This window comes from Camelus ferus, chromosome 27 (genome assembly GCF_009834535.1).
Source record: "Camelus ferus isolate YT-003-E chromosome 27, BCGSAC_Cfer_1.0, whole genome shotgun sequence".
In the NCBI taxonomy this organism is placed as follows: domain Eukaryota; kingdom Metazoa; phylum Chordata; class Mammalia; order Artiodactyla; family Camelidae; genus Camelus; species Camelus ferus.
In genome coordinates this window covers 3,400,683-3,679,023 of record NC_045722.1, presented here as the reverse complement: position 1 = coordinate 3,679,023, position 278,341 = coordinate 3,400,683, and the positions used below count along the sequence as shown (strand labels likewise).

The window sequence follows — 278,341 nt, the reverse complement described above, 5'->3', positions numbered from 1 at the left end:
GTCCGGGCCGGCTCTTGGAGGCCGCCTGGGCACTGTGTTTCCCTTCCTCATAGCAGCCTTTCAAATGACAACATCCCTGTCCACATCAAACCCACCACGACAAAGCCCCAGTTCCACACACCATTCAGGAAATGGGGTTGTCTCCATCTTCCTGTGGGTCCCGAGGCGTATTTCCTCCAGTCAAGTTCTCTTTAAAAGAGAGGAGCAAATGGGTGGGCTGACAATGAAAGGTGTGCCTCAATCAAACAGCAGGTGCAACTCAGTGACGGGTCTGGGTGGTTTATAATGGACAAAGCACTTCTGCGTGTTATTTCACCTGTCCTCCCAATGACCTTGCGGTGACTTAAGGAAGCAAAGTAGAGGTTATTACCCCCACTGAATAAATGGAGGCAAAATTAAGTTCTGAGAATAGAAACAATTTATACAAGGTTGAACAGCCAGAATAGAACTATAGATTCCACAATCTCTTCACGTGTCTGTCTGCCCAGCTGGCAAAGAATCTGGGTATCCATCCATCCGTTTCAAATCAGAAGCAATGTGCAGGAGGATGGAAGCTATGTTAACCAAACACATAAAATAAAGTTAAAATGCAAACAATTTTTAAAGCCATGCATGTCAAAGGGTATTAAATGTATAGACAATGGTTGGAGAGGTGGTAATATATTCGCTCAACCAAGCACCATTAAATACAGTAAGTAGCTATGTTAGTTACAATACCGGTAACAGAAATGGGTAAGGCATGCATTTGCTTTCTAGGACCTCAGAATCTAATAAAAAAAGACAAGGAGAGGTACCCATGATACCTGACAGTTAATGCCAAGTGAAAGGTACAAACCATATGCTCTAGGGATTCAGATGAAGTAAAAATCTACAAACAGGAATGGCAGTGGCATTTCAGTCCCGACTTGAAGGATGAGAAAGTGTCCAAAGGGAAGATGCAAGAAACTACTATTCCATATGGAGGGCAGGTTGAGGAGCAGAGTTGCAGAGATGAGGATACTGACATAACCAGCCAGAATGCAAGGGTTTTTAAAGAAGATGAAGCCGCAAAGGAGAGTTAGGCAGAAGGGCACTGAACAGAAGTTAAGGAGAATGAATTTTACTTGGTAGGTGGTGAGGAGCATGGAAAATTGGCATAGGAGAGTGACACTATCATAATGGTGGTCCAGGCAGGCTGATCTCTCAGGGGCGTATAGACTACATTGCATTCAAGGCAAGAGGTATTTGTTATCTTTACATTCCAACAGAGCTTGAAGGAGTCAGATTTCAGAAACGGCTTCTGAAGGTCCTCAAATGACACAGCAGTACTGCATTTAATATAGTAGTAAATGGTTAGAAACTTGGTTTGAATCCCAGTTCCACCCCTTGCCAGCTGTGTAACCTTGGGATGTCACTTAACCTCTCTGTGAAATAGGGTTAGCAAATACCTACCTTACAGGGCTTTAGGGAGGACAAAATAAGATCGTATGTGGGAAAATACTTGATAAATTACACAGCGGTGCACGTGCTGGTGGTTTCTATTTGCAGAGTTAGAGTGACTTTCTGTGGGCTCCCTACAGGCAGGAGGATGGGAATGGGAGCCTGACATTCAGTCTCAGAGGCGCTCACCTTCCAGGTCCAGAGCTGCAGATGCTGTCAGACACCCTTCACAGGAGCAGATGGTGCTCACAGTTGGGACCCTGTCAGTGCCCAAGGACACCCAGAGCCCTGCTGGGCTCCCACCTGCAAGCTCCCTTCCTAGACAATGCACCTGTGCTCAAGCTCCTGGGGCCACCAGCGTCTGCCAAGAACAGATCATGTCTGCAAAGGGAGATATAAAGCCACAGCTCAGTGCACAGAGGCTCCTAAAAACCTATGATATTAACAGAGGTGATTTGAGCATTCAGGAGGTCCCAGACACCTTACTGTGTGCTGGGGATGCAGTAGAGAACAAAACAGATGAGACGTCTGCCCTCCTGAAGCTTACGGTCTGGTGCTGGAGGGGGCGGGGTGGATGTGTGAATTACTCCGTGTTTTTTTAAATGCCGATTGTGTTTTCTTTTTTAAAGATAAATCTGTAATATACCTTAATAAGGTATAATTTTTTCTCCTAAGCTTTAATTTAATTAATTTATTTACCTTTTTAAATTGAAGTATAGACAGTTATAATGTGTCAGTTTCTGGTGTACCGCATATATAGACAGTTATAATGTGTAAGTTTCTGGTGTACCGCATAATGTCCCAGTCATGCGTATATATACATACATTCTTTTTTTTAATGACTCACAAACTTGCATGAGGCTTTATCACTCAAAAGCTTTTCTTCCACCCATTTCCTGTTCCTAATAAGGTATAATTTTATACAATAAAAAGCACGGATCTTATATGTTCAGCTAGGCAAGTTTTGACACCTATATACATTCATGTAACCACCATCCAAAACAAGATACAGAACATTTCCAAAAGCCCCAAGTTCCCTTCGAAGTGCCTCCTTCCAGTCAGTCTCCTACTCCCAAGGGCAACCATTGATCTGATTTTAATCACTGTGTCTTAGCTTTCCTGTTTCTGGACTTAATATATATGAAACCATACAAAATATACTCTTTTATATCTGCTTCTTTTATTCAGTGTGATTTTGTCTTTTAGCTTCATCCATGTTGTATGTATCAGTTGTTCATTCCTTTTAAGTGATGAATAGCATTCTGTTGTATAATTATATCACGGTTTGTTTCTCACTTGTTGATGGACATTTGAATTGTTTTCTGTTTGGCTTTTTAAGCTGTTATGAACATTTTTGTACCAGTCTCTTTTGTAGAGATGTGCTGTCATTTATATTCAATAAATACCTAGGAGTGGAATTGCTGGTTGAGAGAGAGAGAGAGATGTTTAACCCTGTAAAAAACTGCCAAAGAGTTCTTCATGATGGTTGTACCATTTTGTGCTCCCACCAGCAAAATATGAGAGTTCCCGTTGTCCTTGCTGACATCTGCATTGTCAAGTCCTTTCAGTTTTAGCAACTCGAGTGGCTATATCGTGGTGTCTCATTGTGGTTTTAATTTGCATTTCCCTGATGATGAATAATGTTGAGCCCCATTTCAAATGGTTTACTGGCCATTTGTGTATCTAATTCCATGAAGTGTCTGTTCAAATCTTTTGCCATGATTGAGTTGTAGGAGTTCTTTACATATTCTAGATACAAGTCTTTTGTCAAATATATATGTATTGAAAATATTCTTCCCATTCTATGACTTGCCTTTTCATTTTCTTAACAATGTTTTTGAAAGAGCAGAAGTACTTAATTTTGAATAAAGTCCAGTTTATTAACTTTTCAGGTGGTTTTTATGTGTTTGTGTGTGTGTGTGTCCTGCCTGACAAATCTTTGCCTGCTCTAAGGTTGTACACATATTCTCCTATGTTTTCTTCTAGAAACTTTAATAGTTTTGTCTTTTACATCTAGGCATATGATCCTTCTTGTATTAAATTGTGTGAAGTAGGAATTAAGGTTCATTTTTTCCATATGGATATACAATTGATGTTGCACAGGAACAGCCCTCAACCAATGACTGATGGAAATTAGCACATAAACACCCCAATTTCCTGTAGCTTGGTGCAGCCACTGTGGAAAACAGTATGGAGATTCCTCAAAAGACTAGGAATAGACTTACCATATGACCCAGGAATCCCACTCCTGGGCATATATCCAGAAGGAACCCTACTTCAAAATGACACCTGCACCTGAATGTTCACAGCAGCACTGTTTACAATAGCCAAGACATGGAAACAACCTAAATGTCCATCAACAGATGACTGGATAAAGAAGATGTGGTATATTTATACAATGGAATACTATTCAGCCATAAAAACCGACAACATAACGCCATTTGCAGCAACATGGATGCTCCTGGAGAATGTCATTCTAAGTGAAGTAAGCCAGAAAGAGAAAGAAAAATACCATATGAGATCGCTCATATGTGGAATCTAAAAAACAAAAACAAAAACAAACAAACAAGCAAACAAAAAACAAAGCGTAAATACAAAACAGAAATAGACTCATAGACATAGAATACAAACTTGTGGTTACCAAGGGGGTGGGGGGTGGCAAGGGATAGACTGGGATTTCAAAATGCAGAATAGATAAACAAGATTATACTGTATAGCACAGGGAAATATACACAAGATCTTATGGTAGTTCACAGAGGAAAAAAAGTGACAATGAATATATATATATATGTTCATGTATAACTGAAAAATTGGGCTCTACAATGAAATTTGACACAACATTTAAAATTATTATAAATCAATAAAAAATGTTAAAAAAAAATACCCCAATTCCCTCACCCCTCGAGTGGGACAACATCTGAGATTTGTGTAAAACCCCATTTTCCCACAGTTCACTCATGGGATCAGGTTGCAGTCACCCATGATGTAACTTGCTTGGTAATGATTCTTTTTTGGCTAATTTCCCTTCCCTGTCTCCATACCCTACCAGTGTTTCCTGGGATCACCTCTCAGAGTTACTACCACTGGTATTTTTGTCCCAGGGTCTGCTTCTGGGGGAACCCAAACAAAGACAGTGACAAGCAAGGCAGAGAGTTCCCTGCCTTCATATATTTAGCTATAAGGTAGTCCACATACAAGAAGATGGCACGAAAAGCACTGAGAGGAGAGAGACCCTCCAGTGCCGTGCTGACCAGCGGCAGCAGAACTGCAATTGTGATCAGGACTAATGAGTGACAGGTGGCTATGAGTTACTACATCCCCCTCTTAGGAGACTGTTACCAGTTTTTTTTAAACCTAGCCCTAAAGTATAAAAAAAATGGTCATTTATTTCACTGAGCATTTTTTGATCTCAAATCTATTTCACAGGTGGCACAGATGACAGAGAAATGCTGCTGCAAGAGTGGTCAGCATCATTGTTGGAGGCAGGCTGCAGGGCTAGTTGTGGAATCCTAGCATGTCTCTTTCAGAGCAGGCCAGGGACCCCATACATCCTCTCTCCCTAGGATGTTGAGTCAGTAAATGAAGTGATGGCTTCCGTCTCCTTGGTTCTCCTAGATGATAGAGAAATACGCACCCTTAGTCTGCCCGCCATGTCCCTCAGCAACAGCTCCAGGGACCACACAGGCTGACTGGAAACTGCAGGGCTCTGCTGGTGGCTGTGGGGTTTCCCAGAAAAGCCCTGTGTGCATCATTAAGCCAGGTGAGGTGTCTCCATGATGTCAGACCTGGGGATGCTGTGTAAGAAGGGGATGTTTCAATGGAACTCTACGCTCACTGCTAGAAAGCAGTTATTTTCAAGTTTCTCCTCCGTTTCTCTCATCTGCAAAAACTAACTGCTCCATTTCAGGTAACTGAAGGATTTCAGTGTGACTGGGCAAAGACAACCCCAACCTGCGCTGATCATGGGCACAACAGGAAAAGAGATTAACATGGACTTTTCCCATTTATTGAAAGCATACAGAATAATAATAAGCTAGTAAAAGTGTTTGCCTGCTGATAAATTTGGAGGCACTTTTTACGAAGCTGGATTAGAGTCAGAAGTAAGAATTTCAAGCAAACCCTAAAGAAAGACCATGAACTCACACCTTGAAGGGACGGGTTATATTTTACTTATGTCGGAATTCAGAGTTCCTGGTGCGTGGTAGGTCCTCAGTTATTTTTGACAAAAGGATTGTAAATTTAATATGGAAGAGTGAAAGGGATAATTGAAAAAATCATTTTGAGGGTACAAAGGACTGACATGGGGGAAATGGTTAACGACTCTTTCCTGTCTTTATCACCACACAAGTTGGAACAAGAAGAAACACCTTCAGCCATATCATAAAGAATTGGTACTAAAGCTAAAGAAGAAATTTTTGTATCTCAAAATCGTAACCTCAGAGCTGCCTGTTCAGGAAATTTACAACCCTGAAGCCTACAAACATGCAGTCAAATACAGGCGCGTGGACAGGAAGGCCCCCTCGAAGTCTCTTCCAGTTTGATGCATCACTTACTCCATCGTTTGTTGCCTGACCCAGGAGAAGTCACTCAACTCACCTCCGCAGAGTGAGGCGGAGATATTTGCAATCTACGCCTCAGAGGACAGATGAGAGCATCGTAAAGAAAACGCTTTGTGCCGGAGGGTGACTCAGCACAAGCGTTTTTGAGCTTAGTTGTTGGGAGTATTTTGAATAATTGAGCCTGCAGCCATTGCAACTGCACCTCCAACAGACGGTGGGTTAGAACTGGCAGAAGCCAGGTCAAAGTTTTAGGGGGACCCCAGGGAATGGTCAGGGCTGCTTGCAGTTTTCTCACGCTAAAGGCTTCAGCCCTGAGTGTTTCCAAATGAAAATCCTTTCCGCAGGGGATCATTCTAACAATAAATTGAGAGACCCAGAGAGAGTGCATTTGAGGTGGGGGGTGGGGGGGAAGTTGGGGGTTGGGGGGATGTCACGTGAGTTCAACTAATTTGTTCATTCATTTATTCAGCAAGTATTTGCTGGGCTTACTCTTTGCCAGTCACTAAGCAAGGTAAGGGAGAAACAAATCTGAACAGGACACAGCTCTTCTCTTGAACACGATTGTAGTCTGGCAAAGGGACAGACACAAATACAAATAATTTGCAGTATAATTTGCAGAAGATTGGAAGATGCTCACCAAAGGCACAGACTAGGTATTGTGTTGGTGCAAAAAGGGAGCGATACATTCAAAGGGGAGCAGTAGGAAAGGTGTGCAGAAGGGTAGAGACTCTCTTTTGTCTAGTGGTAAAATTCACCTAAGAGAAAACCCATGATTTTAAGTATTTTAAAGTGTACAACTCGATGGCATATAGTGCGTTTACAGTGTTGTGAAAACACGCCGCTGTCTAGTCCCAGAACATTTTCATCACCCGCAAAGGAAGCCGCACACCTATTATAGTCACACCCCCTTTCCTCCTCCCGTGCTCCTGGAAACCATCAGCCTGCTTTCTGTCTCTGTGGCCTTGTCTGTTCTAGATATTTCATATAAATGGAATCAGCTGATAGACGGCCTTTCACATTTGGTTTCTTTTACTTAGCGTAATGTTGTCAAGGTTCATCCATGTAATAGCATGTGTTGGTACCTCACTCTTTTTAATGGATAATGGATATTTGCATTGTCGCCACCTAGATGGAAACTCAAGAACAGTGGTTTATTTATTTCTGAATAAAAACGGCTTTGCTATCCTTGTAAAACAAAGCAATACAGATTTCCAGGCACCATAGTATATAGTTAAGTTCACTCCTCTGAAGCTTCTCCCATCTCCAGACACATAACAAGGACAAGTCAAATAGAAGAAGAGATAACCAAAAAGAAATGGCTGGGATCCAGGACGAGGCAAGCATCCCTAGGACTGGAAATCTACAACAGTGAGCAAGGATGAGGCCAGGGGCACGTGGGCTCTAGGTCTGGACCCAGACAGGGGTGGAAGGAGACTCACTGCAACAGAGAAATAGGGACCAAACAGCTCCACACCAGGCACAGAACAGAGTCAGGCTCCCTGCGTGAAGTCAAGAGTGGGAGTCTGTGTCCCTCCTTCGAAGGGGGCTTAGCAAGGCTGCTACTCTGCTACTTCGTGTAACTGTTTTTAGGCTGATAGGAACCTAAGGAGGCAGCTGGACAGACACAGCCTCACAAGCAGGACCTGAGCCAAGTCTTCTGCAGGCTCTGAGGCTGGAGAGCCCCAATGTTGTGGTGGAAGAAGGGTGCTGAAACATCCCTATGAGACTTGGTTCTGGACTGGGGCCTGGGAGGGTAAAGAACACACCTCTCCACTACAAGAAAGTAAAGTAAAGAGGAAAAAGCAGAGAGATTTCCACTTAAAATGATCTTAAAAATCAAAAATCTGAAAACACATGAGGAAATATAATTCTAGAAACACAACAAAAACAACAGGAATACAAATTCGCTTCTGAAAAGATTAATTGTATGAAATAGACAAAAATACAAAAATGCCTAAAAGTGACCAATACTGTCATGACCTACAACATGGATGACTATAACCTATGGATTATATGTTACAAACATAACAGTACAGATAATATATTGAACGAAAGAGGCTGGACACAGTCCATAACACATGCTTATAGTGACGTAATACGAGAAAAACAAACTAATATACAATGTTGGAAGTCAGGACAGAGGTTGTCCTTGGAAGAGGGCCCAAAGGGTTGCTAGAAATCTTTCACTTCTTGACTTGAGTGCCTTAAGTGCTTGTTACACGGATGCCTTCACTTTGTGAAAAGTCACTGTGTTCCATGTATAGTCAATCCTCTTTATCTTCAGATTCCATATTTGCAAATTTGCCTACTCACTAAAATTTATTTGTAACCCCCCAAATCAACACATGCCACCTCTTTGTGCTGCTTCATAGACACGCTTTGAGGGGGAAATTCCGAGTCGTCAGAACTGTGGTCCCAGGTGAGGTGGAGCAAGGCGATGTTCAGCCTTCCTGTTGCAGCTCTCACATTACATACAAGGGTGCTTTTTGTAGTCTACCTGGTGTTATGTTTTTCATATTTTTGTGCTGTTTGTTGGTGATTTCACTGTTTAAAATGGCTCCCGAGCATGATGCAGACGTGCTGGCTGGGGTTCCTAAGCTCAAGAAGCTCTGATGTGCCTTATGGAGAAAATGTGTGTGTTAGGCAAGCTTCCTCCAGACACGAGTTACAGTGCTGTTGGCTCTGAATTCTATTTGAATGAATTAACAATGTAGATTAAATATGGTATCTTTAAATGGAAACACACATGAAACAAGGTTATGTTTTGATCAGCTGATGAAATGATGTGGCCAGAGGCTCTCAGGAACCTAACCCTGTATGTCCCCTAGGAGCAATGGTTCAGTATTTACTAATTCAGTATTAAGCAATCCAGACATTTTCAATGTAATAACAACTAAGAGTCTGTACTTCTAGACACTCACCAAAATAATTACTAGAGGATGTATTTAATGCTAGCATGGAAATTTGTTTAAAATGCAAAGAAATTTAATTATTTTTTTGTAAAAATGTAAAATTGAAACTAAAGAAGTACAAGATGGCAGACAGGAGGTGTCCAAAAACTAGTTAAATTATGGCAATGTTCAAAGGTAGGGTTAAAATATTTAATAACATTAACTTTATTATAAAAGTGAGGCATTATATGTTCAAAAAATTGGAGAAACTACTGAGAAATAGAAGTATATTCTATAGCTTCCAAATGAACAGGCTAAAAAAAGTAGACTATAGCAAGAATAAAGAGAAATCTATCAACAGAAAGAAAGAAAAAGAAAAAATAATAAACAGAAATCACGCCTAACCTGGTACTGAAAATTGAAACATAAACACATTCACAAAAATGTAAATAGATTATACTCCCATTAAAAACACAGATGTTCAGATTGTGTACTTTTAAGTCTGGCTGTATGCTATAATTAATTATATAAAGTTGTAAGATTATCAACTGGAACAGGAGACTATATACAATGTTCAGATTATCACATGGAAATACTACCCTCACAGGTACACCCACAGAAAAGTAATCAGATTATAAGGTGAAATATTGATATAGCAGAACATCAAAAAAGAAGTATTAAAAACAAAGAAATAACTTAAAAGACCAAATGTATTGTCATGTTAATAAATGTAGATCCAAATTCACCTGGGGGAAAGAAGACTATCTCAAAGCAAAGTAGAGGAGAGACTTCAACAAGTCTCTGAAGAGAAAACATTACGCGAGGACGGGTAACTGAGAGGGTTGGGCCAGCTGCAGCCTGGAGAATACCAGGAGGGTGGTTTAACCTAGAAGAAAGCCAACGTGCCTGGCAGAGCTGGCATGCATCCCCAGAAGGCAGAGTAAAATGTGGGCAGAAAACAGATGGATGAATTGAACGTCTGTGAATGGAACACCTTCTCACAACTTGAATGTGAAACACTGTAGCCACGGGTGTCTCTCCTCAAGCAGAAGGTTCTTTCGTGGAGAAATTAGAGAGCTCCCGTGTGTCCTGTATTTGGGGGCCACTTGGAGTAAAAGCAAACTTCCTTTCTGATCACCTAAAGCAAAGTGCACCCATTTTAGAGCCCAGCCTATTACACAGCCAGTCGATCTTTCTAGTGCCTCACTTTCAAATAAAAACTCACAATATTTCCAAATATTCGAGAAAAATCTCTTCCAGTAGAAGTCGCAAAGATGTCATGTTACAGGCCTGATCATAACACCCCTTCTGGAGCCCTGCCTCATCCACACACCTGACTCAGAGAGGAAAAGCAAAGTCATCCTCTGCAGTACAGTGACACCTGACTGGATGGAAGGTGGCCTCCTGACAGGTAGGTAGTGTCTTAAAAAGTAGCTGGGCACAAAGGGCTTTACCCAATTAGGAGGCACTGGAAACTGAATTTAGCCAATCAGATGGAATCTCTTAAAAGTTTGGAGAATACAGAGTGAACTGTCCAGCCAGAGTAGAAGGATGATGAAGCCAGTGCTGAGAGAGACGAGGGGACATGATCAGAGCCCCTGGTGCCTAGAGTCCCCTTGGATCCTAGACAGCTTTTTGCTGCTAGATTCAGCCCACATGTGTCCTTGCAATAAAGCCCCTTCCTTTCTCGAGTGGCTTCATGACTCCAGGTCTTGCAGCCATTCCCTGTGCAACTGCCCGCACACGTAGACAGTGTGCAAAGTGGTAGAGTGGGAAGCCTGACATTTCAGGGAACTGGTAGAAGTTTAGGGCAACTCTGGGCAGGATGTAAGGAAGGTCATAAGAGTTAACATTTACTGAGTGCTTACTATGTGCCAGGACTGCTGTAAATACTTCACAAATACAAACCAATCTAATTCTTAAAAGAACTCCATGAAGTGCTATCACCCCCATTTTACCAGTAAGGAAACCCAGGCACAGAGGTGTGAAACAACGTGCCTAGGTTTGCACAGCTAGTAAGCGGCAATGGATGCTAGCCACCAAGCCACACCCATTCTGCAGTACTAAGAGATGTTGCTGGAGAGAGAGGCAGGGGACAGATCCTGAAAGACCTTGTACGCCTTGCTGAGGAGTCTACGTAATTCAACAGAGAAGTCCTGCATTTCTCTGTTCTACACATTGCACTTCCACTTGGAGATTTCATTTAGATACAGGGTCTGCTTCTAAAACTGCAAAGAAAATGGCAGTGACTGAGGAAGTTTGAGCTAGAGAGTGACGTGGTCTGACTTGCCTTTTAGAAAGATCAAGCTGGCGGCGGCACGGAGAATGCATTGGTGGTTGCAGTGGTCCAGGTGAGAGATGAAGCGGTGTGATGGAGGGCACTGCAGCAGGAATGGTGTGCAATGCATTTAGGAGGTGGACTCCACTCTTTAGGAAGAGATCGAATGTGGAGGAAATGAGTAGGGGGCCCGGGTGGCTGGGACCTGACACTCCATACTCAAGGGCACAGCTCACGCACACGCACATTCATCTCTGTGCACATACTATGTACGGAGGAGCATTATTAACTCTGGGTAGGAAGACACACACTCAGATTCACAAATCCGTTTCCACACTAGGTGAGGGCCCTCACAGCCACCTCTGCAAAGCTCCCTTTCTCCCCTTACTCTCTGTCAGGATCCCATTCTGAAACAGGGTGTTGTTCCAGACAGATCTGTCATGGATCTGTCTATCTGTCTGTGTGGTTCCCAGCCGGGGGCGTCCCACCTCTCCATGGGGGGAGGTTTGAAAATGTGTGGAGGCAGTTTTACTTGTTACAACGACCTGGACATGCTGTTGACCGTTAATGCCCAGTGATCAGAACTGCTAAACATTGTGCAATAAAAAGCTATCTCACTCCATATATTGACAGCAATACCTCAGAGAAATGCAGGAAGAACTTCGTAGGTTTGAAGAGCCCTAGGTTTGAAACTCAGCTCCTTCCTTCACCAGATGGGGCAAATTAGGGTTTCTGAGCCTCAGTTTCTCTACTTGTAAGATGAGAATCTATTACCTGCCTCCCAGGATTCTTACGAGGATTCTGCAAGGTAACGTAATGCCTCACATATATGGAGTTCTCAGCGAGGATAGCTTCCTTTCCTTGTTCAGCATCGTAGTCCTTTTCTCAACTTTATTTTATGGGTCATGAATTAGTATGTTAATTTCCAAGAAGCAAATGTTGCTCCCACCCTTTTCATGATCCTGAGTGCAGAGCAGGCCTGTGCAGTCCACTTCAGGGGTAAGTGATTGACAGCAAAATGTCCCTTGAAATAACTCATGAACAGCTTGTGGAAGTTAGCTGTCAGAAATTCCAGTTCAGGAAGAGCTGTTTCCAGCACTAGTGGCTGTCAGCCCATTATATTTATAGACAGGGGCAGCATGGATGGATGGATGGTTCAAGCCCAAAATGGGGGTGAAATTATGGAGAAGCCTGTGGCTGAGTTTCTTTACTTCAGAAATCAGAGAGCCAATCTTCCTACAAGGACGTGTGTAAGCCCTTGGGTTGTCTGAAGCTTTTCATTTTCGAGATGGTCGTAACGGATACTTACTGATTAACTCAGCGATTAACTAATGATTACCTAAAGTGTCTAGCACTGAGCTAAACATTTTATTAACACTACATCTAAAATGTTCATAACCAATTTTCAAGGCGGTTTTCAGATGTGAGCACTGAAGCTTGGCGAGGTGGATCGGCTTGCCCAAGATGACACAGCTCCCATGACCAAGCTCACTTTGACACTGGCTTGTCTTGACTCCTAAGCTGACTCTCTTCACTAAGAGCAACAGAGGGCCAGGAAGGCTTTTGCTGAGTTTTATTTTTGTTCTGTTTCGTCCATGCTTCCCTTGGCGTTTGACGATGACAGTCCTGACCTCCCTGGAAGCTGTGAGTCTGGTGGTGGGGATCCCCGGTCCAGGGACAGTGATGGGCTGAGGACCCCTTGGCTACAGGGTGCCCAGCACTGGTGGCTGAAAGTAGACTGGACAGCTGTGTGGGGTACTCTGAGTTGGCGGTGACGGCTGCGGAATAATGACTAGCAACGTGGCAGTGGTTACTGATGCAGTGTTGGGTGACCACTCAGATTGACTGATAATTGTGCCATACTGCTCATTAAATATTTTGAATTATTTTGTATTATTGTGTTATTAAGGTTAATTTAATTATTAAGGAAGATTTCAGAATGCTGGCCTCATTCTACTACAGAAAAGTCTAGTGAAAGGAGTTTGCTACTTTTTGTTGCATATAGAGTAGTAGTATTATGAATATTAAATATTTTTACATTTATGGTGTTTAAAGTTCCCAAAGAAATACAAATTCATCGTAAACATGTGGAATACACTGAAACGCAGCTATCTGTTAGCTGTCTAGCCAGCACTCTAGCAATAACCAGGCTGTTTGTCAGAAATCTACCCGTCCCCATCGTAGCCCATTTGCTTTGGGTGGGCCCTGCTTGATCTGAGATAATCAAGATGTTTCAGAGATGAAGTTGTGACGCAATATGACGAAGGAAATGCGAATCTCATCCGCCTGGACCACACGAGAAAGGAATCTCCTCTTCTTCTGAAAGAGCTACCAGGAGAGGGTCGTCTCCCTGGGACACCACGGTAAGTAGCTGCAAAGCTCGGAACTTCTGCAGCCGTTTCGGGACCATGAAGAGGGCCGGACGTGGGGCAAAGCCTCAGAAGGCAGAGCAGAAAGAGGGGAGGGAACTGGTCCCTGAGGGAGAATGGCATCGCTGAACTTCTGAGTGAAATCAGCTCTGAAGCTCGCCTCCCCTCTGTCCTTTTCAGTTACGTGAGCCCGTAAGTCCCTTTTATTTTTCAGGCCAGTTTGAACTGGGGCTTCCATTTCTTACAACTAAAAGCAGAGTTGGTTGGTTAACTGCCATAGAACCTAGAAGAAAAATAAAATAGCAAACTCATGTCAGCCTGCTGTCAAATCATATCGTGAAAGCCATCGGGCCTGCACGACAATGTTTAAATCGACCCTCATCTCCTTCAGCTAGAGGACAGATTGTGCTAAAAGGCAGGCCAAGGTTTGATTGCAAAGGAAGATGACTTCACAGCCCTAACGAGTCTATGCTAAAGTCAGGACCCTGCCACACGCGGTAGGGGCACTTGGGTAGACGTCTTTGAGAACCTGAAGTCTTCTGGGCCAGCAGGGGCCTCCCCACTTCCAGGAGCTCAGCCTTCCATTGCCACCCCTAGACTGATAACCGGGGTCAGGTTTCAGCCTCACTTTAATGGGGAAATATTGCCCTTTCTAAGGAATAAAAGAGATTATTCCCCAAAGAACTACAGAATATGGCAAATATGTGGGGGGGAAACGTGGGGATGGATCTCAAGGTTACTAAACAAAGATGCTTGAACGTAAGGCTGGTGTGGAAGATTTCATGATATGGAGATACTTCCTTTACTTGGAGTTTAATATCATGGCAAGGATGCCTGGAGCTGGCCCTAATATGCTGGAATGGCTCCTTGAAGCTTGGAAGCAAAGATGGTCCATAGGAAATAAGGTGCAGTTGCCTTAGCAGAGTGTTAAGGAAGAGGTCAAAAATCTCAAAGAGAAAAACACGTTAGAGCGGATTTATTATGTAATAAGAGAGCTCTCCAGCTGACTGTGTTCCCTGGGGAGGCCCAGAGGACACTTCCTTCATTAAGGCGATGAGGAATATGATAGTGAGGAGCTCATTGCTATCTGTCTTCTGTAGGCCAGGGTTGATGGCAAGGGGCGCTCCTGCAGAACTGGGATCCCTGGTGACAGAGAGATGATAGAATTTTGGGACAGAGAGGTTAGGAGGCCAGCACTTAAGTCCAGAGACAATGTGGGTGTAATTACCGTAATGAACGTCAAAGCCAGATGGAAATCAAGAGCCTTGATCCACGAAGATCAGGGCAATGGCTAATAGACAAAGATGTTTCAAAGGGCAAGAAAGTGGACAGCCAGTGAAGCTGTGGCTTAACCACTATGCTCAAAAGAGATCAAAAGAGTGAGCAGCAGTTTGATTGCAGTGGGAACATGTGCTTTCTCACCTAGTTCCCAAACCTGAGCCAGTTTTTAGAGCACGTGATCGGAGGGGCGGAGCCCCCTTGAAGAAGAACCTTGCAATGTCACGTCAAGTGTGTGCAGCGGGTATTTTCCCAGCCCTTCCCTCAAAGGAACCGCCAGTCATTCACTAGTGCCGTTGTACACTGAGTGCAGGGGAACAGCCAGAGGTCTAAAGGCTGCTGGATACAGGGTTTTAGTTGACACTAATACCATGGGGACCCAAAAATGCCATGATGGTCCCCATGCTTAGGGATGGGGTATGCGGAGGCCAGGTGTCGCATGGAGTCTTGGTCCGGGTTCATTTTCTCAGTCTCTGATTGCATAGCTGGCTCCCTGGCCTAGGGAGTAAGAGTCATCATGGCAAGGAAGGCTTTAACTCCTACCCCCAACCAAGATAGTAGATCAGAAGTACTACTGCATCTGAGTGGGACAGCAGAGACTAGAGCCATGCTGAAGGACCTAAAAGCCAAGTGAATCAAGGCAAATGACGGTGGGCTACCACAAACCTGAACGGGTTCTAATCCCAACCCCAGCCGTCGTCCCAGAGACGGTCTCCTTACTGAGAAGATCAGCACAGCCTGTCATACGTGGCACACGTCGCCTGAGCTGGCGAATGTGCTGCTTTTACTCTCCGTCAGGGAAGCAGCTCAGCAGCAGCCTGCGTTTACCCAGCGCGCGCGGAGAGCAGGGCACAGCCACGGCCCTGCCCCGGCGCCGGGTGAACCCGCTGCTCCCTGGCACGACGGAGCCCCGCGGGACCTGGATCCTCTTGACCTCCCGCGGAACTTCATGACGGTCCGCTCTACCGACGAAGTCATATTTACCGGAGCTGGTGAGTGGGAACGGTAAGGGCCCTGGAAGCCCTAGAGAAACACCTGAGTGCGGGGAAGTGGCAGATAAATCCCACAGACGTCTAGGGGGCCTAGCGCACTGTGACGTGCTCAGGCGTCCCGTAGCCTGGGGCGTGCTGGAACGTTCCCATTCCACAGTAAAGGAGAGGCTATTGCGCCGCGTAACCCCTAGCATTAAGAAGAGGGCACAATGCTTGGCAGGCCTTTTTGGATTTTAGAGACGACACATACCATGATTGGGAATGTAGTTCAAGCCCATTTATCAGATGGATCAGAAGGCTGTGGGTTTCCAGGGGGGCCTGGAGTCAGACAGGGCTCTTTCAGCACGTCCAGGCCACTGCGAAAGACTCCAGGGCCACATAACCCAACAGAGTCAGTGGGGCTAGAGGATCTGAGGTAGATAAAGGTGCTGGGCGGAGTCTCTGGGGAGCTCTATGGGCGGGGGGAGCAACGCATACCCTTGAGGTTCCGGAGCAAGCTATGCTGTCTGAGCGGAGAGGACCATCATTCAGCAACGCTCCTGGCATGTCGCTGAGCCCTGGTAGAAAATGACTGTATGACCATGGGGCATCAGGTGACTATGTAACTGGATCTGACCTTCATAAGTCAGATCCTGTCACATCCGCCAAGTCGGAAGCTTGAGAGGCACTGCAGCAATCAATCGCATGGTGGAACTGAGCTCAGACAAGACTGGAGAGTTCAAATAATTTACACTACCCAGTATTCCAAATCGCCACACCACCTCCCTCTGTTGCTCCAATACCTCTCCCTCAGCTCAGACCTAAGACCTCATGGGGAGTTCTGCACGACCAGCTAATTAAAAAAAAAAAAGGAAGAAAGAAAAAGCTGGGTCTGGTTCATGTATGGAAAGCATTGATTTTTTGCTGTGGGCCAAAAATGTACCACTGACCCACTACAGCTCCACTCAAGGCCATAAACCTCTTCGTAGAGAGAGCTCTAATCGTGAACCTTCGTGGAGGGAAAAGCAGCCTGAGATAAGTGTATGCATGCTTCACTGTGTGACTAGCCATTGTTCATCCACTCATGAGTTCATGGACATTTAGGTTGTTCCTACTTTTTGACTATTGTAAGTAATGCTGTTATGAACATTTGTGTACAAGTTTTTGTTTGAACATGTGTTTTTCAGTTCTCTCAGATGCAAATGCTAGGTCGTATAATAATTCTATGTTTAACTTTTGGGCGAACTGCCAAATTTCCCACAGTGGCAGCACCATCTTACCTTCTCACCAGTAACGTAGGAGAGTTCTGATTTCTCCACATTCTTACCAGCACTTGTTATTTTGTGTTTGTTTTTTTAACAGTCATTCTAGTGGGTGTGAAATGGTATCTCATTGTGGTTTTAATTTGAATTCCCCTGATGGCTAATGAAAGATTCACTTTTCTTTCTTATAAGCTTGAGCATGCATTTAAAAAAATAATGGCTGTTATATTTTATGTCTCAGTGTTTGTAGTGCACATACCCAGAATACTTTTCCCATCACAACACTGGTCTTTCTCTGCAGTCAAGGATAATTAGGGTTAAGGGAAAAAAAGATTAGAGTTAAGCATAGAGATACATGTCTAGAGGGAGCAGTATGTTTAGACTAGTTAGAATTAGTATCAGAAGAGAATTTCATGTAACATTTTTTGACCTACAGAATGACTGGCATAGAAATGAGACGGCTATTAGCAGGGCAAGAGGATGTGGAGGAGCTGGCCTCCCCTAGTCACAAGAGAACCCTCATTATGGGCGCATATGTTTGGAGACACGTGAGACTGCTCAAAGCCAGCTTCTCCCATGGCCAGAGCCAGCTCGTGCTGTAGATTCAATGTATCCTAAAACCATGTTATGACATAGGGAATTAAAACTCTGTCCCAGTGACCGCCCAGACTACCCCCACTGGATTGTCAGTATGACAACACTGCAAATTGCTCATCCATGCATTCACTCATTCATTCATTTGTTCAAGAACCAGTTATCGTGCATCGAGGACCAGCACTGAGGACAGTGACAGCCGTTGTTCCAGGCTCAGGATATATGGGAGTCAACGAGACAGAGCAGGACCCCGCTCTCCTGAGTCTTACATTATAGCAACACTGAACGTACGGAACTAGAGAGCTTCCTGGACCAGCTCCTCTCCTTCTTACAGAGTTTCTGCCCTCACTCCAGACAGTCGCTTCTTCAAAGCCCCCATGACACCCTCTCACAGCACAATTAGAATGATCCAGATAGAGACTATCAAGTGTGCACTTTCACAAAGAGACAATCTGGATTTAATTAGAGAGAGGACGCCATTAACCCATTATTCAATCAACTGAGAGGCCCTCTAACCTAAAAATTTGGAAATGCAAATGAAGGCAGACACAGTCGGAGAGATTTTTAATATCTAAGTGTCCAAGGGCCAGATTACAGCTCACTCCACATGCACAGTTCATACTCTCCAAGCCTTTTCCCAGTAATTACTGTAAAAAGCTTTGAGATACCTTGAGCATAATCACTGTTCCAGGAAAACAAATTAGACAGCACATTAATTACATTGGTTGCTGAAAATATAGAAGGCCAACGGGGCCAACTGCTGAAGGACTGGGGCTTTGGGGGTAGCCAGGATGAATAGTGTACTTCAGCTTATAAAAAAATGCAAGCCAGGGTATCTGGGAGAACTGTAACCTGGAACCCAGACGGTCACGGGGAAGAACACTGCTGACAGTGGGCCTGAGGATCAAAGGGGGGTTTGGCAAAGCCACTGAGTGTGGCTCTCTGGGCCGGGCTCCACAGAGGAGGCAGGACCTCGCCCTGCAGGAGCCCCCACAGTGATGGGGAGACCTGCGGGGCAAAGCCCTGCCGAATGCCACATCAGGAAAGGCAGAGACACACTGACTGAACTGATACCCTCCCACCCGAATGACTTGCTGAAGGCAAACCAATTGTTGTCCCCCAAACTGGGTGGAGTCCCCCACATCACTGCCACTGCCCCTGCTATAATAGCTTCCATCATTTCCCCACTTATCAGTTCCTGTTGATCGTTCAAGACTCAGTTCCAGTGTGATTTCTTGCACCAGACAGCCCACATTGATCTCTCCCTTCCCAAGCCTTGGTGGCTTACAAAGTCCGTGTGCTGATCACGGACTGCCTTGGGTGAGGAAGGGGACCTCCACTCAGCTCCCCCCTTCCCCATCTCATCCCAGGTCCCTCTTAACCTCCTGGGCTGGCCATTCAATTAGTAAGTACCTAACCTTCATTCAACAACTGACCAATCAGTACTGCTTGAGCTGTTTCTCTGTGCCAGCCCTTGTGCTGGGCAGCGGGATTACAGTGCTTAGGGGACAAGACCCGTATGGTTCTTGTCCTCTCAGGGCTTACATTCTACATCTTTCAGGTAGTTCTCTTCTTGACTGAGACATAGTAAAGCATACAAATCACAAGAGCTGCTCACACCAGCCAAGACTTTTAGGTCCAGAAGGGCCTTCCAGGGAATGCGGAGCAGAGCCGGAAAACAAGAGGAACTCAGTCCTAAAGAACACCAGAGTCAAGCCTCCAGCCCCCGCTCCTAACACTGCCTGGACCATCAGCATAAGGCTGGGACCCTAGGGAGAGGATGAGGCTTTTTTACCTGCCCTAGTGATGACCCAGGTAACACGGAAAAGGTCTTCTCTCTGCTGTGTTAACCCTTTCTGAACCAAACTGCCAAGGTCTGGGCTGAGAGAAGTATAAAGTAGATTGAAAAGAGTCCTTACACTGGAGGCAGGAGGTCTGGGTGCTATTCCTGGTTCTGATGATTACCAATGAATGGCCTTGGATGAGTCATTTAAGGCTCTCAGATTCAGTTGCTTTATCTAAAAATGGGGATAAAACACATCTACTTCTATCCAGAAATCCACAACATTGTAAAACTGACTATACTTCAATTAAAAAAAACTTGATGGAGTAGGCCTAAATCAGAAGGTGTCAAAGTCCCTTCCAAATGAAATTCTGGAATACAATACCCAGGGGAATATGTAAAACATGAATGTAGGGTTTAATCATTCTCCTACAGTGACCACTCAGTCAACACAGGTCAGGAAAGAGTATTTCTAGCACCACTGAAGCACCTCTACGTGCCCTTTTCTAACCACAACCCCCATCCTCCCCAAGAGGTGTACCCTATCCCGATACGTACAGTAATCATATCCCACCTCAGAGCGTGAGCCTAGGTGAGGCAGTTCAGTGTTGCTGGTTTTTAAATGTCATATGGGTGGAATCATGTAGTGTTTATTCCTTTGTTTCTGGTTTCTTTTGGTCAAAATTGTGTTTGTGAGATTCATCTATGTTGTTGAATGTAGCTGGATTCATTTTTGTTTCTATGTAATATTCCATTGTATGAATATGCCACAGTTTATCCATTCTACTGTTGATGGACATTGTTTCCAGTTTGATGCTCTTGCTGGCAATGCTGCTATGAATATTCTTGCTCACGTACATTCTTATTCAGGAGTTTCTGAGTCATGGGGTTAGCAAATCTTCAACTTTATTTGAAAGTGCTCATTTCCCACAGTCGTTGAGCCAAATTACACTCCCATCATCAGCGTAAGAGATTTCCTCTTGCATCACACCCTAGCCAATGCCTAGTGCTGCCAGACTAAAAAAATTTTTTGCCCATCTGATGGGTGTGTAATAGAATCTCATTGTGGCTTTAATTTGCATTTCCTTGATTACTAATAAAATTGAATCCTTTTCCTTAAGTATATTCACTCTTTTGACTTCCTTTTTTAACGATGTGTCTGTTCGAGTACTTTTACCATTTTTTAAATTATGCTGTTGCTTTCTTATTGATTTGTAGGTCTTTGTTGTCAAATATAAGAGTGTCTTACTCTGTGTCTTGCCTTTTTACTCTTTTAATAGTGTTTTTGGTAATCAAAGGTCTTTAATGCAGAACAGTCTTCTCTTTTATGGCTGCTACACTTTGTGTGTCTTATGAAAATGTCTCCTGCCCTGAAGTCCTAGGGTGTTCTCCTGTATTATCTTTTAAAGACTTTATGATTCTAGCTGTAATTTTTACGATTCCAATTTATCCAGAATGTTCCAATCCACCCAAAATTTATTTGTTTTAGATGATGTGGGCCTAAGGGTCAGATTATTTTTCCACATGGATACCCATGTAAGGTCACCTCTCATTTCTCATATCTTTTCCCCAGTAATCTGCCATGTTATTATTTTTTTAAATTATTTTATTTTGGCAGGGCAGGGAGGGGATGTAATTAGGTTTATTTATTTATTTTTAAAGGACATACTAGGGATTGAACCCAGGACCTCATGCATGCTAAGCATGAGCTCTACCACTTGAGCTATACCCTGACCCCTGCCATGTTATTGTCGTCATATATTAAGTGTCTGTCTATGCACAAGCTATTTCTGACTTCTCTATTTTACTCCACTGGCTCAGTTTTCTGTCTTTGCACCAAGACTACCCTGGCTTAATTGCTGTAATTTCATAGTAAATCTTGGTCTCTGCTAGAAAAAGCTCTCTTATCTTGTTCTTTTATAAGAATGTCATGGATTATCTTTACATTTCCATATAAATTTTAGAATCAGCTTGCCATGTTCCATAAAAGTATCCTGTGATTTTAATCAAGGTTGCACTGAACCTATGGATCAATTTAGGGAGAGTTTATATGTTTACAGTATTGGCTTCCAGTCCATGAACATGGCATATCTCTCTGTTTGTTTAGGCCTTCCTTAAGTCTTTCGAACACTGATAGTTATCTTCACTGAGGTCTTGCAGTGAACCAGCCGCCACAGCTGCTGACCTCAGAACTATCAGTGCTCCTCCCTGGTTCCGCCGTTCCCACCACGTCTCAGTCCACAGGTCCACTCTCCCCTCAAGCCTGAGCTTCTCCATCTTCCCAAGGCCTTTAGCTTTTCACCATTTCTCTTTTAAGCTATCCCAGATGCTATAATCCATCTCTACCCCAACTCAACCGTGAGCACCATTCTCTGTGAGCCTCACTGCTCCCTGCTGGTGCAACGTGAAACTGCCGGCAAGTGGCCCTGACACGTTAGCCGTACTTGCTGCGGGAGCGCCCCTTAAGTCCTCTCTTCCTTCTTGCAGTGGCTGCTGCATCACCAGGGCAATCCTCCAGCATCAGAAAAGTCAGCTTCTCAATCTCTACATTCAGTCGCCTCGTCTACATTTCCTGCCGAGGTGTGGGGCTGCCTGCAGGAGGCGTTGAAGCCACGGAGCTGGGGCTGATGAAGGGCACTCCTTCACCTCTCTTTGTGCAATGCACAAATTCTCCACAGAGCAGACTGACATACTGTCTGTGGTCCTCATTCCCTTAGGAAACTTGGGCGGATCACGTGACTGCTCCTTAGCTTCCTCATCTGTTTAGCTGACTCAGCACCCATTCCAGCCATATGGTCTCCCACCTTACTTCACTGCAGAGGCTGGCAGGTGAAGTGCTTAACATTTTCGTTTTTCAGAGAGAAGTGGCCACTGTATGACACATCTAGCTGATGAGATGCAGGCAGAAGTCCACAGGGAGGCCCTCCATTCCAGAATAATAGGCAGCACCTGACAAGGAGGAGGCTGTTGCTTTTCCCCTTTACTTTTTGCCTCCCTCCTTCCCCTTTGTTGTCTGCTTGGAAAGTGGAGATGGGATGTCTGGAGGTACGGCACCCATTCTACCCTATTCAAGGAAGAAAAACACACGAGTGGTGATGAAACAGGTGCTAGAAGAAATCTGGTTCTTCGTAACGACCTTGACCAGCCACACAGTCCTGAATTCTCTAACCTGAATACCTATTTATGTGGAAAAAATGAACCCCTTACTTGTCTGAGTAAGCAGTAGGGTTTTCGAATGCTCATGGCCAAAAGCACTCTTATTACTCTTACACCACAGGGTTTGATAAAAAATAAAGTCAGTGTATGTAAAGCCCCAATAGTACCTTTTGCTTTGCTGGTTGTTCAGTAAATAGCAGCTTTATTACAGACCCCTGTGTGTGAGTCTGTTGCTGGTCTAGAGAGACTAGAAACTTCCTGAGGACAAAGCCCAAGAAAATGGTCTTGGCCCACAGCGGAAGTCAGTACAGACCGAGTTGAACTGAATCGAAATGACGTCTCTCCTGGGCAAAATGTTACTTACAAGCATTCCTGTTTTTGGCTTTGCTTTAATGCTTTTTTTACAAATTGAAAGTTTGTAGCAACCCTGCATTGAGCAAGTCTATTGGGATCACTTTTCCAACAGCATTTGCTCCCTTCATGTCTCTGTGTCGCATTTTGGTAATTCTTGCAATATTTCAAACTTTTTCATCATTATCATATTCATGATGGTAATCTGTGTTCAGTGATCTTTGATGTTACTGTTGCAAAAAGATCATGACGTGCTGATGGCTCAGATGATAGTTGGCATTTTTAGCAATAAAGTATTTTTAATTAAGGTAGGCACATTTTTTAAGACACAGAGCTATTGCATGATTAATAGACTACAGTATAGTGCAAAAAGATTCGTGTGACTCACTTTATTGTGGTATTCGCTTTATGGCAGTGGTCTGGAATCGAACCCGCAGTGTCTCTAAGGGGTGCCTGTACTTAGGGGGTCTAGCCGAGGCGGATGCATCAGTCAGTTCAGTGCAGTCAACAGAAATCATCTGAGGATTCTGTGCAGAGGGAGATTTAATAGGATGAATTAGGAATGTCTGGGGAAGAGATTTGTGGTTTGGCAGGCAGGGTTCTGCCAGTAGGCTGTTGAATAAACAAACACCGCATCACTGAAGCTATCAGGAACCCGCTACTGATGCCACCTCTACAGACACCACGACTGGACTTTCATCTCACAAAGCTGGACACTGGACACTGGAACTCTGAGTCTAGCTGCCAACATAGCCTTCAAACCCTCTCAACCTTCCTTACCACCAGCAGCAGTAAGATGGCCTCCCCCTCACTTCTTATTTCCAAATATAATTTGAGTGCATTTACTGGTGAAAGCTACTTTGAATCCAGGAGCTTGGCTGCAAAGGAGTCTAAGAAACAAATCTCTTAGCATTTTTACCTCTTTGACTAGAAGGTAGACTGGAAGTTGAGAGGCCACTCTTCCCCAGAAGGGACATGGGGCAGAGAGGAGGAGGGAAGGGAGCAGAGGAGATGGGTAATAGGAGCGGAGGGAGGGAAAGATGAGATCTGTGCTCTTCCTGCAGTTCTGTTGGAGGTGCCAAAGAAAGAGCACCAACCATGGTATTTTCTAATCACTGATGGTTTTGCAAGAATAAGTTCTGACAAGCAAGCTGACAGCTGCTGGGAAAGGAGTAACGCGGACCACATGCTCATATGAGTCTCATTCTCTCAGTGAAACAGGCACAAATAAGGATGCGCTGGGAGAAGCCACACCAGGGAGAGCAGCCTCTGCGAGCTGACATGTTCCTGTCGCTTCTCCTTTGTCTGGCTCCAGCGCACTTTGGAGGGTGTGCGTAAGAGAAGCAGGAGAGGGGAGGGAGGCTGGAGCTGCCCTTTCACCACGCTTTCCCATCCCGGGCTTGGTCAGGGGGACACTGTCCATCTGAGACTCGGCTGGAGGGTCTGTGCAGGCCTCTACTCACCTGGCATCTCTCCCACCAGCGCCCAGAGTCACCATTGTGGCTTCTGCATCACTGTGTGCTGGGCCCTGTGCTACCTGCTTTGTGTATGGGTTTCACTCAGTTGTCAACAAATATTCATTTAACAAACATCGGAAAGGTAGAGTGCCCTTTGTGTGTTAAGACGCCAGTCTAGGTGAACAAAGGAAACAAAATACCTGCCCTTGTGATCGATATAAATGAGAGTCATGACCCTCAAATGCGGGAATTTTCACATTTATTCTCATAGGCCAAAGTAAATCACTGTCTGAGCACCACAACCCTTTAACATATAAAGAAGTGCTTACCATGTCTACCTTAAAGATCCCGTTGTCCTCTCTATAGGGCCATACTTGGATCCCAAGGGTTACCTGGGGCCTGGTCCTTAGCCCCATGTGGTTAACAGGGTTCTTCTCACTTCTTCTGTCCATGCCTCCTGCACTGCTGTTCTTGGTGGCGTGTTGACTCGCCCATCATAGCCATCCACCTACTGACCACCACTCTTGCACCATTCCAGCCTTCCTCCAACTCAGTTTGCTCTACTGTCTCGAAGGTGCACACCTCCTGTGACATGGCGGGGCTTTCCACTTGCAGAAGGACCCCCAGATGAGGGTCTTCGGCTTGTGGGTGTTCCTCAGAGAAAGAGGGAAAACGGCTCATCAGAGAGGCAGCCATACAGCCAGAGGTCACTGCCTCACTGGGGTCTGGTCCGTGTCATCCTGAGTTCTACCTGCAGCTGGATGAAGAGGAAGCGCACCCTGTGCTGATGTGGGGGTCGCCATTCTGCTGCTTCCTCTCTTGATGAAAGTAGCCTGCAGACAAGACTACGCTGAAAGCTGAAACTCAGAACCATCACACAGTAAAGGGGAAAGTCCATGTGCCCTTCTTAAGAGATGCAGATTCTTAAGAGATGCAGAAAAAGCAGTTCATTCAACATCCACTCATGATAAAAACAAAAACAAAAACAAAAACAAAAACAAAAACAAAACCAGAAAAACCTTGTAGCACAGTAAGCCTAGGAGGGAGCGTCTCCAACCCAATAAAGGACACCAGTCAAAACCTATAGCAAATGTGTTAGAAGCATTCCCTTTAGAATTAGGAAAAAGACAAGGATGCCCGCTTCTTTTCAATAAGGTAATGTGAGGTCCTAGTCAGCACAAAAGGAAAAAAAGATGTGGGAAAGAAAAAAAAAACCTCTAATAAAGCATAAAGAAATTAGTACAGAGTTGTCAAAAATGTATTAAAAGTAAAGAAGCAAAACCATCATTACTTACAGAGAAGTTTGCATTAGAAAATTATTTGCATAGGAAAACCCAAGACAATCCACAAAAAAAAAATTACTAGAATTAAGAATAGGGGAAGATGAAAATACTCAAATATCAATTTCAATCATATACAGTAGCATTAATTCTTATAAAATGTAATTTAAAAATATAAGTAAAACAGCAAAACAAAACAAAAACAAGACTAATAATTAACTAAAAATAAACCTAACCAAAATATTCAGAGCCTTTAATGTAGAAAATTACAAAACACTATTGAAAGATTTTAAAACAGACCTAAATAAGTGTGTGTGTGTACACACACATACATACATATACATACATATAATATTTATATTTGGGTAAACCCAAAATTTTAAAGATGGCAGTTATGCTCAAATTAATATCTACAGTCAATAGATTTTCAGGCAAAATCTCAATAAGGTTTTCTGTGGCACTGAATAATCTGATTCTCACATTTACATAGAATAGTGAAGAAAGAAAAACAACCAAGAAAAATTTGAAGGAGAGACTCCCCCAGTGAGATGATGGGATTTAGTACAAGGCTATGGTAGCCAAGAGAGTATGTTATCGGAATAAACGCTGACAAACTGGAAGCCCTGCATACTAGCGAACCCACCAACATGTCTATGCCGACGTGAATGTCTGACATGTGACGGAAGTAGAATTTTTGAATCAGAAGTAAGTGGTGCTGAAAACATTGGTTATCCACACGTAAAAGGTTAGAACTGTAGCTCATACCATACACAAAAATAAATTCCAGATGGATTAAAGACCTAATTACGAACGGCAAAACCTTAAAACTTTCAGAGGAAAATATAAAAGAATATCTATGTGACCTTGGAGTAGGAAAGTATGTCTTAAGTTAGGGGGTAAAAAGCATCAAAAATGATAGAAATTAGATAAATTCAACTACATTAAAAATAAAACCTTTTATACAAAATAGACATGACTATTGACAAGTCAAGTTGCTGACTGGGAGAAGACCTATGTGATGCATAAAGCCAACAAAGGGTCAGTGTAGAGGACACACAAAGAATTCCCGCAGGTCAACGAGAGAAAGACCAGCAATGCAAAGGAGAAAAACTGGTCAAACAGGGAAATCACAGAAAAGGAAGCTTCAGTGGCCAGCACATGGGAAAAACGCACAGCCCCACAAATAAGTGAACGATGTGCAAAATTAAACCAAAATGACATACCAGCTCACACTCAGCAGATGAGCAAAGATTAAGGAGTCTGATGCAGCGGGGACTCTCATACAACCACTTTGGAAAGGAGCTGTTAAATATAAGCTGTGTATGCCCCAGAAATAAACAATTATTTTACCACCAGCTACATAGAATTCCAGCTAGATCCATGTACAAAATTTTTCACTTTAGCATAGTTTGTAATAGAGAAATGTTGCAATCAACCTAAATGCCCATCAACAGGAAAACGAATGAATACATAAATTGTGATATAATCAGGATCAACATAACTAAATCTTGAAAAATGCGAGTGAAAAAAATTGCCAAAGGATACTTAGGTAGGATGCCATTTATATAAAGTTTAAAAATATGCAGTCCAGTGCTAATGATCATTTACAGATACATGCCTATGTAGTTCAGGTATTAAAACATTCATGGGAATGATGAACGCCAAATTCAAGCCAGAGGTTACCAGTGAGGAGAAAGGAAAGAGAAGGGAATTGCAGAGCCTTTGTAAAGCCTTCAGCTGTATCCATAATAATTATTCCAATTTCTTAAAGAAGTCTGAAGCAAAGATGGCAAAATGTTAAGATTTGACCAGCTGAGTGGTATTTACACGGATATTGGCTGAACTATTCTATATACTTTTGGGGAGGGTAGATTCCTGAACTAGCTCCTAGTTTTTAAAATTACATGGGAAAGAGCTATCATGGGGGTCAGCCCATATGTTCTCAGGACTTCTGTCACCCCAGGCACGCTTGGTTTCCTCCTCATCCTATCTTCCTGGTATAACCTGACCCTAAGCAGACCCCTCTTTGCGGAAGGGAGGGTTGGAACAGTCCACAACAAAGCAGCCACACCATCAGACAGCAGGTTGCATGCACAGCTGGAATCCCGGGAACGCTTAATCAGTCCTTCCCTTCAGTCAGGTTCAGGTGCTACACCCCATTTTTATGGAGCTGGTTGATAGCCAAGGTTCTTGCATCTGAGCCCCAGCTCCCTTCATGCGTGTCCTTGCTTCCTTTATCCTCCACTCTTGGGAGAAGCATGTGGCCACCCTCCTAGGAGGTGAGGGACATCTCTGCACCATCTCCTCTCCCCCACAATCTTCTTGTCCTTTTTTATTTCATTTTTACTATTTTTAACTTTCTATTATGAAAAATTTCTAACATATAAAAAGTAGAGAGAATGGTAAAGTGAACCTTTATATCACCACCCGGTTTCAACAATTATTAATATTAATACTTCACCAATCTTATTTCATCTGTCTCCCTTTTTTTTTTTTTTTTTTGGTTACAGTATCATAAAGCAAATCCTAGACATCATTTTATCTCATCCACAAATACTTCAGTGTTAGCAGACGACTTTAAAAAATTACCATAATACCCTTATCACATCTAACAAAATTAATAATCATCCTTCAATACTTTCTAATACAATGATACAGTATTACTTTCAGACCTGGGCAAGTCCCTGTTCTTTAGAGGTTCCACGTATTTCAAATACACAGAACAAAAATTCATTAAGGAACTCTTGGGCACCTCGACCACTCTGGATACAGCTCTGAGGTCTGACACAAGTGGCCCACAGCCCTAACATCTGCTCTGGCAACTAACACAATTCAGGCCCCCAGGGAATGGCTTATCTACCCGCCTCTCCCTGGGGCCTCTGGGGAGAAGGTCTGCATTCAGACACTGAGTAGGCATCTGAACGGTGCTGCCCTTGAGGTTGGAGATGGGTCCACTGCCGGGAACCTGCAGGATTTTAGCAGCAGAAGCACTTAAGTAGAGAAAAGACAAATTAATTAACTTGTCAAATCCTCTCTCTTAGAGAGCATGAATGCAGGAGATTCTTGCATAATGAAGTACCTGTCTCAGTAGTGCCAAGGGACCATTTTTTCTCTTCATATTCTAGTTCATGGTCCTGGAGTCACTCGTGAGTTAGCACAGTATTTGCAATAGTTTGTATATAGCGACGGAGGAACATTTTGCAAAATTTAATGATTCGTGTTACCCTTAAACTTGTCTCTTAGATCTAGACGTTCTATCCCTGAAGTATAATGCTGATTCTTGACCGTGGCAGCTAGAAAGACAATGCCAAAATTGTGAATATTTTAATAAAAATACTTAAGATAGTAATTTAAAATTTTTAATTAAAATTTCAGCTTTAAATAATTTGGATTTAAATTCCTGATATTCACTAATTATGATATGTATTTTTCCTTTTAATTCAATAGATAATTTAGAATATTTCAGACTGAGAGTTGCAAACCTTTTCTGTAAAGATCCAGATACTTAATAGGGTACATAGAACATACAGTCTCTGTCCCATATTCTTTGGTTTTGTTAGTTTGTTTTCATAACACTTTAAAAATGTAAAAGCCAACTACAATGAGATACCACTTCATAGCCTCTCACATAGCTAAAATAAGAAAGACAGATAATCATAAGTGTTGACAAGAATGTGGAGAAACTGGAACCATCCCACATTGCTGGTGGGAATTTGTAAAAAGGCACAACTTCTTTGGAAAACAATTTGGCAGTTCCTTAAAAAGGGAGACATTGAGCCAGCAACTCTACTCCTCCGTGTATACCTAAGAAAATTGAAAACTTATGTTCACGCAAAAACTTGTGCAGGAATGTTTACAGCAGCATTACTCATAATAGCCAAAAAGTGCAAACAACCCAAATGTCCATCAGCTGATGAATGTATACACAAAATGTGGTATATTGGGGTATGATTAAAAAATACATTCGCCTTTGTCCACCATTCCTGGCACAGAGCTCCTAAAACTCCTGGAATGTCCTGACTGATGGCAGTGCTTTTGTTGTCCGTTAGAGCCCTTTAGACCACACCTGATTTTATACTAATGAGGTGACTCAAGGTGGGGGTCCCTAGATAGCTTCAGGATAGGGGCTGGTCACCAGAAAAACCGAACACATGATTAGAGGATGAAAACTTTCAGCCCCATCTCCTGACTCTGGGAAGGAGAGGCAAGCTAGAGATTGCTGTATAAAAACTCTCAAACAAGGAGATTCAGGGAGTTCTGAGCCGGTGAATGCATTGACACGCTGAGAACGTGGTGCCCCCCAGAGAGGGCATGGAAGCGCCCAGCCTCACTCCATATACCTTGCCCTATGCATCTTTTCCACTTGGCTATTCATTTGTATCCTTTAAAATAAATCAGTAGTTGTAAGTAAAGCATTTTCCTGAGGTTTATGAACTGTTTAACAAATGAGGGGGCTCACAGAAGCTCCTGAATTTGTGGTCAGACAATGAGAAGTGCTGGTATCCTGGGCAGTCCATTTGTGGCTGGTGTCTGAAATGAGGGCAGTCTTGTGGGGCTGAGCCCTCCACCTGGGAGGTCTGTGCTGACTCTGGACAGCCAGTGTCAGGACTGAGCTGAACTGCTGGACATGCAGCTGGTATCTGAGAACCGTTTGTTGTTGCCGTGGGAAAATGACACGTATTCAGTGTCAGAGGAAAAAACCCACGCATTCAGTCAGAAGTGATATCAGAAAACACCACATCTAACACCAGAGATGGACACACTGTAATTGTGCTTCAATTAAAAAAAAACACCACATCTATATCCACACAATGGAAGATCATTCATACGTGCTCTATATATGGCACATGCCACAACACGGATGAAACTTAAACATGCCAAGTAAAAGAATTCAGGTAGGACAGGTCACATATTGTGTGATTCACAAGTGTGTGATTCATATAAATACATGAAATGTTAAGAATAGGTAAATTCATGGAGACAGAAAGTAGATTTCTGGTTCCCAGGGTTTGGGGCGACAGGGGGATGGGAAATGACTGCTAATGGGTGTGGATTTCTTTTGGAGGTGATGAAATATTCTGGAATTAAATAGTGGTAAAGGTGGTATAATTCTGTGCCTATACTGAAAACCACAGAATTGTACACTCTGAGAAGGTGAACTTTATGGTTTGTGAATTACATCTCAACAAAGCTGTTACTTAAAAATGTAAAAACTATTTTTAGCTCAAGGGCCATACAAAAACAGTCCAAGAGCTGAATTGGACCTGCAGACTGAAGTCTGGACTTTTCAGATGACAAAATTTTTTTGAAACATACGGGAAAAATAATTTAAATTTCTACTCTTAACCCAAGATATGTAAATGTAAGGGATAGTCCTGATCTAATAATTAATCTACTTTCAAATTTCCTTGATTTTCTCAAAATATCTTTAACACATTCATTCTCTCCTCCCAGGTTCTGTCCTCTCTTGCGTCTCCCTCCAGAGCCAGTAGCCGGTCCTTCCCTATCTCGTTTTTCATCTAGTTCTATACCAATGAAGGAAGAAGAGAAGTGGGGAGAGGTCCTGGATCACTGTGGAGATTCAAGAGCATAAATCCTGCATGTTTTATGGAATGATGTAATGAGGTGATGATGGTGAACCGAGTAACAGTGGTCACGGGTGGTGATGGTGGGAAGGATGTGTTGGTGGTGGTGGTGGTGGTGGTGGTGGTGGTGGTGGTAGTGGAAGGCAGAGCGCTGATGCAGATAACAGCAGTCCATAATGGGATGATTACCAAAAAGGAGGTGTTTGAGAAGAGCCCTTTTTTTGCTAGCAATTTTGCTATTTTCTCTCATTCTTGAGTTGGCCTGGAAAACGATCCTCTGCCAGAGTCTGGGCGAGTGGGAGTCTGCAGTAATATTTAGAGTTCTATTTTGTGATTTTATGGAACTGCTGAAAAGGTCAAGAACATTTCTTTAAATGTCAATGGCCTGAGGGTCCAATTACCCAGGGGAGGACATTCTTGGAAGAGATGCTTTGTGAGTCTAGCAGAATGGTGTGGGAGGAGCTCAGTGAGGTGGGATCCACCGAGGGGCCCCAGGCTTCCCAGGGGGAGGGTCCGGGGCAGAGAAGCAGAGGGGGGATGCGCTCCTGCAGCAGCTGTAGATGCGTCCCCACCACGGATGGGGAAGCCCGCTTGAGCCGCCTTCTCTGGGTGAAGCTCATGCTCCTTCCGCCCTCCTTGTGGGGCTGGGTCCGCGTTGCCTACCGGAGCCTGGGGGGCACGCTCTTCCCAATCTCCAAACTGTGGAGTCCTCAGGGTCCTTTGTGTAGATCCCTGGGACTGACCAACCTAAGGCCCTGTCTTCAAACCCCTGAGCAAGTGTTTTCAAACTTCAGTAAACACAGAGCTCTCCTGGAGAATGTATTAAAAAAGCAGAGTCCTGAGCCCTGCGTGGATTCTAAGATTCTACAACGAGCAGCATTATTATTTTATAACAGGAAAGGAAGACGTTCTTGTGGGAGTTAGACAGCTTCCTTAAACACATATTGCCAGGCCCCCCAAACCACTGAGCAGACACCTGGAGGAAGGGGGTGCATGGAGGGAAGATATGGGGCCCAAGAACTTGCACTTTCAGCAACTTCCCCAGGGGGTTTTGAGGCTGGCCCTCTCCAGGCCCCCCTCTAAGAACCAGTGCATCTGACTGGAGAATCCTCTGTCCCCTTTGAATCTCTCCTTAAAACTGTCTGTTGCAGTACTAGGTGGGCAGCCGGATAACAGGGCTTTGAAATCAAATAGATCTGGGATGGAATGCTGGCTTCTGCCACATTCTGTATGACCTTGAGCAAGTTTCTTAACCGCTGAGCTTCTATTCCTCCATCTGTAAAACAGGGGTACTGACACTCACTTCCAGGGGTGATGGAGAGGATTCACCGAAATCATGAAGGTGAAGAGGTTAGCCCAGAGCCTGGCACGTAAGTGCTTCGTAAATGCAGCTCAATTACTATTATTAGGCATCTGGGAGCCTTCAGGTAGGGCCTCTGGTCCTGGCCATCTGTTTCCCTTTGCACACAGGGCCAGCCATGTGTGGGTGTGTGCGCGTCTGACATGTGTGTGCCCACATCTTTGATCCCCCTTGTTGCACCCCCTTCCATCCATTGCTACTATGCCTACCAGCCAGGACCTCAGGGATGTTGGCCCAGCAAGAAGGCGTGAAGCTGGGATGTGTTTGCCAATATCCCATCCCTGGCCAACGCCAGCTCCTTGGAAGGGACAGCCCGTGCTGATACACAAGGCTGATTTGAACAGATGCAGACTGTGGTCCCACGGGACCCTGTGTTCAGGGTTTTCCCTGTGGTCTGAAACATTTGGGAGCTCCAGCTTCCTCTTGACAGATGTGGCCAGAGTCCCATGCAGGGGCCCTCTTCTGTGATGTACTCTGCCATCAGGAGATGCTCCAGGGAATCAGTCCTTTCCCCTAAGGCCAATGGCATGGCTTAGGGCTGTCACCATGGCTTTGGCATTCTCCCCAGAAACAGGGGGCTGCCCGAGCTAGCCTGAAGGGATATTTGTGGACTTAGCTGGGGAGGGGGATTGAGGTTCCCTCCCTCAGCCTGTATCTGGGAGCCTGGGATCAGAAGACGATCCCTACCACCCTTCCCCCACCCGCCACAAATAGCTTCTCTCAGGCAGCGATCTTGCTGTTTGAAAAGGAGCTGAGAAGACTGTACACCTTGGCATGGCTTTATTCAGGCCGCCACTTATCGAGTGCCTACTATATGCCAAGGGCTTACATACACTACCTCTTATAACCTGTACCATAAGCCTGTTGGCTAGGTACTAGTATCGTCCTCATTTCACAGGTGAGGAATCAAGACCTCAGAAATTGTCTAAGATCCAATAGGTAGTAAATGGTGGCACTTAATCCAAACTCTGGTATATCAAACTTCAAATCCCAGGCTCCAGTCTTTGGACTTTACTCCAACTGCAAAGTCAACGTAAAGCTGACCAAGATGAGAGGACGCCAGGCCAAGATGGCAAGGCGTGGGTTACCAGGACTAACAGCTGGGGTGACAGGTGAGAGCAGTCCGTGAGGCAGGTCAACAAAGTTGGGAGCTGTGGCGGAGGGAAGGAAATACACCCGCTGTCTGTGGCCCTAGCAAACCAGAGCTGGTGAGAGAAATGTTCACAAAGCTTCTGTAATGGGAGCTGCAAATATATTCCACAGTCCTCGTGGTGAAAGGGCAGCTGAAGTAGACACCTGCCTCTCCATCCCTCCTCTCAGTTTCTAGGGAGAGCCCCCCTTCTTCTAGTCAACTGCTCCTTCTCCCTTTCCACACATGTGGCTCCCACGGGAGCGGCCCTTTTGTTACCCTGTCCACGGGCTGTAGCTGACAGCTCCAGGGCGGGAGCACCCAAGCTGAGCCTATCAGACTTCTTCGCTGGGGTTTTTTGAACCGGTACTGAGATCAAGAACCCATCTCTCTGGGAGCTGAGGTTGTGAGGGGTGAAGCTCAGGAGGTGTGGAAAGCTGATCTATAGCCAGAGAGAAGCAGAGACAGGGATGGAGATGTAAGAAGGAAGACAGATTCCTGGCAGCGTTTGAGACTTGAGTTCAAATGTTCCTGAGGCCCAGTGGTACTCCTGCTCTCTCTAGATTGACTGTCCAACCCTTCTTTCGGTAGAGAGGTATTCACCGATATCCTGTACCTGACCCCAGCCAGATCCTCATAAGGGACAATCTGGGACCAGCACATATACCAAAAAAGTCCCTTTTTGTGAGCAAGTTCGTATGAACTGGGTTCTGTCCCTTGCCACCAAGGGACCTGACCAATCCATCCCTTCATCCATCACCACTGCATGAGGAGGACACAGCCAACATGTCCCAGAAAGTTGGGGCAGTGAAGCCAGCCAGAAGGGCCCAGGTGCTTGATGGTGACATAGGGCCAAATGCAGGGGAATCAGGCCCGGAACAGCTGGCCCCAGTTCTGGGCTGCAGAGCCCTGGTCAGAAGCCAATCTTCTGGGCCAGGCTGGCTCCTGATACCCAAAATGGAAGCCAAAGGGGCTGGGCTTAGAGGAGGTGGCTGTAAATCTGTCATCACTCAGATGCCTGAGCCGGAAGTGGTGCCCTTCCTCTGACCTGGGCAGCAGGGCTGACTTTCAGGGAATCACTGTGACACTCACTGGGCTTTCCTGGGAGTCCAGGGCCTGGTCAAATCCCTCTGGAACTCCTCAGCTGGACAACCCTCAGAGCCAACATGGACTGGGGAGTGAAGAAAGGAGGCAAGGGAGAGAGGCAGGGAGGAGAGGGAGAGGACAAAGAGATACTTTGGGAAGGGAGAAGAGAAGGGAGACAGAGAAGAGGAATCTGCAGAAAAATCCATCTTTATTTCTTTTGTCAGTAGTTCCCACGAGGTGCTTCCCCACCTTCCCTTCCTCTATCAGTCACCACGGACTTTATTCTCCTTTTAAGAAAGCTTTTCTGCTTGGCTGGAAGGAGTGCTCAGGAGTGTGGGGTTGGACAACAAGGTCCCTGAGCGCCCCTCTGGGTCTCAGCTGCCCCCAAGGGCCCTAGGTCCTGGGGGACGATCCTAGAGAAAGCCGTTTCAGGATGGAGAGAGCCGGCCTCTGAGGCTCTGCAGCTAGCCCTCCTGCCCATGCTGGAGACAGAGCTGAATAATTTGGCCTCCGTTTGCTACCTGTGAAATGGGGGTGATGTGTAACTGAATAGGGCCCAAAAGCTGTTGCGTAGGGTTCTCCTGTTGAGGGTTCAGGGCAGTAAAGAGGTGCCCCGCCAACACCCACACACCCACTACCTTACCTCTCCTTTTGGTTTACACTGGACTTTCTGTTGTGTTTTCTCAGGGGAGGGTGGGTACAGTCCCCAGGGGAAGGCCCAGAATAGCCAGCGTCTCCACATTCCCGGAAGGACAAGCAGCCGAAGCGGGAGGCTCCCTTGCTCGGGGCTGCTCAGCCCATCCCCACGGAACCGAGGTCCCCCTGCTGCACCGTTCTGCCCTCTCCTGCAGCCTTGTCCCCTGTGCCGCCTGCAACTTGGCCCTCCCCACCTGGCCACACATCTTCACTCAGCACTTCTAGCTTTTGCCGTGGGCTAACTCTTTACAGGTTATGCTCAGTCTCTGACTAGAGTGAGCTGGCAGAGGTGCGAGGCTGTGTTCCACTGTCTCTCTGGGCACCCTGCCCCCACCCTTTCCCCTCCAGGGGCAGCCCCGCCATAGGACACAGTGGGATTCTGAAATGCAGGCTGACCAGGCAGAGCATGCTGTGCTGTGGAAAGCTGTTTGGACCCCTCTCTGGCCCTTCTCCCCTTCCAGCCTAGCCTTCCCAGACACCCCTGAGGGATCTTCAAGGCAGACCAAAAACTGGTTAACCCTCAGGGTGCTCGGGAGGTAGGGAGGGGAGAGAAGACTGTTCATTAAAATTCACATCAAGAGAAATAACTAATCAGAAGCCGTTTGTTGCTTAATTGGTTTTAAACTTCAAGAAGATTTCTCATTAGCCTAGGGGTGACCTCTGCAGAGCAGCCCAACTGGGAAAGGGAGAACAACAGGGGGGCGGGGAGGGCTGGGGGCAGCAGAAGCCCCCTCCCCTGCCAGCCTGCCCCTTTCTCCCTAACAGTTACCAGTGAAATGGGGCCAGGGGAGGTTCTGCACTTCCTGCAGCAAGCTCCCAGGCCCAGGCTCTGGCTTTGCGATCTTTCTTCCTTTAAGGCCCCCTCTTCCAGGAAGTCTCCCCTGACTAGCCAGGAAATGGCTCCCAGCCTTGTGCCCCTTCTGCCCGTACAGTCTGTGCCACATAAGCTGGGTATCTTTTAAAGTAGTTAATTGCGCTTCCAGGCCTGAGAGCAGTCTAGAAAGCTGGAGCTTTCTCCCCATTCTCCTCCTCGTCTCCTTTCCTTCTACTTCCTCTGCCTCCCTTCCTCCTTCTCTCCTTCCTCCTCTTCACTCTCCTTCCTCCTCTCACCCACACTCTCCCCGTCCCTTGTCCTTCCCCCTGTCAACTCCCTTGTGTGGCTAAGGGAAACACCAAATCCTTGGCCAGCACAAAGGGGTACTTAAGCCCCCCCCCCTTTATTTTCATCAGCATTCCAAAAGATACTTCTCAAGTCTGGCCCCCATTCCTACTTCTACCAGATTGCTGCCACATGCCCAGGAGTGGAGGAGAAGAGGGTTGGAAACTCATTGTAGTCAGGGAGCTGGAGGAGCTGGAACAAATTCACTTGGAGAAAAGAAGACTGGAAAGGCCACAGTGACCCTTCCTCACTCCAAGGGGCTGGCTCAGCTCAGTGAACAGCCTTATCTTGTGCAGCCCAGAAGGACAGAGCTAAGGCCGGCACTCGACTTGAGAGAGGCAGAGTCAGGCCCAGTGAATGGAAGAAGAGTAGTGAACATCCACTGGTTTTCCACAGGCTTCTAGAAACAGCTCTCCTCCCTCTGAGGATCCTACCCTCCCACACTCCACCTGGTTCCAACGAGGCTGCCGCTCACAGCACACTGTCTCCCATCCTCCGGTCATGTGACGAGGCCTGGCCAGTCTTAATTGTTCATGGCCCTGACCACAGTGATTGGCTCAGGATGGGCATGTGACCCAAGGGTGGCCGGTCTGATCCTTCCCCGGGAATTTATACGTGGTCTCTGGCAGAAAGAAGCTCTCTCTGCTGGCTCACTAAGGTGTGGTAATACGTTGCTGAGAGGTGCTGGCTGCCTTTTCCCCAATCACAGGGCAAGGCAGCGCCAAGAGCCGCAGAGGGGGAGAGGGAACGCCCCGACGACGCTGTCTGGTCCTCCGGGGCCTCTCGGGGCCTCTCGGGGCCGCCTCCACTCCCGCCCTTCCCGGTCTCTTAGGCCAGTAAATTCCCTTTTTTGGTGAGCTGTTTGAGCTGGATTTCTGTCACTTCAACTCAAAGAGTTCCTGAGTGACGTAAGGACTTTCTCACAGTCAGAGCTGTCCAGATGGGGGCTGGGCCACCTCAGGAGGTGGCAGCTCCCCAGGCAGAGCGGGACAACCTCCAGCCAGAGACACTGGAGAGAAAATGTCTGGATCCAGTTGTGCCAGATGACAGCTAACATTTACCGGGCGCCTGGCACTTTCTAACTGTGGCCTCAGTAACTCCTCACAGCTCCCCTGTAGGGGGGCATTCCCCCCCCCCATGTTACAGGTGAGGAAACAGAGTTTTGGGGAGGTTCGCCAATTTGTCGAGGCAGCACAGATCCAGGGTGAGGTGCGAGTCTTTTTTGACTCCAGGACCCACGCTTCTTCCTGTAAGCCCAGAGATTCAGAGGACCGTTGCCCACACCCCACCTCAAAGCCTGGCCACCTCTGGAGGGGGCAGACGCAGACCTGGTTTCTGCAGCCAGTTCAGCAGCTCCTAAATAGGGCAGTCGACAGAGGCACAAAGCTGTGTCCAGGTGAGCCGAGAGGCTCGCGGCCCCAGCTGGCTCTGGGGACAGGCTGCCGGCAGAACCGCAGGAGTGGAAGAAACCCCGAGGAGGCGAGGGGGGCCCCAGGGAGGGGGCAGGCAAGCAGGAGGCACTCCTTCCTCCAAAGACCTTGGGGAGGGGCTCTGCACCTTTTTGTCTGTCACAGATGCCTCTGGGAATCCGCTGGAATCTGTGGACCTCCCCCTAGAAGCAAAGATACACGTGCAAGTATGTGCTGTTTTGCACACAATTCAGGGGCTTGGGAGGATCCCCTGGAGCAGTGCACGGGACTCTAGGAGCCCAGTTAAGGATTCCTGATCAAGAAACATGAAAAGTGCTCAGGGGCCTGCCCCAGGCCAAGTGGCACACCTGCCACAGACAATTATTTTAAGCCAGCAAGTCTAACTGGGGAAGGTGACCAAAAGTCTTGTCCCCTTGCCCTTGGGCCCTGCCCCCAGAATCTTGCTGAGCCGCAGTTCTCCCACCTCCACAGGCCGTTCCTGCCCCGGTGAAGGTGGAGGGGTGTGTCTGATGAGCTTCTTTAGCCCGAGATGGGGGAGGGCAGCTGAAAGCCCCTCGTCTTTCCTCAGTCTATGTCCATCCCAACGTGCAGCCCCCTGACTCTGACAATCAACGCACCTTCTCCAGAGGTTTGTGAGCTGCAGAGTAAGACAGGCAGCAATTCTTCCCTCCAGGATCCAACAGCCAAAGCCCCACAGAGTAAGTCGGACCTGTGTGGTTCAGCAGGGTAGACAAACGTGGCCGTTTAAATGAAAATGAATTAAAGTTAAATGAACTTTAAAACTCAGGTCCTCACTCAGTCACACTAGCCACATTTCACGTGCTCAGTAGCCATGTATGGCTAGTGGCTACCGCATTGGGTAGTGTGGACATAGAATATTCCCATCACTGCAGAAAATTCTGCTTTAGAAGACAGATTCTGAACAAAGACATAGACAGAACTGCAACCGAGGGGTCAGGTTGCCCTGGCTCAAATCTGTAGCCCACCATTCACTAGTGAGGATTAGGGCAAGCTCCTTAACTTCTCTGACCTTCAGATTCCTTCTCTCAAATGGTGATAATAACAATGCGTACATCATGGGGCTGTCACGGTCATTAAATGAGATGACCCACATGGCACTTCAGCACAGTTTGCCCCCCCACATCCACCCTCCTCTCTTCCCCGCCTTGCTGTGGCATGCCCGAGAAGCTGACCTTTGGACTGCATCACTGGGTTTCCTTGCCCTCTGGCCTCTGGTTGGATTTGGCCATTGGAAGCCACCAGAGAAGACCAGAGGGCAGGTTGGGGTGTTTGTTCCATGGCACCCTCCCTCCCTACCAGGCTGCTGCGGGTGTGCTCTGTCCCTCTGTGAGAGGCCACAACTTCTGTCAGGCGGCCCTCTTTGGAGAGCTCCTCACTCCGAGTTCCAGTAACCGCCCCCTCCCTTTGCCCCTCCAGGCCCGGGGTGGAAGCTGCTTCCTGCCGTTTCTCGATGGGCTGCCGCCTTGTCCCTCGTTGGCTTCCCTTTATAAGTAATCTTCATTAACCTCTGCTCCGTAACCTAGTGTGTGTGCGTCTTCCCTGGCCTGCGGGGCCCCTGACCCACCCAGAAGCCCCTGTCTAGGTCAGCCCTCCCGCTGGGACCAGGAGGGGGAGGAGGAGGAGGCTCACGGATATTCCCCCGAACCTCTCCAGAATAGACTGAGTTTCAGGCGCTATCCAAACGTAGACGGGTGGAAGGAGTGGCTCAGGGTGAGCTGATGAGGCAAGGGGGTGAGTTGTTAGTGAGATGGAGAGTCAGCAAATGGGAGGATGGGGGGGTGGGAAAAGAGAGCAGAGAGATGAGTCGTCTAGGACCTCCTAGAGAAGCTTTGGCTTCAAAATAAGAGAGATGTGAGGTTGAAGAGCAGAACCCAGTTTGACTGCCGGGGGGTGGGAGGGCCTGCTGAGAGGGTTCTGGAGCTCAGGCCTCGGCCTTGGGGTCCACAACTTCACCACGTCCCCTCAAACAGGACAGCGGATCCTTCCCTTCCCAGGGCCTCCCGCTGGAGACTGACAGCCCACCTGAGGCCCCGTCCATCCGAGCAGGCTGCCCTGCTCATCCGCCCCTGGGCCTCTGCGGTGTGGCTCTCGTCTGGACGCCTGGGCTCCTGGAGCCGGGCGCCCTCCTGGAGGCGGGAGACAGAGGGAAGCCCTGAGACAGAATTTAACAGTGGTGTCTGCTCCTCACCTGAAGCTCCCCACGCCCAACACTGGTTCCCACAGCTGGGTGCGCCTTCCTCACCACAACTGCCACTCTTCTTTTGTCAAGGCACCGTCTGGCTGCTGTTATACCAGCAGCATCTAGTAACTTGCCCGGCACATGGTAGGTGTACAGCGTCTAGTAGGTGCCCAACCAGTATTTATTTATAAGAGAAGCTGCCTCCCTCTTCCTCACCCAGAGCAGAAGGCCCCAACCACACGGGCATGGGGGGTGGGGAGGGCCTTGCAGGCGGGAGCCAAGAGGCCTGAATCACGCTTTAATTCCACCAGCCTCATGGTTTTGGACCCTCCCTTCTCTTTCTGGACCTTAGCTTTCTTATCTGACACTTGGACTTGGTTGGACTTGATACTCTGTGGTTCTAGTGCCAAGGAAAATTTTTTTTAAAGTATCATGACTAATACATAGAAATTCTGAATCACAGTCGCAAATCTTGGCATCTTAGCCTTTCTTTTTTGCTCATGGCCAAGCACCATAGGTATTTTTATGTACATGTTCCCATTCTAAAAAGAGTCTGTCTCCTCATTCATCCATGTAAGACCTCTGTGCCCACAAAATTAGGTAATTGATTAATTCACTCCCTCATTCATTTATCATTCTACAAATATTTATAGAATGCCTATCATGAGTCAGAGATGAATTGTGTGTTTCTTTCACTGTCTTTGTGGGAAGCCCAGGGAGAGGTGGTGGGCACCACAGATGCCCCTCCCTCATCACCTGCCCACTTCACTCCTCCTGGTGTTCAGTAGAGTGGCTCCTCCTGGCAGTGACGGCCCTGTTGCCCTGAGCAGAGGTCTGGCTGCCAAACAGGCTTCCCATGGGGCAGGTGGTGACATCTGATTTGGGGATCAAAAGCTCAGAATTCTGGGAAGAGCAGAGGGCCAGATAACCCTCAGACCTTCCCACGTGACCCCGTGGAGACCCACTCATACCCACCAACTGGATACCTGACACAAACCAGCCATACACAGTAGGAAGCGTCAACAGGGCTGACCCGGAGCAAAGCCTCTGAGCCCAGCAACTGCCCAAGGGCTTCTGAGTCAGACTCACTGCCGAGTGGAGGAGGGACCAGCACCCTAAGCCAGGACGAGCATGCTCACCATCCAACTCAAGGCTGGATGCTGCACAGGACTCTTCAGGGACTCTGGCTCCAGCTGAAAGGGTCTTGCTCTGAACGCCGGCTTCTGGCCTGGCAACACGCCTTTTCCATAGCTGTGGAGACTGACTCTAACAGTGTCCTCACTCCATTATCCACAAGCTGTTGGTACAACCGTAGCTTCGTACAATGTAGCAAACACAGCATTCACATAACCAGAGTCACAGCCACAGCAAACAGCCGTCTGCTCCTGCCAAGAATCCCTTGGCTATTTCAGCCTTCCTGAACCCTCTTCTCTCTCTTTGGTCAGGGGTACAAGTGGGCTCAGAACAGGTGTCTGCATGGGCAAGAGGAGGGGGAAGCTTCCATTTTGTCATCTGGACTGAAGATGCCAGCTCAGGGGTGGTGGGCTGACTGTGGAGCCCCAGACGGGGAATGTAGGGCAGCTCCTCCCAGATGTGTCCCATGGTGACACCTAGAGCCCTGAGCTAGGGGCATTGCTAAATTTGGCTGGATCATTTTTCCCTCGGAAAGAGAAGCCGCTAAGGGCAGCTGGAGAGAATACATCCAAGCATATCCTCTAGCCCCTCCGCAGATCCCTCCCTCGGGCTCAAGTGGGGTCTTATCGCTGCTTGGCAATCCTTTTACACAGTAACTGTGTTACTGAACTTACTAAAGAAAAAGAAAAAGAAAAAGGCAATACAAGCACATTGTAGAAAATTTAGAAAATAAAGGTAAGTAAAAAGGAAAACCATCCTGGATTCCACATTCCACCACCCAGAAGCAGCTACTGCTAACTGTATACATTCTTACAATTATGTATCTGTCCATATATAGACATACATATATACACACACACACACACACACACACACATATATATACACATAAGATATATATAGTTTTTTCAAAAATCAGATTGTTGTGTTTATACTAGTTTTTCAATTAATGCAGTCCGGAATATTTTTTCATTTCATCAAATTTACTTATTTTATTTTCCAAAATCATTTTGAATGGCTGCATACCATTCTATTACATGAACCTGCCTTATCAAGTTGAGGGTATAAATAAGAAATACTTCATAAGTATTTTTATTAACCACTTAAGCCCATCTGAAGTGAAAAGAAATACAGTATCTCTCCTGGGCTCATCCTCCAATCCGAATTGCTCAGGCACATCGAGGACTTCCTCAAAGGACTGGTTCCTCCAAGCCAGGCGACAAGAGCACCAGGGCCTCTGACTGGCTGTGGCTTCTGTTGCTCCCCGCAACGTATCCCTGCAGAACCTGGTCCTACAGGAACAGACTTGGCATCCTCACCCACCAACGCAGCGATGTCCTCACTGGTCCAGACTTCTGAGAGATTTCTTAGGTAGTTCGCCAAAGGAGGAAGACCCCAGTGCACCAAAGCGCCTAGGATGGGAGAGCCTTCCAGGCCCGCACACACACCAGCCGGAACCCTGCTGCCTCAGAGCCTGGCAGGGAGCTTGGACAATATGTCAGTTCCCACCGCTGGTACCTCATCCAGAACCATCTTTATCCATCACAGAGGGTCTGACCACGTTGATCCCCCAAAAGAAGAGGTTAAGAGTCTCCAATCCTTTCCTTTTGGAGGCTTTTTGCCCCAAATAGATCTGCCCACCTCCTTCTCAGCAACCGTCTTTGAGAAGCGCAATGAATTCCTTCAAATTCCCTCTCTGCACCTCAACTTTTTGCTGCTTCGTCAAGTGTTCCTTTACTTGCCTCTCAGAATGGAACTGTCCTTCCTTCGCAGCTAAACACGCGTCTTGCACAGGCGATCGATGCTGCTCCTTCCCGTCCGAGACCCTCTCTCTTTATTACCCCATCTGTGTCTTGCACCTTCCGTCTCTCCCTCTTTACTAAGTTCTTTTCCTCCCCAAAGAGATAAATCCCTCAAAACTACAAACCCAACAAGCAAATAAACCTTCCTCCAAACTTAATTTCCCAGCAGCTGTGAGCCAACTGTCTCCTTACATTTCTGGACAAACTTCTAAAAAGATCAAACTACTCTCACTGTTTTGACCCTTCAACCCACACAACCAGGGCACCCTGGCCGTCATCCACCGAGACCACTTTCTCAGAGGTCACTAATAATCACGGTCACCATGTGGCCCAGTTTGTCAGAAATAATCCTGGTTTATCCCTGTTGTCCCAGAATCTTCTTCAAGTGGCTCACTTTAAACATACAGGATGTGGTCACCTTACCAATAACCAGCCACAACATCACGGCCGTTCTCCACAACCTCCCAGCCACACTGGCCTCCACTGTTATGCCAGTCTTGACCCTTCCTCCTCCTCTGGCTGTCCTGACACCTCTCCTCCTGTGTGTTCTCTCTCCTCCCGTCCACACGTGCACGTTCCCCACAAATGCTGGAGATTTGCAAGGTTCTGTTCCTCTCACTTAGCATTTACTCTCCTTCTGAGTTTCACCCACACCCACAGCTTCAACTCATCATCCCCGCCTTCGCCCGCAATTCAGCGCAAATCTAAAGACTTCTGGGAATCATGGTGGCTTAAATGCAGGCTTACAAAACACTACCCTCCCCAGACTTGACAGAAATGAACAAAAAGAAACAAAAATGAGAGAAAAGGCTGCACCAGGGCTGAAACCATGGCAGGAGTCTCCTCAGACACAAAAGATTTAAATAGAGACAGACCGTCCTCTTGGAAGGGTTGATGCCACGATGTGAAGAGATATATTCCCTCTAAATTAATCTATAAATTCAGCACAACCCTAATCAAAGTACCAGCATGAATTTTTAACGCGATCAAATAATTTTATAGCCGATCTGGGAAGAAATACCTAGAAGAATTCTGAAAGAGACAAGCAGCAGAGGAAAGAGATTCCTTTATCTGATTTTCAAAAGACAGTCGTACATCACAGTCTTTCTGGGGGGCAAGGAGTGACGTAGGAGCGGGAAGCAAATCATGGAACAGATGCAGACTCCGAACGCATACACAGAAATGCAGCATATGAGGAAAGAGGCATTGCTAGTTAACAGGGGAAGACGGATTACGTACGTATATGAAAATGTTTTTATAGACAAGAAAAGACGAGTGAATGTTTCTTGAGGTGGGAAGAGCTCTTTAGGCTTGATGTCAAGGTCAGATCATAAAGGGAAAGGCTGATACGCTCCACCACGTAAAAATGGAAATTTCTGCACGGCAAACACGCCATAAAAAAGTTCAGTAACAAACGGGGTGAGGGGGAGTAAGTGTTTGTAGCAATAAATGATAGAAAAGGGAATATTCTCCCCAACATAGAAAGTGCCCTTTCGACTCCATAAGGAAGAAAGAAAAACTGAATGGAAAGGGGGAGAGGGGATGAAAAGGGCTTGGAAATCATCATGTGCTTCATCAGCCACCTGGTATAAAGGCACGGAGGGTGCAGTCAGCTGGAAGAGCCATGCAGCACCAATGTTATCAGACCCTCCCAGTCCGGGGCTATAAATAAAGTTCCATTAACATCCATCACCCAAAGTTCCTGCTGCTTCTCTTCTGGCACCTCCGGGACCTCTGCCCTTTTCCTCCTCTGCCACAAGTATTTCTGGGAGTTCCAAAAAGGGAGCCCACATATGCTGAAGCATCACCCCGTCAGCCACAATCCCCATATGGCTTCTCTGGAATTCTTTCTCTCCTGTCCTAGCTCAGTGCCTGCCGCCCGCAAAGCCATTCCGACAGTGACCTGTGTGTGACTGCCGCGCCGAGGAGGCGCCTCCCTTCCAGTGTTCCCAAAGCCATCGTTCCCTGCATTGCCCAGAACCAGGGGTCACTGGTCCCCAAGCAGAGGTGAGGAGGATGGCCTCCTCTGCCACCCAGGGTCTGGCCTCCCTGCTAACACCAAGGGGGTTAACCCAACTCAAAGAGGAAGACAGAGAGGGCTGAGAAGGAGGACGAAAAGGGACTGCTTTGGTTTCCTATTGCTGCAAATGACCACAGACCTGCTAGCTTAAAACAACACACCTTTCTTGTCTCACAGCTCTGGAGGCCAGAAGTCCAAACTCAGTTTCACCGGGCTGAAATCAAAGCGTTGGCCGGGCTGCGCTCCCTCCACAGGCCCTGGGGGGAATCCTTGCCTCTTCCAGCCCCTAGCACCACACTCTTTGTGCTCCTTGGCTGGTGACCCCTTCCTCCATCTTCAAAGCCAGCAGCATAGCAGCATACTTCGGGGGTCACGCTGCTTTCTGATTCTGTGTCAAATCCCCCTCTGCCTCCTTCTTATAAGGACACTAATGATTGCCTTTAGGGCCTACCTGGATCGTCCAAAACAATCTCCCCTCATTCAAGATCCTTAATCACACCTGCCACCTTTCTTTGGCCTTTTAAGTTAACATTCACAGGCTCCAGGGATTCGGACTTGATTATCTCTGGGGACCATTTTACTGAGACCACCACAGGGGCCAGATGACTTTTCTTCATCCTCCAGACTGCTCATCTCCTTTCTTCCTAGACCCCTACCTCCTTGCCAAGTTCAGGAAAATAGCTTCCATGCGTATTTATAGATGCAAATAAATGCTAACATTGGGGAGGGATGTTGTCCATTGGGGAGCGTCAGATCCCCAGCCTGGCAAACCAAGTGCCCCACGAAGGAAGTCAGCCCCCTGCCCTGGACGTACATGGAGAGTGGGTGACAGGTCAGTGCTAGAGCGAAGCCTCTGGGAAGGACAAATCACCCCACCAGCTGACCCCGGAGAGAGTCACAGCAAAGAGAGGGGTTGGGGCGCCAACTGGCTGGAGTTCCCTTTCTCCAGTCCTGTGGCTGACCTGGTCTGTCTCCCTCCCCACCAAGTGCTGACAGCAGCGGCACCTTTACATCTATCACCTTCTCCTCTACCATCATCACCATCACTGCTCCTTCAACAACATGCTGAGCCCAACTCACGACTAGAAAGTCAGGGACATTGGATGTAGGTTTGCGCTGATATCCAAGACTCAACCTGGGAAGATAGCCTGGCCCTGATCTCGACCTCTCTGGAGTCCTAAAACAGCCCCCCGGAGAGACGGTCCCTAGACAGGCACACATAAACAAATAGGAGGCGGGAGCCAGGGAGCCCCGTGGGATGGGGTCTGCCTCCAAGGACTGCCTCTGGAACATGGCGGGCAGCGTTTCACAGTTAGGCCCTAATCGTCAACAACTGACATTGCCATAGTCACAACCGCAGCCATTAACAAGAGTGTCCCCGTCACCACAGGCAGAGACCCCCGAAAGTGCATGAGTGCAGAGGGCGGGGGCAGAGGGCACCGGGTGGAGGGGAGGCTGAGGAAGTAACTGAGCTGGGCCGTAATGCAGCTTGTTTGCCAGGTTAGAGGGCTTGGGTTTTATCCTAAGTCCAATGGAAGTTGGTGAAGGGTGTTCCGCAGACACGGCCAGTTTTATTTACATTTTGGAAGCCACTCTGGCAGCATTATGGACAACGGAGTCTAGTAAGACCAGGCCGGAGGCAGGGAGGCCAGTGAGGAGGCTATTGCCGTAGCTTAGGCAGGAAATGAGCTGGAGTTGTGCCACTGGGCGTGGGAAGAAGCAGACACAGTTGAGAGATGTTTGTGAAGGAGAATTAGCAAGACTTTCGAATTGATTGGGGGTGGGAGGCATCAGGAACGATGCCCACGATTCTGGCTTCAGCTACCGGGAGGATGTTGGTGTCACTTATCGAGTGGGAGGAACCGGGGGCTTTGGAGAAGAGCACGTGGAGTGTGAGGTGCTTGTAAGACATCCAAGAGGTTACTGAACAAAGAGGTCTGGAGCCCAGGTGGGGAGGCCTGGGCTGAAGGCGAGGATGGGAACCAAGCCAAGAGCCTGGGTGAGAGTGTCCAGGAAGAGAGATCACACAAGGAAAGAAAGGGCATGCAACACAGTCAGGAATAACAGCAGCAGACAAGGAGCCAGTGGAGGAGGCCTTCCTCCTCATGGAAGGGAAACTGAGGACTGGCCAGAAGCATAGGGGAAAAAATCAGAAGAGTATGTATTCCTGAAGTCAGGGGAAGAGAGAGCGGGAAGCAGGGAGTGGTCAGCAGCGTATGATGCTCAGAGGCCAAGTAGGGACAGGAAAGAAAGGTGGATTTGGTCTTGCCGAAGACACAAGGGGCAGCGAAGCCTGGTCTCTGCGGGCTAAGGAACGAGCGGCAGTTGAGACAAGAAGGCAAGTGTTAAGATTAGATGTGACGGGAAGGAGAGAAAAGGACAGTGGGGTCCAAGGAGGACCTCCTGTGGAGAGAGAAGATTTGATCAGGTTTAAGTGCGGATGGGAAGAACCCTGCAGGAAGAACATTTGGGAACCTTTGGGAGAAGTGGTAGCTGATAGAACAGGATGAAGACAAGGCAAATAGGACGACACAGGGGGCTTGCCAGGCAGCCCTGAGGCACATTAGATGACGAACCTGAGGAAGAGCAAATCTTGGCGGCTGTGGTTTTTCCCTGGCTGCCTCCGCAGGGCTGCTGTAGCCGGTGAACCTCAGAGAGGGTTGGCAGTTGCATTGATCCAGGGCTGAAGTTTCCAGGTTGACAAACAAAAAGGATCATGGGGCTGGAGCAGAGGACACTGGAGGTGAAGGTGGGGCTGGGGATCTTGGAGTCTAAGCTGGAGAAGGAAGGGACTGAGGCAGGAGGTAGATGGACCGAGCTTGCTCTAGCCTCGAAGGGCAAGTGTAAAGGGAAGATCTGGAGAGGGTGGAAGGAGCACAGGCTGACGTCAGACGGGAGCTGGAATTTCAGATTGCAGCAGTGGAGCAGTTCTAGGTGACGGCCATGGAGGGGGTGGCTGAAGTTGAGAAGAAGGCCTCTGAATGCCCATAGTCAGCGCCAAGGTTCACGTGGAGGCCTCTCCAGGACTTAGGTGGGGAGGAAGCCAGGTGGGAATGATTCCTGGGTGGCAGCCACGAGGGGACCAGGTGTGGTGGAAGAGTTTTATGGGTGGTAGGGGTGCAACAGTCTGGGAGAAGCGCCAGGGAACAGCCATGTCACTTCCTGATTGTGGGGTGGGTAGGGGGTGGGGGTGGGGTCCGGGAGAATGAGGATCCATCCCTCAAGGACAGCAGAGGAGGGGGTCTTCTGTGAAGGGGCCAAGGGGCCCTGTCTTCTCAAGGAGCCTGACGGAGAATTTCCCTCCTGAACACGACTCGAGAAAGGGGTTGAAAATTGGGAGATTGAGGCTTGCAGATCCTGGCTGGCATATATAAAATAGATACACAAGTTCATACTGTACAGCACAGGGAACCATATTCCATATCTTGCAGTAGCTCACAGTGAAAAAGAATATGAAAATGAATGTGTGTGTGTTCACGTGTGACTGAAGCCTTGTGCTGGACACCAGAAATTGACTCAACATTGTAAACTGACTATACTTCAATTTAAAAAATAGCGAAAAAAAAAAGAAAAGAAAAGAAAAAGAAAGGTGTTATGACAAGGGGGTGAGGCCATGAGAAGACTGCAGAGTTAGCACACCAGGAGAGGAGGACAAGGACTGCTTGGCCAGAACGCTGGCTAGTGAGAGCCTGACTGAGAGCTGCAACGACAAACAGGCTGAGTTGTTCAGGCTGTTCTGTGCTCTCCTCGCGCAGAAACTTGTGTCCTTCTCCTCCACAGTTCGCGGTGCCCGGGTCGTGGGGCAGAGGGGAGGTGAGCTCTCAAAATGTCTGTGGGCTCAAGGAATGCTTCACAGTGGGACCCAGCCAACTGGTGTACAGGCGTCTCTTTTTCACTGAAAAGAATTCTGACTTTGAACCTTCAAAATGCATCAACACGGTCGCAGTCATGACTGAGAAAGCGGCTAGCGGTAGGCGGTGGGGAGAGACTGGGTTGGCTGTAACTGCCCGCAAACCCTGGCTCTTCCTCTAACGATGGCGGCTTGGGCTAGCCAGCCTCTTTAGCCTCAGTTTAATCGTCTGTAAAATGGAGATAATGCCGCTTACCTGACAGGGCTCTAGCAAGGATTACACGCGCTAGTCCATGCTAAGTGCTTGGCCAGGTGCCTGGCACAGAGCTAGCTCTCCAGCAGTGTTCGTTATCATGACCACGAATTCAGTTCTGCTTCAAAACGGACTTGTGTTCCACTCACCACACCAGCACCCAGGCTTGGGGGAAATGGTTGTTCATATACACGGAAGGCACGTTTCTTACTCCGTCAGCAGGCTGTGCTTGGGGGGACCACGGAGGTCCAGAGACCCTCTGCAATAACCTGGGGTCTCACAGGGCCCCTTGGCCAGCCAGTCACTCCGTGATCTCCCATCCCCGAGGCTGGCGTTATGGAGGAAACTGAGGCCCGGAAGCTTGCCCGGGGACGGACGTACAGGAAGGCGCGGCAGAGCCGGGAGGGAACCGGCCTCCCTCGCCTCCCTCTCGTCCTCGTCCTGGTCCTGTGGCAGCTCCAGCCTGCTGGCGTCTCCACAGATGCCTGGGCCGGCTGAATGTTTGCTGTGTTGCTGCTGTCACCGCCAACTGTGCTGTCGGCCGTGGGAGTGCGGGCCTGGGCTCTAGGAGCTGTTGTCCCAACTGTGCTTCCAGGCCTAGTCCCATGTCTCCTCAGTCCCAGCCCAGTCCCTGTCACAGCCCGTCACAGCCTCTGACACAGCCCCTGCACAGCCCCACCACAGTCCCTGTCCAGCCTGTCACAGCCCCTGTCACAACCTCTGTCACAATCTCTGTCACAGTCTCTATTAGAGCCCCTGAACAGTGTCTGTCACAGTCTCCACCACAACCTTTGTCACAATCTCTGTCACAGCCCCTGTCATCGTCTTTATCAGAGCCCCTGTCACAGCCCACGCCACAGCCCGTGAACAGTGTCTGTCACAGCCCCGCACAGCCTCTCTCGCCCTCTCCCTGACTGACTCTGCTCTGGACCCTGCAGGGTGGCCTGTGGGGCACAGCTTTCATCACACAGCGGAACTGTTTCTCCCTGGAAGGCGTCCAGCGGAAGGCTCATGTAATAGCAGGTTATCCTGATGTGCAGGGCTTGTGGGAGGGAGGCTGAGCCATGGGGCTCGCACAGGAGATGTGCTTTGCAGGGAACTGGAAAGCAGCTCTCCAAACAGCCGCCCGACCCTGGCCGTGGCTCACCCCACGTGTGCCCCAGGGTCAGGGGTCCAGGTTTCTGGCTCCAGGAGGATGAACTAAATGGTTTTGTGGCATTACTTCAACCTCCCTAACCGCACTGTGAGCTTCCAAGAGCAAGGGCTGGCTCGTATTCTCTTCTCTCTCGCTCACTGCAGAGCTGAGCACACGGCTGGGCTCCTGCGGGCCAGCCTCTCTGCCTCCACTCTTCCAGATCACACAGCCTTGTTCGGAGACCAATTCAGACTTGACCGTCCCTCCCTGCTCCCCTCCTCTGTGCCCTTCCTCCCTCTTCTTCTGCTCTCCAGCCACTTACTTGTCCACATCACATGACCCTTGTCCCTGGCCTCCAAATGGGAGTTTCTGTATCTTATTCCTGCCACAGCCTGAGGGTCCTGGACTCTAGGGGCTGGACCTTGGAGCATCATATAGGGGGCACTCCACACATGGGCTGGCCAAATAAATGCGTGACTGATTGAACAGGTAGAAGGAGCGATACAAAGTTGGGGGAAGAAGAAAATGCAGCGGAGGTGGGGAGAGGACAGAGGGCATGTCAGGGAGGGGCCCAGTGCTCATGGGGGCTGTGAGCCCACTCCTGGGCCACCTTGGGATTCCCAGGGAAGCCCCAGCTCCCCAGCTCCCCTCACTGCCTCCAACTTCCCCCTTGCCCAGCCTCCTTCTCTCTCCCTGGGCCTTCCTGTCTCTTCCTTTCCTACCCTAACACATCCAGCCCTCTAGCCGGGGCTGTTGAAACCACCCCCAGGGCCCCTGTCTAACCTCACTTCAGCCCTGATAGGTGGTGAATTCCAGACACGGGGCAGAGGAGGCTCTGGTACTTATTTCTTGGCAGCTCAGATCAGCCAGCACCTCAGGGGCCTCTTCCCATCCCAAGTGCCTCACTCCCCTGCCTGGCTCCAAGTCCAGGTGGCCCAGACGTCCCGGAGCCCCAGTGGGACACAGAGACACAGTCCAGGCCTGGCTGAGCTGTCAGCACATCTTTCTTCGGCCTCCCTGGGAGGAGGGGGCACGGTGTCCGGGCCAGTGCCCTGGCAGAGCGCTGGGGGAACAGCTGGGAGAGCAGGGTGGGGAGACTGGAGAGATCAAGGGCGAAGCAGCCAGGGCTGGCCCAGAGATGAAAGGCCTCTGGGCTCTGCTGGGCTCCGGGCGCTCACAGGTGGGGCCCTGCGCAGAGGCAGCGGGTGGAGAAGAGGACAATACAATAGCCCGCACTCCCAGACCTAAGGAAACCAGGCAGGACTGAGAAGAAAGCAGGTGGCAAGCCCCATAGGCAGCTGAGCCTGTGGGGGCTCTTTTGCTAGTGCCTTAATGTCACCGGGGAAGGGTGGGCATGTGGGGATTTTGCAGCCAGACTGTGGAGGTGAGGGTGTTGGGAGGAGGGATCAGAAGGACCCAATACCCTCCTTCTATGGGGACAGCAGACTTTCTCCTAGGGCCATCTTAGGGCAACAGCTTAGTGGCCCCTTCACGTGGACACTCACCCCAGCCCTACCCTCTGGCAATGCCTCGTTTACCCCACTGAGAGAGTGCAGCAGGCCTCCCCACTGCCAGGCTGTTCCACTCACTGTTTCCCCCCTGAGAAACACACACACACACACACACATTGAAATCACTGCATAGGAAGCCCAGTTTACTTTCTGCCTCCTCCAGGAAGGCCACCTTGATCACACATACTCAGGAACACCATTGTTCTGAGCTTCTGACTTACTCACTCTGACCCTTGATTATAAACCTCTGAGATGGCCTTTTGCTGCTTTGACCAGACTGGGAACTGCCCAAGCTAGGGCATCTCCTGCCTTCTTGTCCTCCATCTGCCTGTGGCTGTGCTCAGGGATGGACACCCAAGGGGTCAAGGCTGGATGGTTGATTTATTCTCTCCATTCATCTACATCCAACTGGGCTTGCTTCCTGTGTGCCCCTTCTCCCTTCTTCCTCCCTCAGGAAGCCCTGAGACAGGAAACTGAGGGAATGCAGCAGATTCTTGGGGGCCTAGCCCCCAGATCAGGACTCCCAGCAGGAAGTTTGTATATCCCTGGTCCAGCCCACAGAGCAGACCCGCCTCGGAGCAGAGCAGAAGATGAGCTGGGAGGATGATGTCCACACCAAACAGAAAGGTGAAACTGCACCTGTGTGTGGCAGGGGTCTCGAGCACAGGGTCAAGGTGTGACCTCTGAGTCAGTTCTCTCTGATCCCACTTAGGCAAATGCTCATCCCAGAGGGAAGAAAGTCTGCCTTCTGGACACCTGGCCAGGGCATGCCAGGGATGGAGTGTTCAAAGAAAGCAATCCTGTAGCAAGACATCCCTTTCATCCCAACAGCAATTTTTAAGATCAATATATGACCTAAATCAGATTCTAAAGGCCGAGTATCTCCCCCTCCGTTGGCAAAGGCTGGTTTCATTCAATAGTCCATCACTCAGTGTTTATTGAGAACTGACTCCACACGAGAAGCCACGCTTGCCACATTTGTTTTCTTGTTTAGTCTTCGCAATAACTTAGGAGGTACACGTCATTAAACCTACCTTACATGCGAGGAAGACTGAGGCATATACAGGTGGTGGATGACAGGAAAGTATTTCATTCTAGAGCTTTTGTTTCCCAGTCTCACGCTCTGTCGTTTACAGCAGGGGCTCCCAGACTTTGGGAACTCACATTTTAAAAATGGTTTGGGAAACAAACACGGAACCCTATGCCAACTTTGTATTTAGTCCAGGACATAAAAAGTACCCTCTCCCAGCACTATAATTTCATTAAGGGGCATTTTAACCCAGAAAATGCGACAAGAATATAATGTTAGAATAAAGACAGCCTTCTAAGAAAGAACAAACTTGCCCTAAAATATCCTACAGTGTTCACTCTTTTTCAGTTAAATTTTAAGCAGAACTGGCTAAAACCTTGGCATTACACAGGATGGGAGCCACTGGCCCTACCCCAGAGCTGCCTCTTTAAGCAAAAACAATGTCTTTGGCCTGTGAGCAAATAAACTTCCAGAATTTCCTACCCCCTCTGTCCATCCAGGTCCCCACCGGGTAAGAGCTGAGGTTGATAGATGATCATCAGCTACCTCCCACCCCACTCCCAGCAGTTCTGAATCTCACTGACGTTTGGCATCCCTTCCAGGGAAGAAACACCCATCCTCCGCAGCTCCTTCTCTCTTGGACCCAGATCTTTCGTGGGTTTGCATCCCAGGGATACCCAGGCCCCCTTGCAGCCCAGCAGGAAAGCGCATCTGCCTCCTAGAGGTAATCACTTCCCCGCCACAGCTGAGAGCCATGCATTTTCTCCCTATCTCAGTCCTGAGGTAGGCCTTCCCCTTCCTGGGGTCCCCAGGTCCTGTGTATTGTGTTAGGAGACAAACCAGAGCAGACCACAGGCTTTCCAGGCAGTGCTAGAGAGGAGAGGTGTGAGGCCTGGGTGGAGCCATGGAGATAGCAGAGAATGTGGGGGCTTCATTCTTTACCTCTTTACCTTGCTTTGGCAACACCAGACTCAGAACTGCCTCTCCCTCCTGCACCTGTCCCCACCCCACCTGTGTGAGTCACCTGGGTAGTAGAGAAGAACCTGACCTGTGGAGCACTTGGCTGGAGTTCCAGCTCCACTGTTTTCTTGCTGTGGGACATTTAGCAAGTCACTTAATCTCTCTGTGCTTTAGTTCTCCGGCTTGCAAATGGGAGTAAGACTGTTAGGTTGAGTCACGTGAAACTAAAAATTTGACCACAGTTGGCCTACAAAACTTTCACGTGGCTTCACATATGAAGCATGAGCTGTAAAGTGGTGGATACATGTCTCCCACCAAACCGGACCCCTCCCTCTAGGAAGTCTTCCCTAGTTACCAGCGAGCCTCAGCGAGGTCCCCCTCCTCCAATCGCATTGGTTGTGGCATGATTTAGTACACACTTCTTTTCTGTCTTGAGTGTTCTCCACCTTCCTAAGCATGAGTCTAGATTCCCTACAACTTGGGGCCCCTCCAGGGCAAGACCTGGGTCTCCCCCCTCTTTCCCCCAGACTGCTCGCACGCCATCGCTGCCCCCCACCATGGTTTCACAGAGAGGAGTCAGGAGAGGCCTCGCCAGGGTTTCCATGTGCCTACCTTATCAAATAGTCATTTCTTCACCCAAGGGTCCTAGATGGTTCTGAATGAGTGGTGCTGATTAAATTGAGGGGAAGTAAGATGCTAGAGGGGGAGGAATTAAGGGGCCCTGACCCCTGGCCAGCCTGTGGCAGCAGTGTCGCAGGAAGCAGAGCCCTGGTCCTAGCCTCCATCTACTTCGAGAAGCCCCTTCAGTGGCATTAGCTAACTTCCAGGGGCCCTCACTTACGGAGTGGGTCTGCTCTCTGACTCCCCCTGAGTTGGTGTTGAGGGCCTTTGAGATGAGGCAGACCTCTTCTTCCTTTGGGGAGCTCAGTCCCGAAGGGGACACGGACTGCACTGTGCAATCAGTACCCAGGTTGACGGGAGCTCCTGGGCCATGGGACCCCAAAGGGGGGACATGGCCAAGATTTGGGTGGCCAGGAAGGGTTCCTAGAGGAGGAGATGCCCTTACCATGGGACACTGGGGAGCTTGCTTGGGCAGAGCAGCCTAGCTTCTGGCTAGACACAGAAGCCCAAAGAAGTGAGTTAAATGGAGGTCTTCCCCCTGTGGCTAGCACACCAGGGCAGGCAGGGCTCACAGCTGGTTAAGAACACTCCAGTCTCAAGGAGACCCAAGGACATTCAGGGATTAAGCCTCCCAGCATCCGTGCAGAGAACTGTCAGCTCAGAACTGCTCAAAAGTAGAAATGCCAGCAAGTGGTGATGTCATCACGCTAGTCATTCCCTCTCCCCACGGGCGGTCCAGTGGGTAGAGCAGAAAAGCTCCTGCTAGGCTGTCCCCTCTTCTTGCTTCCAAAATTTCTGCTCTGAATGGGTGGGGGGGCGGGGGGGGGTCACAAGTGGGCTAAGAATAAGAATAAAAAATCCTTTGAAGAAAAACTTCGTGTTATTCCTCAGAGAGATGGCAAGGCTAGGGGACCTTTTGGCCTTGCTCCTACCAGACTTTGCTGAGGATCTACTTTTCAGCATTAACCCAAACTCCAACCTTCCCCAGCCAGCCCCTTCCCTCTAGTGACCCATCCCCACTTCTGAGCTAATCTGGCATGTTGGCCCTGACAGATCTGAGAAACCCTTGGGCCATCTGGGCAGCCTCCAGGCCAGGGAGAGGGGGCCTGGCAGCCCCGCCTGTGTGGATGGGGGTTGGGGTGTCAGACTGTCTTAGGGTGTTGGGTTGGAGTGGAGTTGTATCTCTGGCAGAGCTGCTGGGATTTGTCCATAAACCCGGAGACTGCACACAAAGAGACGACACACAGCTGGATCGCAGGCTGGCCTGGGGGGTGGGGGTGGGGAGTGGACTCAAAGGGAGGAGGGGCTCGGGGTAGGGGGCCTGGGTGGAGCAGGAACTCCCCTAGCTTTGGGGTGTCATAATTTGGAGGAGAACCTCGGGAGAAGGAGGTCCACAGTGTGCCTGGTCGCCAGAGGACTCTGCCTGCTGGCTACCCACTGCAGCCGGCTGGTCTCAGAAACCTGCATTGGAACCACCCCGGGAGAAGTGTGTGTGGGATTGGACCCCGCATCAGTGGCTGCTGCAGGCGCATTTCCTCGAAGTCTTACCTCGAAGGGCTTGGGTCTCACCCTCGCGCTCTGTGCCTCCTGTTGGTTCCCCCAAGCCCTCCTAGCTTGGCAGCTGCGAGGCTCCGCCGGGGACAGACCAGCGGGGTGTTCGCCCCCCGCCTGTGTCTCAAGAAAACCCCGGGAGCATCCCGGACGCGGTGCATTTCCCGGAAACCCCCTCTCCAGGAGCGTTGCGGGAAGGCCCGGGGCTCCACTTTCAGACAACCCGCCCGCCTCCCCGGAGGAGGGTCGGAGACATAGCTGAAAAGCAAAACCGCCGGGGAGAGGCGAGCCCAGAGCTCGGAGGAGAGGTCGGGAAATCCCGCCCCACCCCCACCCCCAATCTTGGGGTGTGGAATTCGCAACCCAAGCCGGAACCCCAGGCTTGGGGCGCGCTCCCAGTCCTTAGTCAAGGAAAGACATTCGAGGGTTCAGGATTAAGGACTCCTCTCAGCCCCTGCAGTCCGGCGAGAGCCCACCCTGAGCCCCGCGCCAGGCCCGCCCCTGCCCCCCTCCCGGCCCCCGGCCCGCGCGCCGCTGCCCCTTTAAGAAACTCAGGTAGGCAGGCCCGGCTGCGGGAGCCGCTCCTATGGCAACCCGCGAGCTGCGGCGGCTTCATGAATATTCCGGGGCGCGGGAGCCGAGCGCTGCCGGAGGGCGCTCCGGGGGAGGCGGCCGCTGATGTAAGCCCGGCGGGCCGCTGGGCTCCGCTCGGCTGCGGCGGGAGCCCCGGGACGGGCCGGCCGGGCTCGGCCAGAGGAAGCGAGGCGAGCTCGCGAGTGGCTGGTCACAAAGCCCGGGCGGCGGGACAGACAGACAGCCCGCCTGCCCGCGGGACGCACGCCCGGGAGGTGCGCGGGCCGTGCGCTCCGGGCTCGGGAGCTGTTCTCCGAGCACCGCGACCGCAGCGCCTGCTTCAACCCGCGCCCATTGTTCCCCGCGGGGGCGGGGCACCCAGAGCCGGGCCGCGCGCCGCGCCCCTGACCGCGGGAGGGAGGGAGGGAAGCAGCCCGAGAGCGCGGGGTCCCAGCGCCCAGCCCGGCCCGGGAGGAGGCGCAGCGCGGCGAGCCCCGGGACCCGGCGCCGACTGGGAGACTCCCCGCGGCACGCAGGCTGCCCAGCATGGGCGCCTGAGGCTGCCCGGCGCCGGCGGCGAAGGACGCGTCCCCGCGGGCTGACTGACCGGCGAGCGGACCTGGAGCGGGTCCGCGGCGCCGCACCCGCGCCCCTGCCACCGGCCCGGCCCCTGCCCCCGGCGCCATGGACAAGCTGCCGCCGTCCATGCGCAAGCGGCTCTACAGCCTTCCGCAGCAGGTGGGGGCCAAGGCGTGGATCATGGACGAGGAAGAGGACGCCGAGGAGGAGGGAGCTGGGGGCCGCCAAGACCCCAGCCGCAGGAGCATCCGGCTGCGGCCACTGCCTTCGCCCTCCCCCTCGGCGGCCGCGGGCATAACGGAGCCCCGGGCCGCGGCCCTCGGGGCGGCGGACAGCGAGGGGCCGGCCCGCGGCGCGGGCAAGTCCAGCACTAACGGCGACTGCAGGCGCTTTCGCGGGAGCCTGGCATCGCTGGGCAGCCGGGGCGGCGGCAGCGGCGCCGGAGCGGGGGGCGGCAGCAGTCACGGGCACCTGCATGACTCCGCGGAGGAGCGGCGGCTCATCGCCGAGGGCGACGCGTCCCCCGGTGAGGACAGGACGCCCCCGGGCCTGTCGGCCGAGCCCGAGCGCCCCGGCGCCTCGGCGAAGCCCGCAACCTCGCCGCCGCCGCCCCAGCAGCCGCCGCAGCCGGTCCCCGCCTCCTGCGAGCAGCCCTCGGTGGACACCGCGATCAAAGTGGAGGGAGGCGCGGCCGCCGGCGACCAGATCCTCCCCGAGGCGGAGGTGCGCCTGGGCCAGGCCGGCTTCATGCAGCGCCAGTTCGGGGCCATGCTCCAGCCCGGGGTCAACAAATTCTCCCTGAGGATGTTCGGCAGCCAGAAAGCCGTGGAGCGCGAGCAGGAGAGGGTTAAATCGGCCGGGTTTTGGATTATCCACCCCTACAGCGACTTCAGGTAAGGGGGCCCGGCTGTGATCCTGTGGGTTCACTGAGCGGCTGCAGGCTTGCTTCCTCTCTCTCAGCCTTGCTTCTCAGCCGGAGTTAACTTTCCTTCCTCGTGCTGGGAGCTTGGGACGCCTCTAGGCTCCCAGACACCCCCAGACCTCCTTCTGCACCTCGCTGAGAACTTTCCTCTGTGCTCCAGCCTCCCAACCTCGCCCTCTCCGGGTCTGGGCCGCATTAGAGGCAACCTGAAAAGGTGTTCTGAGTCTGGCCTAGCCCTGTCGGCAGCCAGGATAAGGCTCTGCCACCTTAAGCCACACATCCCACCTCCCCCTTCTGGGCTGCAGAGTCAGGGTGGACGTCCTAGAGGCTGCTCCAGGGCTTTTAGCCTACAGAGCAGGGCCATGAAGGAAGGCAGACCTCTTGGCAGCTGGGCCAGCTCCTTGGGCACTGACCCCCGGCATTAATATCTGCCTTCTGGTGTCCTGGGAAGCTGCAGCCGGGGAGTGAGACAGCCCTGGAGCTCCTGGAGGACTGAGGTCGCTGGGGCCTCAGGTTCAGCATGAAAGCCCCCTGCACCCACCTTAACCCTGGGCCCAGCCCCTCACGCCAAGCGGTGGGCCGGGAGTGGGTACTCTGGGCAGCTATCGTCTGGACTAGCAGGACAGCGTGACCTTGCTCACAGTGGTCAGTGAAGATGCCTGGTGTCCGGACTGATGAGCAGTTGTGCTGTGACCCTAAGCCCATCCTGTGCCCCATCCTCACCCCACTGGCCCAAGCTCCAGCAGCTGCTAGGTCTTTCATGGGTCAGTTGTGGGTCCCCAAACAAATGGTGTGACTGCCAGTCAGGCAGAGGGACCCTGCCCCCTCCTTACCACCTGAATCAGATGCCACTGAAGAGCAGATACCACCTGGGGCCTGTGGGGGGTATCCTTGCAAAAAGAGAGATTGACGAGTGCCTCTGAAGCTGGGATCAGGGATGCACCAACCCTACTCAAGATCTTGGAGTCTCCTACTGCCCCCCCTGGGCTTGCCTGGTACACAGGATTGGAGTGAGGTTCTGAAAAATGTTCACCCTTTTGAGCTGGGTTTAATTCATCTCCCTCTCTTTGGATCCTGTCCCCTGTTTAGCTCCCTTCCCCTGCCTACACTGCTTACCTGCCAATATAAATGAGCATTTTGCCAACCCAGAGCCCTCTTTGCAAACTCCAGGGAAGCTAGGTTTGTAATGAGAGCAAAGCTGTTTTCCATCCAATGAGAGAGATTTCTCGTGCTGGGAATGACCAGTCAGGCAACACTCATCAGCTTAACATAGTTGGTGGACGGAGGGCATCTACCTTTTCCTTTTTTGAAGGATTGCTCTTCCCTAACCTTAATATCCAGAGTTCCCATTCCCAGAGGGTGATGGAGGCCAGGGGACAGGATAACAGACAGTCACAGTCTTCAAGTTGTGTGGGCCAGTGTGGGACCCTTCCATGAGGAACTGTGACTGGTTCCCAGTGCCAGGTCCCTAAAACGTGGCCTCTCCTCTGGTCAGTACTGGGACCTGAGGATCCCAGCCTGAGCTAGGGAGGAGTGGGTAGGAGCTGCTGTCTCCTGCACCCCCCACCCCCGGGTGTCCTGGACTCTTCCTCTCTCTGAACTCCCTGGTGGTGATGGCAGGTAGGCCATGCGAGTACCAACCTCCCTTACCTCGCTCAGCTCCCTGCCGCCTTTGTTATCTGAAAGCCTCTGTTCAGGGTTCTCACCACTAACCCCATGCCTGACAGAGGGGTCTCCAAGGGGCCAATCCCAGGCATGCCTAGCCTCCGTTAACAACAGGCATTGATCGAGCACCTTCTGGAACTGAGTCTTGTCCTCCCAGTTGCCCCTTACCCTGGATGGTGAAGGGCTGGGGCCGGGTTGATTGCATCCGTGGGAACCTCCCCTGCCTTGCTGTTGTGACTGACCACGTTGGCATGTCAGTCTGTGGTCCCCCTGCTGCACAATCTCCTCCTGACTGCAGGCCACCCAGGACATGGCGGAGAGGAAGATGGTAGGAATAGGGAGCTGTGGATGCAGTGGGTTTGATAAACAGGCAATAGGAGAAAGGTCACACTAGGCTTTGAATTTGGGTTTGTACAACAAGCAACAGGGACTGGTAGCTGGAAGCACACACCTTCTGTGCTCATCCTGGTGCTGCGTGGGGTGTAAGGAAAGAAATCGAAGAAAGACCATCTCTGTGTGTGTGGAGGGGTTGTGGTCACGCCTCTAGGCCAAAACAGCTGGTCTCATCTTCACAAGGTCAAAGAGGCAAGGGCTTGGCCAGGTCTTCTAAACTTAGAAAACCCACCAACTCTCAACCCAGCCTCACTGCCCCCTCAACAGCCCAGCATCCCAAGCCTCCGTCCCTCCGGTTTCAGCCGCTGGCATTGGGCCTCTGTGGAGCCAGTCCCTACTGTCCAGCACAGGCTTCATGAGAGCTTCTGCAAGCATTGCTCAGGCCTGTTGAGGATTTATTCATCATTTTGACGGGCAGGAAGCATTGATCCAGCAGAATTGGTTTAATAAAGAATTGCCAGCAAACCGTGATAGATTGAGTTTGTGGTTTGGAGTTCAGGGCTCACTGTCATAGGCTACTTCCGGCCTCTCCTGTTCTGGGGTGCCTTTTCCAAGGGCTGAACTGGGCTGCGCTCTGAGGGACCCACCTAAGCTGGGCCGTGTACATAATAGTTTTCTTGGCTCCCTCTGCTTCTCGTCACCACCCCTCACACACACGCACACACGCGCGCACCACGCCCTGGCCACCCCCATGGCTCCTCCAGGCTCCACGAGCTTGTCTGGCCTCCCCTCTGCTTCCACTCCTCATTAGCCTTTTGAACACGTATTTAGGTTTTGGTAAGGGAAGAGGCCAGAGTGTGCAGCCGCTTGGGACATTGCTCTCCAGGCTCCCACCCAGGGCTGGCTGGGCTTTGGGGTCCTGGGAGGGTCCTTCCTTTCACGTGAGCCAAGTCCTAGCAGCTGAGCTTGGTGTTGGGAACCCGGGACAAACAAAACATAGTATCTGTGTGATCTTGTTTTTCTAAGAGTAGAGAAAAGGATGGGGACTCCCCAGTGAAGGTGTGCCTGGTTTTGTTCCCAGAAGCTGGTCGGGCTTTCAAGTGTCAGGCTCAGGGGGTTGGCCCTGAGTGTGACATCTAGGTGTCTGTCTGAGCAGGTATTTTGGGACTGTGGGTGGACATTGGGGCTGGCAGGGAAGTCCCTATATGGGATGTCAGTTCTGGGGCCACTGCTGAGCCCCTGACTCTAGCTTGGCCTTGGGAGTGGAGGCAGGCAGACATCTGACCCTTCTCTTTCTGCCGTTCCCTTTTCTAGCCTGAGCCTTCTGAAGCTGTGAGGAAGGAAAGGAAACAGAAGGCCCTACAGGGTCCTTTACTTGGGGTGGAAACAGCTGGGCTCCAAAATCAGGGAAACTGGGCCGATGGCCTGGTAGGTCCCGGGGATGGCCTAAAACTGACATCCCATGCAGGTCCGTGGCCCCAGGCACAGCCACGGCCCACCTGCCAGCCCTGTCTACTCTGGGGCCCTGCTTCGGTTATAAACCTTCTCTGAACCTCAGTTTTCCCACCTAGAAAAAAGGGAATCCTGTTGTGTGTGGCCACGTCAGACACCAATTGTACAGCTGTGGTCACCCGGTGGAGGTGAGGTGTGCTGTCCAGAGACCTGCGATGTTGTGAACCACACCACCCCTGCCTGCACTGCTTCCTTCCTGTGGTTCTGAGCAGACCAGACGCGCCTTTGTCCTTGGCTCAGGCCCTTGGTTCTGAATCTGCGTCAGAGTACTAACTGAGAACCTGCTGGAAACTACAGAGTCTGTCCAGAAAGATATGTGTATCCAGACTCACTCAATATGACACTCAATTTCTGGGGTCTGTGGACCCCCCAAGTTGAAAACCATCTAGGAGTGAACCCCACTCTGGGCCATCCCAGAAGAGAGTTCTGGCCTGGTAGGGGCCCGTGCTAGGCTCCCAGAGCCTTCCCTGGTGCACTCTGTCCCCTGGGGCTGGGGCCTCCCGTTGCCTGCAGGATGGAAATGAGAATGGGAGGCTGGTGGGGGTGGGGGTGGGGAGAGTTAGATGCCTGAAAAAGAAGGGGTGCTCTGCCTGGGGACTAGTTACTTTTCTGTTTCCTCAGTCCCATGCCTCTCTCTCTCCCTTTCAACCGTGGGAAGGGCTGTTTGGGTAGGAGGGGGTCAGGAGGAGGAAGGCTGGAAGGCCTGGCTCTGGGTCTGGGGGGTTCTGAGGCTTCTTCTTAGGGGAGACTTCCTGGGGGCCATGGCCCAGGAATGCTGCTTCTGCTGTGGGTGTGGAGAGCCAGGCTGAAAGGTGCTGCAGGCCTGGTGGCGCTGGGGGAGGGGGAAGGGCGCTTGGTGCAGAGGGGAACTACAAGGTGAGCTGCCTGCTGCCTGGCGGTGCCGTCAGCTGGCACAGTGGGCAGCAGGCTTCTCCAGTGATGAGGACGTGCTCAAGCTGCTAAGACTGGGGCAGGTGGAGGCTGGGCTGCGATGCCCCGCAGCCAGCTCGGGGCCCAGGTGCTCCCGGGATGCCGGGTGCACAGAAAACGCGTGGGGCTGAGGGGCCAGGACCCTTGTATTGTCTGGGTGGGGAGGCTTCAGCTCCAGGTTCTCACCGTCGCAAGGCTTCGGTTCCTGGTCTGGCTGCTGCGTGATGAGAATGGGGGCATCTCCCCTGCCCAGCTCCACCCCATTTGTTCCCTTAGTTGCTGTGAGCTGCGAGGCTTCGGGCTGTCAGGTGGCCTGCCTCACACAGTGCTGGGCATTCCGCCTGTCTGTCTGCCCTCTCTCATGCTTTAGAGTCCTCAGCTTTTCTGAGATGCCCTCTCAGGCCACTGTGGTGGTCCCCATCATCCATCTCTCCCACTCTGCCCATCTCACGGTGTTCGGATGGAGCTCTGTGTTTGTTATAATGCATCACTTCTCAGGCTGTCACGTCATCCAGCTCACCTGGGGGGGCTGTTAACATACAGATTCGGACTCATTAGGGCTGGGGTGGGGTCTGAGAGTCTGCATCCAGGTGATACCAATGCTGCTGGTGCCCAGCCCAGAACCACGCTCGGAGTACTGAGGTTCAGACCATGTGTTCCACGCTTAGCCTGAGCTCCCTGACTGAGTTCCCTGAGACCAGAGACTCTGTCTTCTCCTGGCCTCTGGCACAAGCACGGCAGGGTAAGTCCTGTGAACTGGGCTGGGAGGCTCGCAGCCGCAGGAGTCGGCCGCAAACTTGGGGGTGTCCGATTCACAGCCTGCCTCCCTTCCTGCACTGCTGCTTGGACCCTGCCGGCCCTGGATGCTGGTTGGTGTGGTGGGGCGCGGAGAGGGAGGCCAGGTGGCCCTCATTAATCCATCCTGTCCCATGGCTTTTGCAGTTTCTCTCCCATTCACAGGGCCAGAGGGGTGGGGAGTGCAGTGACTGCTGCGCTGCAATGAAATTTCCGGGAAGGAACAGATGTTGTCAGTGAGAGAGTCCAGAAGCGCCGGGCAGGAGAGCCAGTGTGAGAGGGCTCTGACAGTGGCTGGCTGGGAGGAGGCAGAGGCACCCACTGAGAGCAGCCGCCTTGGCACCTTGAGGTTGTGGCAGGGGCTTGTCTGAATCTTAGTGCCCCTCCCCGACCCCAGACCATGCCTAGAGCCCCGCTGTGGGCCCGGCTTGTCTGTCACTTCTCTCTGCCCCCTCCTGCCTGAAAGGCACCAGTCTGCATACAGATGACAGGGCTGACAAGTGTCATAGCAGTCTGAGTGGCCCTTGTGTCTGCTGCAACACTGGCTGCCGTGGGGGAGTTCACCCAGAGCAGAAGGTCCAGCCCCAGCCCCCAGGGTGACTTGTCATATAGCTGAAGAGGCAGCCAGCTCCAGCGCACACACTGCTTGTTGCAAGGGCTCTTACAGAGCTGCTACTGCCAGTTGCTAATTAATAGAAGGGCTACTGAGGCCGGCCAGGCAGTCCTGCTTGGGCCCAGGGGATGTTGAAGAATCTGCATTTCCCAGCCAGAGCGGGCCGGGGTGGGGGTGGGGGGCGGGCAGGGGCATTGCCTTGGCTTCGGAGAGGGTGTTCTCTGCCAGCCAGGCTTTACTGAGAAAGCATTGCCAGGGCCCTGGAAATCTGCGATCCCAGAGCCTCGGAGGCCACTCAGAGGCGTTCTGTATCATCGGCACCTGCCCAGAGTTGGGGTGGGAGGCAGCACAGATAAGTGGTGAGCTGCCCGTCACTGAGGGAGCTCAAAATGAGACAGCAGTACTTACACCAGAGTTGCTAAGCAGCATCCTGTGGACCAAATACACTATCCAGATGTGTTCTGCTTGGCCAGCATAGCGTGTCATAACAAGTCTGAGACAATGTTTAAAACGGAAAGATGTAAGACAAAAATCTGGCTTTCCAGCTTCTCTTGAAAAATTGGAAACTCTGGCAGCTCTGGCCCCATGTTCCCACCCACAGCAGGGAGCTGGAGCAGACTAGAGTCTTTAAACTGGCTTTTGCTGTCCAGTTGCTCATAGTCCCCCCCGTCCCTGTGGTCTCTGTCCTATGCCCAGCCATGCCACTTGTGCACGTTTAGCTGCCTGACCCCAGAGGCTTCTGAGTTTACAACCAGGGCTCAAACCGATAGAGACTAAAGCCAGGTGGACTCACAGATCAGTAACCACCATTTATGAACCATTACCACATGCCAGCTTCACTCCTCATGTTTCATTTACTCTTCATAGTGGCCTGAAACATAGGTTCTCTTATGCCCAGTTTACAGATAAGGAAACTGAGGCTGTGATGGTGGGAGGGGGAGACTTGCTCCCAATCACCCAGCTGTGAAGCACCAGCTCTGGGATTTGAACCTGTTCTCTAGGACTCTAAACCCAGCCTTGTCCCTTCTCCCTCTCTTCCTTCTTTGTTTTCTCTCTCTCTTTCTTTCTTTCTTGTGTGTGTGTGTGTGTGTGTGTGTGTGTGTTAGCTTTAAAAAGTTAAATAACAAAAGTAATTTACGAAAACATTCTCCTGAGAATGAAAACATCACAGATGATGTTGACCACACATTACCTCTGTGGAGGGGCTTGGCTGGCACGGGAAATTTAACAGGCCTCAGAATACCAGATCTGGACAGGCCTTAGCAAGCTCCTGGCCTAAATAAAATCTTTATTTTATAAATGGGGAGCAGAGGACCAGAGAGAGCGCGACTGGCCCAAGGTCACAGAATAAGTCCAAACCAGAGATGAAACCAGAACCCAGAGGGGTATGTAGCATCTGGCTCAAAGCTCTTAAGGCTCCTCGGTCTAACCCTCACCCCAGCCAGAGGGTCCAGGGAAGGCTTCTCTTGGATGGTCCTGCCACTGGAGCTTTCTCTTGTTACCCAGTCCCATGCTTGGATTTTGGGGTGTTAGGTATTTTCAGGGTCCCATCTTAATTTAAATTAATCCAACAAGAAGAGAGTCTTTCCATATCTGAAAATGCAGCATCTGGAGGTGGAGACGTGCCTGCCCCAGCCCCTAGCTCTGGGACGGCGGCCCCAGAGATCCGGATCGCAGGGTTTGTGCACGTCCCCCCACTTCCCGCACATCCTAACTGGCATTGGGACCTTTGGGACTTTAGAGCCACATCCGGGTGCCACTGATGCTCCTGTTCCTTGATAGGAATGTTTGGGGTTCAAAGGGGAGGGGGTCGAGTACCAGTGGTATCTGTGTTCTCTCCACCAGAGAAATCGGTGGTCACGAGGTCTGTTCATTACATCTTTCAGAGAAATGAGGAAGTAGTCAGTCTATGGTCTAGGGCTCAGTGTGTGATGGGGATTGGGGCTCAGTCTATGTTAGGATGAGAGTTCAGCCTTGGAATAAGATAAGGCCTTGATCTCAGGTCAGGATCTGGAGTCCTTGATCAAAGGCTTTGAGCGAACCCCAGTGCCTCCCTGAGGCACCAGGTCTGGGGGCAGGGCAGGCATGCTGCCCACTCCACCCTAAGCCCCACTCCAACCCCTTTAGGAAGCCCTCCCATCCTTTAAGCTCCCTGAGCTCCTACAACTCCTCGCATCTGAGCCAGCTACCTTTGGTCCTCTCAGGGAGGTAAAGTACAAATTATAAATACACAACGGTGCCACTGCTGCCGACGCCAGAGCCACCAAATCTCACACGTGACCACTTGCACCCCGTCTGCTCTCTCGGTATTTGGGGCTGTGTCTGTCTTCCCAGCCAGGCAGCCGCTCTGCAGAGTGGCGCTTAGGGCTGGGCAGAGAGCTGTGCCGGCTTGGTGGAGGGACTCCCTGCTCCCCACCACACCCCTGGCTCTGGGCTCCCACAAATTGCAGAGCACAGTGGGTCCTCCAGGTCTGCTCATGGCAGCTGCGGGGGCCTGATAATTGGCTGCTGCTGATTTTGTGTCTGTCTAAGCATTTACCCATGTGGGCGGACGTGTTATGTCTGCACGAACGAGGCTTTCAGAAGTTAATACATAACACAGGGCTGGCTGATACACTGTCTTCTGGCTTTGGGGAGGGGCAAGCTAAGGGAGGCCGTGCCTCCTGGGAGACCAGATGGTCCATTCCACGACTGCTTTCACCCATTATGGGGGATGGGGGTCACTGCCCACCTGGCAAAGAGGAGAGTGGGATTTCAGCTCCTCTTAGGGTCCCTGGGTCTGGTTTGGGGGAGGGTAGACAAGAGGTAGACTAGTATGGATTAATGGTCAGGGAAGGCTTCCTGGAGGAAGCAGATCTGAGCTGGATCTGAAGGAGAGAATCATTCTGCACACTTTTTTGGAGGCGAGTATCTGGGAGCTTGAGCCTCCTGGCTGGGGTGGGTGTTACTCAGAGCCTGCCTCTTTGGAACTGCTCTCCTTACGCTCCGCCCTTGGGCACTCTGACCCCATGGCCCTGGGTCTTGCCCCTGATGCTGCCTGAGTCTGTGTGTGTGTTTGCATGTGCATGTGTGTCTCTATGTCTCTCTCTGGCTGTTCACTCCGGGTCCTTGCAGCCCAGGGCAGCTCTCCCCTGCCCTGACCCCAGCTGTACAACCTCTGAGAAGACTTCTTCGCCATCCTAGGCCCGGAAGGCAGGTGTTGCTGCTGCAATCATATCACTGAGTGTGTGGCCTGGAGCCCAGAAGTAATTACCCTGCGGTTCCCTGTCGCAGGCTGGGGCAGCCCCTGTCAATGATTAACCCGAGGCCCCAGCCAGCGTGGGCTTCTCCCCCCTGTGATCTGCCAGAGGACGCAGGGCATTATCCCCTTCCCCAGGGACAGGAAAGGCCCATGGGTTTCATCAGTGCCTTTGGCATCTTTTCGAGGAAACGTGGTCCAGCAGGGGAGACTTTGCAGCTGCAGCCTGTCCTCGTGCAGCCTTGGGCTGGCCCAGCCTGGAGTCCTGGTCCTCCCATCCCAGGCTTTCTCAGTTTGTAACTGTCCACCCCTCCCACACCGCCCCCCCACCCTCTTCCTGTTCTGCTGTGTGACCCCAGCAAAGTCCTTTCCTCTCTTGGTGTCCAGCATTGGGGCTCAGTCTGAGGCTGAGAAGGGAGCAAAGCTAATTGGCCAAATAGGTATTGAACCCGTAATCCTGACCCCATTAGTACAAATTGAGCTGGCAGGGCAGGGACAGCGCTGCTGACAAGCAGAGTTGATGAGAATCTCCCTCTTTCCCGAGACTCTGCCGAGGCCCATCTAGGCGCAAGCTTGGAGTTACAGGGCCCCTGTGCCCCCGGAGTGGGTGGGGGATTCCTTACCTCTCGGCCTCTGCCAGCCCCTTGCTCTAGGGATCAAGATGGGGCTCCTAGCATGTGATTGGGTGTGTCTGTCCCCTCCTCCCCCGCATTAGATCACAGCCCCCGTGGGGGTGGACATCAGGCTTCCTTTCCTTTGTTCCTTGGGCAAAGGCCCCACACCCCGCTCCTCCCAGCCACCTCTCCTCAGGGCAGCTGTCCCCTCCTGGAAGCTCAGACCTGGCCTTTGAGGAGTTTGGGTGTGAGGATCCATGGGGACTGCAGGTCACACTGGACAGTTGTAGTTGGAGGGGTTCCCAGGGACAGACCAGCAGGACCATCGACTTGGGAATTGGCAGGAAAAAGAACCATGACGAGCTGTCCATCCTGTCCCAGAGGCTCTGGGGAGCCATCCTCCTGCCATGTTGCTCCGAAACTTCCGGGGACAGAACCGAGGGGGCCGGCTTGTGTGTAAGCGGCCAGGTGAAGACGTGGCGCTGCCGTGTCCAGCTGTGCGCCCTCACTTCATGGCCTCGCTTTCCTCACCTGAAGAGGGGACGGGAGAGGGGTTGGGTTTAGCACAACCCCAAACCTGAAATTGGGGGCTGCAGTCACCTGGAAGCTGTATACAGTTAGGATGCCTGGGCCTCTGGGGGTGGGACCCGGCTGGGTATCAGTTTCGGGAGCACCCGGCTGATTCTGCTTCCGTCACTTTAGGAGCCAAAGAGCTGGGCATCCCTGGGGCCCCTCCCGCACTGAGGGTCTCCGGGTCTTGGACGGCACCGTGTTCCCGTAGCCCTTCGGTGCTCCCCAGGGCTTGGGGGTGAAACACATCCGAGCCCATTTGTGATGGGCCACTTCCCGGGGGGTGTTCCCTTTTTCTTCCTCGCAAGTGGTTAGCAATGGGGATCATAAACCCCTGGGGCTGGCGAGACCCCAGGGAATGCGGCCCTTGCTCAGTGTTCTTGTCAGACTGTGTTTTCCTGGCAGGAAGGAGGGAGCCCTCCCGGCTCATGTCCTTAGGGCCCAGGCACATCCTAGTAGGAAGAGGGCCCCATAGAGACCCTCCCAGAACCAGCACCTAGCCACCTTCTATGGGACAGCCCTGCCCCGGGGTCCTCGTTAGGCCAGTCTGCTGCTGGTGGTGTTTGGCCTTAGACAGTTCTGCCCAGAATCCACTCTGTCCCCTGCGTCACACGGTGCACCCTCCTGCAGGAGCAGGTGAGCTCTCCTGCCTGATGTCCCCTGAGCCTGTGCTCACGTGCTACTGCACAACAATGGTCTATTTTTGCTTCGTTCTCCTAAGTGGGGAGAGCTGTTTTGGGGCCTTTTTTGTTTCTTGTACACCGGGTGGAGAAGTTCTCCAACTGCTGGTCCCCTCCCCAATTTTCCCCAGATAGTCCTGTCGTCAGCTGAGGGATGCTCAGAGAGGTTAGGCCGCTAGCCTGAGGGAACACAGCACCCTGGCAGTGCGGGGTGCTGCACCACAGGTGATCCCTGCTGTATAGTTTGGTGTGTGTGTGCATATGTGCATGTGTGTGTTGTGTGCACACTCATACGTTAGTTTGTTTTTGTGCAGGCACAGATTTAGGGTCTCCAGAGGATGTCTCAGACCATCGGAGAAGCAGCAGGTTGATATCTTGTTCCTTATGACCAGGCCTGTGCTTAGCTGTGCCGTTGAGAAGGTGCAGTCACAATCCTTTCCCTGAGGAACTCTCTTCCTCTGCAACCTTCTTGGCTCCCCATGTCCCCAGAAGAGTCCTGACTACTTTGTGCGGCATTCGAGATCCCCCACCTTTTCTTGAGGCCAGGGGGGTGCATGTCGTGGTTTTCTGAGACGTGCCCTCTTCTCTCCGCAAGCTCTCCAGCTGGCCTCTTTAGCTTCTGCACTGCAGGGACCCGTGGAATCGGCGTGTCTTTAGAGATTGTCTGGCTCCATCCTCCCATCGTAGCAAGGGGGACGCTGAGGAAGGGATCGTGAGAGACAGGGGCTTGTTCAAGGGCACACAGCAAGTTACGAGATTGAAATGGATGGAACCTGAGGCTCCCGGGCCCCTGGCCTAGCGTCCTTCTGCATGTAGCGTGAACTTCTTTCCTGTAACCATAACGCCAACCTTCCTGACCAGTGGGCACTCTCAGGCCCCCTCCTCTTCAGAGCTTTAGTGCCCAGCAAGCCATGCTGCCCCCCAGAGACTGAGGGCTCCTTGAGGTGGGACCTGTCCACACACTTCTAGATCCCCATGTCCTCGGGCCAGGACCTGCATCTTAGTTGTTACAAAAATAATGATAATGTTGAGAACAGCCTGCAGGGATTTATTTACACTGTGTAGCACATTATAAATACTATCTCACTGAGTTCTCTCAGAATCCCGTGAGGTGGGATTAATGTTCTCATTTTGTACATGAGAACACAGACTCAGAGAGGTTAAGTGATTTGTCCAAGGCCACACAGCCAGGTGTTCAAACATTAAAGTGCCTAACCACTGTACCGTCTGCTGTAGCCTGGCTATATGTGTGGTCCCTGGACCAGCAGCCTCAGCATCACCTGGGAGCCTGGTAGCGTTACGGATGTCAGCCCTCACCCCACACCCGGCGAATCCGAGTCTGCATCTTGGTAAGATCCCCAGGTGATTTCTATGCATATTACAGTTTGAGAAGCACTGCGCTGTATGATTGAAAGACAGCAGAAGGGGAGGGAAAGATTCAATCAGTTCCCGCCCTCACACAGCTTGCCTTCTCCTTGGGGAATGGCTGAGACTAGCCCTCATTTTATGTTGAGGGACAAGGATCTCAGCCCAGGACGGAGAGAGACTGGGAAGAGGCGGGGATAAAGTCTCATCTTGTCTGGGTCTTCAAAGACAGAAACAAAGCCAGATTTTCTTCCTTAGGTAACAGATAATCACTGTAGAAAAACCAGAAGCTAAAGATATGCCAAAACCCCAACAACCCACCCATTAAACCAAGCGTTAGCCAGATGCCCTTGGCTCTGAATCTGCTTGGGAGGCAGCCCCAGGCGGACGAGGGAGCAGCTACCTGGGAGCCCTGTGATTCTGAGTCAGAGATTTTGAGGTGGGTTAAAAATAGAGCCCTAGTGGCTGGACGGGGGTGGGAGGGAGACAGCAGTTCACCTGCTGTAGGGGGAGGCCCGGGTCAGGGGGAGCGGTGGGGGGGGCAGGAGGAGCAGGTTGGGAGGGGGAGGCATTTATTCCCCTCAGAGGCCCTAGTCCAGGGCTCAGCTGCCCGGGAGAGAACTGTGAGAGGCAGAGCTTTCCAGGGTGAGGGGGCAGGGAGGCCAAAATGCAGCCTCGGCGCCCTGCCCCCACGCCCACCCCTCGGGTGAGTGTCGGGTAGTGGGGGGCTGGGCAGCAGCTCTGCCTCTAAGGATGATAAATGGGAGCCTGGACAGGTAGGGAGCAGGGAGGGGCTGGTCGACGCTTCCAGACGGATTTCATTGGCTGGGAGGGAGGGAAGGCAAGGAAGGTGCCCCACGCGTGTGCGGCCCCACGTGTGTGTTGTAGGCAGGCACGTGGTCTCCTTTGCCTGTTACACCTGCCCTTCAGATGGCCTCCCTCTGTCTCCTCCTCCTTAAGCTCCTCCAGAAAAATCTGCTCATCCTGCCCTCCCGTCAGACAGCACCTTTGTCTACACTGGCTGCCTAGGAGTCCCTGGGGGACCCGTGTGTCTCTCCTCGGACACGCGGTAGAGGACTCTTCACAGCACGGGACGCTGGTCAGTAGTGAACGGTGGATTTATTTTTCTGATTAAGAGGTAATATTTGCCCATCATGGCGAATTCAGAAAGTAAAGAAAGCTGCAATGGAGAAAACAAAAATCGCCCGTAATTCCACTCCTTAGAAATACTCAGTGTTACCATTTTAGTATATTCTTTTTTGTTTTTATTTTTGGCAGTCTTCCCCCCACCCCCCACCCTGCAACTTTAACCCACCCACTTATTTAACAAGACGATTTCACCGAGGACTCCCCTGCTCCCAGCCCAGCTGGGTGTTTGCATCTCGGAAAAGGGAGAGAAGTCATTTCTGCTCTTGGGGAGCACGTGGCAGGGATGGGGAGATGAGACTCATCCTGGGTCTGCAAGGTGGGGGGTCTCTAGCGGAGAGAATGGAGCTGCCTCCGCCTTTCCCCCTGCCCCCTGATCTCCTGGATCTCTCTGCCAGGGAGAACCCCCGAAGTCTCCACTGTAAAGGGGGCTTGGTGTGTTCTGCCACTGTGGGCCTGCGCGCTTCAGGCTGGAAACAGTCATGGCCTTGGTTGAAGTCTTCAGCCGCAGTGTCCCCCCACCAGCCCCTCCATCCCGCGGTGTCAGGACCCCGACTCCTGGCCCATCTCTGATTCATCTGCCTTCCCTTGTCCCCCTCCCAGCTCCTCCCTCCCTTGCCGTGACTTTCCCACGGTCATCTTCACCAGGTGGGGGCCCTTTGCTTGAGGATGTTGCTGGGCCTTCAAGTCCTGGGCTTTGGAAGGGATAAGTCCCTCCCTGATCATTGGAGGCCTGGGAGAGCCTCGTGGGAAGAGTTGGGGTGTCAGAGGGCTGCCCATTTTGTGTGCTTCTGCTGGGTCTCCTGCCACTCAGCCTTCAGCTCCCAAGGGATTCATCCAATCATTCATTTATTCAGTCATCCATCCATTCCTGTATTTCTACCCATTGGCATGTTTTTTGGACCTACCTCATAAAAGGCACTGGGAGCGTGGAAGGACGCTGGGCTTGGATGCAACCCTACCCTGGACCCTGGGCTCTGTGGGGTCCTGGGAGAGGCAGGAGCCCAGTTAGGGAGCTGCTGAATTCGGCCAGGTGGGGGGTTGATGAGCTGCGCTGGATCCCACGTGATAGAGTGCTGGTAGGGAAGCGGGATGGGAGATGCGAGGATAGTTCCCAGGTTTCTAGGTTAAGTATTTGGATGGCAGCTGGGAGCACAAGAGTTTGTGGGGGAAGCTGCTAAGTTACGTCTGGCTGTGTTAAGAACGAGGTTCCCATGGGACATCCAGGTGTACATGTGTAGTCAGCAAGCGAACGCATGGCTGTGGGGCTCGAGAGAGACGCCTGGTTTGGAAGCCGCGGACTCACGAAGCCTTGGGAGTTGGTGAGGTCACCCAAGGAGAGCGTAAGGAGGGCGAGGAGGCAGGGGCCCCCAAACAAAAACATTTAAAGGTCACGCAGGGGAAGAGGAGCTCCTGCAGCAAGAGGGAAAGGAGAGGCAGAGAGAAGGGGGCAGGGCCCGCAGAGCCGTGTCTGCAGAAATGGCGCACAGTGTCAGGTGATGCTGGGGAGGGAAGGAAACAGCCTGGGAAGTGTCAGTGGGATGTGCAGCCGGGTGTGCGCACGGCGATGTTGCTGGAGGGCTGAGAGGGGTGTGGGGGTGGACGTGAAAGTGACAGGGGGGACGTGACGTGTCTTTCAGGAAGGCTGGTTCAGAGGGGAGAAGCGACGGTGAGGGTTTGAGAGAGGTTTTATTTCATGTGTTTTAAGTGTGGAGAGCTTAAAAGAAGAAAACTGATGGGAAAGGGCGCTTAGAGAGGGAGATTGAAGACGTGGCCTAGCGAAGGGGGCAACCTGTAGATGAGGCTCTGGGGAGGAACAGGGGAATGGTGCCAAGAGGGCAGGTGGAAGCGTCACTGACTCCCTGTGGTGGGAGTGGGGGGCGGGGGGAGCAAGAGACAGGCAAGGTGGAGTCTGGTGGCAGCAAGAGGAAGGGGACAGTCTGGGAGCTTCTGTTTTCTCTGTGAAGTGGAGGTGGTGTCATCTGCTGGGAGTGAGGGGGGAAGTGGTGGTTTCAGAGCTTTGAGGAGAGAGGAGACAACTCAGAAAAGCTACTGTGGGGAATGGGGAGAGGTTACTAAGGTCTCCTGGGAGGACGGGCTGGCCGAGGTGAGGGCCCAGCCTGAGTATGGAAACCCTGACGAGGAAACAGAGGCGCAAGGAGCTCAGGTGCCTGGTATTTGGTGGGACTGGTCTGAGTCGTGGGATTTCCTGCACAGCCCCCCAGGAAACGTGAGAAGAGCTGATGATGGCCCTGAGCCAGGGCTGGGATCTTGTGAGGTGGGTGCCAGCCAGACGGGCAAGAGGGGTTGATGAGCAGGACTGTTATGCCTGGGGGATGGGAGGAGGCAGGAGTGCGCTCATGGGAGAATCAGAGGGTCAGCCGACTGCAGGCTCCTGGGACATTGAAGAGCAGCCTCAGCACGATTGGGTAAGAGAGCTCGAGGGAAAGGTTAGGACGAGAGAGAGCACTGCTCATCTGAGATTAGACCAACTGGAGACAGTGACCTGGTCCAGGATGTGCTACTGGAATGGACTGGAGTGAAGGCAGAGCAGGACTTTAAGCCACTGGGAGGCTGGGTATTCCTGGGGTAATGAGAGGGGGTAGAGGTCACCCAAGATTATGGCAGGATTTGGGGTGGAACGGAAGGCTGTGAGCCAGGTGGCAGCATCACCAAGGTCCCCAAGGGTGGCAGATGGATGCTGGAAAGACGGCCAGCGAATGAAGGGATGTTGAAAGGATCTTGTAGATGTTCCTGCCACAGGCAGGAAGAAGGAGGGAGTGTGGAGCGGGGAGGGTGCCCACCCCACCCTGACTCTGAGGCACGTGGCGTTTAGGAGAGTGACATCCTTAGGACACAGCTAAGGTTCACTTAAGGGAAGAAGCAGACGGGTGAGTGAGTAAAGAAGTTGAGGATGAAGGTGCCATGGAAGAGAACGCAGGAGACAGGTGTGGGAACGGGAGGGGGCGTAGGAAGAGGCACAGAGTTTGGGAGAGAGAAAAGGCTACCAGCTGGATTGATATTTCTATAGAGTGGTTAGAAGTGGGACTCTGGAGTCAGGCCATTTGGGTTTGAATTCCTGATCCACCATATATAACAAGATTTTCAACTTCTTGTGCTTCAGGCTCCTTGTCTGTAAAGTGGGCACGATCATAGTATCTACTTCATAGGGGTTTTATGAGGATTAAATGAGATAGTCTGTATAAGGGACTCAGAGGGGTGCCTGGCACATAGTGAGTGCTTAACAGACGTTGACGGCCATCCTCTTCCATCCTTGTCAGCTTCATGATCAGCTTGGGCAGTTGTCTGTGCTGGGCCGGGAATGGAGGGGGAAGCTCCCAGCTCCCATCCCTTTCTCAGGCACGAAGACTGCTGGCTTCTTTGTTGAGGGGCTGCAGGGAGAGTTAGGTGGTACCTGACGGAAAGGCCAGGACGTGACAATTGCTAACAGAGACACACAGCACATTTAGATGAAGTTCATGAAGGAGGAGATAGTTAAACTGGGCTTTGGGTGAGGGAAGGAATTTCAAAAGTGGGGGTTCAGGAGGTAGGGGTGGTTCTCAGGAGGAGGAACCAGGAAGTAGATGGAGATGGGATCAGAGTTGGTGTTCAGTTGGTTCCTACGAAGGAAGCAGGAGGGAGAAGAGGGGTCAGGAGGTGTCAGACCAAGGAGCTCCACTTTCTTTTGTGGTCAGTATGGGTTCACCAAAGAGGGGTTCAAGCAAGAGGTGACATAACCCTAATGCTGTTCAGCCAGATAACCCAGAGAGCACGTGGCTTGGAGGGAAGAGAGAGGAGGCTGGAAATCAGGTGGTGGCAGGGGCAAGGGTCTGGGTGCGCAGTACGGAGGAATGGATCTAGGGCAGAGCAGCTGGGGACTGATTCAGAAGCTGTCATTGAAGGGGCCAGGCAAGGCTTGGTCACTGCCTGGGGGGCCTGCAAAGGCAGGTGGGAGGAAAGAGAAAGCTGCTGAGCGTGGCCACGAGGTTTCGAGCCCAGGTGACTGAAATGCTGACTGTGCCATTCAGCTTTGAGGAGGAAGGTGCTGAGCTCAGCCTCAGACTTGCTGGGTGGAGGAACCAGCAGGCCCTCCAGGCTGCATGTGGGAATGCAGTCTGGTGCTGGGAGTGGGAACCATCTGCGCAGAGGGAGGGGGTACAAGATGGGGCACAAGATGGGGCTGTGGGTGTGCAGCTCACTCGGGAGAAAGCATGGGGGACCCCCGCTGCCGTCTGCACTTTGGGGGTACAGGCGTATCTGGGACAAAGCCCCCGCCCTCAAGGAGCCCACAGCGTTCTAGATGCAGAGCCAGGGCTGAGGCTGGGCTGAGGCTGGGCTGAGGCTCTGTCGGTGAGAGGTTAGGAAGGCCTGGAAGAGGTAGCACTTAAGGTGAATCTTGAAGGATGGAAAAGATCTTAATGGGCAAAAGACAGACAGACATTCTCTTTCTTCCAGCTGAAAGGATTCCCAGTGGATATTATTTGTATCAAATGCATGCAAGCGGGTGTGCAAGAAAGTATAGCCTGTGTGAAAATGGATGTATGTGCGAGGGCGAGTTTAACGGAGTTGCATAGATAAGAGTGTGTGTACAAAAATGTGTTCACGTGTGTGTGCAGGTATGTACGTGTGAGAGAGAGAGAGAGTGAGCGAGCACGCGAGCATATGTGCTCAGAGGCAAGCTTGGGCAGGTGTGGACAGGAGGAAAATGAAGGAGGTCATTCCTATTCTGGGACCTTCACTTCTCCTGCTTCCGTTTTATCGCTCTTCACATCTTCTTCAGCCTCCAGGGAAGGAGAGGGCCCTTGGTCTGGTCCTTGAGTCTCTGAGTTCAGGGTCAGGAACTTCCCATTTTCTCTTCGCTTGGCTCCCTTGAGGCCATAACCTTCCTTTTAGACCAAACCATGGAATGTTCCAGGTATCAGGGTAATGGCTGTTTGTCTTTTTGCCACCCCTGTCTTTCTGCACATGGGTCCTTCTCCTCCAAATCTGGCCCACAGGCCGCTTCCTCCTGCTGAGAGGCCATCCCTGCCTGGATGAACCTGTTGGTCCAGGTAGGAAGTGAGGTCCAGAATTGAGGGAGAACAGGCCTGGGGCCCTGGGTTGGGGCTTCCAGAGCCCAGGTGCTGTCTTTCTGGCTAGGACTTCCTCTCAGCTAAGGGAACACTAGGATGGGGGCAGTTGTCTGGCTTTGGAGAGACCAAGGCCTCTAATTTAGTCTTGTGTTAACTCCAGCGTGTCCACGTCTGGCTGTCTGTTGCTTCCCTGCCAGGGCCTGCCACCGGCTACCACGGGTGCATACCTTGGATTGTGGGGTTTATTCATGAATGATTCTAGGGGCAGCAGAGTGCTAGAGGAGCACTGGGCACCCAGCTTGAGGCTTTGGAATTGTCACTATTCCCTCCTTTGTAGGCCTTAGTTTTCCCTTCTGCAGGATGGGCACAAGTGTGCCCAGCTAACTGCTGATGACTGGGGTGCTTTTAATGCTTGAAAAGTGTGCTAGTTTCCCCAGCCAGGAAGTACCTCAGAAGGCCAGCATCAGGAGGATACGTCCTCTCAAAACCTCTTTGCAACCTTCTCTTCTCTCTTGCCCCTGGGGCAGAGGCTGCACCTGCTGTGGTAGGCTACCTCCCCAGTGTGATTCAGGGGCACCAGAAAGGCTTGTCTGCCTCCCCGCATCCCATGGAAGTGCCTAAAATCCCAAGTGGTCAGATTCTCAAGCTCCACAGACCTCTCTGAATTTGGGGTCTGCTCCTCACTAGCTGGGTGGTCTTGGGCAGACGCTTCTCTCTGAGCCTCAGTCATCATCTGTGAAATACAGATAACAGCAGCCACCTTAGTGCTGGTGTGAGGAATAAATGAAGTAATGCATTGAAAACACAAAGTAAGTGCTTAATACATGGGAAGTATATTGGGGTCTTTATGAACAGAGCCTTTTCAGTCACCAAGGAGCCCCCAGTGAAAATGCTCAGGGATACGAAGGAATCACTTGAGATACTTCTGATCACTAGGACTGGGGAAGAAGAGGAATCGGAGAGCTGACGACGCGGTGGGGAGGCTGTGGCCAACTTCCCCTGGCTAGGCCAGGGCGGTAGGGCTGGCAGGCGCTCCAGGAGCTGTCCATAGTGCTGAACATCAATTTTTTTTTTTTTTTTTCCCCCGCTCTCACCCAGCCCAGCTTTCAGAAATCTGTGCAACCGCCTGGCAAAGAGTAAGGGAGCATAGTGTACAAGGTGAAGGTCAGCTCCCAAAGCCCAGCCCCCTGCAGGAGCACTTCCTGACCTCATCCTTCTAGGCCACCAGGAGCCCACCTTCTCAGACCTGGGCTGCTGCCCGGGTTGGTTTCTTTCATCATGGCCTGAGACTTGTCGTCTAAGACGTGTCCTCTGACTGGACCATGAGCTTTCTGAGGTCAGGGCATCTCTCTACTGAGGTAAATAGGTTCTACCGTCCAATTGTCCAGGGAAAGTCGTGGGCCCTGACTCCCACCGCTGGCTGTTCGGGGACCATTGTAAGCTCCCTTCCACCCACCACCTTGGCCCTTCCCTGGAAGAGTTCATCCACCTCCCTCACCTCTTTCCTGTGAATTTGTCGACTTGAATCACTTATTTACTTATTTAAAAATATAGGCGAGGCATAGGTCATAGCATTTTACAAATATCAATTCATTTCATCATTATAACAATCCTGCTAGTTAGATAATGTTATCCCCACTGAGCAGGTGAGGAAGCAGAGGCTTAGGGAGAGTCTGACTTGCTGGAAGCGACAGAACCAGGAATCAAACTCGGGCTGGTTGACCTGAGAGCCAGTGCTGCTTTCTTTCCACCATGTTATGCTGCCTTCTGAGTATCTCTTTGATGCTCCAGAAAAATGGTGTGTGGGAAGGAGTGCCCAGCATTCTGACCCCAGCCCAGAGCAGGCACCAGAAATATCTTAACATCTGGAAAGTCACGATTGAAACAATTAGTCAGAATTCAAGGAAATGGGTGTTTTTGCCTCATGTAATTTGGTTTTATGAAGACCACTAAATGCAAACATTCTTCTGTTAATTACTGTCTCAAATTTGGTCTGTAATTGAGGGAACTAGAGCTGGGGAGAGTGTAGAAACCCGCTGGAATGGCAGGCTTGCCCGAGTCAGCATTCCCAGTTGCCTTGCACCCGCTCTGTTAATTTTGGAAACTCTTCCAGTCTGGGTGTATTATTAGCTTTATGTACACAGGGCCAAGGGGCCCTCAGTGGCCTCTCCATGTCACAATTTTTTGTTTTGTTTTTCCCAAGAGATTAAATGAAAAGGAACAATGGCCATGTGTACACAGGGGTGTTTGCACACTGTGTGTGTGAATGGGGATACCTATGTGTGACAGCTAATGAGTGTCTGCAGCTGTCTTTGAATGGTGCGCATGAGGCAGGGTGCAGAGCGTACACAACTCAAGAGCACCGTAGACGCTGAAACCATTCTTCCAGAGCCCACAAGTCATTAACGGGATGTGCTGTGCTCTGTGCAGTGGGTGTGAAGCCTGGGGTGGGCTCTCCCAGATGGCATAAGAGGGGTTGGTGGGGGAAGGGGTGGTGGGCTGTGGGACAGGAAAGGAGCTGAAATTGGCCTCTTGGTGCCAGCCTTAGAATGAAAAGCTTTAGTTAGCCCAGCGAGACTCTGACTTGAAATCCCGTCTTGAGGCCTGAAGCACTTGGCTTTCAAAGGGGCTGCCGGAAGCTGCCTTTCCAGGAACAGCCCTTCCCTGAGCTGCATGATATGGGACAGCTGTCTCGCCCACCTTCAGTGAAGTCTGTCCTACCCTCTCTTTGACTCAGCACCACTTTGAGTCTGGCAAAGAAAGCAATTTGTTGTGAAGTAATTATTTTTTTTAAAACTTGGAACTCTTTTAGGCAGGGGCACTTCGATTGTGCTGTGGGACCCTCTGAAGACTCAAGGGAAGCTTGCCTTTTGGGTCCCACTCCCTTCCTCCTGGCTTCCTGCAGTAGAGAATTAAAGATGGCCGAAGTGTTGTTTCTCTTGGAAGAAGACATGCTTCTTTCTGCCCAAAATAATACCTTTACCTGCTGTTGTCTGTCTCAATAGCAGAGGGAAACAGCTCTGCAGTACAAGTTTTTGGTCTTGGGGCCAGCCTTGGGGTGGCTGGTTCTTGGGCAGGATCCCTGGTCATGCCTTCTAGACATAGGGTCTGTGCCTACCTGTGCTGTCTGCACACCCCAGAGGGGCCCCTGCTCAGCCAGGCAACAGACCTGTGAGCTTGCTTTTACCTCCTCGAATTGCTTAACCTCTCAGAGGCTTTTCCCTGAGGGCCACTTCCTACCTCCCCCAGGAAACGCTTGCAGTTGCTTTGCAAAGGCTTTAGGAGAAATGATGCTGGAAGCCCTAGCTGGTCTCACTGCATTGCATTGAGCGGTACCTTGCTGGTGCCTGAAGTCCCCTCATTAACACTGCCTGCCTATGAAGATATCACTGACCTTCCCCAACACTGTGTTAGAATGCAAACCTCTAGCGGGGGAGAGATGGTCAGATGTTTTCTGACTGTAGGAGATAGACTCAAGGGAGACCCCAGACAGCCAGTGTGGGAGAGGGCTAGATCAGAATTATAGGACTGAGTGTGGAGGCTCCACCCCTCATTGCGCAATGAGGAAGCTGAGGCCCAGAGTGGGGAGGGCACTTGCCTGATGTCACACAGTGTCAGTAACAGAGCTAGGGCTACATCCCATGCCTCCTGCCTCCCAGGCGCCCGCTGTGTATCTGGACCTCCCCTGTTCTCTGGTCACGGTCTGTGGCATGTCTGCCTGCCAGCCTGTTTCAGGCCACAGTTGCCCCTCAGGGAGGATGGAGCAGCCTGGCCTGATCCTGGGGTGGTGCAGGGTGAACTATTTCTGCCACTAAAACAGCCTCTCACTTCTCTCTGGATGTCATTGTTTGGTTTGCTTTTCAGCCTGACTCTCACTGGGGCACAAGGATTGGAGTGTGAGGCTTGTCATCGAGAGCTCGTGGAGGGGCAGGCAGAGTGCATAAGGAAGAGCCTCTTTCTGTGCCAGTCTCCACATCTTGCCCTGGTACCCGTGTGCCTAACTCCTTCCGAGTCTCAGCACCTCCCATGGCTTCTCTTTCCCACCTTTGCAGTCTCTGAGCTTTCTCTTAGACTGTAACTCTCTCTCCTTCTGCGACTGACGCCTGTGTCTCTGGGCAGGTTTTACTGGGACCTGACCATGCTGCTGCTCATGGTGGGAAACCTGATCATCATTCCTGTGGGCATCACCTTCTTCAAGGATGAGAACACCACTCCCTGGATTGTCTTCAACGTGGTGTCGGACACGTTCTTCCTCATCGACTTGGTCCTCAACTTCCGCACAGGGATCGTGGTGGAGGACAACACAGAGATCATCCTGGACCCACAGAGGATTAAGATGAAGTACCTCAAAAGCTGGTTTGTGGTGGATTTCATCTCCTCCATCCCTGTGGACTACATCTTCCTCATCGTGGAGACACGCATCGACTCGGAGGTGTACAAGACGGCCCGTGCCCTGCGCATTGTCCGTTTCACCAAGATCCTCAGCCTCCTGCGCCTCTTGCGTCTCTCCCGCCTCATTCGATACATTCACCAGTGGGAAGAGGTGAGTGGTCAGACCCAAGCCTCTGGGGGGGGGTATCTCCCCCTCAGGGGGAGGGAGGGGCCAGCCGATAACCTCAGACAGTCGGATGTGGGGGGCTGTCGGATTGTCGCGGGCACCTCTGCTTCAAGAGGACAAATATTAGTAATTTCTTGATTTACTATTATATGCTAGACACTGCACAAGTCACTCTCAGACAATATCCCATTAAAATCTCTAACAACCCAAAGGGTACCGTGTGGGTAGATACAAGTGCTCATTTTTCACATGAGGAAACTGAGAGAAAAGCTCAGGGATTTATCTAACGTCACAGAACTGTTAATTCCAGAGCCTGCGTTGTTAACCACTACACTGTGCTGTGGGGGCAGGCAGGGAGTGTGAGTGGGTGAAGAGGGCCATTTGGGGGATAGTCGGGGAAAACTGAAGAGCATCTCTTCTGCCTGTATCAGGCAGTCCCACCTCAGCTCTGGCTGCTGTGGCCAAGTGGGAATGGGCCCAGGCTTGCTAGAGCTACAGATTTGTCATGAGAAGCAGGAGTCTGGATTTTTGTGTGAATTTTGTTGGCAACTATCTTAGGTGGGTTCTGGTGCAGACCCTGAGATGAAGATTTGTTATGAAAGTGGTTTATTTTGGTGGGGGGACAGTGTTTCCAGGAAAATCTGGTAGGGAATTAGGGAAGAGGGGCAGGGAAGTAAGGACAGGAAAGACACAGGGAAGACAGGCAGACAAAGGTGACACCAAGCAAGGTCCTATGGGGAGCTCTGGGACAGCATGCACCACACCTGGGAGTTGTCCCAACCAGGCCAAAGAGTTGCCCTTTTTATATCCCCTCACCTGCCAGTCTTTGGCCCAGGCACTTCCAGCTCTCAGTGCTTGCAGGCAAAGCAGCTTCCCACTGCCTGGAGCAGGCTGCTGACAAAGAGCCACAGGTGTTGGCTGGAGGGCGTGCAGGCCTGGAGCTCTTCTGGAATTATGTGAGCGCAAACTGTCAAGGGGTCCTAGGGCTCCCGGGCAGAGCACTGGCTACAGAAACTAAATAAAAAATTGCAAAAAAGAGAAAAAAAGGGTAGCCTCTACCATTCTGAACAAACCTAACTCATCCGTGGGCTGAATGCAACCATCTGTGGGAGAAAGAGAGGACTACGGGCTGCGGTTTGGAAAAAAGCAGGTGACCTTGTGAGAGCTTCTGTCTGTGTTTCTGCCACCACCCAAGTGCCTCTTTTAAGGCGCAGCAGCAGGCAGGCCAGCCTGGAGGTACCGGGGCGGGGGGGTGTGTTCTGTGAGACCGTCCGTCTCGGGGTTCGGGGTGGGCTGTGGCCTAGGGAAGCTTCTGCAGAGGTGTGTTTCTTGCTGTGGCTCACGGCTAGTCTCCTGGTCTCTGGGACCTCGGCTTGATAGGCCGGAAGTTCCTACGCTCAGGACACGAAGCACCCACCCCACCCCCACCCCCAGCAGCAGCCTGGGCCCTGGGCAACAGCACCCATGGCTGATGGCTGGGGGCGCCGGCAGACTGGGGTCAGAGGTGTCGTGAACGCCTGTGCTGCAGGAGGGCCTGCCCCATCCTGGCAGAACCACTCTGTGACAGAAACTCTCTTTGGTTTGGAAACATTTGCATTATTCCTGCTGACAGAGGAAGAGCAATGACTTGTCCAAGGTCAAGCAGCTTACCTCTGGCAGAGCCGGAGCAGATCCCAGTTAGCACTCTTGGCTCCCAGCAGCGTGGCAGTCCCTACCCCGCGTGCGGGAGTGCGTGTGGGCCTTGGAGTTAGAATGACACGTGTGAGACCTGAATTAAAATCCCGGCTCCACGCTGCCTAGCTGTGTGACCGTGGGGCCTGTCCTGTCCCCTGAGCCTCCTTGTCTTACCTGCAAAGTGGGTGTAAGGCATGCCTTCCTCAGTGGACTGTTGTGAGGATTAAATGAGATGATGCTTGTCAGACTCAGTAGTGAAGCCTGGTAGCAGAGAACTGTTTAATAAATGCCCCTCCCCAGTCGATTGTCTCAGTAACTGAGGAAACTGAGGGTGGAGGGTCGGCTGCCCTGGTGGTAGGGTTTTGACCTAGGCCGCCTGCCCTTCCCGCTTTCTCGGGGGCCTGAAAGGAGGCTGACTGTTCCTGGTCCAGGTCCCTCTCTTGGGGAGGACTCCCTGCTGAGATGGGGGAGGCAGGCAGTGGGGCGGGTGGAGGAGTGGGCTGAGCTCTGTGCGTCAGTTTGGGTTTGAGGAACCTGGAGGATATGGCGGTGCAGAGAGAACTTGGCATGTGGGTCTGAGCTCAGGGCTGGCCAGGCTGATCGGAGTGGCTGCGGAGGAATGACAGAGGCATATTTCCCAGACGCCCTGGCAGACTTGTCTCTTGGTTTCTGTCCCAAGTGGAAATGCAGGATCACGTTGGCTCCCTCAGTCACCGAGAAACCCCCACCCTTCCGTGTGTCCTGGACTTACAGCTAGGCTGCCATTAAAAGCAGAGAGAAGCTTTTCCCTTCTCAGGCATAGGTTCATGTCTCCAGGCCCCAGCCCCATGAGGGGTCATCCTTGCTCCCCATTCTTGGGTCCCAGAGGCCATGGTATTTTGGGGAGAGTTGGCCGAGTTGCCAGTGGCTGGGCAGGGTGGGCCCTGGGGCAGAAGCTAAGTGCTTCTTTTACTCCCCTCAGCACCATACACCTGGGAGCTGGCCAGGGCTCCTGTCCCTACTGCCCCTCTGGGCTCTCCAGAACTAGTGAGGCAGGCTCTGACCCCGGCCTTTCCCCGGGTGGACAGAGGCCCCAGGAGGCCTGAGGTCAGGGCTCTCAGATAGACGTCACTACCACATCTCGTGGTCAGTGAGGGAGACCCAGGAGGCCAGATGGATGACTTCCCACCCCCTCCACACACACCCTTATCTTGCCTACCAGCTGGGGAGGAAATTGCTTTGAGCTGGTGTCTGCCGGGCACACTGCCCAGGCAAGGGCTCCCACCGGACCCCTGGGATTGGATTGGGGTTTCCCAGCTGACCCCAGGAACCCTGTCTCCAGATCCTTCATAGCCACCCAACCCCAGGGCTTCTCCCAACCTCAGCTTGGCCTGGAGTTGGCAGCAGGGAGACTCGCTGAGGCCTGAGGTCTGCATCAGACCTACGAGGGAGGTATTTCATAGAGAAAAGACCCTGCTCCATCTCCTCCTCCAACTCCAACTCATGCGACTCTTTCCTTCCTTGGGCCTCAGTTTCCCCAACTATCAGATGTGCTGTGATGTTGTCGGAGGCTGGGGCTCAGTCCTCACCCCAGCCTCCCTTGGTGAGGATCCTGTTGGACGTGGTCGTCGGGGCTGGCGAGTCTGCCTCCCAAGACCCCGTGGCGAAGCTGCAGGGGCTCTAGACCCTTGACCCTCAGCCTTCCGCCGCCTCCCTCTGAGCCAGAGGCTTCCTGAGTATTAGCAGCAGCTCCTGGGAGTCAGGGTGGGTGGAGGGTCTTGGCAGGCGTAGGCGACTGTCTCAGAGGATGCCAGCCTCTGCCTCCGTCCTGGGCGATCTAGGTCAGCATCCTCCCTCCCAAGCCTCTCCCAGCCAAGCCTCTTCCCTCCCTCTGAGGTGCGAGCTTGTTACAGGCATGCAGGCTATTGTTAGAAATGTGGTTGCCCCCCTTCGGATGTTCCCCTGCAGGGCCCAGCACCCCAGTGACCCATCCCAGAAGCCTGTTGGTTCCCTCGGCAGCATCTTGGTGGGAGGAGCTGGAGGGAGGGGGTCAGCCAGGGCGGCCGTGCAGCCCCTGCTGAGTCTCCGCTCCCTGGGGGCCTCGATTTCTCCGCCTCTTTCAGGCTGGGGGTTGGGGGTGACACAGAGGTGTGGTCCTCTCTGTGGGCTCCAGGAAGGGACCCCGTGTGACCCTCTGTTCAGCCACATCGAGTTTGTACCCAGGATACACATGTACCAGCCATCCTCCCAGGCCTGGAACTGCTGTCCTCTATGTGGCTGCTTTTTCCTGAGACACAAGGAGAAGTTTGTTCTTCTTCCTTGAGGAGAAAATGAGTCCTGGGAGAGAACTCAACCAGGCCCCAGGAAGAGGCCTTGGTGGAAACTCCAGTTTCTCCACAGGACTGGAAAGCCAACTCTTTGTTTTGAGGGCTGGGGAAGAGCTGGAAGGCACATATGCTGAGTACCTACTGTGTGCCAGCTGCGGACATCCTCTCCTGATCCCCAGGACAGTCCTGGGAGCTGGCAGTTATTGACCCATTACACAGATGAGGAAACTGAGGCTCTGAGCAGAGAAGGCACTTGTCCAAGGTGGGAGACATGTCGCTCTGTCCTTGCCCCGGGGTCCAGAAGCTGCAGATGGGAGTTGCTGGCAGAGCTTCCCCCAAGTGCCACGCCAGGCACAGAGAGCGAGCTGTCCAGGCCACCCACCTGCCAAGCCTTGCAGGGCCCTGGAAATGAAGACACTCAACCCCCACAGCCAGAACCAACATCATAAAAGAGAGTTTTAATGAGGTCTAAAGAGCAAGACAAATATGTGCACAGAGCAGCTGATGTGCAGGTGGCCTGTGGCCCCAGCCCACAGTGGGGACACCTGAGTGTTTAGCGGCCTCTCCTAGCAACATGCAGCCTTGTTCTCAGCAATCATGCCCGGATGCCGTAGAGTATAGGGCATGGGGCGAGTGTCCACCATCTGGGGTATCTTCCTAGCCTGAATGGATGTCCCCTCACCGACCCTTTGCAGTAATCTCTGACTTTACCATGCTGGTGCCCCTGGCTTTGCCGTGTCTGAGAGGCACCTGTGACAGAACCCCACCCTCCCACCCGCACTGGTCGCTCCCAGCAGCTGCATCCTTCTTCAGCCTGGTGCCAGGCACAGCATGACCACCACCGCCATGCTCTCTGAGGATGCATGAGCCTGTGCCACCTGCAGGAAAAGGCACACCCTTCTCGTCCCCCAAAGGCAGGTTCCCTGTGGGCTGTGCCTGCCCAGAATGGGGCCTTTCTCAAAGGCCACCTGTATACTTATGGCAGTCCTAGTCACCATCAACCCCATCACTGTCTTCATCACCTCCACCTTCCTCACTTAAGCACTTCTTGGTTCCTGAGACCCCATCACGTGCTCTGCCATACCGGTTGCTGAGATTGTGACAAGGGCCAAATTAGACAAGGATCTGATCTTGGAAGAAAACTGGTTACAAAGGAAAGAAAAACCATGATGACACTAAAACACGGCATTAAAATATGCCAGCCTTGATCTGGCCTTTGAGACCAGAGTGACCCACGGAAAGGGGCAGTCATCCTGGGCTGTGGGGTCTGGGACGCTTTCGGAAAGGGACCCAGGCCGGCCTTGAGTGTAGTCCCAGCTCGGGCTGTTAAAGTGCTGCGGGGCCTTAAACAAGTGTTTACGCCCCACGGTGCTGGAGGCTGGCAGCCCGAGAGCAGGAGCTGGCGCGGCCGCGTTCTGGGGACGGCCTGCACCCTGGTTCGTAGATGGCCACCTGCTCCCTGTGTCCTCACGTGGCCACACATCAACTCGCTTGTGTCTCTTCTCATAAGGTACCAATCCTGTTCATGGACGCCCCCCGCCTCTTGACCTAATCACCTCCCAAAGGCTCTGCCTCCTAATACCGTCACATTGAGGGTTAGGGCTTCAAGATACGGATTTGGGGGAGACAAACATTCAGTCCATAGCAGCAGGGAAACGAAGGAACTTCAGAATAATGACCCCACCCCTGTATGTGTTCAGGGCACTTTCTCAGCTAGGTGAATTTCTCCAGCGTCCCTGGCAGGAGGGGCAGGAGGGGAAGCTGAGGCGTGGTGGGCGGTGAAGGCAAGTGCTAGCCACCTCTTAGACTAAGCGGCCTCATGTCACTTGCCCTGCCCATCCCCCCAGAGTGGGGGAGCCAGTGGCATCCTGGTCAACCAAGACTCTGAAGGGTCATAGAACTATTGTGTTCACCTAGGCAAATGCTGAAGAGGCAGAAGTGGGATCTTCCCTCGGAGCCACAGCTGGGGCGCTGGTACTCAGCAGCTGCTGTGGGACCAGGGGGGAGGCCCGGGGAGCCTCCCAGGCTCAGGGTCCAGGCCCTGGGGTGCAGCAGTGGAGGGACGGCCAGAGGCACAGGCGGCGTGCTCGGGCTCGCTCTGCGTCCCAGACACAGACCCCAGCTCCAGACCGCCCTGCTGGCACCAGTGCCCACATCTCCTTGTACTGAGGAGTGCCGGCTTAGCCAGGAAGTGGCACTCCGACAGCCCCGGGCTGGTGCCTGGGCCCCCGTGGGGCTAGGCTGCCGGGCGCTCAGCTCTAACTTCAGCAGTACACTGAGCACTGGGCTCAGAGCTGAGGCGCCGGGAGTCCCTCCTGGCTCTGGGTCCAGCTTGCTGTACGAATCTGGCCACATTGCTTGGCCACTTTGGGTTTGAGTTGTTTTATCTACAAAATGGAGCTACTGAAGACCACCCGTCTCTCCCTGGGCCACTGTAATAATCTGCAGGCAGCCTGGGGTTGCAGTCTGCCTCTTTTGCTGCTACCGTGACTGAGGGCAAGTCTCTGAGCCTTGGTGTAAATGGGTTAACAGTGTCTTCAGCAAACGGCTGTTGTGAGTTTAAATGAGATAATGACTGTGGGACTGTGTGCCCTTACTCAGGTGTGGTGCTGTTTTCCCTCTGTCACTGGGGACATGGGGGGTGACGGGACAAGCTAGAGCTGCCACTGTCTGTGAAACTTCCCAAGGTCTGTTTCATCCTTTGAGCTGGTACATCCAGAGTCATGCTACTAAGAGGGCAGCAGGTGGCACCACCCAGGGGGTGATGGACAAATGGTGTTCATCTTCAGGTTTTCAAAACCAAGAGCCAGGCTAAGCCCACACTTCCGAAGGGGAAACTCAGGTCACTAGTATCAGAATATCCTGCCACCAGCTACAGGGCTGTTGCTAGAAGACCACTGGACAGGGGGTGGAGACATCTAGGGTCTGCTTCTTTGGGCCTCAGTTTTCCCATCTGAAATGGGCTTAAACTACGTCTCAGTGGCATTTGACAGGTCTGCAATTGTGGCCCCCAAATCCCTCTCTAGGAAGGTCTTCTGCTTGGGAATACAGCTAGGGGTGCAGGGCACCCCAAGAGCCTCCCAGGCCAGAGGCAAGGCCAGAACTTCCAGAGGCGTCCCTCCAGACTTCCTTCTATCTCTGTCCCCTCACCGTTCTGTCACCATGGTGACCCCTGCTGAAACCAGACCCAGAGGCAGCTCTGGGAGGAGGGAGGTGTGCCGGGATGCTGGGATGCGGCACCCTCAGCCCTGCCCAGCCACACTTCAACCTCTCACTGGGGGCACAGACGTGGAGACGGCCTGGTGGCAGTGGGCTGGGGCTGAGGGTGCTGTACTTTATTAATGGTGCAGAAGAGCATTATTACTCATTCATATTAACTAACCGTAAAGATTAATTATTAATAACTTATCAATTAATAATGGTTTGCAATTTACTGAATACTTCCATACCTAGTACTAAGCACTTTATATGTATAATTCAATCCTTTTGACAACCTACTCAGGTATAAATTTTTATCGCCATTTTCCAGATGAGGAAACGCAATCAGAGAGGTTCAGGGACTTTCTCAAGGTCACATAGCTAGAAACTGGGTAGGAGTTGGGCCTGGGATCAAGGTCTGTGTGAACTTGGAGCCTGTGTGTCCGTGTTACTCCCTCAGTAAATCCTTGTCTGCCTTAGGCAGCGCCCACTTCCCCTGGGGTCCTGGGAGTCTAGGGACAGATTTATGGAAACTCCATGTCCCTGATGTGACTACAGACCGTGATCCCTGAGAAGTCACGGCTGGCTGGCTCTTCTTCATACTGTCCTCACGGCCTAGGTGAGCTGAGCAAGCAGCTTCTCTGCCGCTTTGGGGCTGTGTGTGGCCCTGTGTGTCTTCCTCCCCATGTCCTGCCGGGACCACACGGATCCCAGGAGGCGTCCCTCTGGGCCCTCCAGCCTGCAGTCTCCTCCTCCCAGGGCCTGGACTGATGCCTCCCCACCCTCAACACAGCCTGGACCTGCACCGAGCTGGGTGGGCCACCCATTGTGTGCTGCAGGGTCTGGCCTGGAGCTGGCCAGGCGCCCCCACCCCCACGCCCGCTGACTGGGCCCGTATCTGCGCCTCTGCCCACAGATCTTCCACATGACCTATGACCTGGCCAGCGCAGTGGTGCGCATCGTGAACCTCATCGGCATGATGCTCCTGCTGTGCCACTGGGACGGCTGCCTGCAGTTCCTGGTGCCCATGCTGCAGGACTTCCCCGACGACTGCTGGGTGTCCATCAACAACATGGTGGTGAGTGGGAAGGAGGGGGAGGGGGGTGGATGAGGCACAGATGGGCAGAGCAGGTCCCCAACCTGGAGGTCCTGAGTCCCAGCACGTAGAACCCGCAGCGCCAGCCCCGCGGCCCTGGGCACAGGGCTCTGCCTGTCGCAGGCCCACCACGGATCCTGGCTGCGTGCTGCTCCCTCTGCTGCCTTATGGCCTCTGCTGCGCTTGGTAGCCTCCACACGGGGCCCTGGGTTCACCCAGGGAGACTCAGACCAGGTCTATCAGCTGTGGCAAAGCCCGGCTGGTGGCTCCTGCCCTCCTACCTCTGCTCCTCGGAGGCAGACCCGCCCTTAAAAGCCAAGCTCTAGAGAAGAGAAATCGATGAGGGGGTGAGGGGCACTGCTGGCAGCACACATGGACCCCCAGACCACACACGGCTGCCCCTTTCTGCTCCGAGCTGGGCTCTCCCCCATCCCCGCCCCTCCCCCTCTCCATCTCCATCCCCCAGCCCCACAGACACACACATCCTGGTCACAGGTGGGGTCCTGAGCCCGAACCCCTCTCCCCCTCCTTTTCCAACCCTGCGGGTGAGTGAGAGGAGTCCTGGGGCAGGTCCCCCAGACTCCCATGAACAGGGTGGGCTCCAGGTGGGATGGAGGAGACCCCAGGACCTGTGAGCCTTTCTCTGGGTCTGGGAACCCCTGCCTCCTCACTATCACTCTCAGTGAATTTGGTCTGGTCTCTGGGCAAATCCTCAGGGCCCCAGGGAAGGAAAAAGCAGCTTTGAAAAGAGGTGAGAGACCCCTGAGGCATCTTTCAGCATCAAACAGGCCTTTACAAAACAGCCTTTTGATGAGCTAAGTGTAAATGAATCGGCCATATGGATTGAATTTCCCCTTCCCCAGAGACTCAGCAGTATGGCCACTGGAAGCCCTGGCTGGAGGCAGCTGGGGGCCACCCCTGCCCTGCAGCTGAGAGCCCAGGCCCCCTTCACCCCTGAAGATCAGCCCCCCAAGACCTCCCATCCTGGTCTCGACTAAGAGCCTCTAGACTAACTCAGCTCTGTCCAGGATGGTCTGAGTGACCTTGAACATGGCAGCTCCTGTTCCTTCCTCCAGGTGCTGGGAACAGTATGGTAACCTCAGAACTGCTTGGGGCTCTGGGCAGGGGTTCTGGGGGTCATGCATTGGGGTGGGTTTCCACGTCATGGCTAAGGCATCCTCCTTGTGAGCAGAGAGCACGGGGGAGGTGGCCAGTGCTGGGGTTCATCTGGTGGCCCCCTCATTTGGGACAGTTTCCTCTGTATGAGGGTGACAGGCCCACACATGCACTAAATTCAGGAGCTGGCCTTTCTGAGCCCAGTGTTCCCACACTGAGCCTTCCTTGAGACTTTGGCTTTGGAGACAAAAATAGCCAGGAGCGTGGCTGCCTCCCGCCCTCCTCCCGCCCCGGCATTGTGCGCGCTCCAGCCCGCTGCCTGCGGGGTGGGGGAGGGGGCCTGGCCGCCCAGCCTGGACGGAGGGACGCAGGCTGGGTTCACCCCGGAGGCGCCTTGACTTAGCTCCTGGTGCTCTACCTTCGCTCACCCAAAACGAGGACAGCATTTTTGGCTCAGGCTGCCAGAGCTTGTCCCCCCAGGGGAAGCATATCTGGTTTTATAATTGAGGTCAGTGGGGAAATGGGCTTCCGCTGGCAGCAGCTTGGTGGGGGCATGGAGTGGCTTCGGCAAGCGCAGGACAGCAGGGCGGCCCAGCCCGGAGCCCTGGCTGCAAGGCGGGCCCCTGGCAGCCCGGGGACTGCGACGTCAGAGCGGGGCTGGCGCCCATCCCTTTGCTGGGGCTTCCAGTCTGACCCCTGTCCCCTCTTGCCAGAGAGGGGATTCGCTTGGTCACCATGTGTCCTCACTGCCCCTTGCCCAAGGCTTTCAGTCACCAGCAAGGCTGGGGGCCCTGAGCTCGGCCACTGGCAAAGTCAGGCTGAGGGGTGGGAGGTGGCGGGGACTCTTCTAGGTGCCTTTGAAGCGGGCCTGCCCTCTCACGGACCCGCGCCCACCCCACCGCTCCCCCAATCTATCCCCCTGCGCGCCTGTCCGCAGAACAACTCGTGGGGAAAGCAGTACTCCTACGCCCTCTTCAAGGCCATGAGCCACATGCTGTGCATCGGGTACGGCCGGCAGGCGCCGGTGGGCATGTCGGATGTCTGGCTCACCATGCTCAGCATGATCGTGGGCGCCACCTGCTATGCCATGTTCATCGGCCACGCCACCGCCCTCATCCAGTCCCTGGACTCCTCCCGGCGCCAGTACCAGGAAAAGGTAGGGCGGAGCGCCGCGGTCCACCCTGGGCTCTCTCAGGAGAACCTGTCTCTCGGTCCTTCCCACAGGGAGCACAGGCTGCCAGCTTCTGGGGCCCCAAGTGGCCACTCCCTGTGATTGGGGCTCCCCATGTGGGCGACAGAGGAGGGGGGACCCCTCCTAGATGAGAACTACTTCGACTCCCCTACCTTAAACCTCTAAAGGTCTTTTTATCTGTACCCTCCTTTTCTCCTGCTGTAATTGGGAGCCTGTCTCTCCTGACTGAGGGCCCCTCTCCCTCCTGCCCCGCCCTGTGCCCGCCATCCCCTCCAGCTGCCCCTGCACTGGGCCTTCCCATCAGCACTGAAACTTGCTCCATCTCTCCCTTCTTAAAAACATCTGTCCCTCCACCATCATGGGGCTTCAAATGCTGTCTTTTCTGCTGTTTGTCTCCTTTTCATGGACAAATGCCTAAAACCAACCAACCAACCAACCAAAAAACCCACATTATTTATGGCTGCTGAATCCACTTTCTTCTCTCAGCCCACTGAGTCTGAAATCACCTCTGCCTTCCGTGTTGCCAAAGCCAGTGGGTCCTCTGGGGTCCTCATCTTGCTCGACACCAGACAGTTATTAGTCCCTTCCTGGCTTCACATTTGGTTTCCAGGACCGCACACCCTCAGTTCTCCTCTTTGGCTGGCTCATCTTCTCAGTCATCCCCTACTGGGCCCTGGTAGTATGGGCCCAGCTCTCTGCTCCTCTCTCTCCCCTGTTTTCCCTCCCCGCCCTTACCCTGTGCTCTGTATCATGTCAGTGCAGTGGGATCCAAATAGTATCATTAGCCTCCACCTCTTTCCCCAGCCCCAGATTATTTGATGCCTCCCTGGACCTCAACCTCATCATGTCCAAAATGAGAACAGTTTCTCGCCCTCTCCACTCCAAACCTACACCCTTGCCTGTCTCGTTAGTGGATGCAGCAGTGCAGGTGCCCAGCCCCGAAACCAGGAGCCGTCCTCGATGTCTGTCATCACTGCCCGCCCCCGCCAGCATCTCCCTCCCTGCATCCCAGCTGGCCCCCAGCCCAGCTCACGGCAGCTGGAAGAATGTTGGGGAGCTTCACCTCCCAGTCCTCAGTTATCTGTTGTCACCTCTCTGCAGCACTGTGTCCCTGCTTTGGAGCACTAGTATATGGGAATAGATTCCCCTATTTCTGATTGTCCCTGGGGTACAGGGACCTCCTTTACACCCCAGTGCGGGGAAAAATCTCTTCTTGCCTGGTCATGCTTCCTGTCCGTGCTCCTGGGGAGCCCCACTCTCCACCCACAATCCAGGGGCGGCGGGAGCAGCACCCATCCATCACCCCCAGGGTGGGCAGAAGCATTTCAAAGCTGGCTGAGTCCTGGGCACTTAGGTTCACAAATCTCTTGTCGCCAAACCCCTTGTCCCCAAATCTCTGTTTAAGGTCCCTGCTCTGCCCAGTGCCTCCCCTGGGCTGGAGTTGCTCTTCAATAAAAGACTCAGTCTCAGCCGGGACCACGCTTGGATACGTGCCCCACACGATGGGGCAGGCACCCTGGCTGCAGCCTCCAATCCCTCTAGCCCGCTGCAGCCCATTCCCTGCCTGGGCCAGTCTGTTATAGCTGACGGGCAACAGCTCCTTCCAGAGCTGGTGGTTAAGGCCTCCTTAGTCGGCACTGTCACACAGAGGAGACTGACATTTAGAGGAAACTAGATCGACCTCCTGGTCAGTTGGCCTCCTGTAACTGGGTGTTGGACAGTCCCTATTGTCACCGGGCAGTCTTCTTAGTAAAGAACACTGTGAGGATTGGACACTGATGGTGCCCCTCCTCCACCCCAAGCAGCTGGGAGTCAGGGACACACCCACACTGAGGACCTCAATCTCCTGGGGCCAAGGTCGGCCAAGAAGGCCCTCAGGGTCCGGGCAGCCTCTGGTCACCAGCAGCCGAGATGGGCTGGTGCAGCTGGAACAGCGGGGCTGGCCGGCCAGGAGGTGACGCCCTGTCCTCTCCCGGGCCTCAGTACAAGCAGGTGGAGCAGTACATGTCCTTCCACAAGCTCCCGCCCGACACGCGGCAGCGCATCCATGACTACTACGAGCACCGCTACCAGGGCAAGATGTTTGACGAGGAGAGCATCCTGGGCGAGCTGAGCGAGCCGCTGCGGGAGGTGAGCCCTGCGCGCGGGCCAGGACTGGGGCCAGGCCTTCCGGCCGGCTAGACGGCCCACCTCACCTCTTCCTCCCTTTCTCAATCCACTGTGTCTGGCGAGCAGGAGATCATCAACTTTAACTGTCGAAAGCTGGTGGCCTCCATGCCACTGTTTGCCAACGCGGACCCCAACTTTGTGACATCCATGCTGACCAAGCTGCGCTTTGAGGTCTTCCAGCCGGGGGACTACATCATCCGCGAGGGCACCATCGGCAAGAAGATGTACTTCATCCAGCACGGCGTGGTCAGCGTGCTCACCAAGGGCAACAAGGAGACCAAGCTGGCCGACGGCTCCTATTTTGGAGGTGAGGCGGCCAAGGGGTCCTGGGGGGACAGGGGAATGCCTTGGAGAGACACTAAGAATGACATCGCAGACCCTTCGTGGCCACTGCCTGGAGGTGGGTGTCTGTGAGTCCAGGACAGGGGTGGGGTCCCAGAGATGGAAAAGATGGGCTGGCATCCAGTGTGGCCACAGCTCGAGGGTGGGGGCTTTGTGAACCTGCTAAGCTTCCGCACCAGAGAGCGGGGGGCGGGGCCAGGTCAGGGTGGGTCCGCGGCCCTTTGAAGCCTGCCGGGAGTCCCGCTGAACCCTGCTGTCCCGGCAGAGATCTGCCTGCTGACGCGGGGTCGGCGCACAGCCAGTGTGAGGGCTGACACGTACTGCCGCCTCTACTCGCTGAGCGTGGACAACTTCAACGAGGTGCTCGAGGAGTACCCCATGATGCGGCGGGCCTTCGAGACGGTGGCGCTGGACCGCCTGGACCGCATCGGTGAGGGCCGGGCGGGAGGGCGGCGGGAGGTGGCGTTCCCAGCCGGGCAGGTGCACACCTGCCCCCCGCCTCCCACCCCGGCCTGAGCGCCTGCTCTTGTTCGGTGGCCCAGGCAAGAAGAACTCCATCCTCCTCCACAAAGTCCAGCACGACCTCAACTCGGGCGTCTTCAACTACCAGGAGAACGAGATCATCCAGCAGATCGTGCAGCATGACCGGGAGATGGCGCACTGCGCGCACCGCGTGCAGGCGGCCGCCTCCGCCACGCCGGCCCCCACGCCGGTCATCTGGACGCCGCTGATCCAGGCGCCGCTGCAGGCCGCCGCCGCCACCACTTCCGTGGCCATCGCGCTCACCCACCACCCGCGCCTGCCCGCCGCCATCTTCCGGCCCCCGCCCGGGCCCGGGCTCGGCAGCCTCGGGGCCGGCCAGACCCCTCGGCACCTGAAGCGGCTGCAGTCCCTGATCCCGTCGGCGCTGGGCTCCGCCTCGCCCGCCAGCAGCCCGTCGCAGACGGACACGCCGTCCTCCTCCTCCTTCCACATCCAGCAGCTGGCCGGGTTCTCCGCGCCCGCCGGACTCAGCCCCCTCCTGCCCTCGTCCAGCTCTTCCCCGCCGCCCGCCGGGGTCGGCGGCTGCTCCCCGGCGCCCACCCCGTCCGCCGCCGCGGCCGCCCCCGCCCGCCGCCGGCTTCGGCCACTTCCACAAGGCGCTGGGCGGCTCCCTGTCCTCGTCCGACTCCCCGCTGCTCACCCCGCTGCAGCCGGGCGCGCGCTCCCCGCAGGCCGGCCAGCCGCCGCCGCCTCTGCCGGGCGCCCGGGGGGGCCTGGCGCTCCTGGAGCACTTCCTGCCGCCGCCGCCCTCGGCCAGGTCCCCGTCGTCCAGTCCCGGGCAGCTGGGCCAGCCTCCCGGGGAGCTGTCCCCGGGGCCGGCCGCCGGCCCACCCAGTACGCCAGAGACATCCCCGCGGCAGCCGGAGCGGCCGTCCTTCGTGGCCGGGGCCTCCGGGGGCGCTTCTCCTATAGCCTTTACCCACCGAGGAGGTCCCAGCCCCCCCGGCCACAGCCCAGGCCCCCCCAGAACTTTCCCGAGTGCCCCACCCCGGGCCTCCGGCTCGCACGGTTCCTTGCTCCTGCCGCCCGCCTCTAGCCCCCCGCCGCCCCAGGTCCCCCAGCGCCGGGGCACGCCACCCCTCACCCCAGGCCGCCTCACGCAGGACCTCAAGCTCATCTCAGCCTCGCAGCCGGCCCTGCCCCAGGACGGGGCCCAGACTCTCCGCCGAGCCTCCCCGCACTCCTCTGGGGAGTCCGTGGCTGCCTTCCCGCTCTTCCCCAGAGCCGGGGGCGGCGGCGGGGGCAGCGGGGGCCTCGGTCCTCCCGGGAGGCCCTATGGTGCCGTCCCCGGCCAGCACGTCACTCTGCCTCGGAAGACATCCTCAGGTTCTTTGCCACCCCCTCTTTCCTTCTTTGGGGCAAGAGCCACCTCTTCTGGGGGGCCCCCTCTGACTGCTGCTCCCCAGAGGGAACCTGGGGCCAGGTCTGAGCCGGTGCGCTCCAAACTGCCGTCCAATCTATGAGCTGCGGCCCCTCCCCCTCCCTCTTCTCGTCTTTTTTTCTCCCTTTTCCTCCTTCAGGTTTAACTGTGATTAGGAGATATACCAATAACAATAATATTTATCATTAAAAAAAATCCACCCCAGAAAAACAAAAGACAGCAGAAAATAACCAGGTATTCTTAGAGCTATAGATTTTTGGTCACTTGCTTTTATAGACTATTTTAATACTCAGCACTAGGGGGGAGGGGGGGAGGGGAGCAGGCAGGGCCCAAATGCAAAAGCCAGAGGAAGGCGGGTGGGATCTCCGGGGCTTGGCAGGGGTGGGGGTGACCCATGTTTGGGGTTCCTAAAGCAGATCTGTCATTGTATTCATTTTAGGGCAATAGCCACCACCAGGCCCTTAGCTGTGAACTTGGAGCCCTGCTCTGCTGGGGGTCATCTCATTCCTCCAGGAAGGGCTGCCCTTGGGTTTGTTCCTGCGGAGACTCAGTTGCCCAAGCCCTTGGGACAAACGGGGGCCAGGACCTTGAGCGTCTTGCATTTTTTCTACTGCAAACTTAGCAAGCTATGTATATGAATATATGTATATGTATGTAAGATGTGTATATGTATCGCTATGTAGCGCTGTGTAGAGCCATGTAGATAGCCACCACGTGTGTGCACATGTGTGTGCAGCCGAGTTTAACCCCGTGTTGCTGGGACACCCAGGTCACCTTACACGCAGCAGCCCGCCTTGGCCCGCAGGCTGGGCAGCGCGGGGCCTGGGGCACTTACTCTCTCCAGCCCTCAGGGAAGAGGCCCCAGGACCTCTCGGCAGGCCCCCCTCTCTCCCCATCTCTGGTCCAAGTCCAGTCCCTGCCCGACCTCCCACGTGGAAGCAGAAGACTCCAGCGTGCCTCCTTTCCCGTAGGGCCTCAAGCACACCCCGTCACCTCTGGGCCCGCAGTTTTCCCGTCTGTGCAGAGGGGTGAGGGGAGCTTCTGTTCATTGAGTCCGCTCTGTGCCAAGCACTGGTTTAGACTTTACAACCATTAACGTTCTTCAGTTTTACAAAGACCAGGAAGGTGTAGTTACTTTGATTCTTCCCATTTCACAGATGAGGAAACCGAGTTTCGGTAACTTCCAGAATTGCACATCTGCACGTGGCAGAGCTGGGACTGATCTGAGAGTATAATCCATGCCTGCCTGAGGCCAAAGCTGATATCCCTTTCGTTAGAAAACTGTTGAGAGGGGCTGAGTTCAGCAGTCCCCACGCATGGTGCAGAGGGAAGAGACCAGATTTTGGAGGCAATCAGACCTGGGTTTGAATCCCAGACCTGCCACTTTGCTGTGTGACCTCGGGCAAAGTTAGCTTTCTGAGTCTGTTACCTCATTTGTAAAATGGGAGTCACTGTGGTCCCACTTCACAAGGACCTATGACGACCAGGTGAGAAAAGCAGCCCATGTGAAATGCCCAGCCCAGCGCCTGGCACATCCCATAGTAGGTGCTCAGCACATCATGTTTCTTCTGCCCCCTCCCCGTGTGCCCAGCGCTGCCCCAGGGAGCTGTGGTGAGAGCGCAGGGAGCTTTGGCTGCAGGCTCCAGGACTTCTGAGCTCAGGACACAGGAGGTGGCCGGACCTTTCTAAGGGCCTAAGGAAGGTGTGTGGCCAGTGGTGGGCTTGAGCCAGGCCTCCAGGTATGGGAAGAGTGGGAGGGAAGGAGGGAGGGAGGAAGGGAGGCAAGGAAGGAGGGAGCAAGGGATCAGATGGAGCGCACGGTGGGGACATGACTGAGGTGGGTGTGGAGGTGTGGAGGCAGGGTGGTCAGAGGGAATGCCTTAGATGACAGGCTAAGGGGAGTGGCAACTAGGAGCCAGAAGCGTCCAGCATGGGGGCCATTGTGAAAGCAGCTCAGATACCTGCCAGAGCCAAGGTCAGTGGTCTGCTCACTGCTTAAAGGGTGGGAGGAGTTTGGGCTGCCCAGACTTGAATAATGAAGAGGGCTGGAACAGCCTTGTCCATCCAGAACCCTCCTCCACACTCTAAGCCAGAATGTTGGCAAGGTCAGGTTTTGGCCTGGGATGTGGACAAAATTCCTCCACGGATGGGCCACAGGGGGTATGAGGCAATAATCCAGGGGAGAAGAGGGCAAAGGATCCTGGGAGCTTAGGGAGCGACTGGGAGCTACCCTGCTTTGGGCTCCACTGGGCAGGAGGAGCCCCCTTGGGTCCAGGGAGCTCTCAGAGCTGGAAGTAGCAATACCCTCAACTTGAGTTCTGCCCCCACCTCTGCCCCTCAAGGAAGGCAGCAGGACTTGATCCAAACTCAGTCTAGTCCTGGAGGTGGCAGGGGATGAGTGGGGTGGAGGGTGCAGGGCCATGAGCAGTGAGGACCCTCCCTTGCCATCAGGGCTTGTCCTCACCACCCTCTTTACACACACTCATTTTGTAAAAGCTCTGACTCAGCCCAGAGACCCCATGGAGACTGGGGAAACCAGGTCAGAGGGCCCTCCCATCCCCGATCCCCCACAAGCAATTTTCAAATCTTCCACTTTTAAAATGGAAAACGGTAAATGCGCCGTGTTGTATATTTTATTTAAATAAAAAAAATGCCAGCAGATGCTGCCTTCTTCTAGGGGCCGGAGATTGGGGTGGGGGGGTGGAGTGAAGGCAGTGGGGCATTCTGGAGGCTCCGGAGCCAGGCTGGGGGGGCAGTGGGACATGGTCTCGAGAGCCCATGGGCACTCGTGGGCACAAGCCTGTGCCCCCGGGAGCAGGGGGCCAGAGGTGTGCAGGGGTGCGCTGTCTGGCTAGGAGAAGCCTGTGCGCTGTTTATGGGCTGGTGAGAGTCACAGAGAAGGGTGAGAGCGCGTGTCCTGTGCCTGCTGGTGCGGGTGCGAGGCCCTGGCTCCACCCTTCCCACGCCAGCTGCGGGGCTGCAGAGTCCTGGGCCTCCTCGGTGCTCCGTGCAGGAGGAGGGTAGTCAGTGTGCACATGACCCCAGATGGATAGCGAAGAGGCAGATGCCATCTTAGCCTGATCAGATGGGCCCTCAGAAGCCGGAGGGTGGATGGGGGACAAAAGGTGACCAGGCTGGGGGGAGGGTGTCGTGGCCAGGACAGAAGGTTGCTTTTCAGAGCGGCCACGGAGGGAACACCGTCACTGGTCTCCTAAGGAGGCTGGGGAACCTGAGAAGCCCAGCAGGAGGTGTGGCAGCCACCCCCCATCTGGGGGGGTTGGGACAGCTGACCCCCAGACCCCCTGAAAAGCCCTCAGATGGCCCCCTGGCCGCAGAGGGCCCCTGCGGGCCCTGGGAGCTGGATCTCACTGTGTAGGCGAGAGGCAGTGATCCACTGCTGGAAGAGCGAAGTCCCCGGGGCTCCCAGCGCGGCGCGAGGAATGCCGTGTTGCCTGCTGGAGGAGGGGAGAGTCCTCAGAAAAGGCCAGGGAACCCGGTCCCCATCGCTGATAGCTGATTCAATGCTGTTTCCATGGTAACAGGCCTGGGAGTCCCGTTGCTAAGAAGGCAGCTTGGCAGGCCCTGCAGTCCCCATGACAACTGCCCCCTGCGGCCCAGGCGGCAGCGTGTCCTCGGGGACGTGGGCAGGGCAGGGCAGGATACAGGCCTGGCCTCTGGGCTTTGGGGAGGCCTCTGCAGACAGCAGATGTGGGGTGGGAGGGCTCAGCTTCGGGCCCAGGCGAACCACAAGGGGTAGATCTGGAGTGGATATGCGGGTACCCATAGCCCAGGGACACACACCCCCACCCACCCCACGCTGGGTCCACCTGCTGGGAGCTGGACAACACTAGTCACTATCTTCTCTGTCCCCTGACTTAGTAAGCACCTACTGTGTGCCAGGCACTCGGTGCTTTCCTGTTACTCCATTCTCACAGCAGCCCTAAGGGGGTAGGAATAAGCCTCAGTTACAGGGAGCCAAAGGGAACTGAGGGTCAGGGTGCCCAGACCCGGCAGCTAGACTGTGAAGGAGCCGGGCTGCACACCCGGGTCTGGAGACTCAAACCCTGTCCCTCCCACTGGTGGTATGTACCGGAGGCTGGGTGGCAGGAGCAGTCTGTCCATGCCGGCAGGAGAGGATGCACTGCCTGTAGAGAATTTAAAAACCAGTATAAAAGTGACTAAATGCAGTTTACTTTTTCCTATCTTTCACCATCACCAGTGATAAAGTTCTTACTCCTCCCCGCCGCGGCAGGCAGCCGCCCCCTTCATAGAAAAGCCACTGAACCCCCTGCTTTGGCTCTGGGGGACAGCTGCCAGCACCGGGGGGAGGCCGGAGGCCACCCCTCTGCCATTGTGGGGCTCAACCAGATTGAGATCTTTAAAAGAACATTTAAAAAGTGTAATAAAGCCTTCCCTTGACTCCCTGTCTCTTCCCAGCTGCTGCTCCTCATCTCAGCCAAACTTCTTGAGAGTTATCTGGACGCCCCGCCCTCATTCCCCTTCCTCTGAATCACATCTCCCCCCACGGCAATCTGGCTCCTGCTGCTTCTGCACCGAACGGCTCTAGACAAGGTCCTCCTCGCCTGGCTGTGACACCCAGGGCAGCGTCCCAGGCTGGGGCCGTTGCCCTCCGGCTCCCCCAGCTCGCAGGACCCGTGCTTCTCCAGCTGCTTCACCTTTCTGTTCAGCCTCAGCTTGAAGGGCCCCTCTTTCTCCCGGGGCTTCCAGGCTCCCCGCTTCCCACACCACACGTGCTTCCGGGAAACCTCACCCACACCCACAGCTTCCCCAGATCCCCCCCCCCCCCCCACAGGTCAGGCCCCAGCACCTCCTGAGCCACAGCCTGGGTGTCTGCTGCTGCCGCCCCCACGCGGTTCCTCATCCTTTCCGGGCTCGCTGTGGTCCTTTCTTCTTTCTTGAGTTTGCAGCTCCCAGTGCATGACAGAGCAAGTCCTCTCCAACCCTCCCCTCCCCTTGCTGACTTTGCATCTTCAGGTTTCTCTTGAGGGTGGAAAATTTCATACATACAGAAGATATAAATAAACATGATAAATACCTAAGATATTAAAAAATGCAATAAACAGCCATGCACCAATCACTCAGTATGAAAAAGAGAACATAAGGAATTTCTTCGAAGGCATCTGTGCTGGTCCCCAACCATATCCCTCTCTCGAGCTCCAAGATAAACCACTCAGCTGAACTTTAATTTTATCATCCCTTTACTTTTCATGATACTTTTTACTACAGAAATAAAACGTCTCTAAACCATGTGTTCCCTTGTGTACCTAGACAGAAGGGTAGGGATGGAAAGTCGTCGTCTTTGCAGGGTCAGGGGGAATTTGTCAACAACGCTGTTCAGAATCACTGATGCCCGCTTATGAGCAGCAGCAGATGGAGTTAGTCCATTTTATTATTGTTTTAAATTTCTTTACAAATAATGCACCTTTTCATTGCCTGCACCAGGGGTGGGCCATACCCCTTCCACTTTCATACACCACTGAACGTTTCTGTAAAATTTTGAACTTTACGTAAGTGGCAGCCTGTTGTATGTTCTTCAGTAACTTGCTTTTTTTTTCATACACTATTGTAATTTGGAGACCCTGTTGATGCATGGAGCCTGGTTACCTCTCCTTCACTTCTGTGTAGCAGTCTGGTAGCTGGGTACGCCACCACTGGCATACGAGTTCCTCCGGAGACAGCTATTTCAGTCATTTCCATTTCTCACTGCTACACACGCTATTGCTACAAATGTCCTTGTTTGTGGCTCCTGGTAAAGATGTGTCACACAGCATCTCTAGGCTCTGTATCTCGGAGTGGAGTAACTGAGTCATAGGGTGAGTTAATCTTCACTTTACAAAATAGTGCCAAGCTGTTTTAACCAGTTCGAACAACTTACACTCCCACCCGTAGGGTATGAGAGTTACTCTCACTCCACCTTCTTGCCAATGATTACGATCATCAGACTTTTTCATTTTTCCCACTCTAGTGATATCTAATTGTGTTTTAATGTGCAAATCCATAATTACTAGTAAGGTTGACTTTTTTGTATATTCATTTGCCATTTGTGTTTCCTCTTCCGAGCAATATTTTTTCATGTATTCTGCCCAATTTCCTATTTTTGTTGATTCATACACATCTGTTTGGAAAATGAATCCTTTGTTCATTATGTGTTGTAAATATCTTCTCCCAGTCCATGGCTTATATTTTCTTTTCTTCCTTCCTTCCTTCCCTTTCTCTCTTTTTTGGTGTTCTTTGATGAGCAGAAGTTTTACATTTTAATGAGATCAAGATTAGCAATATATTTTTTTAAAGTCTAGTACTTCCTTAGTGCCTTTTTTGCTGGTTTAAGAAGCATCTTACTCTGATGTTACACAGATATTCTTCTATATTAATTTCTAAACCTGCGAAGTGTTGCTTTCCACATTTAAGTCCTTAACCTGCCTGACCTTGACGCTGGATGTGATGTCAGGACATAGTTCAGTTTCATTTTTGCCCCATTACAACCAGCTCTTCCTACTCGTTTACAATGCCACTCATCTTTCACCTCTGGGTCTGTGTCAGAGTGCTCTCCTCAGTACCGTGAGCCTGTTCATCCTCGTCCAAACTGTCCTGGTTACTGTGGCTTCATAAAGTGTGTAGGTCTTAGCAGAGCAAGTCCTCCCACCTCCTTCTTCTTAAGGGATGTCTTGGCCCTTCTCGTCTCTTTGTTCTGCCATAGATTTGTGTACTCAGTTTGTTAAAATGCATGAAGGAATCAATGGACTTCTGATTTGAAATTACACCAACATTACTATTAAAGTTTGTATTCCTCTGGGTGAATGGGGTATAACTCTCCCCTCCTGTGGGTCTTCTTTAATGCTTCTTTTCTATTAGGGCAATTAGCACTAGCGGAGCCCCAACAGAAAAGGCCCCAAATTTCAATAGTTTAACACTATAATTATTGAATTATAAACAATTTAACACAATCCAGGTTTGTTCCAGCTCTGGGGAAGTCCCCTGCAGGCCAGGCAAGCCACTCTCCTTCCTGACACCAACTTGAGCCTGTGGTCTCCAAGGTCACATGCAAGGACGAGCGGGAACTAGAGGAGACGACCTATTCCGAGCTGCTTCTGTCCCCACTTTCTCGCATGCCCAGCTGCCACTTGCCACAACCTAACTGCAATGGAGGCTGCTCCTTGTGCGGGAACACATGGAACGTCTGCTGGGCATCAGCTGTCTCTGCCACATCTTCCGCGTAGTTTTACAGGCTTCCTTCCGAAGGTGTGTGTGCTTTGTTAGATTTATTCCTAGTACCTTCCATTTTTGTTGCTATTGCTAATTGTATCTGTTTTCTTTATCGAGGCATAATTTATCTATAACAAAATTCACATTTTCAGTGTACAGTTGGTTCAATGGGTTTTGACAAATTTACTCAGTCCTATAACCGCCTCGGCGATGGAGATAATGAAGGTTTCCACCACTCCTCCAAATCCTCTCCCGCCCCTCTGCAGGCGGTCCCCTACTCCTGACTCCTGGCAATTTGCTTTCTGTCACTAAAGTTTATCTTGTCTGGAATTTCATATAAATCACAACGTATGTTCTCTCTGGTGTCTGATTTCTTTTATTCAGTCCAAAGCCTTTAAGAGCTGTCCACGCTGTCGTGTGTGTGGCAGAGCAGCCGTCCCTGGCACAGGTCTGCCGGGATTCATTAATTCCCTCAGCCACAGCTGCGCCGTCGGGCTGTTAGGAATAACGCTCCTACAGACACGCACGTTCAAGTCTTCATGTGGACGTGGATTTTCATGTTCCCTGAGCGGTAGTGTTGGGTCATTTGGTGAGTATATGTTTACTTTATAAGAAATCACCAGCTTATATTCCAAAGCTGGAACATGGCTTTGTATTCCCACCAGCAACTGCCTGAGTGTTCCGGCCACTGCAGATCCTTGCAACACTTGATCTTGCCGCTCTACTCTTTACCATTCAGGAGGGTGCGTTACGTTAACGCCTGGTTTTAGTCTCCATCCCCATGACGGCTGAAGAGGCTGAGCATCTGTCCCCGTGCTTGTTTGCTGTCTACGTGAGCTCTTTGGTAAAGTGCCTGTTCAGATCTTCACCCGTTTGTTTTCACTGGGCCGCATGTTTCTTATTACTGAATTATAAACAATACATTCAAGCTACAAGTCCTTTATAAGATGTATGTTTTGCAAATATTTTCTTCCAGTTTATAGCTTACCTTTTTGTTTTCTTAACCATGTCTTTCAGAGTAAATATTTTTAACTTTGATAATGTTCACCTTATCAAATTTTTCTTTTATAATCCATTCCTTTTGACAAGTGAATTAAAATGGTACACTAAAAATATTTTCTTAACACAAAAGAAGGCAGTAACTAACAGAGGGGCAAAAAAAAAAAAAGACTTAAAGAAAACAAATAACACAATGCTAGATATAAATCCTGCTTTATCAGTAATTAACATAAAATGTAAATAGATTAAATACTCAAATTAAGAGGCAGAAATTGGCAGAAGGGATGAAAAAACTATATAATTTTGAGATATAGATCTCTTTCAAAATTACATTATGGTTTTAACATATGAATATATAAGTATAGATATAGTAATATTAGTCATTAATATGTTAATATTGTATTATTTAACATCTTATATGTCTTATATATCATATATATAAAATCCAACTATGTACCCTCAACAAGAGACACAAATAGGCTGAAAGACTGTGCGAAGACATATAGACATTAGCTGAACGAGCTGGAGTGGCTACGCAAGGATCAGACGAAGTAAACAAGGAGACAGAACCGTTGCTGAAGACAAGGCTATGTTAAAATGGTAAAAGGGGCACTCTGTTAATTCAAGGAGAATTAAGTTATAAACATATACATACCTAACAGCAGAAGCCCAGGATTCATGCAGCAAACCTGAAACAATAGAGGAGAGAAGGGGGCAGTCCAGCAGTGCCAGCCATAGACCTCACGCCCCATTTCAGTCGTGTCTGGATGAGCTGGACGGAGGGTCAGCAGGGATGTAGAAAATGGGAGCGACAACGTAAAGCAACCAGATCGCACAGGCATCTGGAACCCTATATCTAACAACAGCCAAGTCCACATTCGTCTCAAGTTCACAGGAAACACTCTCCCGGAGAGACTGTGTGTTAATCTCAGTACATTTGAAGGGATTGAAATCATACGACGTGTGTTCTCTGACCGCCAGAGAATGGAATTAGAAATCAGTAACAGAGGGAAATTTGGACAATTCACACATACACGGAGACACACTTCTGCAGAATAAGTGGGTGAAAGGAGAAAGCACCAAAAAATATTAGAAAGTAAATTGAGATGAAAAGAAACAAAATCACATATACCAAAATGTATGGGGTGCAGCAAACGCAGCCCTTAGAAATTTATAGCCGTAAGGGAATCACAAAAAGACCTTAAATCGATAATCTAAACATTCACCTTAAGAAACTAGGAAAACAAAAGCAGACTAAACAGAGCAAACAGCAGGAAAGAAATCACAAAGATTAGAGCAGAAATAAATGAAATAGAGAAAAGACAATGCAAAAAATCAGCAAAATCAAAAGTTGGTTCTTTGAAAAGATGAACAAAATTGATAAAATTTGACAATCTGACAATTCTGCCTGTTGTAGATAATAAGGCAATTGAGCCCATTTCCAAAAATGATGTAATAGAAACATGCTACTTTCTTGGCAAAATCACCTGTTTTTGTATAAAGTGGATGGACTCAGTATTACAGTGCTGTCAAAACTCTCGGCTGGGAGAACAGTTTTTCCCCTGCTAATTATGACTCTGAGATAGAATTGCCATTTTGAAACTTTCCAAGTAACGCACTTTTTTATTTCTGTGAACAAACCTGAAATTACATTTTCTTTGATCTGGCAGCCAGTAACAAGTATCTGAATGAGGGTTCCGGGGAACGTTTTCCTATGCAGATGTTGCAATGCTACCTCATTTGTGGGGCATCAAATTGACTGTTAATCCTCTATCAGAGAAAAAAACTTGCTACCTGCACCAAAAGAAAGAAAAAAAAGCTAGACTGCCAAAACACAAAGAAGAGAGACGGAGAAGGAGAAAGACTCACAGCTGTAACAGGAAGGCAAGGACAAGAGGGGCTGTTACTACCACCATTTAAGAAATGAGACAGAGCAGAGGGGACGCTATGAATCAGATAACCTAGATTAAATGGGCACCTTCTTCAAAACACACAAACTACCAAAACTGAATCAAGAAAAAATAGAGAATATGAATGAACCTACAATAAGCAGAGACTCAGTTAGGACTAAAACCTCCCACAAAGGAAGGCCCAGGGCCAGATGGCCTCACTGGGGAACCCCACCAAGCGCGGGGGGAGCCAGCAACACCAGCGCTTCGGCAACTCTTCCAGTAAGTGCAAGAGGAGGGAGCACGTCCCTTGCTCTACGAAGCCAGTGTTACCCTGATGCCGAAGCCGGAGAAAAAGTACAAAGGAAGAAACCTACAGACCAATATCCCGCATGAATACAGACACAAAAACCCTCAACAAATTCCCAAAGGAGATGAGAAGTTCTGCCTGTGTGTTAAGCACAGCGACGCCAGACAGGCCGCCCTGGGGTTCCTTTCCTGGCAGGTTGCCGGCTCCTGGGCCACACTCTCACCCGCTCCCCTCCCAGCTCCCAGGGCTCCTCCCCCGGCTTCCAGGTTCCTGCCGCGAGGCTCCCCACCCCCAGAGGTCCCGGCTTCCCTTCTCGTTTGCCACTTGGGTTCAGGTTTCTGGTCCTCTGTTAGTGAAATGCCTTTCTTTTGAGCAAATAATATAAACATAGATTGGCTGAAATTTAGCCAGAATCTGAATCTCCCCTGCTCTCTGGGTCTAGTGCAAGCAGTGCTGGAAGGAACCCGGTTTCCCTCCTCTGGTGAACTCCCTGTCGTTCCCAGACTTACCCACGCTGTGGCTGCAGACCTTCAGTCGGGGCGGGGAGCTCCTCCTGGTCTTTGCCAGGTCCCCCGGCCCGGTCCCAGCGCTCCTCCCGCTGGCGGTGGTTTCGGCTACGTGTCTGCACCCTCCTCCAGACATGAACACCTCCACGGGACGGCCCTGCCCCTGTTCGCCCTCAGCGCCCTGGGGAACGCTTGTGAAACCGTGAATGAGCCCCAGCTTCTTGGGTGAGGAAGACCCTTTTCTGGCCCATGACATTCCTTCTCTCATAACACCTACCCACCCTCACCGAGACCTCCCTGGCTTTAGTTCCAGCCAGCTTCCCTTCTGTGTGTTGGTCCAGAATGTTCATCAGCTGGTTCTCCCGCCATTTCCTAGGTGACTCTGTGGGAGCCTGACCCATCATTTTGCCTTCGAGACTAGATCTTATCCATTCAGAGAGCTGCCCAGCATCGTCTGTAAGACCTGGCTTTTGAGTTTATGGAAAAAACGCACCTTATTCTTCACCCCAGGGACTGGCGCCCCCGGGTGGTACCTGGACAACCAGACCCAGCTCGAGTGGGCCCAGCATGACCCTTGCAGTGTTCCAGGGTCGGGGGAGCATGGCACCAGCTCTATGCATCCTCCATGTCCTGGGGTCCTGGCGCTTAATCCAGGGACAGGAGGTCCAGCACAGCCCGCGAAGCCCCGCCTCAGCGCCATGCGGGATGGCTGAGGTCTGTTCTCAGGTGTCTGGTGGCCACATGAAGCGGGGTAGCTTCCCCGCTCTGCGCCTGCCTCCTCCTCCCTCCAGAGAGATGGTCTCATTAACTCCTGGACTCAGCTCAGCCTGACCTCCGCTGCAAAACCTTTCCGAGTATATGCTTTCAGGCAGAACTAGGGTGGTGTCAAAGTGCCCCTCACTGAGCCGCGGTGACGGCCAGTCCATCTCCCTCAGCAGGCAAGTTCATTGCATGAACGCCTCCAGCGTGCGAGGCACTGGGATGGAGAATACAAACACAGGCATGATTGTTTTCCTTGAGGAGCTCCAAGTGTATTGGAAGAGACAGAACAGGAGCAGGAACCACCAGGGGACTGAACGATCAGGCCGGGTGTTTAGAGATAAATAGGAACGGATGAGGCAGACGAAGCCAGTAGTGAGGGTAGAGGCGAGGGAGACAATCTGAGGCAGAGGAAGTAATACAGAGGTCAGACATCATGGCTTATCTGTAAGTGCAAACTGCTTTGTATTGCTAGGGCCAAACTTGGGTCAAAGGGCAGATTAAGTGGCACATAAAAGCCAAGAGGCAGACAGGGCCACACTGGGTCCTATTCTGCACGGCTGGTGACGGGGGAGCTATTGCATGATGTTGAGCAGGGAAGAGAGGCCAGATTCGAGTTAGAAAAATCAAACATGACGCCTGTAAGCATGGACTTCACATTCTAGCCCAAAGATCTTTTTTCTATTAATGATATTGAATTCTAACAGAAATCCGAAAGCACAGTTACCTGATATAAAATAAATTGACGCCCAAACCCTGAGTAAGAAAAAAAAAGAAAAATCAAATAGTTGTGTGGAGGCTAGAGAGCCAGTGAGGCTGAGGTGGGGGATGGGTCGATGAGGAGTTTGCCCAGTAGATGACACAGAGAAGCCAGGCTGGGGGACATCTGGGAGAGAGCTACAGGGTGTGCAGAGCCACGCTCTGCTGTGCTGAGGGAGAGTCTAGGACGATTCCCAGACTTCTTCTTTGGGAGACCAGGTCCACAAAAGGTAGAGCCACTAACGAGGGGCAGGCACCTGTGTGCACACCGGTGATGGGGGATGGGGCTTTGCCCTGGGACACCGAGATGCAGGGCGTGGGAACATAAAATGATTGCAACCCGGGCACCAGCTGAGGTCAGCCTGCCTCTTAAAACCTGGGTAAAGCCGATCGGAATTCTCATTCCCTGACCTGGGAGAGGCCTTGTGCCCTCCCTGGGCCCTGGATTTCTGTGAACTCCCAGGTTCTTTTGGTTACTTCTGGCTCTGAGCTCCTGCTTTGGGTGAACCAGTCCCATTTGTGGTGACCCTCACTCACCATCCCAGACTTGTGGTCTGTCCATCGTCACAATGGCCCTGGTTGCCCCTTTCTCTGTTGGAGGGGCAGCCAGTAACTTGTGCGAGGCCTTGTGCCCACGGCAGACGTTATACAAGATTTGGGGAGCTGGGGGGCTTACGTCACGGAAGTGCAAAGGGCAAACAGCATTAAATTATCGGTCAGATCTTCACGTTTTAAAACATCCTTTGGGGGACCTCAAGGGCAGCCATTCCCCCCGGGGGCACCCTCCCGCCTGGGCCCTCCTTCTCTCTTCATCTTGTGGATACCCCTGCTGCCTCTGCACCCACCCCAGCTAGTTCAGGAAATCCCAAATTCTTCTTCGTCTAACACAGCAAGTGCTCCCTCTCATTCCTTCTGGGTTCAGCTTTAGGCCTGTGTTTTTACTTCCCAAACCCATCAAACTCTAGTTGAATAAAAGAGCATCTTGAGGGGAACAGCACCCACTCTGAGTAGAGGGTAAGGATAGTTTTAAATAGCGTTATTCAATGTTACATACTTTTAAAAGATTATGAAGAATATAGAGTGTTATTTCCTTCAACTACTCTCTCCCACCTCTGCCACGGCTCCCTGGTGAACCCTGTCTTTGGTAGCCAGAGACCCAAGGGGAAGAGTCAGGCAGCTCCTGTCTGAGGCCCTTTGTCTGGGGCAGGGCTGGCCCCTCTTGGCGCCCTGCCTTTCCACCCCCTGCCCACGCCCCCTCCCCATCAATTTGACGGCTGGTTCAGCCCTGTTCTCCAGTCTCTCTTGATGACAACACACTCCTGGAGGGAAGGTGGCTAAGATCATGAGGGGCTGATGGATTGGGGACAGAGGGCAGAGGGCGGAGGGCATTTCCTCATGTAGAGCTTTGTTCATAGTATTTGTCTTAGAACCAGTTGGAGGACATCCTTGCCTGAGTTCCCAGCATGTCACTGTGGTATCAGTCTCATTCCTTACGACTGTGCCAGGCAGTCAGGTCTTTGTTAGCTTTCACGTTCACCCCAGGACACCAAAAGGCCATGACCGCTGGAGGGGGAAGGTCCTGGACCTATTAGGGTTCCTCTAAGGGAGGGGAGTGGAGGCGGGGTGTGTGCGCGCAGGAAGCCTTCCCACACAGTCCAGGCCATGTGTCCTCGAGCCTGTCTGTCCATCCATCCAGGAGACAAGCATCTGCTCTTGTCAGAATCCGCCCCTGGCATTAGGCCTTCAGAGAAGAGAGAAATTATGTCCCCACCGAGTCCACAGTGAAGTGGAAAAAGCCTCAAAACAGGTAAATCACTGTGAAATGTGCCAAGAGCGCCACCTAGGGGCGCAGAGGGGCCAGCACTGGTGGGTCCGCGGGCTGTTGGAACAGGGGCCGCAGTGGAGGGGGTGTTCCACGAGCAAAGGCTGAGAGCGTCTTCCCGGGAGCGTCCTGCGGCTAGACCCTGGGCGCACAAGGTCACGGCGTCTGAACCTGGGGGCCGTGCAGGCTGGCACGGGCTCTGGCGCTGGGAGCTCCCGCTGCACCTTGAGGCCAGCGGGGCGCGGCTAACGGGAATGACTGGTTTGGGTTTCGGAACGCACACTCAGCCCAGCTGAAGCCCCGGGCCAGGGGGGCAGTTAGGGCGGGTCCTGGGCTCCTTACCCAGCCTCGCTCTGTTCTAGATCCGTGGAGGGCAGGCCTGCGGCTGCCGTGCTCACTGCTGGCGGAGCCCAGGCTCTCATACCGCCGCTGGCTGACGTGCCTCCCCGGATCACGTGCTGAAACCCCAGCCCCCGGGGGGAGGGCGTCTGGAGGTGCGGGCTTCTCGGCGGGGGGCAGGTCGTGAGCGCGGGGCCCAGGAGGGGGTCAGCGCCCTGACACAAGAGGCCCCACAGAACTCACCCCTCCCACGTGGGCAGCGAGGAGAGGGCGCCGGTGAGCCAGGAAGCGGGTCCTCACCAGACACCAGTATGCCCGTCCCTTCGTCTTGGACTTCCCGGCTGCCAGAACTGTGAGCAAATGTGTGCTGTTGAAGCCCCTCAAACTGTTAACAGCAGCCTGAGCTAAGGCGAAGCGAACACAGCCAGGAGGTGGGGCGGCCCGGGAAAGGCGGGGCAGCGGCTGGCAGGCCCGGCGGGCAGGCCTGGATGCTGGGGCTTGGCTGCGCACCATTCAGGAATGGCTGCACTCCTCTGCCGGGGTCACCTGGCTCTCTGACAGGTGTCACGCCTGATCCCTTAGGCTGCTCAGTCCCTGCAGGGCAGCAAAGGGGTGGGGACAGGGACAAGAGTCACCTTTGGGGCTGGTGAACACCCAGCTGACCGGCAGGCTCACCTGCCACGCCTCCCGGGTGTCCCTTAGGACTCCTGCCTTTACGGCTGTGAGGGCAGCGGTGAGGTCCATTTGAGGCTGGGAAGCGGGACCTCGAAGTTCTGTTTTCCTAAGGAAAAAGGAAAATAACACTTTGACCAGACCAGAGTTTGACTGAATTAAAAAGTGTATTGGATTTCCAATACCAAATAAAAACATGAAACTGTTTTTCAAAAAGCCATAGAGTTTTACAGCATCAACTACAGAAAAGGCCAAACGAGTGTGTACAGAGACGCGTCCCCAGCAGCCCCCCAGGCCCCCCAGCAGGCGGCAAGGAGGCAGACACACTTGCTCCAAATCCTCCTGCAGGGAGCTGCTGGCCAGCAGCTCAACTAGGACATTACAAGACACACAATGATTTAATTCCAAAAATCACAGGAAAATGTAAGAAAATGTATTAAATTGTGAAAAGGTGCAATACAGAATAGCTTTCCTTTTTCTTAATTTTAAAAAATCCCCCAACTTTGAACAGTTATTTATCTAAAAATAGCCCCCCGCCCCGCCCGGCTCTGCGGCAGTTTCCAGGTACCAAGCCCTGAGGCAACAGGAGCGTCAGGGCTCACGGGAGGGGTGCTCCGCATACCCAGCATGTTTCTTTGGGCAGAAGGTTAGACGGTTTCTGGGGAGTCTAGCCCTCCTGGTGTCCAGAGGGCTCTCTTCAGGACCACGTGCGTGCGCGGGGCTCCAGAATCCTGCCTGCACTGTCCTCCCAGGCCAGCGGGCAGGGCAGCCAGAGCGCCAGCACCGCACTTTTTGTTGCCCCCAGGTAGGAAATACCAAGTGTTCATCTTCTAGAAAAGCAAACGTGAGATAAACCTAAGCAGGGGGAAAAACCAATGTGCAAAGGCAAGGGGGCGCCCGCGGGGCCGGGTGGCGCTCGGGCCCAGGGCCAGCGGGCCCGCTGCGGTCTCGGCAGCTGACATCCTCGTGGCTACGACCCCAGCCTGACCCGCCAGCTACCATGCCTTCCACACTCCCTCCTGGCCATCTGCTGGGGAGCAAGGGAGATGCCTCAGGGTCAGTCCTGTATTTTTTCATAATATATTCTTAATGTTTAAAAAACCCCCTCAGCTCCTTACCTTTCTAAGAAAAAGCACACAAGAACTTCCCGCAAAGGCAGAGGTCTCTCGTGTGGCCGGCCTCTCGGCACCCCTCGGAAACCTCCCGCCGCCCTGCTGGGACCGGGGCTTAGCGGAGCCGGTGGCCCCCTCCCCGCTGCTGCCAGGGCAATGTTCACAGAGAAGCGGGGGCCTCCGGGTGCTGCAGCGCCTGCCGGCTTCACTCTTGCTAACGCCTTTCCCAGGGGGCTCTGAGACGTGGAAGTGAGGGCTGGACTGGCTAAGGACAGCGACCAGAGAACCCGGGAGTCCCACGTGGGCACAAAGCTCCCTACTGAACCCCCGCCTTCCCCAAAGGGGGCACGCGGTACCGGCAGGCGAGCATCCCTACCCTCGTCTCCAATTCCCTAGGACACGCCGGGGCTCCTGCCCCGCCCTGCAGTACAGCGCCCGGCCCTCAGCCTGCGCCTTCTCACCAGGATAGGGCCAGGACACCAGGGCAACTACCTCCGCAGACCCACCTATTGCACAGAAGAATTTTTAACTAGATCCAAATGAAACCGCAGTTGCAACTTAGGGACAACGGAGATGGACATGCCAGGACAATGAAGAAGATGCTTCTGCTCTCTGCAGGCTTCGGGAAGAAAGCACAGTGACTAAAACGTTCACAGGCCTCAGCGGCCCATCCCCCCCGCCCCCCCCACCCCAATACTGAAACTGCACAGAAAGCAACAGTGCGTCTCCCAACGTTACATTTCACTCAGATAGATCCGTAATCTCACAGTGATGAGAGGAGAAAGTCAGGCCTTTAATAATTATAATAAAAAATAATAAAAAAGCTTACAAACAGCAACGCAACATTTCCTCCCCCCTCAAAGTGATGGATTAACAGCTGGTAGAGGATGTGATGACTCAGAATCAAAAAATAAAAACAAAAACAAAAAACAAGCGAACCCCTGGAACAACCCACACTGTCAGTGATTTCCATACATGATTCAGACAAGCAGTCGATGTCAACCACTTGTGGAAACACCACGGACTTCCTTGGTTTCTGATGTTTTTCTTTCGAAGGTAAAATAAAATAGGACGCAAATAAAATTGTACATAAATGCCAACGTCTACACTCCATAAAGGCGATGCCGTCGCAGCACGAAGACACGGCCTGACCACAAAGTGAAACGCAGGTCACACGTCTTGCCTCTTCCCTGGACACAAAATTTTGGCCCATGGCGCCCAGTCCTGCGGGGTGTCAGCAGGCAAAGGGAAGCTGCCTCGACTCGGGCGTCTTCCAGGCTGACCAGGAGAAGGCCGGTGGCCAGGCCCGGAGCCGGCCCCACGCAGGGTGCTGCCGGCTGGCCGCTCACTCCGTGTTCTCAAGTGCTGTCCTCCCGTGCTCTGTACAACTCCTTGCTTTCAAGGTTAAGCTCCAAGACTTCTGGACTCAGGTCTGGAGTCGCATCCCGGTGAAGGCCGTCACGCTGTCGTGATGGCGTTCAGGTCCTTCATCAGTCCTTCCAGGTGGGCCATCTCTTTGGTTAGCTCATCTGGCTCATAGCTCTGCGGAAAAGGGAACGCTGTTACCGGGCATGATCCGAGCAGCCGCCGGGAAGGAGGGCCCACACGGAGGTCAGAGCGTAAGTGGGCAGCGAGAAAACGGCCTGGCGCCCCGGCTGGACCTGCAGAGTCAGAGGCTGCAGGGCGTGCCAAGCCAGCAAGCACTCATTTCTTTCCACTGCAAAACGCCCTTCCCCCAACACACATGGCCAGGGTCACAGGGACCTCAGAGGCCAGAGGCCCCACCACTTGCCCCTTCTGGGTCTCTGTCAGAGCCAGCAGTTAGTAGGTCCCCTGGATCTCCGGCCCCAAGCTTTCCTCCTAAGAGAGTCCTGTACCTGGTAATGCAGAGGCAGGACATATTCACTGGAACACGGGAGGGAAAGATCAAGGAGAGACTCTGCTGAGTTTTGTTTTGAGACCAACCACTCAGGCACCTCCCTCTCCAGCATCCTGCTCAGGGAAGGTCATGAAGGGGGACCGATGGGTACAAGAACATGCGGATGTCAAACAAAGTCACCAGGACCAGAGAGACAGGACAGAGCTAGAAGGCAGGCAGGTTGGGAGCTGCTGTGACGAGCTAATCCAAGCGGATCAAACCCGCAGCACAGCCCTGGCTCAGAGGAGCTGCTCCGTGCACGCCTCACACTTCTGGGCCAGCACGGAGTTATCGGTATGCCCAGTGCACCCTCAGGCCTTGGGACCTGCACCCAGACATCCCGGTGGGGCTGGTGGCCCCGGGAACTTACACTCTCGGAGTCTTCCAGCATCCTTGTGGTCTCCTGCACGTCAGGGGCACTGGGAACCACCACCGGCATAGGAGGCCGGCTCCTTCCTAAAGTCCCGATGGAGGCCGTCTTCACCGAGTGGATGTGATGGTTCAGAGCTGAGGGGAAAGGGCACCATCAGGTGTGTGGCCGAGGCTGCTCCCCTCAGACCTCACGAAGGCACCTAAGGCCCAAATGCTGCTCAGGGGGAAGGATGCGCCCAGACCCAGGGCAGAGATCCTGCTCTGAAAAAGCACTGGGACAAGACGGGAGGAGGCGGAAAAGGGGTGTCCAGGAGGCCAGAGATGTTCCATTTGGTTTCAGAAAACCCATCACCTAGTACAGTGCTCCTCAAAGCACGGTGGTCCACGGGCCCCTCAGAGGATGTCTGGGAGGTCAAAGCTCTGTTTATAACAACACCAAGCATCTCTGCCTTCGCACCGATGGTACAAATGCAACAGTGGGTCCACCTGCTGGAGCCGTACAAGGCAGTGGCGTCATACTGTAGGGTCCTCACTCACCTTGCTGGGAGAGCAACGGTGTGCTTGGCAACGCTGGATCGTAGGTGGGAGGACCTGGCGGCGGGATTGCCGGCACAGCAAAGCTCTTCAAAGGGTGGGAAGGGCGAACGTGGGCTGTAGGGAGACTCTGGCCTGAATCTTCCTCCTGGGAGCTGGCCAAGTAGGAGGAGCTGGTAGCACCTTCAGGATCCTGGTGATCAGTACAGCATGTCTGAGACGAGGAGGCTGGCATGGTGTCAGTGCTGGGGGTGTTTCGAACGGATTCTACAGCAGGAGAGTCTCAATGTTAGCGTTTCTTTTACCATTAAACGTACGCACAGTCCAGGGTTCTGGCTACCTCTAAGGGCCCCTGAAATCAGCTCAATAAGCACTCAGGATCAGCGCCGGTCCAAGGGGAGGTGGACCAGCACCGCTGCCAAGGCTAAGCAGGAACACCCTCATCTAAGAGTCCCAGACAACTGCCAACCAGCCCAAGTTTTATCGCCTCCACAGCTCAGCGGCCACACTGCTACGGAATCAGTTCTTCTCAGGGCTCACAGTGGAGCACGTATCAGGGTCCCTGAGATGCTGTCTACTAGGATGTGTATTAGTACAAAAGAAATGAAGAACTTCACTCACTGAGTGAGTCTCAGAGAGCAGGCTTTCACAGACCACGTGTCTCGTCAGCGAGGCTGGCTGGGTGCCTCCAAGTGCCAGCTCTGCCCACAAGGCCCGGTGGTTGCTGCAGGAGGGGCAGAGCCACCGGCCCTAAATGTCATCTGGCTGTGCACAGCCTCCCCAGATCAACAGCCTCACAGCTCAAGTGAGACCCGGACAACCGAACAGTCTGGAGGTCTGCAAACGGCTTTAAGATTATGCCGTGAAGGTGTCTGGGGTCCAGAGAAAGACACAGGGGTACATCACCCCGGAGAAGGGGAGACTCAGGAAGAACAAGACAAAAATCTAAAAACGCGTGAAGAGGGTCAGAGCTGTTTTGGACGGCTGCACTGTGGGGTAGAAAAAGCACGGACTTTGGAGTCAGACCCGAACCCTAATCTTGGCGTATAAGCTGGGTGAACTTGGCAGCCACCAAATCTCTAAGTCTGTTTCGTCACCTATAAAAACAGGGAGGACAGCATGCACTTCGCCGAGGATTGACTGAGAGGCACGGAAAGCGCCGAACACAGGGCTCGGACAATCGGTAAGGTTCTTTCCTTTGTAAATTTCTGAGTGCTGCTCTGAGCCGGGCCCCCTGCTAAGTGCTTTCCACTCATTAGCTCATTCAATCCTCAGAGTAACTCAGAAGACACAGGGAGGGAACGCAAGGCCCAAGGACACAGAACTGGGGGGGCAGGATTCTGAGTCCGTGGCCCCAAGTTCCAAGTCCAAGCTCCATCCGCCACACGCTGCCCTGCTCTTCTGGGCCCCACACCACCCGCCCCCCGGCTCTGCAGGGGCAGACCAGCACCAGGTCCCAGGGCCGCCACGTGAGGAAGGCCTTTCAAACAGGGTGAGCTGGTGCAGACCACCCTCCCCACCCTGAGCAGGGGCCTGGAGGACACCAGTCCAGGGCCAGGGGCTGTACCCGGTAGCCTGAGGAGTGGCTTCCCTGGCTCCTGGAGTCTTCCATCTCAAAATGGGAAATAAACCCTTTTAAGCAGTAATGCGTGAGCGACCTGCAGAAATCCTGCCTATTTCCCTGCCTTTGCTGCTGAGGTAGCGATGAGTCTGCTCCTCTGGGCTCCCAGGAGATGGGTCATGCCCACCGTGAGTGCTACTCCCTTAATTTAAAGGCCTCGGGTCCCAGGGATGAGGGGCTCACACATCCTCCCCCAGCGCCGAAAGCCTGGCTGTGACAACCCTACTAGGCCTAGGTCGCCGCTCGTCCCCTCCAGGGCTGCGCTGAGGGCTCACTTCTGAGCTTGCTCACGGCACCCAGCACCGTGGCTGGTGAGCTGCTGGTCGCGCCCCGCGAGATCCTGGGCCGGGTGGAAGCTGGTTAGGGAGGCAGCAAGGATGAGGAGAGAGAAAGCTGGCTGCAGCCCGGGCCACGCCAGCCTGTACGGGCAGGCACGTCAGGGCAGCTCTGAGCATACAGGCCTACCTGGCTGCCTCAACTTGCCGTATAAGCTTCCGAGGGCCAGAGATGGCGGGAAACGTGGAGGAAAAGAGCGGCCTACGTGCGTCAGAGCGCGTGCGACTCCGCAGGGCACCCGCACACGTGTTCTCCACGGAGGGCGCACCCCGCAACTGTGCAACGCCCTCGCCCACGAGGGAAACTACGCTGCAACTAAAATTTCCGCTTTGATGAGGGGCCTACTTCTGACCTACTGACCTCTCAGAGTTGTTAAGACACACGAAGGGCACAGTGGCCAAGGGCCTGGACAAGCACAACAAGCACTTCCCGCATCAGGTAGTGGTTAACACTCTAGACGTCCAAGGAAGAGACATAGTAAGTGTCCTCTGGAGCAAGGACGGCCCTGGCCAAGGTCCAGTCATGCCAAGCCCACATCCACTGGGCTCTAGGAGACGGGGACATGCGACAGTAAGACAACTCCGCTCACATCTGGGCACCTGCTCTCCGTTTCAAATCCATCTGCAGTGGCCCCATCACTAGCTTTCCCTTCTTTGATCCCCTCTGGTCATTAAAACAAGGCACCCTTAAGTGATGCAAAAGGGTCTTTCCTCTTTGCTTTCTTTCCTCTTTGCTTTCTACCTAAATCCATACAGGAATGAACTTTGACCAGCGTGGACCACTTGGATGAGGGCTGGGTGGGAGGTGCCATACTTCTTGCCAACCTTCAACCCTCTCCTTGTCCAGGAGGGAGGAGGCAGGGGGCTGAGACTGGGAAGGGCCTGCCATGCACGCACGCAGGCCCACATCCTAGTGGGTGAGACTCTTCTGTCTTAAAAATGGAGAAACAGGGTCAGGACACAAAAACCGCTTTCTAAGAGCAGGTTCTGGAGGGCTGCTTTCTGGCCTGTTCCATCTGGGACCAAGTCTGCGAGGTGGACTTCCGTTCTCCATTCAGCCTTCTTTGAACTGTCTTTCCCTAAAGGCAAGACCCCAGGCCTGGGTTTGGAGGGAGGGAGGAGGAGTCCAATTTCAGGCATGAGTTCAGCCAGCACCCTCACACCAGATACAGGTCTGGGAGTAGGTAACTCTGGGAGTTATGAGTCAGCTCTTAGTAAGCTCTGATCTTCATCTGATGTTTTGGGTGTATTTATAATTGACCAAAACTTAAAGGAGAAGGGGATGTTACTGGCACCCCAAGCTTCTAGCGCGAAGTTCTGAGGTTCTTTTAAAATGGAATTGACTTAAACTCCCTTATTTCCCAGAACTACCAAAACTTAGTTCTACTGGTAACTTCTGTAACTATTTAACAGACAAGTTTCAAATGATGGAAAAAGAGGACACTGTATATATGAGAAGTTTTTGCACCTTAAATCTGAGAGGATGGAAATTAATTTTCAATTAATGAGGAACAACAGTATTTACTCCATTTGCTGACCCCTCACTTTCACTGTCTGCTCCTTAGAACCGTCTTGATAATGCTGTTTCTTAAGATTTCCAAACTGGGACATGTCTGTCCGGCCACATGTATCTTTAAATACACTGCAGACTGCTGGGCTAATTTCCTTTCTGTTGCTAGAGATGATCCATGCCTGTGCAGCCCTTTCGGATTTCAGTAATCCACTAGGCAACCTGAGGTTTGTAACGTGCACAAGGTCAGTGTGGCCGCTGTCCCCGGGTGTCACTCTTATTTTCATTCGCGGCAGAAGTTTGTAAGTAAGACCTAACAAAAGAAGTACCTTATGGCTGCCCTCTGAACCCTCCCAGCATTAGGGTGACTGCAAGGCAAAGGCTACCTCTAGTGTCTGAAATTTTTCAATCACCCAGAAAAATCTTCCTTTCAAACTGGAGGATTAAAAAATTAAATAAACTAAAAATATGACTGAATTAAGATGCAAGCTGATGGAACAAAGACATGGTTATGTGATTAAAGTTAAGTTTCTACTAAAACAACATCTTGCACTGAACACTTAAAACTTAGGGAGAAAAACGGGGGTGAATTTTAAAGAAACAAATCTGAGTAACAGAAGCCATTACGATAAATAAATTAACAGTGAGAAAAATTCCGAATCCTTCTAAGCAGGGCGAGTCCTCCCCACAGCCGCTTGCCATGTATACACGAGAACGCTTTCCACCTGGGGCTCCAACCTCATCTCTCACCTGTGGAATTGGCCCTGTCTGAAAGGGACATGGATGTGCCCATGGGCCATGGGCTGCCCGGGTGGTAGAGATGACTGCGAGCTGGAGAAGCGAGGCTGCTGGAGTGGAAATGATGGTGAGGGTTATCGAGGGAATGGATGGGATGGGCACTAATCACGGCTGTGAATGAACACAAGACAGAGAAATGCTTAACATGCTTGCACAGACACACACAAGTCACAGTTTAAGAGCAGTGACCCCCGCCCCCACCATACGGTACAACCACTCCTTTGGCTTTTTGGTGGCAGCTGGCTAGATGTGGACGACTAGCCATCAATTTTACATTTCTTTAAAAAAAAAAATCAACACACTCCTATGCATGTGTCTCTAGATACACACAGGAAGGAAAAAAAGCCTGAGGAGTTTCACTAAAATGTTAACAGTGATTATCTTGTGGGGAAGAGTGGTCAGAATTTAAAAAAAATTTCTTTTGGTTTGTCTTATTTTCCAATTCTTCTATAATAAATATGTATTATATGAGTTATTAAAAATATCTATTTGAATATGTCACAAAATATAAGTCCATAAGCAAACAAAGGATGGTCTGGGCATCTCTTATTGTTTTTCTCCTGCTAAAAGGAAGTCCCTTCTCCTCTGAGTATATTCCTAATTCATCCTGCCTTTTCTTACTTGATAAATAAAGCATGCGATAGGGATTTAGGCTGAATGAATAAGCAGGTGTTTAATCACTTTTCGTATCTTAAAAGGAATGCAAATGGAACTCTTATGGTCCCATCTAGTCCTAGAAGCATTAAACACAAGCCGAGGGCACCATCCCTCCCTGCTTCCAGGCTGGGAGCTCAGCCACATCCATGCACACTTTAAAATATAAACGGATCTTTCCTAAATTGCCACTTTCCTTCCCACACTGGCTAAGGAATTCAATTCGCTGCATTTAGCAAACAAATCCAAGTTTCCACAGATATTCCATAAACAACCTTCTATGAAGACAACGTGCTTCTTTAATGAGGCTTCATTACTGACCCAGAGATGGAAACGTACAAAATCAGAAGCCCAACTAGGGTAAACTTTTCTTCAGTTCTCCCTTGAAGTAGCTGTAGGAGCTGAAAATGTTTAACAACAAGATAACCAGCGCCAAATCCCTGCAACAGGTGAACAGGAGGGGTGACTAGGAACACTCTCCCCTCTAAGCAAGAGCTTCACAAACTCTGTGACAAAACTCAGTGCCTTTGGGATCTACTAGAACGTCTTCTGTCATTAAGGGCCTCCCTAGGTCTTTGGCGGCCACTCAGTATTACTCTGGTGAAGAAAATCCTGGTTGGTAAAACAGCGCCCTTCATCCTGAGCTGTCTCCTTGCCCTGTGCAAACAAGGGGGGGGGGGGCTCAGAGAGCCTGGGCGCCCGGGGCCGTGCTGGCCTCCCTCCTCAGGGCCTGGAGGGACAGGCAGGGGCCTTCCCGGCTCTCGGGGACCAGAGGCTTAGGCGGCCCCTTGAAGTAAAGTACAGCTTGGAAAAGCTGGCTGACAAGAGGCCTCAGGGCAGCTCAGCCGTCAGCATCTCCTCGGGCGGGAGACAGACAGCTGGTTTCAGAACCAGCATTTCCCAGAGTTGAGGCGAGGGGGAGGAGGACAGCCTCCTAGTTTTCACCCGGGAAGGGCAACCTGGAAGTGTTTTAGGTACCGAGGACTCTTACAGAAGGAAAACTAGGTTGGCTTTCTTTTTCCTAAGGCATTGCCAGTTTTTCCAAATTAAGTAAATAAAAAATAAAACAGTGTGAAAGTGCCTGTCAGGAATACAGCCGGCACTCATTCGCTATCAGCTGAATCAGAATCCAGTGCTTCTGTGCAAGGCTTTGGACGGAACCTCGTCCTGACACCACCCAGCTTCTCAGCAGCGCTCGGACATCTGAGGCCAGGGCAGGTGCATGCGGGATGCAGACTCCAGGTAATCCCAGCTCGTGGGAAAACAAAAAGGACTGAAGCCATGTGGGGAGCAGGAGCTCTCAAAACCCGAAGGTCTCAAGTACATCCAAGTACCTGGTTTCAGAGTCTTGAGTTAAAGAATCCACTCACCCACCTAACTGCTGAGGCACAAATTAAATAATATTGTATATTTATGCATACTCCTCACCACCAAAAAAAGAAAAAAACCCAGTAATGATATCAATTAGCACAGTCTATCTTTTCTCTGTAACATATTTAAAAGTAACAAATCTAGGAACAGGGATAGTCAAAAGTTACAGGTTTTAAAAATAAGCCAATTTAGGCAAGAACTTAAAAGTCTTACATAAAACAAGTAAGTAGTCAAGCCATCTTCTTATAAATAAAAAGCCACTGGGACGGACTGACGGACTCCTTTCAGACACTCATGTTTCTAAACCTGGGGACCCCGTCCCGGGCACCTCTGCTGAGAGGGAAACCAGCTTCCCAGCCCGTCCTTTCATCACGGGCCTCAGGCACAAACTGCTCCATGCAGAAATAACCTACTGGCACATCGGTCCTTATTCTTTCAAAGCTGAGTTTTAGAATCTAGCGCAAGTGAAAGCACGTGTGTGCAGACATTTCCACGCGCAGGGCTTCCGCCGGTTTCCATGTATATGACGCCATCCTCTGAGTGCAGGACACCTGTGATTGTGTAAAACCTTTGTCACTTGTTGACAGAGAGATGGCTGACAAGTATGAAATGAGATACCTTTCAAAAAATGAATAAAAAAGTCCAAAACAGCTCATTTAGGTTAAATTGAAAAAGTGATCTTTCAGGACTTGATGCCTTCAGGATTTGAATCTAGGAATCTGACAATGTGAAGTCTTACCAACCTACTGCTCAGCCCAGAGCAAGTAACTTCCAGGTCATCTGACAGTGGTGGGCTTATCACTGTAGGACGGCACAGGGCCCCCAGCTGGAAGCCCACCGTGGCAGTTAGTCTGAAAGACTTCTCTACCTTAAAAATAGTAACGAGGGAAAGGAAACAGTGGTTTGAAAAAAATATAACTGGTTTGTCCCACTGCTTTTTGGTTTCTAATCATGCTAGCTAACATTTTGAGTCTCAAATATCATTAAAAGGGGTTGGACAACGTTCCTGCTTATCAAAGTGAGGCATGGGCCAAATAAGGTTGAAAAATATTGCTTTAAAAACTCCATGCTGTCAACGTAAAATGTCTCTAAAATATAAAGCCTATGGATTAAAAAAAAATTCCACAGGTTGCCACCAACACTGATTGCCTATCCAGAAGCCTGAGGAACACCGCGACATGCGGCCGGCCTCAGCCCCAGCCCGCAGGGGTGATGTTCCATCTCTCCTGCAGGGACTCGATGTACTTTCAAAGAGATCGGTTACTTCCTTAATGCCTGGCAGCCTTGGGGAAACTGGCCTTCTAGCTTAATTACACTGAAAGTGAAGCCACTTGCGAGAACATTAATCGTAAAATACAACAACTGCTTGGCACCTCTTCCCTCAAGATGCCAAAGCTCTGGTCGGTCCCTTTTTGTGCCAGGACCAAGGGAAGCCAGAGACACCATTCATGGTTGTTCCCCGACACGACCGGACAGACTGGCAGCGCTTGGGAAAAGAGAAGCTTTGAACTTACGCTGGGGTGGCTGGGAGTCAAAGGGCATCATCATTTTTGGTCTCATTCCCCGCCTTCCAGCCAGCGTAGACATGCTGTCCTCTGATTCATGGCCTGGACATCAAATACGGAGGGTGGTTACAAACGAGTGCCCCAGGCCGCTGAGCAGCCTCGGCAGTGAAACGTTCCTAGCTGGGGATTCAAGGCTCAAAACCAACATCGTGAGGACAAGGTGTTCCCTCAGGACGTGACACAGAGGGAAATGACCCTGAGAGCATCACAGGAGTCCCTGCTGAGCCAGCGCGGCTGCCATCACGCTGCTTGCCATGCTTCAGGGCAGGTCTGAGAGTAAGAGCGCCCAGACCAAGAGCACGCTGAACACCAACTGAAGGGACAGGATGAAACGCACAGACATGGGCCAGGCTGTCTCAGACGGCTGAGTGTCAAGCTGGTGAGGCCTGACGGGGGACCTAGAAGAGCTAGGGGACTGTCTCATCTGGGCGCAGACCCTCTTCCCCCCAGGAAGCCAGCTCTTCTTCATCAGAGGCTCATCCTGTGACACACACTCCCTTAAACCTAACCTTGAACAGGAATCACCAGATTCAGGCAACCTTACAGAATGGAAAATGATTTAAATGAAAACAGTCTCCCAGCATCTGGGGGAAGCCAGCACCTCTGTATGAATTCCGCCTCTGATGGATGTTGCTGTCCATGGAATTGTCAACCGGTGTAATGTCTTGAGAGTTCCGAGGGATCGGAGTGTCAGTCATGATGGGGTTTGGGTCTGGAGACTTGTCGATGGGTTTCAGCTCCAGTCTCTCATGGTGGATCCAGAGGTCTGGGGGTTTCACATCTTTGGAGTTCCCCTTGTACTTGTGGGAGCCGTTTACGGATTTACAAGCAGCTCGTTTCCTAGGGACAAAATTAAGAGGATTTTAAAAAGTACTTCTTGAGTATGATTTGTCAAAAGGTTCAAATGACTGAAACTTCCATTCTGAGAGATGCTTCAAGCAAAATCAGAAACTACAAATGAACAAGAAAAACAGAGGCAAGGAGTTTACTTCCAGGAGTGGTGCCTTGTCCACGTACCTTCAGAGGTGCACACACAGGCTTATTTGAATGCTGCCTTCTGACTTTTTCTGAGCATAAAGAGATTACACAGCACTTTTAAATCAAATGATCTCTGAAACAGTCTCCAATCAACAGAGAAAGGACAACACTAACCAGGGATGTAACATGGCGCAGAGGCAGTGTCCGCGGCTTATAAAGCAGGGCGGGAACACCACTTCAGGTGCCCGTGACCAGGACTACCAGCTGGGTCAAGTCAAGAACGAGGATGACACTGTCTACTTCTCTGTGCCTTAGTTTCTCCATTAAGTCACTCGCTTACCCACTTAACCACTCAATAAGCATTTATTAGGTACCCACTGTATGTCAGGTCCTATGCTGGACTGCTGTACCCTCAGCACTTCTGGTCAAGTGAGAAAGACAGACAATGAACTACCATTTTAAGATGCTCTGAGCTTAATAAAACATCAAGTGTTACAGTAACCTCTTAACAGCTGGACACAGATGGACAGGAAAAATGGGAGGAAGAAGTGACACTTAAGCTAAGACTTACACGGGGAAGGGCAGAAGGTGCATTCCAGGGGGTGAGATCAACTTATGCCTCAGCCTGAAGCAGAGACCAACAGCCCGGTGTGCTGGAGGGACTGTGAGAAGCCCTGCGTGGTAGGAGCAGACGTACCGCGGGGAGAAAGACACGGAGCGACGCTGGCAAGGCAGGCAGGGATTGGATCATAAAGGGCTTTTACAGCTGCGCCCCATGTCTGAACTTCCCTTTGTGAGTGAGGAGAAACCCCTAAATGGTTTTAAACAGGAGAGTGAGGAGATCAGTCCGAGTCAAGAATTTACACCAACTGGGGTGTAAAGAATGGATGTGAGGGGAGGGGACAAAGCAGGAGGCAGTCAGGATGCACCTGCCATAATCTCAGTGTGACCGACAGTGGCCGGGACAGAGGGAGCGGAGGAAACAGGCAGACCTGGCGGTTACTCCGCAGCCAGAAAGGACGAGACTCGGTGATAACTGGATGTGGGAAGAGACAGGAACAAAGAAACAAGAGGAAAAGAGGATGACGTCGAGGTTTCTGACTTAAGCCACTTATGAACATTGGAAATAATGGAGCAGAAGCAGGTTTGACAGAAAAAATGATAAATTCTGTTTTGAACATGCTGAGTGGCTCGGAGACACTAAAGAGGAAACATAAGAGAGGCAACTGGGCTTGCGACTGAGGTAAGCCTCAGACTCAGAAGGCAGAGGTCTTGGCTAGACACAGAAATACAGGAATAGCTGAAATTCAGAGAGTAAATGGAGCCACAGGGGCTGGTGTCACGAGGACTGCACAGAAGAGACGCTAGGACCAGGCCCTGAGGACTATCTGCTTGATGGCTGAGTGGGTTGGAGGGGCTGCAAAAAAGAACACACGACCACGGAACCAAGATAAGGGAATGTTTCAAGAAGGCAGAAGTGGCTGACTGTTGTTGAGAGATTAAGATGAGGACTGAAAAACCTCCTTTGGTTTTTAGCAACATGGAGGTCAACGGTGACCTCAACAAAAGCAATTCTGTGAAGCAGCAGGGGCAGATCTCAGATGGAAGAGGACTGACGAGAGAGCAGGCAGTGAAAGGACGGTCAAGTGAGCGCAGACAAGTTCTCAAGACATCTGTGGGAAAGGGAAAGACAGGGATTTGTAAGTGGTGGCTGCCAGGACCGTGGAAGGCGTCTGAGCACACCTGAACGCCGAAGGGACGGAGCCAACAGGGGGAGAGGCCAGCTGTGCTGGACAGAGCGGGGCGGTCACAAGCACGAGGTCTCGGAAAGACAGGAGACACTGGGAACCAGGGGTCGAGGACAAGTGGCCTCAGGCAGGAGGAAGCGTGCGTGCAGAAGTTCTTAGACTTGATGGTGGTTCTGCACTTCTCTCTCCTGAGAGAGGGGGGCTTGAGAGGAATGTGCTGAGAGACGATGAGGGACTGGACTCTAAACGCTCTGTTCGCGTTGAGGTTTTAACAGCTACAGCCGAAGCGGGAGGTGCTTCAGGTATCACAGAGCAAGAGCAGTAAGCAAAGCTCACCTGTTCTCTGCTCGGAAAGCAGGTCACCGGGGGGGAGGAGGACGATGCTCTAGGGAGACTTGGTAACAATTTTTTTAAACAAAGGGACCCAAACTGGAGGACCTGTAGCCTCAAATGCAAAATCTACGACAAACCCACGTCCCTAACCTCTCAATCTGAGGAAACGGAAGTAGCTGATTTATCTACTTTGAATTTTAAACCCCCCAAAGCACTAAGGAATTCTGTCGTTTGCTTTTTTAGATTCTTTTAAACAAAGATCTCAAAATTTCTAAAACTAGAGGTAAATCAAGTTAATAAAGACAAAGGTGAAATGCCAAAAAGAAGCCTGCAGGGAAGTCCTAGCACACAAAAAATGTAATCTTTGAGGTTTTAAAGAGAAACAGTTTTCTATCCTCAAAGGCAGGGAGGGAAAGCGGTGAGACGCAGCAGTCAGGAGGCTGGCGCCAGCAGCCCCGCCTTCCTCTGGGAAACGTGACTCAACGTCACCTGCGGACGGCTATTTCATTGGGCAGAAGAAAGATCAGAAGCATCACACAACCCACAGAAAGCGACACGAAGAAGCAGCAGCAGCCAGACGGCAGCGTGTGCTTGTCCTCTGCACTGAAAACAAGCACATTCACTGTCATCAAACATGCACATCCCTGCCTTGGGCAGACCAGGTCTGACGAGTGATTGCAAACACAGGCGTGACTTTCTCTCTTTCTTTATGGGACAAAAACTCCGACTTAAGATCCTTTAGGATACTGCAGCTACAGTTGTTTCATTACCCGTACTGTATGTTTGCTATTGGGGTAACCCGAGCATCTCCTTTTATATGTATCGGCCTTGCTGGCCGCACACACAGGCAGAATGTGACTGAGGGTCAAGGGTGCTCTCAGGTTCACGAGTGCAGGCTGCCAACAAGAACTACTTAATGGAACCACCTTGCTACCTGCTCTGGACCATTAGCCACAAGCCTCAAAGTCCCAGAGGAGTTCAGAGCTGGCAGCCTTCTGACTGCTCTGTTAATATGATATGCCGATTATAAACAATCCTTTCTGGTTCATTAAATCAACATATCTCATCACTGCACCCCCCACCCCCCGTCCCACCTCAACTCTTTACTCGGTAGCACTTCTTTAAAAATACTCTTCCACTGAGATGCGGAGTAAGAGGCCTGTGGTCTTCCATCTCAGCCGGCATTTGTGCCACAAAATCCCACAAGCCCCTGTGGGACTCGGTTCACTGTGGACAGAGACAGGCAGTACTCCAACGGGGCTACCAAAAAGTCGGCCCTGTCCACTCTCCTCCCAGGTCTAGCCTCCTCGGCTCTGTGACCTGAGAGGATGAGTTCCACGAACCGTATCTGTGCGGCAACTCTGCCCCCGCTCTCAGCTGGGCTTGGCCGGTAGAAGGCACAGGCAAGAGACTGGAGGGCGGGAGTACTGTCTCTCCCGCCCCCGCCCCCTGGGCTCCTGCCACCACACACAGCGCCTGCCAGAAGCCGTCTCCCGCTGCTTCACATCTCTGAAAACAGCTCTTTCTTTTTCAGGATGACCCCCCGCCCTTCTATGGGTCCCAGTGGCCGATCACTGCTGCTGGCCCCGGACCACCGCTGCCTAGTGCTGACCCCCCGGATGTTGTAAATGGTCCCTTCACCAAAGTCTCCTCCACCCCTTTTGAGTGCGCCTCCCCTTTCCTGCCAAGACCCTGACTGAACCACACTTAGTGAGAGGAGCCATTCTACATTTCCTTTAAAAATACTTAAAACGTCGCTTTTCACGTGTATTGTAACCCAGACAGAGAAGTCACATAGAAGCAAAAGAACAGACACAGGAAGTGCAGGGGCCACATTTGGGGCGCCTTACTTCTTCTGGTGAGAGGTGGTGCGCCGGGTGCAGAAGACAGCGACGATCACGACCACCACGATGGTGACGACGCCCACGGAAACGATGATGACCAGCAGCGTGCCGCTGTCCAGCGGGGACGTGGGGCTGCCGTGAGGGCTGTTGCTGCCTGGAGGGAGGTGAGCACACCTGTCACTGTCAGAGGACTCTAGCACACAGTCAGGCTGCAGGGCCTCATGTGAGCAGAGCTACTTCTGTGAGCTTCTTGGTAACGTCATCACCAGGCCTTTTATAAAAGTGCCTCAGGAGCACGGCATCTCCTCTAGACTCTGAAATCCAGAGGGCTGAGTTTCTGCCCTATGCACAGGGCCTTGCACAAAGCTGGTGCTCAGTAAAAGCTTCTCAAATGACACTGAACATTACGCTTGGACAAATGAGAAGACTGTCCCCTGGTGTCTTACGTTACACATAGATTCACCTTGTAAAGCACCATTTATAAACCATTTCGTTTTCTGACTTTCAAAACCATTTATAAGGGTTCAATCATAGAAAGCAAAAGTGTTTCCAACATATAGATGTTTGCAATCACAAAAAAATTACTTGAAAAATAAAGTTTCTTTTGTTTTTATAAATATACAGTCTGTGAAGAGTTGATTTTCTTATTTAGTTTCAGGAAAAAGTACACCCACACATACGCATTAATGTGACAAACGCGTACTGAGTGGTTGCTACGTGCCGGGCACGGTCCTAGGTGCGGAGGACGCAACAGTGGACAACAGAGAAGTGCGCGCTGGGGCAGGGGTGCAGGCAGACAATAAACCAACAAGAAGTCACTGGCTCATAGTAAGTGCAGTGGAAACAGACAGTGAGGGCGTATGGCGGAGTGACCGGGTGGCTATTCTAGACAGAGTGGTTGGGGGAAGCTTCTCTGAGGAGATAGCATTTGGGCTGAGATTTGAATTACAAGAAGGATCCCACCATACAAAGACCTGGAGGAAGGACACTGCAGAGGGAGGGAGCAGGGAAGGACCCCAAGGCAGGCATGAGCTTGTTCAAGGAAGAGAAAGGCAGCCAGCGCTGCTGAAGCAGAGAGAGAGATGCAGAGTGAGAGGGAAGGAAGTGAGTGGAAACAGACAGAGGCGAGGCTGGAGAGCTGCGCAGGGGCCAGGCCACAGGGCCTGAGGGAGCTCAGGCTTTTTTCTTCTTCCTACTGCTGCTCCCCCACTGCTCACAGGATGAAGCTCAGCTTTTTACCTCGGCTTTTCATAATCTTGCTCTAAGTCTTTATCTTCCATCTTCTGAAACATATTTCTTTGCTCCCCACCTCATTATAAAAGTTACACATGCTCATATTACAAAACACGGGAAATCCCAGCACACAGATCCAATCACCGTGGACGTCTGACATCTTTCCTTCTCGGTACCCTTTCTCTCCCTTATCGCTCTAACCATCAAAGCTGCACAATCATGGGACGGGCGGCTCTGCCAAGCAATGGGTGTTCAGTCGCTAGAAGCACTTACGAAGAACTGTCCTACCAGTCTGGGATGCTGTGGAAGAAATTCCTACCACAAAGGTATGGCCTGGCAATCTGTGTTTTTTGAAAAGCTCTTAAAGTGGTTCTCATACACAACCTAGTTTATAAGCTCATGATCTAATCCAGATTATACTCATTTGGGAATTCTGTCCATAGCACTGGATTAGCTGACCTTCCACTTTTGATTCTTTGATTTATAGACTACATCTCAGCAGTGTTAAATCTGTGCTAATTTTGAGAGTTTAAGAGCTTATTCCTCTACATGTGGTTCAATTATTTTTATCCTTCTTTTCTGAGAAAAAGGTTAGCAAATAGACAAATTATACACACTAACCTTCAATAAAATAACATTTTTATATTTGGGAAAGACTATGGAACTAGAAGCCACACAATCAGATCACATCAGGGCTTTACATAAAACTTCTACTAACAGCAGTGCCGAGCCACTGGGTGGGGCACGGGGAGGGCCCTGCACTGCAGACAGGTGGCTGGGAAGCCGGAGTGAGGGAGGCGGGGCAGGCAGAGGTGGGGACGGCAGTTCTTCCCCACATTCAGCAGAGACGAAGTTTCATTTAACTGCACGTGACCTCTAACCTCTGAGCTGGCCAAAGGCTCCCTTCTAAAACAGAGTAAGAGTGAGCTGCCAGAGGGAGCATCGACCCTCCTCGCAGGGATAGGAAGCCTCGCCAGGACTAGTACAGCAGCTTCCCAACCACTCTTTCCTGACTTCATATGCTTGGCACCCAATTCATTCTTCACTGTCCTGCGGGTCGTAATGGTAGGTGATGAGCGGAAGCCACAGTTCACCAGCAGCATCAGGCATCTTGCATTTGTTACTCACACGAGGAAGCTCTCACTTCTCAACATCAGCACCAGCTTCTGACAGGCTGGCTCTAACCTGAGACTTTCTATCCTGTCTCTAGGCAGTGGGGCCCCAGAGAGAGCAGGCTGTACTAAACCGCCACGCCTTCACACATGCTATTGCTGCATCCTGGACCGCTCAGCCCCCTCCCTGGCGTTCAGCAAGCTTCCCTGCGACCTTTAAGACCTGGGTCAGAGACCGCCTCTTCCACGAAGCTTTCCCTTTTCTCCAGCAGGCAGTTTGTTACTCACCCCTCTTGCTCCCACAGCCTGTTATACAGAACCTGAACCTTCAGACGTGTGTGTGAATGGATGAATAAACGCAGGAACGAATGCATGCACGGAAAGAAAGATTCCACAATAATCACTTTTCTCACAGCCTTGAATATTATACTGTGGGCAGCACATTAATGTAACATCTGCATCCCAGGAGGAGAAACTCACACAGTTCTAGAACTCAGAGCCTCCAAAGTGCTTGAAGTAAGCAGGTTTGTCTGGCTCTCCTAAGAACAGGCTGGTTCTCTGAAGCCTGAGCAATACCACTTTTATTTAAAAAGACAGCTGGAGATTTTAGTTCGATGATCAGACCAGGAGTTTCCAGAGGACTAGAAACTCTTTTAAACCTTTCTCCTCCGTATGTTTCTTGTGAGGAGACAGTAAGGGTCATTTCCAGTAACTGCTTCCATGGACATCTTGCCATCTGAATTCTCTCGGCCGGTAGAGAACCCCAGGCCTTTCAGGCTGTGGGAGAGTGAAAAAGGCACCACCAGACGCCGGAAGACCTGGGTTTTGGTTCCAGGACTTCCACAGTAAGCGTGTGGATCCAAGCATGTCACTTCTGCACTGAGTCTCCTAATGCATGAAATGAGAATAATGACTCCTGTTCTCCCTGCCTCACAGTGTAAAAGGATCAAATGTGATTTCCTGTGTGAGAGGGACTTACAAACGGTGGCATTCTGTGGAGAAGGAAGTTTTATCACTTAAGTAATTAGAAGGCACCAGACCTTGGGATGGCTAGGAGAGTGGTAATCATTTTTTAGAATTCCCAAACTAAAAATACTGCAGTAAGCAGGGTTGGGAGAAATGAATGATTCCACAGAATTTCTCTGGCTTGTTCTAGGTGATGGCTAATCCCACTAGAGGGTTTATTTTTGAAAGCAAGATCCTAATTATTTTCTAGAGGCAGTGGGCAAAAGGAAGGCTTGTTTGTTGAGAATTATTTTAAGCTGGATATATGGGGGAACAATTTTATTTGTGGATCCTAACATGAACGGGTTTATAGAAACTCAGCAAACATTCCCCAGAAAATGCCTAAAGCTAATTCTGTTAAACCGAAGGAAATAAGTAACATGCTATGACCCCCTGCACAGGAGCTACAGAAGACACTGCAAGATTTCAGGCAGAACTGCAGCCTGCCCACAGGAAGGCAAAAGGCCACAGGAAGGGCGTTACCGCTCATGGGAGGTTTGTAGTCGGATCCAAGGTCTGGCAGCCGGCTTCCTTTTCCTGCAGACCCTGAAGCTGAAGGAGAAGAAATCATGTCAGTAGTGACCCAGCCCATCGGTGCAACAAGTCTACTTCACAGCTAGTCAGAGTTTTCTACAAAAAAAAAAAAAAATTTCAGTCTACTCTGTCCGTGAGAAAAGGAAGCAGCACGTGAACAACAGGGGGAAACAGCCTACGTGTGCAGAGCAAACCAAGGCAGGGCTCTCTACGCAATGAGGCATCTGAAAGGCTGACACCCTGTTCCGTGGCTGCATCCAGGGTGGGCCAGGCCGCTCCTGGCTGTCAGGGTGGGAACACGCCTACTTCTCTAGCCCGGGAACAGGGCCGCAGCACCCCTCAGGGCGCTCACTGCACAAGCAGGGTCCCCTGCAACGGGTCAGCCTCCGCGTTAAAGAAATGTACTCCATCTACAAGGGACTGGCTGTGTGGGTCTGGCCTCGCAGGTGTCAGCAGCGCTTGGATTCTTTTCTCAAAGCATAAAGCTGCCTTTCCAGATATAAAGGAAAGGAGCAGGAGCAGGAGCAGGAAGCAGGAAGGCAAGTGGAGGTTCAAACTGGGTTCTCAGTTCCTGCTCAGTCAGCCTAAAGATCCACAGATAAAACACCGAAGTCTCTCCTCTGATTGCTCACAAAGAACACTGTGTCCTAACCCACCCGCGTGGAGCTAACAAGTGAGGCTGCTGACTTTGGCCTCGGGACCACCTCACAAGCAGGCCTCAGAAAACACAAAGATCAGTTCTTTTAAAAAAAAAAATTCGTATTCTTGGTCTTGAATTTAATTCTACATGTTTATAGAAAAAGCCGCTTGGTAAGCAAATACAAGGAGACTTTCCCCAATAAAGCAAAGGCCTTCCTCAGAGTTAGGAGCGGACTAGAGGCCGAGGAGGCAGGCTCGCACTCTGGAAGCGGTCTGCAAGAGCGGCCCCCCGCGGGCCGCACAGCACGGCGCTCGGCAGCCGCCTGCACTTCAGCCCTGGCTCCGTCGCGCACTGACTGTTTGACTTTTGCCAAGTCATCTGGCTCTCATTCTGGGTCTCAGCTCCCTCACTGTAAAACGGTGATGATAATGGTACCTACTTCATGAAACAGCTGTGAGGATTAAATGGAAAACTTAATCGTATAAAATATTTTGAGTACTGCCTGACACATAGTAAATGCTCAGTAAATATAAACTGCTAAATAATGTTTAGGGAAGAATATAATCTCACCCTCTACAGAGGGTAGAGAGCACGAAGCTTCAGAAAACACTTTTAAATGAGTGTTATTTCTACAAACAAAGCTTGACTAGAAATGCAAAAACTCGACGTGCTTCTGGATAACATCAGAGCTAAGACCAAGCACTTCTACACAAAGTGTCAGGCTTGGAGGAAAGGGACGAGGTGAAAACCTGGAGGTTTCTGTGTGTAGTTCATTTGACAGAATAAATCTAGGGATGAAAACAGTGTTTTCTGTGTTTCCAGAAGCTCAAAACCCTCAAAGACAACAGACACTCTTGAGTAACCAAAAGGGCATATTCTAGAATCTAACTCACAGGCCCTGACCTTTTCCACTGTCCACCCTGATTACTTTGTCCCCTTACTTCTGCCGTCATTCCCCCCACACGGCACATGGCACGTGTCACTATGAGACGCTGGCAGAGACGAGACGGCACTTGTGAGGCTCTTTGCATTTCAGCGCACTTTTCTGGTCAGGTAGCCTGCGTTCCAGCCAAACTACCCAGAGTGGCACATTACGTGAATAAACGCTAAAGAACATACTTTGCCAATAAACTGACGCCTATATTTCCTATTATTTTTCCTTAAACTTAGCCTATGAACCAGGAATTCAGAGGACTAGCCAAACACCAAAAATAAATACGGGTAAAGATTTTTAAACATCAAAGGTGAGGGGTAGGTGAGACTTGCACCCTGGCGACACATTTACACTTGGTGCGTAAATGAACACATTTACGTTCTGTGCGTATTCAGTACAGTTACTTTTCTACCCTCATGCTAAAGTTAAGTCAAAGTTCTACCATGATTAGGGGGCCTTACACACACACACACACGCACACACACGTGCATACATTTGCAATTTCTTCAACATACAGCAAAGACTCATCGAACGCAAACACATTTCCAAATCCCTAAAGCCTCAAATTCTGAATCCTCCGTGCCCTTCATTAACCAAGATTCAAAGACTTTGTATTTCCAACAACTACTCTTGAAGAATAAAAGCGAGCATCAAATTTACTTCGATCGCTCTTCGTATAGGAAACAGATACCAACTTTCGCTGACTTCCCAGAGGTGAAAATCACCAAGTACAGTTGCCTCTGCACCGCAGCAACCACAGAGAAAAGACCACGCTGACAGGTAATTTTAAGACTGGTGACGCTGAAGCTCATGCTTCCTGAATTTCCACTGTAAGTTATTTCTATCCCCTTTTAAAGTAAACAGGTAAACTCAAGGGAAGAAATGGAGAAAGAGCTCTGCGTTAAGCTTATAACAAAAGAGAGAGCGCTCATTTCGTCAGGGATAATCACGCAGCTCAGGGGGTACATTTGTAGATTCTTCGTAGGGGGAGGAAAATAGGGTACCCACTGAATTTGATTAAACTTTTCATTTAGAGATAGTAATAAAATCCTAGATGTTACAAACATGACAAATTGGTAGGCTTGTTCTCATCACGGTCCACGTGCCTATCTGTGTTACAGAATTTTAGTGTCTTAGCACAAAGGCTAATCTCATCTACACTTCAGGCCAGTCTCCTACAGCTACAGAACTCAGATTACCTGTTTTTTTTTCCCTGCCAGTCTGTCTAACTCCTAAGTAAATCCCTCAGCTTTTCAGATACCCCAAGTGCCACAAACATGGACTCGACTCTACTTTGGCCAATAAATATGTGATTTTTTAACATATGGTACTGATTTTCAGGAAAAAAGAAACAAAAACAACAAAAAGCTAATAACAGGTCACAACAGAGAGGAAAGGAGACAGAGGCCATCTGCCCGTTTACCTTGGTCATTAGGCATTTTATCAGGGGAGTCCGCTAACAGGCCAAGCACAGGGGAAGAAAAAACAAGAGCAAGGATCACAAGCTTTGAAGACGGGACAGGTAGAATCTTTAAAGGAAAAAAAAAAAACCAAAACCCCACAAACTTCCAAACAAACTGAATCCTGTCTTCAGTACTAGGAAAGAAATCCAGATATGGTTTCCATCATTTCCACAGACTCAGCCCTTGACTTAATTTTGTTCCTAAGCTTACTTGGTTCAGTATTTTATCTTCACTTTCTTATTCAGAGTTTTCTTTAAAGGGCCCCTTTTAGTCTCTTTCTCTCTACAAAGGTCCACAAAGCCTTTCATGCGCTGAAAGAGAACCATCCATCGTAATAATGTGCTGTTACTCTGTACGGGAACATCTGATCTGCCTGGTAAAAACTTCCAGATCACTGCAACTCATCAACCTCGAGCAGCCCGGAGTCAGAGCTCCGTTATAAGCCAGACGGTTAGGTCGGTAACCCAGGGAGCACTGATCTGGTGGTCGGTGGGTGGGATGGTTTTGAGATAAGTGCTCACACCGTGGCTCAAAGCTCAGCATTAGGACTTCCTCGTCCACAGTCCCTGCACGCTAACGTGACGTGTGCACACACAGCCCCCTCGAGAGACACACAAAGAAACGCTCCGTTCGGGGGGTGTTACCTTTGGGCGTTCTGAACTGGACAGCTTCAGACATGGGCCCCATGCCCTTTGAGTTCCGCGCTTGGATTTTGAAGTAGTACGGTGTGTCAAGTGTTAATTCTTGTATCTGGTGAGTCAGCCTGTTTCCCACAACGGGCTCAATAACCCAGTCGTGGATCTCTGCGTTCACGTCCGTGCTGTAATAGATGATGTAACCTGTCCGAAGGAATTGGTGGGAAAAGAACTCTTATTCCTGCGTTTTCTCTTACAATCAGTAAGTCAATAAAGATACAAGTTACAACACATACAAGCAGAGAACCAGTTACAGGTTAAGTCAGCAACGGTGAAACGCATTCCAAAAGCGATAATAAACATAATACAGAGAAAATCACAATTTCAACAGCGTCCGACTGCCAGTTACCATCCACACGAGCAGTTGGAGTAATAAAAATAGTTAAAGATTAAATATGTAGCGTTAAATACTCTCAGAAGCTAAGAAAGGATAAAAGGAAAGTAATCCAATCATTCCAATATCCTAAACTTCGAGGGTCTACAAGTAAACCAGCATAGTTGTGAAAGCCAGTAACAGCCTGACAATGCTATTTCGGCTCTTGCCAATGTGACTTCCCAGGACAAAAACTCCTGGGAGAAGGGCAGCCACCTCTGCTGGGCTCTCCCAGACCTGGGGTGGGGGTGGGGGGAGAGGGTGATGGCACAGTGACGAGCCACTCGGTACATCCACCAGGGGGCACTCAGCCTCCACGGCTGGGGCAGGAAGAACCTGACCCACACAGTGCAACAATGCTGTGCATCACTCCTGGCTCTTAAAGACACAACAAAATGTAATCCGTATCAAGTCAGGCTTGATTCTTGAACGGAAGGGGTAACTTCAAAAACCTGAAGAATGACATCAGGACCAGGGATCCATGGAAAGGGGTTCTCGCTGAAAGCCGCAGCAGGACAAAGCCAAGAAGCGTTCTCAGCTGCCTTAGGACGCCTTATTCACAACAAAGGAAGCTGAGGAGGAGAACCCCCGCTCCTCCGCACACACCCACTCGACAGGGGTAATCAGCCACTGACTCCCGCCAGAGCTGAGGGAGGCACGGCGCCCCCTGCTCTGGAAGTCCGGGGTGGGAGGGGGAGGAATCAAGGTCCCTGCAGAGGCCTAGGCCCGCTCAGGTGTAACTCCACTGCAAGAGCACAGGAAACTGAAGCAGCAGGCCTGGGGTGGGGTGGGGGGACACGACTAAGTGCCTAGTGGGTTTTTCTGGGCTTCAGGGTAAAAGAGCTGCATCCTTGTTCACTGGGTGTCACCCTGCATAATTAGGCAGGGTCTTCAACTCTGAAGCTGGTCATCTAGTCAGACAGAGCAGAACAGCTTTCCTGCAGAAAGCACGTAACGTCCACAGGCTCCCACCAGCGGAAGGCCGTCCAGTGCCACCCACGCCCGCCAGATTTTGATGCGATGTGGGTCAGGACCACCAGCTAGCGACTTGCGTTTTACGTCGCTGTGGGCACGCGGTGCCCCTTACTCCACTTTCAGGACCGTCATGACTCACAACAGCACCTCATAAAATGACCAGACCAGGCTTCAGACCCCCCACTTCTCTCCTGCACGCTTCTGACAGGCAGGGACCGGGGCAGACACGCACTCACACCGCAGGTACCTTACCTGTGATTTTGCCGTTGGCTTCAGAGGGAGGCTGCCAGTTTACAATTATGGTCCTGGGTTTTCCTTCTTTGCTCACGACTGTCACATCCTTGGGTGGAGAAGTAGGAACTACAAAATAACAATACTTGCAATAATTCCTGTCCGTTTCAACTTAGTTCACCGTTTCCTCCACCGTCTCCACTTACACGGCACAGTAAAGGGTACACACAAGGCAACAAAGGTAAAGCGTCCCCGGCTTCACAGAGCTTGCTGCTCACCTACAAATAGCTCCAGTGAAAAGAAGACACGTGCAAACTACCAAAGAGAAAACACCAGGATGCAGAGCAGGCACCTCCGCTGGGGCTGTGGCAGGCAGCACACTCGGGGAAATCGGGAGACATCCGTAGTCCCTGCTCCACAGGGCAGGGCCCCGCAAATGAGAAAAGTCATGTAACGTGCACAAGATGACACCTCCCTCACTAATTTGGATTATTTTGCTAGAACATTTTGAAGTGTAAAATAATTTTCACTCCACCTACAGGTGTCTCTCCCAACCAAATATGATGTTTGAAAACCCCTATTTCCTCAAAGGATAAATGACTTACAAATTAATGTTTTTACATTGTTTGCACTGAAAAGATACAGTCATCTACTGAAGGTTATTGCTGCTTATGGAATAGAAAAACCAGTAAAATAAAAATGACAGTGCATTTTTGTTTCCATGCTATGGCTGAAAACTTTTAACGTACTAGCGAGGAAATGAGCGAATTAAGTACATCCTTAAATTTATTCTTCTCTTCCTAAAATACTGGAATTCTCCTGCCGTAAAATGGAAGGAAGTCCGGTGAAATGCAAATATCCTAAGGCGACATCATTTATTAGCTAATAGGCTGAAATGAAAGCCAAGAGATATTCTTAAAACTGGCAAAGAAAGCAAACTCCAGGTCTTCTTACGCTTCTGTGCATTCTATTTCTATCTCTTCAAATTCAGCCCATTTTCTCTGCGAAGATGATGAAGAGACATTAGGACCAAACCCAGCCTGGGGAGACTACAGCTCCATTTCTCATTATTTATATAAAGGGGAGACAGAAGTAGGGGGCAGGACAGACACCCCACCCCACCCCCACGTTAGGGAGCACCAGGGGCAGAAGGGCAGATGCAGGGGAGCGGAAAGCAAGCACCGTCTCAGGGCCGGGAGGCTCACTTCCCCCCTCACGTGCTTCGCTGTCTCTTCTATTGCATGTTTACTCAACAGACACAAACTGTAGGAAGGCTCCAGTGGGAGATTTTACAAGACGTTAACTGGTCTGCGGGAAGGCTGCCAGGGCGGCGCTGAGCGCCCGGCGGAGGGCAGTTCACGGCCTCTCTTCCATCTCCACTTACCAGTAAGGCGGGATTAATGAGAATGGCCCCTTACATGTCAACAGTGCTTTATACTTGACCACGTGCTTTACTTACAGGGCACTCTATTTCACCCTATCCTGAAGGAAAGGCAGAAACTACTCCTCTTTCATAGAAGGAAGAGACAGATCCAGAGAGAGAGGCTGCATGATCTGCTTCTGATCACGTAGTTGGCTGCCCTGGGATTCTTGATTCCTAAAATCTAATGTACTTTGCTTTATATTATCTTGTTGTTTGCTGATGTTTTTGTACAGTGATAAAAACATAACCATTAATTCATCAGCAGAAAAAGCAAACACTGGACTCCAGCTGTCGTGCTCACTGTGTTCTGTAAGCACGTCAGTTCCTGCACTCGATTCTTTCCTGGCGTCGTAAAAGCAGGTGGTGAGAAGTCTCACGACCTGGAAGGCGACACACGTTAGCATGGACTCTCGCTGGCTCTCACGTTTGCAAAGAGAGGCAGTGCCGTGTGACATAAAGATCTGAGGACACATACCTAATTCAAAAGTGGTCCCGTGGGCCGTCATGCTCCACGTGCTGGATCTTCGACCTTTGGTCACCATCACAGAGAACTCATAGAGCGTATTTGGCTTTAAGCCAGTCACCAGATAACTCAAAGTCGTTGCGTTCGCATTCTGGAACAGATGAATCAAGAACTTCAGAATCAGAAGTACCAATAATTAGCTTTTCTCACCCAGAGCAAACGCGCGCGTACCTTGTACTTGGTGTTGGCCGGGATGTTGGTTTTCCAGCGGACTGTGTAGTACCGGGAGTCTGTGATCTTCTGGTGTTTGGGCAGCGAGTTGTCCGCCCACGTAATCCGTATGGTGTCGTGGCTCAGGATGGAAGCCTGAACTCCCACTGGTGGCATCATGGGAGTGGGATCTGGCACTGGAGTGTATGGAGCATTAATAACAAATAAATCAACTTCAGAAGTGTCTGGGTAAAAAGTAATTAAAAAGGGAAGTGGCATTTTAACACAAACAAAAAGAAAAGAAAAGGGAAATGCAGGGTAATATAATGGAATGAAAGGTGAGGAGTGGAGAAAGAGAAAGAGAAGCCGGAGTTAATAGATAACCATCATTTGTTTAAACGAGTATTTCCACTTGTGTTCTTTCAGGAAAAATTTGCAGGAAAGCGTCCAAAGAAACAGTCATTAGCTATTTTCTCCTACTGTATTCTGCAGGTATACTGAATAGATACATAAAACTTGGTAATCCAGTGACTATATTAACACTCATACTTCAATTTTCTTTTTCCTAAAAAATTTTCTTTAAATTACTTGAAAATTCTACCTCCTGTTCAAAAGGGTCATGAGAAGATGAAAACTGCTTTTAAAATCAAGGGTATAATTTTCGAGCGAGCAACACAAAGCTCGTGATCTGTTTTGATGTTTCAGTGAATGTGGCGGAATTTCTGAGACGTGGCTTATCAATGCTTATCACAGGACATGCAAGGGTCCTGCTATGAAACCTGGGACCTGAATGTCAGCCAGTGGCAACTTCGCCTGGCCTTGGTATTGGGGGCACCTGATTCCCACACAGTTCAGATCTGCTGATGTCCTGGGTCTAAACTGAGTACAGTAAGATGGCTCACATCCAAGTAAAGCAAAAGGAACCCAAGGGCATTACTCTTCTTTGGGGAAAGGCAAGCTGACAGCATGCAAGAGTATCTTCTACACTTTCTCCCACAGACTCAGAGAACAACCCACTGTTGAGTCCCAATCAGTTATGGAAGATGCCACAGTTACCAGGAGCCCAAGGGACACAGCCATTGTGAACTTCAGAAGTCAGAGCCCTTATTCGACAGCAAGTCCATACTCGGGTTCTGTCCTGTCCTGTATGCAACAGACACATTCTCTAAGCATCACTGCCAAGACAAGGGCCAGAATGAGCAGAAGGCACCGTGGGCCCGGGGAGACACAGCGCATCCGTCTGGGCTTTCTCAGCTCTCGGGCAGTGTTCTAAGTATACGCACACTGATTCAAGCTAAGGTTTTAAAATGGGTTTCCCACAGAGTTAAAGTAACTAGTCCTTCCTGTAATGCAAATTCTGAAATGATGTGGGCCTTGTTTATGAATAATGGCCAAGCTAAAGCAGTAGTCTCTCTCCATCTGTGTACTTCCTACACAATGAGGACTAAAAATAACAGAGGAATTGCATACATTATAATCAAGGGCTTTGTTCAAAGATCAGAGCACATACCAATTAGCTACAGAAAATGCACCTTCAGGTGCAAAAATCATCAGACTACTTTGAGAAATTTCTTATTTTTAACAACCCTTGGAAAAGATAACTAGGTTACAATGACTTATGAACACTTCCTTGTATATTTCTAGCCAGATGCTATTTTTAAGTCACATAAAAGAAAATAATTCCAAATCTGATTTTTCTGATTTAAGAAAGTTGTAGACTACTTATTTAAGTATTTTTTCATCTTACTTTTTTCCTTTCTGAAATACCAGAGCTATTTTTAAAAGAACTTATAAATTTTAAGCACACAGGAGTAGACAGAGCAGAACTACCAAACATACAGCAATGATGTTGGTCTTGTTAAGTAGAAGCATAAAAAAAGGGACAGAGATCATCTTTAAAAAAAAAATAATGCCAAATCCACACTATTATGCAAAATATCCAGAATACATAGCAGGCAGCAAAGACTCACAATTTTGAGAAACAAATGGAAAGGAGCATTTCTGAAAATGCTAAATTCTTTAGTTTTCAGGACCCTTTAGAAAAACTTAAAATTCTATTATGTTCACTTCAATAAACTTCCTCATTCAGCTCTAAATCACATGCTTTATGTAGCTATAGAACTTTAACATTATTCCGTTAAGGATATTTTAAATAGATAAATTACAAAAAAAAGTAATGAATATTTGGTCTCTTTTGTAATAAATGTACAGTTGCTCACATGGACAGTACAGAGGACTTTATACTCTTTATACAGATAAAGCTTATAAAAAGCACATAGAAAAACTTTCCCAGCTAACTCAGGTGACTAATAAAAGAGATGCTGGATTCACCAATCATATATTTATTTCATCAGTAACGTACAAAATCCCTAAAGAGATACGGAGATCCTTCCCTCCTTTTTTTTTTTTTGTAACTTCCTTTAGTTATAACTCACATGACCCAAAAGATGGAAAATCACTTACAATTCTCCCACAGCTATGCTTTCTAGATCCCAACACATTAAAAACGTGTTAAACATTTACATAGATTTGTTTACATGACAAGATTCTCAGTATTTTCTAAAAAGAAAAACAAGGATTAACAGAAACGTCCATGTTGAAAGCTCATTTATTTTCCAGTTTGAAGCCTATACCCTAAACGGACAAGCACTTTTCGTTCCACTGACACCTGTGAGGCACAGCTCATGACAACATCCTACTTCAGCTTCTGGAAAAAGTGCTGAGGACCAGAAGTGCACAGGGTCCCTTACCTGTGTGAGGTCTGGTCACAGCACTCTCGTACAGCGGGATGCCTTCACCCACGTTGTTAAATGCTTTCAGGGTGATCACATAGTGCGAGCTGGGATCTGAAGGAAAGAAACAAATAGAAACATTAAAAAAAAATTCCCACTACAGAATTTCAAAAGTTCACTGTGTATAATCTTAACTGCAGAGGAAGTCAGGAAAGATTTTTAAAACCTTCATGTGGGATTAGTTTGGGGTATGGGGAGACATGGAGATGCCAGTGTACAGAGCACAGGAAAACTGGCCGAGATCACCTTCCTGGAGTTGGTCCCAGGACTGACTGCTCTCGAATCCACTTCTGACTCCGACTCATCAGTGGGTTAGTGCTGCTACCGTACACTGAAGAGCATGGGTCAGAATGGATGAGTAAGATTTCCATGTGTTGGAGGCCCATGGGCGGAGCTTGGAATGAAACAAACCCCTTTCCTTCTGAGAAAGAGGACAGGGACTGGAGTAGCCAAGCTAGAGAGATTGGAGATAAACTGTTTTCTGCGTGGGAAACACCACAGTAATCAGTGTTACTAAAGCTTCTGAAACTAGGGAGTAAAAGCTTGACAAGAAACAAGGTATTTATAGACTCAAGGTAGCTCGCCTACAAGGTATTTTTTAATTATGAAGGAAAAAAAGTAAAAACCATGGTGGTAAAATGTGGAGACACCATTGTAACCAGTGATTAAAGTTACCACCACCAGCAACAGGCTCTCACGGCCCTCCTGCTCACACACTGGTGAGAACACACGTTTCCCTGCTGTTCCTTCCAGAAATGCACAAACCGAATACAAAGAGGAAATACTACAAAGTCTGAACTGAGGGACATGCTACAAAATAAAAGTGGGCCACACTTTCCAAAAATGTCATAGTCATAACGGTTAAGAAAAGACCAAGAGAAAACTAATGAAACACAGTAACTAAATACAACATGGGATCCTGCACCAGAAAACAACGTTTTTCTTTTGTTATACATATTAATGAGGCCACTAGTGAAATGTAAATAAAGTCCACAAATATTGTCTCACAGTTAATTTGCTGGTTTTGATAACTGCACTGTGGTTACAGTTGAAAACGCGCTCATTTTTAGGAAACGCACATTAAAGTATTAGCGGGTAGAAGGGAATTATGTCTGCAACTTACTCTCAACTGGTTCTGAGAGAAAAACAGGTGCATACATAAGATAAAGCACGTGTGGTGAAATGCGAACCTCTGGGGAGTCTGAGTGAAGGACATACAAAAATTCTTTGCACTATTTTTTAAAGTTTTCTGTAAAAAAAGTATCATTACACAATAAAAAGTTAAAAAGAAAGAAATCACATGTGCAATTACGTCCTCTTAGCATACACACCCAGATTCTCGATGGTATAATAGCGCTGTTTATAGTCCACTTTTATGGTCTGGGCATGAGGACTACCAATGCCATAACCAATGGCGTAACCTCTGACCACAATGTTCTGATTCTCCGGAGGCGTCCAGCTCACTACGATGCTGGTGACAAGTGGGCGGACGTGAAGAGAACTCGGCACTTCGGGAACGCGAGTTTCTGAGAAGGAAAGTAGAAAAGCAAGATGAAATCCAGGCCCACCTTCCTTTAGAACATTTCATCATCCTTGCAGAATGGTGTTCAGCCTCCTGACAAGTTACTGGTGGCCAAGTTTTTTCCATTATGCCCAATAATTCAAAGAGAATCTGTCTGTATAGTGAAGTATGACCCATGGTTTTATTGCAGTCTTAAGAAAACAAAACTCAAACAGCCTGAAATATAAGATGTTGCAGTAATTATTTGGGAGGGAAGACAAAGAGATTCAAGAACCTCTGTCCAATGGAAAAAAACAAATAAATTGTCTTTCAAAGTGTTACCCATTCTTCTTGGACCCACATAGATCCCCAAATTCTAGCAGGAGGAATGAGAAAGGCGTAACACCAACTAAATAAAAGCTTGCTGTCAAGAGGTGATCCAGGATCACATTACAGCAATGCTTTCAATTACTTACCCCCCTGAGTAACATGATAAGTCAGAAAATATAAAACCTTAGAACCACAAATTGATTTAAGAGGTGGGAGAGTAAGAGTCTTTAAAAGGTGGCAATTTACAGTGTCTTTCAAATACATTATTACAAGACATACATTTCTACCTCAATTTAAAAAGTAGTAAACAAAGAATGAGAATAAGGACTCAGGCCTTTTGTCTTCCAGTGCAGCACCTGTCTCTGATAAAGGCACGTGCACACACCCATATGGAGTTACTGAAAAAACTAGCGAGGAAAAGGGCAAGGTGTCCAGGACGAAGGCAAAAGGAAACTGACGGAAATAAAGGCACAGTTTATATCATTTACCCTTACATTTCAGATCATCCATCTGCTCAGTGGCCTTGCTAAAAAAAAAAGCAGACTTAAAACACTTGTACATTTGTATCTGCTCTGTTTCTGCTTAAAGGGACAGTTCTTTAAAAGCCACTGTGAGAAAAAATACACATTCCAGGAGACTTGCTGACAGCAGTACAATCCACTAACGTTCACAGTTCTAAGCCATATATACCCCAAATCTGTGGCTTTCCAGTCTGACTCATTTGACCAGTTGTCACCCGGCTGTGGCAGCCCTGCCGACTGCTGTTCTTACCATCTAGGTCGCTTTCAAAGGTTTCAGCGGACAGCCAGTCGGTAGCCGGGCCTGTACCATTGATGGTTAGAGCAGCCACTCGGAAGTTATATTCGGTCCCCCGATCAAGACCTGAGACCCAAATGAGAGAAAAGAGGCTGAAACAAGAGCTTTGGAAAAACAAAAAGATTAACAATCTCTCATGAAAGCAAATATCTCATCCGCCAACTTAGTACAAAGCTAGTATCTTGATACAATTTCAGCTGCAGTTAACACAGAACAGGCAACACGCAAGCGCAGCACAGAGGCACTCCCACCTCTCACGTGGAGGCTGGAGTCCGCACAGCCCGAGAGGAAAACAGAATGAGCAAGGCTCCTAGGAGGCTGCAGATGGTTTTTTAAAGTGCCTGAAGGTACTCAGAGACCAAATGTAATCCCGTCATTTCATTACTAAGGAGGCTGAGGCCAGAGAGAGGCCAATGAGAATGAAAGAGTTGTAACAAAGGAACAAAGTCGGTGGGTCTCAGAAGACACCAGACTCTCCGTCCTCTGAGCCACCCTGTAACCACAGCAGAAAAATTTTAAACATCAAGCATGGCTTAGCAATCTCCTTCTCAACAGTTAACTCGTCCATAAGTACATAGTTAGTAAAAGAGGAGTAAATCCTTCCTACTGTGCAATCTTTCATACTTACTAGCAGCTAGTAAAGTACCTGATACACCCACGTATCAAAGGCAACACAGAGCCACGTGTCAGTCTGCCCGACAGAGGACAGCAACAGAGAACAACGCGGCCAGCCACTCACAGGCTCATGCTTCTGTTTTTTTTTTATTGTGTACAAAGACACATAGAACCTACCATCTTAGCTATCTTCAAGTGTGCAGTTCACATGCATCCGTTTTTAGAGCACTTACGTACCCGATCCTGCAACAGGTCTTGTAAGGGGTCTGGAAAATTACCCTACCTCCCCATATCCAGATAACGGGGTCTCTGGCCAACAGCACAGCACAGCAACGCCACAGGGAGCGCTACTGCAAGAGGAGCTGGCCAGGAAGCAGGATGAGCCCCGCGCAGCACGTCTTCCTTCACAGGGTGAGAGGAGAGACGGGAGCTCTGCTCCCTGTGGGCCCATCCTGACTCTGCTTGCCCACAAGAAAGCAAGCAGCCAGACAGAAGGAGAAGCAGAATGGCTGGGTCCAAGTCAGTCTACCTCCCTGTCTCCTCCATCACACACTGAGCAGGAAGTACCAGAGGGGACTAAACAGGTATGAGTGACTGTGAACAGACAGCAACCTGGGCTACCGGCAAACACAGCTTAACCGAGGACATGGAAGAATCTGACCAGTCAGATTATCATCCCCTTCCCTTTGGGGAGCTGCAACGTACAAGGGTGAGGGAGACACGTGATCAAAGGGCGGAGCCCCTCCCCCTCACAATAACCTGCGGGTTCATCTGCTGAAACCAAGGCGCTCAGTTCACATCACAGAGACACGGCAGGATGTGTTAAGTGCTGTGAGTGGGACAAACACAAGGCACAACCGTAACTGCTGGTGAAAACGTAAAGTCCTATCACTTGCTGCTCAGAACAGAATTTTGGGACCCCGCACTGCTCTCTAATACTTGTCAGCCTCAAGCTAATGCTCCAAGGGAACAAAGGTCTGCACTTCCGCTCACACGGTCTGCCCAGTGCCAGCACGTACTAACAGAAGTTCAGTGAAGTCTGTTAAACAAATGGATGAATCGAAACATGATTTTTAAATACCAGAATTCTCTTGATAAAAAGCTGTTTTTATGATGAAAGTGTTATTTTGCTTATATACCAAATACTTCGCTGAGAAAATGGACAGCCAGAGGCAAGGACTGTATTTTTATTTATTAGAAACAAGAGCGGTGCCTGGTGTACAGTAACGACCTGCTATTAAATATTCAAAATAAAGGCCTTATAGGTGGGAAGTGTTATTCATCTGCATTTGGGGTGAAATCAGACTGACCTGTAGGAGCACCTGTGACCAGTTTTGCTGCACTGCTCCCTCCGTGGGATCTCTCAGAAGCACCCGTGCAACCAGATCTACTGCTGCAGCTTAGAGCTGCGGGGTTCATGTGAAGAAGCCAGAAGACTTAAAGGTACCCCTGAAAACAAACATTCGCTTTCTCCTAGTCTGAAAGAAGTCAATCCCACCTGTGATGCGAGGAGCACGCAGAAGAGCCGGCCAGGCACCAGGGCGCAGGTTTTCACTGTCACTGGCTCTCTCAGCTTTTAGAAACCTATGCCCATATGAAGGGGAGGACCCATTCCACTTTTCCCCCTGGATCTCGGTTCCACCAAGAACCCGGTCTTTGGGGACATAGAAACGTGACTGTGTGGAGCTTCTCTCATCCTTTCGAAGTCTAGCCAGGAGGGCAGCGACGTAAGGAAAGTTCCGAGCTCCCCAAGGGTGATGAAACTCATTCTCAAGGCTTAGATAATAATAATAGCAAATAACTCCAATTCTCAGTCGTTCTCTTCTACCAGCTCTGCGAGGAAACCCCAGGACGCTGTGTTGGGGGATCTGCCTCTGTTCTCCCTAAGCACGGTTCCACTGTCCAAAGAGCAAAAGGCACTTCATCCCCTCCCACGCTTCTCCGGCAAAGCCAGCTTGCTCTGGGTGAGCCAAGTCCAGCTCCCCTACGTAAGGCAGGAAGGGGGGGACAACTGTCACCCACGTCAGAGAGGGATCAGGGTCCAGTTTTACCAGGTATGCTACTTGCTCCGTGGCACATAAAGGGAAAACTAGACAGAAGGAGCTACCCTGACAGAATTTTCTAAAACTGTGTCATGTTCACAGTAGCAAGAGTGATCCCTGCGTTGCTGTGGCTACTCACAAATGTTGTTTCAGGCCACACACAAGAGCAGTGTCGACACTGTAGAAATCATCTTATAGGCCTCTGCTGTCAACCCGATTGAGTAGACTCTGCTTACACAGCTCTGTCTTTTCTTTTTTTTTTTTTTTTTTTTTTTTCAGATTACGAAAGAGTGACATACACACATTCAAAAAAGAAAATATGGAGAATACAGAAAAAGCCAAGTAAGGGAATAAAACTCAAACACAATTTCACCACAGGTGGCAGAAGCTTTAAGAGTGTTTTCCACTAATTTTTACCAAGTCAGAAGTAGAACGAACTATTACACAAACAAAGCAAAAATGGTTCAAAATAATTTGTAAGTCAACGGCCCAAAGCAGTCATCAGAACAGCGTAATTCAGCGTCTGAGAGACACCACCTCCGAGCCTCTGCCGATGTGCAAAGCAGCTCACCTTCAATCAGCTGTGACAGCTGTGTCCCAGTCACCAAGGTCTCGGTGACATCACTCTTTCGGGAGGCCTTTCGGTAGCGAATCTTGTAGCCAGTAATCTGCCCGTTTTGTGCGGCTGGAGGCGGTGGCTGCCAGTGGATCACAATACTCTGGGAAAGACAAGATTACAGGGAACAGGGTGAATGCATCAAGTCTTGGTCCTGTTTGTGTATTATTGCCCTGAAATCCCTGCGGAAGAGGAACAGCACAAAGGCAGCAGAGCGCTCAGGCTTTTACTCAAAAATCACTCCAAAAATACTTCTTAATTTTAAAACCCTCAAAGACCCAATGGGGAGCCAGTACATTCTGGGCACTTGATCTCCTGGGTATTTTGCCAGAATGAAGACACTGGGCAGAAGTCTCAGTGAAGTTTTCGAAGGAAAATATCAGGTCAGAGGCACGTGGATTAGGGAGTAAACCACTGCTGGGTGTAAGGCTCTCCTCCACCTCCACTGCAGCAATAGTGAAATCAGGTAATTTCTGTCTAGAACTTTTCAAAGACAGGGCTGTTAATGAACAGCTGGTTGTTTCTTTCTTTTTTTTCTTTTTAACATTTTTTATTGAGCTATAATCATTTTACAATGTTGGAACAGCTGGTTGTTTATTAGAGGAAAAGGAGTCCCCAGGTACTTTTTTTAAAGGATGAAGTATCCTGGTCGTCTGTGCAGCCCAGGGGGGCCCTGGGTGGTACACGTGCCTTCAGTGGACAATGCGCCCGACCAGGAGGGACGGTTTCAGCAACGCAACCACCTGCCAGGCTCCTGCCTCTGATTCGCACTGGGCTCACCTCGAAGCACTAAGAGGCTATGGTATCGCAAACAACAACTTCCTTCTACCTTGTCACCAAGGTTCTGGACGGTTACGATCCAGAATGTCATGATTCCCCTAATAATGGTACTAGCTTCGCAGAAAGGCTAAAGTAATTTTGGTGTAGGAGAAAGGCAGCAGAGTTAGGCAGACTAAACTGAAGTCAGTCTCCAAGCCCAGCTTTACTGGCAAGTGTAACATCTGTCACTTCATTTCTTTCCTTGCTTGTAACTGTTCTGCTACAGAACCTCCTTCTCTGTAAGCCCTTCTGAGGCTCAACAGTCCATCGGTAAGAATGAACAACAGCAATATAAAGTTTTACCTTTGAGTTTCTTACTTCTAAAGACAGATTCTGAGGAGCAGCACTGGGAACTGGACAGGCAAAGAAAAGAGAAAACAAGTTTCAGTTACCCACGTATCACCCATCATGGGACTCTTCTTGGCCAGACTCTACACAAACGCGCATCTCACACCCCGAAAAGCAACCCGAAGGTCTAACCCCAGCAGCCGTGCCTGCATGTTGATAGCAGTATCTGGATAGGGTGTGGCCACGTTTGATTCATTTAAAATAACGCGACATATTCATGCACCTGCACCCACACCCAAGGCAGGCCGCACCTCTGGGAAGTCGGGTACTTATTTTACAGATATGACAGTGACTCCGAACTTTTCAAGACTCCAAATGCATTCTGAACTGATACTGTGCTCCTCTGAATACTCTTGGCAATAGCCTATCTTTACCTTGGGACACATTTTCCGGAAACAAGACTAATGAATACGGGAAGTGAATGAACTGGGTAATGTCATCATGAGTCCAAAAGGTGATGGACATAAGCCAATGAGCTTGGCTTTCTTGTGGGGTTCCTACACTGGTTCTGAAGGCAGTTCCCACGTAGAGCAGAGATGTTTAAGCAAGGGCAGCTCAGTACAGTGACCATCTGGCTTCCCAAGGCAGCTACAGTAGGGAACACCCATTCAGGTGTGAGAAGTTTGGGACTGCTGGTTAAAAAGACAGCTGTGTAACTTGAGTTTCTCACACATTAGAACACAAGATAGGGTATCTCAAAGTTTATGGTCCACACACCCGCCAGCACCTCCTTTCGTGGTAACTATAAGAAGCAAAGAAAACTTAAGTGAACCTGACTCATTTCCTCTCCAGTCACAAAATGCTGACTTGAGCGTTTCTCTCCTAACCCACCCATGGACACTTCTCCCTCCTGTTCTCTGACGTGTGGTGACCAGGCATATAACCAAGTGCCCCCTGTGCTACAGGCTTTTTGAGGACAGAGGTTTTTCCTTGTTCACTGCTGTATCCTGTGCTAACGACAAGGCACGTCGGGCCTCACCCAGAGATTCAGGCGCAGAGGGTCTGGAGAAGGACTGAGGCACCTGCGTTTTGAACAAAGTGCAGGGGTGGTTTCAGCCATCTCCCTGTGGAGGACCTGACCGTTGCAGGGGCACCAGCACAGCTGTTGTCGCTGTGTTTATCATCATGACCATCACCATCCTCGCCCTCCACCACCAGCTGAGGTGTGGTGCACACTCCTACACGGCAGACACTTTACAACAATTCTTCGAAGGAGTTTCTACGACTAGTCCCATTGTTATAAGTGAGAACTATAGATGTGGTTCAAGGCAGGTATTTTTTTCAGCTGGCGTAGGGACCAAGGTTTGTCTTGCTCCAGAGTGCTGCCCTGAAGCACCGTGCTGAGACACTCTCGGCTCCCACGCCAGGCACTGCAGTCAGCATGCCAGCCCCCTTAATGCAGGAAAAGCTGGCTCACGTGCAGATCAAAAAGCCTGCCTTAAACGTTTTCCCCCTTGGCTTTTCTTGAAAGCTTTAACCAATGGGCTTCTGTAGGTGGCTAAGCAAACTATAGTTTGTATTTATTTTCCCCAACTTTCTGTCAAGCTCACAGAAAAGAGCAGCAAGAATAATACAATGAACACCACACACTTTTCCCGGATTCACCAGTTGTTAACATTCTGCCACATCTGCTCCATTCTCTCTCACTATATCCACACAGACACACTTCCCTGTCTGCATACTGCTTCCGAATCACTTGAGAGACAAGTGCAGCCATCATGAACCTCACTGCTAAACACTACAGCATGCATCTCCTGAGAACAAGGACATACTCCAACACAATGGTAACACAGTGACCACGTTCAAAACTCTGACATAACAATATTATCTATTATACCTAATAATCTAGTATTTAACTCTGCCTAACACCACACCAACCTAACATTCAGTGACTGTACCAAGAGTGTCCTTTACAGCTGTTTTTACTCCCAGATTCAGGAGCCAAAGATCATGCATGTTTAATTTTATTTCATGCGTCTTTAATTTCCTTTAATCTAGATCCTAGAATGACTCTCTTTTTTTTTTTTCCTTCATGAGACTAATATTTTTTAAGAATTCAGGCCAGTTTATTTATTTACTTTTTTGCAGACTTTCCATCGATTTGGGTATGTCTGGTTGTTTCATCAGGATCAGGTTCGCAGGTAGCATTTTTGGCAGGGATACGACACAGGTGAGACAGGTGAAGTTACGTCTTTCTTGACGCATCATATCCCATGATGTCAGTTTGCTTCTGTATTAGTGATGTGGTATCTGACCACTTGCTTAAAGGAGTCAAACTACAGCCTCTAACGCAAAGGCTATATATATATATACACACACACATACATTTTTTAGAAAAAGACATTTTTGTGACACTTGGATTTAGCTGAGTTTCAGGAAACAATACAAACACTTACTAAGTGCAGTGGACTGTTGTTTTCTGTTCTACCCTAGAAAGGTATTTTTTTAAAATGCTAGTCTTGACCTACTCAACCTCTCTGGCGAGATGTACTTTGAAAACCACTGCTTTAGGTCATGGGTATAAGCAAATAACTTAGAAATTCAGTCACAGGTGAGAAACAAACTGTCACAAAATACTGAGGAATTTAAAAGACCTCTCTGGCATGCAAATGTGATTGCTAAGTAGAGCAAAGCCAGCCTTCCAACAGACCTGGAACGGTCTGTGTTAGGAACAGGCAATAATATTTATTCATAAAAAAGTACCTACTAAAAATAAAGACACTAAGAAGCTATTTAGTACCAAGCACTGGTTCTGTGTGCTCTCACCAGATCTTTACTGCAAACCCAAAGTTGGCATATCTACCCTTCACATGTAAGGAGACACGCTCACACATGTGAAGTGACTTGACCAAAGTCACACAACCAGAACCGGATTTGAACTGAACCTTCTTGACTCAATCCCGTGACACTCCTACTACGCCACCAGGGCTCCCAGAGGAAGAAAGACTCACCATCTGAAAACGTTCTAACAGCAACATCTTGTGTGGAGACTCCAGGACCGTGTTTATTGTAGGCCACCACTCGGAAACTATACTCTGTATATTTTTTCAACCCATTAATGGTGTGGGAGTGACTTGAAACATCAACATCCTTGAATAAAATGAAACACTTTATATACACACAACTCAAGCCAAATGAAATGCTGCAAAATAAAGAACTAATTATACAAATTCTATATTTGACACAATGCAGATTTTTTATCCCTTTTATAGAATGCTATTTAACAGTCAAAACGAATCCTAAACACTGGTAATTTACTGAAATATTGCTTGCTTAGTGACCCTTGCTGGCAAAAACTACAGAATAAATCTTGGTACCAAGAAATATAGTCAATTCTTCTTTTCCTATACATCTTTTTTTTCCTGTCAGATTTCTAGACAAGCAAGTACTGAGTTTTGGAAATACATTTCAACTCTACTATTCCGATCAATGCATTAAAAATAGCTTCATATGATACCTGTTCTCTATCAGTCCCTTTTTCCATGTAGTACAATTTGTAGTTCTGAATCTCCCCATTTCCAGACAGTGGTGTTTCCCAGGTGACAGTGACGGAAGTAGGTGAAGTCGCATATGCTCGGATGTTAGGTGCTGGGCCCGGGAGTTGAACTAGAAAGAGAATTTCAAAACAGAAAGATGTAAATGAAATTTACTGTACCCCCTCAGTGACCAGTCTCAGCGATAACATCACACTGGCCATGTTTTAAAAACAATTGAAAATAAAACAAGTGACTAGACGAAAGCGGTTTTAGGATAGTATCTAATTAAATGACTTCCCTCTTTATGACTCAAACCCAGAAATGATCTGTCAAGTCTCTCAAATTTATTAAAAAAAAAAAAAAAGCGAACATTGCAGAATTCTCATGGTTTGTAAGATCCTAGTCTTGCAGTGGGACTGCAGCACATAAAAGCAACAGTCACACACAGAGACGCTTCCATTGCCAGGCTGTGGGGATGCAATGAATGACGGACAGAGGCCTTGCCCACCAAGAACTGCCAGTCTAGAGGGAAGTCAGACACATAAATGGTTACAAAGAACGTCGTGAGTGCTAACAGCTTAGGTAATAATTTCTGTAATGAAAACAGCATCAAGAGAGTACACGCTTCTGCTTCTGTAAGCTTGGTGAAGACTTCCGGGGAGCAGGAAGAATGAAGTTTTCTCAGACACTAGCTTAGCGCAAATTATTCCAGTCAATGGAGATGACAGGTGAGAAGACAGTGTTTTGTGCTTCAAGCTGCAACAGAGAATGGATGTGGGAACAGAGAATGCTGCCATGGATGACAGGAGCCAGACAGTGGAGACCCTCCGAGGCCCTGCTAAGAGTCTGGGTTATCTCTTGTGGGTGTTAGCTAATTACTGAAAAGTTTGAGCAGGAACATGACAAGACACGACCAGATTTGCATTTAGAAAGAATATGTGAACCCACGCATGGAAGAAAAACACTAAAGGAACAAGACTAGACAAATAATAATTTAAAAAATAGCTCCTATTGACTGAATGCTTGCAGTCAGTCCAGCATTAAGTGCTTTACATGTATTTAAGTTACATCTTATTTAATCTTTGCACTATAAAGCAAATGAGACAGATACTATTATGATCCCTATTAACAGATGGGGCTGAGAGGTTAAGAAAGTCCCAGATGATAGGAAAGAGGGTGAGTGGTGGAGCCAAGAGTTAGGCAGTTTCTGGTTCTAAAACGTGGACTCAAGAAGACCAGTTAGGGGATTGTGACAGCAGCCTTCACGGGGTGTGTGTGACTGGAAGACTCCACAACTGGTTCACCGACTGCCTGCCCAGCTCTAAATCCCATGACAGCTCACATCCTTTTTTTCACAATATTCTTTTTGTCTGACTGACAGGTTCCAATCCCAAATGACACACAAATCCTGGGCAGTGGCTACGCCTCCACTCTGGTGGATGTTCTGTATCTGAAAACCATTTCTCTGGTGCTCAGGTGTCTGTAACAGACATCCATCAGATTGAAGGCAAGGGAAAAAAATTAACAAAATGTAAAACAAACTGGTTTTCTTAAGTAACAGCACCACAGCTTAAGATTAGTTTTGCTACCAACGTAGAGAAACCTGAATATGGTTATTCTGACAGTTGTTTGCTTTATTTAGTCATGAATCATGTTATTCACTTAATGTTAAGAGCATATTTTGTGCAGCCTGACAGGTGGGATTTGTCACACTTCTGCTGCTACGGAAAACTTTCCTCTAACTTTTTAAGGGGAAGGAAAACAGAACAAATTCCCTTGAAATCACTTTCAATATATTCATTGGCTAAACATAGGCAAATATGATCCTAAAAAAGGCGCTAATAAATTCTTTTCATATGTACAGAGGCATAAAAAAATGGAAAAAATTTTAAGTTCGTTTGTAAAGCTAAAAATGTAAAATATTTTCCAAGGGCTGACTCCAACACTTACGCCTCCCCTCAACAGGCTGAATACCTCCAGACAAAATGCAAATCTCTCTCCATTAACTCCTCTTTTGCCAAAACATGTTACCAGTAGCTCTCCATCCCTAAAACACCCTCACCAGAACCTGCTGTCCCTTCCCTCTATATTCTTTAGTTACTTTCTTTTAATCAAACTCCCCGAACGGACGACTGTGTGGCCTCCTTTCCTTGTGATGACAGAACATCACACCATTGCCTCTGGTACCAGACTAAGCTCCTTGGGGCCAGAAGTCAAGTCTTACTCATCTTACGTCTTGGCTGCCTCGTACAGCAGGAATGGCACATGGCAGGCACTTAGTAAATCTCATCTTTCATCTCTAAACTGACAATGCCCCGTTTGTCCAATGGTTCTCAACTGTTCTACTGGTAAGTTCTGAAGTGACAGTGAAAGCCATATGCTTTTTCCCCCCATAAATATTTTTATGTATCTTCAGAAGATTTGTAGCCCCAGGATGGAACCCTTGCACTGAATCAAATCCAGTGGTCTTTTCCATTTGTATCGTGATTCATCTTGCATGTGCATTATTTGATCCTATTTTGGGGATTTGGGTCAAGCATCCTCCCTCCCCAGGAACACCTGCTTTAAGTCAAATGCTTCAAGGCCAACCTTCAGTCTCATCCTTTCCTAGGAACCTGACTTGCTTGACCTTTTACAGTAACTGTTCTTTGTTCTCTCTCATGAATGATGCCCGCACACAAAAGGTAATGGGGGAAAACTGAGCTTGAAATAGATTGTTTCTGCTCTTCTCTAAACACAGGACCTGTGAAATTCAACGTCCTTTCCCTGTAGTGAGAACACAAGACCTTCCTTAAACCAACCCTGTGACACTCTGATGGCCCTCCTGTTCCTGCCTGGGTTTGACTCCTGATCTTTAAGCTTTTATCACCAAAATGATCAGTGGCCTCCTGTCCTGACTGCTCATTCTTTAGGGGGAGAATTCCTATCTTGTTCACCCCTTGCCTCTCTAATAGCTTGTGTCGTGTCTGGATGAGGAGGTCCTCCACAGCTGTTTGACGGGTGATTGGCTGCAGCGTGAGACAGTCAAGTTCCACAGCTTCTTGACTTTGCTTAGCCCACCCATCAGGTAGAGTCTCTGAATTATTTCCAGAGTTTCACTGGGAAATTCATCTAATCTGTTTAGTTCCCTGGTCAGTAGCTTCCATAAATGTAACTCACATGCCCCCTAGCTGAAGTAAAAATTTTTGTTACTGGAAGTCTGTTAACACAGAAAAACTAGTGCAGTTAACAGTAAAAGAAAAACTGGGAGGAAAAACAGTGGTTTGTGAAAAGATGGTAAAATTTAGAAGAAATCCTCATTGGAAAAGCATTAATTCTGATTTGGTTGTTTCTTATAATTTCTGGCCCATAGTTTTTACAACCCAAATTTAAGGCATAGAAGACATTTATAAAATAAATCAATTTGGCACTCATTTCAGTTGGAGAAAATCTTAAGAAATGTAACTGAGAATAATATTATCTAGCCCCAAAGACCACAGATCCAAAGGAAAGCTTTGAAGAGATTCTCAAGAGTGTGGTCTGTATAAAGATCAGGGCAATCCCGCTGACAAAAACTGTTAAATACCTACTTTGCTTGTGAGGCACTGCATGAGACAGGGTGGGGAAGATAAGGATGACAAAGGTTTCTCTGCCATAAAACTAATGAGTTATATTCATAGAAAGTGACAATGTGCCTCAGACTTGTAGAGACACAATATTAGATGAGTTCAGAGGGAAGGTTCTAGAAGGCGTCTGAGCGAACTCTCACAAAGGATCGGTGAAATCCAAGCATCCGTCAGCAGAATTATGTTGTCTTACACTATTTGCTGCTATTAGGTGAGAACTGCTTTGCTCTCGGGCAACTGTTCGTAAGGCCACGTAGGTGGCGCCTCGAGGGCGCGCAGCCCCCCCCCCCACCCTCACCCCCCCGGGGCGGCGGCGGACTCACCCTCAGGCTGCGTTTCTACGCGAAGCGGCGCTGAACTCTCTCCGGGGCCGTGCCTGTTCTGAGCCGTAACTCTGAAGACGTACACAGTCGCTGGCATCAGGTTTTGAATGGTTACCTGCATCTCTCCTGGGCGAGTGGTGTTCTCAACACGTTCCCTTTGGATAAAGAGGGGTTGGGAAGCAGCATGGATTAGGGATATTTCTAGAATGTGCAGTTTCATTTTCATCGCAATGCCTATAGATACCACACGACATCAAAACGTTAACAAATTTAAGTCAAATTAACTCTCAGAAAAGGAATTTGGGTGGGGGTGGAACAGTGCACAGGCTGCGGACACTGGCAATGCCACACGTGTCTGGCAAGTCACTGACGTTCTTGCTTAAACGCTACTGACATTGCTGCATCTAATCACAACTTCCTTTCAGAAGACACAGACAAGGGTCTTCTCGGTGCCATCTCAAATGGGCAGCTGCTCACTAATTCTGGATGCTTTAGGAATCACTGAGTTTTAAGTGGTGATTCTCAGGAAGACAAACAGAAGGTGATTACAGGTATGATCCAATTTCCACAGAAAGTATCTAAGAATGCTGTGTATCTTTTGGATAAAAGACTCTCAATAAAAAGAAAATTAAAGATGATCACTTTTAAAACTGGGGACAAAACATTAAAAATTTAAATGAATCCAGTCTATAAAATAAGCTAATCATGACTTTGATTTTTTGTAATTTCTTAAAACAAATACTCTTTTTGAATGATTTTCTAAAACTAATACAAAGTGTTTAACAAATCTTATACAAACAGCACAAATTAATCTAGTTAGTGGTCTAGTGTTATGAGATGAAAACATAAAAACAGTAATCCAGGGTTTTTAAAAAAGGCAGTTTCCAGGCTCTATTTTGGGGGTCTATGTTTCCACATTTGGGTCTGTAATTATGCTCAGTCTACTGTAATATAAATCATACAAATCACTATAATAAAAATCAGATTATATTTGTTTTCAACAAATATTGTCACGGAAAATGCTTGTTTTAGACAAATAGCAGGCCTTTAAGAACTACCAATTATGTGAGGAAAGATTAACATCTACCTTGAGAGAGTAATAAAAGGGCCCAAAACTACTCTGTGTAAAAAATTACTTGAAATTACCTAATCATCTGTTGAACTAAAGTTCTTAACTTTAAAATACTGGTATTTTTTTCTGAAAAAAATCACGAAAATTAAAATTTGTTTAGTTTCACATGACCATATGCCAGTTTGTCTGACTGCAGGTGAACATTTCCATTTCAGAGATTTAAGTGTTCAATAGTTTTCTATAGTTCTTTAAACTACCTTATTTTATTTTTAAAAAACCCAAACCAACCAAGCAGTGCCCACTTTGTATTGACAGAGGTTGTCTGTCTACAGCCAGGTCCGCTGGGAAGGCGCTGCTCGGTGGCACTGGAGGTGTCACACACAGCACTCCCTCGGGCTGCAGCTCTAAGGCACGAGATTTAGGAGGCGGGGATCAACCGACTTCCCACGCTGCGAGGTTTCCGACACAAACAAAACGCTCCGTCTAAAAGGAAGTGTGGCGGCTTGCACCTCACTAAGCTGAAAGCTCCCCACCAGAGCACAGATCAGGCCTGTTCCGCTCGCTGTACGTGGAAGCTTAAACAAGCTCTCTCTGAGAAAGACGGGGGGGGGGGTACTATTTCACTTCAGACGGAAGTGAAAGGGCGTCGCTCACACCCGAGCACTAAGAGGTACCAGCAGAAGCCCCCACCCCCACCCCACCCCGGGAAGCAGCATCACAAATGTGCGCTGAGCGAAGGGACGGAGAGCGGCCTTCTGATGTGTGAAGCTCACATGTAATGACATCATGCGGATCTTTTTGTTTCTTCCTATGTAAAAGAAGAAAAAACCGGGAGGCATGAGTGAAGGGAACTGAAAACCTAGAACAAATTTCTACAGAAGCATTAGCGTAAGAAAAAACCCAGTAGTCGGCCGGGTTCCCCAAGATGAAACATCTGGCACCTGAAAGGGCCTCTAACACTGCACTGGCCTGAGGTCCCCGAACCAAGTGTCTGTCTTAGAAAAAACCTTCTGACTTCAGGAAAGATCCAGGCTGAGTTATAAAGGACAGTACTCATATGTGTGTGAGGTTACGATGGAACTTAGGTCAGAATGTGTCAGCTAAGAGTCAAAAGAGGAAGAGGAAGGTACACTTCATACTAAGACCGTGCTGGGCCAGAAGTCAGGAGCCCCAGTTCTAACTCTGGGAACACTGCGAGCTTGCCAGGGGACCGTGGGCAAGTCACTAATTATTTCTCGGCTTCAGTTTCTTCAAGTATTAAATGAAAGAATGAGACCAGGGTGGCAAACTTTTTCTTAAAGGGTTTGATAGTAAGTATTTACAGGCCAAGATGCAAAATGGAAAACATTACCCACCGTCTAAACAGTTAAAAGCCCCAGTATAGAAGCAGTCCCTCAGAGTGATCGGGACCGGGGTGTCATCCCGGGCTCGAAGGCGTTTGAGTCCTCAGAAATGTCCGCCAAATAAAACAGAACTCTCAAAAAAAAAAAAAAAAAAAAAATCCTGGCATAACTTTACAGCTGACTACTGACCCTTCATACCTGTGGTTCTGCATCTGGGAATTCAACGAGCTGTGGATGGTATAGTCCTGTCCTATGTATTTACTGAGAAAAATTCACAGGTGAGTGGACCCATGCAGTTCATACCCGTATTGATCAAGGGTCAACTGCAGTTATTTATACAACCTATTACAATATGACCGTTTGAACATGTAAAAATTATTCTTAGCTCCTGGGCCTAAGAAGTCTGATTTGGCCCAGGGTCTACAGTTCGCCAACTCCTGGATTAGACTAACAGATACATAAGGCTTTGTCCAACTCTAAAATGCTGTTTATTTTTGGAATAACTTACTCTGTACTCTCCATTTAATGGCTAATAGAAAATACTGCTGTTTATATTATGGGCACTGAAAAAAAGGTGAACACTTCATAGGTGAAATGGCAGGGGACGGACCCTGTGGAATTTCAGGAGACTGGGCTACCCAATAGAATTGCATAGCTCAGGACCAGGGTACATAGTGCCACCTGGTGGTTGAATCCTCAAACACAGGGAGTAGAGGAATTTGTAAATGCGGGTGGTGGTGTACTGAGCTGTTAAGAAAATTTATTACCTCCACTTTTTAGATGAAAAAAATGTAAGCTTATAAAGGTTAAATAAATTTTGTTTCTAAAACAAGTTACAGGGCTCTAGTCTTTGATTTAGTGTTATTTCTACTCCTTCATCGCTTCTATTCAGAAATCATATTCTCAAAGTAATGAAGTGACAGAAATTTTTAGTCTCCAAGAATCTTCCTTTGAAATATTCCCCAGATTTGGTCTGTCTGCTCCGAGTCACTGCTCTCATCTTCATCCGGGCCTGCCACATGCCCAGGTCAACGTAACTCTTACCTGATTTGTCTCCTGGCTCCATTCCTCCTCCCCCCTCACCTCGTGTAATGCTCTCAAATACTGCGAATAAAAGCTGTTTAATAAAACCACAGTGTGCACCTGCTCAGGAGTGTGAAGTGGTCCCTTCTTAACTGATTACGTCCAAATTCTTACTGATATTCCAACATTTGCCTTCAAACTTTCACTTTATTATAATCTCTTACTAAATTTCTACCAGAAACTCTGAGCCAGTTAGGTTAGCTGTCTTCCTTTCCCAGCCTTCTAACAACGGACACAAATCAACCAGGCTCCTCCTCACATCTCCTCATACACATGTGTCTTGTCCTCCTGCTCCTGCCAATTTATCTGTACTTTTTCCAATTCCAACTTCACTGATTAAGCATCACTGCTTATTTCAACCCATGATTCATTAATAAGTGATACACATTCATTAAAAACAAATGGATATGGGGGAGGGCACAGCTCAAGTGTTAGAGCACATGCTGAGCGTGTACAAGGGTCCTGGTTTCGATCCCCAGTACCTCCTCTAAAAATAAGTATGTAAACCTAATTACCTCCTCCCACACACACACACAAAAATGGATACATAGTTAAAAAAAAAAAAAAGTCCTAGTTTGTCTCCCTCCTTAAAATCTGCCCCACCTGAGACCTAGCTGCGGCAGCACCCTAGGTCCCTCCTCTTTAGGCTTTCTCGGCCTCGGCACGGCTGAGATTCGGGGCAGGATAATTCTTTGTGGTAGTGGGGGTGCGATCCTGTACACTGTAAGGATGTTTATCAGCATCTCTGCCTTCTACTCCCTAGATGGCAGTAAGCATCCCCTGCCATCTCAGTTGTGATAACCAAAAACGTCACCAGACACTGTCAAACGTCTAATGGGAGATGGGGGATAAAACTGTCCCTGGCTGAGAATCACTGGTCTAGGCGTTTATATACACATCAAACTACACAGATATAAGTCGTTTTAAAAATTCCTCATCATACTTCCTATGGATATACATGCGTTAATCATACGCCCATTTCTCCAAAGGACATTTACTTTGTTTCCCTTTTTCATTCTTACAAACAATGCTCAATAAACATTTCTATGCGCATCCTATGCGTATGTGTATCTGTATATCTACAGGACACCTAGAAATGCAACTGCTGGACTGAAGGAGATCTGCATTAAAAAGATTTTTTAAAAGTCTGTCAAATCACCTTCTCCAAAGGCTCCTCTAATCATACTGCCACCAAGAGCCTAGAGTGGATTTGATCTCAGCATTTAACTCACTTGACACTGGGTATCATCAACTTAAAATTTTTGCCAGCCTGACTATTTTTAGCGTATGTGCTGCCAAAGCAAGCACTTTTGCCAGCCTTCCATGTGAAATACGGTAACTCAACATTTTGTACTTCCAAGGTTGCTAGTGATGGTGGAAACTTTTTTTTTTAAACTTTAATGGGCTTTCCACTAACTTCTGTGAATTACCCACTTGTACCATTTGCCTCTTGGGGTATCTTTTACTTCTGATTTTTAGGAGTTCTTTATATAGATTGGGTATCAATATGACCTTTTTAAAATGTTACCAGTTGCTATCAGTTGATAATCTTATTTCATTTATTAGGTTTTCTCACATGGACTTTTGCAGTTATATAATAAACTCTGTCAATTTCTCCTATATGGCTTCTGAATTTTCTGTCTTCCTTTAAAAGGCATTTCATATGCAAATGATAAAGATGGTTTCTGTATTTTCTTCTAATACATTTATAAGTTTTAAAAATCTCTCTTGATACAGCTATTATATTTGTGGTTATACGTAAGACAGTAATATAACTTTAATTCTTTCCACTAAATGAGGTTAATTATCTCAAAATGATTTCTTGAATATTATTTCTCCACTGATGAAATTAATTTATTCATTTAACAACTATTTATTTAGTGCTACTTGTCTGCTAGGCTCTGCTCCAGGTGATGGTGAAACTCTACTGAACAAGGCAAACACAATAAATGTGTTAATAAAAAGAGAAAATTTCAGAGTGTTACGTGTTCTGAAAAAACAACATGAAACAAAAGCTCCAAATAAAACAGGGTGGTATGACACAGGGGTGTCCTGGTAAGTGTTTAACCATTGGCCCAGGTTTGCAGCCCTTGTCACTGTAAATACTCCCACCACAGTCAGTTTTGAGCTACGACGTCATGTCGTCGGGTTTGCAAAGTTTCCTGAAAATTGAACAGTCGGCTTGGGAACAAACCACCAATTGACCCCGTGTGTCACAGTGACCAAGGGGTTTGGATGGGAGAGCAGCCATGGAAGACCTGGGGAGGGATCATCTGAGGATGATGGACAAGAAGCCAGACAGTTATTTGGGAGGGAAACACAGTTCTGGTAGAAGCAACAAGAGCAAAGGCCCTGTGGTAGACAGAAGCTTGCTTCTGAGGAATTACTCCATGCTTTTTCCCTTCTGTGGAATCCCATGAAATCTGCAAGGAGCTTTGAAAGTCTCCTGGAAACATTTTAACACAGGTACTGCTTGGAGGTAACATCTTGCCCTTCTGCATTTAGAACTATGTTTCCTTATCTTCATCATCCCCAAAACATCCAGCCCAGTGTTCAGATGAGCATTCCATTACCCTGGGAGCAGCTCCAACTATCTGGCTCAAATTACGTCACTCAGACAGCTCAAGAGCATTAAACCAAGCAGTCTCGATCTAGGTGCCTGTGCTCGCTGAACTTGCCAGCCTGGTATTAAATACAAATACATATCAAATGTAAACACCTGAGTAGAAACACAAGCTTCATTTCATGGGCTAGGTTAGGGCCCTAACCAAAACGGGTGTTTCAGCCTTCTGACTTAGGTGTGAAGTAACAGCACAATGAAGGAATCTACTCAACATGTCAGGAATACACAGTTAGCAAGTTAGCACGGTACCCCCCAAAGAATTTATAATCTGGTTGGGAAAACAACACAAACACACATAAAATAACAGACGAGCAATGACTGAGGTAGCATCAGTTCATGTGTCTTCACAAGTAAGTGCCAAGACTCGCGGCACAAACACACGCACGAGAGAAAAGCTGTGTGGGCCGAAAAAGGTGGAGGAAGATTTACGAGGGCTTCACGGGGCTCAACATGGGCCAAGAGAGATTAGCTGAATTTAGCTGAGAAAGGGGGACGCTGGAAGTGACCAAAGAGAACACGCCGGCGAAAAAGGCTGCGTAGTGACAGGAATTTGACTGGTTCCACCAGAAAGCGAGTTAAACGGGGGTGGGTGGGAAGGAAAATAAGGCTGCAGAGCTAACATAAACGTAGACTGTGGAGGAAAGCAGCCTGGTGACTCTGGAAAATCTCCAAAAGCACTGGAGAGGCAACGTGAGTTCCTGGAAGAGGTGGAGATGGAGAGGAATTTAATAAAAATGCTGTTTTAGGACAATGAGTCACTAAGTACTCTTATGTTATCAAGAAGACCCCCGCCCCCAGCTCAGCAGCCCGCACTGCATCAGGGCCCCGGGCTCAGCAGCCCGCACTGCGTCAGGGCCCCGGGCTCAGCAGCCCGCACTGCGTCAGGGCCCCGGGCTGCTCCCGCACTGTGTCAGGACGCAGGAAGGTCTTCATTAAAGGGATTTTAACATCTACCTTAATTTCTCTAGAATTTGAAAGTTCTAAGTAAGGCATATTCTACAGGTTGTGCCTGACTCAGTCTTATGAAAAAAAGGTGGCCCTGGTCACATGACAATTCCTCCACCCAAACAGCTCTACGGGCCCTCTCCCCACGTCATCCTGGAAAGGCAGGAAAGAGCCACAGGACTGCAGGCTGGGTGGGAATTCAATTTTAATGACCTAAAACTAGAAAAGATGCATCTCAGTGATCATATTTCCTGGACTGAGAGTTGGTACAGACTCTGCACAGCTGAGAGCCAGGGTGGGCAGGACTGCGCTCGGGCGGACAAGATGCAACCGACCGGCCCAGACCTCCAAGCACTTACCTAGCAGCCCCCTCCTTGGCGTAGAAGACGGAGTAGGTGAGGCTGTCCCCAGGCGGGTCTGACGCAGGTGTCCGCCACGTCAATTTGATGAAGCGGGTAGAGACCAGGGAGGCCACGACGTCCCGCGGGGCTGAGGGCAGTGGTCCCGCCGCGGCTGGTGCTAGATGGTCAGTAGTGGCACTGGTCAGTGAAGTGGGAGGCAATGTTGGGATGGCAACATCTTGTCATGTGCAAACATTGGGGAATGACAGGCAAACCACGACGGTTTTAAAAAAGAGAACAGAAAAAACAGAAAACAAAAAAATAAACAAAACCACGATGGGAAAGAAAATAAAATGAGTGAACATAAAAAAGGCCATTAAACTGAAGGCTAACATGCAGGCCAGGGGTAACTACTGAAAACTAATGGGCACTATTCAAGACACACCACTGCAGAGCACGCAGGCTTTCTGGTCACTACAATGGTTGTGGGCGAGGGACAGGGAGGTGACAGCTGAGAATAAAACATCTCACAGAAGGACACTGGAGCACCCAAGGCATTCTCCTTAATTCTGAGATCAGCATGCAACATCTGCCAAACTTCGCACATACGGTAAAACCGCAGCATCTTCTTCCACTCGATAAAAACATGAAATAACTTGTGTGGCACGGATGTGCCTAGTTTCCCAACATAGGCCCCAGGCTTTCGTGACCTCACTGCAGGGCTGGGTGTGCCCTAGCTCTGCAGGAGACTTGAGAGCCACTTCCTCCCCTGGAGTCTCAAAGTGAAGTCCGCTCTCTGTATTCGGCAATAACCCAGGGAGTCTGACAACCTTCCTCACCTTGCTAAGTTATAGTCCATCTGCCATCTTATCAATTCATTTGACTACAAAAGCATAAAATCACGAATCAAAAATTCCAAAGCCACCACGATACAGTGCTTGGGCAGTGCATCCATTGGCTACAGCCCTCCCCGCAGCGCGGTATGCCACGGCGGCCTGCAGACCTCGGGCAGGATGGCACAGGTGAAGCCACGGCGAGCCAAAGCCCTGCTCGTCTCAGAAGCCTCCATTTGTATGCCTGGACTCGGTCCACTCTGCTGTTAGAAGTCCACTCCTGAAACGAACCTAAAATTTCCTTCACCGCGGAGATCACTCGTTTGCTCTCACAGTTTTAACTGAAGGCATTCATTAGAACTGTGTCATAACCCTAATGGGGAAATTGGTAGAAGAGCGAGAGGCAGAGAGGAAGACGTGACAATTCTGGACCCAGCGCTCAATGAAATGGCAGACGACAACCTCCTGAAAACGTCTATGAACTGCACGCAGAGAGCCTTTAAAGCGAGGCGGCCTAAACAGACAGGCCAGAGAGCAGGAGTTCTCCGAGGCAGGGGCAGGGGAGGACGCAGGTACGCCTCCAGGCGGCTGCCACGTATCGAGCGCGGTTCTACAAGGCGCTCTGGCTTCAGTCCTTACAGCTGCATGAAACAGGCACTATCGTTATCTCTCCACCTTACACGTGGGGACCAGCACTTCAAGGGGCTAAATCACTTGTCCCAGGTCACACAGACAAGCAGTGGTGAAGTGTTAAATCCAACCTTGGTTTTCAGTTTAAGAGGCCTCTGGATTTAGCCAACCGGAGTTCTGGGCCGGCCGTGCCACTCGGGAGCAGCGGCAGTCAGCATGCCGTCTGTTCCTGTCGGTCCCCCCACACCACGCCCCCGCCCCCGCCCCAGGTCCCACGGAGGCACCTCAAAGGGCCCCGGGTGGGCCGGCCCAGGCAGTAGGTGTTACAGGAGAAAAATCCTGAGCTTGTGGGATTCACTACTTTGACAGCAAGGGAAAGCAAGCCCCAGACAAAGAACAGGCCTGCGGTGGGCAGCTAACTTAATCGCCGTGGTCGGAGACACACTGTGTACGGCTTCAGTCTTTTAAAATGTACTGAGACCTGTCTGGTGCCTCAGCGTAATCTACCCTGGTGATTTCTTCCATATGTGCTTGAAAATAGCCTGTATCTGCAGTCGCTGGTAGAGAGTCTATGATGGCAGCGACGCCAAGCTGGCTGACAGGCTTGTCCTAGCCTTCTGTACTCTAACTTCTTCTAATTGTTCCATCAGTTTTTGAGAGTAGGATACTGAATTCCCCCACTGTTATCACTGATCTTGTACTTCTTCTTTGAATATAACAATTATAAATGCATATACGTCTAACAACAGCACCCCAAAAAATGCGAATTGAAAGAAACCTGGGAAAACCTCAAACACATGGAAATAAACCAACTCTACTCCTAAATAACCCAAGGGCCAAAGAAGAAATCACAAGAAAAAAGTTTTTTTAATATTTTTAACTGAATGAAAACAACATATTAAAAATGAAGGGATGCGGTCAAAGCAGTGCTCAGGGGGAGATTTAAATGCCTTTATCAGGAGAGAAGGCTCACATGAATTACCTAAGCGTCTACCTTCCTGAAGAGCACAGATCTCCAGTGTTTCCACACACACACGGGAGAAGTCACTACGTGAGGTGGTGGCTGTGTTATTTGACTTAACTGTTGGAATCTTTTCACAATGTATACATATATAAAATCATCACATTTTACACTTTAAATACATTACCATTTATTTGTCAATTATAGCCCAATAAAGCTGGGAAAAAATAAATTAAATTTTATTAAAAAAACTATGAGACTAAGAAATTGAGAGGACGTAAGTTACCAAAATCAAGAACCAAAGAGGGTTCCAACCCTATGGATACGAAATGCTACCAACCCTATAGATACTAAAAAATCATAAGGGAATATTTATGCCAATACATCAGACAAGTTAGAGGAAACAGAAAAATTCCCAGAAGGACAAAAATGACCAACCCTACTCTAGAAAAAATACAAAACCTGGACAGAACTATGATAAATAGAGAAGTTTAGTTAGTAAATAAAGTCTTCCTACAAAGAAAAGTTCAAGCCCAGATGACTTCACTGGTGAAAGCTGCCGAATACTTCAAAAAAGAAATCATAAAAATCCTTCACAAGTCTTTCAGAGAGAAAGGAGACACATAGCTCATTCTGTGAGGCTAGTACTGCTAGGGTATAAACGCCAGACAAAGACACCACATGAAGAGAAAACCAGAGGTCAACACCCCTCATGGAAACAGACAAAAAAGTCCTTAAAAATGTTTAAAAACCGTATTTGGTAACATAGTCAAAGGATTACAAACCATGATATGGTCAAGCAGGATTTATCACAGGAATTCAAGACTAGTTTAACATTCAAAAGCCAACGTAATACACCATATTAAGAGAAAAAAAGCTGATCTTCTCAATAGATGGAGAAAAAGCATGTGACAAAATCAAACGCCTTATTCATGATTAAAATCTCAACAAATTAGGAACAGAAGTAAACTTCCTCCATCTAAAATCCTACAGTGAACATTCTATTCAATGGTAAAAGATTATATGCTTTTCCCACCCCGGTCGGAAACAAGACAAGGATGTTAACTTTTCATTTCTTATGTTAAGCATTGTACCAGAAGTCTTAGCCAGTGCAAGAAGGTGAGAAAAAGTAAATAAAAATTTAAAAGGAAAAAGTAATACTGTTTTTATTTGTAATTAATAATTAAGTGTGTAGAAAACTCTAATGAATCTACCCAAAAAAGCTATTAAAACAAGTAAGTTCAGCATGGTCACAGGGTACAGGTCAATACACATAAACCAACTCTGTTTCTATATACTAAGAATGAACAATCCAGAAGTGAAATTAAGAAAACAGCTCCATTTGCAACAGCATCAAAAAGAATAAAATATTTAAGAATAAATTTAACAAAAGAAGTGTAAGATTTGTACCCTGAAAACTAACTCATTGCTGAGAGAAATTTTTAAAAATCTAAATATATAAAGATCTAAATGAAAAGAAGAGCTAAATAAATAGATGTTCGTGGATGAGCAGACAATGTTATTAAGATGATAGGCTGCTCCTAAAATTTAATAGGAATGACCTGCAGAAACTAGAATATCCAGAACAATCCTGAAAAATTAGAAAAGGTTGGGGGACTTTCATTACCCAGTTTCAAAACTTACTATCAAAAAAATAAACAACCCAATTACAAAATGGGCAGAAGACTTTAACAGACATTTTTCCAAAGAAGACATACAGATGGCCGACAGGCACATGAAAAGATGCTCAACATCACTAATTATTAGAGAAATGTAAACCAAAACAGCAATGACGTCTAAATGGCCAAACCTGTCTAAATGGCCATCATCAAAAAGTCTACGAATAACAAACGTTGAAGAGTATGTGGAGAAAAGGGAACCCTAGTACACTGCTGGTAGAAATGTAACTTGGTGCACCCACTATGAAATACAGTATGAAGGTTCCTCAAAAAACTAAAAATAGTGGGGGAGGGTATAGCTCAAGTGGTAGAGCACATGCTTATTAGCATGCACAAGGTCCTGGGTTCAATCCCCAGTGCTTCCTCTAAAAATAAGTAAGTAAACCTAATTACCACCCCCACCAAAAAAAACACCCCCACCAAAAACAAACAAATAAACAAACTAACTAACTAAAAATAGAACCACCATATAATCTAGCAATTCCACTCCTCGGTATATACCTGGGAAAAATGAAAACACTAATTTGAAAAGATACATGCACCCCAATGTTCATAGCAGCACTATCTACAATAGGTGAGACATGGAAGTAACCCGCGTCCATCACAGATGACTGGCTTAAGAAGACGTGATAGACACATACACACACACACACACACACAAATGAAAGCGATGGAATATTACTCAGATATGACAAAGAATCAAATTCTAACCTTTGCAGCAATGTGGTTGGACCTAGAGAATATTATGCTCAGTGAAATAAGTCAGAGAAAGACAAATACTGTATAATATCATGTGTGTAAGGAACATAAAAAATAATACAAATGAATACATATGCAAAAGAGAAATGGTCTTGCAGATAGAAAACAAATGTGGTTACCAAAGTGGGGAGGGAAGGTGGGAGGGACAAATTAGGGATACAAGATTAACAGATACAAACTACAACATACAGAGTATATAAGCCACAAGGATATACTGTGTATCATGGGAAATTATAGCCATTCTCTTGTAATAACCTACAATGGAGTATAATCTGCAAAATACTAAGTCACTATGCAGAACACGTGAAACTAATATGATATTGTAAATCAACTATATTTCAAAAATAAATAAAATTTCTACGTTATTTTAAAAAACTTTCTATAAAGCTCTAGTAACCAAGACAGTCTGGTACTGGTGTAAGAATAGGGCTATAGATCAATGGAAGAGAACTGAGAGCCAAGAGTAAATCCCTATGTTTGTGGTCAACTGGTTTTTAGCTAAGGTGTTAAGAAATTTCAGTGTGGGAAGAACAGTCTTTTCAACAACTGGTGCTGATACAACTACATATCCACGTGCAACATAATGAACTTACATCCTTACTTAACACCACATACAAAAATCAACTTGGAACGGCTCTTAGACTTAATGGAAGAACTAAAACTTCTAGAAGAAAATACAGGAGAAAGCCTTTCTAATTCAAGTTTTTCTTGGGTTAGAAAAGTGTTCTCAGACATGATAAAAGCACAAGACATAAAAAGGGGAAAAAAGTGAAAAACTGCATTCTGTTAAAAATTAAAACTTCTGCACTTAACACACAACTAAGTAAATAAAAAGACAAGCCAGCGACTGGCAGAAAACATTGCCAACGCATGTATCTGATGAAGGACATGAAGAACGTAACTCAGACTACACCTGCAGGATCAGAATACACCATGAGCTCTTGCGGACCAACAGGAGCACAAGTTAAGTCGTGACCTCCAGCCACTGCTTAACTACCTTCAGTAGGTAATCTAGCTCATCTTTTTTAATTTAAAAATCAAAATGCAGCAATAAACTTGTTATAATAAATGTAATTTATATGATACATAAGTACACAAAGCATAAGGATCAAAGGTCCACTTTTCATCATCTCCAAAATACCTCTGTTAGAAGTTTGGTACAAGTTCTTCCAAACATTTCCCCTTTCATGATGTACTTATATATACACATAAATATGAGAATGAAATTATCCCAAACATGCTGCTTTCCAAACTGCTGTATGGTGTGTATGTCTTCAAGGGCTTCCCCTCAGTACTTATAAACAGACTTCATTATTCTCAACTGCTGCATTATTATTCTGTAATACAAATATAATCACGATTTATTTCATCAGTCCTTTATTGTTGCTTACATTTAGGCTGATTTATTTAGGCAAGTATGGGCAATGTTTCTGTAAATTTTCCTATATGTGTATCTTTGTGCCCCTGTGTAAACATTTCCGTAAGATGAATTCCTACAAGCGAAAATGCCGAGCCAAAGGTTTGTATATCTGAAAGCTGAGAAATGATGCCAAATAATCTTCTGAAGGGCTATTTTGGCTTCAGCTTTAGAACGGAGGGCCAAAGACATTTCTGGGTTCACCACTTTATAACAAACCCCAAACAACAAACAAGAAATAGGAACACAAACTCCATTTGGACAGAACCAAGTGATGTCTGTAAATCCCAACCCAAAATACATATAAAAAAAGAAGGCAGAGAGAAGACAAGTAAATTAATGGAGCAAAGTCACTCTTAGTACCTCCAGAGGGACAAACTGAGGAGACTCAAACTGACATTGAGGAGCCGGCAGCACGCAGGACACAGGGGTGATGTGGGGGGCAGAAGATTTAGGAGCTATTAAATCTCCAACTCACCCCTGAAGACGGGAGGTTTGCACTTAGGAGAAACTAAATCAGAGAAGCTCTGGGCTGAGAGGAGACTACCAGAGGGATTAATACCCCATACTAAAAATATCAAACTGCTTATCTCCCCTCAACGAGCTCTAGCAGGCTGGCAACCAGGCAGGCTTGCTGTCGCGAGGCTGGAGCCTGAAGCACCCCTCTCTGGGTAAATGGAACAGAAGCACAGAAGACCTGAATATTGGTGTCTGCTGAGGTCCTAACAACAATTACAAAAAAGGCTGACTACCCAATTATTCTATAATAAAAGTCAGCAGTTAAAAAGTTTTCCCCCAAATGGACAGCAGCACGTAAATCAATGAAGCTAGAACACTCCCTTACACCACACACAAAAGTAAACTCAAAATGGAGCAACGACTCAAACATAAGATACAATAAACCTCCTAGAAGAAAATATAGGCAAAACATTATCTGACATACATCTCAGAAATGTTCTCCTAGGGCAGTCTACCCAAGCAATAGAAATAAAAGCAAGAATAAACAAATGGGACCTAATTAAACTTACAAGCTTCTGCACAGCAAAGGAAACCATAAGTAAAACAAAACAACCAACGGAATGGGAGAAAATTTTTGCAAATGAAACTGACAAAGGCTTGATCTCCAGAATATATAAGCAGCTCATATGACTTAACAAGAAAGAAACAAACAACCCAATCCAAAAATGGGCAAAAGACCTAAACAAGCAACTCTCCAAGGAAGAAATACAAATGATCAATAGGCACATGAAAAAATGTTCACTATCACTAATTATCAGAGAAATGCAAATCAAAACTACAATGAGGCATCACCTCACACCAGTCAGAATGGCCATCATTCAAAAGTCCACAAATGACAAATGCTGGAGAGGCTGTGGAGAAAAGGGAACCCTCCTACACTGCTGGTGGGAATGCAGTTTGGTGCAGCCCCTGTGGAAAACAGTATGGAGATTCCTCAAAAGACTAGGAATAGACTTACCATATGACCCAGGAATCCTGCTCCTGGGGATATATCCAGAAGGAACCCTACTTCAAAAAGACACCTGCACCCCAATGTTCATAGCAGCACTATTTACAATAGCCAAGACATGGAAACAGCCTAAATGGCCATCAACACATGACTGGATAAAGAAGATATGGTATATTTATACAATGGAATACTGTTCAGCCATAAAAACCGACAACATAACACCATTTGCAGCAACATCGATGCTCCTGGAGAATGTCATTCTAAGTGAAGTAAGCCAGAAAGAGAAAGAAAAATACCATATGAGATCGTTCATATGTGGAATCTAAAATAAATAAATAAATAAAAAAGCATAAATACAAAACAGAAACAGACTCATAGACATAGAATACAAACTTGTGGTTACCAAGGGGGCAGGGGGTGGGAAGGGACAGACTGGGAGTTCAAAATGTAGAATAGATAAACAAGATCATACTGTATAGCACATGGAAATATATATAGGATCTTATGGTAGCTCATAGTGAAAAAAATGTGACAATGAATATATATATGTTCACGTATAACTGAAAAATTGTGCTCTGCACTGGAATTTGACACAACATTGTAAAATGACTATAACTCAATAAAAAATTCAAAAAAAAGTTTTCCCCCAAAAGTTTAAGGGAAAACAGGGTATGTGCACAGCCTCAAGACATATCTCCTAAAATATTTATTAGTTATAAAGAGAAAAATAACTTCACAATGGAGAGATTTGGCAGACACTATCTTAACCACATGATCAAGCTGACATTGCCAAATAATAAGACATTCTGATATCACGTACCCCTGATTTGGATGTGCTGAAAAGGGCACATCAGTTCTGCAGTATTTGTCCCCCAAAAGTCCTTAACCTTCATGTAATCACGAGAAAACACCAAACAAACGCAAACTGAGAACATTATACAAAATACCTGGTCAATACTTTTTGAAAGTGTCACGGGCATGTCAGGATGAAGGAAGACTGAAAAACAGTTCTGAAGAACAGACTGAAGGAGACTAAGGAGACGTGATGACTAAATGCAACGTGGGATACAAAACTGAATTTGGAACAGAAAAAGGACATTAGTGGAAAAACTGGTGAAATCAGAATAAAGTTTGTAGTTTGGTTAACAGTTTCCTGATGTCAGTTTCTCAGTTTTACTTACTATATTACAGTTACACACGACGTTAGCATTAGATGAAGCTGGGGGAAGAGTATCTCACAAGAACTCTCTGCATCATCTTCGCAACATTTTTGTTAACTCTGAAATTACTTCAAAATAAAGTTTACTGAAAAGCCATCTGTATAAACAGAGCCTTCAACACTTTAATACCATACTTTTAAACATGAGTGAATTTCCAAAGACTACTTTGGCAAATATTTGGGGTAATTCTCTTCTTTTGATCAAATTTTCCCAGTTATTTCTTCTGTTCCCTTTATAATGTGGTTTCAGAATGTTTCTATAAATTCTTAAAATGAAGTGGCCAAAACGTACATAAAGATACTATATACTTTAGTCATCGTAATAAAAAATTTAAAAGCTTCTTGGCATCCACGTCACACTGATGAGAGTCACAGAGCTACCAGGAACCTAAAGGCCATGCGATTTCTCATGTGTGGTACTTAGTAAGGGTTTATTTCACCATCTTATAGTGCACTTAAGTGATTATTTCAAATTAATTATATATTGCTTGCACAGAGCTATATGAAAAGAATGTTCCAATTGTGTAGAGCTATGTTAATAGTGATTATATTAGCATGAACTTACATGAACCTTAGGTATAGTTCAACAAGACAGTTGAAAAGAGAAATTTAGACTTGGTAGCAACTCCATTACACTGTAAGTAATCTAGTTGGTTCCTGGTTAAGGTTAATGAAGTTCTCAATGGTTGGTGCCAGTGAAGCCCAACCTGCACTGTGGATTCCTGAACAAAAGGAAAACTGTTCCATGGTTTTACAGGACACACTTCTCCTCCCAGTCAGGCTCCTGGGAGTGGATGAAGGAATGACCAGGCTGAGAGTGTCACAACCACAAGAGCAAAAACAGCAAACAGCTGTCCTAATGATGAGTCGGGGACTAGAGTCTTACAAAAACACAGTTCACAATTTCTCAACTTTTCAGTAATTTTTTCTCTTCCACCTCTTGTTTTATCTCCTACTTTAAATCTGATTTGAAAAAGAAAAAAAGAAAAAAAAAAAAAAAGACTTCGTGAAAGCATCCTGGCATGTAAGAGAGCACCCGTAAGGTAACGTCACATACCAGTGGCCCAAAGAGATGAGCTATTTTTATAACTGCCATTGGAAAGTCAATCAAAATTGCCATTAAGTGCTTGTCCCATTCGGAAATTATCATAAAAATGTATGTACAAATGCTCAAGTCTCTCAGTATTCATCCTTAAAATTTCTCCACTGGGTCCTACTCCACAATTCTGTTAGAGAAAGTTTATTTTCTTGCACTGTAAATAGCTCAGACAAAGTAATCAAAAAATCTAAAGAAGCACAGAGAACAACAAGAGTCCAATAAAACAACAGCTCCTTCAGATTAAAGGGGTTCAAATGAAGCATTTACACTCGATGGGGAAACAACAATTACACTAGCCTATGAATCACAGCACTTTATTAAAAATAAAAACACTAACAGAATATGAAAAGCGCTGCACATTATTGGCTCCTGAGAGTAATCTGTCACACAAAGGAGCCACTGAAAAATACGTGGCAGTTACAGGGAGTTCAAGGCTGCACGCTGGTTGTTCCCAACGGCACCTCTCAACAGATGAGGCATATTTCATGCAAGCTCACAAGTGAGAAGCGTAAGAGAAAGACAGATTTCTTCCCCCTTTCCCAAACTAATACAGTTCGTCGCTACGTCCACATCTAAAGTATAATGATACTGAATTAAAGAAAACTAAAGCAGAGGAATAACGCCACAAATGGTGGTGAGTCTTCTCCCGTCACAATCTGATTTATAAGCATCTGCTTTCAGGAGACTCATGTGGAGAAACAGCCACGGCCCCACCACACACGCCCTCTCCCATCCTGCGGGATACCCCACATGGCAGTTAAGTGTTCAAATTCTTGAGATTTTTATAGATTCTAAAGACTCAAAGTACAGGTAATAAAGAAGCTTTGGAAAATAGAGGCAGATTTCAGTTTAAAGTAAGGAATAATATTTTAAACATAAAGTTCTATTCAACAGTAGAATGGGATGGATTTCTTGTGAGAAAGCATGCCTTGTCACTGGAGAATGTTAAGGGTTACTGTAAAAACAATCACTGCATAGACGAAAGGTGTAATTCTAAAATTCTATGCGTTTCTAAAACAGAAAAAGTGGTCTTTCTAATAAATCTCAAGGACTTTATGTTTAATATGTCACTTGTTTGAAATGGCACAAATCTCACTGTTACTATTAAACAGGTACTTTATAATCAAATTGCTTTGTGAAATTGTGATGAATTTAAAGACTTGACAGATACATACTTTCCTTCTAGGTTCATTGCTACAGAAACAGTAATTTATTTGATGCCCACTTCTCATCTAGGAATCATCTTCCATATTATGATCCATATTATTTAACTTCTAGAAGCAGAAATCAAAATGTTTATTTTGCATGCAAATAAATCCCAAATATCCTGAATCTCCTTGAAATATTCATGCAAATTCAGATACCTTTATCCATGCTGGTCTAACAAAGAGCCTCTAGCTAATTCTAAAACTATTTGTCATTTCCTGAATATTCATAAATATTAATCCTAACAGCAGGATTAAAACTGATATGCTCAAGATCCCTACTCATATTTAAATAAAATCCATACAAATATTTATAAGTCAACAACTCTGATGGAGAAATTGATTTCAAAGGATGCATTCACAAAGACAAAAATTAAACTGAATAAACACACATTATTTATTAATAATATTTACCAAAATGTTCATGTCAGGCAATGCTGGGAATCATAAAGTTAAATGATAGAAGGCACCAGGCCTTTCCCTAGTGATCTCACAGTGTAGTAGGGAAGAAATTGCACACAGCAAATGACTTTATTAATAAAGTAGGAAGTAGACAGTGCCAGAAAGATCAAAGAAGTATAAAATGAGGTGAAAAATTTCATTTATTTTTGCTGGAAGACTGCTGACAACATTGCAGCTGAGTGACATTTAAAACTGGGTCTTGGCAGGGAGGGTACAGCTCAGTGGTAGAGTGCATGCTTAGCATAGACAAGGTCCAGGGTTCAATTCCCAGTACCTCCTCCAAAATTAAATAAACCTAATTACCTACCCCCACCAAAACCAAAGACAACAAAAGTGGGTCTTACAAAATTTATAGGATTTGGTCCTGGCAGATGGGAACTGTATCTTATGAACAAAGCAACTTAAATGATGACGTATACAGTTAGTGAGGAACTGGACTTGGCTGAGTCTGGTGGGGTGGAAGTTACACACCCACAGTGTTACTAGTGTTTAAGCGGATCTGTCTGTCTGCCTGTCAGATAGGCCAGGTTTGTATCCCAGCTCTCACACGTGTATTAACTTTGTGATCCTGGGCAAGTTACTTAACATGTTTAAACTTCGTTCTTCTTAAGTATATATACAAATGATAACAACAGGAAACACTTTCTGTGTTGATGTAAGGAATACACTGACAGCATTTAGCGTGTTCCCTGGCACAGTGTTCAATTAATATTAACTTACTATTACCAATAGCAATAATTAAATCTATTATTTTGAAAGTGAACTGAAAGTAAATGAGAGTGAAATACCCTTAGCTACCTTCCTTTCCAATCAAAATCCCTTGAAATTACAGAAAAAACTACCCGAATGAGAAGAGATGCCATCCTTAAAATTAAAACGTGGAGGAACTCTTCAAAGATGGAAAGTGATTCCGTGAAAACGACAGAATAGAGAAAATCTACAGCCAAATCCGTCAGAGGAGAAAGTAATTTCCAAATGAGCAGACGGCAGCAAGACCGGACATGCTCCACACATTAAAGACACGAGAAAACATACGGGTAACTCAGTAAAGAACTATCTTTGAAATACCTCAGCCAAGTATGTTCTCTCTTCCACTCACACCAAGCCAAATACTGACCTGGTTTTACCTTTGACCTGAAATATTAAAACACTTTCCCCAAAAAGAGTACCTGGGGCAAACTTTTATGAATAGATTCTACATAGGTCAACAACAGGCAGACAGGGATAAAGATAAGTATGTACAGTAAGCTAAAGCACCTGGAATGACCACAATAAAAGAAGGTACAAAACTCAGTAAAATAATAATCAAGGGAACAGAATGAATTAACCAACAGGAGAAAACTTTAAAAGATGTTAAAGATTTGAATCCCATAAAACAAGGATAAGCCGTTATTTTAAAAACGTTTAGAGGTCTTAGGATTTAAAAAGATAAAAGCAGGAGAGACGTCCAGTAACAAATGTACCATGCTAATGTAAACGTTAACAACAGGCGGAACGGTGTGGGATGCAGGGGAACTCCTTAGACCGTCGTCATAACTTTTCTATAAATCTAAAGCTATTTTAAAACAAAAAGCTTATTAAAAATATAGGCAGAAAAGCAAACTGAACTCAAAAAATTAGTGGACTGGAAGTAATTCTGGGGATTCTGCCAATAAAAACACTTAAGGACAGTTAAGAGGCACGTAAAGGGAAAGTCTAAGACAAGATAACAGAATAAGCAACAAGAGCAATAAACAGTTAAACACATAACATCACAGAGCTTTTCTGGACCCAAACTGATGTAAGTCTGTTTTAAAGGGAGCACTCAGTGCTGGACAATATGAACAGAAGAGTGGAGGAAGAAAGACATCCCATCACGAAACTGCAAAATCCAAAGGACAGAGATAAAAATTCCAAAAGCTTACAGAAAATAGAATAGGTGACTAATACCTAAAAATGAACAAGAAAAAGATCCCTAACAGTACGCTAAAAGGCAATGAAACCTTTTAAGAGAGCAAATAATATATTTTCAAATATGTAGTCTCAGAAATTTACTTCTCACACATCCTTCCTGAGAAATTTACTGTAAGGTACACTTTAGCAAAGTAAGTTAAAAACAACAAACCCAAGGAAGCAGAAATTGTAGCCCAAAGAATGTATCTGCAGGGAAGGCACAATATATGAGCAAGGAGGCAGTGAAAGCCTGATGAGGTCTTTAATTATCTGGTGAGGGGAAAGAGATCAGAGTTAACCCCAGGTGCTGCTGGGGGGCAAAAGGGCCAAACATGTATGTCAGATTTTAAGGGTAACCATTCGATAAACAGAAACAAACTAAGATGGGTTGGCAGGACTCGTAAGGACATAAAGACTAAGTGTAAAGCTGTCTGTAGTCAATAACCATAAAATAGAAGGACAACAGAAGTTCAAAAATGAAAGACTAGAAAATGTATGTCAGGCAATGCTATTTCAAAGAAAGCAGGTAGAGTAAAGTCCATATTGGACAAAACCTAATTGAAGGCAACAAAAATTAGGGTAAGATGAATGTTTCGTGCTGATAAAATACCGTGTTCTCTTGATTCTAAGATGCACTTTTTCAGTGTAACATCTCTGAAATCAGGATGGTGTCCTAGATTTGATGAAACACAAGTCAGCGTAAGTCACGATTCCTAACTCATTAACAAGGTTAGTTTCTGAATATACAAAGCAGTAACAGAAACACAAGAACCGAACAAATCTAACATCAGACCTTCTGTAGAAATATATTTTCTTAGAAACTGGCAGATTGAGTAGACAAAAATTAGGTAAGGCTCTAAAGGATTTTACAAACATAGTTAGCAAGTTTGACCTAACAGATATTTACAAAGCATAATATCCCAAAACGTAACACCCACGGATCTGTCACCAAGAATCTGACCCCATGATTATATCACAAAAAGAATCTCAAATTCCAGTGAATTGAGAAATGCGCTCATAGGCTGACGGTAAGGGGATCACAGGTTTAAAGTACCCGATACACACACAGAAGGAGGAGGGAGCAGACTAGAAAAACCTGACAGGATTTCCCAGAAATCTGAGGCCCAAATGAAGCTGGTGCTTATGAATTCAGTACTGGCCTTCCTGGTTGTGAGGGAATAACATACTCTAAAATGGAATAACTCAAAACTATCCAAATACCTGAAATGTCCACTAGCACAGTTGCTGAACAGCTCGGAGACTGGTTAGGGGACAACGCAACGTGAACGTAAACTCACAAAATAGTTGGCCGAGACTACTTATTTTGACTGTTCAGTTTCAAAGGACGGGAACAGATTGCACGTGAATGATTCCACAGATTTCCAAGCTCCTCCTCTGAGGAACTGAGCCCCAAAGGCAGAGCAGACAGTCTGACACCAGAGGAAGGCACTCTATTGGAGAGTTTTAGTAGGTGTGTGTTCTGATAAGCAGCCCCTGCAGTTTTAAACAGATGACTTACAAAAACAATTGAAGGAAGTTATAAAACAAAATGAACACAGAACACTCCTCCTGTTCTTCTGTGCAGGAGAGATGTTTCAGTTTTAAGGAAGTCATCTGACATTTTCCTGACATCAAAAGCACTCATTAAAAAAGGTGTGCCCGTCGCTAATGACGCACCTGTCACAGCAGTGAGCCCAGAAAAAAGATAGCCTTCTCTCCTTTCATCCTAAACCAAAATGCTGTCTCCTCAGTAAGATTCCAAAACGCAGAGGAAAGGAAGTTCACAATGTGCAAAGGTACTTCTGCTCTGTACCCACTTAGACTAGTAAGCGGGAAAACTGACTCTGCTTCAGTCTGCTTAATGATTGACACTAACTCTAAGCATAACCAGTTTTCCAAGACACAGAGTATTAGCATTTTTTAAAGATTCAGATTTAGGAGTCCAAATTTTAGTAGTTTTCACTTCCTCAAATTGTGTAAAAAGTAACAGAATTCAAGCAGTATCTAATCCGATCTTCAACAAAACTACTTGACAAGAACTACAACTACTCAAACCTGCAAAGGAATGTAAACCGAACGGGAACTCAACGGAGAAAACTGTCATCAGACATTCTTTTTGTCATTTGGGCTCCAAGTGCTCAGGTAGATACTGTGCAAGAGGAAATTCAAGAGTATTTCTGGTGGTAACAAAGGCCGTTTTTTAAAACAGACATACAGCTAAAATATTAGGACATGACAGTAGCTATGAGGCAGTAGTAGCATTTAAAATGCTAATATCTTAGGAAGACATTTCTCAAAATGCATACCAAATTATACTATACTTTTTATGTCTGGTGGTATCTCAAGCACGCATCAACTGGGAGGTATTCTCAACACCAACCAATCATATCATAATCTAAAATGAAAAACATCCTGATCCAGCACTGAAACTACTATGAAATCAAGGCTATAAGCAGCCAGATTGTCAATGATGCCTTTTAGACCGAAATGATATTCTGCCAACTATGACATTATTGTATAATTTAGCATCTTTTAAATATAGCTACCAATTAAAAGATATTCAGACATACTATCTTCCTTCTGGTGTTTTAGCACTGCATAATGGACTCTTTCTTTATAACAAAATAATAGCATCAAACTCAATTTCAAGCCTGCTCTCTCATAATCTCTAAATCCATTTTCGTAACCAGAAAGGTCATTTACAAAATTTCTATTTAACTGCTGAATACCAAAAATTATAATTAAGGCACTAAGTTATTACCTGGACCTCACAAGTCCTGGTCTTGAATTGATGACTTCTGACACAGATGAAATGTTAAACATTAAACAAACAAATCGTACTTTTAAGTATATTTCTACCTCTCCAGAGCTATCTGAAAACAGGGCAGTGATTATAGCACAACAGTAACAGGGACAAACTTTCTTAACCTAAGCAGACTCAGACCACAGCCTTGGATTTATGCAGAGACTCTCTCTACTTGTATCTAGTGTAAAACTTCAATCTTTCCCTCTCCTTTACCTTACACATGAAAAAAAAAAACAAAAAACCCCACAAATCTTGTCCTGTCTTCCTCTGGAGAAACATCTACCTGACATTTAATAAATATTTACCATGTCATGAGCCATTAAGGGATAAAAAGAATTTCTCTTTCCACTGTCAAAACCTCGCTGAGGGTCTTAAACAACCCCTCTGATCCGGAAGATTGCATTATTTTGCTCTCTGAACTCATTCGACACACTTCTAACACACTAGTCCTCGTCAAGGGCTACTGTTTCTTCATGCACCTGGAAACTGCGAGGTTCTTCCAGCTACTGAAAAGATTCCAACTTTTTGATTTGGTATTAAATAGTCTGGCCTACACACATCTTCCAGGATGTGTAATCTTGTGAGTCTACTCTTCTGAACAACTGGTAAACTGAGCTGCTTTCCATTCTCCAAATGCACTTTGAACCTTACTTACACATCTGAATGTCATCCTTTTCACCATCGTGTGACGTAACCAACCTAAAATCCTGTTCATCCTTCTTCGCTAGGCTTAAATGCCACATTCTTCAAGAAGCCTTCCCTGTCTGCCCAATCCAGCAGAAACCTTTTTTCTTTCCACTCAGAACTACTCTGGCATTTAGCACAGGTTGTACTGCAATCCTTTAGATTCATAATCCAAAACCTCTACCCCAGTAACTGTTTAGAACCTTTTAAATTCAATAAATCGGCAGTAATTGGAGTGACCATAGAATATACTGTCTACGCCAGGTATCTCTGAGAGTGAAAAAAGGCACCTTTGGTAGTTATGCTGGGACAACAGACATAAGCTAGGACCATCTCAGGCACACCAGATGCACGGTCATCCTTGCAAAATGATGGACCTCATCGACCTTGTCCACAAACCACAGATTGTAGATTTAAGGCTAAACTTGAAATCAAAAGAACGTAAATGATCTTTGTCTTGAAAACATTAAACTTGCTAAAGTGATACAAGTGATTTTTGAAACTGAAGACACAGTTATCAGTCCTAACTTTGATGCCACCGAGCTACGTGATACAAGGCAAGTCACTTAGAATTGAGTCTCCAGCTCAGCTGAACTAGATGCTCAGATCTCCCAGGTCCACCCCAGCTTGACTCTATGGCTTTAGCCATTTCTCCTGATGGCCTTTATAGCAGGAGCTCTTCCAGTTAACTATGGATCCTGATTCACACAGCACGTGTACTCAATAAAATACTTGTTGGTTTAACAAAATAAATTTGTTTTTAGTATCTTAATGAACTACAACTGTCTTAGTATTTATATGACATGATTCATCTTCCAGGAGAAAAATGCTGTAATAGAAGACATTGTATTTGGAGGTAAGAAGGTAAGATATTCAGAGACAGTTGCCAAATACTGTCGACAACCTCCTTTTTCTCCTGTAGCATTCTCTTTCAATAAATAAAAACTCAGGAAGTTTTAAACTACCCTGAGCAAAGTAAGAATCATTATGTACAGACCTGATTGCAATATTTCAAGTTCAATTTCTAATAGTTTTTATTTGGCTTTTCAAAAATGTACGATACTACATTGTTCTCTACTCCTCATCTTCACACATTTCCAATCCTATTCCTCAAATATAAGCAAACTTTAACAGATGGTCATGTAGATTTTTAAAACTTTCTTACACATACAAGCATATATACATCTTATCTTTCTTTTCAAACTTTTCCACAAATGAAATCAGACTATATTTTTCTGCAACTTGCTTAATTAATAACATAACCTGAGTATTTTCCCATACCTATCTTATTCACCTTATAGAGATCTACGTTATTTTTAACAGATTCCTAGTATTCCGTTTTATTCATGTATTTAATCCCCTCACTGGCTGCACTGATGGCACTGTTCCCAGATGTATGCTAGTCTAACACAAATATCCTTAAATACTTGGTAACTATACTTGCAAGATAAATTATTATACAGAGGGTTATTTGATGAAATGGTATATGAATTCTAAATTTTTATTCAATTGCACTTCAAAAAAATGTATATTGTCATCAAGAATGCAAAAACTCCAGTCTCCTCATACTCCTGTCTGATGACAATAGAGTTAGTTGTTAAAAAGAAAAAGGGTAAACTTTTAAAAGGGTGAAAACTTTAAGTACTGACACAATGTACTGTTTGGTAAAATCGCAAAAAATGATTTCACATCTGTAAATAAAAAGTTTATACATGAATGTGTGTACATGTATATGTAGGCTTATTATAATGCTCAGGTCCCAACTTGCATATCCTAACAGAAAGGCCCTCTCTGTCTATCCTATTTAAAGTAACTTCCAATATACCTTCAATAATTCTTTACCAGAGCATTATTTTTATTTCCTTTAAGTAGACACAAAAGCTAAATTATTTTATTTGTTTGCTTAATGTCTGTCTCTGCTAACAGAGCAGAAGCACTACGAGGGCAGAGAAGCACGTCTGCTTGTTGGCTATTTAATCCCCACCACACAGTGCAATGGATATAGAATTTTATATCACACGCATGATTTTGTTCAACAAATATTTACTGAATGATTAAATACAAAGACAGTGCTTGTTAACAAGGGCTCTCTCTAGAAAGTGAGATTAGGGGAAGGGTTAAAAGGTACACTTGCTTTTATTTCAGTCAAGTATACATTCCTGTTTTTGACAATGAACATGTATTATATATTTTTTAAACTATTTTGGTGCCAAGTTTAGTTTTAGCCAGATCATTTCAAATACCTTGCCATCTGGTCACATAGGTTTTTTTCTTGTTTTACAAATTTAAATGATGTAACTGAATATTAAATGCATTTTTGTTGTCCATTTAAAAAACATCCTCAAACCTTGCATCACAAAGTTAACCTTTTATCTTCACTGGACTCTGGTTTAATGCTGACAATTTCCATTCAGCAGTTTTATAACTTATAAATTTATAGCTTACAAAATGCTTAACATGTATTATTCTATTTTCCTCTCAAAGGTGTGCTGTGCAGAGATTACTGTTCATACTGACAGGTAAGAAAACTGACGCCTGGAGACACCACCTCATCGGGAGTGGGGTTAGGACACGAAGCCAGCACTTCAGGTTTTTAGCAGGAGGTTTGGTTCATTATACACATTGTGGCACGTAACATAAAATCACTAACTGGCAGTGCCTTACTCTTTCTGCAAACAATGCATCTATTCATTTCAATACCTAGACAGAAAAAGTGCTCTGAAAGGCACTTTATATTTAATATGTATTAGCAGCTTCATTTAATAGGTTATTTGAGTGATGAGGGATCTAAGAGATCATTTAATTCCTTCGTTTTATATAAAATAAAAAACTACAGAATTTCAGTACCTGATCCAATCACTCAGCAAGTTAATGGCAGGCAAGAACTAGAACCCAGGCATTGACATTAGATGAATTTTCAATACTAGAAAATTCTTAGACATGGAATTTATGATTAAGAAGTCAAATTTCATCACCATTGTCTTGAATTAAAACTTCCCTTAAAGTTATAATTACTGCTTCAAAGAAGCAAAATAACTGATCAGAATGTATCCTTTAATTAAAATCAGCACCAACCATCACACATTCTAGTGCTTCAGATTTAAAATATTCCACTAATGACTAACAATTTCCTGCTCTCTAGCCAACTTTAAATCATGCCAGGTCATTAGTCACTTATTCCAGAACTTTTATTATTCAGTATTTACCGCAGATACTATATGGAATTTTTTTTACCAATGTTTCTGTCAAAAAGAAAAAAAGGTGAAGCTCAACATGTATCCTTATCTACCACTGCCATGATATCCTAGAAGTCATTTAATGAGTTGGTAATGTATGAATTTCCTTTACTAAAAACAAGTTCATGTTACTCCCTTTTCACCAGCCCATCTCTCCTTACTAGAAGTAAAAAACTGCCAATTATCAGACTTGATATGAATAAATGTACAGAGAAAAACCACATTTCTGTGTTTTTACATTTCACTCTTAACATGACAGTTTTGGAACCTATTTTTAAATTCAAACTGACAGGAAGAAAGGATAATAAGTTAAAAGAGACAAAAACACATTTTACCTTAATTCTTACTATTCTTAACATACTTGCAATAATTTACATTCCAATACTTTAAAAAAATCATTCAACAATCGTAAGACAAAGTGTTTTAGCATAAAACAGCACAATGTGAACTTGCAGCAAATACAAATAATACTGTTATGTTATGTTAAATATTTTACAAGCCATGATCTCCTAAAATCAAGAGCTGCTGTTCCTGAAAATGCATAGAAGTAAAGTTAAATATTAAAAAATGAATGTTAATTATATTGATTAAGGAAGTATGTTTGACATCAAATTCAAAGAAACAGAATTAGAATGGCAGTTGCCAGGAGCTTATGGATGGAAGAAATGGGGAGATGTTGGTCAGAGGGTAGAAACTTCCAGTTTAAGACTTGTAAGTTCTAGAGACGTAATTATACAATGTTTTATATGTCAATTATATCTCAATAAAGCTGGGGGAGAAAAGAAGGTATGTTTGAGACATACTCATTCGCCAAACCTACTTCCCAATTTGATTAGAAATTCTGTTTCCTCGTGTTGTTACACAGATGTTTCATATATTTTAACTATAATTATGAAATTTCATTTAATGTTCAAAGGTGACAATTAGCTTAAAAACCATACTGTCCAAGGTTTACAGCCACACACTTCCAATGGGAATCAGAAAATGCCCTCTACAAAAATAAGACTTGGTGTCAAAGATGCTCAAACACTTTCAAGTTATTTTTAAACAAAGTTCATGAAGACAAGGACCATCACACACCAGGTTTCTTTCCACTTTCCACAGTTTACTCCATGGTGCTTCTACTGCCTGAGTGTCTCTCAGATAAGCGGTGAAGGAAGGCTCTGTGCACTTCTCAGTTCCCCTGTTCGCAGCACCTCCCTGCAGTCAGCCACCACTGGCAGCTCCCAGTAGCAAGTCTGACTTTCTTCTCCTGTCTTTTCATCTTCACCCTCCTGCACCTCTTCTGCCTTTTTCCATCTACCCCAACTTCTAAAAATTTAACAAGTTTTAAGTGAAATAGATTTCCACTGACTAGAAATAACTTGGAATCACAAACTATCAGGGCTAAAAGGTGTGTATTGTACAGTCCAGTGTTTGGCAAACTTTTTCTTTAAAGGGCTGGAGAGTTAATGTTTTAGGCCTTGTGGGTCTCATGGTCTCTGTTTAATGACTCACTTCTGCTATTGAAGTACAAAAATGACAACAGACCAGATGTGGACACAGTCGCTCTGTAAACCCATGTGTGTGGCTGTGTCCAATAAAACTCCATCCACAAAACCAGGAGATTAGTTGGATATGGCCTCTGGGCCACTGTTTGCCAACCATAATCTTGTCCATCTTCCTTTGAAAACCCCTACATCAATGATTCCCAAATAACACCCTTTAAGATATTGATGGATCTACCTTTAAAAAAGCTCCATGGCCAAGCGGATTTGGGAAATACACACATTCTGCATTTGTCTTGGAGATTCACAGTGCTATGGATGTGAAGGGAAAGAGGCTCCAAGGGGGCCAGACTCCATCCTCCCTCCTGGAGGCAGCTTGAGCCTCCAGTCCCTGTCCTACCAAATCAAGGGGTGCCAGCGAGGACTGCCAGCATCTGCCATTTATCTACTTCCTGCAACACAACCCAACTCTATTGTGAAAGGAGTTACTTGTAAGTCAGCTTCCATCCATGACGGTTTTTGGCAGAAAGTCCTCATAATGGTGTGTTTGCTATCTTTTCTAAATTTCAGCACTGATTGAAAGGTGGCTTTACTATTAAGTTAAAAAAAGAAAAACTTTTACTGATTATAAAAGTAACATAGGGTTACTTTAGAAAACTGAGAAAAGATCACCACTCAAAGATACCCCCTGGTAACATTCTGGCATGGGGGTATCCAAATGTGTACATTTATTTTTTTTAAACTAAATTCAGATTATCTGGTATATGTAACTTTATATTTTACTTTACTACTTGCCGTTATTCCTGAGATTTTCCTGACATTAGTAAAGAGTATTCAAAGGCATGGGTTTTAATGACCAAATGAATTTCCCATCACAAGGTTTTACTATAATTATTTTAACTACCCCTGTTTTGGGACATGTAAGTCGCTGCTTACTTTTTCTTTCTTTATCCCTACCCTTTTCTTTTTAAATTACTAACATTAATATTAATAGTTTCTGTCCAAACCTCTGATTCCTTCCTTAGGAAAAAATCCTAAAAGAACAAATGAGTTGGGTCAGTAATTTTTAATATATAATTGTCAAAATGGTTTTGGTAAATCATATAACCATTTACATTTCCACTAAGAGTAAAGCAAAGACACAAACCTAATCACATCCTAACTAGTCATTATAAAGAAGTGTTCGTTAAAAGATAAAATCTTTATTAGGTAAAAATAGCGTTACCACTAAAGTGATTTAATTTTATACCTTTGATTTTAAGTGAGATGGAACATCCGTCATGTTTACAAGCTCTCTTTATCTTTGCTCTATTGCAAACCGTATGCTTATGTTAGCCTGTGTGCATTCTTGTTACATTCATTCAGAACATTAAGTTTTTCTGTAATTCTTATGATGTTCTGCCCTAGCTTGTCTCCTCTTTAAAGTACTTCTCTTACTATATACAAAACATTAAAATTTTTATATCCTAAAATACTAAACTTTTCATCTGTATCCCCTTTTCTTTTTTAAACTTTTTTAAATTGAGTTATAGTCATTTCACAATGTTGTGTCAAAAGTCCAGTGTAGAGCACACTTTTTCCGTTATACATGAACATACATATACATATATTCACTGTCACATTTTTTTCTCTGTGAGCTACCTTGTATACAGTTCCCTGTGCTCTACAGTATAATCTTGTTTATCTATTCTACATATGCCTGTCAGTATCTACAAATTGTGAACTCCCAGTCTATCCCTTCCCATCCCCATCCCCCTCCCCCTTGGCAACCACAAGTTTGTACTCTATGTCTATGAGTCTGTTTCTGTTTTGTATTTATGTTCTTTTTTTTTTTAGATTCCACATACGAGCGATCTCATATGGTATTTTTCCCTTTTCTTTCTTTTGTAAGTAAAAGCAAATGGTGAGACTATTCTACCATCTTTCAAAGTTTTTATGGGCTTAATTTAAATTTTACCTATATTTTATTTTGATATAAGGTAAATATATAATTTAATTCTTTCCAAATCACCAACTAATTGTCCATGTTTCATTCAATGTATGATTCTTTCAATCCACACTCATTTGTGATTTCACTTTTTTCATACATTCAAAAATTGTGAAGTGCTATTTCTGCTACAGAAGCTTCCTTTCCCAGCTTTTTTTAGAAAATCGTATTTTTAAAGTGATGTGTTAAGACTGAGATTAAAGAGAAGACTTTAAAAAATCAGGATTGAGCAGATTCTGTTAGAAATAAGTTAAATAAATGCAACTTGTAAGAAGGAAAACCATTAAGGGAATAAATTCCATCCTTTAAGTAGATAAAGTAAGACACTGAGGTATGAGTCCACATGAAATAGTGGTGGTTTAAGGCAGAAACAAGAATGAATTTCTGACCATTAAAAATATACATATATATATATATAAAATGGTAAAAAAATTATCAAAGGATAATGGTGATGGTATCTGTGCAGATCTTCAAGAGTATACTCAGGGATGAACTCTGGATAACTAAGACACTCCTCTGAAGGCAGAGAAGTAAGACTCAATAATATACTATCCTTTACAATTCCATTTACTGAAGAGAAGACCAAGGAGTTTTAATTTTTAATAGTATAAAAGACTGCCACACGACACCTGGGGACACTACTGTCTACACACAGGAAAATAAATAACTGTTAGCTGCCATAATTTGTAGCAAGAGTTTGGTTTAAAATCTTGAAATCTACTGAAACCAAAACTTACTTTCTTCCAGATCTTCTGACTTCCCTGTGATTCTAGACATTTTCATCTATTTTTCTATTGTAACCCAAACTTGACACATCGTAAGTTCATGCTTTACCTCTCTAAACAAACCAGCTCTGCTCTCTTCCTTTTCAAAAACTTTGGCATAAAGTTGTTTCTAACACACTTGAAATCCTCTTTAAAGTCGACAGAATTTGTAATGATCTTCCCTTTCATCTATGGTTTGGTAATTTATGCTTTTCTGCTTTTCTGGATCAGTCTGGTTAATGTATTCTAATGTAATTGAAATCAAAGAACCAGCTCGTGGTTTCATTTACTTCCTATTTTCCATTTATTTCTGCTCTTTATCATTTTCTTCTTCTGAATGCTTCAGATCTAATTTGTTTTAATCTAGTCTTGAAAAGCTTCCCTCAAAACACTATTTTCTGCATTCTATAAATTTTGATTAGTTATATTTTCATTTTCATTCAGTTCAAACTATCTTCTGATTTCCTGTGTGAATCGTTCTTTGACATATGGAGTATTTAGAAGGGTGTTTCGTTTTCAAATATTTGAGGATTTTCCAGGTTATCTGTTATTGATTTCTAGTTTAATGCCACTGAGGTTAAAGAATGTACTTTGGATGATTTAAATCCTGTTAAATGTACTGAGACATTCTACAGCCCTGAACCACTTACATTTAATGCATTTATATTTAATGTAATTATTGATAGGACATTTATATTTCCCATCTTGTTAGTTGTTTTTTTGATCTGTCACATTTATTCTTTGTTCCTTTTTCTCCTCTTCTCCTTCAGACTGAGTAATTTTAAGGTCCTACTATATTTCCACTTTTCACTTACTAGTCATATCTCTTCCATTTTTAGTGATTTCCTGAGGTTTACAATATGCACTTTAACTGATCACAGTCTACTTCAAGTAATACTGTATGAACTGATCTGCAACATAAGCTTACCACGTTCTACTTACTACTGTACTTCACTGTTTCTGTTACACATTTTAATTTTCTGTCATACATTTTAATTTTATATGTTAAGAAGTATCTTTAATTTAGAACAGAGATCAGGAAATGAGGACCTGCCACCTGTTTTTGTAAATGAAGTTTTACGGGAGCAGTTGAGGCTGTCTGATTTACATGGTCACACGGGCAGAGCTGAGTGGCTGCGGAGGAGACTGGCCTACAAAACCTACAATACTTACTATCTAATCCAGCCTTTTCCTGAAAAAGTTCCCAGGCCCCTGTTAAGACAATTATCTCTTAAAGAAAGAACTTTAATTTTTTGTTTTTAAACCACTCTCACCTGCCTTGCTTCTCTGTGAAGACTCTCCAGGTGTCTGTCACGACTACTTCCGCCTGCAGAGGTCCTGGCACGGTTTCTTGTCGCCCAGTTGCTGACAATGAATCTCCCGAGCTTTTGTTCTGAAAAGGTCTGAATTTCACTTTCACTTTTGCTGGGTATATAATTTGTGTTGACTTTTCCTTTCAGTGACTTAGAAGTGCTGCTCTGCTGTCTTCTGGCTGGACCAGTTCTGGCAAAAAGTCTACTAATTTTTATCTTGGTTACCCTGCATATGTCTTTTCAAAAATTTCCAGTTGCCTTCAAGGTCTTCTCATTATGTTTGCTTTTCAGTAGTTTCTGACTGTGATGGCAACAGGAGCATTTTCTTTTTACTACTATCATTATTTTTGTTTCTATTACTATCACTGTTGTTGTTGGTGGTGGTGGTGGTGGTGGCTCTAGCCTACAAAGGGCTGAATCAGCTTCTTCTAGGACCTGTGGTATCATTTTGTCCAGTTAAAATTTTTGACCATTATCTATTCAAATATTTGTTTTGTTCCGTTCTTACTCTCTTTTCCTCCAATTTACTTATGTTACCCATCTGATACTGTCCCATCTTAGATGCTCTGTGTCGTCCCTCTGCTTTTTGTTTCAGTTTAAATAATTTATATTAAACTATCTTCAAGTTGATTATTTCGTCAGCTGTGCTGAGTCTACTGATCATTCTGGAAGCATGTTTCACCTCTAATAATACGTTTTTTATGTTTAATAGTTTCTTTCCTCTGGCTATGGAACCCTTTCACTCTTTGTACAAATACAAGAGTCTTCAACCTCTTTATGGTTTCCATCTTTCTACCAAAATTCTTCATCTGTTCACTCAAGTTATCTACCTTTTCCACTAAGTCCTCTAACATACTAATAGTTAGTTCTGACGTCCTTGTCTCATAGTTACAGCATCTGGGCCTCCCGAATTTGCTTTTCTGATTATCTTTCAACAGTGCGTTAGTATTCTCTTGCTTTTTCTGTTTATGTCTAATTTTTGACTGAATGCTGAGCACAGTATACGGAACAGCAGAAACCGAGATAATTATTATTTACACTTGGAAACTGGCATGTCTGTTCTGTCAAGGCTCAAGTGTGGAGGCATTTAGTCAATTCAGGCAGGAACTGGGCTTAGTGTGGGTTTTACTGGTACCGTTCCCGTTAGCACACCACAGGCTGCTAGTTCCACTGGAGGCTACTCCTGTCTGTGCTTACGGTGAGAGACGAGGAGCCAGGGGGGTTCTCCGTTTTCCCTTTTCCTTCTCAGTTTTCAACCATTCCCATTTACCTCCCCACAGAGGGCTCTCGCTCCACGTTCCTGACCGTGCCCCCTTCGGTAGCTCTCTGATGGGCTCATAGAATCATGGTTTTGCAGGTCATCCAGCTTTTTACTACAGGTGAGGGTAGGATGCTCTGTACACACTCTTTACAGCCTGAGAAGAGGCTCCCTTCCACCCTGATTCAGCTTCCTTTTCTATTTTTGTAAAGCATCACCATTCTTCAGTCACCCAGACAAAACCTTTGAAGTATCTCTGACTCCTCTACAACGTTTTATATCCAATCAGTTGATAAAGTCTGAATTAGATAAATCACTACTTCTCTTTATTAGGATCCTTTCTATTTCTCTAGTACAAGTACTTTTTATTTCACAATGGGTTCTTGTAACAATGTTCCTTCAATCACCCTGTCTTCTAATGAAACTGGACTTTATCACTAGACTGCCTTACTACCGCACTGCTTTGATTGTTTACAATCAAGGCCATGATCAACCTGCTTCTATTCTGCCTTTTCAGGCCACCTTCCTACAAGAAGAGATACTCTATTTTATTTCCATGCTGACCCAGGTCCCCTTTTTAACACCTGGAAACCTTATCATTTGAGGTCTATTACAAAGGAACACTTCCCATGAAGAAACTTCCCTGTTCACACAGAATCTCTCTCTTCTGAATTGAATGCTGCTTTATCTATACTATAAAAATAACACTTATTATGGACTGGTATTAAAGTTGTACACATTTCTTACATGTCTTACAATACTATAAACCTCAGAAAGGCAGAGATCAGATCTTATGAACTGTTACAGTCTCTCTTTTAGTTTTCCCATATAAATATTTATCTTGCAAATTAAAATAGCAAAATTAATAACAAGACATTTACTCTCCTTCCTAGAATCTATGCATCCTTAATACATCCCTGACAAGGTCACTAAAAAATTTCACCAGCCCACAAAATGTTGCCTGTTTTTAAAACCTTGTCTCAAAAAGGGAAAAACACACACACTATCACAATAGTTATGACGCCAACCAAGCAATTTCAGAGGAAAGCCCAGTCAGGATTAGTTCAGGCTTCTAATGCAGCCAGCATTTACACTGTGCGAGTTACATGTCTAATAGTAATCACAAACACAAGTATACCGAAGTCCCTTTATTTAGTTCCATGGAAATAATCCTAAGAGCGCCATGACATTTACTAAGGAAAATCACTGCTGCTAATAAAGACATCAGCCCACCTAGCCCACTCTTTCTGTGAGTGCCTAAGTTGGTGATCACACGTAAGCATTTTGCCAAAACGGAAAAGTGGCACGCTTCTACTGAATTATTTTCAACAAACAAGGAACCATAATCATAGACAAACATATGAAGAAAAAGAGAAATTCTACTATTTTATGCCTTCTTATAATGACCAAGGTAATTTTAAGCAATAAAAATGATTCAGGTGGCATTTTTTCCTCTTAGTTATGCCATATAGTGGCCTTTACAAACAGGTTACTAATCACTAGCTATCCTGGAGTGACAGGCCCTGCGACAGGCGCTGGGTTCCTCGAACGCAGCCAGCCCCTTCCACCTTGCTGTTCCAGCCCCTCTTACCATGCTCGAGGATGATCAGCTGGGCTCCCGCCTGCGCATTTCCCACATCATTCTCAGCAATGCACTGGTAGAACCCTTCATCTGATTTCACCAGACCCAAAACTTGAAGATTATGTTCCTTCTGAGGAGGACAAACATAAACAAAATTTTATGATTCAACTGATGAACAGTTCAAAATCTCAAGGATATGCACTTTCTGGAGAGGAAAAACAAGTAAAATTGTATGATCCAGTTACTGAATATTAACTACCTATGTATCTATTAACTCAATTTTTCTGAAAAGGCACTGACTTAACTGACTAGAAAAGAAAACACCATCATTAGTAATTAAGAACTCAATCCTTACATGAAGTCATATCCATGATGTTTGTAAACTTGTATACATCTTTGCTTGAAAAAAGTATCTGGCACGCAGTACCAGGTGACCACAGTGGGAAGTCTGAATTTGTGAATTCAAGGCATCTTCTTAAAATTATCTTTAATATCAGTAGTTCTAACACATTAGACTATAATAAGTTAAACAAGACGACATATATACAAGCTGCCCTTAAACTATAAAGTGCTACATAAATGTCAACTACTATTACTGCTATTGATGTAACCCAAAATGGGCTTAGGAGTTTATAATATGGTATGAAAATAATGAAAAATGGTAAGTTAATCATAACACAGTGCTTTTTAATTAGGGTTAAATACTTGTGAATTACTTTTTGTAATATATGAGATTATGCATTTCAAAAACAGTAAATATATTCCTACGAAGAACGAATTACTTCCATGAGAAATTCATAATGAAACATTAAGTCTTTAACAACCATAATTACTTCTGATTATGTCTATAAATGTCATGTATGCATCTTAAGATATCTCATTCATCTTTATCACTAAAATCTAGATAGTTCTGTTAGTAAGATGTTAGGTAATGCTAATAATAACAGTAGATAATATTTACTAAGCATTTACTATATATATATGAAGCAAAAAGCAATAATGGCTGAATATTCTTAAATAGACTGAAGGCTAATTATTTACTTTTGCTTTACTTTTTAAAAGAACCTTTGTATCTATTGTCACAACTGTCCAACACTGGGTCATACTTAATTTGAAGGGCCTGAGCATCAGTATATGAAGGACAGAATTCTGCTCCTTGAACAGAGAGCTATGAAGACAACTGGTGCACGTGTGTACACGCACAGGACACTCACCACCCAGAAAGTCGTGGCAGCTGTGTTTAAGGCTGCTAGCATGTTTCGGTAGGAGCAGTAGACTGTGGGCCAGGAGATCTGGAGTAGGCTGAGTTCAACCACTCATCTGCTATGTGATCATTCAGAGCTACCAAAATATTTCTGGGCTCAGCTTTCTCAGCAGCCAATGAAGAGATTATATTCTAAGTGAATTTTTCTATCTTCTCTTACATACAGCAGTTTATGTACTACAGATAACAGGTTTCTTGGTGATTACATTTAAAGATTTAAAGGTTTCAGAGATAAGCTTCTTTGAAAAATACTTACTACAATCTTAAAGTAATCACTTGGGATAACCATATCCCCATTCTTGACCCACTTCACAGTTGGAGTTGGCTTCCCAGTCACTTCACACTCAAATACAATATCCATAGATTCATGAGCATATATATTAGTAGGCCGCTTTAGGAATTCAGGTTGGGCTTTAAAATAGAAAGGAAATTAAGATATTAACAAAATCAGGTAACTATAAGTAGTGTTTTAAAATCACAGAATTCACAGAATGTTTAATTATTTGAAGCTCTCATACATTTTTACAAAAACGTGTAACAAGTATATATGTTTAAATATATGTTAAGAACACAGTATCTTTAAAAATTGATATTCTGGTATAATTAACTGGAAGAGTAATTATAAAGATGATTTCTGAGTTTCTCTGTTGAGAAATATTTACTAAGTTGACTGTACTGAAGAAATTAAAAATAGGAACATTCTAAGCGACCTAAAAATGAATTTTGGAAGAGTCACAATTAAAATTCAAAGAGTTGAGAAGACTGACTTTATCTTTTCACTCAGCTTGATGAGTAACCAAAAAAAAAAAAAATAGTAGTACAAATGTCACATGAGAGGCCTCAAATAGCTCACTTGCTGAAACACACACACATCCCCATTAGTAACACCCCTCATTACACGAACTGGTTTTAAGGGTGGGAGGTGGAGTGACAGAATCTTTGGGGCAAAGAGCCTGAATATTCCAGTGTCTCCCTTTCCCCTTAACCCAAAGCTGTAAATCACTGACTTACAAATAACAGATGATTCACTTTAATTGGACAAACAAGGTGCACTCGTTAATTAATGTTTCTTTTAATCTACAGGTAATCTTTAACCTTTGTTTGCAATGTGTTTGCTGAAGAAGTCGTTTGTCCCATACAGAGTTTCCTGTACTCTGTCTTTTGCTGACTGCATTGCCGTAGGAGTAATTTAACATGTTCATCCTCCCTACGGGCAATTGAATGTAGAAGCTTGACTGGAGTCAGGCTCCCTGTCCCCACGCCCCCCAACACCACTTCATAGGCAGCGCCTTGTCCTTCCAGCAGGAGGGTTCATAATGTGTGGCTGTGTCTCTTTTCTTGATGTTAATAGTCTTTGATAATCACTGCCTGTGCAAAACGAGTTGCAAAATAGTAATATTCTCATTCTCTCATTCCTTCTATAAAGAGAAACATCCCCTCATCAATTAGCTGGTTGTCTCCAAGCACAGTTCTTATAGAAAGAGCACGATAATGCTTGATTCTTTCCTTCAGCTTACCAGTTTTCAAGACAATGATCTGGTTCTCTAATGTCATCTGCCAAATGTGATCACTGAAGGCTTTTTTTAAAACTGAAGTACAGTCAATTTACAATGTTGTATTAACTTCTGGTGTACAGCACAGTGATTTATTTATACATATATATATTCTTTTTCATATTTTTTCATTATAGGCTATTACAAGGTATTGAATATAGTTCCCTGTGCTGTACAGTAGGACCTTGTTGTTTATCTTGAAGTATCCTTATGAGTTCATGGACTAAAATATATTTGGCTTGTTTCAATCCATGGAAGTTATTCTTTTCCTTCTCAAACTGACCCATCTTTGATCAACAGAAGCCCGAGTTCACTGGAAATTCCTGAGTCCTTTCTGACACGACCAGAGTGGTCTTTAGCATCTTCTGGTCACTGTTTTTAGCCTCTATTTGTGGACAAAGCTAGGAATTATGTACTTTTTAAACATAAAATTCATCATGATTTCATCCTGGTATTTCCAATTAAATTTGGGACTATAAGTTTTAACAGAATCGTATTCATTTCACATCTGTATCTCCTTTCTCACATGCCAAAAATCTCTGTTCTCAATGACAACAACTTATTAACTTACATGTTTTTTCTTGCACTCAGTAGTCTCAGAATAACAATATCAACATTTCCACCAAGAGAAAACAGTTGAAGATTTTTGGAATTCTTTTTTTCCTTGAGTAAACTTCACTAGTATATATAGTCCCGTTACTATTTTAAATTTATTTGGAATAGTAACTTTCACGTGGAGTTTTAACTTTCTATTTGGCTACACTACCAAGTAGTTTTACATGCTTAGAGTCACTTGTTTCATCTTACTTTTCCCTTTTCAGGAATTTTAAATCTACAAAAAGAAAGGTATATTCCAGTAAGACTTGCTTCTAACCCTGTTCTCTCTACCCTCATTCCTCCTTTCCCCTGTAGAGAGCCATTTAAAAAATGTTATGATTTATCCTTTCATTTTTAAAATTATAAGCAGCTGTATATACAATTTGTACCCATCCCTTGTCTTAAAATAGTAACATACTAAATTTTTTCTACCTTCAAAACATTTAATCTTAACCACTATGGTACCACGTTTCTGATGAAATGACACTCCTTGAGCCTCAAGGACTGAGGCTTCCCCTAAGGCAGGGTGCGTAATTCTGGAAAACACAGCAAAATCCTCTTCAAAAGAAAATCCAATTAATGTAATTTTAGTATGCATATTTAGTAAACAGACTTTCAAAGCCTATTAGAAAAAAAAAATCATCGCAATGTTCATCATTTAGTTTTCCCTTTCATGAATTATAAAATAATGCCTTTACAATGTTCCCTGGATTTTAACATCTCTGTAGATGGTATTCACACCAATTAAACACAATGAAAGAGCAGATGTTTGTGGTTGGGAAGTTAAAATGATAACCAGAGAGCAAATGAGTCAATTACCATAGGAAAATAAGCACCATAATGGAAGATTATGCATTTTGTTACCAAAGAGATAATTAAGCTTCAAGCTCTCTTTGACAGCTCCCTATCCCTTCTAATGCTACCATCATTTCAAGAATAATTTTAATTGCTAAATGCACAAGTAGAACTTAATACTAAAACATATTATACTTGCAAAATTCTCTTACTGGAAACATCACTTAATTCCATCACTGTTACGTAATGCTGGAAACTGCCTCTCAATTCAAACAGGAAACAATGTAGTGCCAACACCAATGCTTCAAGGTTACTTTATTATGCTGTTATTTAGAAGATTGTAACGGTTTTTGTTTACATTAGCTCTGAACTGTTGGAGTTCTATTGTTTGATTTTAAAGGCTTAAGTATTTAAAATTCTTAAATAGCACTTTAAGTAGAGAAATAAAGTCATTTTGTCCATTTTATGTTGCACTGCACAGTTGGCTCTTCCTAAGTTTCTTTTCAATAATTCACAAAATTACATGTAAGTCCTTAAAAAAAAAACCCAACAAATAAAACCCAAGCATTTTTAACAGCCTGAAATCACTTCAGGGATGTTATTTGACAGTCCAGTCACAAGCCTGCTGTAAGTAATGATTCAACTAACAAAGCACCAGAACCCTCCCGCACTTCTTGGAAAAAGCTTCTTATTCCAAAGAAAGTGAATGGGTTTTCCTTCATCTCCAGGAGAGACAGACGGAGTGATAAAACTATGAAGCAACATTATGACAGAGGTGCCACATGACCTCGAAATTCCCTGTCTACCCTTCCACCCCTGCACCTCCAGGTCCGCTGCACTGCACCGCCTCAACGTTACCTCTCGGTTTAGCCAACAGGTACTCATCCTTCAGATTTTAAAAAACAATTCCTTACAGAAGCTTTTCCTGATCCACAGGCCCCCTTTTCTCCTCTGCATTCCTAGGCCATCATCGCCCTATTTACCACTGAAACCCCAGTGGTCTAAACCTTAACACATGTTCAAAGCGTATTTGTTGAAATAAATGGTTAGCTGAATTCTAAAAATACCATTAGTCGGCACTATCAGAAAATCAGATATTGAGAATATTTTCAAGGATTCTCAAGTTTCTCAAGTATTTAATGTTTTATACCACTGTTTCTCCAATAGGAGTCATAAATTTATTCTTTGCTGTCTATGAATTTTCTGCATAAGTTTTAAACTTGGCTTTTAAACACTTAGGATAACGTAAAATCTTAAGCATATAATTCCAGCACTCATATGTGTGTTTATGTTTACAAGTTTGCTTCTCTACTGTGGAATTTAATATTTGTGCAATGTTTCTCAAACTTGGGGTTTAGGGTCCTTAAAGCTCTTAAATTTCACAAACTGCTCTACACGTAATTTTTTTGGGGGGTGAAGAACTCATAAAAATCTTTACTAAATATAGGCTACCCTTCCTTAACAAGACTGAACATACTTGAGTCTTTGAATGCTATCCTAATATTATCATGATGAACGTTAACTGTGTACCACATTTACACAGAGAAGGCACGGAGGCCTCACGGTGGATTACTCTCACTTGGCATTGTAAGTACGTTGGAAATGCTCCCTAAATATAGTTGAACTCAATCTATAATTTTCAGCTATAATGCTGAAAGCCGCATACAAACGACTTAGGACAATGTTTCTCCAAGTGAGATTCACAGACTACTTGCAGAGGCACACAAAGACACAGAAAGATGTTGAATTTTGGGCCTCACTACATATGCCTGAGAATTCCAAAAGATAAGGCCACAAAAATCATCATTTTAACAAGATCTCCCAGATTATTCTATCATGCTGAAGTGTGAGGACCCTGCATTAGTCACTAAAGGAGACTACTGTATATATGATCCCCATTTTATATACACAGAGAGCCCCCCAATTCTTGTACCTTCCAGGACCACAGAGTTCATTCCTTTGCTCAATCACTAAACAAGTATTTAATGAGCAACTACTAAGCTACAAAGACATTTTACTGGATGCTGTGAGATAGGTAATAAGGACATGCACTTAAAAAACTGTAAGACAGAACAGTATGACGTTTTAAGAGAAGAAGAAAAAGTGTTACACGGATGTGAATTCAAAAGGGAGAGACATAACTAACTAGTGATGCAGAGAAAGAAATACAGAACACTGGACATCGGTCCAGTGTTATCTCACAGGAGGATAACTGGGAAGCTGTCAAACAAAAGGAGTGACTTGCTTACCACACACTTTTTCCTTCAATTTAAAAAACTGTGGTAGAACAAACGTAAGACAAAATGGACTATCCCGACCACTTTTAAGTGCACAGTTCAGTGGTATTAGTACATTTATATTTTGGGGCAACTACCATCACAATCCACCTCCAGAACTCTTTTCACCTTGTAAAACTTGAGTATGAGTGTACAATTATCCCCAGAGATCCTTCTTTCAGTTCTCTAGAACTGCTGGAGCACATGGTAATTTCTATTTTTACGTTACTGAGGAACCACCGTACTGGTTTCTACAGTGGCTACAGATTCCCACCAACATTACACAAGGGCTCCATTGTCTCCACATCCTCAGGAACACTTATATTTCCTGGTTTTCTGATGGCAGACACCCTAGTGGGTGTGAGGTGGTACTGCACTGTACCACATATGCTTTTGAACCATTTGATTTTTCACCGTGTTCATAGATCACCTATTTAAAAAATTTGTATTGACGACTGGATAATGTGGATTTATCTGCTCCTTACTCCTCCCTCGTATTCTTTCAGTTCGTTCTGTTATCTTTTGCTTTCTTTTCTCCATTTTTCTATCATTTTCAAAGTTTAAAAACGGAGTAAGTATTCAGTAAAAAGGTGTAAAAATACAGGAAACATAAAATCCTCACCTTTACCAAGTTCATACAATATCACTATACTCCCCAGAGATAAACACTATTAATGTTTTTCATGTGTGAGCCTTCCAAACTTTTTCCTATGTATTTCAAACACGTTATACACATTTTAAAAATACAAAATGGATCAGCCAATAAACACTCTTCTGTACCCTGTGTTTCTCTTTTACTAATTTTACGTATCAGTATATAGTGGCCACCTCTTTTGTGACAGCAGCAGGTTGGTCCATAACCTGGAGCAAAAAGACCAAATTAACTTTCTATTCTTATAGAAAATGACTTAAAAAAAATAATTGTCATAGGAGGAGACAATCAAATAAAATGCAGCCAAAACAAATACTACATAAGTGTATGAGACAGTCAAAAATAAATGTTATTTTTTCTGGATTTTTGTATTGTTTGTAGTGTTTATCAGCTTTTAAAAAACTAATTTGTTGTGCTTTTTTCCCTCATTGTAAATAACTGCTCTATTCATTTTCGTACACGGATTCCAAAATAATTTTCACTCTAGGATCCACAAAAGCTGGATCTGCTCCTGATGAGAATAATCTCTGACTGCCTGTTACATCTAATGCTACATTTGCACACATTTTTGTTTGACTAGGCATAGAACAGCTCTAGAAGGATCTAAAGAAATTAACGGTAGTGGCTGCTTCTGTGGAGGGAGGCTCAGACACGGTAATATTTCATTATATATCCTTTTTAAAAATCTTCTGCATATATTACCTATTAAAAATGTTTAAATTAAAGTAATAAAAGTGGAGAGGCATACATTCACCTGGTAGGTGGGGCAGATGTAGTTTTGTAAAAGGGTTAATTATAATTCTTTTGATGTTAATCTATAAATTCAATGAAATACCATTTGATATCCCAAGAAAAATTTTAAGAAAATCTGACAAGCTGATTCCACAGCTTGTTCTTAATTCTATCTATTAAAAAACGTGAGAATCTATATATAAAACAGAAACAGACTCACAGACACAGAAAACAATTCTTTGGTTACCAAAGGGGAAAGGGAGTGGGGTAGGGATAAATCAGGAGTATGGGATTAACAGATACAAACTCCTATACATAAAACAGGTAAGCAACAAGGATCTACTGTAGAGCACAGAGAACTATATTCAACATCATCTAATAACCTACAGTGGAAAATAATCTGAAAAACTATGTTTAACTGAGTCACTCTGTTGTACACCTGAAATTAACAGAATACTATAAATCAACTATATTTCATTGAAAAATTCTAAAAATGTGAAAAAAAATCTTTTTGAAAAGAACGAAGGGCTCTTAACTAAATATCAAAACTACAACTCAGACAGTACTGATATAGAACAGACTCACTGATCAACAAAACAGAGTCTAGAAATAAGAACCATGTAATTTTGGAAAATGGGATTATATAGGGGTGATATTTTAAATCACTGGGGGGCAAGAATAGTATTGGGGCAACAATCCATTTGGGAAAATATAAAGTTTGATCTCTACTTATGATATATTTAAAAAACTTCAGATGAGGGGGAGGGTATAGCTCAAAGTGGCAGAGCTCATGCTTAGCATGCATGACGAGGTCCTGGGTTCAATCCCCAGTACCTCCTCTAAAAAAAAGTAAATAAGTAAACCTAATTACTCCCCACTCACAGACACACACACAAAAAGCCTTCAGATAGACCAAGAAGTAAAAATAAACTACAAAAGTATTAGAAGAAAATGGGAAGGAATTTTTTAACTGGAGGGAGGGGAAGGTGTGCAGCCTAACTAAGCAAGATCCACTTTCAAAAGGAAAAATCCCAACGTAGTTAACTGTTTTCTATATGATAAAATATGCCTTAAAATTAAGAGATAAATTACAGGAATGTTCACAGCAGCTTTAAGTTGCCAAAATTTGGAAACAACCCAAATGTCCATCAGAGGGGAATAAACAGCTGTGGCACATTTAAACAGTGGACCACTACTCAGCAGAAAAGGAATGAACTACCGATTCATGCAACAGCATGGCTGAATCTCAAAATAAGCATGTTGAATAAAGCAAGACAAAAAAACAGCACACGCTTGTGCAATCCCATGCATGTAAATCTCTAGAAAATGCCGAGTAATGACAGTGACAGAGGCCGATGTGGCTCCGTGGAGACAAGGGGCGTGAAGGGCAGGTGGGAGGGACACCAGGAGGCACTGGAAAACTCTGGGGAATGACGAATACGTTAAATATCTCGACTGTGGGTAAACATAAAATTTACCCAACTGCACACTTTACATATGTGCAGTGCACTGTATTGTATCAACTATTACCTCAATAAAGCTGCTAAATGACACAGGTGAAATATCTGAATTATTTGCAATTCATATGTCAAAGAATATTCAGAATACATAAAAAGTTCTACAAGTCAATAAAAGACAACTCAAAAACTATGCACTATTTTGTAGCTTCCTGTGAATCTGTATTTCAAAATAAAAATTTTAAAAACTTTCATTATTAAAAAAAAATTGTCCAACAAGAACAAAGAAAATAAAAGTAAGGCAATAAAAATCTAAAAAGATGGCAAACCTCCTGTGAATTAAAAAGCAAAATGTCTTTCCCCCATCCCACTGGCACAGACTAAACAGCTTGATGACAGCGACGTGGGGGAAGCTATGGGAGAACCAGCATATTCCCACTCATACTGAGGAGTAACTAAAGCGATACCACCTTTCTGGAGGGCAAGCTGGCAAGATACATCACTATTTAAAACATGAATACCTTTGACCTGACAGCAGTAATGCTAGGAATTATCATAAAAAGGTAACTAAACGTTAAACCGTACAAATGTATAAAGAGGTTCTTAAAGGTGTCAGTTACGGCAGTAAAACACTAGAAACCACCGAAATGGTTGCTAGGGGCCTGGACAGACAAATGGAAACACTGGAATATTACACAGCAGGGGTCAACAAATTATGGGTCTTTTTTTTTTTTTTACAAATAAAGTCATGTTGGAACACAGTCATGCTCATCAGGTTAGGTACAGCTTATAAGCTGCCTTTCTGCGGCAATGCCAGAACCGAGCAGCTGTGACACAGGCCGCAAGGTGCACAAAACTAAAACAGTGTCTATCTGGTCCTTAAGGAAAATTCTGCTGGCTCTATTGTAATTCCACTACATATAATACAGATTTGCACATCCTGACACAGAAAGACGAGCCCATGATACCCAAAAGACACAGAAAAAAAAAAAAAAACACATGAGTATTATCTCAATTTTTAAAAAACATGTATTTTCTCATGAAACCACTGGAAATATATAAACTGAAAGGTTAACAGCAATGTTATTTGTGGGTAACGGGATTTTAGGTGAGTAATTTTTCTTTCCAGATTTCTTTTGCTTTTGTGGAGGGAACTATAAAATACCAATTATTCTTGTAATCTAAAAAAATGATAGAATTATTTCTGTAGTATCAGTTGGATGTCGTTCCCTGAATAATAATCCAGTCCAAACCAGTAAATGATCATTAAGCTTCTTCTGAACTAATTCCTCATCTCCAAAGATGAAAAGCTCGTTCTTAAACACGTTCTTTATTTATCATACTGTTACTGCCACATTTATTTTTCACTCCTTACCATGAAAATTCTCCAAATTGGCCTAGCAGAAAAAAATCTTTGTATACTTTCTCCAAATGCAAATTAAAGTTTAAATTATGTTTGAAAATTCCACACAGCAGCTGAAAATGAACATTCTCGCTCTTAGCGTAAGTTCAGGAAATCTTTGAATTTGCTGCTCAGTTCAAGCCCCAGCAGTTCAATACAAAACAGAATATATGTTTTCAAACTGCTAGCCCACTGGTGTACCTGGGGCAGGCCAGTGGGCACAGTCAATTTTGCTGCAGGCACTGAAGAAGTACATTGTCTATAGACGGTAAAAACAATAATTAAAACTGGTCTGCTTTTTTCATCAGTCCATGTCAGCAATTCTCAACAATGTCAGTGATTAAATACTCTTCCCAATCAGAGAGGACCACTTCCACACCTTTGTCAAGTGACCTATCAGTATTTCATGAAATCAATGTTTTAAAATATGGAACAGGAAGACAGGATGGAGTAGATTAAAAAAACAGTGCATCTCACATAGTATGGATAGATATTACTTTGTAAAACTTGTTTCAGAGACAGACACATATGTGTATGTTAGATTGTAGCGTTAAGTGTATTTCTTACTATGTGTAGTAGTAAAAATGTTTAAAAGCCACTGGGAGAGAATAAAGACCCTGATGAGGTGGTATACACTAAATAAAGAGAACCAGACTAGGAGTCGAAAGTTCTGGACTCTGCCCTCAAATGTGTTCTGTGATCTTAGGGAGGTTACCTTTCCTTAAAAGGATATAAGAAATATGTATGTGAAAACATCTTTGATAATGCAAAAGACACTTAAAGAACTTGCCAGGTAGATCCATATAACATACATGTGATATAATATACATTATACTTTGTGAATAAAAGTTGCTTGATGACATTCCTACTATAATAAAATTTCTTGGCAAATCAAAAGGGCTCATAATTCCACTGTCCTAACTGTTTCAATTTTTTAAAATGCAGCAGCAACCATTTGCAGCATCCCAAGAAAAAGGTTTAAGAGGAAAACATACTTTGGGGACTTTCAGAAGCTTTATCAATCAGAAGACTAGTAACAACATCTCTAAAGGGTTTCACCAGAGAAAAGGGAACTAAATTCTGTTGCTTATCAGCTACGAATTAGGTATTGTAACACGTACTTAATTAAATCTCTTTCAAGTCTCAAAATGTAAAGCATATATATGTAAAGTATAATTCTGTTATACAATCACTGAAAACCAACCATTATGCTCCCACTAAAAAGAGCTGAGAACAACAACTCTGGCTCACATATTATTTCCTCACTTTAACACATTAGTGTGGTATGGTCTAAATTCTGTGGTTCTCTTTGACCTGGAACTCAGGGCCAATGCTTACAAATAATTTACTTAGAGGTATGGAAAGCCAAGCTCCCCCAAGGTTTTGAAGAAAAGGTGTTTTACCACTGATAATGCAGTGATTAGATTTTGTAATCAGATTTTTTTTTAAAAAACTTGTAATTTGATGAAGACTAATATACTAGGCAAATTTAACTATTTGTTCCAGGCAGCAGCTACTACCCAAGAACCATATACAGAGGCAAACATATCTGGGATCAATTTGTAAATTACTGACATTTCATAGCAAATTTGGTATTATTCCTTTGCTTCTTCAAAACAAATTCAAATAGCTATACTGAGAAAATTTTCAAATTCAAAAATAATAGAAGTAGAAATCACCTAAAGCAAAGGCCTGAAATTAAATCAGTATTTTAAATTTTCTATTGTCCATTTCTTTCAAGTACCAATAAACAGACAATTCCCTAACACAACACTGTAAGAATCTTTTTAATAAGATGGACAAACATGTGTATCATCTACACAGGAAACCAACCTTGTTTAGAACATCTAGAAAACGCCTCAGAAAGGAAGATGCAGGAATGACCAATAAGCAGATGGTCAAGTATTCAACATCATTAGTCTCGAGAGAAATCCAAATTAAAACTACAGAGAGGTACCATTACACACTAGCCAGGACGACTGTAATTAAAAAGACGGACCACACCAAACGCTGGCCAGAGAACGGAGCAAAGAGAACTCACACACGTGGCTGGCCGGAATGCAGACTGGTACAACCATTTTGGGAAAAGGTCTGGCATAATACTCAGAAATACTGCTCAGCAACATAATACTCAGAAGTACTACTCGGCAACAGAAAGGAACCAACTGCTAATATATGCAACACCATGAATGAATTTAAAATGTTATGCTTTGCGAAAGAAGCCTTACATAAACAAGTATAGACAACATGATTACATTTATATAACGCTTTAGAAGAGGCAAAACTAAGACACTGGTTAAAAAACAAAAGAGCAGACAGCTCTGGGGAGGTAAGGAGAGGATTTCCTGGGAAGGGAGCTTTCTCAGTGGCAGTAATACGCTATCTCTTGATAGGGGTTTTGGCTGTACAGTAATGCATATTTGCTGGAATATATTAACATCACACTTAAGATTTGTGTGTTTCACTGTATATAAATCTTACCTCAAAACAAAAACAAAAAACCCGTAATTAAAATATTACTCTCTAGCTAATGATGTGAATACTGAAGCACGTGGGGATGTCTGCCACTTACTTTGAAATGTATCAAAAAATTAAGATGAACAGATCAAGTGATAGATGTGACACAGCAATTACAATAAAATGTCAATTGTAGACTCTAGTTGGTGGGTGTCTGCTGTAAAATTCTTTCAATGTTTTATTATGAAATTTCCCCAACTCAAAAATACTGAAAAAAACTGAAAAGATTTTTTCCTTAGGTAAAAAATATTCTTTACCCCATTATTCTTATTAGTTGAAAATTACTATGATTAAGGGTTTTAAAAGAAAAGTACCACCATTTGAAAAACAGCTGAGAAAAAAGAATAATACCATGTGAGATGGAAATTGAAATGGATGGCGAAGATCAGCATTTTGCCAAATGATCTGGTTTCTGACAATGACACAGAACACCCAACTGACCCTTGTCATTTCTCAGTATTTCAAAGTTCACAAGCCTAATTCTGTCTGTGTAAACTTTCCTCCAAGGCTATAGAGGAAAACTATTTTGGCTGGTGTGATCACTATAGAATTTTAACCGTCACATAAATATTCCTTTCTTAAATAAAAATTCTTATTGCAAAATAACTGACATATAACATTATACATCTTTCAAGTATACAATGTAATGTAACGATTCAATACATGTAATATTGCAAAATGATCACCACAGTAAGTCTAGTTAACATCAAGCAACGTAGTTACAAATTTTCTTCTTGTGATGAGAACTTTTAAGAGTCACTCTCTCAGCATCTTTCAAATATACAATATTGTTTACTATACATTACATCCCCAGGGCTTATTTATCTTATAGCTGGAAGCCTGTATCTTCTGGCCTCCTTCACTCATTTCAGCCACCCTCCACCCTGACGACCAATCTATTTTTCTGTTTTCTGTATCTATAAGCTCGTTTTGTTGGTGGTGGTGGTGGTTTTAAGATTCCATGTATCAGAGAGATCATACGGTATTTGGCTTTCTCTAACGCATTTCATTTATATAATGCCCTCGAGGTCCATCCATGTTGTCACAAATGGCAAAGGACAATTCTTTCTAAAAAGTATGGATTCATGATCCTTTTCTGACTCGCAATGTGATATCGAGAATTCAAGGAATAAATCTATCCGTTAAAAACATCAAGTATTATTTTTCTCCCTCCACTTTCTGAACAACCATCACTGGACAAGACTGGGCCTCGAAGGCACAGCTGACACACAGTACTGCAGCTTCTGTCATCCGGGGCTGGAAGTGCTCAATCGCTTCTCTGTGTTGCCTACTGCACCCCTGAGGATGAGGACCGTACCCTGTTTGGTTGTATCTCCTGTGACACTGGATTCTGCCTTCTGCCTAATTTACAGGAGACAGTGAAAAAGCACTGCTTAAAAATACCTTTGATACTACTTTTAAGATAGTCACTGAAACTCTGTATTTGTAATCATGGACAAGAGAAAAATCTAAGCAAGGAATGGAGGGGACAGGGTGTAGAATCTCCACCCCTACCCTGCCCAGCTTCCACAAGAGTTAGTTCCTCGTGAGATTTAACCTTAGTTCCCTGCCCGGCCCCTTTCCAAAGTCTGAAAACCACTGACATGATCTCAACCTAAGAAATCTCTTGGACAAAAAGACCAGTAAAATGTTGGTTATTGTTATAATCGGAACTGGGAAACAGTAGAAAGCTTCAAAGAAGGGTCGGGGAACTATTCTTTGAGACTATCTGGAAATGTGAGGAGGGGTGCGAGGATACAGGCAAACAGAGCCATCAAATTGCACAGTATGTTCAGGACACTAAAGGCAGTTTGGTAAAGATGATTTCATTTCTATCCCAGGTCCAGGTGGAAAAGTGCCGGAAGTTTAAGTAACCCTTATAACAACCCATTTAACTGGTTGAAGAAACTAAGATGCAGGTAAGTTAAACAACTTGGCCAAATCCACACAGCTGAGTAAGTAACAGCAGTTCAGACTGGAACCCGGGCGTGCTCTTTACTGCTTCCCTGGGGGACCTCCCACACGTGAAGGATGTGTTTCGTGTACATGTGCCTTAAGGGTATGCTTTTATCTAAGCCAAGAGAACTGACAGTTCTAGTAAATGAGAGTAGAAGACTGTAACTAACCATGAAGTAAAGGGAAGTGAGACCACGAAGAAGACTGGGAGAAAGGGGGAGATGAGGGTCTTAGTGTGGACAGAGATCAGAGAGAGACGAGGAGGAGAAGCAGAATGACGTCAGGGCACCACTTCAGAGAAACACGGTGGAACTGAAAACTTCAGTGCTGGGTTTGTTATGACTACTGACAAAGTCAATTTACAATTTATCCCACAAAAATACAAATGGAAAAATTTCTTCTTTTGGGGAGGAAGAGAAAATGTGTATCACAGACCATTATGAATGTTTTAAGAGAAAAGGAAAAAAAAAATCCTGTTTAAAAAAAAAAACAACTCATGACCCATTTTAAGTGTTATCAACAATCTGAGATGACAGGAAATACCTAATGGGCTAATTCACGTCACAGCATGTGTAGAAATCCCAGGAGCTAATGATAAAACAATAAATTTGAAATATTTAACAGATGAAGAATGAACTTATAACCCTTTCTGCATTAACACTCACTATGGTATTTCCTGTAGGTATAACTTTTTAAAGAATAATAGCAATCAGACAGGAATGACTATAAATATAAAAATAACTGTCTAAATAAATATTTATACAAATATAATCTCTGATCATTTCTCATAGACTGATTTCCTCACCAGGAAAAGAAACAAATACTTTCAGTTGTGGGACAAGATTCAAAATAAAAATTTCCAAAAATGTTTTGGACATAATGACTTCTTATCTGTAAACAGCAAGAAAGACTTCACGTGACACGTTAACATCAATGGCTAGAATTATTGTCACGACCACCCAGACTGAGAAACGGAGTATCAGCAGCCCAGAAACCCCACTGTGCAGTAGCCGCTCACCCTCCTTGTCCAAAAGTGACCACTGTCCTCACTTCTATAACCACAGATTCGTTTTGCTTATGTTTGAACGTTATAAAAATGGAATCAAACAGTCTGTGTTCTTTCATGCCTGGCTTTTTTCTTTCAGTGGTGCTTAATGATTTATCCATGTTGTTGAGCAGTGGTCTGTCCGTCTTCATTGCTGATAACATGCCTCTGCGTGATTAGAACACTATTTATCCATTCAACTGTTTCCGGTTGTGATTTACTGCTGAATAAAGCTGGTGAGAACATTACTGTGCATGTTTCTGATGCATATATAAGTACACACACACACACACATTCTGACGAGTATACTCCTAGAAATACAACCACTGTATCAGAAGATAGGTCTGTGTGCAGATTTAGGAGATTCTGCCAAACAGTATTTGAAAGTGCTTGTATCAACGTACAGTCCTACCAGCACTCAGTGAGAGTCCCCAGTGTTCCTCGTCCTAGCTGACACCTCGTACTGTTTGTTTCTTTAATTTTAGCCAACCTGGTAGAGTACAGTGGTACCTCATTGTGGCATTTACATTCCTCTGAAAACCAATAATACCAACCACTTTTTCAAATGTTTAACAGCCACCTGGAGACCTGTGAGGCGGCTGTTCGAGTCCTGCCCATTTTCTACTGGTTTACCTATCTTTGTTTGACCTTATTCACCTATAGACTCTTTACAGAGTCTGTATCAGGAATTCAAACTTTTTCTGAAAAGGACCAGATGGTAAATCTTTTAGGCTTTCTGGGCCACGTGGTCGCTATCACACTATTCAGTTCCTCTGCTGTAGTGTGAAATCAGCCACAGTGAATACATACATGAGGGTCACTGTGTGCCAATAAAACTTTATTTACTGACAATAAAATCTGAATTTTATAAAATCTTTCTATGTCACTAAATATTATTCTTCTGGTATTTTCAAACCACTTAAAACTATATAAACTATTTTTAGTTCATAGGTTGTAAAAAAAAAAAAAAAAAAAAAAACGAAAAAAACAAGGAGCTGGCAGGCAGATTTGGTCCGTGAACTATATATAGTTCACTGACTCTTGGTCTAAAGAAAGAGCTTTGTCAAGTTACATGTAAGTCTTGTCAGGGGTTTATCAATGTTCTTCTTTACAAAAAACCAACTTTGCCTTGATAAAACTCTATTTTGAATGTTTAGTTTTTATTTCATTAATTTTTGCTCTTTTCCTTCTATTTTCTTTGGGTTAAATCTGCTATTCCTTTTTTAACTTTTTGAGATGGATATTTAAGTGACTGAGTTTTCAGCCTTTCTTCTCTTCTAAGACATGTACTTAAGGCTATGAATTTCCTCTAAGCATCCCCTATATTTTAGTGATGGTTTCATTGGCACTTATAAAAAACAGAGTTTATCCCTTTGTTTGGTGCAGTATTTTACAAATGTCAATGAGGTCAAGTCTGCTGGTTGTATGTTCAGTTCTTCTTAACTATCTGTGGTTTTGTGTGCATTTGTTTGCTTTGGTCTACACAGTCTATCTGTTACTGAGTGTGTTAAAATCCATCAGCATGACTGTAGGTTTGTCTTGTCTCCTCCTCCTTACAGTTCTCCCAGTCTCTGCTTTTCATATTTGGGATTATGTTACAGGTACACACACATTCAGAACTGTTCTATTGTCCTGGTAGATTAACTCTTATTAATGCCTAATGTCCCACTTTATATCTAGTGACGCATTTTGCTTTTTTGCCTGACATCTACACCAGCTTTTTATGGGGACTATCAGAGTAGGAACGTGGCCACTCTACTTCCCACTCTGAAACCCACAAAATGTACCAAGAGAAACAAACACTCCTGTAAAAAACAAAAGCATCCCAAACTTCAGATTAGGAAGCACTCTATCGGCACAATTTGAGACAAGCTGATCACAACCATCACAAGCTAATGTACAACCTCCATATACCAAGTAATGTTGGATTTCCCTCAAAATAATGTAACGGAGGTCTTACAAGATTTTCATTTGAAACAAAGATAATTGAGGGTGCAGACAAGTCACAGGAGAGACAGCAAGTGCTCCTTTGAGGGGATATTTCCATATGGAAGAAGGGCAAGGGGGACGGGGATAAGGAAGAGACGACATGCACATGCCACGGTCATTTCCTCCGACTGCTGAATCAGAGAAGCTGTAAGGGAGATGCTGCGATGATCAGCATTGGTTGAAAAGAAAGAAATCATCAAATCAACAGGTGACCATGTTAGACTGAGAGCCACAGCGCACTCTCTCCTGGGTGAACTATTCACCCGAAAGGGGTCAACACCAACACGTAGGAGATATATGGTTCGGGGTCAGAGAACGAGAAGTCTTTGTGAGAGAGCACTCTGAGGCAAGAAAAGTGAGCTGGAACCTGCACATGCCCCAGATCACACCCTTTCCCACTTTACTACCACAGATAATAACAACGGTAACTAACTTTGAGCTCTTACCGTATTCTAGTCACTGTTCTGGGAGTTTTACAAGTACTGACTCTTAATCCTCAAAACAACTCCAGCGAGGTCAGGACCCTTGTTATCTCCACTTAACAAATGAGCAAGATGAGACTCAGAGAAGTAAATCTGAGCCCAAGTAGTCTGGTTTAACGCTTAGGTTTCAAACTATTATGCTGTCTTGTCTCTTCCACATGAATGTTAAACAATTAGCAAACCCATCAAGTACACCGGTTTTTAAATTTATACCAGAAATACTTGCATACCTTGTACCGTAAGCTCTGCCTGAGCTTCAACTGTCTCATTTCCATTATCAGCTATACAAGAGTAAGTCCCAGCATCGTCCTCGGTGACATCACCGATCTCCAGGCTGCCGCCTGCCAGCAACACCAATCTTCCAGAGCTGCGTTAAAAAAAGGATACATTTCAGAACAAGGAAGATAATACCTGGGGACATCTCCACATAAACAGAGAAAACACTTGGACAGTATTATGTATGTAGCTATAGGTGGGCTGAGACCAACATAAAACACCAGAATTTAATTCAGTCCAATTAGCTTTGCTCATATTTTACATGCATAAATATCACAAATGCCAATCGAAACCTTTACAATGAATTGCCTCTGACACCTTCATCATTTCCAAAGGGATACTAGTTTTGTGCCAGTTCCATTCCCCACAGTCCATCCCTGCCTCCCTACTCTGCTCAATCTTTTTTTTTTTTTTCAAATTATGTAATTTTGAAGTCTGGAATCAATCTGAGAGTCACATCCCCACAGCTCTGCCACACTGAGATGACTAGCAGAGAGGGCAAAGGTCAGGTCAGAGCAGGAGTCATGGGGTCACAGTGCCTACTGAAAGTTTCCTATGGTGGCTTGGCTAGGAAAGGAAGGAAAAGAGGGAGGGAAGGAGAGAGAACAGATGCCGGAGAGCCACTTCCTGGGGGTGGCAGCTGGACGGGAACCAGCTACCACTATGCTACTGTCGACAAGAATGCTGATCATTACTAACCCCGCAGAGTGGCTTAAGTCTACCTAAAGACAGTACTTCATTTTTTGTACAGGTGAAATATTTTTATAAAGCAGTTTTGCTATATAAACATTAAGATGTGTTTTACATTATTTGAAGTTACCTTTGGAAAGGAAAGTAGCTACCAGAAAGCAAGAAAATCTGATCTGCTCTTTCCCTGACTCCCTCTCTCTCTCTCTCTCTCTCCCTGCTGCTTCTTTAAATATTCTCTCCAAATTTAAAGAGGAAGCAAAGTGATCCTATAACAGCAAGGAAGAAATCACAAATCAACATTCCAATCAAATTTTTGTAAGTTGAGTAAGTTTGTTAATTTGCAGAGTTCAAAGAGTTAACAGTTTTATTTTTGAGGTCCTACATCTAAACTGGTTTCCATAGGCAGATTTTTCTCTCAAATCCCACTATTGTTACGTTTCCTGTCTGTATCTATGCTCGAAAAAAAAATGTTCTGATTATAATTTGGCTTTTCATATAGAATTCCTGACAGGGGGAAGTCAGAGGAAATGACCGTTCAGTCTGTACTACACGTCTCATCCTAAGTAAAGTGCTGGCCTGGCTTAAATTTCACTCTGAGGCTGGGTTGTTAGCCTTCCTGAATCCAATCAGCAAGATTAAGCTTCTGGACAAAGAAAGAAAAACCAGAATCAGGTTTTGTGACTTCTCTAAGAAACAGCAGTGTCATGACTAAACTTTATCAAGTGGCCTTTCAATGTGAAATATCGATCGTATCCATATCCTCAAATTTCAACTTTACGTGACGGATTAGAGAAGCAAGAACGATCAGGATAAAATAAACAGAGGCCAAGACAGGGCTTGGGCGCCTCACAAAGTATGAAAAAAATTGCAAAAATTAAAATAAAAAACTTAAGTCTTGGACAAAATCACCACTAAGTTTCAGAAATGGAAAACAATGTTCACAAAAGGGCAATCAGCACTACACACATATGACACCAACACTAGTTGGTATGGTACCTTTGAAGATGAGATACAGTTAATTTATATCTCATAACTATACTAAAAATATTCTTGATATTTATGCCTCATATTTGCCTTAAGTGAGTACAGGTACAGTAGAAGTTGGTCTTTCTTAATGAAGCTGACTTTACGTCCCTTAAAAGAAGCCTGGGAGGAAGACTGCCCATTAGCTTGGCAGAATTCATTTAACTTGTTCACATAACATATGATGGCCCAGAGTAAAACGGCAACCAGGCTTTGAGAACTCCAAAGTTCACAGACGCGTGCAGCAGAAACAACTGGGGGAAAAGTATTCATGGTCAACAGACCCAAGTTCAGTTGAGTGTTGCGGGACACAAGGAGTGTCTGTAAAAATGAGTCCCTGAGTAGCTAGGGGTCGGTCTAGGAGAGCTCAGGGCGCTAGGGAGACCTGTTTTCCTTAGCGAAAGGGAAAGGCTTTTTTAAGCAGATCAGTAACATGAGCAGATTCAGTAAAGAAACAAGAGGAACAGAGAAAAGCCTGGAAATTATCAAGCTACTGTAATGGTTCAGAATTAAAGAGGAAAAGATGAATTACAGCAGCAACAACAGGGGTGAAGAGAAGGCAAAAAAGTAACGGCCGCTCTCAAAAAGAGCTGGATGACGAAGTTAAGGAAAAGGATTTATTCATTCATGTAACAAATATCTACTGGCGTGCCTGTATGTGCCAGGTTGCAGCTGGGATGCAGCAGTGAGCAAGAAAATCAACCAGTGCTGTCATGCAACTCAAGGGGAAAGATGGTAATTCTACAAAAAGGTATACCAGAGAACTTGCCAGGAAATCAGAAATAAACAGATTTTCCTGAAAAAAGTGACCCTTGAGCAGTTATCTGAAGAGCGAGCAGGAGCAAAGTAATACTGGGGGAGGAAAAGATTTCAGAAAGAAAGACTAGAACATAAGATTTCAGAAAGCCTAGGGAACTGTGGCATAAAGGATCACAGGGCATCTGGGGTCTGAAATTCACAAGTGTGGTCAGGTGTAGGAGGAAAAAAGGAAGAAAAAGATGAGAATGGAGCCAGCAAGCCTTTGAAAGCCATTTTAAGAATTTGAGTCCTTCACTCAAAAACAATGGGAAATCCATCATTTTAAAAAGTAGGTGGGGGGTTGACAATGATGTGGTGAGAGCTGAGCTCTGAAAAGGCTGCTCTCGTAGGAGCATGAAGATGTCTCTGAAATGAAGCCAGAGTCCACGCGGGGTTGGAGAAGAGTTGGGGCTTCTGCAGTAACGGCGGTGACAGCTGTCAGTGGCTTGGAATAAGGCGGTAGCAGTATACGTGGATTTCAGAGATATTTAGGAGGTCAGGTGATGGATGGGACAGAGAAGCTGAGGAAGAAACACACGTCAAAGACGACCCTTAAGGTTAGGGCAGGAAGTGTAAAGGAGAACGCAAAAGGAAAACGACTTGTTTAGCTCTTTGCGTGCTGCTGTTATTTAAGTAAGAGAAGCAAGCCTTGTTTAAGGGCAGAAGAGAAGTGGTCACTGGAGAGGGAGACACTGGAGGACGCACAAAAGCACTAGAGAGAATGGAGTTATTACTACTTACATCCAGGGCACCAAAGGACTTCTCAGACACCTCATCTTCCGAAACAGGAGGAAAGCAGCGTAGGTGTAAGCGAAGTCTGACAAACTCTCTGGCACAAAACTTTTTCTCTCATTTGCTTTTTTCTTTAAACTTTTTATTTTGAGGTAACTGTAGATCCACATGCAGTTCTAAGAAATACAGAGATTCCAGGTATCCTATACCTGGCTCCCCACAACAGCAACATCTGGTAAAACTACAACCAGGAGACTGACACTTCCGTCACCAAGTGGGTCCCTTGTTACTGCCCTTTTATAGCCACACCCACCTCCCTTCCTTCCCCCGCTCCTTATTGGCCCCTGGCAACCACTAATAATCTATTCTCCATTTTAGTTAATTCTGTCATTTCAAGAAGAATGTTACATAAATAATCATACAGTATGTAACCTCTGGGGATTGGCTTTTTTTCACTCAGCATAATTCTCTGGAGGTTTGCCCGGGTCGTTCCAAGTATCACAAGTTCATTCTCTTTATTGCTTAACAGCAACTCCACAGTATAGATACACATCGTTTGCTTAACCGTTCATTCAGTGAAGGACATCTGGGCTGTTTCGGGTTTGGAGCTATTATGAATAAAGTGGCTATGAACATACGTGTGAAGGTTTCTGTGAGGACCCAAGTTAATTTCTACAGGATAAATGCCCAACAATGTAAATGTTAGGTCACGTGGCAGCTGCAATACGTTCTTTCCAGAAACCGCCAGTTTTTCAGAGTGGCCGTACCATTTCACATTCCTATCAGCAATGTTGGAGGGAGCCCATTTCCCCACATACTTAACAGCATTTGGAATGGACACTTTAAAAAAAATGTTAGCTATGCTGATAGGTATGCAGTGATACACCATGGTTTTAATGTGCAGCTCCCTACTGGCTAGTAGTGGTAAACAACTTCTCTTGTGCTTATCTGCCATCTGTGTATCTTTTTTGGTGAAAACACCTATCACGCCTTTTGCCCATGTTCTAACTGAATGAATTATATGCTTTTTTTAACTACTGAGTTTTGAGACATCTTTACAGATTTTAGATACTAGGCCTCTGTTAGAGATGTGGTTTGCAAACGTTCTCCCCCACTCTGTAGCTTATCTTTTCATCCTCTCAACAAGGGCTTTCACAGAACCCAAGTTTTGAGTTTGATGAAATCCAGTTTTCAATTTTTCCTTTTACAGATTGTGCTTCTGATGTCAAATCTAGGAACTCATTGCCGAGGCCTCGATTCTGATCTCCTCTTATGTTTCTTTTCTAAAATTTCATTTTGCATTTTACATTTAGGTCCATGACCCATTTTCAGTTAAGTTTTTATACAAGGTGCGGGGCTTCATTTGATGTTCAGTTTTCTGTGTATGGATCAGTGTCCAATTCTTCCAGAAGCATTTGTTGAAATGGCAATCTCTCCTCCATTGAACAGTTTCTGCATCTCTGTCAAAAATTAGTTGGGCATTTTGTACTGGTCTATGTCTGGATTCTCCATCCTATCCCACCGATACGTGTGTATGTCTAACCAGCAACGTCGGACAGTCCTGATTTCTGTAGCTACACAGTAAGTCTTGAAATCAGGTAAACTGACTGTTGCCACTTAAAAAAAAAAGTTTTAACTACTCCAGTTCCTTTGCTTTTCCACATAAATTTTAGAATAATCTTATATATATATATCTATAAAAAAATCTTGCTGGGACTCTGACAAGAATTGAGTTAACTTGTACATCGATTTGAAAAGAACTGACATTTGCACTATGCCGATTCTTCTGATCCAGGGACACACACTGTCTCTCCACTTATTTAACTCTTCTTCAATTTCTTTCATGCGCATTGTATAGTTTTTACCACATAAATTTAACAAGCTTTATTAGATTTACACCTATATATTTCAAATTACAAACGCTACTGTATTTATAATTTGTGTTCACATGTTCATTGCTAGAATATAGAAATAAAAGTGATTTTTATGTTTATCTTGTATCTTGGGACTGTGCTGAACTCACATTTGAAATGGGGCTAAAATGACTGAGGAACTAAGTTATTTTATTTATTTATTTAAACATAAAAGCTGAAGCAATACTAAACACAAACTTTACTGTTTTGGTAGAACTACATTTCACTTTAATCAGTACATTGCACAAACTGTTATTGAATTCTGTAGTGCACCTGTGCCAAAAATTTTTCATATATGTGGGGTTTTTTTTAACATTTTTTATTGATTTATAATCATTTTACAATGTTGTGTCAAATTCCAGTGTTCTGCACAATTTTTCAGTCATTCGTGGACATATACACACTCATTGTCACATTTTTTTCTCTGTGAGTTATCATATCATATATGTGGTTTGCACCATACTTCTATGGGACAGCCCTGCTCTCAAACAGTGATTCTCAACTGGGGATGATTTTGTCCCCCAAGAGCCATCTGGCAGCAGTTGGAAACACTTGGTTGTCACAACTGCATCTCTTGGGCCAGTGATGGTGCTAAACACCCTACCATGCACAGGATGGCTTTGTTTTGGACGCAAAACATCACCACCACCAGCAGCACCATCTCCGTTCTCTTACCAGAATACAACTGAGAAAAGCACCCACGACAACAGCAAGTAATGAGGGGGGCTGGGAGGGATCAAAGGGTCACTGATGTCAACAGAAAAGGCTTCTGTGGAAGATGAAAAATCTGTGATTCTAGAAGAAGGCTGGTATGATTTTAAAAGGCAAAAACAAACGAATGAGGAATACATTTTCTTTCACTGAGTAAAGAAAAAAACTACTATCAACAAAATGCACATGAGATGAGTGAAAAGTCTCAGGTAGCTGGGGCTGGAACTCTTGCAACAATTTAGGGAAGGAGATCCTGAGGCCTTAAGCTAAGCATATCGCAGCTCAGAAAAGACAAATGGAATAATTACTCCTTAAGATCTTAAAAGCACTTTTTCCTTTAAACATTCCAATCATATACAGCATATAAACAGTACTTCGGGGATGATAAATGAGCATTATGATGTGTTTAAATAAAAATAAAAGAGAGAAGCACTTTAATCGATAGTCCCAAATAGGATTAGACCAAGTCTCAAGCCAAGGCTGGAAAGGGCTCTTCAGCAGGCAGCGTTACCTTTGTGCATCAAGTGCCTCCTCGTTTTTCATCCATCTAACGGCCGGGGTAGGGAGTCCCGAAGCCACACACGGCAACACTGCTCTCTGACCAACGACTCTGACTAAGGAAGAAGGCTGCTTCAAAAACACCAGGTCTGATGTAACCTCAGGATCTAAAAAAAAAAAAAAAAAATTTTTAAACAAAAGACAATGATTAAGAAAGCAAGCACTTTACCACGTTAACGATGAGAAACAGCAAATTCCTATTCTGTCCGTGTGGTTTTATGTAACAAAGTACTTTAAGCAAAAGTGACAAGAAAATTCCATTTAAACTAGCAAACGCTCCTTAGTAATTTCCATGTGCAACATTCTGTGCCAGGCTCTCTGGGGGCCTTAAAGGTTAGGTCTAAGTTACAGCTCCAGTCCTCAAGGTGCTTACTGGGCACCTGGGTGAGCTCTGACACGAGTTCGCCTCACTTTCAGAGGCAACATAAAGTCAATGCTTCATGAGTGGTACAAACAGAGAGAAGAGTGAGCAAGCTCTGGACCCGCAGCAGCGCCCTCCCCACTCACCGGGACATCACAGGAGGGTTCCTTTCCTTCCCTGGGTCTGTGTGTTACTTCTGAAAATCTCTGAGCTTCACCTTTTTTAGTTTGCTCCCTTACTGTCAGTCCTTTGATTTTTACCATGACGTGACTGTCAGGCACCCACACTGCACGTGTGTTCACTTCAGAGCTGCCCTCTTACGAGCATATGAAAAGGCTACACTCTTGGGTGGAAGACAAGGTTCTCTACTTGATGGGGTGACATTTCTACTGTTAAGTTTTGAGAAAAAAGACTGCTCTCAGGCAAAGAGACGTTGGCTTGTGCAGCCAACTCGATGACAGTCCTGTAGCCATGGCAACAAGTAAACACGTACAGTAGATCAGTACAACTCACTTCAGTGAACCTGCCTTTGAAGGCCAACCAACAAGTAACAGCCTCGGGCTTTAAAAGCCAGCCATTCGGCAGTGGGATGATTTGCTTCTAAGGCTGGTCTTGCTCTCATCTCTGTAACCAACCATCAAACATGCTTCCATGACTGACATCAACCCATCCCAGCCTCTTAACCAACACGCCAAAAACAATGTCTTCCCAAAAATTCTGCAGGAGATCAGAGGTTTGCATTATTCAAGATGACAATGCTCGACAAACACAGCTCTCCCTTACTTAAGTCAACAAAACATTCAGTACTTTGTTTTTGCTTCAGGTATTTCGTGGTGGCTCAGCCTTTGACACCGAATCTTATTTACCTGAATCTAGTTTTGAGAATTTGCTTGACTGCTATTCCAGGTTTAGAGAAAAAATATGCCCACTTCCACGTAAAGGCAAGTCAGGAAGGCTGGAAGACAGGGCTATACGGCAACAGTTCTTTTTCAACCTTTAATTATTTAGCAATCAATCAAATTTTGATTGACACAAACAAATCTCAACAAATATTCATTGGCTTCCATGTGCCAATTACCATTCTTGGCAGCAGACAAAATTCTCTGCCCTCACTGAGCTTGCATACTAATGGGGGGGGGGAGACAACAACTAAAAGGTACAGTACATCAGATGGTGATACATTCTCAAGTAAAATGAAGGGGGACGTTTGAGAAAGCACTGGCACAGACATGAAAGACTGTTGTTTTAAACAATGGTCAAGGAAGACTTCACTGATAAAGTAGTATTTGAGCAGAGAGGTAAGACAGGGAGTCAGGCAGATATCCGAGGGAAGGGGGTTCCAGGCAGAGCAAACAGCACGCCGAGAGGCCCTAAGCAAGAGAGCGTTTGGAGTGTCCTGCAGTAAGGTGGCCACAGTCACAGAGTGAGGGAAACAGGGCTATGAGATGAACGAAGAGAGCTGCAGGGGGAGGTGGCATTAAGACGATAAAAAGCTCACAGGCCAAGGACTTTAACCTTTACTCTGAGGTGGGAAACCATTAGGAGGTTTTGAGCAAAGACGTGACATGATCTAATAAGCATCTTAAAAGATAACCATGGCTGCTGAGCTGAGAATACTCTGGGACAGGAATGATAAAGGGTAAGAACAATGACGACAAGGAGAGAAACTGCATTTAAAAAAATCAGTTCACGCCCACCAGGAACACCCTGCGGAGTGGGTGCTCTCAACACTGGCCCTAGTCTGCAAGCCAGTCCCACCCGCTAAAAATGAGCCTACGAAGTATCACATGTAAAATCTCTGCCCAGACAATCTAGGGATGGTCTGATTATATTCACCAACTCAGATGTGAAATGAGAAACATGGAAAGAATCAGGCATCTGGCAGTGGAAACGGAAGCTGAAAGGTCACAAAACATCAAGAGGCCAGAGGGACTACGACGAGCTGCAGGTGAGCGGAAGTTACGACAAGCAGACGCTGCACAGCTGAAAAGGTTCACAACACAGATCATGAGGAGCTAACGGGGCAGGAAGAGTGAGGAGCCACAGAGAGAAGGGAAGACGAGAAGAGGAGCTGAGCTGACATTAAAATGGGGGCGCAGCATGGACTCGGCCCCGTGGGGCTAGAGCTGCTGTATGAACAGTCACCACTCTGTCCATCCCTTACATGAGCTAGCCCGAGTGACTCGGATTCCTACAAGTGAAAACACGCAACTATAAAAAGCACCCTCCTATTGGGAGAAAGCAGAACCACAAAAAGTATGCTATTACAGGGAGACAGGAGAACTTAGAAGTTTGACAAAAGACACAAAGTTAATGTTTCTTTGGCCAAGGGGAAGGCCAAAGATATTGAACACACTTTACTGCTTTTTAATTTTTTATTTATTAAAAAAACTATACATTTTTACTGACCGACACATTCGCTAAAGAGTGGATCTTTCTGGCATGTTTTCTTCTTATCTCTCTGTGTGAGAAACTGAAACTCCTTACTCTGGCATTAATATGTCACACCACCTATTTAACAATCTTTATTAAGAAGAATTCTAACAGGACAGTTTTTATCCATTAATAAACATATAGCCATCAGTCCTGATGATAAATTAATACCTGGAAGAACTTTTAATTCAGCTTCGTCGCTGTACTTTGGTGGCCCGCCACTTTCCACCACGCAGCGATACAGGCCCCCATCTCCTTCAGTGGCGTTGCTGACAACCAGCGCTCCACTTGGAAGTTTGATAACTCTATCATCCAGAAGAAGAGGCTGACCGTTCTGCTCCCACCTTACAAATGGGACCAAATCTGCATTAACTTCACAATTCAGGATCGCACTGTTCCCAGCATAAACTGAAGACGGTTCTGGCTGACTGGCAAATCTTGGAAGACCTGGACAATAAAGGAAAAGAAGAAATAAAATGTAGATAAATATTACTTTAAAATGTGGTCATGAGAACCAGGAGCAATTCAGCCTGTGTGGCCACATGTATAGCGGAATCAGAGTCAAGAAGCAGGTCCATGGGTCGGGAAACTGGCTACACACAGGGATACAAACCAAGTAAGTAAATGTACTAGGAATAATTAGAGTCAGATTCTTCATAACTGAAGAAACAAGGTACAAATATCAGAAGCAGAAGGGTAGAATAAATCCTTCGGCATTGGACTAGAATAGAGGTGTCAGTGTAAACTTAGTTTTATAAAATTACAGATGTACAAATACAGATAGATGTATATACAGAAATATCTGTTTCATATACAATTATTACACACACACACCCTAGTTCTGTCCAGAGAGAATCCAGAACCAACGTCACTCCAGTAGCAATGAGTACATATGGTGACCTTCTCTTGATTTCTAAATACCATTCTCCACTAGAAGGAATCAAGGCTGCTTAGGGAAATGGCTGACTTCAGGGCTGAAGCAGGCAAAGTACAGTATGAATCTGGGACATCTCTGTCAGGAACTAAGGGAGTATCCAAAGAATAACACAGACATACCAAAAGGACAGAGCAGGCAGATCAAAAGGGGCTTCCTCAGGCTAAATCTGGGGGAATGATAATTAATGCAGGGAAGAATCAAGAATGGAAACTAGAAACAGCAGGTGAAAGTTGGATGAGGAATAGGATATTTGCAGAGCAGCAAATTATCTCTTCCCAAAATGCTTATTACTAATTAATAAAAGCACAAGGTATTTACTACCTTTAGAGTGGAGGGACACAGTACAGACTATCTTAACCAAGTAAAACAGGTACCACCACCACGAAGGGAACAAATCATCACATGCTCCCTGATATGATGCACTAACAAGGATAAAGTATCACTTCTGCGATATTCTTCCCCAAAATGCAAATGTACCTGAATCTATTCATAGGGGAAAATCAGAAAATCCCAAATGAGACCAGAATAAACTGAAGAACGATTTCAGATCATAAGAATCCAAGAGAACCACTAAATAAAACTTGTAATCCTGGACCAGAAAGGAAGACGGATGGTGAGGCAAAGTCTCTGCTTTTGCTGTTATCTGTTACTAAGAACATTACTGAGACAACCAGTGAAATCTGAATTGTATCCATGGATTAAACATTAGTATTTTACTAAGGTTAATTTCCTAATATTGTTGGATGTTTATTTAGGAAAGGGTCCTTGTTTTTAGGAAATACACACAAAGTATTTAGGTAGGGGTAATGCCTGCAACTTAGCCTTAAGGTTCAGAAAAAATTTTATTTGGGTACGCGCATATTAGATGATAAGGCAGATGTGGTAAAATGTTTATATTGGGAAACCTAAGTAAAGAATACATTAACTTTCTTGGTTTCATTCTTGCAACAATTCCACAAATTTGAAATTATTTCAAAATAAAATATTAACAAAAAATGTAGTTATAAATCCTCTGTAGATGCCACAAGATGTAACGGTTAAGAGCATGAGTTCTGGAGTCACATAATCTGATTTTTGAATCCCAACTCCACCCCTTCGTGGCTGTCTGACACTGGCAAGTTATTTAACTGCCACGCCTCAGTTTCTCCGTCAGTAACATGACAACAATAACAGGCCTCATAGGGTTGTTTAAAAGGTTAAATATTTAACGTAAGTAATTCATATATAGCATACTGCTCGGTATACACTCAAATACTACTGTTATTAACAATAATATCTACAAAGTGACTCTGACTTGCTTAGAATGCAACACAATGTTTCCTTAAAGACTAACAAACGTTAAACTATGAGAAATGTAACTCCAGATTGGCTAGTTCTACGATGGCCTGCCAGTCCATACGTAAACGGCACACTTTTTGAGCCCTGCTACCAATTCTTCTTATTTTTTTACTTCAGTCTACAGTACTAGAGGACTTAATTAAAAAGGCACCACTGGAGACTTGATTTCTGCTTTTCCAGCAGAAGGCCCAAAGGATGGTTAGGACACAGCTCTGGCACAGAAATGCACTTTCTGAGGCAGGGTTTCCTTTTGTTAGTGGCAGGGTTCTAGGTACTCACTGCTCTTCAGTCTATTTTTAGTTTCTGAAGGAATCTCCATACTGTTTTCCATAATGGCTGCACCAATTTACATTCAAGTCAACAGTGTAGGAGGGCTCCCTTTAGCCACATCCTCTCCAGCATTTATCGTTTGTGGTCTTTCTAATGATGGTCTTTTTAAATGGTGTGATGTGATCTCTCACCATAGCTTTGATTTGCATTTCTCTGACATTGCGCATCTTTTCATGTGCCTGCTGGCCATCTGGATGTCTTCTTTGGAGAAATGTCTATTTAGGTCTTCTGCTCTTTTTTTTTTATTGGGTTGCTTTTTTTTTTTGATATTAAGCTGTATTAGCTGTTTGAATATTTTGGAAATCAGTCTCAAGGGGATTTTTGAAGGAAAGAAATAAAGATAAAATTAACCAAATATCTACCTTTCAGGAATCAGAAAAATAGGGAAAAAAAAAAAAAAGATAAACACAGAAACTAATAACATACGGGGGAAAGGCAACAAATAAAACCAGGAACTGGTTCTATTTTTAAAAAGTCAAAATATTCTCCCTCCTGTGGTCTCATGAAAATGAGTAACTTTTTAAAATACAAACCCCACAACAACATATGGGGAGCTGGCAGACAAGAGACTGCAAAAAGCTTCTAGACAAGGAAAGCAGATGGAGGAATAGTAACTGACATATCGAGGTAGAAAATGCTGCAACTTCCTGTGCTCACAAGTAGGAGGCCAGCCTGTCCTGGTGCCTCTGGAGAATAGCAGAAGAGAGAGAGAGAGAGACAGTGAGACGTGAGGTTGACAAGAAGGATTAACACCGTCTGTATTTAGACCACTCAGTTATCCCACCTTTGGGCACAAAACGCCCACAGCCAAGGTACGGCCCACACAGTTAAAAGAAAAATTTCTGCGGTGGAGATATGAGAGCGCCCAGAGAAAAAGACCTCTCAAGTTTACTTCTCTGAGCTGTCTACCTGGTGTGCCTTCACAAGCTCCCCTTCCTGTTGGACTTGGCCACAGTCAGCTGCTATTGCTGCAAACAAACTCTAACCAACAGTCTTCAGAACGGCAATCTGGCAGCAGCATCTTTTTTTAAAAAATAGTTCTGAGTTACAATTTATATACCATGAAGTTTACCATTTAAAGTGCACAATTCACTGGCTTTTGTAGATGCAGGGTTGTGCAACCATCACTAAAATCTAATTTTAGAACATTTTCATCATCCCCTAAAGAAACCCTATACTCACCTGTGGTCACTCCCCCTTCCCTGGACCCACCATTTCCCACACCCTATGTGACTCCCCCCATCCCAGCCCTAGAAAACCATCAATCTACTTTTTTGACTCCATGTATTTGCTTATTCTGGACATTTCATTTCATATATAAGGGGTCATATGGCAGGTGGTCTTTTGTGGCTGACTTGTTCCACTTATCATAACGTTTTTAAGGCTCATCATTCTTCTTCACTGCTGAGTAACACTCCATGTGTGATGTACGGCAGTGTGGTTATCCACTCATCACTGGATAGACATGCAGGCTGTTGCCACTTTCTAGCTATTAGGCATAATTCTGCTGTGAACATTCCCATACAAATTGTTGTGTGGACATATCTTTTCATGTCCCCTGGGTAGATACCTAGGAGTCTAATTGCTCATTCATGTGGTAATTTTATGGTTAGCATTCTGAGGAACTGGCAAACAGTTCAGTGCTGTCTTTTTAAATGACAAGCACAAAGTATAACCTACAATCCAGCAACTAGTAGAATTACTAATTCTAATAGTCTACTCTATAAATAAAGATTTGCAAAAGTTTGTTCCATATAGTACTATCTATAACATCAATTTTTATCCATTAACAATTCATCAAAAAGGGAATCTCTGGATAAATCACAACATATGTATACAATGGATACAATGCAACTATTAAAAAGAATTTCAATTCATCTCTTAGCTTGGATATTATTTCCTGTTGACATCCAGGCCAAGAGCAGGTTAAACAACTCTCCTACAGAATCTTGTCTGCAGCCAAAGAATTTGGCTTTTGTATTAAAATTGCCTGTTTACTTAGATATAAGGTCAAAAACACTTCCTAAAGGATAAGAACTAAAAGGAATGACGGACAAATCTGGCAAAGGAGAAGAAAGAGAAGAAAAGGTGGAGGACAGAATTAACAGGCAAGGAGGCAGCCATGAGCAAAGGCCAGAGGCAGAGGATGAAGGGAACTGAAAACATTCAACACTATCAGAGCTGAAAATGTGGTGAGCGTGCTGGGGGGGGTGGGGGGGGTGGGGGGGTGGACAGGGACGGAAGCAGGGTGGAGCACTAAGAAATGAAGCTGGATTCATGGAGGCCGGATCATAAAAGGACCCAAGAGGCCTGTTAAAAGAGTTTAGACATTAACCTGACGTTGTTTACTGGAGAGCCACTGAAGGGTGAGAGAAGGCGCTGTGGCCACAGAGAGCAGCCTGGGTTGGAGGAGGGAAAGAATGAGGCAGCAGGCAGTTACACGGCTGCTGGGATGACAAGGAGGAGCATCAGGAAGGAGCATGCGGGTCACGTACAGAGAAATCAGGAAGCAGAACTCACTGGACCTGGTGACTGGACGTGAGGACAGCTGAGATGGAGAAGTCAAGATTAAAAGGCGAGGCTGCGAACGTGAGTGACCTAAGTGGCATCACAGGTCAGTCAGGCATAATGCTGACTTATTTATTATGTTGGAGAAAGTCTGGCAAAAACATGTTTAAAAGAAGAAGAAAGAAAAAAGAGAAAAGGCAAACTGTCAAAAGGCCTGATTCTTTTCTCCTCCTTTTTCCCCCCATCCTCAGCCTGTGATTAGGTAACCATTACAATGGCTGTCCATCACACTCAAATTCAACTCTGAGTGTTCAGCTCCGGAGAGAAAAAGAGCCAACATGCTCGGAATGAACCAGCAAATACTCCCTGAAGTGAGGAGGAGGTGGGGAGCCACGACCCTGGAGTGGGGACGAAACAGGAAACCTGTCTCAGCCACATTCTTTTCTCACATGCTAGCACTTCACCAAGGTGAGTCTGAATAGAAAACTTAAAAGATGATACAATTCTTGTACAGTGTGACCCTTAACAAAAACTTACTTCATCTGGTTCTCAGTGTAGAAATAATGATCTGAGGACAACAATGTCTATTACAAACAGTATGACTTATTTAGGAACCACAGCTTACTCTTCTAGACCCTTAATTTTTCTTACACTTTCCAACATTCTTCAAATAAGGATGCTCTAAAAGGGAGTGAATGTTTCTTTACAACGTTCTGTTCTTCACCTTAATATTAATACACATACTATCACATACAGGCTACATATAGTCTACAGATTTTTAAATAATCCAATTAAATGTCATTTCCTTGGTCAAGGTGTAAAGGAACCAAGACTCAGGCTATACTACAAGTTTTATGAAATCACGTTAAATGGTTATGCTGCAAAGTACGAAAGTTAGCAATCAGAGTGACCCAATTTTCCTACACAATTTCTTTTGTCGTTTCCAAGTTAAAAAGATAAAAAAAAAAAAGAACTGGCTCAGTACTTTGATGGCAGCTAAATCATCTGAACCATCAGAAAGTGGAGAAGTGTGCAGCGTATTCCCGACAGCACAGGAGCAAGTCCTCGCAGGATCCCCCCACACAGCACATGCTCAGTTGACACTTGTCAAATGAGCCTATTTGCTATTCCCAGTTCAGCGGAACTCTAGGATAATCCTGCTTCTATCAAGATTTACCTTGATAAAAATTTGAAAATATAAATAACTGACTTAACAAAACTTACCTGCTACTGTGAGCTTGGCTGTTCTGCTGACAATAGTTCCAAGACTCTCAACAGTGGCCACACACTGATAGTAGCCTTCGTCAGGCTTATTGTGTTTGGAATGCACCACGTTGCTGATGAACAAGGACCCATCTGGGAGAACCTGGCGTCGATCATCTGATACTAAGTTTAAGAAAGTTCCATCCTTTTTCCATTCAATTTTTGGAGAAGGTTCAGAATAGGCTGAACAGTTTAATACAACAGATGAGCCTCTAACTGAGAGTGTGTCCACTGGCTCCACCAGAAAATAAAACGGAGTGAATGTTCGAATGCTGGATCCTACAAAAGTAATAAAGAAAAAGAACAAAGTGAAACAAAACTTTCTTCTACTTCCATAAGAAAAGGTAACATGTCCAAAAACTTACTCCTAAGTGGTTTCCTCTTTAGGTGTGATACATAAGTACAGTCATTTCTCTATGAACGTCTAATAAGTAAAACCTACTTTGTATTAGGAAATCAAAATCTGATCCATTTAGGAAATATTAGGAAAAAAGACCCTGTTAGCTGAGATAATCTAACCCTGTTAGATGATACGGATTTCTAACAAGTTTTATTTCAAATCCTACAATGGGATTCATAAGTATTTAAATTTTTTGTATTCAAAGTGAAATATTTTTACAGAATGTAAAGGAGGCAGAAAATTACAGTGATTCTTTGTTACTAAGGTATCTCTTCTGTGCTTACCTGCTGTATTTCTCTCATAAACTCACTACACATACACTACGCGTACACCGGCGGAGGAAAGGAACTAACACTCACTGGTTCTAACATTTCCCAACACTCACAATGATAAGCAAATTCCAAGTAGGCTGATCGCCCTTTCCCAGACACCACGCGGGGTTTCAAACCCCATTTGATGAATATGAAACTGATTCTTCAAGTACTGAAACTCTTGAAAGTGAGCTTAGGAGTTTTTCAGAAATAACCTACAGAAATTAGCTTCTTAGTACTATAAAAATTTTTATATTTCATTAATTTACTGGAATTACAGTAAAATCAATCAAAATATAAACCTCAGGGCAGCACAAAATGGTTAAGCAAGAAAAGTCACTTTTATATCTTTTCTATGTTTCGATTATTACACCACTCAAATTAAAACAACTCAGGAATTTAGAAGCGATAAATGCATTAGACTGGTGGTCAAATTATGCATATTACCAATTTAAAATAGTTAATTACATAAATAAAATAAATTTTAAAATTCAAACTTTTTGCCATTTGACAAAAATACAAAATAATTACACCAATGTAAATGTTTTAAGTTTAGCATTCTATCTTGCTTTTGACTTTATTTCATTTAAAAAGTCTGTACCACATCAACCAAGTTCAACAAGAGTATATGTGTTCAAAAAATTATGAAAATTATACTCATATGAAAGTCTACAAATGCCTTTGAAAATCAAGGCACTTCAAAATTTTACCAAAAATACCCACTCTACATTACTTAGATTACAGTATTACTTAAATATTTACATTTACCATCTTTGAACTTCATCCCCTCAGTCAGCAGTGGTGACCTAAGATACTCTTCCTTCACTCAAAACCTCTCAAAGGCTTGCCACTGCCTTTTATACAAAAGCAAACAAACAAAACAAAAGAAGCAGTAAATAAACCCCTTAACTGGCCTCCACTTCACTGTGTGATCTGGCCACTGCCTGCCCTCCAGCCCTCCCCTTGCGTCACTGGCAGCCCCGCATCCTGTAAGGCGTGCTGCACTCCTGGCAGCCTCCCACCACACCTGCTCCCTTCACACAAGCTATTCCCACCCACCCTCCCCGCCAATTCACTCCCAGTCTTCCTGCAAGCTCAGCAAAATGCCACTTTCTCAGAAAAGCTGTCTGTCCCTGAAGCCCAGGCAAGATTAGCTTGTCCTGTTACCAGCAGGCATGGCATACAGTAACCTACCTACACAGCCCTCCAAATGTTCTTAATCTCTGAGTATTTGTAATAACTTGTTAAGGCAGAGAGAGTCCCCAGCTTTCCTGGCTCCTGGTATCCTTATTTCTTCAGTAGTTTTTTCACGAATTCCCTGGGCTAAAAGAATCACCTAACAGTCCTGTTTGTTAGGTTCAAATGAGTGAATAAATACTCACGTCTTAACAAGTTAGTATGCTTTTGAAAAAACGACATTCAAATTCTAAAATATTTTTATTTCATTTTTAAATAACCACAACTAGTTATTATGGGACGTGTGCATCCACTGGGCTTCTGCACAGCTTCTCAAACCTTGAAATCCGATTGGACACTGCCATCCACATTTCCTGTTCCACTCTGATTTCTGCATGATACTCGCTTTTTATCACAGCGACTGCCAAAAACCAAACTTCACAAAAGATATCGCGGCAGTGAAATGAAGTCAGCACAGATCAAATGTTGAAACTGTGACCTACCTTGACCTCGAAGTTCACACAGTGTCTAACAGATACGTTTCCGTAACAAGCCTGAAACACTCCTGGAAGTTCACCGAGGTGCCCTGGAGTGCCTCAGGGCACCGTCTGGGAGCTGCAGGCTGACAATCTATCTTTCTGCAGTGCTTTCATTCACCATATTCCCAGTGCCCACCTAGCACAGCAGACAGTATCAATCTTCAGCTTACACAGCCAGATAACTTCTAAAGAATTCCCACTGCTTAAAGTATTAACGAGACCTCAGGCTCCATTTCAGTAGTAGTCAATCAGTACCACTCTCTTCCATAATAAAACTTACTAACTAACAGAGTTTTTGCTAATTTTAATGAGTTTTTAAAAAATTATATGGAAGTGCAAAGAAAGCCAAGAAGAACCAAAATAATTCCGAAGAATAAAGCAAAGGGACTGCACTCATCAGTTTCCAGTATTTATAAAGCTATAGTAATTAAGGCACTGTGTTCTCAAATTGGGAAAAACAGAGCCCACAACAGGCTACAGAGCCCTAGAACAGAGCTGGGCTGGGTATGTCTGAAAACTTCGTATGTGACAAAGACAGCATTCTGCATCAACTGGGGGAAAGGATGAACTACTCAGTCAACGCTGCTAGGGCAACTAGCTACCCACACGGGAGAAGAGTGAGATACCTGCTCACAACACGTAATAGCAGGCATGTTTCCACGCATCAGACACCGTCCTAAACATTACCCACACACTAACCACTCATGTACTCTTCACTACTGCCCTGTGAGATAGGTACTATTATCATTCTCATTTTAGAGGAGGAAACTGAAGCACAAAGATGTTAATTAACTTGTTTTATTTTTTAGATTCCACATATAAGTGGCATCATACAGTATGAATCTTTCTCTGTCTCACTTCATTTAGCATACACCTCAGGTCGATCCATGTTTTGCAAATGGCAAAATTTCATTTTTTTATGGCTTAGTATTCTATGTAAACATATACCACATCTTTTCTTTATCCATTCATCTGTTGATCAACACTTAGACTGATTTCGTATCTTGGCAATTGTAAATAAAGCTTCTATGAGCACTGGGTGCATGTATCTTTTTGAATTAGAGTTTCAGTTTCCAAAACATATTGTTTCATTACATACATTGTTAAATAAAAATATTCAAGTTTGATAACGTGTATAAGATGACCCCACTTGTATTGTGACATGCACATACACAGGTATATGGGTGTGCACGCATATACTTAAATATACATGCACAGGGGAAAGTCTGGAAGACTAAGCGCTGAAGAGGCAGCAGTTTCCTCCTGGGGAGAGCAGTGGCATTGAGCAGCTGACGGACAGCGTATGGGGGAAGGCTTTTTACTCCACGGATTCCTCTATCGCTTTTAAAAATATGAATTGCTTATACATTCTTCTTGCCGTCTTTCTTTTTTTTTTTAGTAACAAAAGAAATTTGTCGTTGGTGGTGAAAAATCCTTTGTTGAGGACAGGAGATTATTTTTCAAAAGATCTACCACCATTAGGTCTTTAACCACTTCTCCTCTGTCACAGTAGAAGGGTTATCAGACACTCACTCTTTGGCTGACTTGGTATAAAAACTGTCCTATGCTTCTCACCGGGGTCCCAATTCCCCATCCACTTATGTTTGCTTAATTTTAGTTTACTACAGCCAGACTCACTGTACAGATTATTCTGAAATAGGCTTAATGATCATATCTTATCTATTCCATGCTCCCAGGTCTCTACGAATTTCTCACTTCTTAATGGAATAGCTCTCACTTCTTGATAGACTATTCCTCACCTTCTGATAGAATATTTCACACTTCCTGATAGAATTTTATCTTATGAAAGGAAAACACCCACAGGGAACTTATTTCAGTTGAAATCTCCCCACCCCCAAATATCAACAAATCATAACACTCACTGGACACTGTGTGTGGCCGATAATTATTCTACATTTTACTGTACCCAGAGTAAAAAAAAGTAATAATAACACAAAGCACATGAAGACTGGCAGAAATAAAATGAAATCTAAGTGTCTTATTGCCCAAAGAGGTTCAAAGGTATTGACAGCAGAAATGTGGGACAGAAGGGTAAACAGATTTGTAAGTATCCTGTATAATGTTATTTATCCTAAGAAAACTCTCTCTTCACTATAAGCTAAAAGACTAACTAGAAGGACTTCGTATTTCTTTTACTCCTTCATGGTACTTTTGACCATCCTATTCCATCCAGTCTCTAAATTCTAAATTCCATCCCTCCTGAGCGCTCAGTGTCCACTATCACCATATATATAGTTCAGTATCTCTTCCTTCTAGTTCTCAATTTATCATCAAAACATTTGAAAATTAGAAAGTTAAAATAACCCAACATTCAAAGAGCTCAATCGACCAAATGCATTTGTGTTACCTGTTAAGAACAGACAACACTTAAGCATTAGCAAATGTTTTCTACCCTGCTTTGCCACATAACAGTTATTGCTTCCAGGTCAGCCCCTCTCTGCCCCGCGCAGCTAAGTCCTCCAAAGACTGAATCTACTGAGCATACAGAACCCCTCTTCTGGGGATTTCAGGTAAGATAACTGATTAGTTATTAATACCGTATGGGTGATTTTAACTGTCTGACAAACACATATGCTTTGGAAAACCTTTATGGTACAGATACAGCAGAAAAACAGCGAATGTCAACTTCTAATCAAAGCTGGATCAGAAATTCTTTTTCAAGATCATAACGTCCTAACAGGGAAATCCAATTTGCTTGTTCTAACTTACAGCATCTACCTTCCCAACCACTCCCCAGAATGAAAAATAAGTGAATTTATTCAATAAACATGTACTATAATAAGAGTGTTTTCCTTTTCTTCAATTTTCAGCCTTCCTCCTCTTCCTCTCCCCACCAAAACACAGCCACAGTGGAAAAAACTTTGGTAAAACGAAGTCGAGCAGGCATGGTTCAGAACCCTAGCTGTGCTATGCTAGCACACTTCTCTCTGTATCCAGTTTTCTCTCCTACAAAACAGGAGAAATAATGGCTTCCTTTCAAGGAGGTTTCTATGAAGATACATGTAAAAAGCACCTACACCTCATTGCTTGGCAGGTCCTCAGTAAATAGTAACCATTCATAGTTGAAAAGCCTACACTATTTCGCCCCAAACTGTCAACATCTAGCATACCTTAGTGTCCACCAGTCACATTTTAGAAACTGTTACGCATAAAATATGGACCTCATTTTTTACTTTTAATCACATTTTGACAATTATATACAAAATAATATTACGTGATCTTAAAACTCATCTTTCTTCTCTGCCTAATCTTTCAACAGCTCCCTTGTATACCTCTTATAAAATCCAAATTCATTACCATTGCACTCAAAAAGGGCTACAGGACCTGGTTCGTGCCGCTCTGCAACCTCATCTTACATCACACTCCCTTTAACGCAATAAACTCTGGCCACACAGTTCAATTTCTAGAACAAGCCGTGTTCTCTCCCTTGTTCAGTCTCTGCATTTGCTGTCTCTCTGCCTGGACACCGGCTCCTCACCCAGTCTTCCGTCACACGGCTAGCTTCCTCTCATCCGTCTTGTTTCAACCCAACTGTCACTTCCCCAGAGGCCTCCTATGACAACTATCTCTTGAAAACGTCTTTTATCCTGACCTAAACGTGCTCTTCTCAGCAATGAACGTTCTGTCTGTTGGCTTCTAAGGCCCATCTTCCCAACTAGAAGGCTAGAAAGTATTAAAATGATCTCCGGTTTGCCACTGCTCCTGGCTGTTTGTACCTGGGTTTGTTTTTGTATTTTGTCTGTTTGTATCTTTTTAGGGTCTTAGAGGTTTGAAGGGTGCCTGGGCCAAGATGGAATTAAATATCAGTGATTCTTAGTGAGTCTGCATAACATCAGATTTCCACTGCTTCTTACAATCAGCCTCATTCTCAAAAATTTTCTACTCAGAGGATTTACAATCTGTCCTTTGTAAAAATGTTTTAGTATCACTTTTTAAAGTGCCATAAATAATTAACATTAATTTTTATAACTTCTACATGATTGGCAAGAAGACTAGGTACAATCTGGTAACCTGCAAACAGTACTAGCAATGTTACGAAGTTATGTAAAAATTCTCTAATTCTTGGAAAATGTATGTTAATAACAGTCCTAGTTAATATTAGCAATATTTATATTTCAGCTCAAAATATGGGGAAAATCTTAATTGGTCATTTTTCATTCTGCTAGATGAGAAAAATCTAAAAATTTTTACATCAACTATATAGAACTTTCATTAACTATATAAACTTTCATGTTATAAGCAATTTTTGTTGTTATTAGTGGTCTGAAGACTGCCCTGAGACTGCCCTGAGAGTAAGACATTTCACCTAATACTTGATGCAGAGTTTTCTGAATTTCTGAAACAGGAGATTCTTCAGTTCCACTTCTCCATATTATACTGAAGAAAATATGAGCTCAACGATACTATAAATGTGAAAGTTAACTTGGAGGTGCAGTCCCAGGCTCTGAGTGCAACACTGTTTTACGCTGTAATTTAATGCTTCTTTGACTGTTAAATAGTGTCACACTTTTTTTTCTACCATGAGCAATACCTTATTAGTATGCTGACTAAACATGTCTTATTACAGTAAATTGTCAAGTTTTTTAAAGACAGGATTATCTTCTTCATAAAACTTCATTAAATATCTCCTTTTCAATCAACTATAGTCACTTTGATTTAATACAAAAATGGATCATTATCTAATTTGAAACACATTCTAAATAACTCTGAACTAGATACGACTATACTTACCGGTATTAAAAGATCGCCTCTACTGAGGATGCTAATGTTTTATCTCAATGCTACAATTACATAGGCTTCCTTTATAGAGAAGCGTGTGTGAGTTTTAAAGAAAGGCAACAACAAGCCCATCTACTGTAGCTGTCAGTCTTCTGTCAGTTTTTTGAAAATCACAATAATAAATCTTCCACTAACTCACTGCCACTTGCAGAGTTGTTGGGTTTTCCCAATCATTTCAATAAGTGATAGTAACCAGAGGAGTGAAACTTTGAAACCAAAACTGTCCTAGAAAACCGAGTTCATCTTATTGGTTTATAAAGTCACCAGAAGAGGTAAAGTAAGAAACTGAGGGTAAGAAACAGCCTGATTCAAAACAGAAGACAAGGGATCTGAGACCTAATCCTAACTCTAACAAAATGCAAGAGTATTTCTAAGACAGAATGGAGATTACAGAACTAAGTCTAAAGGTATAACAATAAGAGTTAACATTTATTGAACAAGTACTATGTGCCACGCATTACTCTAGTGCTTTACCTGTATGGATTCTTTCAATCCTCCAAACCTAGTGGTAGGAATGATTATTATCCCCATTTACAGTGATAAAACTGAACCACAAAGAGAATAAATAATGCACAAAGTCATGAAGCTAGCTGTGGAGAAAGTGAGATTTGAACCAAGCTAGTCTGGCTCCCCTGTCCCCAACACCATAAACATTAACCCTGCACTATCCAATATAGTAGCCACTTAGTGACATGTGGCTATTGAAAATACAAGATGTGAGTCTCTAAATTAAGGTTTGCTTTAAGTATAAAATATACACCAGATTTAGAAGACTCAGTGTACATACACAAAGAATGCAAAATATCTTACTACTTTTTATACTAATTATATGTTAAAATATTTTGGATATATCTAAATAAAATATTTAAAAATTAATTCCACTTGTTTCTTTTTAATTTTCTAACATGGTACATAGAAAATTTTACATTATGTACGTGGCTCGCACTATATTTCTATTGGTCAGCGTTGCAACAGACTACTCTTCATTAATGCTTTACAACAAGATAAACAAGTTTTTTCTGAAAAAAAATAGCTGCATTTGCTTCTACAAAGGGTAAAAAAATTATGAATCATAACAGTAGACACGAGGAATCAAAGCAAAGGCCTTTCTGGCTGTCAAGTATCAACAACTGGTCTACCGTATCTAAACAGTAAAAATTAAAGAATTTTAAGCAACCATCAGCACCCTCTCTTTAACTTCCTCAGAAATGCCTATTTATAAATGAACTTTATAGAAACTTTTAATTAAAATTGTACAAAACAGAAAGAGACTCACAGACATAGTAAACAAATTTATGGTTACCAGGGGAATAGGGGGTGGGAAGGGATAAACTGGTAGTTCAAGATTGGAAGTATTAACTACTATATATAAAATAGATTTAAAAAAACAAATTTCGTTTGTATAGCACAGGAAACTATATTCAATATCTTGTAGTAAGCTATAATGAAAGAAAAGATGAAAACGAATATGCATGTGTATGTACAACTGAAACATCATGCTGTACGCCAGAAACTGGCCCTGTAAACCGACTACACTTCAATTTTAAAAATCTGTAGTAATCAACTCTTTACTCATGAATGTTCAAACTACTGGGGGAAAGGTTTCTGGAAAAAGGATCGTCACACAATTCCACAGTGTCATCCACAAAGTGTTACGTATAAAGAAGTGGATGTGCCTTCATGATGGACAGATCCATGGTCACCACCTTAACCGAGGCAGGTCTAGCGGTAGCTATGGGAGTCACTGTTAGCTGCTTGTATGGTCTCTAAAGTACGAGGTGAGTACAACTCTTGACGCTGTGGGCAGGCTGGGGGTGTCAGGAAGGGTCAGAGGTTCGCGGGCAGTGGTCAACACATGAAGCAGTTTCAGTGAGAACAGAAGAGAGCACAAAAAAGGGAAAACAGGATTACTTAGCTACCCTGCGAGCCAGTTAAGACTGGTAACTGTATTTAAAGCGGTTCAAAGAAAAGACTATGATTCTGCAGAGTATAACGGGAAAAGAAAGCAGACACTTAAAACTGGATTCTTCTAGGCAGATGAGTAGAAAGTGACAATGAAGTTAAGAGTTGAAGTCACCAGCAAGTGGTCATCAATAGAATGAGTCTAAGACAGGCGGGAGCGGGAATAAACAGGAGAGACCCAAGGTGGGCAAAATGGTGCCAGCATAATGTGAGCAGCCTGGAAGGGCAGGAGACTGTGGTGAGACCGTGACATTACTTTAATACTGAGTGAGTGATGACAGGGCTAGGGTGCAGCTGTGGAAGCTGATGCCTGAAGTGGCATAAAAGAGACGTCACTGGAGACGAGGAAGTTGAAGCACTGCAAGTACTGGAGACAGTGTCAGAGCCAAGCAGACACGCAAATTATCCAGAACAAGGGGAGACCCGGAACGGACAGGAAGACTGTGAGGCAAGACCTGAAGTTTTCAGTGAATTAAGGCAAACAGTAAGTATACACATGATAGTGAAGAAGAAACAGGTAAGTTCAGTGGCCATCTTGAAAATGCAGAAATTTCTATCAGTAACTATTTCACATTTTTGAAAGCTCTTTTCCACTATTCTTCAGTCATCAGCTACGTTCTAGGGAGCTGATGTTGCTCTAAATATCACTAAGAGAGTACTTTTCTCATATGGAAAACAAGTATTACAGATTTTATTCAAGTGTGCCACCATATGTCTACAAATTGTTACCAAGTTCAGCTAAAAAAAATTCTGCATAAAGATGCATTAATTCTTGAACACAAAAAACAAACAGCATATGAATAATGTATTAAAAGCTTTTGCTGTCAGCAGCTTTACTAGCAAAAGCAGTATTTATGAAATCTCACAGGACAATCTAACAACTTAAATATATATAACAGAGAACACAAGACTAAGAATCCTTAATAATGAATCTTACAGCATCAAAGCTATTTTCTGCAAAGAATGTTATGTGTGTACAAGCTCTCGTTGCAAAACAAAGATGTTTCAGAGAGGTCATGTCATAGTCTCACAAGGTCAGTAGACTAGGCTCTAGAATTCTATTCAACAATATTTTAGTGATGAAAATAAACTGAATTCAAAGGTTTGTTAACTCAAGTCTGCATTAGGAAGCTGTTGTGTTAAGTCACAAATTCATATTTCATTCACTCATCTCTTAATCTCTTGATAACACACTTCTGATGTGACATAATCTTGCAGGGAGGAGACCTCTAAAATCCAAGAATGATGTTGATAGTATCAGAAGGATAAGACATGAGCCCCAAAATACTCAAACTGAAGCCATATATACGCATATATATAATAACCAAGCAGCTGTAAATACATTTGTGGGGGTAAAGTAAGACTTTTCTATACTACTGTAATTGCATCTCACCATTTTCACACAGATGTAGAATTAGACTAAAATGAAATGCAAATGGTCTTTAATCATTTTAGAAGATGCTCAACCTGACTCATAATAAGAGAAATGCCAATTAAAACTACACTGAGATACAACTTCTTACCTGTCATAATGGTGAAAATCCAAATGTTGGGAGCAGGAAGGGTACAGCTCAGTGGCAGAGCGCCTGCTTAGCATGCAAGACATCCCGGGTTCAATCCCCAGTACCTCCATTAAAATAAATAAATAAAAACCTAATTACCTCTCCCCACCAAAAGATAGACAGGTAGATAGATAAAATAAAAAATTTAAAATCCAAATGTTTACAACATTACAGGCAAAGGATAGGGCAACAGGTTGACAGGGATGCAAAATGGCACACCCACTGGAAACAGAAGTTTGCAACATCTAGCACAGTTATACATGCATTTACCTTTTGACTTGGCAGCCCCAAGTCTCTGAATCTGTCCCAGTGATACATTGGCCAAAATAAGAAAACAGGTACAAGCAAGACTATTCACTGCAGCACTACTTGCGGAAACAGCCTGGCAACAACCCTGGCATCCATCAAAAAGGGACACACTGATCAAACTATGGTACACTGACAAAATGATCAATATGGTACTATGCAGTGGGAAGTCCAGACTAGATAAATCCAGGAAGTGTTATCTCAGCAAGGGACAGGTGTGGGAAAGAAGGAATGGGAAAGTGACGGCTGGTGGGGAACAAGGTATCTTTTCATGGGAATGAAAATGTTCCGAAGTTGACGGTGCTACAGCTACACAATTCTGCGAATACACTAAAAACCACTGAACTGTACATTTGAAACAGGTAATGTTATGATATGTAAATTACATCTCAATAAAGTTGTTATTAAAAATTTTTTTAATTATTATGAAAGAAACCAGGACTCCATGGAGAAATGGCTAATTCCAGGTCTGGGGCAGCAAATATAAAAGACGAGTTTGAATCAGCTCATAGTGACAAAAAGTAAGAAGTACTTAAAAAGCCAAAAACAAAACAGACCAAAACCTGAGATGGAGCTATGTCAAAGGGACAAATGAACCAAATAAAAGAGCTTCCAATGTCCAAACAACGAACAAACGAAGCAATAAAATAAAATGGCATCATAGCTCTAACACTCTCACTGCCTTCTTACTGCTTGTTCTCCTTCCCCAGTCTCCTATATCGTTATTTTTTAACTTCACGACTCAAGCTTTTACATCATATTGAGACAATCCTGACTTCATATCAACATAAAACTCTACAATGAAATTCTCTCCATAGACGCTGGTAAATTACAGGTCTGGTGACCTCCATGAGCTGGTTTTTCAGTTTCTGTCTTTAGTTCAGGATCTAGTCAGTGTTCTCTGCACTGCTTTGATTTGAAACAGACTTTTGGACAGCTTCATCCACCTTCGCTATGACAGCAAAAGTATGATGGCCCATTCAAGCCTTCTGCAAATGTCAAGTGTTACCATGCCAGGTAATTTTATTACTATTATGGGTCAAAGCTCAAATTCTACCTTTTCCATGACACTTCTACAGATCAGCATAGCTCTGTGTGATCTCTCCTCTGAGTAACTCTGAAAATCACTGCTGTGGATGGTGGTGAAGTTCTGGCACTTATCACCTTTAGAACGCAGTAGGCCAGTAGCAAGAAATACAAGATACAAATACATCTTTGTCCTCAAGTTTACAATCCTGTTTGGAAAATAAAACTTACATGTGTATGACCCAGTAAAGGCACTTTTGATTACAAACAACAGAATTACAAGCAAATGGACTTGAGAAAAAAAATTTTAGTAAAGATACAGTGGCAGTCTCATAGTATCACATTTCTGGTGCCAATGTGATGTGAAACCCAACTGCACTTCCCACCCTGAGAGTGCATGAGACTGAATGGAAACTGAGAATGTGAGGCCAAAAGTATTACATTCGAAAGGACCTGAGGTCCTTAGGAGGTACTTCAACACACTGCTATCCAAGAGAAAAATAATGAAAGCCACATATATATGTACCTTTAAATGTCCTAGTAGTCAGGTAAAAATTAAACAGATGAAATAAATTTTTACTATATTTAAAATATAGTAAATATATCTAGAATACATCAAACATATCTAAAGTATCATTTAAGCATGAGATCAATAAAAAGAGTATTAATGCAAAATTCTGAATTTTTTTATACTAAGTCTTTGAAATCAAGTGTATATTTTACATTCACAGGAAACCACAAAAACTAGATAACATTTCGAGCCCTCAATAGCTACAAGTAGACAGTGACTACTATACTAAACAGCACAGCTTCAGGAATTCTTAGAATATTTAATAGTCTTTAAATATGGAATATTTACTGCAATACACTATATGCACCTTCCCATGTGTCTTCCCACATGGGAAGAAAAAAATCTTCCCACACTGGAAACAACAAATTCACTGCTTGGTGTATCCAGATTAACTCACTTTTGTGGGGAGGGTATAGCTTAAGCAGTAGAGCACATGCTTAGCATGCATGAAGTCCTGGGTTCAATCCCCAGTACCTGTACCTCCTCTAAAAATAAATAAGTAAACCTAATTACCTCCCTCCACAAAAAAAAAAAAAAAAAAAGTTCAGATTAACTCACTTTGGTGCAGACCCAGAATAAAGCTTCTATATAACTGGACTTATAACTGAGCATTTTATAAATTTGTCACTGGTAAGAAAGGTGGTTACTATAATTCTGATATTTTGATTAAATTTAACCCTACTTAGGAACTCACATAGAATGTGTAAGGAAGAACAAATGAAAAATAAAAATGCACTTAGTTTGATTCAATCCCAGACAAGATTTGGGCACATCTAGTCTGTGTAGTTCGTGTAAATTATACAGGAAAGAGTGGATTCCTAACATATCACACCAGGATATTACAGCTTTAGTACTTTTAAGTTCTGGGTACTTAATGCCTAATGTTAGTAAAGTATGTATTTAAATGTTCTGTCTTCCTCACTAGACTGAATGCTCCATAAGGGCAAGGACCATGTTTATCATATTCAATGCTCATCCCCAGAACCTAGACTAGACCCTAGAACAGAGTACGCATAAAGTAAGTTTGTTAAACACCCCCAGTTTCGTGTTATGCAGACCGTTTTCTAGCTCTCTTGAAATAGCGTTCTTTGTATTTGGATTCCTTTTTCATTTTGTGACTCTCAGCAAAACGTCTGTCACAAATTGAGCATGACTTAAATTTACTGAGTCCATAATTTTATCTATACATACCAAGACGTGGAAATTAATTTCTGCTTTTTGCACTACCTCAAAGATCTGAAAACATGGTCTCAGTGGGAGGAAGCAATAAATGTTGTCCCGTTACTTTGTTAAAGGAAATTGAATGAAGCGGAAAACAGATTTAAAATGTTGGCACACAAATACAAAACCAGATTTTTTTCAAAGCTACCACTGGAAAACCATGTTTGACAAAGGATTACCAGATGTCAAAAAATGGTATTTTTCTTGGGCGCACATAATTCCCAAACACCAATCTTAAAATTCCTTAGCCAGTTAAGCCTGGTTCAAAGCTTTTGACAAGTTTATATTCTGAAAAGGCCCAATTTATGATAAATACAGGGTGACTACATAATTTATTATTCAAACCAGGAAATTTTTGAGAGTGAAAGGGGGCACTAAAAATAATTATACTAGAATAACAGGTACAAACTGCTCCAAGCAAACCAGGACTTAACGGTAACTACATACATGTGACCCTGCTAAAACGCATCTAAAACGGATTCCTGACTACTATTTTGAGAGTCCTCCCTACTTTTATACCAAAGGAATCTGTTTCACTAACCTCGTAAAACAAGATGTCTATTTGACATAAATAAATATGTCCTATGAAAAATTTAAAGCACATATTTTCAAGAACAATTTCATTATAGGTATACTGTGTAAACTGCACTCAATGATAAACAAAATCAATAGAGTAATATACAGATTGCGAATCACACGTCACACAGTTACGGTCAGAATAACTTCCTACTGGTATTTTTTCACATTCAGAATTTAAGTTTTAATTTCTATATGAAAACTATCTCTGTAAGTGTGCACACTTACAAAATATATTCACTCTCATAATTTGAAAAACTAAACTTTTAAGAATGGTATATTCTAAAATGAAACCGACAAAGGCTTGATCTCCAGAATATATAAGCAGCTCATAGGACTCAATAAGAAAAAAATAAACAACCCAATCCAAAAATGGGCAGAAGACCCAAACAAGCAATTCTCCAAGGAAGGCATACAAATGATCAAAAGGCACATGAGAAAATGCTCAATATCACTAATTATCAGAGAAATGCAAATCAAAACTACAATGAGGTATCACCTCACACCAGTCAGAATGGCCGTCATTCAAAAATCCACAAATGACAAATGCTGGAGAGGCTGTGGAGAAAGGGGAACCTTCCTACACTGCTGGTGGGAATGCAGTTTGGTGCAGCCACTGTGGAAAACAGTGTGGAGATTCCTCGAAAGACTAGGAACAGACTTACCGTATGACCCAGGAATCCCACTCCTGGGCTTGTATCCAAAAGGAACCCTACTTCAGGATGACACCTGCACCCCAATGTTCATAGCAGCACTATTTACAATAGCCAAGACATGGAAACAGCCTAAATGTCCATCAACAGGTGATTGGATAAAGCTAAGATGTGGTATATTTATACAATGGAATACTATTCAGCCATAAAAACCGACAACATAACGTCATTTGCAGCAACATGGATGCTCCTGGAGAATGTCATTCTAAGTGAAGCAAACCAGAAAGAGAAAGAAAAATACCATATGAGATCGCTTATATGTGGAATCTAAAAAACAAAAACAAACAAACAAAAAACAAAGCGTAAATACAAAACAGAAATAGACTCATAGACATAGAATACAAACTTGTGGTTGCCAAGGGGGCAGAGGGTGGGAAGGGATAGACGGGATTTCAAAATTGTAGAATAGATAAACAAGATTATACTGTATACCACAGGGAAATATACACAAAATCTTATGGTAGCTCACAGAGAAAAAAATGTGACAATGAATATATATATGTTCATGTATAACTGAAAAATTGTGCTGAACACTGGAATTTGACACAACATTGTAAAATGATTAAAATCAATAAAAATATTTAAAAAAAAGAATGGTATATTCTATTCCTTGAAATTTCTTAAACTATGTATATACAGATTCATTTATTAATGTATGTTTTATATGTATTTACACATAAGATATAAATATATACACACAGATACTTTTTTAAAGTATCCATTAGAGAGTAAAAGTTTACACATTCTTTTTTAGAAAGCAACTTGGCAATGTCTATGAAGAGTCAATATGTCAAACTCTTTCTAGTTCCAGAAATAAATCTTAAGTAAATTGCCAGGAAAGAACTTATATAAAAGACATTTATCACACTTAAATGTTCAACATTATAATACTGTTTATGTAAAATTATGGCATACAATGAAACTAGATAGCCATATTGGGTCCAGGTATAAAATAGCATTTGTAACAATATCCTAAATTATGTTTCAAATACATACTCAAACGTTTTTATATGCAGTTTTAAAATATACAATTATATATGCAGAACAAGAAAACTAAAAAAAATTCCAAAATGTTGACCTTAACCATCTGAATTGTGAAGATAAGTGATTTTGGTTCTTTTATTCATTTCTACAGTTTCTAAGATTGTAACAATATTTTCTAAGTTTTCTACAATAAATATACTACTATTCTGAGTATAAAAGTTTAAATTTTACATTTGGTTTCAGAATTGAGTTTTACCAAACATTTAAAGAAGAAATAACATTCTACACGATCTCATAAAAAACAGAAAAGGAAGGAACATGTCACAAATAATTTTATCAGCATTACCCTGATGCTAAAACCAGACAAAGACAGAATAAGAAAACTACAGATCAAAATTCCTCATTAACATAAAAGGAATAATTTTCAAGAAAATATGAGCAAATAAAATCCAGCAATGTATAAAAAGAATACTAAGTTATGACCAAGTGGGTTTTTATCACAGGAACGTAAGATTGCTCTGATATTCAGAAATCAGTGTAAACCACTAGAATGACAGACTAAAAAGGAAAACTACAGGATCTTACCAACAGATGCAGAAAAGTTCTTGACAAAATTCAACATCTATTCATGACAAAAACTTTCAGCAAACTAGAAATAGAAACTTCCTAACTTGATAAATAGCATCCACAAAAACCCTAAAGCTAACATCAGATTTAATGGTAAAAGACTGAATTGCTCTTCTCCTAAGATCAGGAACAAGTCAAGGATGTCTACACTTACCACTACTATATCGCACTGTTCTAGAAATCCTAGCCAGTGTAATAAGGCAAGAAAAATTAGTAAAAGGCATATAGATCAGAAATTTAAAAGATACCCCTGCATACGTATTAGAATGGCAAGTAGACAAAAGCTGACAATATCAACTACTAGTAAGGATACCAAGCAACTAGAACTCTCATATATTGTTGGAGGGAATACAAAAAAGTACAGCCACTCGAGAACAGTTTGGTAAGTCTCTCATAAAGTTAAACATCTACTACCTAGCCCAGCAATCTCACTCTGGAATATGTACCCTAGAGAAACGAAAACATGTTGACACAAAAACCTGTACATGAATGTTACTAACAGTTTTATTCATAATCCCCACAAACTGAAGACAACCCAGTCATCCCTTACCAGGTGAACAATTAAAGGAATCCACCATACAAGTGATAAAAACTCATAGAACTACACATGCACACACAATTTCATAATAAGTTAATTTAAAATTTTAACTGAATTAATTATCTTTACCCAACCCCCACTACTGCCCCAAGCTTTCTCATCACTTACGTTTCCTACATTAGTAAATAATACCACCGTCCATCCAGTTGCTCTGATGGTGTTTTATAAGCTACATGGTTCAGCTAAGCACTCTGTATATCTGGTTCACAATTCTATACCCAATGCTTAGAATGCAGCAGATACTCAAGAGATATTTGTAACCTAAATGTGAACTCTAAAACTATTAAGGAAGAAGAGACCTGGGGTCACTAACACAAAAATGAACAGAGAGTAACATGAATTTTTTTTAAAAAATCAATGGATTTAACCATAATAAAATTAATGACTCTGTTCAAAGGATACCAAAGGCAAAGTAAACAAACAGATGACAGAGAAAAATGATTTGCCATGTCTAGAATCAACAAGAATGGTACCAGGAATGTACAAAGAACTGTAAATTAACAAGAAAAACTAGAAACCTGACATAAAAATGAATACAGGATGCAAACAGGAAAGTTACAGAAGCAGACAGCTGAATGGCTGCAATCACTGAAAGGCTCATTGGTAATCAGAAAAATGCAAATTCAACCAACACTGAAATAATTCTCTACCTGTGTCAAAATGGCAGGTTAGAAAGATCAGTCCTATCAAATACTGGCAAGGATAGAGGAGACGGTAACTCACATGTATTGCTGGTGGGAGCAGAAACAGTACACACACTCTGGAAAACAATCAGGCCATATTTAGTGAAATTAAATATATGTGTGCCTCCTTTGCTAGATTATAAACTCCACAAGGACAAAATACTTTTCAGTGTTATCCACTACTTTCTCTTCTATACCTAATACAGTGCCTAGTATATTAAAAAAAAAAAAAAAACTTACTTGTATTAATAATCCAATTGAGGGCCATGAAATACTGTTACTCTATCTGCTTTAAAAAAAAAAAAAAAAAAAAAAGCTTTAAAATGCCTGTGGCTGTTTTTCAAACAGAATGCTTTATTGCTCTCCAAAAACTTCTTTGCCCTGTCACTTTTTTTCTGAGTCAATGACTATTCATATGAAAAGTTTTAGAATAATTAACAACAAATATTTCTTTTCAAAAACCTCATTTCTTTTGATTCAAGTGGAGTCCATTCTCATAGTGCTTGGAGTAACTATTCCAACTCTGTCATATACAAATTTCATAAGCCAGGAAGAGTCCTATACGATGCAGTCCACAGAAATACATTAGTTGAAATTTCCCTATTCTATCATGTTTAAGTAACACGACCTCACTCAAAAAAAAAAAATTAGGGGCGGAAAATGCCATATCTAAAGAGCCTAAGTAGACTCTAAGTCTAAATATGATGTCTACAAAGCCAAGAATCCATTATTAACTCTTACCAAATATTTAGCACTTGCTGTAATCTTTCACCACCAGGTGGCAGATCCATACAACTTTCTAGAAGTGCTCTTATCAGCCCTGAGAAGTCAGTCCAATTAGAAGGAATTTTACGAAAAGTTAAATAATTTTAAGCATTTTGAACCTGAGCCAGTTAACCACAGGCTAGATACAACTGCTCCTTAGAACATTACACATCTATTTAACTGTAAATTTTGTCTCCAGGCCATGCAGAGCATACAATTATCTTTAAAGAAAGCAGAACACTAAAATACAGTTTTAAAATGTGGATCTCCATAACCCAGTCATTCAAAATCCTCATAAGTGTAAGAAAGAGCTTTGAATCTAAAAGTAAGGAAAATCAGAGATGAAAAAACAAAGTGTAGAAAAAGACACAATGAGAAAAAAAAGGGCAAAGAGAAGAAACACCTACCAAACCAAGAAGCTATGGAAACTCGAGTTACAGCACCAAAAACCAGCAACACTTCAGTGTCAGAAAAACACTCTAATCAATAAAGACAAATCTCAAGTGAATCAGTTAACTAAGAAATTGACTTCAAAATTTTTTCAATGAAATGGTTCTAAAATTCTAAAAATGTATTTAAATTTCAAGATGAATTACCTTGGGGTGATTCTTCAGTTATTTTAAGATGCTATCAGAAACACTTCTTGCAAATGCATTCTTTCAATCTAAGGAGAACCACCTCATCATCTGCCCATCACCCTGGCTGTGGCAAACCCTTCCCTCCACCTCTCCTCCTCCTCCAGCCCTAATCCTCCTGGCCTATGTTTGCAGGAAAAGCAGCCATGGTTTCTGACACTGAGAAAAGAGACCCCTGGCCACTGCCAACACCACGCAACAGCTCAGTTTCCTCACTAATATTTCCTTCCTGGTATCTTTCAAGTTTACCTTAGTCACAACGAGAAGTCAACACCCAACCTGCCTTGTGAACCAGAGGGCTGAGCTGAGTTTTGTGGGGTTTGAAGAATATATAATTTGGGGGCCTTTTTAAAGAAAAAGAATAAAGAAGAAAGTGTCATTTTGCAGTTTTTTCAGAAATATATTAAGTACTGAACACACTGCCAGAGCCCGTCCCAGACCCTAGCAGGGGTCCTGCAAGTGAGGGGATCCAGAGCCCACCAGTTTAAGGATGACATCCTGCCAAAAGCACATGCTGAAGAACAACAAGGTTCTAAACCCAGGCTGTTAAGCACAACAGCTGGTACGTCAATTCCAGTCAGTAAAAGCAAAAATTCTGCCTGGAGGGTCACAGGGTTCACAGTCACTTCAGAGCAAAACGGCTAAAAGTAAGGACAGAGCCGAACAGCCTAACGACGACATGAGAACAAAGCATAAGCAAGAAAGACTGTCAGATGAACCAAGCAGGGGATGCACACTCGCCCGCTCCTTGACGCCCCTGAAGCACACTGCCACAGGCTCCCCCAGGAACAGCTTCCCCACTGGCCTCCTATTTACGCAACCCAGCCAAAGGAAGTTCTCGCTTTTCCTCCCCGACAAACACTCCAATCAAGAAACAATTCTCAAACAACTCTGCTTTGGGAAATTTTTCTTTCAGTCACGCACCGTACATCCCACAGCTCTACAGCCCAGAGCCCCTGCCACGATCAGAAGAAAGTCGCCAAACGTCTCGTCTGTTCCTCTGATACAAATGGTTCTGATACACACAAAGGTCTCAACGGCTTATCTAAGTGAGCAAGGACACACGTTCTCATTTCCCAATGACTTCCTGAATATTTTATTATCGTTTCCTCCCAGGAAATTTATTCACTCTATGTAGCTCCAACACTAACAGTCCACTTTTGAAGGGAAACCATTCAAATACACCAGAAGCTTATACAAAAGATTACCTCCACTACCATGTTATCGTTTGACACATGTCTGAGAAAAAAAAAGGTATGAGTTGAAAATATATATGAATTTCATAACAAGTACATTAAAAATTTAGCACTGGGAAACAATTATTTAAATCAGAATACATTTGCACATATCAACTGAAAAAATGCAAAAACATTAAAAGTTCCATTCTTCAAAACACTGAATAGTACAGTTAAAATCTACATCTACATTTCAACTATATCTACATTTCAATTATACCTCAATAAGAAAATTTATTTTAAAAAGTCCAAGAATAAAATTGGGTAATTTTACCTATTAACAAGAAAAATTATTAGCATATTTTTCTAATTCTGGTTTCAGGGAAAACACTTCTATAAATTACCTTGTGTGTTTAACACCAGGATATTTTTAATAAACAATTTTTATTCCTGGGGTCACAATTTGGGGCCTATTGTATGGCATAATAGCATACAATATACGCCAAACTTTTCACAGTAAAACCTCTGCCCTTTGGAGCCAAGGATTCAGGGCAGTAAATAACGAGTAGCAGTAAGACTCCAATAATGGGCGTTCTCTTCACCATATACATCCTGGAACAATTTAAACAGAGCTGCTTTCCTTTCTCATTGGAACAGGGGAGGGAGGTATCACCAAAGGGATGGGAATGAGTGCACACTCGAGGGAGAGCTGGCATTCTAGGAGGGGAAAGCTACACTGCTCAGTATATTACAGTATAGCGAGCTGGTTAACAGCCTGCCCTAACTTCAAACTCCTCCTTGTCATTTCTAGGTATATAACCACAGATTAAATGACTTATTACACACAACACACTTTTTCAAAGTCTCTGGCGCACAGAGCTTTCCACATGAGAAAACTGATGCACAGAGAAGTTAAGTAACTTGCCTGAAGTTCCCCAAACCTTGGAAACACAGCACTGCTGGTGAGGACGCACGAGGAAGAGACTCGCAGAAAGACACAAGGGAAAATACAGGCAAGTATATCTTACACAGGAGAAACAGGGCACCTGCTGTAGCTGTGTAACCGACAGCTGCCATGCCACACCCTGCCCCACAGTGTCCCTAGAATCTTTTAAGACCCTTTCACTGTGTACTGGACTTCTTACTGAGCAGGAGGGTAGGAAGCACTGCCACACCTAAACTGAACAGACTCCTCAGTGCAGTGACAAGAGGGAGTGAGGCCAGCTCACCACTTACACTGCTGCTCTTCAGTCCTCCTTAAAGGTGTCACCGTGAGAAACTCAACAAATTTCAGCTGACAAGATCTACAGAACAGGACAACAGTAACTTTTTTTTTAGCTGTTTTTGTTTGTTTTGTCCAATTCAGGATCCAACCAAGATTCACACGTTGCATTTGGTGGTTATCTCTTTAGTTTTTGGATTAACCCCCAATCTTTTTTCCACATGACATTGACTTATTATTATTATTATTATTATTAATTTAATGGGGGGAGATAATTAGGATTATTTATTTATTCATTCATTCATTCATTTAATGGAGGTACTGGGAATTGAACCCAGGACCTCACACATGCTAGGCATGCACTTTACCACTGATCTATACCCTCTTCCCAACAGTCACTATTTTTTAATACAGCAACACAACTGAAAACAGTGTATCACAGAAATCATTCTAATATCCTTCTCCCTCTTCTAAGGAATTAACTAACTTATTTGAGCAGAGAACACTTTTTTCCCCCACAATAAAACTACCAACTCCTTGATTAGTGAAGTAAGCCAGAAAGAGAAAGAAAAATACATATGGTATCACTCATATGTGAACTCTAAAAACAAAACAGAACACAAATGACCTTATTTACAAAACAGAAACAGAGTCACAGACATAGAAAACAAACTTCTGGTTGCCAGGGGGGAAAAAGGGTGGGAAGGGATAAATTGGGAGTTCAAGATTTGCAGATACTAACTACTACCTACAAAATAGATACACAAGTTTCTTCTGTACAGCAGGGAACTATGTTCAAAATCTTGCAGTAACCTATAATGGAAAAGAATATGAAAAGGAATATATGTATGTATATGCATGACTGAAACACTATGCTGTACACCAGAAATTGACACACTGTAAACTGACTATACTTCAACTAAAAAAAACAAAACAAAACAAAACAAAACTAATGACTCCTTGACTAGAGAACAATGGCCCAAGAAACACCAACTCTGGGTAAATAGCCCACACTCAACCCACTCCTCCAGTTCACAGCATGTCCCATTGCCAGATCAAGACCCATCCCTGTCTTGTGTCATTTCACACGAATGCTTTAAACCTCAAAGCAAACCTCTGTCTGGAAGTAATTTCTCCGTTTTTAGAATTCCCAAAGCACTCTGCACCCCTTTTACAGCATATGTCACTTTCTGCACAGCATTATGATTATTTTTATGCATAATATGTATGCCCTTTATTACACTGGTAACTCTTATTTCTGCCATCTCCCAATACCTAGCATAGAGCCTCACACATATTAGCTACTCAATAAATGCTTGTTGAATGAATAAACGAGCCTGAGAGTCTATTTCTTGTTGGAGAATCATATTAGTTTTTCCCAAACAGAGTTAAATAGACTGGACTTGTCCCTCAGAGAACACAAACTATTTGAAGTTGCCAAGAGCTACACCTTAAATTGGAGAAAGCCACTGAGCTATACAGCAGAACTTCACTCACACAAGCTTCCTTGTGCCTACTTGTTCACGTGTTCTTCTCTGTGAAGCAGGCCTTTATACTGTTAAAATCGAGGAGGGTGGAGAACATAACTAGTTTAATCTGCGTTTTAAAAAAATGCAGCCAATTAAAATGTAGTTATGACAGCCTGAAAATGTGGCTCGAAAATTGCTATGTTATTATAAGATATCACCTATCCTATAGAATTTTCCTCTTAATCATAGATGTTTTGGAACTTTTTCTGATAACTCAGGTCTTTCCCAGATGGTGCCTCACGTCCTCTTCAGGGCAAGAGGGAACCAGGACCTAAAAACACAGTCATCTTATAAACCAAAACACGGTCCCTCTAAATCTCAGGAGCAATGACTTGGGAAGAGAAGAAAAAAAAAAAAGAGATAGACAAAGCAGTGGCAAAATAAAAGTGAGAGAAGTCAGGCCTGCTTCTAAAGCAAAAAATCAGTTATCAAAAGGAAGGGACGGCTTCAGGATCTGAAGAGGTGGTGGGGAAGGGCTGAGGTCAGGAATAATCAGAAACACAATATCCGACAGAACGCAGTTACTCATCCTCCTCCAACGGCCACAGCCCTCAGGGTGCCTCCCCACCATGTTCACTGTCAGTAACTTCTATTTATCCATCCGACCAACACTTACTGAGAATCTATGTGCCTGGCACTGTTCCAGACACTGGGAAAATAGTAATGAGCATTCACTTGGCACAAAGAACAAGACTGTGGTATTGTTATTTAAGTTTTTCAGGTCCTTTCACCCCCAGTCAGACTGTAAGGCAGTCTCTCTCAACTAGACGACAAACAACTCGACTTGACAACAAGGTAAGTATCAGATACTAAATGTAATTATCTTCCTAGCTTCTTGTGTCTAGCTACGTCACAGGATCTACTCACATTCCCACGCTGCTACTGATACAAAGGAAAACATCCATCAAGACTGCCTGCAGGCAAAGTTAGACCATCACAAACCAGAAGCAGCCAAGAGGGAGATCAGGACTGTGCCTAAGTTCCTGGCTCTCTGTACTTCCCATAAAGTCACTGGAAGCAATGTTTCACCATTTCCTTCCCAGAGAGAGATTTTGACCCTCTTTCCACACTCAACTATTCCCCAAATAGTGCAAGCAGGAGACACTCATTTTATATCTGGAGAACTTTTTGCTAAATTTAGCTAGAAAGAAAATTCAACAGAGAGAGAAATAAGCTACAACTTACAGAGAAACTGCCACCGTGCTGGTGATAGCTCAAGCAATGTGCAACGTGATCAAGTGGACCAGAGAGAGAGGAAAGGGTCAAGCAACTGATCCTGAAGGACCCCTTCCAGTTTAGAAGAAAAAATTTCATGTATTCTCACACGTGCGCACACACACATGCAGATAAAATAATTTTACAACAGGTCAGTGCCATTCAACTGAATCGAATGAGCTGAGTTCCTCAGCTGGTGACAAGGTATCACGTATCACAAAAGAATCCATCAACCAAGCTGATCTCCACATGGACGGTCTACACAGAGCAACACCATTCCACTGTCTCCATCAAGTAGACAATAATCAGCGATATCGCCAATCACCAGTACTTCCAGACATAGAGCTCTCCCAGTTCAAACCTGCTCCCACTTCTAGAAAAGTGACTGAAAACGCATGTCTTCCTAATGATGGATCATGAGCCCTTTTTTTTTCATTTTATAAAGCTGACATATGTAAAGGTGTACCACTTACTTGGCATGTAATCATATACCGCTTTGAGACACACTAATTCTTTTTTTTAAATTTTTTTAACATTTTTTTATTGATTTATAATCATTTTACAATGTTGTGTCAAATTCCAGTGTTCATCACAATTTTTCAGTCATACATGGACATATACACACTCATTGTCACATTTTTTTCTCTGTGAGCTACCATAACATTTTGTGTATATTTCCCTGTGCTATACAGTATAATCTTGTTTATCTATTCTACAATTTTGAAATCCCAGTCTATCCCTTCCCACCCTCCGCCTCTCTGGCAACCGCAAGTCTGTATTCTCTGTCTATGAGTCTATTTCTGTCCTGTATTTACACTTTGTTTTTGTTTGTTTGTTTTTGTTTGTTTAGATTCTACATATGAGCTATCTCATATGGTATTTTTCTTTCTTTCTCGCTTACTTCACTTAGAATGACATTCTCCAGGATGTGGTATATTTATACAATGGAATACTACTCAGCCATAAAAACCAACAATATAATGCCATTTGCAGCAACATGGATGCTCCTGGAGACACATTGATTCTTACGTTGTCTCATGTTACATTAGACAAGTTCCTTTAGGGCAAAAGCTATGTCTTCTGCAACTCTGTATCTGCCAAATCACAGTATCCAGAAAATACAGGCACTAAGAGCAAAACGAAACAAAAAACACCACCACCAAACTCTATCTGCCTACCTACACACACACACAAAAGCTGCGAGATAAGTGGCTGACTGGCTTTCTATTTAACTTGGGATTCTTGAAAGGGTGGCACTGTATATTACATTCACTTACCTCTCTGTATGATCTGAAGGATAATTAGCTACATCAGAGGAAAGCAAATAGCTGCTACTGAATCTAAGCCTCACTTTTCTCATCTATAAAAGCAGAAAGATAAATAATTCCTCCTATGACTGTAATTTCGAAAGAGACTTTCATTCTAAAAGGAGATATTTCTGGAGACGTAATATATACCAAGTACTGGATCAGGCCCTGAGGATACAGAGATGAAAGTTAAGGCCGGTGCCTGGAAGGGCACGGCCTAGTGATCATAATTTGAATTCCTCCATCTGGCCTCTGTGCCCTGCCTGACCTTGGTCTTACTCTGCCCAGGTTACCAGATGACAACACTTCACATGCTTGCAAAGCAATCCCCGTGAGCAGTAACAAGGAGGGGGAGGAGGAGACTGGGGGTGCCTGGGGCTATGGGTAAGACTGACGGAAGGGACAGCCACACGGGGGAAGGGTGTAAACGCAGACACAGAGGAAAGGGCTACTCCCCGCCCACGAAGAGCCATGGGCCTCCAGCGCTTTAAACATAAAGAAGCAATTGGGTCTGCCTGGAGCTGCTCATGGTCTCTGTCATCCAAATAACATGAGGGTTTCCCTCACACGCAGAAAACCCATTTTATTACCCTGAATATTACAGTCACCTCTAACAGCTTCCAACGGACCGCAGAAATAAGACACAAGAAAAACTAACGGCAAAAGAATGTTTCATTTTTGAGTCATTAATTTATCTACTTTCCCTGCTTTTCTTCTTACCTTACGCATGAGCTTAGAATAACAAAGTGGCCACATCTAGGGACAGGTTAGAAGGGGAGAAACAAGGGAACCGCCAGAGCTTGAGACAAGCAAACTGCGCAACTGGCCTCTGAATAACTGCAAATTGGCTATAAAGTCCCCACTTTTAGACACAACAGGTTTTTAGAGATGGATGCCTTGAAGTGAACTGCCCTGAGGTGAAATTCCGATTGCATTTACAATGTATCTTAACTATGCCTTTATCTGTTTAGACATGGAGTGAGTCCTCAAATGAGCAAAATCTGCTGTGTAAATCAGGTACTTAATTAAAGAGAAAAGCTTAGTAGGCTGCAGGGAGAGATTTGCTGAAATGGTGAATTAAACACCATTATAGGAAGAGGCTTCCTTCACTTATTAATTCTATCATTTAGTCTACGAAATTTAAGTCAGTCAGGAGTAGTTACCGTTTATGTATTTTTCACTGAAGACTCGAAGTTAGGGCAAATATTTCCTGAGAACCTACTATCTCCAAGGTACCTGTGCTCATGGGCCCCTGGCAGATGAGAGGGGAAAGGTGTAGGAAACAATGCTTATCTCCACAGGATTTAAATTCATGTTAAATCCAGTGTGGTATTATTCTCATATTAGTACTTGCTAAAGTATCGATAATCCTAACTCTCTGGTCAGCTCACTCCCCAAATCTCCTGAAAACTAGTTCGTGCTGTTCAAACCTCTACATGCACAGCAGAGGCCTCACTTCCTTACTGAGAATATTCACCTGGTCCACGTTCCTTCCCTGCAGTGAAAGAGTAGCCCCCTCCCCCCTCCTCTCTAATCCACCGCAAATCTTTCTAAGTGTACTCAGAACCAATCCCATATTCTCCCAACCTTCCCTGGAAACTTGCATTATTGATTATTTCGTTTTCCTTGTATATTCAAACTACCCCACTCAAGTAGTCTTCCACTGCCTTTTAAATACGTCCAAGAGTCTCGCCCACGAAACACACACCATTCTTATTAGACCTCAACCACTACATTCAGTAGTCCCCATTCACAGCCAAATTTCTGGAACTTTACACACTCTTCATTTCCTCCCTTCCCATTTGTCCCTCAACCTGCTCCCAAATTCCACTTAAAGCTCTTAGTAAGCTCCCAACAACTCCCGGTGGCTAAAGGCAAACGGCATTCTTCACTTCTCAGCATACCTGGTCCGCCAGCAAAGCCTGACGCGCCTTTCTTGGCTTGTATGACGCAACCCTCTCCTGGTTTTCCTCCTCCTCCTCCACTCACTTCTGTCCTGCAGCGACCCACCTTCTCAACTCTGCCACTTGCTAAGCAGATGACTCCCAAGCCCACAGCCCACATCTTTCACTAACTCCAGAATGTGACAAACTGCCCCCGGATAACTCAAAGGCATATCAAGTTCACTGTGGCTAAAATTAAACTCAAGCTCTTCTTGGTCCCCAAAACTTACTTCTTTCCCCACAAAAGACACCATCATCCATCCTGCTGTGATACAAATCCTAAAAAGCCTTAGGAACCATCTTTGGACGTGTTTCTCACCACAATATCCAATCCACCACCTAAATGTCTTCCCACTCTGTAGACTTGTCCCCACGCCCATCATCCTGTTATCACTGTAGACTGCCCAGACAGCTGCACAGCCGTGAGACGACACCGGCACCACCACCACCTCCACACACGGATACACACGTGGGTTTCTTTTTCTTGCATATATTATAAGGGTTAGGTTCTTTAAGTATCTTTTTTTGGAATTTCAAATTATTTAAAATTAGGCAATGCACAAATCACCTGTTTATATATATATATATATTCCTTCCCTATCTCAGTCCCACTAAAGTGAACTTTACCAAACAAGGTTTAAGTCTGTATCATCCTCAACGCCCCAACATACAAGGTGGCACACAGCATATACTCAATGAAAGTTTAAGGAATGGACTAGTCTGAAATTCATTGTTTTGGAGAAAAAAATTTTTTAAATTTATATACATAAGACTTTCAGTTTAACTTTCATTTATGTTCCTGTTTCCAAAAGTTGAAGCAGTTAATAAATCAAAACTTTAAAATGTATTATAATTTTGCATCTTCCAGATATTACATTAATCTAATACACATGAAATCCTATTGAATTTCATATTTGAAAAGCCATTAAATGTAATGTGATTATTCCCATGTAAAAACCAAAATAAAAGACTTTCAGAGAAATGGCGATTCTTTTCAAATTGCAAATGTTTGTAGTATAAATATTGTTGTATAAATATATTTCTTAAATACAAGTGAATAAACAGCAACTACCCCATCATAGGAACTACTCTTTCCCTTGGAGACGAAGTTCATTTTAAAACACTATTCCTTTTAAAATCAGAAGCAATATTCTGGGTTTTCTCAGTCAATGTTTAGAAAATATTTCTCAAGCTTTGTAAGAAATTTCGCAGATGCTTCCTTAAATGCAGACTCCCAGGCCTCCAGGCCACAGAGTTTCTCTCTCAGTTTATGCATAAGGATGCCCTGAAAAATAGTGACTTCACTCTAAGAATCACTGAGGCACACTGCCATTGGCTAAATCAACCAGCCCCTGTGACAATCTCAAATTAATCTTAAAAGATTCTACAGACCACTGATGTTCCGGGCAAGGGGGGAAAACACCTTACTTCTGTTTTCTACTTCTACCTCTTCCATGATTCATTTTCATCGTGAAGTTACCTCGTGTTGTGGTACACAGCAAATGTTCATTAGATATTTCTTCCATTAGCTGAGCTGAGCTGCATTCATACAGGTCAGATTTACAGCTTGTAGTATTATACTTCATTTGTTTAATGTAATTAAAGGCATTAGTACTTCACAGTATCTCACAAAGCACATCACGACTTCCAGATGTTCTAACACTTGCACAAGTGTGAAAGCCACCGCATCAAAAACTGAAACCCTGGCAGCAAACGTTCTTTGTCATATCAAGCTTAACATTACATAAATGAAACAATGTATTTGACCTAAGATGAACAACATATGAAGAAAATCAACTTACATCATAAGAAAACACTAGTCAGGAAGACTCAATTTAAATAGCTTTCTCTAAATTGCACTATTCTTTCTGGATGTAAAGTGAAGGCAGCCACTTTTCTTACAGTGCATTTTATGTCTATAACAGAAATAACCTTGTTCTTCCTGAAACAGCATAATGAAGCTAGCTAGCCATTTTCTTTTCCAGTCCACCTCTGGCCTCAGCTACCTGCTTTCCTAACTCCTTCTACAATACCTAATTGTTCAAACCACTTCTAAAGCAAGATTTTCAGAATGGCAAACTCTAGATTTAAGGCTGAAGCAGATTCCTAATTCTTCTTCCCTTAAGTAAAAGGTTGCATAATGAATATATAACACTTCTACTTTTGTTTCATGTCCTACCTAACTTACTGAACTCTGAATTCCTTATTTTAAAAAAAGCCATGCCATCCTACTTTCTATATATGCATAACATAAGAGCAAATGCAATCTTATGTATAACATTAACCAACGCCTACCCAACACTGCACCCCAATGTCCACTGAAATAACCAAAGGAATATATTTTTTTAAAAAAACCAAAAAACAAAAGCACCTGGGGAAAAATCTGTAGCCCACTGAAGATTACAGAAGAGTGCCAACCATGTGTGGGCCTAGGGAGCCGCCAGGAAAGAGCCTGGCAAAGTATTCACATCGCCAATACTGTAATAAGTAAAGTTTTGAGACAAGGAGCAGAAAGAGAAGAGGCTGCTACTGCTAGCTCCACAACCAACTGCCAGCATCTGAATTGTGAATTTAACCCCAGCACTGAAAACATAAACCCTGCAGCAGTAAACCTCCCGATTTCATAGCAGTCCGACTATAACCTTGCCCCTAGTCCCTGCAAACCACCAAACCAATGACCTAACAAAGTAAAATTATCCCAAATCTAAAATTGTCTCTTCTTTCATCTAGACTCGAAACATCAGAATAGGAACCCACACAAGTTTAAAAAGAGGCCCGCCTCAAACCAGCAACACTCAGCAGACACAGACACCATCCCATTATCACAATTACTCCCCAAATAGATACTTTAAAAGCCCCAGGAGCTAAAGGAGTGATTGTTCTATCAACTGAAGCAAAATTTTTCCCCTGGAAAATTTATTAGGAGAGAGAACTTCAAAATATTATAATTCTCAACTGTAGAAATCCTGGAAAAACTTAACTGAATACTGTGCACATGAAAAGAGAATAGGCTGGGGGGTGGAGTGGGTATAGCTCAGGGGTAGAGTGTACGAGGTCCTGGGTTCAATCCCCAGTACCTCCATTAAAAAACAAACAAACAAATCTAATGACCTCCCCCCACAAAATGAATAAATTTTTTTAAAAAGGAAAAGAGAATAACCTGAAATCAGGACAGACCGCTTTCAGCCACAGGTTGCACACGATAAAACAAACAAATAAACATGAAAATTTCACATAGAACACAAATAAGAGAAAAGACGAAAGGAGCACTGCAAGAGTTTAACTTCCAAGAATGCCAGAGTAAGTGGTTTGGACCAGCTCTTCCACTGAGAAGAAATAAAGAAACTAGACAAATACAAAATATCTGTGTGAGGGCAACAGAGGTCATGAGGAATTAAGGGACCAAGATCCAGATAATGAAAAAATCCAAATAAACAAATCTGGTATTTGGAGTTGCTTTTTGCCCAGAGGTATCTGTGGGTTCTAAAGGCCACCACTGCTGCAGATGCCTGAGTAGACAAGCACAGCTTTTGACAGACTTAAGCCCTGAGAGGACAAAAACTGGAGTGAGGGCATGCCTCACTCACTCCAGGAGGAGGGTAAACCTGTTAAGCTGTAGATGAGGACCTTAAAGGGCTACATCCAGGAAATAAAGGGTAAACACCAAATATTTCAACTCATACGGTCTGAAGCCCAATTCTAAACAATCTCAATCCCTGAAGGGATTAAAGTGATCTGAGATTGTTAGTGGCTTTATAATAACCACGTACCAGAAGATAAGCAAAGGTAAACCTTTTCTAGTAGAAGACAGTAGCATTCAGATTATTTCTGTAATTTTTCACAAAGAATGTCTGGCACTCAATCAGAAATAAACAAGCACATAAAAACACAAAACCCCAAAACCAGGAGAACCAGACAAAGGCAAACCCTCATGCAATAATCTGGGGGGTGGGTATAGCTCAGTGGTAACACATGTAATGGGAGGGTTAAAGGAATAAAGATACAGTACGGAAAATTTCAGCAGAGACCTAGAAACTATAAAAGAAAACAGAATAGACATTCTAAATTTGAAAAATACAGTAAATGAAATTAAGAAATCAATAAATGAAGTGCTGTCTCTGGTAGAATGCAGAAAGTCACAAGAGACTATTGCTCTTACCCTAACAACCAAAACAGGGCAGATAAACTACAGAAACCATAGCTTTTCTGAACCCATCAGAATGATGAGGATTCAAAGAAGCTTAAGTGAACTAAACCCCAATGGGGAAGAAGAAATATTTGAAGAGATAATGGCCAAGAACTTTCCAAAATTGATGAAAAGTAATCATCCCAGAGAGACAGGAAACTCTACAGGCAGGACTAATACAAAGAAAATCAGAACTAGGCTCATCACAGTCAGATTTCTGAAAATCATAGATATAGAGCAAATATAAAAATGGAAGATTTAAAGCCAAATTAGATCAGTCATTACATTAAATGTAAATAGACAAAGAGCTTTAGAAAAAAGACAAAAATTGTCAGTCTAAATAAAAAAGAAAACCTAACAATATGCTACATACACAACAGAAATATAAGACTACAAAATGGCTAAAAATCAAAGTGTGGAAACTCTTCAACACTAACCAAAAGATAGGTTATATAGCTATATTATTATCAGAAGAAGTAGACGTTAATCATTAGAAAGATAACAATTCTAAGTATGTATGCATCTAATAATATAGCCTCAAAACACATAAAGCAAAAATTGACACACCAAAAAAAAGAGAGAGAAATAAAGTATCAGAGTAAAGAGACAAGAAGTCAAATATACTTACCTCTGGAATTCCAGAAACAGATAACAGAGTACAGGTAGTAAAGTAATAAAAGAAGAAAAATTTTCTACCCTACAATAGATGTATGTGTTCAAAACAAAAAAATTAGAGAAGTCACATCATACACACATTTTACATTAAATGAATTCAGGCATACGTGAGAGAATACGAAATAATTTAAACACAACAAGCCACTTCACATGCCATTCAGTATAAGCATGCAACATGAGATGTGAACTTGTTCTCCCGGCTGAGCTCAGCTCCAGTGTGCCTCTCTTAGTATGAACATCTCACCACGCTTCAATTCTAGAGTTTAAAAAAAATGGCTTTGAACAATATAAATACAAGTTTTCCTCTTCGTCTGGTAGTCAACAAAAGAAATAATTTGTTCCAACACTAAGAAGAAAAGCTATCTATGCTCAACTTACTGAGAGATGAAATATGAGCCTCCCATGTGGGATTTTCCTAAGGTATGGTAAATGAGAAAATGGTAATATTCAGTTTTCACATTACTTTCTGAATCTAAATCTAATGCCTATACAAAATGCAACTCCACTGTGTCAGTTTTCAAAAAGAAAAAAATCAGTGAATAAACTTCCATCTATCCATATCCTGGAGAAATTTCTAAATCTCAAAATACACACACACACACAAATTCTAAAAACATAGATTTTTTTAAAGTGAGAGTACCTAGTAGACATTAATATTGTGTACCACATTAAATCTGGAGGAGGCAGGGAGCTGTCCAGTGAGTTCTAAAAGAAAGAGATTTTAATACAGGAATTTTTTTTTTTATCAAGGTCAAATGATAGGCAGAGGCGAATTTTAAAGCAATTTTGAACAAAGTGCAACTAACCACCAAGTAAATACCACGTTATACTTCTTACCCACAAATTTTAATGACTGATACATAAGGCTGATTCTGAAACTGCAAAATCTCTAAAAATACACCTATTCTGAAGAAGGAAATTCACTTTTCCACAAAGCTTCCAAATTTTTAAAAAATAAGGATTTCTTCATAAAAATTAATTCCTCAGAACTTCCCAATACACATTATCCTGAAGCTTATTTCTGCAGCTTAGAGCAAAATCAATGTTTCATAAAAGATATCCACAATGTCTAACAGAAAATAAATGAAGTCTTAAGAAGCAAGTATGTAGCAAGGTTAATTTTCGGGCATTAAAAGTTGGAACAAGCACTACCTCCAGCTTCTTTTCTAGTATCACAACCTTTAAAAGACTATCTGGCCTATGATTTCATCATCTAATAATCAGCTTTCCATTTCATAACAAATGATAAATTTCAGAATAGCGAAAGTGAGCCTTTCAAGAAACAGTTTACTGATCAAGAACATTTTTGTTGCTTTGGACTTTATTCTGCCTCAACTCATACTGCTCTTCCTTTCATTCTCTTTGCCAGAAAAATCTGCCCATCTCAAAAGCCTACTCATGCTTTCAAAATCAGCTCAAACCCGACTTCCTCGAAGAAACTTATTAACCAAATACTCCAAACTAAACAAATCTTTATCCTTCTCCACATAAGCTCACTCGTTTAACAATCTAATTACACACAGTCATCAGATAATATAAACCAAATTACATAAGTGTTATCCAATTTTCACGTATTTTTAGCTAGCCTCTTCATCCAGGTTATAGTAATAAAAATAACAACAGTTTACATTTAATGAGCGATTAAGACAAGCCAGGTTCTGTTCTAAGCATGGGCACATTAACTGCACATCAGCATTCATTGTTTACCTCAGTTCAGTAGTGGCAGGTTATTATATATGTTATTTATAGTCAAGAATTGTTCACAATTGTCTTTGTAAGCCTTCCCTCTCCCCGCCTAGCACTCTAACCCAGAGCCACGCCATGCACACAGAGGTATGGGAAAAGAACAAACATCACTTTGGCACTATCACAATTTATTCACACAGATGTTTCTGAATAAAATATCCAGAGGCAAAATGAACTTGACCATTTTACATAGCTCTGATTCTAGGTACTTATCTACTTCTGCAGACAGAGTAATGTTTCCTTCCTTTGGACACCCAAAGATGGGTGCATGTTCAAGTCTTTGCCCTAGGTTTTCTTTTTCGTCCCTCAGTGATATGATCTAGTGTCACGGTTTGAACTATCACCTCCATCAGATAATTCCTGAATCTACATTTCTAGCCAGAGGTCTAGACAGACCTCTCATCGGAGCCCCAGTTCTGTGTTACCTTTACAGAGATGTTCTGCTGGCATCTCAGGCTCAAGGTATTCAAAAATGGAAATCACTTTCTGTCCCTTAAACTTGCTTCCTGTTGCATCCTGAATCCAGTTTTCACTTGAAACCACCTCAGTATCTTGAACCAAGCTGGCATTCAAGCATTTGATTAACTGAACTTACTCTAAGCTAAAGCTGCCCATCCTGTCTTAAAAGAGGTAGGGGGTAGTAGTACCTGTTCCAATTCCTATTTTTCATTCAAATCAATGAGTAAAATACTTAACTTTTTTTTCCTTCGAAATAGAAGAGTTTGAAAGCTTATGGATCCATATCAGGGAACATGAGCGGTGGTTACAAGTCAGGTAAGCAGATCACCTTGATTACTCAGTGTGCTTCTCATCACATGAAAAACCACAAGTACCCATCGGAGTTTTGACAGTTATAGTTCTAAATTGTTCCTATCTTGACTATATTGTTTAATTTATATTATAGATGAACCACTGATTCAAGAAAGAAAACAGGAATATGAACAAGACACAGACAATTCTCAGACATACTATAAACCATTAATAAAAATCTGAAAGATGCTCAACTCCATTAATAATTTTAAAATATAAAATTTAAGGAGACATAGTTTTTTCATCTATTAAACTGGCAAAGTCTCTTGAGGTCTGAAAATAATATGTTGGCAAAGATGTGGGGAAACAGGCACTCTCTCACTTGCTGTTGATAGGAGAAATCTGCTTTTTGGAGAACAATTCAGAAGTAACTAGTGAAAATTTCAACACACATGCTCTTTTACCCTACAATTCCACATTTACAAACTTACTCTATAGTATATTTGAACATGTGCACAAAGATATTTGTAAAAGTGGGTTCACTGCATATGTCTGCAATAAAAAAATCTGGGAGCATCAAAAGAGAATAAATTATGATATATCTATAAAATACCATATGGCTATCAAAACAGCTGCAATAAATTTATATGCATTCACGTGGGAAGATGTCCCAAAACAAGCTGGAAAACAGTATGCACAACACAGCCCTACTTTTTAGTTTTGTTACACCTGTATGTACTATACGTTTTAAATATTTAATTGTATATATAAAAAAGTCTATAGCTATTATTAAAAGTGACTATCTGAGAAGTATTCTCTCACTTTTTTATCTTACATATTGTTTGAAATTTTAAAATATTTTAAATTTTCCAAAGTCAAACCAACAGTTTTAACCCCAGACTTAAAACTCACAAACATGTCTTAGCATCAGGGTTAGAGATGCTGCTAATAAAGGCAGATTCCATGGCTAGGAAGGTGGGACCAGCAGACAAGGAACCCCGCCCTGCCACCTCTTGTCCCTTCCTAGTCACAGTTCCTTCTCTCCCACCTCAGGTGTCAACCTGGACTCGTACTAATTTGAGGTGAGATGAGACTCCAGGGATTTCTGAGGGAAGATGTTTCTTCCCATCTAGAGTAGGAGGGGCCCAAGAAAGGGCCAAGGGCGGGCAGTACCCACTAGCAGTGGCTGGAGAGGGGAAGCAGCTTTCCTCAGCCTGGCTGAGACAATGATTTCTGTTTAAGGAAAGATCCTGTGTTCTTATGTTTGTTTTAAATCTTCTTCCTCATAAAGGGGACTAACTGCTGTTGTTGGCAGGTGTTTCCTAGACAGTCTTTCTACCACTTCTGATCAGCTATGGGCTTAGCAATCAGACAATACAGTTTGTTAGAACTGCAGTGTAAATTAAAGGCTATAAGCTCTAAACAAGGACCTTTAGGATCCTGAGAAACTTATCCACTATGATGTATAGACTTGGAAAATTATTTCTCATATTCCCTAGTCTCCAGTTATATTCTGGAGATGAAGGCACATGATGGTTGAGTTCTACGTGGGGGGGGGGGGCTGCTATTAATAAAGGAATTATCGCCGTAATAAGAAGCGCACACACACCCTCCTGGATATGTAACACTATGTAAACTTAAAACAACTACTAACCCCACCTCAAACTTCAAAAGCTTCTAAGAATTAACCAAAAAGGTCCTCAAATATTAGTTACTACATTAAAAGTTATGCTATGAATAAAAAATTACAAATATAATGTGTAATTTGTTATTCTATCCCTTGGATTTGTAAATAATGCCATCGCCTTAACTAGACCTTATATATAAAGATATACCCTGGTGATTCTTTTTTTTTTACTCACTCTGCAGCTGAAAAACAAATATTCTGTATTCAGTTTCCACGTGGTATCGTTTTAAAAATTCACTCTGCTCAGGACTCCTCAGTTTTACTGGCTATTACTGACCAGTAATAAATCCTGAAAACCTGCACGGATCCATCTCCGGATTTCCCGAAGACACGGAAGTAGCTGCACACTTAGATGGCTCCATTATTAGCATTCTCATACATTCAGAGATTCCAGTAATCATTTCACTTAGAGAAAATGAAAAATAACTCCTTCTGAGAGTTCTAGTCTACTGACTTGGTAAAACTAAGTTAGGACTAAAGGATGACATGACCAAAATTCTGAGAAAAGCAGCACTATTACTCAACAGTAACACAACGATTCCAGAATTTGTTTTCCACCTACAGCAGTTATGACACCTTCTCTGTCCAAATCAAGTTACCCATTATCCACGGGCCTGGCTCATCTCTGCTAGCAGGCCAAGGGTTCCTAGGGAGAGAAAACACATCTAATTCATCTCAGTATCCCCTATGGTGCGCAACTTTGTGCATAATAAGCCCTCGGAGGTAACATGTTAGCAACTTGCCAAAGTTAAAAACTAAAATCTTAGTCCAAATGACTGGAAAATTAAAAATTTTTTGGTTTGGGCTTTTTTCGGGGGGCAGGTGGTAATTAAGTTTTTTTTTAAGTACCTTTTTTTTTAATGGAGGTACTGGGGATTGAACCCACAACCTCGTGCATGCTAAGCACACACTCTACCACTGAGTTATATATACCCTTTCCCCTGGAAAATTAAATTTTAAAATTCTTGCTATAAAACAATTTTTTAAAAGGTTATGTCTGTTTTTAATAGGAAAAGCAAAGACACACAATCTGCATTTCAGACTGCCCAACTGCTAACTCCTTAACAAGAATTCAAGTACTGACTTCAGTAAAAGAAAACATATATTAACTACTACTTCTCTCGCTCTCCTCTTTCTGTACATAGGGAGTCAAAAGGAACACCAAAATCTGCTTATTTCAGCCAGATCTGGAACTTGGTCAGTTTACTTTACATCCTTTACAAGCCTAGGAGCATCTAATCTTTTAAGTAATACTGCAACTTAAAACATCTCACAACTGCTTAACACTGAAGCTTTATTTCTTGAAGTCAGCCTTTAAGCTATTTTTACACATATAAAGTAAAATCATACACGATCATTTACAAGCAACTTAAAAGATTTTCTCAATCATATCCAACTTCACTGCAGGAAAAAAAAAGATGTACAGTAACTTGGGCTTTAAGAGAGTGATAGAAGGTAATTCCTGAATCAAAGAACAGAAGCAATCAGTGTTCAAACACAAGAAATGAACAGAGGTCATTTAGATGAGATAAATCCACTACTCAATTTTAAAGGTTTTATAAGTTATAGAAACCTGGAGGTAGAAGGGAACTTTGAGATTACCTATTAATTAGATAATTAATTAATCCCTCCAGTTAACAGATGAAACAGAGAAGCTATAGGACCTGCATTTTAAAATAACAGCCTTAAGTTCACAATTAAAGATGAAACTACCCTGAAAAAGCAGTAAAAGTACTAGTCAATGGTATTACTCTTAATGATACCATTACTCTTCTACAGTAAATGGAACCCTGACTCTCACATACACACAAAGATTATCTTTTCACCAACAATCCCATGCTGGAAATCCAAAACATGAAGGGAAAAGACTATATGCAGGAAGATGTTCATTACAGCATTCTTTACGGGGGCAAAATACTGAAATCAACATCCACAAAAGGAGCATAATCATCAGCACCAGCACGCAGCACAGTAAAGAGCACAGGCTGCGGCCCTGCAGAAACCGGATTAGAATGCCAGTTTTGCCAGGAGAGCTGTGAGGTAAGTCATTTGAGACTCAGTTACCTCACCTGTAGAATGGGGAGACAGGACCATCTTCCCCACAGGGTGGTATAAAGGATTAGATGCATGTAACGGAGCTTGGTACAGTGCCTACAGCTCAGTGAGGCCGCTATTAATATTATAGGCATTCCCCGGACTATTCTTATTATACATTTAGGAAAATCTATACGCACTGTCATGGAAGGATCTCCAGTGCAGTGTTAAGTGAAAAACAAGATGAAAAACAACAGGCAGCATGAGCCTGCTTATGTATAAAAAAAATAAAACTATACACACACACGTGAGAGTAGAAGGAAAGCATTAAGAGCAGTTATTTACAGGTTAAAAAAGGATTTGTTGGTGGAAGTTTTACTTTATGTACATCTATATATTTCTTACTTCAAACATGTACTTAAGTATTTTCAAATAAATTTTTAAAAGTAAACTGATTTAAAGATAGTGTGGCAACAAAGAAAAACAGCATAATGTGCATGTAAAGTTGTACAGACACCATGATTACAGTGTAAAAATGGCGTGCCACATAACAGCAGCTAGAAAGAAATACATCAAAATTACACCAGCAGGTGTAAATTAAAGTTTTTGTCTCTATTTCCAAAATTTTTAGTCAAAAAACTCTAAATGAATCCAAAATCCAGGTTATATTTTAATGTCATCTTTCACTGGCCTGTGTCCCATGACAAAGTCAATTTTTAAAAATCATAAACACAAGACTTTTCCTCACGTCACCAGCTCTCTGGTCAATGTGATTGCACCTGCAGTCATTTCCCCTGACTGTTCTGTTGTTGATGCAGTTTTACCTAGAAGCCAAAGTGCCTACCAACAGCATGGAACCAGACAAAAACTCAGTAATAAAATGAAGGGTTTGGGAGAAAAGACTATTAAAACAGATAAACAGAGCTTCCACATTGTGAGATTAATGTTACTCCAATATTTTATATTAACATAGAGAAAACTCACAAAGAAACTAACAATGATCACAGGAAAAAAACCTACACTTTCAAAAAATTTATGAGAATTGTAGTATATTTTTAAGTTCACAGAGAATGTTAAAACCATTCTATACAGGTACTGAACTTTACAGTTTACAAGCAATTTTGCATTTCATTCTTTTGGCAACTCAGGTAAGCAAGGTTTTATTCTTGCCTGCCTAGAGCCCCCGGATTTGTGGGAATGTGTAGAACCGAGTCATATTCCAATCCTCTGCCTTCATGTAGGTCTTTTCTGCACTATCCCACATCATGTATTAATTTTCATATGGTTTACTAAAAGCAGTCACACTTATCTCCTCTGAACATCCATCCTGGAAATCTGTGAATTCTTTTATACCTCATCTGGTTAGGCAGGCAACGCAGAGCATCAGTCCCTAATTACAGACAAATTAGTACGATCACTGGTTGTTCCAAAGATGACAAAACTAATAAATACTAATACTGCAGCATACCCAGAAGAAGATGACCAAACTCACAAAAGGTCACAAAACAAATTAACATGAAGAATGCCTGAAGGAATTAGGATGATTGACTTAGAAAGGAGAGCAACAGACACACAAATGCTGTCACCAGACACATGACCGACCATCATATAAAGGAATCAGAATTGTGCCGTAAGACCCGAGTCGGGCGGGTTAAAACCAAAAGCAATTCAATATTCATTCGATAAACAAGTACTGGTGATCTCTCTGTGACAGACGCTTATGCTACCCCAGGTAAGGAAAGTCCAAATCCTCAAGAGGTTTGACTGGCAAAGGGGACGAGAAAGTAACACAAGATGAAAAAGACTCAGAAAGCTCTGGGAACACAGAGAATGAAGACACAAACTCTGAGGGAGGGTGCCAGGGGAGAAAAAATTCACTGGACAGAGAGGAGGCGTTTCAGAGGTGACCAGGGTGGGAAGTGGCATTAACGGGAAGAAAGAACAGCATGTGCAAAGGTGTGGAGACCTGAAACTCCGCAGTAACCTGGCGTGGTGGAGCGCCAGGGACATCTCAGCTGTGCCAAGAGACGAGGCTTTCAACTGGGAGTGCAGGATAGTGGCAGAGAACATCAACAGCCTCATGATGCCCACGCAGAGAAGTTTAGACTCGAACGCTCAAGCTGTGGAACGCTAATTGTTAAGAGGCTGTACGTAGGAGAGTGGCATGCTCAGAAGAATATCTAAGACAGCTCACTCCAGCAGGAGAACAGACTTCTAGAAGCTAACAGTGGAGATAAAGAGGTTAATTACAGAGCCGCTATTGTCACTCTAAGTGGGGTGATAATGATTCAAGAAACAGCTAGGAGGTAAAAGTTAAACAGAATTATTGGCTAGAGGGAAAGGGGAGCGTCCAGGATGACTTCTAGATCTCCACCAGGTTGAGTGGTGAACAGTGATGTCCAAGGCAGGTAACAAAGGAAGACAAGTCCACACCATCGTTCAAACAATGATGAGAACCCTGGGACAGAAAGTGGTCTGTTACTGTCTGGAGAGAGGGGATGAGGGCAAAGATGAGTTTACCTGCGGTCTTGGGTAACATAAGGCGCCTCTTCAGTGAAGCTACAGACTGCCACGTGAGGATGAGTGGACTAGGAGGACCATTAGCTTACAGGAGCAACCGAAGACAAGTGTACAGAATGAGACCAACTTTAGACACTAATATTTAATGAGGTGAAAGAAAAACCTGAAAACAAATGAAGAATTGATCAGAGACGTAAGAGATGAATCAGGAGCTAGGGTGGTGCCAAAAATGGCAAGAGAAAAAAAATTCAAGAAGGGTGAGAAAATGTTTACTAGAGCAAAGTTTACTAACAGAAGTTACTCAAAACAGGAATGGACTGCCTCGTGAGGTAATGAATCATATCATCAAGCAAATGATTCAGGCGAACAGTCATCTGTCTATGCAGGATGTTGACAAGAGGATTTTTAGCTTCAATGAGAAGCAGAGCTACATGACCCCTATGGTACACCTCTGAAGTCTAGGTCAAGGCTCAACGTCATTAGGACATTTCATCAAACACTCTTCTGCCATCTGATCAACTAAATGGGGTATTCAATTATTCTAATAAAAGTTTAAAAAAACAATTTCTACATATTTCATGTAACTCAGAAGCAATCAATACTGAATTAAAACTTTTCACTAATTCTGCTCTTGGGACAAAAAGTTGCTGTTCCAAGTGTGGAAATAGCTGATCTAGTATACTTCAAATTCAAACTGATTTCAAATAAGCTCTCAACATCGTCTTCCTAACTGTCTACACCCTTGCATCCCAATTCCCACCACCAGCTGGTACCACCATTCCTTAATCCCTTCCCTCTGATTAGAGAGACCTGCGTTGCATGGGCTGCTCTGTCCTGTCATCTTTCCCTAGGTCCCTCCGTATCTGCCCAGTAATCTGCCTTTCCTTCCTACCACCACCCTGTGTGCCTAATCATTTCCAACCCTCCACCTCTGCTGCCCATTTTCTATCACTAGTCCTTCCCTCGCCTTTTTCCTCCGCCTCCCCATGTCTACACATCTTCCCTATGCTGGAAAAACACCCCATTTATCCCTGTCCCACACCGTCTTTCTCCTTTACTACCAAATATCTCCATTTCCTATCACCTACTCACTGTAATCCCTTACAGAAAGGTGTCTGAGTCTAACCCCTCTACAAAAATTAATAATTTAAGCCACTGACAAATGGCACCTAATTTACTGACAGCTTGTTCCAGTTGCCATTTACTCCCTGCTCAAATCCCTTGACGTCTCTGCAGCTTGTGAAAGAACTGACCAACCCCTCCTTTCCCTTCTGCAATGAGGCAGGATGGTTTGTGGAGAGCACTCTGCAGAGATTGAGACCTGTGTTCTAGACCCAGCTATACCACTAGTTAGCTGCGGGCCTCCTCACCTCCACTCCCACTCAGATCTCACTTCTGAGATACCATGTCACCCAGGTTAGGTTAGGCACCTGCAGTAAATGATTTCTCAAAACCGACTCGTCTCCTTGGTAGTGTCTGTCAGAACTTAATTACTATATAATTAGCAGTTGAATGGCTATCTTTCCTACCCACATGCCAGACTGCAAACTCCATGAAGGCAGAGCCCACATTTCAGCCCTGCCTTGCACTTCTCATCAGTGCAAAAGTAAATGCCCATCAACTGAATTAATGTTGAAATAGATGTTAAGACCACTTTCTAAGAGACTGATTATTTTTATGAACCTAAGTGATAAAATTACTACACTCTACTTACAAAATTACTGACAATATTTTTATCAGAAACTCTTACCAACTACCTAACACACACACAACATGATGAGCCACATATAAAATTCCACATACAGAATTAGGAGAAGAGAGAACTTCTTACATTTTTCTTGCCCATCCACAAGCACAGAAAGGGCTGGATCAGTTACCTACATTTAAGGACCAACATGTGTATTCTGGGTAGGATGAACATGCAAGTTTGATACCAGCACACTATTGTTTACATAGGTGCTTTGATAATCCCCAGTGGCACGTTCAGGTTTAAAGCTTTTAATTTTGGCAAAAGCCATGTGCTATATATACTCTGTAAGAAAATCAAAAGAAAGTTTTTAATCAGCCAAGTTATACTGCAGTGTGATTTTAAATATAAACCCAGGAAAAACAAGTAATAGTGGTGACTGGAAGCTGCCACTGTGCCTGACGACTTCCAAATACAAAAATTTCAGCTCTCACACAAGCAGGTGAAAGTTGTCAAGTTTTATGACACACCACCTTGGTCAAACAATTTAAACAGATTATATGCTAATTTGCCTTCAACTGCTGAGTGGGTTCTGCTCCTCAATTACATTGTAAGGTCTCTACGGGCAGGTCTGGCGTTTTGTTAATTGGTCCCCTTAAATAACCAGGAATGCAAATGTTTTCAATAATCTATCATATAAAAAACCTGAAAATGGCTTTTGTGGCTAAATATATTTAAATATTGCCACTTGAAAACAAAGTACAAGTACTTAAAATCCGATGCCTAGACAATTCCCTAGGTTAAGAGCAGTTAACGGGCTGTAAATATAGTTGTAATCCCCAGGAAAGAAGCAGCATTTTCATAACGGAAACATTAACAGATATAATCACTTGGAGCCATTCTCCAAGGCGCCCTGATCGTTAAGTCAACACCACTGGCTATGAGGGGACAATTGTGTCCCTCTGACACCCTCTCTCCCCGCGGCCTCGGGGCTACAATTTCGCACAAGGATACCTTCGAGATGAGCCAGCCTTCCCAGGGACTTCAGCTGGGAAATCCCTGGCCAGGGAATGCGAAGTTCAAGCCCCCCTCCCCCTTCCATTCCTGAAAATTAATGAATTGCCCGTACGATTGTTTATTTAATGAGGTGTGTAGTGGCCTCTACTGGTGCTTGTGTGAGCACAAGAATGTCCCACTCTTACAAGTGGGATGAGCCTGGGGGAGGGGAGGGAGGCGAGGGGTGAACCTGCCTCCGGGTACAAAGCGCAGAACTAGACCCCGGAACCCCCGACGCGCCCCCACGGCCGCCCCTCCCCTGGGGCGCCCCCGCCGGCCCACCTCACTCTCCACCCAGCGCGACCCCCTTTCTCCTCCGCAACCCGAGACGAGGCAGAGAAGTTCCTGCACGTTTCCTCCTGGATCCTAAACAAAAACACCGCGGCCACCGGTGCCGGTGCCGCGCCCCCGCCCCCACCCCGCGCCGCCCCGGCCCGCGCCCCGGCCACCGCTTACCTGGGGACTGCGGCGGGGAGCCGCTCCTGGCGGCCGCGGCGCCCGACGCCCAGCGCGCGAGCAGCAGCAGGCAGCAGAGCCAGAAGGAGGAGGTGCCGAGGACTCGCCGGGCTCCCCGCTCCGCCGCCATCTCTTCCCCGCGAGCGGCGGCGGCGGCGGCGGCGGCGGCGGCAGCGCCGCGGAGCCCTCGCCTGCTTCCCTCCCGCGCGCCTCAGCCGGTCCCTCGCTGCAGGCTCGGCTCCCGCGGCCGCCGCCGCCGCTGCTCCAGCCCGGCCCGGCCCGGCCCGCGCGGCCCCTCTCGCGGGAGGGGAGACTCGGGGGCGCCTCCCTCCTGCAGGGGGGCGGAGAGGGAGGAGAGCCGAGAGGGGGGAGTCAGTACATTCCGGGGAGGGGGGGGGTGGGTCGGTCTCCAGGTTCCAGGCGCCGCCACCCGCCGCCGACTCCGGCTCCACACACCAGCGCGAGGTGGGCGGAGACCGCGGGCGGCGGGGGTCGGGGGCGGGGACCCGGGGCGCGCACCCCCGCGCACGCGCAGGCGCGCGCCTCCCTCGCCCGCACCGCCTTGCTCCGCGCGCGGCCCGCCGCAGCTCCAATCCCGGCTGCCGCCCGCTCCCCTCCCCCTTCTGCCCGGAGCCGCGGACGGGCGCGGGGCGCGCGCGCCGGGCGCTGCTGCTGGCGTCAGGGAAACCCCGGAGAAGTGGATCCTCCTCCTCCTCCTCCTCCTCCTCCGCGTCCTGGCCCCCGCGCGCTCCCGCCTCCCCTGCTCCTCGCACCCGGGAGAAATTCTCCCCTCTCACCTCCCCGGACGCCGCCGGCTGCAGAGACCTGAGGGCGAGAGGCGCTCCGAGCCCGGGCTTGTCCGCGAGGCCGGAGCGAACGCGCGCCTCTCTCCAGCCTGGGCCCAGGGCCTCTATATAGGGCCTCAGAGGAAACCGAATGGCCTCCGGGAGGAAACCTGGGTGCGCAGAGGGTCGGCGCGGGGATTTATGTTCTCGCCAAAAACAATAGCGATCCCGCCCGGCTCTGGCTGGGACCTGGCGCGGCTCCCGTGGGAGGGGGCCCGCCGCGCCGCCGTTGACCTCCGCTTCCCCGCCGGGCCGCCCTCGCCGCGAGCTTCCCCGGGACATTGCCGGGCCCGCCCGGACCGCGGGGCCCGCGCCCCCACCCGCAGCCCGCAGTCCGGCTCCAGGGGAGCAGGGCGCAGGCAAAGGTGCCCCGTGTCCACTCCTGCCGCCGGCGCGAGGGCCCAGCCGCGCCCCACGACGCCCCGGGCTGATGCTCGGGCTGTAACCGAGACCTTTCACCTCTGCTCTGCCGGCCCCCGCGCATCTTCGTACCTGGGAGTCACTCTTTTCGCTGGAAAACCAGGAGCAGGAGAGATGTGACTTTAAACCTCTTGCTCATCGTGAGGCAGCACCCAGGCTGACCAAAGTTAGGGAAAAGCACTGTGTGGTTACACTGCTGATGGGAATACTGACATTTGTATAAACTGCACCCATGGAAAATATTTTAAGAAAATTTCTTTGTATGGTTATGCACTTGGAGAGTCATGTTTGGTTGTTAGTATGAGTTGGATTTTTATTCACTGGTTCTGTATACTCAATAACCAAAAGTATTGCTTTCCACAAGTAGATGGCTAGTTCTCTAACTTCCACATCCCTCTGCGCCTTCTAATTACTTCCTTCAGATATTTTTTATTCTGAAATGACAAAAAGCAGTGTAAGGTTTGCGTTAACATTGGGAGGGAAGAGCTCAGAATCCTCATAAAACCTCTCAGATCATCCAAACGTTGGAATCAGGAACCCTTGGAAACAATTGGCTCTTAAAAAAGCGAACACAGGCTTATTGTTTTCCACTAGGGAAACAATTTAAACATCTTTTTGTTTTGGTTAGAGTTGTTAAGTAGCAAAAATATTTCCTAAATACCCCTGATTGACCTGTTAAATTAGAAATAGATTACCTCCCAATTACTTTGCAAGTATTTGCTTAATTAACCTTTAATAATCACATCATTATTCAGTTTTCTGAGATAATTAATGAGAAAAGCTCTTTTGGAAACTATAAATTGCCTGGCAAATGTTAATATTCAGATACCTTTTCTAAGTCTGGAAATTTTTCATTATATCATAACTATAAAATGCATAATATAACTTCTAAAAGGAAGCTTACGTTTATCTCCAAGTTTGAAAAATATGTGCGTTATGGCTAATAAAGTAATCAGATTGATTTTCATGTATGGCCTCTGTGAACTGTCTAGGTTAATTTATCAGCCCACTGTGTATGTTAGGGTTAAATCAGAAGTTTAAAGCACTTTCTGTAAAATAGAGTGACTAAGTCATATATTTCTGGCTTGTGATCAAATCACAATTTTAATAAAACCCACTCTAATAAACCACTCACAGTTGGGACCCAGATTAAAAGTTACAAATTTTCTACCAGTTCAAGAGCAAGGCTGGAGTAGACCAGACAGGCACTTGAATTCAGATCCTCCACCTTCTTTCAGTTTAACTGACAGTGGAAACATTCCCCTTAAAAGTCATCATTTAGACTAATTAATTTCTTCTTTTGTAAGGCATCTCTGAGAAAAGATTTTCTTAGGCATCTTATTTATCATTTTCATTCTCTGAACAAAATTTTCAATTAATACCTCAGTCAACATTTATACGACTAATCATATTTTTATGGAGTCTAAATTATTAATCAGCATGAAGCAATGTTAAGACATTCATGAATTTACCATCTGAGTAAAGTTAGAACGTGAGGCCCATGTTCAAGGCATAGTGCACAAAGGAACTTTTAGAGCAAAGAAAACAGACTGGCCATTGTTTGTTAGTATAAGTTATCAAAGTGCAGGCCAAAAATAACTAGACCAAATACTCTTGTGAAATTTATTCTAAGTGTACTTTGATATAAAAATTAAATGCAAAATTAATAAAGCCAATGAATGTAAAACTTAGTAAGAATCTTATTCTCAATGGTGAAAGGATTATTTTTCAACTTTAGAGAGGCAATCTAGTTCAGTGTTTAATTGCTGGCAGTAATTAGGTTCTGCAGCTGATCTCTGGCTGAATCCCAGTGTCCAAAGTAGAGAAAAAGCTAACTCTCTGACAAGTGGATCCCAGTATAGAACACTCCCTGGTCCCAGCAATTTTTCAGTAGGAGTTACCCATGTCTTCAGACTGTGATTTTCTTCTGCACAGATGTTGACATATTTACATTTGCCCTTTACATTCCACTAGGTAAGACTTTTTATTTCTCCCTTTCGCTTCCAAAAGCCACCTGTTCTAGGGAGCCATCTCTGATTAAGCCTAATTAAGAAGGATATGTGCTCCTTAAGGACAAAGCCTTCACAATATTAATTTTGCTTGTTATACCTTGCTTTAGTTAATCACATATCTTTAGTTCAACAACAATCTATTAATTCAACAAATAGTATTGAGGACCTGTTACTTTGCCAGATATTCTAGGTGCTGGGATAACAAGGTACCGGTTCATTCATTTCACATTTATAATGCACTTACTATGTCTCAGATCCTGCCCCGTGTTAGGGGAATGAACTGGTGAGCCAGATAGACAAGGTTCCCAGCCTAGCAGGAAAGATAAACAATTATAACAAAGAAGTGTGAAGAGTGTTATGGTAAGGAAAGATAAGGAGTGTGGGAAAACATCGTCAGAGCATCTAATCTGACGGAACTGTGTGTGGGGGTGGGGGAGCAAAGGCGGGGAGGGATGGGAATTAAAGAAGCGTGGGTCTCTAAGCTGAGACAAACGTGGAAGGAAAAGACGGGTAGGACTTGGCCACCCTGCAGTGGGAACTGACATCAGATTTGCATTTAAGAAGGATTGCTCAAGGCTGCTTCATGGATGTGTAGGTTAAAATGAGACACCACCAAGAAAACCAGTTTAGGTTTTTGTTAGCGGTAGTCTGGGGAGGAAACCCTGGTGGCCTGGAGTAAAGCAGAGGGAATTAAGAGAAGTGAATAGATAAGAGAGATTTAGGAGATAGGTAGAAACTACAGAGGTATGTGGGAGAGAGGAGATGTGTGTGATTCAGATTTCCACTTGGGCCACTGAATGAAGGTGGTGACATTCACTGGGAAGGAGCAAGGAAGAGGAGCAGATGGGAGGCCATGTGAGTTTACCTTTGGACAAGTGCCTATGTGACATTTGAGTAGAAGTATCAGTAAACTGTTTGTTATTTGGGTCTGGAGTTTATCGGGGAGAACTGGGCCAGAGAGAGGTGAGGCATCAGTTTATACCGTATATGCCTGAATATAAGGTGCTTCTGAATATAGGGTGAGCCCCCATTTTGCAATTAAAAATCCGTCCACCCAATAAAACTTGGTGATCAACTTGAATGTATAAAGTTTTAAGCAATATAGATGGAATAATCAAGGATCTACTTATAGTGTTCAATGTATTAATTTAATTATACTTTCTTTACGTATTACATAAAATATAGTTTAAAAAATAATGTTATTGAAACACGTCACAGTGTTTTATTGATCACCAGGGTCACATTTTGAATCTCTGACACAGTTGTTAAGGACACTCATGCTCACTTCACCTAAGGTTTTGCCCCTTTATTTGATGTTGTCACTGGGCATTTTATGCTGAGCCTCTGTATCAAATCACACTACATCATTTATCCTGTAATTGAATTCACTATCGTACCATTTTTATAGTGACTTTCAAAGGCTTGTTTACAAGAACATCCAATATTTGCAAATGTGAAGGTATTTCTCTAGAAGCTATTTCTAAATCTGTATTAAATTTCCTTGTTTCCTTTCTTACCAATTCTGTCAGGTGGCTTCTATATGGACCTGGAATGAGATCATTTCATGCTAATGTGTATCCCCCCAAAGAGCATTTTCTTGTGCAAAATAACTGAGAGAACATCCAGTGATATGAAGGACTTTTTAGGGGTCAGAATATAAGGCGACTCCCTCTTTTCTAAGAGATTATTGTGTTCTGGTAGAGGGTGCGTGTTGGTCTTATATTCAGGTATGTACAGTAATGCGAGAAAGTGGTTGAGGTTGTCCCAGAAAAGCTGAGAACAAACAAACAAACAAAAAAAGATTGAGGACTAGGACCAAGCCCAAGGAACACCAGTATGTTTCAAGTATAGAACAGAACGAGGAACTTGCAAAGAAAGAAGCTGACACGTAAAAAGAAAGCCAGAGGCATACGATATCCCAGAAGCCAAGGGAAGAAAGCGGTTCACGGATGTGGGTGATCAATAGTGTCACGTGCTCCCGAGAGGCCAAGCAAGGGGAGACCTGAAAAACACCCGCTGAATTTAGTTGTGAGGTGTCGTGGACAGCCTTAGTAAGTGCCGTCACGGCAGAGTAAGGCCACCTGATTGCTATAGTTTGTCACTGAGGATGAACAACTTCTTCAAGGAAGGAGAAATAGGAAGAGAGAGTTGAGAAGTCTAGAATGGATTTTGTTGAGAGGGGAATGGACTTAAATGCTGCTTTAAGGAGCAAATACAGAGGGAAGTGTCGAAGATTCAAGAGAGAAAGGGGATAATTGATGGCTGTAGAAGCGGCGTGGTAGATAACTTGGCAGCTGTAATTCAGTGAAGCCCATGATTATCCGACCTCAGCAGTCTCAGGGAGCTGGCAATGGGCAAAGAGGGCTTCACAGAACAGGGATACACCCCTGCCTTGTGGTTTCCAGGCAGCTTGCAGCTGAATTTGAGCATGTTCCAGTCTTCTGACACCTTAATGAAGACTGAAAATTAGAGGCAGCATTCTGATATTTGCTACCCAGCCCCCTAAAATCTATCCTCAGAGGACACATGGTTGGGTCCCAACAGACAGCAGTCACAGACAAGGTAGTCCACCTTTCCAGTCAGAATGATAGGATCTTGCTTTCTGGTTGCAAGTAACAAATACCCAAAGCAAAACACTATCTTAAGCAGAAAGAAATTTTATTGGAAGAACCCTGGACTCTCAGTACAAGGATGCAGCCAAACCTCAGGAATGGAACTGGAGCCTGGAGCACCTTAAAGAACCCAGAAAGTCCCCTT

At 45.5% G+C, this 278,341-nt stretch overlaps 2 protein-coding genes and 2 long non-coding RNA genes across 10 annotated transcripts; 2 read left to right on the top strand and 2 right to left on the bottom strand.

Moving 5' to 3' along the window:
• The first annotated feature begins 57,232 nt into the window (after positions 1–57,232).
• On the top strand, positions 57,233–97,351 carry HCN4 (hyperpolarization activated cyclic nucleotide gated potassium channel 4). Its single transcript, XM_032469002.1, is given in 9 exon segments — positions 57,233–58,205; positions 80,887–81,310; positions 89,420–89,581; positions 91,653–91,871; positions 93,891–94,037; positions 94,143–94,383; positions 94,684–94,848; positions 94,961–95,529; positions 95,531–97,351. Coding segments are annotated over 9 exon segments (3,609 nt in total). The 5' UTR covers positions 57,233–57,417; the 3' UTR covers positions 96,425–97,351.
• Positions 97,352–99,106: 1,755 nt separating this feature from the next.
• On the bottom strand, positions 99,107–101,881 carry LOC116660214. Its single transcript, XR_004315619.1, has 3 exons — positions 101,171–101,881; positions 100,433–100,487; positions 99,107–99,797 (listed from the first exon to the last, which is right to left on the bottom strand). It is a non-coding gene; the product is annotated as an uncharacterized LOC116660214 (long non-coding RNA).
• A 9,888-nt stretch (positions 101,882–111,769) lies between these two features.
• Positions 111,770–272,663, bottom strand: NEO1 (neogenin 1). 7 transcript variants are annotated; one of them, XM_032469157.1, is made up of 28 exons: positions 272,308–272,663; positions 227,626–227,943; positions 221,460–221,735; positions 218,448–218,601; positions 212,024–212,160; positions 194,597–194,751; positions 193,086–193,206; positions 164,314–164,533; positions 156,889–157,043; positions 152,942–153,090; positions 152,436–152,574; positions 149,440–149,489; positions 148,273–148,420; positions 145,000–145,110; positions 143,729–143,923; positions 142,356–142,451; positions 139,627–139,850; positions 139,408–139,546; positions 137,531–137,638; positions 135,880–136,074; positions 132,148–132,216; positions 128,321–128,468; positions 124,013–124,251; positions 123,361–123,453; positions 119,774–119,932; positions 115,561–115,824; positions 115,022–115,158; positions 111,770–114,275 (listed from the first exon to the last, which is right to left on the bottom strand). In XM_032469157.1, exons 1-28 carry the CDS (start codon positions 272,435–272,437, stop codon positions 114,192–114,194), a joined length of 4,413 nt encoding a protein of 1,470 aa, XP_032325048.1. In that variant the 5' UTR covers positions 272,438–272,663; the 3' UTR covers positions 111,770–114,191. The 7 variants fall into 7 exon arrangements, with proteins under 7 accessions (XP_032325048.1, XP_032325049.1, XP_032325050.1 ...); XM_032469158.1 differs by having other exon boundaries at positions 139,627–139,802; XM_032469159.1 differs by having other exon boundaries at positions 164,314–164,473.
• On the top strand, positions 226,438–227,610 carry LOC116660258. Its single transcript, XR_004315680.1, has 3 exons — positions 226,438–226,507; positions 226,653–226,869; positions 227,350–227,610. It is a non-coding gene; the product is annotated as an uncharacterized LOC116660258 (long non-coding RNA).
• Positions 272,664–278,341: the final 5,678 nt, after the last annotated feature.

Bases quoted from the DNA above. Each gene is read 5' to 3' on its own strand.
- NEO1 (XM_032469157.1), bottom strand. From the start codon at position 272,437: ATGGCGGCGGAGCGGGGAGCCCGGCGAGTCCTCGGCACCTCCTCCTTC. The intron at 212,161-218,447 runs GTAACGCTGCCT...TTTTTAACGCAG, and splicing joins GAGGCACTTGATGCACAAAG to CTCTGGAAGATTGGTGTTGC. The intron at 143,924-144,999 runs GTAAGAACAGCA...TTTCCTTCTCAG, and splicing joins CTTTGAAAGCGACCTAGATG to AAACTCGCGTTCCCGAAGTG.